The sequence below is a fragment of the Nelumbo nucifera genome, chromosome 1, assembly GCF_055504915.1.
Source record: "Nelumbo nucifera cultivar China Antique chromosome 1, China Antique-T2T, whole genome shotgun sequence".
In the NCBI taxonomy this organism is placed as follows: domain Eukaryota; kingdom Viridiplantae; phylum Streptophyta; class Magnoliopsida; order Proteales; family Nelumbonaceae; genus Nelumbo; species Nelumbo nucifera.
The window spans coordinates 146,064,035-146,352,392 of NC_142649.1; the positions used below are offsets into that span (position 1 = coordinate 146,064,035).

General features: G+C 39.6%; 9 protein-coding genes and 2 pseudogenes across 22 annotated transcripts; 6 read left to right on the forward strand and 5 right to left on the reverse strand.

The window, feature by feature from the left end:
- The first annotated feature begins 19,353 nt into the window (after positions 1 to 19,353).
- On the forward strand, positions 19,354 to 27,077 carry LOC104588308 (aminomethyltransferase, mitochondrial). 5 transcript variants are annotated; one of them, XM_010246185.3, is made up of 5 exons: positions 19,483 to 19,689; positions 20,102 to 20,153; positions 20,238 to 20,813; positions 21,546 to 21,664; positions 26,327 to 27,077. In XM_010246185.3, exons 3-5 carry the CDS (start codon positions 20,256 to 20,258, stop codon positions 26,871 to 26,873), a joined length of 1,224 nt encoding a protein of 407 aa, XP_010244487.1. In that variant the 5' UTR covers positions 19,483 to 19,689; positions 20,102 to 20,153; positions 20,238 to 20,255; the 3' UTR covers positions 26,874 to 27,077. The 5 variants fall into 5 exon arrangements, with proteins under 5 accessions (XP_010244486.1, XP_010244487.1, XP_019051684.1 ...); XM_019196139.2 differs by having other exon boundaries at positions 19,638 to 19,885; XM_010246186.3 differs by lacking the exon at positions 19,483 to 19,689 and adding an exon at positions 19,726 to 19,988.
- Positions 27,078 to 33,880: 6,803 nt separating this feature from the next.
- Positions 33,881 to 34,705, reverse strand: LOC104588326 (NAC domain-containing protein 100-like). Its single transcript, XM_010246205.3, has 3 exons — positions 34,543 to 34,705; positions 34,162 to 34,445; positions 33,881 to 34,060 (listed from the first exon to the last, which is right to left on the reverse strand). The coding sequence occupies exons 1-3, from the start codon at positions 34,703 to 34,705 to the stop codon at positions 33,881 to 33,883; spliced, it is 627 nt and encodes a 208-aa protein (XP_010244507.3).
- Positions 34,706 to 36,074: 1,369 nt separating this feature from the next.
- On the forward strand, positions 36,075 to 114,071 carry LOC104588307 (Helicase protein with RING/U-box domain-containing protein). Of its 2 annotated transcripts, XM_088894603.1 has the most exons (17): positions 36,087 to 36,269; positions 36,436 to 36,519; positions 36,674 to 37,471; positions 37,577 to 37,974; positions 49,127 to 49,249; positions 49,338 to 49,411; positions 71,602 to 71,665; positions 71,784 to 71,930; positions 72,025 to 72,110; positions 81,133 to 81,202; positions 102,838 to 102,963; positions 103,074 to 103,304; positions 112,095 to 112,199; positions 112,310 to 112,462; positions 113,266 to 113,354; positions 113,478 to 113,558; positions 113,640 to 114,071. In XM_088894603.1, exons 1-17 carry the CDS (start codon positions 36,218 to 36,220, stop codon positions 113,710 to 113,712), a joined length of 2,754 nt encoding a protein of 917 aa, XP_088750729.1. In that variant the 5' UTR covers positions 36,087 to 36,217; the 3' UTR covers positions 113,713 to 114,071. The 2 variants fall into 2 exon arrangements, with proteins under 2 accessions (XP_010244485.1, XP_088750729.1); XM_010246183.3 differs by having other exon boundaries at positions 36,075 to 36,269; positions 36,674 to 37,974.
- Positions 114,072 to 114,305: 234 nt separating this feature from the next.
- LOC148803956 (putative F-box protein At4g22030 pseudogene) lies at positions 114,306 to 119,303 on the forward strand (annotated as a pseudogene).
- A 4,437-nt stretch (positions 119,304 to 123,740) lies between these two features.
- Positions 123,741 to 149,404, reverse strand: LOC104588306 (dihydrolipoyllysine-residue succinyltransferase component of 2-oxoglutarate dehydrogenase complex 2, mitochondrial-like). 7 transcript variants are annotated; one of them, XM_010246180.3, is made up of 16 exons: positions 149,072 to 149,404; positions 148,617 to 148,682; positions 148,414 to 148,485; positions 147,885 to 147,945; positions 147,770 to 147,797; positions 147,312 to 147,382; positions 146,992 to 147,171; positions 142,309 to 142,383; positions 142,115 to 142,170; positions 141,919 to 141,963; positions 141,515 to 141,784; positions 141,319 to 141,413; positions 141,032 to 141,122; positions 140,457 to 140,567; positions 124,473 to 124,667; positions 123,741 to 124,193 (listed from the first exon to the last, which is right to left on the reverse strand). In XM_010246180.3, exons 2-16 carry the CDS (start codon positions 148,665 to 148,667, stop codon positions 124,002 to 124,004), a joined length of 1,593 nt encoding a protein of 530 aa, XP_010244482.1. In that variant the 5' UTR covers positions 148,668 to 148,682; positions 149,072 to 149,404; the 3' UTR covers positions 123,741 to 124,001. The 7 variants fall into 7 exon arrangements, with proteins under 7 accessions (XP_010244482.1, XP_010244480.1, XP_088750731.1 ...); XM_010246178.3 differs by having other exon boundaries at positions 146,992 to 147,174; XM_088894605.1 differs by having other exon boundaries at positions 147,770 to 147,806.
- A 6,529-nt stretch (positions 149,405 to 155,933) lies between these two features.
- LOC104588325 (putative F-box protein At4g22030 pseudogene) lies at positions 155,934 to 157,746 on the forward strand (annotated as a pseudogene).
- A 36,805-nt stretch (positions 157,747 to 194,551) lies between these two features.
- LOC104588305 (uncharacterized) lies at positions 194,552 to 198,450 on the forward strand. The gene is made up of 2 exons (XM_010246177.2): positions 194,552 to 195,143; positions 197,870 to 198,450. Exons 1-2 carry the CDS (start codon positions 194,858 to 194,860, stop codon positions 198,250 to 198,252), a joined length of 669 nt encoding a protein of 222 aa, XP_010244479.1. The 5' UTR covers positions 194,552 to 194,857; the 3' UTR covers positions 198,253 to 198,450.
- Positions 198,451 to 206,150: 7,700 nt separating this feature from the next.
- LOC104588324 (uncharacterized) lies at positions 206,151 to 206,723 on the forward strand. The gene has a single exon (XM_010246203.1). It carries the CDS (start codon positions 206,151 to 206,153, stop codon positions 206,721 to 206,723), a length of 573 nt encoding a protein of 190 aa, XP_010244505.1.
- Positions 206,724 to 216,571: 9,848 nt separating this feature from the next.
- On the reverse strand, positions 216,572 to 221,094 carry LOC104588323 (S-type anion channel SLAH1-like). Its single transcript, XM_010246202.2, has 2 exons — positions 220,091 to 221,094; positions 216,572 to 217,515 (listed from the first exon to the last, which is right to left on the reverse strand). Exons 1-2 carry the CDS (start codon positions 220,955 to 220,957, stop codon positions 217,219 to 217,221), a joined length of 1,164 nt encoding a protein of 387 aa, XP_010244504.1. The 5' UTR covers positions 220,958 to 221,094; the 3' UTR covers positions 216,572 to 217,218.
- Positions 221,095 to 238,100: 17,006 nt separating this feature from the next.
- On the reverse strand, positions 238,101 to 239,606 carry LOC104588304 (mitogen-activated protein kinase kinase kinase 18-like). The gene has a single exon (XM_010246176.3). The coding sequence runs from the start codon at positions 239,436 to 239,438 to the stop codon at positions 238,119 to 238,121; it is 1,320 nt and encodes a 439-aa protein (XP_010244478.1). The 5' UTR covers positions 239,439 to 239,606; the 3' UTR covers positions 238,101 to 238,118.
- A 7,529-nt stretch (positions 239,607 to 247,135) lies between these two features.
- On the reverse strand, positions 247,136 to 254,483 carry LOC104588302 (aspartic proteinase A1-like). 3 transcript variants are annotated; one of them, XM_010246173.3, is made up of 14 exons: positions 253,953 to 254,483; positions 252,879 to 253,256; positions 252,714 to 252,774; positions 251,700 to 251,794; positions 251,507 to 251,619; positions 250,986 to 251,154; positions 250,848 to 250,887; positions 250,681 to 250,745; positions 250,105 to 250,218; positions 249,897 to 249,961; positions 249,638 to 249,794; positions 249,436 to 249,555; positions 247,656 to 247,744; positions 247,136 to 247,474 (listed from the first exon to the last, which is right to left on the reverse strand). In XM_010246173.3, exons 1-14 carry the CDS (start codon positions 253,953 to 253,955, stop codon positions 247,390 to 247,392), a joined length of 1,554 nt encoding a protein of 517 aa, XP_010244475.1. In that variant the 5' UTR covers positions 253,956 to 254,483; the 3' UTR covers positions 247,136 to 247,389. The 3 variants fall into 3 exon arrangements, with proteins under 3 accessions (XP_010244475.1, XP_010244477.1, XP_010244476.1); XM_010246175.3 differs by having other exon boundaries at positions 253,828 to 254,094; XM_010246174.3 differs by lacking the exon at positions 253,953 to 254,483 and adding an exon at positions 253,538 to 253,837.
- Positions 254,484 to 288,358: the final 33,875 nt, after the last annotated feature.

Here is a 288,358-nt window from a genome sequence, read left to right on the forward strand (position 1 = left end):
TATGATGGAATGCAGTGTACTCCTTGGAGACCACCATTAATCTTGAAAAAAAATCCATATTAAATTAATTTTTATTCAGAAGCCAAAAAAAATTGTAAAAGAAGTTTTATTATATTTCTATAAAAGCAATGCTTTTTTTCTAATATATAGTCACAAATTAATAGCCACCCAACTGGAAATAAGGGTCCAACGCACATTAGGCAATATACACCAAATGTTTGGTATCAAACAGCTAATTATTGTTGAATTAACTTGGGTGAAATTGTATAATAACCAAAATGGTTACTAATTACTTAAAGTAGGGAATCTTTTATATATATATATATTTATGCCACCGGTTTCGGATTGACGGTTCGATCGTCTAGTTTGAATGAATGGCCCGTTCTGACAATAAAAATTCTAGAACTATTTTGGCCATTAGTTTTTGGATTAACAATTTGACCGTCTGATTCAAACAGATGACCCATTCTAACAACAAAATTTTATAGGGAAAAAATTGAGTGTGTGAGGTTCGTTAAGCAATACCATACGTGTTATGTCATTCGAGTGTGTGACTCATACAACCCGAAAATGGAACCATTCTGACCATCACTTTTTGGGTCAATGGTTGACAGACGGCCCGTTCTAACAACAAAAATTAAAAAAATAAAAAATGGCTAAAAACCATTGAACAGGTCGACGGTTCGACCACTCGGGTCAACGATTTTTGGCCAGGGATCGGGATTGGGGTAAAAAAAAAGGTAGTTCAATCGTCCGGTTCGACGGACGGCCCATTCTGACAATGAAAATTACAAGCAAAAAATTGTGTGTGAGGTCCATTAAGCAGTATCATACATGTTATGTCATTCGAGCGTGTGACTCATATGACCCAAAAATGGAAATGTTCTGGCCACCGGTTTTCAGGTCGACGATTCGAATGTCCGATTTTAACGGACAGCCTGTTCTAACAACAAAAATTTAAAAAAAAATAAAAAATGGCCAAAAACCATTGAATGGGTCAACAGATCGATGGTTCGATCACCTGGTTCAATGGGTTGTTGACTGATTCAATGGTTTTTGGCTAGGGACCGGGATTCGGATAAAATGGAACCGGTTACCTAGGCGGTTCCCAATTAGAAAAATAAAAAAAAGGTCAAAAACCATTGAACGAGTCAACGGGTTGATAGTTCAACAACCCGGGTCAATGGGTCGTTGATCGATTCAATGGTTTTTGGCCAGGGACCAGGATTGGGATAAAATGGAACCGGTTGCTTGGATGGTTCCCAATTAAAAAAATAAAGAAAATGGTCAAAAACCATTGAACAGGTCAACAGGTCGATGGTTCGACCACCCGGGTCAATGGGTCATTGATCGATTCAACGGTTCTTGGCCATGGACCGGGATTGGGGTAAAATGGAACCAGTTGCCTAGACGGTTCCCGAGCCAAAATATTTATCCATCCGGGTCAACGGCGGTTCGAAAACCATGGGCTTTTGTGCTTTTGGGTTTTCACTATTCAAAAGTTTCTTCTACTATTGGCTTTACTCGAGCGTGTGCGGTATGTTCATTTTTTTTTCATTTTCTCCTTTGTTTTTTTTTTGTGTTTGGTTTTCTTCTTCAAGATCTTCCAAAATGGTCTAGGTTTTCAAGATCCTCCAAAACGGTCTAGGTTTACCACCATTTTATTTATTCACTTTTGTTTTTTCTTTGGGTTTTCTTGTGCAATGTTTTTTTTCTTACAAGACGATCTGTTTTGTCTCTTTCTTTGATTGCATGTATGTTTAGCTCCGTTTCAAAGTGGAACTTTGAATTCGATTTTCTTATTTTTTTTCCTTAGGTTTTCCAGTTTGGTGAATTTACTGCCAATTTTTTCTATGTTTAAGGTCACTTTGGATTTATCTGTCAAGGTTTTGGAATCCCATGCAATGTCCACCCTTCCCATGACTATGACTACAAAGTTATTTCGTCTAATTATTGACATCTAGAAAAAACAACCCGGAAACAAAACTGTTCTGGCCACCGGTTTCTAGGTTGACGGTTTGAATGGATGGCTCGTTTTGACAACAAAAATTAAAAAATAAAAAAAAAAAGACCAAAAACCATTGAATGGGTCGGCCGCCTGGGTCAACGAGTCATTGACTGATTCAACGATTTTTTGCTAGGGACCAGGTTTGGGGTAAAATGGAACCGGTTGCCTGAACAATTCTCGGGTCGAATGGTCCTACTATCTCAGTCAACTGGAAGTTCTTGATATGAAACAAAGGACAGTTATAAAGTAGAATTTAGAACTATCACTATATGATTGTGTTAATTCTTTTAGATGAGATACTTTGCTGAAACAATATTTAAAAAACAAACACATGATGATCTCTTTTAAGTCTTTATATAAGTTTCAAGACTTGAATACTTATAATCACAAGTTTATTATTAAAAAAACATTATCTTTTTAATATAGTAAATAGCAATATTGTAATTCCAGCCCATGCGAAGGAACCCCTCCACTAGTATCACTATAAATCCACATGGAGGAAGAACAGATGTGTCCGTGAAATAAATAATGTGATGTTTTTCTTTTCTGACAGCATCGAAGAAATTAAATTGAAGCGTGTCGATTTTGATTCCTTGAAATTAAATTGAGTTTGGTGAGACAAGACTTAATTACAATGTGAATTGAAACCCCTCCGGCCTCCCTATGACAAGTGACCAGCACTACCAGCAGATTGCTTATACAAAAATCAGCACTACTGAGAGTTAATATTAAAAGCAAATTTGTTTTTATCTTTGATCTAGATCTTATTACTCTAAAAGCAAATACAAGATAAATAGAGAAAAGGATATAAACAATTAATGACATTTTGAAGCTGAATTCTGAATTTCTAATGGAGTTCATCTCTCAGCCAAAGCTTATGGTTATACCCTTCTAACCAATATTATAAATTAATTGAATACTATTTATAATATAGTTAGGTGATCATGTCTATTATGTGTGGTGGTGCATTCCGTTTAGAGTTTATATAAACACTGTGATGGCATTTTGATTTTATGGTACAAAAATTTTATTTATAAGATATATTTGAGTTCAAATGTTTGTATTAGGATGTAAGCATTGATGTTTAGACCTTTGATTCTTATTTGAGTCTTAGAACATTGATGTTGAGACCTTCTTTGTGAGTTGGTATAGGGAGGTTTGTGATCTTGTCACTTTCCCAAGTATCTAGAAAAATGAAGACCTGCAACTCGGGTAATGAAAATGAAGATCATTTATTCCTCTAGCATTGCTTGTCTTGCCTGGTTTGGTTCAGATTTGTCAATCTGATCTATGAAAAATGGTGCTTCAATTTAAAAGTGCCTATCTATCTAGGTGTTTGGTATACATGGTGTTGCATGGACATTACATTTGTACTTGATTTGTAAGTTAGAAATCGGCAAAAAACAAATTTGACACAAGTGCAATGCACCATTTATTTATTGTATTTTATTGTAAATAAAAAATGTCATGTCCCCTGAGAAAGAAATGTTAAAATAATGTTTTCTTTGAGAGTAAGGTGACGTTTGATTGCACTTTTTAGAGGTCTGAATCTGAAAATGCTACTTTTCAAACCTCACCCCTTGTTTGGTTGTACCTCTTAAGCTGGGTCTGAAACTAATTTTCAAATCTGAAAATCACAAACCTTGGGTTGGCTTTTAATGCATTCAGACGTGTTTCAAAACCGGCCCAATGTCCAAAATATCCTTATAATTTTTTGTAAATGATCCGAGTTACCCTTGATACCCCAAACCCAGAAAACCAAAACATTCAACCTCTCTCTCTCTCTCTCTCTTCGCCCTGTATTCCTGCCACCGCCGCTACAACTTACAGCGGCAGCTCTTTCTCCCCCTATCTTCTCTCGTTCTCACTCTCTTTGCCCCATGTATTCCTGCCACCACCATTGCAATCTCCCCATGTCTTCTCTCTCTCTCTCTCTCTCTCTTCGCCCCCTATATTCCCACCACCACCACTACAACTTGCAACGATGACTCTCTCCCCTCCCGTCTTCTGTCGCTCTCCCCCCTCTCTCTCTCTCTTCCTCCCTCCCTCCTTCCCTATCTTCTCTCACTCACTTGCTCTCTCTTTCTCTCCCCTGTATTCCCACCACTGCCACCGCCATTGTCCTCTCTCTCCCCTAGCAGCGGCTCTCTCTCTCTCGCTCTCGCTCTCTCCCCCTGTCTTCTCTCTCTCTCCCTCTCTCCCTCTCTCCCTCTCTCCCTCTCTCCCTCCCTTGTCTTCCCACCACCGCCACCGCCACTGCAACAAGCAGCAGTGGTGGTTCAGTACGTCGGTGAATAATAATAATGTTTTTATTAATTATTAATTATTTTAATATTTTTATTAAACATTAATTAATTTTTATTAAATTTACTTGTGTTATTTATTAATTATTAATTATTGTTATTAACTAATAATTTTTAATTATTTCATTAATTTTTAAAAATTATTTTAATTTTTATTTGTTTAAATTATTAATTATTAATTACTTTAATATTTTTATAATCATTATTTATTTATTTTTAATTTTAATTGTTTCATTTATTAATTAGTAATTATTAATTTATTTTTTTATTTATATTGTTTCAATATTATTTTGAGGTTGAAAATTATTTTTTATGAGACAATGTAAATTGAATTCAACATTTTCAAATTGTATATTTTAGGGATAAAATAGTAAAATCTCTAAGTTTCAGATGGTAAAAGGTTGATCCAACACAAACAAACTCATGGACTCAGATCTTCTAAAAAGTAGAAAAGCAACTATACCTCTTTGCAGATTTCAAACACATTTAATATCTTTTTAACTTTTTAGATCTGAATTTTTAGATTTATCAAACGCCACTTAAGTTTCATATAGCCTTAGATAAGAAGCAGATAAGACGTTTGTACCTAATTGGCGCAACCAAATAAGGTTATGGTTTGGTAAAGTCTAAATGTCTAATTGCCAATGTGGCACTTAATGTGGTGGAGAAATGGACACACCAAGGCAATGATACCAAACACCCGGTGTGTGGTTGAAAAACATGGTGGCAGTGGGATTTATCCCGGGCTTCATTTGTGCCACCATCAGTTGATACCATGGTTTTCAAAATGGACTGGACTGGAAAAACCAAGAACCGGTCAGGTGACTAGTTTCGGTTTTCCCCAAAACTAGAAATTTGCCCAAAACCGGAAATTTTGGTCAACAAACTTCTAACCCAAGTGGTTAACCGTTCGAATGGTTTTGACCATTTTTTGTTTTTTTAATTTTTTTATTTTTTTGTCAAAACGGGTCGACTATTCGACCCGGTAACTAGATCCTCGATCAATTCGATCTCCAAATCATTTTTAAAAACCATGGTTGATGTTGTACATCATACAAGTTGGAGAACGATTTTTTTTATTGTTTATATCCCTTTAAACTTTATTAATTGAATGAAATTAACATAAGGACTTTTCATGTAAATGGTATATGTATTGTAACCAAAGGACATTCTAGTAAATATAATATTCTTTTTACTACAAATTAAGGGTATTCATTATACGGTCTGGATGATATTTGAATATACATTTATTAACATTTCAATTTGATATTTGAATTATAATTTAATATTTATATATATATAATATATATATATATATATATATACTATTTGGGCTTTTTAATTGGGTTAAGCCCAACAAATGACCCGAGTCTTACCCATTTATAAAAAAGAAGAAATGGGTCAATCATCTAACACCCTGATTTTATATTTCCAATCTTACCCCTCCATGATTTTATATTTCCAATCCTACCCCTATAATTACTGTTTGTTTCAAAATAATTTTACTACACTAATAAATCTATTGGAATTTTATTTTAATAATTCAATTACAATAATTATTGTAATAAAAATTTTATTTCTAATTACGGATTTGCTTTTCATATTAACTCTATTACAGAAATAATTATCTTTGAAATTTTAGTGTAAATATAACAATAATTATTGGAATTTTATTGCTGAAAGTAATTACAGTAATAATTATCATTGGAATTTACATTTTCAGAAATTTAATAATGTAATTTTATTAGTGTACTAATAATTATTAAGTTACATTAATTTTATAGAAAAATTTGTTATTTTCAAAATACTGTAATTACAGTAATTTTGAAATAACTGTAATTCCAAAAATAATTATTGGTGTAGTTAAATAAATTATTTTTTTCAAAATAATTATTACACTAATAATTGTTGTTGGAATTTTGGTGTACTAATTAAATAGTGTAATCATTATAATAAATATTTTACTATAGTTACAGATGGATGATGATTTGACCCGACCCACTGAGACAAAGACACGTGGACCAGACTCAGCATGAGCAACAACTCAACATCATAGCCTGACCACAACTAAGTGACGAACCTGTAAAGTAGCTCGCTACATCATAGCTCGCTGAAGGGGGAGCTCGCTACAACGCGAGCTCTAGGTCCCCCGAGTTACTGAGAAGGGAATACTCCAAGACTGTTTCAGTTCGCGAGCTAGGGAAACCAACTCGCTCCAGCACCTGGGCAGAAGAACTGCCCCAAAAACCAACCCTGATGAGGGTCACATCGAAGTACCCCTAAGAGCTTGCTACAAAGTACCTCGCGACAAGATAGCTCGCTACGAAGTAGCTTGCAACTGAGTAATACGACGCTCTCAGGAAGCTTCCATCTGACAAGACCATACAGGTTAGACTGCGCCGCGTCTCTTGACTGACAGCGCAGCCCCTGTCCTTTCGACAGTCCGCACCCACGTCTCTCGACAGATGGAGGCGTGCCTGCCCCTTTGGGACGTGTCACTCATCTAAGCGGATAGTACACTTTAACGATCACCTGCGTAGACCTAGCAGGTAACGGCTGCGGCAGGAGCCCAGTGGCGGATATGCCCGGTTTGACAAGAACACCCCTATAAAAGCCTTTAAGGCGAAGAGGAGAGGGATATATATACTCATACACTCTCGGATATTATAAAAACTGGAATTGTCTTACTTATGAGTTAACCTCGCGAACACATTGATCCAATGCGACCTACACTCTTAGCCTTTTATACTCTATTCTTCCTCCCCAGCATTCTAACTTAAGCTTCGGAGTATTCCCGCCGAGCAAATCCCCGGGAATCCTTCTTCTTCGTCTTCTCAAGTGTCGTCCATTGCCAACAAGGAGACAGTCAGCAACCAGCTAGGAGTGCCCGGATCGTGCCGCATCATTAGGCGTCGTCTGTGGGAAACGCTTCTAAAAGCCTTCCTCTAAGCTTTTATAGTTGCTTTTTCCAAAAATTCAAAATTCATGGCTTCTTCCAGCAATGCCGGACATGGTTCTAGCCAGAACCCTTCTAGGGAGAAGCCCCAGCTTACTACTGTCTGCATCATACAGTTTACCATCCCTCTCTCCATGGACGGAGTTCCCAGTCTGAACGAGCCTCTTATGGTGGCACCCGCTATCGCTCCACTCCCTTCTACAGTCGGAGCAACCTTTGTTGAACCCTTAGTTGTGCCCCCAACGGCCAACCCGAACCAACTGGAGGACTTGGTGCAATGCATGTGGGCCATGTAGGCTCAAATGCAACAGTTTCAACAATTCCAACTCTACCAACTACAAGTGCTACACTAGGTTTCCCACTACCAGTACCAGCAGCAGTTTCCCTCTCTGCCTCAAGCCCAGTCGTCGCTTCCCCCTCCGCATCCGGCCATGAAGCAAACCAAGCCCTCCCGCCGGAGTGAGCGGCCTCGTCAGGGAGAGGCCTCCCAGGTCCAGGATCCCGCCAAGAGTCAAGAAGAAGGAGAGGCCGGCCACCCCCGCCTCACAGCCTGTGGGCAGGTCAGGGACCTCTCTGCCAACTAAGCCTGTGTCGCAGTTCGAGCTCCTGCTCACGGAGAATCCGTTCGAGGTCTTGGCTGCGGACTATAGACAAGGCCCTTCGGTCCAGAGTCATCACCAGTGGTCCGAGCCTATTGAGCTCGGCGATACCAAAGCATCAAGCACCAACGCCGAGCCAGCAAAGCAACAGTGAAGATGCCGGCGAGCCCGCCGAACTGCTACCCAAGTCTCTCCCGAGCTCAAAGGCAAAGAAGAGGTATGCTCAGGTGAAGTGAAATCTACCCCCTCCTCTGAGTTTCTTCCCCACTATCTCCAGAACTCCTTGTAGTTCCCATGCCAAGGGACTTCAAGCTCCCTCCTCTGGATAAGTATGATGGGTCTTTCAATCCAAATGACCATGTGGACGCCTTCCAGTCTCAAATGCACCTGGCAAGAGCCAGCGAGTCCTGCATGTGCGTGGCCTTCTCCACCACTTTCAAAGAAGTAGCCCGCACCTGATACCGAAACCTTGTGCCCGGTTCAATAAGAAGTTGGACGCAGTTTGTGCAAGTTTTCACTTCTCACTTCGTCACCAGCAAAAGGTGCCCGCGTACTCAGGAAAGCCTCCTCGGCATAATGCAAAAGGAAGGGGAGTCCATCTGGAGTTACATCAAGCGGTTCGATGACGCTTGCTTGAAAATACATGACCTGGATCCTGTGGTTCACCTCACAGCAGCCAAGCGAGGTATCACCCACAAAGAATTCAAGTGGCACGTAGTTGTCAACCAACCCAAAACCGTGATCGAGTTCCTTAAGCTCGTGGATTGGTTCATAGGGATAGAGGAGGAAATCAACCAGAAGGGCGAGCAGGCCCCAGAAAAGAGAAAGAGGGAACCAGAGCCCCCGTCACAGGGCAATAGCAGGAAGAAGAAGGACATAGCTCAGGGGCAAGGCCAGTCCAGCCCTTCCGAGCTCCAACAGCAGAAAGGGACTACACGCCCCTCAACGCAAAGCGGGCCGAGATCCTCATGGAAATCAAGAGCGCTCCGTACGTGAAGTGGCCCCCTCGGCTGAAGGCCGACCCTAACGCCAAGAATAAAAATTTGTATTGTAGCTTTCATAAAGATCACGGTCATAGCACCGAAAGTTGTGAAAACCTCCGCGATGAGAAAGAAGAACTCATCCGTCGCGGATATTTGAGAAATTTTGTACAAAGTAATAATAATAATAATAATAATAATAAAGCAGGTCGACAAGGGGAACAAAGTAGAGACACCCATGAGTCCAGTAGGCAAGCGGAACAGCCGCAGAAGCAGCCCCCCTAAGAGAGGCCAGTTCGGGGGATCATCCATGTTATAGTCGGAGGTTCGATTGTAGCGGGCTGCACCTCAGCAACAGCTCGCGCATCAACTCGCGAGACCGGCAGGGAAGAGCAGAACCCTCTGAAACGGACAAGGACGGAAGATCCCATCTTCTTTAGAGAGGACAACGCACGCGGGGTCCACTACCCCCATGACGACGCGCTCGTCATAAAGGTGAAGATCAATGACTTCGAAGTCAAGTGAGTCCTCATCGATTCAGACAGCTCGGCAGATATCCTCTTCAAAGCGGCCTTCGACAAACTCCAGCTCTAGGAGTGCGACCTAAAGCCCGCGAACACTCCCCTGGTAAGCTTCAGCGGAGAGGAAGTTCGGCCCCTAGGAAGGGTGATAGTACCTGTGGAAGTCGGCACCTGGCCTAGCATAGTGAGGCTCGACCACGACTTCTTGGTGGTCGCAACCCCCTCCCCGTACAACGCTATAGTAGGTCGGCCGATTACCCATGCCTTACGGGCTATGGTGTCCACCTACTATTTGGCCATGAAGTTCCCCACGGACTTCGGCATCGGGGTAGTACAAGGTGACCAGCTTGAGTCTCGCAAATGCTACGTCATCGCCCTCAAGGGAAAAGCCAAGGTGGTCGATGACCTCGAGCTGGAGCAACCAACGGAGTAGAGCGAGGAGCGAGCTACGCCCACAGAAGAGACCGTCTCTATCATAGCCTCGGTAGAGGACCCTGCCCGAATGCTTCAGATCGGTGCTTCCATCGAGGAGCCTCTACAATCCAAATTGATACGCTTTTTACTTGAGAATTTAGACGTTTTTGCATGATCCGCGACAGAAATGCCCGGCATAAACCCTAGCATCATAACTCATAAGCTTAATACTGATCCTGTAGTTAGGCCCGTTAGACATAAGAAATGCCACCTAGCCCCAGAGCGGTGGAGGGCAGTCGACGAGGAGGTCGGGAGGCTCCTTACAGCCAATTTTACCAGGGAAGTCCATTACCCGATCTGGGTGGCCAACCTCGTTCTTGTGAAAAAGGCTAACGGTAAATGGCGCATGTGCGTCGACTACACCAACCTGAACCGAGCTTGCCCAAAGGACTGCTTCCCACTCCCCAGGATTGACCGCCTAGTGGACGCGACCTCGGGGCATGAGTTGCTGAGATTTTTAGACGCCTACTTGGGCTACAATCAGATCAGGATGGACCCAGCTGATCAAGAAAAAACAGCCTTCATAACTGAGCTCGGCCTGTACTATTACAAGGTTATGCCCTTCGGATTAAAAAATGCCGGAACAACCTTCCAAAGACTCGTAAATAAACTGTTTGAGCCATTGATTGGCCAAAAGGTAGAATGTTATGTAGACGACATGATCGTCAAAACCCAGCTTTCTTGTGACTTAATACAAGACTTGAACTTAGTTTTTGAAGTTCTGCGTAAAATCAATATGAAGTTGAATCCGAATAAGTGTGTCTTCGGAGTCACCTCGGGTAAATTTCTGGGGTATATTGTGAGCTGGCGTGGCATTGAGGCCAACCCGAACAAAATAAAGGCCATCTTAGATATGAGACCACCTTGGAAAGTGAAGGAGGTTCAGAGGTTGAACGGTAGAATAGCCGCTCTGAGTCGCTTCTTATCCAAATCGGCAGATTGCTGCCTACCTTTCTTTTAAGGCAATTAAAAGCAAAGGGTTTGAATGGACCCAAGATTGCCAGCTCACGTTTGACGAGCTCAAGAAGTACCTCGCTAGTATACCAGTCTTAACCCGGCCCGAAGAGGGCGATATTTTAGAGCTGTACCTCTTGGCCAGCAACAAGGTGGTCAACTCGGTACTAATAAAAGAAGTAGATCGAGTCCTGCGACCTATCATCTACGTTAGCAAAGTGTTGTAGGGAGCGGAGACAATATATCCGGAGATAGAAAAACTGGCCTATGCACTGATTATTGCAGCCCAAAAGTTCCGCCCGTACTTCCAAGCTCATATTGTTATTATCCTCACCAACAAACCTCTAAGGCAAGTCTTACTCAAGCTCAGGGTCTCCGGTCGACTGACGAAGTGGTCCGTTGAGCTCAATGAGTACGACCTTCAATATAAGCCGTGAACTTCTATTAAGGCCCAAGCCTTAGCAGATTTTGTTGCGGAGTGCACTTTTAGCTCCGAAGTCCCCAGGCCAGTTGAGCACAAGGCCCCCAGCTCAAGCGAGCCCGGAGCTCCCAGGCCGGTTGAATCCGAGCACCGTGAGGTAGCAGCCAGTGCGGCATTTCTCCTAGTTAGGCCAAGAGCGAACTGGGATGAGGAGCCCTGGATCCTTCACACAGATGGCTCCTTAAACCACCAGGGCATCGGAGCCGGAATAGTTATGCACGACCCAAGTGGCACAAAACTAGAGTATGCACTACGCTTTGAGTTCGCAGCATACAACAATGAAGCAGAGTACGAAGCGTTGGTAGTCGGACTAGCTCTAGCCAAAGAAATGAAAACCAAGCACATTATCATCTGCAGTGATTCCCAGCTCGAGGTCAATCAAGTCACAGGAGAATACGAAGCTTGCGAACAGACTATGATTGCCTACTTAGCCAAAGTACAAGAGGCTTTGCTCAACTTCCAGTCATACTTCATCAGGCAAATCCCAAGGTCGGAGAACGCTGAGGCTGACACCCTGTCCCAGTTATCCAGCACCAGTGATAACACCATGAGAACCGTGTACATAGAGGACCTGCCTCGACCTAGCATTCTCGGGGGGGCTGAGGAGGTCGCTCCCGTCGTTCAAGCAAAGCCGAGCTGGATTGACCCGCTCGCGAGATTCCTGTGGACCGCAAAGCAGCTAGAAGGGTAGAGCGTCAGACGGCCAAATACGTCATAATAGACGAATGGCTATACTGAAAATCCTACACGCTCCCCTACTTGCACTACTTGCGACCAACCGAAACTGAGCTCGTACTCCGCGACCCTCATGAGAACCTGTGCGGCGGACACTTGGGGGGCAGGGCCCTCGCCCAAAAAGCACTACGACAGGGGTACTACTGGCCAACAATGAAAGCAGACGCTATCGAGCTCCTCAAAAAATGTGACAAGTGCCAAAAGCATGCCAATATCCACCATCAGCCCGCTGCCGACCTCAAGTACCTCACCAGCCCGTGGCCTTTCACACAATGGGGTATCGACATACTTGGGCTGTTTCCACCAACGACAGGCCAGAGGAAGTTCCTAGTGGTAGCAGTGGATTATTTCACCAAGTGGGTAGAAGCTGAACCTCTCGTAACAATTACAGCCCGAAACATCCAGAACATTTTTGGAAGAACATAGTGTGCTGCTTTAGGTTACCTCGGGTACTAATCTCTGACAACAGCAAGCAGTTCGAGGACATAAAATTCCAGAACTGGTGCCAAGATATGGGGATCCGATAGAACTTCACTTCAGTCGCACACCCTCAAGAAAACGGTCAGGCAGAGGTCACAAACAGAGCTATTCTTCGCAGACTAAAAGCGCCTAGACCGAGCTAAAGGATTGTGGGTAGACGAGCTACCCAGCGTTCTATGGGCTTACCGAACCACAGAGAAGACCGCTACAGGAGAAACTCCCTTCAACCTCACCTACGGCACTAAAGCAATCATCCCAGCTGAGATCGAGGTTCCCTCGCTACGACTGGAAGCAAATGACGATAAGGCAAATTAAGACGAGCTACGTACCAACCTCGACCTACTCGACGAAGTAAGGGATCTCTCACATATCAGGACTACTGCTTACCAACAAAGAGTAGATCGGTACTATAACGCCAGGGTCAAGAAGCGAAACCTCCGCGTTGGCGACCTGGTCCTTCGAAAAGTTATGGTACCTGAGCTCGGCGTTGGCAAACTCGGACCGAATTGGGAAGGACCTTACTGAGTGAAACGAGTTCTCAGGGAAGGAACATATGAACTCGAAACCCTTGAAGGGAAACAAGTAACTCGGGCATGGAATATTGTCAACTTAAGGCAATATTACCTGTAACTACTGAGTAGACCACGAGTCACTCCCAGAGCCTAAGGGCCAAAATGCCAAGCTAACATGACCTCAACGCAATAAGACCCAGTCGCCTCCATGGCACGGGCGAACTACTGAGTAGACCATGAGTTACTCCCAAAGCCAAAGGGCCAAAATTCCGAGCTAACATGACCTCAGCGCAATAAGACCCAGTCGTCTCCATGGCATGGGCAAACTTCAAGGGCAGACTATAAATCACCCCCCCAGCCTACGAGCTAAAACACCGAGCTAACTGAGACCTCGGCATCAAGAAAGACTTAGCCACTTCAGTGGTGAAGGCAAAGTATGAAATATCAAAGGCGTAAGCAGCTCAGGTTTAAACCCCATGAAGCATAGCTCATCTCAGTACGTTGGTTGAACTAAGGAATAACCAACAAATGTGTGGTTCGGGCACACGTGGTAATCACTTCGCGGTACACCATAGAGATGCCTTAAATGTTAAGGGACAGTTCGGGATAACGGCTACTGAAAAGTCCTACTTCGGGTATGTAGCTCTAATAGCTCTAGTGTTGAGATCGCCTTAGCAAAAATAAAGAGAGCACACCATACTTAGAAGAAAAAAGAAGAAATTTCATTACCATTTAAAAAAAAAACGAGCCAAACAGCTTAAGAAAGTTTTAAGAGGAAAAAAGGGCACAACCGCCCAACAAGATCTTTTCAAGACCGGCTTATGGCACCCGGGAGCCACCATAAATCAGAAAAGAAAACCAACGCCGCCAGCCTCAAGGGTCCACCTCCTCCACCTCTTCCTCATCCTCCGGGGAGTCAGGCTCTTCCTCCTCTGCTTGGTCTGCCATCTCGAGAGACAGGCCCTTCATTGTGATGCCGTCAAGATTGGCTCAGAAATTTTTTTCCGAACTAACCAGCAGCAGAGCTTGAATCCGGAACAGTACGAGCTTGAGCCATACTCCACTTGGAGGTCGCGATACTCTTGGGAGCCCTTGAAGTCTCAATCCCCCTTTTCTCGCTCGGCCTCCACCATGTTGTCGAAGTTCCGAGTTTGGTCCAGAAGAGTGGACTCCAAGTGCCGAACCTGTTGGCGAAGGAGCTCCCTCTCCGCTGCCACCCTCGACGACTCCTCCCTGTAGCGCGCGCTCTCCTCAGGAAACCTAGCGATCTGTGCCTCCTGGTCTCGGACGAGCAGCTCCTGGGACTCGCTCTCCTTGCGAGTGTGAAGGAGCTCGCCCGTGTCCGGTCGAGCTCACCCTAAAGCTTCTGAACGATGACCCTCTGGTTGCAAGCGTCGCCGGAGTGGATGTGCGTCTAGAGGGCCATGGCATGGATGGCGGTGTTCACTTGTCGACAAGAGACTAAGGTCAGAAGACAGCAAAAGGAAGCGAAAAACGAGAAGAGGGAAGGACCACTTACCACCATATAGTGAGAGGAGGTGAGCGCGGCGAGATCCCCAAGCTCCATCTCCCCCCACTTAGCGACCTCCTCATTGCAGATCGCCCTTCGGCTCTTCCGTCGAGCCACGACATAATCATTCACACCCTCCTAGTTTCCCACTGAGAGCCGTGGGTAGGGGAACGGCTGAGAAGGACTAGGAGGAATCACCCCTTGCTGCGGGAGCTCACCTTCCTCGAGGCCAGCCCCACCAGCACCTCCTTCAGACGGAGGTGGTGGAACTTCAGGCGGCAGAGAAGTGAAGACGGGCTCAGCAGACCCGAACTCAGTACCCCCAGAGGTGGGGGTCCGGTCAGGGTGCAACCTCTTCACTTTGCGCTTCTGGTTGCTTGAGAGGAGGCGGCGTGAGTCAACACCAGACATGATGGCTGCCAAAAAACCACAAGATATCAATTCGGTAAAGAACGGAGTATATGTATATACACAATAGTCACAAGGCACTACGCGACCTAAAAAGACAACCTACCCAGACTCGGGCCGGCCTGCACGAGCTTCTCCTCGGCCAAGTAGTCCGAACAGAGGAAGCCTACCAATGCCCAAGACAACATCGTTTTCCGAGTTTCAGGGTCCAGCTCGGTCCCAGGGTCCTGGATGGCACCCCTCCAAGAAGTTGGGAAGGGCCACCCCTCGGGGTTACGGACCACAAAGTAATCTCGCTTTCATGCGGGAATCTTGTTTGGTAGCCCGTACAAGAGCTTATAGCCACGACGAGGAGAGAGGTAGTAAAAACGCCTCTCCAAAGGAGCCCCAGGAGTGGCATTTTTTATACAAAGAATAGAAGCAAAAATGTCAAGGTCCAAGGGGAGACAGTACTCATAACACAAAGAAATGGTCCCAACCATGTTCCGAATAGCGTTGGGATGGAGATGATCGATGGTAACATTAAAGTGATTTAGCACCTCCATTATTAGGGGGTGCAGGGGGAGATGCAGGTCAGCCTCAAACTGTTCCTAGAAAATGACTATATCATTGGGACCATGCTCCCAAGGAAAATTACCGGTGGGGAGACTGTAGACAAGGTCCCCGGGAAGGTGAAAGTAGCGGATTAGAGACCTGAGTCTCTCCGCCGTCATGGAGGAAGGACCAAAGGTGTCAGGCTCCCTCCCTCGAGAAGTAGAGGCCACATCACCGAAGGTCTCCCGAGCCTCCAAGACCTATTCCCAAGCTCCTCCCGAGCTCGAGGGGGTGTCATCATCCTGGTTACCGTCCCGGTAATAAGTATGGTACGGATACCCATACATGATTGATAGTGATTGAGACACTGAAAAAGACGAAACGAAGTGAACAGAAGATCTCGGGTAGATTAGATGGATGCACGACCTCAGAATCCGAAGACAGCAAGATGGCATGAAAGGAAATGAGGCCTAGGGGACCCTCCTATTTATAGCCATTGTGCCTCCGAATCAACGACCTAGATTGAGGCAAATCCGATGGTCCGTAGTCAAGCTAACCACATGCCTTCTGAAACCGAAACGTGACTGGCTGCATGTCTCCCATGATTGAGGTAATGGTGGCTGCACGACATCCGGAGTTGAGCCACTTCAACACGTTTTCGGTATCCAAAAGGTCAGAAATCCCCTGATTCCCACGCACGCATTTAATATAAGCAGTAAATCAAATTTGAATTTCAGTCAAATCAACCTGTCACACCTCATGAACTCCTCGTGCTAAGACAGCACTCTTAGCCTGAGGCGTGGGGGCAATTGATGGAAGATGATTTGACCCGACCCACTGAGACAATGATACGTGGACCTAACTCAGCATGAGCAACATCTCAGCATCATAGCCTGACCACAACTAAGTGACGAACCTGTAAAGCAGCTCGCTACGTCATAGCTCGCTACAACGCGAGATCCAGGTCCCCCGAGCTACTGAGAAGGGAATACTCCAACCCTGATGAGGGTCACCTCGAAGTACCCCTAAGAGCTTGCTACAAAGTAGCTCGCGGCAAGATAGCTCGCTATGAAGTAGCTTGCAACTGAGTAATGCGACGCTCTCAAGAAGCTTCCATCTGACAAGACCGTACCGGTTAGACTGCGCCGCGTCTCTCGACTGACAGCGCAGCCCCTGTCCTTTCGACTGTCCACACCCACGTCTCTCGACAGATGGAGGCGTGCCTGCCCCTTTGGGACGTGTCACTCATCCAAGCGGATAGTACACTTTAACGATCGCCTGTGCAGACCTGGCAGGTAACGGTTGCGGCAGAAGCCCAGTGGCGGTTATGCTCGGTTTGACAAGAACACCCCTATAAAAGCCTTTAAGGCGAAGGGGAGAGGGATATATATACTCATACACTCTCACACTCTCGGATATTATAAAAATTGGAATTATCTTACTTACTCATGAGTTAACCTCGCGAACACAATGATCCAATGCGACCTACACTCTTAGCCTTTTATACTCAGTTCTTCCTCCCCAGCATTCTAACTTAAGCTTCGGAGTATTCCCGCCGGGCAAATCCCCGGGAATCCTTCTTCTTCGTCTTCTCAGGTGTCGCCCGTTGCCAACAAGGAGCCAATCAGCAACTAGCTAGGAGTGTCGGATCGTGCCGCATCATTTGGCGCCGTCTGTGGGAAAGGGATATATATACTCATACACTCTCACACTCTCGGATATTATAAAAACTGGAATTATCTTACTTACTCACAAGTTAACCTCGCAAACACAGTGATCCAGTGCAACCTACACTCTTAACCTTTTATACTCTTTTCTTCCTCCTCAGCGTTCTAACTTAAGTTTCGGAGTATTCCCGCCGGGCAAATCCCCGGGAATCCTTCTTCTTCGTCTTCTCAGGTGCCGTCCGTTGTCAACAAGGAGCCAGTCAGTAACCAGCTAGGAGTGCCCGGATCATGCCGCATCAGTTACAATTTCTTAAAATTAATTTTATTACACTAACAATTAAATTGTGTTATTTTCCAGAAAAATTACTATAAATCAATGAATATACAAAATTTTCAACCAATAATTTCTTTATAAATGTCATTTAAAATTCATTAGAAATTATAAAATTAAAAAATAAAGTCAACAATTACCGCTCCAAGAAAGAGTTGGTGGAGTTTGCAAATTGGGGAACAAAATATCATAATTTTGGAGAAAATAAAAAATATATTAATGTAATTTTTGAAATTTTCTTTAGAATGTAGTAAAATACTTGTTGAAAATTATTGGAATATTTTGGAAATTTGGGAAATTTTATTACATTTGATAGATTTTGGAAAATTATTTAAAAATTGTGTGATTTTCATTTTAAATTATTAAAGATAAATTAGTATTGGTAAAGGAAAACGGTAATTTGAACCAATAATTACACAAATTATTTTTGTTATTAATATAAATTAGTATAATATTGGAAAATTTTAAAACAGGAAATTATTAATTAACTTATATTAAAAGTAAAAGATAAATTATTGTAATTTTATAAATAATATGTTTAAAAAAATAAATTATTGAATATATTTAAAAAATCAATAATTTAGTATATATACTTTTGAAAATTTACTAACAGCCGACATTCGATATATCTTTTGATCTTTTTTACTAGCAAATTAGACATTGGGTTTTCCCGTACATCGCACGGGTCCCCTGCTAGTCATATTAAAAATTGGCCAGGTCTGATCTGATTCTATATTAAAATGGTTTAATATAATATAAATATTTACATACCATAATTTTCTAGTTTGAAAATTTTTTTCTAAACGAGACCGGATCATTAACACCCCCTTTGTTGCCAATAATAAATACAGTCGAAAATAAAAAACTAAGAGAACAGTAATAGTCTTGATTTTGCAACAATAATAGTCTTCATGGAATTCCCTATATGCTGCGACCTACTTTTACGGCCCCATTTAAATATAAACACGTCAGCGATTCATATGAAAAGGCAGTTCAAGTGATGTTATGAATTTATTATTGGGAGGATGTCTGTTCAAGCGATTGATTCAGTCCACCCTTAGAATTGTTACTTATATCCATAGTTCAAAGTATCGATATATCTCTATGTATCAGTATTTATATATATATATGAATTTTTTTTTTTAAATTTTGGTTTTTAGAGAATTAAAAAAATTATTTTTTATTAAAAAAGGGTGGTTTATAAGTATTTTAAGACTCAAAAGATATGATACGATATGGGATCAGATGTATCATATTGATTTTTTGAACTTTGATTCTATTACAATTGAGGTAGGTGTCAGCTTAGAATTGATGCCAATAAATGGATGGATAATGGTGTTTAGGATGGGAGTATTTGATATTTTGAATTGTTATAGGTTTGAGTGGAATTCAAAATGCTAAGGTGGAGTTGTTTAAGCACTTACTTCGATTGTATTATACTGTCTTTTCCATCAGATAAATGCATGTGATGCCATTTGGCCTTGGTAGGTGTAATTTTTATGGCATTCTCTTATTTGGTTAAAAATCGAACTTATAAAGTATAAATCGATCCAAAACCGAATTATTAAAAAACAAAAAAAAAATCAAAGCCGAATTTTATTGGTTTTTTCTTAATCAAATTTTTTTTGGTTTTTTCAAACCGGTTTTAGATTTAATTTTTTGGTTTTAACCGAACAAATCCTCAGCTACTAGAGCCACACATCGGGAACATCTCTCAGGGGTGGGTAGCAGATCCTGCCTGTGTTATGGGGCATAGTAATAATATGTTTCAGTATCGACTGGACGACGATTACAAAGTAATCATTTACAGTTGATCAAAGAATCTCCATGGTGGGTCCCCAGATGGGCGGCTCCCTCTCACTTCTCTCGAACCAGGAAGGCAGGAACCACAGTCTACTCTACGCCCAAACATTCCTCTTGGATCCGTCGCGAAGAGAGAGAGAGAGAGAGAGGGTCACCCACCACTCACCAGCGATGGGGCTAGCGTGTCTCGATCTACAAGTAGCTGAGGAACTCTCCGCCACCCACTGGACACCTCCGACATCTCAATTTTATATTATTAACCTTATCGATGCAATTATATAAAAAACATTTCCTTGTGTTTTTTCTTTTTCTTTTTTTATGTTTCACGGTTTCACCAACTCTATTCCTATTCTCAGTGCTGAGGAGGACATGCTTTTCCACTGATCCCTCTGTCTCGCGCTCGTAATAGGAAGAGGAGGAATCACTGTATTCTGTAAGTTTATCCCTTTTTTTCGATCTGCATTTCTCATTTGGGATGCTCATTGACGTTTGAACAGCTTGAGCTCACACTTTTTTTTACTGGGTTTGTGTCGGTGCTTTGGTTCCTAAATCCTAATAGTTCTAACAACTTTACTCAATCAATTTTGTGATCACCATGTTCTTTCCCATACTCTGCCCCTCTCTAAAAGGTAAAAAGGTCAGACAATTGAGTAAATTTCTTGGTTTGTTAAGAGATTCTGCTTGAGTTTCGTTCTGATTGCATATCCTGTCATTTGCTTCACGTACACACTTGTGAGTTGTGATTGCTCAGACATGGTTTTTGATATTATTTTTGGTTGATCTGAGTTTGCGGTCGTTTAATACAACCATCCTCTGATTCGTCGATTTCTTTTGTTTGTTTCCAGTGAAGTTAAGGAGGTGGACTGGGTTGGGTTGCTTACATTTTCAGTTTTCCGGGTTTGTTGGATAGAAATTCATTTACAGTTCACCATCCATTTCTCTGTTATATTTTCTTATCCTTTTCTTTCTGCCATATATCAGATCTTACTGCGCGATAAGATGAGAGGAGGTCTATGGCAGCTTGGGCAGTCCATCACGCGCCGCCTCGCTCAGACTGATAAGAAGGCTGTGGTACGCCGATGTTTTGCCTCCGAAGCTGAGCTCAAGAAGACGGTCCTTTATGACTTCCATGTCGCCAATGGCGGGAAGATGGTTCCGTTTGCCGGATGGAGCATGCCGATTCAATACAAGGATTCGATCATGGACTCAACTCTGAATTGTAGGGAGAATGGTAGCATCTTTGATGTCTCGCACATGTGTGGCCTCAGCCTTAAGGGTAAGGACTGCGTTCCGTTTCTGGAGAAGCTTGTAATTGCTGATGTTGCTGGGTTGGCTCCTGGTTCTGGGACGCTTACTGTCTTTACGAACGAGAAAGGAGGGGCAATTGATGATTCAGTCATTACTAAGGTGAAGGATGACCACATATACCTAGTTGTGAATGCGGGTTGCAGGGATAAGGACCTGGCACATATTGAGGAGCACATGAAGGCGTTCAAGGCCAAGGGCGGGGATGTCACATGGCACATCCACGATGAGAGATCTCTTCTAGCTCTCCAGGTGAATTATCGATTTTCTTTTTCTAACAGAAAATATGGCCTTGGGTAGAGGAAAATAAAGCAATGAGATAGGTATTGCCAATCCCACTTCTGAGGCAGATGATGATGATAGTTTTATTTATTTATGCCTTAAGTTCTCCTTTGTGACATGGATGTTACTTTGAGCTTATATATCTTCACTCTCTATCTACTAGGGTTGGTATTCAAAGTATGGCTCCTCAATTAAGGAATCTTTTATCTTTCTAGATTTGAAATATGTCTTAGTTTCTTTCATGTTTTTCATGATTAATTATTTAATTATGGTGTTTTCTTGATTGGTTTGGAATTAGCATCACTTTTTTTTGGGTGAAATGATGTGATTTTGGCAATTTCTTTTTCTTTTGAGCTACTCTTATTTTTTGAAATAATTATCATCTTGAATTTCTTTTTGCATACTGTTTTTCTTACTATTTTGTATTGGGAACTCTCCTTTTGAATCTTTTATGGTCTCTTCAATCCTAACAGACAAGAAGGCTATTTAATCCTCTTTGGCAGGTTAAGCATTACAGTTGTTTTTATAATTTTTTTTGTCTTACTGATTTCTTTTAGGGAATAAAGTCCCTTGTTTTCAACTGAGGTTTTATTTCTTCCTCATTTGGAAGAAAAAAAAACACGAACTTATTAGCACTTTTATGTCAGTTCATATCCTTATAGTGATATACCAATAAGAGTTTTATGTCTGGCTATGGTATAGGGTCCTCTTGCTGCACCAGTTCTACAACACTTGACAAAAGATGACTTGAGTAAGATATACTTTGGGGAATTCCGAACTTTGGATATCAATGGGGTGCACTGCTTTCTTACTAGAACTGGGTATGTTGCTTCCTTGGTTCCTTTTTGTTGTCTTACAAATTACTGTTAACTAAGACATAGTGAGGTAGCTAAAGTTCATGTTCCTTTCTGTTCTGAGTTAGTGCCTGCTTTCTAGGATTATAATTTTAGTGCTTATAACTACTAGCTATTTGTTTTTTCTCTTTTTGCATTTTGAAGAAAAATGATTAAATGTTTGAACTTGTTTATTCTATTTCAGGAAAAAGATGATGAGTTAGACCCTTATCCATGTCACTATCTGGTTAGGGTTTAGTAGTATGATTGTTGTTTGACTGTGCCAAGGATTTTAATTTTAACACCAGCTAAGATTAGTTGGTTAAGTTTAGGGGCTGAGAATTTTAGTTAAGAGTCAAAAGGAATTAACCAGCTTGGTCTCATTGCAATCTGATAGAAAACCCTCATTATGTTGCAATCAGCCAATCACATGTGCTGGGTCCTATTGGATTTTTAGATCCTCTTTTCTCTTCAGTGGTCCTCTCCAGATAACACAAGATTAACTGAACATGATGGTTTTATATGCTATGATTTCTGAATGCACCATTTTGTGTCTTCACCAATGCTAGATAATAAATATTGAAAGTATATTCATGAGCCAATGTCGTCTAGATATAGCATAAAATAGATTTGGAACCAAATCTCACAGAAGCCTCTTTATGTGCTATTGCCATGATAGTAAGATGCCAAAATCCAGATTAGTCACTCCCCATAAAATTGTACTCTGTCACCTTTGTCCTTTTATATTTGTAATCCTGTTGTTTGGAATTTGGATAATGAAGGGGGTTGCTGCTCAGTGTGATGGTAAATCTTGTGCTGCATGGAAACAGGGGTTTGAAAACATCCAGTAAAGAAAAAGATTTGCAGGCCTGTATTGCACTCACTTGCCGTGTTGCTGCTAGTTTGTGGTGGGACCTGAAACAAATGCATAGAACACATATATATTGATCATCTTTTGTATATTTGATATTGAAAATTTCTAAATGTGCATGTGTATTGAACACATATTCAAAGCCTCAAATTGAGCTTCTTCAGCTTTTTTTTTTTGGTACATAGCCTCGTCAGCATAATGAACATGAGGATATATATAAGTTGATATACATACTTAAATACATACATTCATGGATGTGTGTGTGTGTGTTATAATTGTTGACTATAAAAGATTTCTCTTTTGCCTGAATGAAATTGTTACCCTTTCTCAGAGAGGGAAAAAAAAGATTCTATAGATGAGCCAATCTTCCACCTAAGCCTCATTGTGAGTTGACAACCTGATCGAAGTAAAGCTCAGCTCAACTTAGCCTTTTTCTTATCAAGTTTTAGATGGCACTTCTTTTACTTTCTCTTTTTGAGTGGTCTAGTGTGGTGAAGAAGAAAGAATGTATCTGGCATGCTTTCTATGAGAAAGAGGAGACAGAAAATTATATTTCTTCAGGCTATAGGTTGCCTAATGTAAGCATAATAGATATTGCTGGTCAGTTGGTGACGTATTCAAAGGTTTGTGGATGTCATGATTGAAACTACCTCCCAAGTGTCAAACCAGCATTAAGGCCAGTGTTATGTTGGTAAGGCTTAGTTTAGGAAGAATACAAAGACAAAAATGAATGTATAGTGCAAATACAAGGCTTAGAAATACAATATACAAGGTTTTGCACCTACATATAGATAGATAGATAGATAGATAGATAGATAGATAGATAGATAGAGATGAAGGGTCATTCCACATCCTAATAAAATTCTACTTGCCGTTGATGACTCAGAGAACTCTACAGATCACATCAGCTTGTGCTCCTCTATCGATGTTGCATGAACTCTCATAAATGGACAATGTGTCTGTTTTGACATGCATTGGAGTCCAACACTCCAGGGATTCTTGAGGGATACTATGTAACATTTCCTTTTTATCTCTTAGTTTATTTGACATAAATGAACAACTGATGTACAAGATGAATGCCACAAATCAAATGGAACAAAAATGACATTTTTGACCTCCTTTTGCAGGTATATTATGTCATAATTCAAAATTTTGAACTATTTTAATAGTATATACTTTTCCATAGATTTGTCCATGAGTCCACAGACATCGTGGACGTGTCAGATTCTGACTCTTGTGCGCCCATGTAACACAGTCCTCAATACAAATGTGCCACCCCAATCCATTCTCTTGATAGTCCATAGGCCAAAGGGTTAGCTGATCTAGGAATCAATTTGAATGAGTTGTTCAATCTAGAAGCCAATGATCTAGCTCCTCTTATGAAGTGTGGGAGAGCCTGATATTTGTCAGAGGGTGACAGCATCCAACCAATGGCCATCTACAATTTTGCCTTTCAGTATAATATCTTGTATGCAAGGAAGAAACCAATTTTAAACATTCAACAATGAGAGATTCACAGTCAATGAATTCCCATCATCAAGTTGTCCTGAATAGACCTGTAAGATTTCCCCCAAAGGTCCTGGGAAACTTCCTTCTATGGGAAAAGACCTGTAATATCTTGTATGCAAGAGAGAAACCAATTTTAAACATTGCAACAATGAGAGATTCACAGTCATTGAATTCCCATCATCAAGTTGTCCTGAATAGACCTGTAAGATTTCCCCCAAAGGTCCTGGGAAAGTTCCTTTTATACCTAAAAACCCTAGATTTCCAAAGGAGCATTGATCAAACTTTTTTGGTCCTATTGAATTTGTCTTTTATAATGATTCCTGCTCTAAGATCCCAAGTACTGACTAATATTTCTAACTTCAACTTGGATCATCATCAAAATGTTCTGTAGAAATAGTCTCCTGCCAAGTTCTGTGTGTCTCTGTAGAGTCCATATTTTTTTGTGTGTTCAGGGAGGAGGTAAGGCCCATGATTTTCTCCTTCAAGACCATTATATCTCTATTTGAACTTCTTCCAACAGTGGCTGTGTAAGTAATGATAACAAAATTGATTTTGTACCAAGCAATATGAGATTCCAGTGGTGCATCACTCTACAATTTCTTTCTCGTGATGTAGGGTTGAGCTGCTTGCTGAATTACCAAAAATGTTAAGGAAATGATTCATGTCTGTCTTTATGAAAACCTCATTTGCTCTTTCCTTGTTCTTCTCAAAATTTTGATTACTTGGGTAAATCTTATATATGCATTCTTCATGAATAAAGTCATTTTCTTATTGATCCAGGGATTTTTTTTTTTTTGATAATTTGATCCGGAAGAAGTATTATGCTTATGTTTAAACTCCAGAATGTTCGAAACAAATGTAGCCCTGTAAAAGGCCCATGATTTTCCAAGAACAAGTTGTTTGTATAGTTCAGAACTAAAAATGGCAAGACCTAGATAGCTAGGAGTCTAGGACCAATATTGGGTAATGGTCTTTTTTTATTCAAGTTCTGTACTGGCCAATGGGCAAAGTAGAGGAACTTAACTAATACCAAACACTGATTGTAGACTGAAGAAGAAATTAAAGAGAAATAATTGAAAGAAACATATTAATAGATTAAATTGCACAAACATAAATTAGTCTTAATCTCCTTTGGACCTCATCTTAGGCCTCTAATTCAAGATTGAATTCACAGCGCACAACTGCAATTGTTAGGACATGTCTTATCTCTGATAACGTGTCTATGGAGTCACATGTATACTTGGAGCGAAGTTATGTATTTCATTGGTATTGATGTGTGTATATATATCATGTACAAGATAAGTTTGTTACAAAAGGATAAAAGATAAATACAAAAAATAATGAGATAATCACAGGAGGAAGGATAGCTACTGGTCAGCCTTATCAGTGATTCGGTCTTGGTTAACATTACATCCCCAAGGGAGGAAATCAGTTATACAAATTTTCTTTGGTGTTCATTTATTAATTAAAAAGGATCGACTTTCTGGCATATGTATAGCAAGTGGATACTTTCTAAATATGCTAACTTGCGATTAATAGTGTAGTTATAGGAAACCCCCCTTTCCAGTTGATTAGGAGAGTATGGGATCTTGTGTTCCTAGGCACACCTGTAGAGGCAAAAGTTTATTAAATTATTTGTGTGACCAAGTTATTCTTGATGCATAACTGATGATTGTAATTGTTTTGAATTCCATTGAACAGGGTAACATGGATCAGTTGGTGAAAGTTGGATCATTCATTAAAAAATATGATATGATGGATATTGGACATTTCCAGATTGTAGAAGTGTAGAACCGTGTTTTCCATTCTCCCAAAAAGAGGGTATTTGATGCCACACCTGTATTGGGAAAATTAACCCTTAGACTTGGGGTATGTTATTACCCGGAAATGAGAGAAAATTTTGAAAAATAGAAAAATCTGTCATTGTTATTTATACTGCACTAGTGGAAAGGTTTTCAGGATTAGATAAGGGCATGTCTTTTCGTCCATTCATCAAATGTTGCTTAAAATCATCTAGTAAATGCCATTTTGGTAAATCATGGAGTTTATTGATTTTCTTTCTGAAATTTCTGGCAAGAGTATATGAAGTTCTGTAATCAAACTTCATGGAACTTCAAGCTGGAGTTGTTGAAATAAAAAATTTACTGTCAGTGGTTCCTAGGATTATCATGGTTTAGAAACTTTTATCTCCGATTGAATTGATGTTCCTTCACAATATTTCTTCAGGTTCATCATTGCCTGACACTCTAGAACTTTGCATACTTTCTCAGGTATACTGGTGAGGATGGATTTGAAATTTCCGTTCCTTCAGAGCATGCGGTAGATCTTGCCAAGGCAATCTTAGAGAAATCCGAAGGGAAAGTAAGGTTGACAGGGCTGGGTGCACGTGACAGTCTCCGTCTTGAAGCAGGGCTTTGTTTATATGGTAATGACATGGAACAGCACATAACCCCTGTAGAGGCTGGACTTACATGGGCCATAGGAAAGAGACGAAGAGCAGAAGGTGGATTTTTGGGTGCTGAGACAATCCTCAAACAACTCGAAGAGGGCCCATCAATCCGACGTGTTGGTTTTTTCTCTTCAGGCCCACCTCCGAGGAGCCACAGTGAGATTGTGGACAGTGAAGGTAAGGCAATTGGGGAGGTGACAAGTGGAGGATTCAGTCCATGCCTCAAGAAGAACATTGCCATGGGCTATGTAAAGTCCGGGTCACACAAGGCAGGAACCAAGGTTAAGATTGTAATTCGTGGGAAATCCTATGATGGTGTGATCACGAAAATGCCCTTTGTTTCCACAAAATATTACAAGCCATCTTAGGTCGTTCTAATGCCTACATGATAGTACTGGCCATCCAAGTTCACTTAAAGTTGTGTTTCTGCTCCAACCACCATCTTCTTCTTGCTCTTTTCTCTTTTTCCGGGCAATCTTTGCCTATTGACATTGTTTCTGTTGAACTAAACGCTGTAATTAGCACCGAGATTATGTCTTTAATGCAAGAATTCAAGGAAAATTTATGGACTATTTCTGTGCCAGTGTACTTTGCAGTGGCTATTCTTTTTTTGATCAGTACATTAGCTATTCTGTTTGCGCCCAGGAAGTTGTAGAATTTTATGGAAGAAGGCATAAAGATCAATGACAACACAAAACAGAAAAGTTGTGCTATCCCGAGGCAGGGGACTCAGATGGGGACAGAGCAGGGGTTGCACGTGAGGCACCACCAGCGAGAGCCTGCATTTCTGTGGGATTGATCATGTTGCCTCCTTTTTCTGGAGGGATGCTGAATGCTGAGTGATCTCTAACTACAGGGTCTTGGGTTTGTGATGCTTACTTAAAAGCCAAGTCTTGCAATGAGCTTAAAAACATGTCTAACTAATAATTAGTTTATTTCTACTTCCTATTTGAAGGTGCCCTTGTCTGGCTTCACCACTGGTAAGGCCAACTCTCCATAGCTTCAGGTAGGCTCAAAGATACGTTGCATTTGCCTAGAAATGGTTTGCTTGGATGAAAACTGGGTTTGGTGTTGCACATTTCTTTCTTTGATTACAGAGTCAAGTTTCTGCAACTGCAGGATGAGAAAATTTTGGCCATGTTGGGTTCTCCCTGCATGGTACGATGGTTCACCCACCAAGGTTCAAAGTATCGATATGCCTTATTGGTACTTAAATACAAGTAGAAATGGCTTTTTTTTTTAAGTTTTTTTTGGGTAAATTATAAAGACCCCCCTGTACTGGGCCTGTGACAAAGACCCCCCTATACTTAGTTTTACGACAAAGACCCCTCTTACTATGACTGTGAGACAAAGACCCCCTTCTGCTAACTTTCTGATGAAATCTGCCATTACAATATTTTTTAATCTCCATATTACCCTTTTAATAACTATTCGTACAAGAAAAATATTGTTCATCTTTTTCCCCAAATTCACGATACACCGAACAACATTCTACCTCAAATTCTTTCACATTTCTCTCTCTCCCTCTCCCCCAATCTCTCTTCTTCCCCTTCCCCTGTCTCTCCTCCCCTTTCTTCCTCCCGCGACAACACCGTGGGCACTTGTATTTTACTATTCTGAAGCCATTCTCCATAGTGGGTTTTGATTTGGAGATGGGGAAGTGGACAAAGTCATTCTCCACCGTGGGTGACTCCTTTTCATAAAAAGAGTAAGGAGTGATTGACATGGGAATTGAGGATTTGGATGATGTCCTGTGATTGGTGTTGTCGGAGGTGACATGGGAATTGAGAATTTCGATGATGTCCTATGATCAATACAAAGATGGAAAGTAGAGGTGTTCCAGACATGTCCATAGGGCGACCACCACCGCTAGACCAATCCATTGGTCCACCAACATCTTCTCTATAGCAATCACTGTTGCTGCAAAGCTGGTCCAGTCGAGTGGAATCTGGGTTCGAAAGCCATCTATAGCAACCACCAACCGACCCCAATCTCGGTGGGGTCGAATATGGGTTTGGAAGAGCTGGAACTCTTCATTGCTTGGTTGTTTCTAAATCAGATGCCACTGCGGTATGGCCGAGATTGAATTCTGATGAGCGAAGTCCCTTTGTCGCTGCCCAACAGAAATCGGATGCCACTGCAGTTCGTTGTTGGAAAGACGAGACATTGATCTTTGTTAACAGGCATTGCCAAAGATTAGACGTTCTACATTTTTCATCAAAGAAAGTCAGGTTTTTCTTCCACCGCTGCTATTCGTGTATCGTGAATTTGGGGAAGAAGATGAACAGTATTTTTTCCTAATTGAACAAATACTTTGTCTGACAGTCATATCTGACGGTGATAGTATAGGAGGGTCTTTGTCACAAAACAAAGTACAGGGGGGGTCTTTGTCACAGACCCCATAATATAAGGGGGGGTTTTATAATTTACCCTTTTTTAATTTGGTTTTTGGGAAGATATTTGAATATATTTTTTATTAAAAAAGAGTGGGGTCCTTAAACATCTGTAAACAGGCGTTTCAAACCTCAAAAAATATGATACGATATACCCAATACGAGGTGTATCATATCTATACTTGATACTTTGAACCTTATCACCCAGCCAGCCATGCATCGAACAATGTACTGTTACACTTGAGTCTCTGTGAACTATCCTGTAGCTGTAGGGAGCCCAATGTTAAACGTGGACAGCTTAAGTTTTCTCACCACCACGAGACACAAGAAATATGAATATGTAACGAAGATATATAACCAATTATTCAACCCCAATTCAATCAATTTTGGCTTGAGTCAACTCGTTCTTTTCCTGTTCTTATTTCTTTTCTGAAAATCAAGAACCAGAAATTTATCCAATGTTAATTCAATTTTGAAAACATTAATTGGTGTGGAATTGTGGATGAGCATAAAGGCTTTAACTTGAAGTCCAAGCTGTCAAGGCCGAGCACAACCAAATCTGGAGGACCCCGGATTAGAAAATACCTTATATATATATATATATATTAGATGAAATAAAATAAAAACTGAAGCAAAATAGAATAAAATCAAATTAAAGCAAAAATGCATCAAATTTTACAATATTCTCATTTGCAATTTCATGCATTACAATATTATATAATTAAAGCTCAGATTGAAAGGAGTATAAATATAAATAGTTTGAGTGCAAAACCTTATACTTTGTATTATTTTATATGTATTTATACTGTAGATATTTGTATTTATACCTTTCAAAGGAATACAATAGATATTTGTATTTGTACACTCTGGATTGGTGTGGGGAGCATATTCAATTAAGTGCGACATACCGGCTGTGGAACCTGGACAGCTAAAGGAAAAAAACAAACTTTAGCTGGCTCTATCCACGTGTAACTTTGTTGTAATTTAAAAAATAGTTTAGTTACAATTTAATTACTATTAATTGTTGTTGATCAATACTATCTTAAAATTTAATTAGTGTTAAATTTAAAAACAATTTTAAAATAATTACTATTAATGCTGTTAATTACTGATAACGGGTTTTCAGGTTGGACTTAATTAATTACTGTTAAATAACTCTGTTTTTTAATAACTATTGTTAATTATTTACAAATACTGTAATTATTAAATATACTGTTAATTAATAAATACATTAATTTTCTTGTATTTATAGTAATTTATTAAATTACAGTTTATTATTATAAACATTAACTATATTTATCAAAATAATGTAAATTACAATTTAAAATACCATTAATAATTAGTACAATGGTATTCAGTCAAGTACCATTAATAAGTAATTATCAAGACCCATATTAGTTTTATTTTTTAAATAATATTTTGTTACAATTAAATTACTGTTAATTGTTGTTAATTAATACTATCTTAAAATTAAATTACTGTTAAATTTATAAACAATTTAAAAATAATTACTGTTAATTACTGATAATGGGTTTTCGGGTTGGGATTCTAAATAGTCCAATTTCGTTTAATTTAAAATACTGTTGTAGATCGGCCCATGATTTCAGTATGAGACCCGGTTTAATTATATTCAACTCAAACCAGTCTAATTAAATATGAACTTATTAATTCGACATAGTATTTAATTACTGTTAATTACTAAAGTAATAGTAATTAATTAATTCCATCTATTAATTACTAATAATAATTAAATAATGATAATTAAGAAAACATCATAATAATTGTTTTTAATAAATATTGTTTATTATTTAAAAATGCTGTTAATTAATAAATACATTAATTTTAATGTATTTATAGTAATTTATTAAACTACTGTAATTATCATAAATGTTAACTGTATTTTTCATAATAATGTTAATTACATTTTAAAATAACTGTAATTATAATTACTGCTAATTACAATTTAAAACTAATTTAGTTTCAATTTAATTACTGTTAATAACTGTAATTATTAAATATACTGTTAAGTAATAAATACATTATTGTTAATAAATGTTGTTAAATGTAATTTATTACAGTTTAAAAAGAACCACTGTTAATTAATAAATACCTTATTTTTATTGTATTTATAGCAATTTATTAAAATACTGTAATTATCAAAATTTCTATTACTTACATTTTAAAATACTGTAATTATTATTACTGTTAATTACAATTTAATTACTGTTATTTATTGTTAATTACTGTTTAATAACTACTTCATTAACTAAATATAATAATAACAATAACAATAATAATAATAATAACAATAACAATACTGCTAATAATAATAATAATAATAATAATAACAATAATATAATAATAATAATAAAATGAATTATAAACTGCCTTTTTAAGACACTCATATACTCTACGGGTCCACATAAATTGACCCTTATATGTCAAACCCGTAAAATTATACATGTCATTAAATTGAATTTGAACTGTTTATTACTTTAATTTAACCATTCTTATTATTATTAAAAATTATTTTAGTATTTAACTTTAATTTTTTATTACTTAAAATATTATTTTCCAACCAATTAAATTATTATATAATAGAATTGTTATTTCATACTTTGCAATTACGAATAAACATTAATGATTTGGCTTAACAATTTTAAGGTATAATTACTGTATTCGGTAATTATTAAGGGGCCCACTTTGAATAAACATTAATGGTAACTGATGATATATATATATATATATATTAGTGTTAATTAATTGTTGTTAAATGTAATTTTATGTTATTTATAGCTTAAATTATAATTATTGTTAAAAATCATTTAGATAAAGTTCTAAAAATATTGTATTTATTAAAAAAATAATTACTTTTAATTGTTGTATGATGCACAGTTTTATACTGTTATTTAATTAATAAACATTTTTTATTGTATGATGCACTGTTAAATAATACTATTTTTAATAAACATTGTTAATTATTTAAAAATACTATACTTATTAAAAATAATGTTAAGTAATAAATACATTACTGTTAAAAAATGTTGTTAAATTTAATTTATTATAGTTAAAAATTAATTACTATTGATTATATTACTATTAATTATTAAATACATTATTTTTAATGTATTTGTAGTAATTTATTAAAATACTGTTATTTACATTTTTAAATACTGTAATTATAATTACTGCTAATCTAATATTTAATATATATATATATATATATATATATATATATATATTAAATGAAGGTTTTAAGGCTACAACCCCCACCATTCAGACACGTGGCTTTTTCAAATTTAGACACATGGCATTTTTTTTTTGAGAAGTTGCTATTAAAGTTCACAACCCACTATCACCATTCAGATAAGTGGCCTTTTCATTTTTCTAGAAAACAAGACACGTGGCAATTTCTGAAAAAATCTTGCTAAAACCCACAATCCTTTACTAGGCTACAACTTCCCACCATTCAGACACAGCCTTCTCATTTTTTTGGAAAGTTAGACATGTGGAATTTTTTGAGAAGTTGCTGCTAAAGCCCACAATTTTCAATTCATTTTTTTAAAAAAAATGCAAAAGTGGTTATCCACAACCACTTCTGCATACATTCTATCAATCTCACTTAATTATTAACCCTCTACGTATCATAACAAAAGAAAATTATTCATATTCCTTGTACTTAGTACGGGGTCATTCACTAGTAACAAAACCAAGTAAAACTTATAACCAAATTTTGGACTCAACTTTTTACATTCCCATACTTTTGCATTAGTGCAAATGGAATTTCTCTGTAGGCAAACAAAGCCTTAGGAACACCGTGGTTGCAATGTGCTATGGGATTTGTGTGGAGAGTGCTCTATGGGAGTGAAACCAAGTTCCATTCAATTATGGGTCTATTTGGTTTGCGGGAATAGTGGTTCGGAATTAGAACTAGAATGGTAATTCCAACGATTTGGTTGGGTGGAATTGGAAACCCATTCCCTTTCCTGATGGAATTGCATTCCCCCATTTGAGGAAATGACCATTCTCTCCTCTTTTGAGGATGAGATCCTATTCCAGCTTATTCTACTTCCAATTTTGATTCCTGTTTGAACCAAATAAGCTATAAGAATATACCATTATGGTTCTGATTCCAAGGAATGCCAATTCCGATTTAAATTCCATTCCAACTGCAAACCAAGTTTGTATTTGGTATAACTTCTATTTATTAAATAAACAGTTGTATTTGATTTGTATTCAAAACCGAGAAAAGTACTTGATAAATCATTTATTGACAACAAAGTGCCACGTTAACGGAACAGTGAATAAATGCTCAACCATTGGGGGAAGTGATAAAATGAAGCTTCTCCTAATGGTTGGTGCGCACATAAATCAAGACCAACTTCTGTGAATATCTATGCGTATGGATGAACTTGATGAAAAAAAATGTTGCTTTGGCAATGACATGACAAGTTTATCAAAATGCCTTCACAAAACACCCGCAGAACCAAACATACACCAAATGGACCCCATGTTTTTACGCAAGTAATAATGGTTGTTGAAAGTTTTAATTATTTAATAGCAAATTTATTCAAAAAGAAGAGTATTGTAGCCATTTTAACAAAAGGTTTATGGGCTCAAATATGGTTATGAATCTATGGGGCTATGTTGTGCTACCAATTAGTTTATCATATCTAAGATTCCTTGGTGGGTCAGCTCTTTTCTCTAATGACCCACCATCTAACCCAAATTCCCAATTCTTAAGAAAACAAGCAAGGGTTGAAGCTTTATCATTTATAAATTAATGGGGGTGGTGGTGGTGGTTTGTCAAGATGTATGGTTTTGTTTTCCTGAAAAAGATTGCAACATTTTAGGTGTTGTTCGATACTGTTTTCATCTCGTGGATGGACCATTTTGGTCCATGCCATGGGATGAAAGTAGCGTTCAGTTCATTATGGATGGGACCGTTCCACACCATCTCGTGGACCAATCCTGTCCACACCTTAATTTCTCGGCAACGACTTCTTCTTGTGGATGGATTTCTTCCACGGGTTGCCTTCGATAATGTGTTTCACGCACAGTAAAAGAACGAACAACAGCAGAAAAAGAGCGAACGAACGACAATCTTGAATTTTCTTCTCACCTAAGCTCTTGTTGAGCATCTTGCATATCACCCACTCATTCTGTAAAAGAACGAACAACAACAGAAAAAAGGCTCATCAAGGACCACACAATAACATTGTCGATCAACAACGAAAAGCAGAGGAAGAGCTCTCCACTCTACCTTGGCTGATTTTGGTAGGTTAGACAGAGAGAATTTTCCCTCTAGCCTATATTCATGCATGACCCAGTTGGTTTTTTCTCCTTTTGGAGCTCTTCCTCTGTAGAAAACCAGAGTTTTCTTCATTTCGACAAGTGTTTTCCCTCTGTAAATCTCCTTATCCTTTCCTGTAGCTTTCCAACAACCAGCTTCAGTAGCTCTGTTGGTCCTCAAACCAGTTGGGTATTTTCTGTCTTTAACGCAAAAGAAGAAGAAGTACCACTCCTTCTCCCCCATTTTTGCTCTCCCTTTATTCAACAAAACACAAATGCTAAAGTTAAAACGTAATTCATATCCAGGAACAAACACAGGAGAGAGAGACAAAATCTATTTCAAAAGACTTACATGGCATATCCCAAGGTTCACACTTATTCAAGTCCACCTCTCCAATTGCTATAGCATAGGAGCTACTATCGACCACCTTCTTGGACAGGTAGTGAGTTATAAGCTCTTCATCGGTGGGGTGGAATCTGAAACCAGGAGGCAAATCAATATGCTCTTCTTCCATATTAAGTCCATTTTCAATTCCTACTTGCAATATTTTTCTCAGAAGCCATAGAGATTTTCCCCTAGAACTGATATTGGTTTTGACCCACAAGCACTAATTCTATTTCTTAGAGAAACCCAATTTCCTGAGACTGGGATTGGTGAAGAAACTCTAAATTTCAAATGAATTCTAATCAAGCAGCCCTACTTTTTGTTATTATGCTTGCCTTACAATTAGTATGGAAATAAGTGGATTATTAGTTTGCATAAATCGTTAGATGTTGTGCTTATCTTGCAAAATATTTTTCGTATCAATTATTTAAATATTATTTTTAATATTTTTGTCAATAAAATATTAATTATCTTACTTAATTCTTTATTTTTTTATATTTTTTAATGTTTTTATCAATGGAATTGTATATATTTTTTAAATATTTAATATATATTTTTAATTATTTTACTATTATTTTATAAATTTTTTTTGTTAATATTAATTCATTGATGCATTTTTTTAAATATTTATCATACAAAATACAAAAATTGCATATTTATGATTAATTATGTATATCATTCCAGTCCACGCCACACTACAAAACGCTACTATAGGTGTGGACTAGTCCTATCCACACAGTTTATCCACAGTTCAAAATAATTGTGGACTGTGGTGTAGTGTGGATTGGTCCCTGCCACAGGGTGTGGTGCGGACCAATCCACACCCATCAATTTCTCATCCACACTACAAAACAACCCCTCAGTGGGTGTTCGACAATATGGTTGGTTTTGTTTTTAAAACAAAAACAACTGTCATATCATAAAGAATAATACAATCTTGCTGATGTGGCACTTGTTAATTTTTTCAAAAACAAAACCAAACATGTTATCAAACACCCCTTAATAGAGCAAATTCTTTTTTTTAATGTGAAAATTATTTTTATTTTAAAAACAAAATCATACATGTTGGAGAAAAAACCAATGCATGAATTTACCACTAGTTGGACTTGGGCTAGAATTCTACTAACATCAAATATACTTCGTTTGGCGGAGGCCTGATCCTATCTTACTTTGGGCCTGGGCTGAGCCATAACAAGGCATTAGGTAGGATTGTAAGAGGCCTGCTGGATTTGACACACCGAGTTCCGACTTCCGAATAATCCCAGCCAATGCCAATTATAATTGGCATCCCAGTCAATGCTCCGTATATATTATAGCTAAGGTGCCACCATACATTGCAATTAGATTCCAATCCAACGGCTTGATGGTGCATTACAATCCTTAGCTGTACATTCCCAAACGCCGTCCATTGGGTAAGGTCGGACAATGGACATCCAATTCAAAGCTTGTCACGTGCCTAACAGGACTTTTAACCATATAATGGATTTTCCCGCCGTCTGGGTTATGTTTACACAAGACAGCGACCGCGCACTCATCGCTACTCTGAAGTCTGAAGTTCATCCGCCATTGAAACCCCTGCGAAAACCTCAACCGTGGGGAATACGGTCTCTGCCTTACTCAGTGTCACTTTCTGCGAGCAACCATGAAACTTCGTTCTCAACGTCAACGCAGAGTTTCAGGACGGGCCGTCAAAAGTAAAGTTCATCATCATCTTCTTCTCTCTCTCTCCCCCTCCCCCCCCAATTCTTTTTTCGTGTTCATTTCACAATCTAAGGATTCTATTCTTCTTCATCCTCAATTCCATCTATTATTTGTTCAAATCCCGACTTCAATTGATTTCTTGCTATGATCTCTGATCAGCCAATAGGTCCCGGACTAGACATAACTCTGACGAAGAAGATTACGTCCCACCTTCAGATTCTGATAGCAGTGGCAGCGACAAAGGTATCTTGGCTTGTATTTCTTTGTTAAATTGGTTGAAACTTGAAAGAATCTTTTCGTGTCTTTTGCTAAAGAGGGTAAATTTGAATTGTCGGAATGGGAAGGGAGTAAATGGAGATAAAATATCAATTATTTACAATGGGTTCTCCAAATGTAGGTGGTGTTTCTTTTCTGAAAGAAGATGAGCTAAAACACGATGAAGAGGGGGGAGGGACGAAAGAGTTGGACGGTAATGATAAAGGGAAGGTTATGATTGAAATAAGCGAAGGGGACTCCGTGACTGATGATGCCGCTGATTCTGATTACATTGAGCATCTAAAGGAAAGTAAGAAGACGGTATCGGAGAAGAAAGGGAAGAGACCAGTTCACAGGGGAAAGAAACCGAAAAGCAATATGGAACAAGACGGTGAAGAAAGCAACAATGTAGAACCGGAGGTTACAATTTATGATCTTGAAGAAGTTAGTGGTTATTGGATGGATGAACAGAAGAAGAAGAACAATACTCAGAAGAAGAAAAAAAGAAAAAGAAGACCAACATTATTGTGGGAAGCTTTGGAGGAGGAGAATGAGAGATGGCTTGATGCAAATGAGACAGAAGATGTTAATTTTGATCGCCTAGACGATGAAGTGGCAGAAACTGCTGAGGAGCCCCAAGACTTGCTTATGCCTTTACTGAGGTACCAAAGGGAGTGGTTGGCCTGGGCAATGAAGCAGGAGGATTCTGAACTTCGAGGAGGAATCCTTGCGGATGAAATGGGGATGGGGAAGACAATCCAAGCCATTGCACTTGTTCTTGCCAAGCATGCATCCCATCGAAGTAGTACCGGCTCCACTGGGCCTTTGTCCTCACCTGGTCCATCCACTGCGTTGCCCAAAGTTAAATGCACCCTTGTTATTTGTCCTGTTGTTGCAGTGATGCAGTGGGCGGATGAAATTGATCGATTTACACCTAAAGGTAGCACCAAAGTGCTGGTATATCATGGGGTTAACAAGAAGAAGATTATGAATGAGTTCTCTGAATTTGATTTTGTCCTGACTACATATTCTACTGTTGAGGCAGATTATAGGAAGAATGTGATGCCACCCAAGGAGAAGTGTATCTGGTGTGGCAAGTTATTTTGTCCCAAGAAGATGGTTGTCCATCTACAGTATTTTTGTGGTCCTAATGCCGTTAAAACAGCTAAGCAGTCCAAGCAAGTAAGAAAGGAGGGGAAGCACAAATTAAACTATTCTGAGGTGAAAATGAAACCTCCTGTTCAAGAGGATGAGGTGATTGAATTTGAGGGCAGCAAAGTGAATGGGGCTGGTAAGAAGACCAAGAAGCAACAGAAACAAGAAAAAAGAACAATGCCTGGGGATATTTCTTCAAATGGGAGGCCAACCAATTTAGACCAGGGAACACCTGCAGGGAAATCAGCTTTGCATTCTGTAAAGTGGGAACGTATTATTTTGGATGAGGTAAGTTTACAACTTTACATGAACCCACCAGGTCATGCTAGGGAAAGCATTTTGCATTGAAATCTCATTCTGATTCTGCTAAAGCTTGCACACGGTGAAATCCATGAATATAAGCAAGTTAGAAATCTGAAGTTGTAGCTGGTAAGGAAATATGATAGCCGAGAAAGTGCAGTTCTCTTACTCATCCTTTGCAACCTTTTCATTACTTGTATATTGTTACATAAAAGAAAAATGCTCAACCCATTGCAAAATACCTTTCTGGGAATTGATTCAGAAATATTTATTTTTTTGGTAATCATTCACAAATATTTATTATAAAAATACTAGTTTTTTGCTTTTCAGAATTTCAGGGCAGCTTTAGTTTTTGATTCCCTTGATAACACTTATTATTAGGCACTTTTGAAGATTTTGTGGTGTTATTGAAATATTTCCCTTTGCTGCACTAATTTCTAGGAATATAATGTGATTGTGTTGGTGGAAACTGTCAACTATTCTTCTATTAAGCGATTCAATTGATTCTGAATTTCTGATTAGCCTGGTTGCTTTTGTTCTATCTAGTGATTCATTAATTTACAATTCCTTGAGATGGTATTAGATCCAATTTGACCAAGTAGTCCAGTGTTCAGTTTTCATTTGCCCCCATTGTAATTAATTAAATTTCAGCAGAAGGAATGGGTAGGCCTGTGCTTGTCCATGCTTCAAGCCTGATAGGCTTTCACGTGAGGGGGTGTGTTAGAGAATAAAAACTTATTCAGGTACCTCACCTGAAAGCTTAAGCTCTTAGGTTGAATGGTTCCTTGCGAACTCTGATTATTCTCTAACACAACCACCTGCATGTCAACATCTAAAATTCACAGACACCTCACCTGAATACTTGGTACCTGTGCTATATTTATCATGGATGCACCCTTTTCTCATTATACCTTTTTAACCAGTGCTAAGTGCCTAATTTTTTTGCTCACTTTTGCTTTGAGCATCATCAGGATACTTAAAAATGTTGTGCCATGTGTCAATTGGAATTCTGACAAAATATTGGCATGAATGGATCCTTTGATTTTGAGGTTCCTGGTAACACTGGATTTTGAATTTTTGAGATATCATATGGCTGCTGCGTAATTTTTTTTTTTTTTTTCATTTTCATACATCTTCCATTCTCATTTATTTTCTATGTTCTGAGTCTTGCCATCATAGTCCTTGTTTTGCTGTTTTCATTGGATGAGGAGATTCAAGACAGTTCCTTATGTGACATAAAATGAAAAGGAAAAATTTAGTCGTCCCTTTCCATTTACTGAACTTATTAAACCATGTATTTAGGGGAATGCACAAGGATATCTTAATTATGGAGATTATGGAAGGACTCTTCTTCAGGGCTAATGAATACCAATGATATTATTATGTGGACATTTCTAGTTTGTTGAGTACTATTAATCTTGCCCAGTTTTGCTCATAAAAGATATGCTTGAGTTGCCATCTTAAAATATGATAAATAATTAAGAAATATTAATATTACTTAGATAATTAACAAAGCTTTAGATACAGGAGATTTTAACTTTTAAGATAAGTTGGATTAAAACTCCGAGAACATGAAATGTAAGTTTAATAATATTGTGAATGGGAGTGGGGGTACAATTGTGATTTAGGACTAGAGACTGAGTCATATCTCAATGCTGTCTCTTTCATTACCTTAGTTTGATAATCCATAACAAGGGAGAGGTTGAGGAAATTGTGGCTCATAGACGTTGAACAGATGGGCAAAATGGACGGGGGTGCATCTGGAGTATTGTTTGATAGGAGAAGGAGAATACCACCTAGGCTAGAAGGAAAGTTTATAACACAACCATAAGGCCAGCAAAGTTGTATTGATTTGATCTGCTGATCAAAAAGAAAAAAAATGTTGCATTGATTTGAGTGTTGGGAAGTCAATAAACATGTTCAAAAGAATGAGTATGAGCAGGAATATAGATTTTGAAGGATCAGAAATGAGCATATCTGAAGGATCAGAAATGGACTAATATGGTTTGGTTATGTGCAGAGAAGACCATTTACAACACCAGTAAAAAGTGTTCTGTTGCAAGTCGAAGGGTCCAGAAGAGGTAGGGGCAGACCAAAAAGGACTTGAATTGGAGTATTAAGAAATGATTTGATAGCTCATACTTTAACAATGAATTTGGCACTAAAAAGAGTGGAATGGTGGAACAAGAATCATGTAGTTAAGTCAACCCCATATAGTTGGAACATGGCTTTATTGATTTGATTTGAGTTAGATCATGAAGTGACACCATGGTCTAGCATAAGTCTATTTCTATATTTGGGTTTATTATTTATTTGGATTTAGGTTATTCCAAATGAGGCATTAGCTTTTTGACATGTGGATCAGGTTTCTGTATCACCATTATCTATTAAAGCAGGGAAATAAGATGAATTAGAATTGAATGCATGCATTGGTACCTAGGGCCTAGGTGTGGTTCCAGTCCACAGATCACCAGATTAAGAAATGACAAAATGTTAACCGATATTATTTGGTCATGTGCATCAAAGTCCACTGAATGCGCACTAATGAGAATGACATTAGTGCATTAGCTTGGAAACTTAGATTTAGCAAAAAAGACTTATACAACTGAAGGTAGACAGAATGGAATAGTCCTGGACCTACTGGTGCAGCCAACCCTGGATAATTAGAATGGCATTTAAGTGAATTAACCTAATATTAGAAATTCGAAAAGCCAAAAGACAGGCAAAGCAGATCATTCCTCTGCAAAAGATGAATTGCAAAATAAACATTACATTTTTGAGAGAAATTAGAGTAGACTGCATTCTTGCTGGTTGATTATTATGCTTGGAAAATTCATGGGCACCTTTTGTTAGAATATATAACTTCTATCATTATCTGCTTCATCTGTAAATGTTAATTGTTCACTCACAGTACGGTTTGTACCTATCAAGCAGAAGTTGTTTTCTGTATGTGATGATCTTCAAACCCAACTTAGCTAGATTGTCTATCATGTTAAATAGGAAAATGTGCATTGGATGTTCTTTGTTGCAAATTCATGGGATACTTCTTTACCAAATATGGGTACTTTGCATCCGTATCATTATTTTATTCGTCTTTAGATGTCCATCTTACCACTTAAACCATAGCTTGGACTTAGCAAGCAAAATTGTTATATGTTTCACTGAATTAGGAGGTAAAAGTTATTTTATGTTCTATTCTGATCCTCAAAACCCACTGCTCTGATGATTATCCAGTACATTTATTGTATGTTACATTAGATTATAATTTGGTTGATCTCTTGTTGGTCCATTTTTTGGTCAAGTTTTCATGATTTTGCAAATAAGCTGTTCCTTTATGCACCTAAAATTGTTGATGAAAGATGATCCAAACATGAAAGAAAGAATTTGTTTTTTTCTTAAGATGGTGGGTGCAACCTACTAGATCTAACCTTTCCTTCAAAGTAAATAAAGAAAAAAAAGAAAAAGTAAATATAAAGAAAGAATGTTGGATGTTGTATCATTAAAGAGAACAGGTACATACTCTGAGTATATTTGTAGTAAAAATGTATATTACCATGTCATCAGTGCCCTCCAAGTAAAGCTTATGCATAAACCAATTTGTTTACAACCACAAGGTTGCTGAAAATGAATATTGTTTTTGGCTTTAGAGGAAAGGTTAAAAAACTGTTTCCTTTACTTTTAAAGAACAAACAGATTAAGGTGATCTGGCAACAAATAAACAATAAATGGTGAGATGGATCATACTTTAATTTTAGTAAAAATTCCTGGATGCTAAGAACTATCTGGGTCAAATTGTCTGTTTTGGAATGTTAAACCTAATAACTTTATCGGTCATGGGGGGATGAACTCAGAGAGGAATGAACCAAATGGAGGAGGAGAAGAACTTCGTGGAGGCCAATCAATGGAGAAAGTATCTCAAGGTGGAGGCGAAGAACCTTCTGTTGGAAGAACTAAGAATCAGAGGGCAGATTAGTTTGAAAATCAGGGAAGCTAAGCTGGCCACGGTGCTGTTGGTAGGACTGAATGTAGTAGAGTGGTTCATAGATTTTGTAGTTGCAGCAAGTACAAAAGGAAAGGACAAATGCTGGAAAGAATTCCTAACAGAGATGGGAAGGAGGTATGTGGTGGAATGCAGGAAAAATAAAAAAGAATTCTTCATTACACTTTTAGAGCATTATGACAGTACCATGAAGCAAATGGTCTGCTTCCTGGAAGGAAGAAAGAGCCAAGGGTGGACTGAAATAGTCAAGGCCCTGAGAGAGTTTATGTCTGGAATGAAAATGAAGAAGGAAAAAGGTTTGGAAAAGAAGATAAGAGAGGATCTCTCGAAGACAGTAGTGAACCTGGAACCCCCAACCAAATGGCCCCTACATTGGTGCAAGATGGAAATAGAGCGGCAATACTGTTATTGGCAGGTAAAGGAGAGTGCTCCAATAAACAGGTTGTTGAAGTTGACAAACCAGGTAGAAGTTGGGAGGAGATTGCTGATTTGGTGACAAAACAGTTGAGGATGAAGACCACATATATATTAACGCCTTTTGATGGGTGCAAAGCTCTGCTTGATCCTCTGGATAACAAGCCAGAAGTTGAGGCTGTATGTTTGCAAGATAAGCTGGGCTCGGTGAACATATTCAGGTGGTCTCCTTTTTCAAACTCGAAGGATTCCTCGGTAATGGATGGAGTAAAAGTGTGTGTGGTTGGTCTACCTTTCCATCTTTGGAAGGATGAAGTAGCAGAAGCCATAACAGCACTGTGTGGAGCAAGACTAGCTGGTGTCTTCTGGGGAGACCTCAGGTCTGCGGCAATCCTACTAAATGGAGTCAAGCCTGAGGAGATTCCCAGGAAAGTGAACCTGAGAGTTGAAGGAGCTTTCATGGCGGTCTGGTTGACTTCCTCCATTGAAGCTGAAATGTGGAGGGAAGCTCGAAGGGAGGAAGATGGTAAGGTGAAGAAGAAACCTTACGTGGCAGCAAGGGGTTGGTAAGCCTACAAGGAAGAGACAATTACACAGAAAAGGCCAAGCAAGCTTTTGGAAATTCAAAAGCTTTGCCGAAGATGGAAAGTCATAAACGTGATCAACAAGGCATTAGCTGGGTTTCTGACAGATCATTTGCACTAGCTGTCACAGATGGCATTAAAGGTAATTCCTTAAACACACCTGTTCGACTGAGAAAGGGTGATAAGGGGGCAGCAAATTCCTTTGAACTGAAGTCAAAAGAGAGGAGGGAAGCTGAAATGTTGGGTCATTTAAAATTACTTAGGGCCCAATCTCTACCCAATCCAGGCCAGGTAATTGTGAGTGGGCCTTCTCAAATAGGTGGGCCCCAGGTTATAAAAATTGGGCCAACTAATAGAAGAAGGAACAAAACACTTAGTGGGCCGACCACTATGGGCTTATCTAAGGTGGGACAAAGGGAGCTAACTGTTAAAACAATTAATGGGCCGAATGCTACCAGCCCATCAAAGGGACCCAAGGAGGTTTTAAAAGGTCATGTGACTATGCGGGTGGCGTCGATAGATGGTAAGCACCATCTATCGTTTTCTTCGTTGAGCACAACGGCCCGAAAGTCACGAAGAGCGAACTCCGCCCATGCTGGAACCTCTTTACAATGGGTTGTGTCAGAGAGAGCTACCAGGATGTCGTTGGAAAAACGTAATCCGAGGTGCATCAGACGAAGTGAACTAGAGGAGAGTAAGCAGTATGGTTGCTCTGAAGAGGACGATTCCAGCGATACTGATTTAGACTGATACAGTAAGCTTAGGGAGCATCGACCTGAGCAGCTCGAGGAATGTCTTCGATGAAGAGAGCTTGGGTACGGAGGTACTGTTTCAAGAGAACAAGGAAGAAGATGACTCACAAATAGTTGAGGAAGATGTTGTGAATTTTCTGGATCGGCCGACAAAGGATGCAGTTCAGGTACTGCCTGCACTCGCAAGGGAGGTCAATCCAATAGTTCAGGAAAAACAGGATATGAGGTCGGTAGGGAAAAATTCTAACACCTCGATATGTAATGTGACACCAAAAGAAGGGCATCATGGGAAGAATAGTTTAACTGTTAAAGCAGACAGGGTATTGAATCCAACTGTAGACTCTCTAAGGCAAGCTCAATCGTAGGGAACAGATTTAGGCCTACCTCCTTATGCGAGTCCCCCTCCCTTGATTGATGTTCCATCGGTCCCCAACAACAAAGGTATGAGTGTCCATTCGGCTTTGGTTACTAATGTGCCTTCTGTGCTTGAAACAGATACTCCAGCATCCCAAGTGGAAGTTCCAGTTGGGGGGAAGAGAAGAGGGAATAACAACTCTGAGAGTGAACTGAGAGGGAGAAGTGGCACCTAGAGAGAGACAGGAGGAGGAATTAGAGAAAATTTGGGAGAGGATCTGCACATTGTTGGAGGAGTATAAAGAGAAGGAGGAGGAATTAGATCAAAGGGAGAGAGCAGTAATTTCTCAAGAGAAGGACTACTATAGAAGTTCAAATTTGGGGGACAGGTGGTTAAAGCTAATGCATTATCTAGGAAGAATGAGGGGAATAATAAAAGGAAAAAAGAAAAAAAGATCAGAAGTGGAAAGGTTAATTTCAGATATTGAGGGTGATATTGAATTTAGTGGGAGAGGGGAAAGAAGAAAGATTCTGCTGTAAGGTGGAGTCTTTTGGGGAGGGTTGTTGAAAGTAGTGTTCAATGAAGATCATCAGCTAGAATGTGAGAAGAATGGGAAGTGAAAGAAAGAGAAGGGCAATTAAAGACTTACTAAGAAGAGAGAAACTAGACATAGTGTTGATACAGGAAACCAAGTTGGCAGAATTGGATAGAAGGTGGGTCAGAAGTGTATGGAGATCAAGAAGAGTTTGTTGGACTTTGGCTCCTTCTTGGGGAGCCTCTGGAGGTCTAGTAACATTATGGAGGGAAGATACTATAGAATTAGTGGAGGAGCTAATAGGGAGATATTCTGTCTTTAAAGGTAAGGAATGTGGGGGATGGCTTCACTTGGGTTCTAACCAATGTCTATGGACCCAACACATATAAAGAGGGGAATGAGATGTGGGAAGAATTGTATGGCATTCGAGGTCTATGGTAGGGCCCTTGGTGTCTTGGGGGTTATTTCAATGTAATTAGGTTTTGTAATGAATCTAACAATCGCCAAAGAACAGTTACAACCAGCATGACAAAGTTTAATGAATTCATTAATACTTGTGGTCTAAAGGAGTTACCCCTCTTACAAGCTAATTTTACTTGGTCTAATTTCCAAGAAAACCCCCTTTGTTTGAAATTAGATAGGTTCCTCTTTAATGAAGAGTGGGAGAACCATTGGAGGAACCTGATAGCTAGAGCCTTACCCAGAATCACTTTTGATCACTGCCCTATCTAGTTAAATCCTGAAACAATAGCCTCTGTTCCACGGCCGTTTAGATTTGAGAATATGTGGTTGACTCACTTGGACTTTGTGCACTTGATTGGGGATTGGTGGAGAGAAGATGTAAGAGGGGTGAAGTGGAAGGGAGTGAGATTCCACAAAAAGCTGAAAAGGTTGAGATCCAAAATCAAGGAGTGGAACAGGGAACATTTTGGAAGGATAGAGGAGCAAAAGATTTGGTGTCTAGGATTGAGGAATTAGATTCCAAAGAAGCCCAAAGGATGATGAGTGAACAAAAAAGGACTTTGAGAACAAATTTAAAGAAGGATTTGGAAGAGGATCTTCTGAGAGAGGAAATTTCCTTGAGGCAAAAGTCAAGACATAAATGGATTAAGGAAGGGGATGGAAATAAAATTTTCCATGCGTTGGCTAATGGGAGGAGAAGAAAAAGTTTCGTGGCTAAGTTAGAGGTGAATGGGGAGGAAATTACAAGTCAAGATGAGATAGCAAGAATTTTTGTGGATCATTTCAAATCAATCTATAGGAAACCATTGAATAATAGGCCAACATTGGAAGATTTGGAGTGGACTAGGTTATCTGAAGAACAAGTAAACTGGTTAGAAAGGGATTTTAGGGAAGAAGAGATCAGACATGCGATATTTTCAATGGATAAACCCAAAGCACCCGGTCCAAATGGCTTCACAATGGATTTTTATCAGGACTGTTGGGGATGTGGTTAAAGAAGATCTTATCGGGGTGTTTTAGGAGTTTGCAGATAAAAAAGGTAAGCCCTGGAGTTAATGCCACTTTCTTAGCCCTAATCCCAAAGAAGATAGATGCAAAGGACCCTAAGGAGTATAGGCCGATTAGTCTGGTAACAAGCATCTATAAAATCCTGGCCAAAGTATTGTCTTTAAGAATTCAAGTAGTACTACCCTCCATCATTAGTCAAGCACAAGGTGCTTTTGTGCAAGGAAGGCAAATAACAGATCAGATCCTAATAGCAAATGAGTGTGTGGAGGACATGAGAAAGTCGGGGAATCAAGGTTTTGTATGTAAGTTAGACTTAGAGAAGGCTTATGATCTTGTGGATTGGAGTTTTTTACTAGAAGTCCTTGGGTGCTATGGTTTTGGAGATAGATGATGCAACTGGGTAAAGGGCTGTGTTAGCTCCTCTCATTACTCTATCTTGGTGAATGGGGTGGTCAAAGATTTTTTCCCAGCTTGTAGAGGCCTTAGACAAGGTGACCCACTCTCCCCATTTATTTTCACCTTAGTTGTAGATGTCTTCAGTAGATTAATCTCTAAGGCAGATGGGGAAGAGGAAGTGAGTGGCTGGAGGATAGGAAGGAACAATATTCGGGTAACCCACCTACAGTTTATTGATGATATCATAATATTTTGTGAAGGGGGTGACAGGCAAAAAGTGAGGAATCTCAGAGCATTGCTACAACACTTTGAGAAGGTCTCCAATTTGAAGATAAACCTGGATAAGAGTTGTGTGGTAGGTGTTAACATGAATGAGGGGATTATTCAGTCTGCGGCAGATTGTTTAGGTTGTTCTGTCTCTTCTTAGCCATTGCAGTACCTAGGTCTCCCTCTAGGGGCTAACCCAAAAGAGAGTAGTTTTTGGACCCCAATTTTGGAAAAGTTTGAGAAAAGATTAACTTCTTGGAAAAAGAACTACATCTCTATAGGGGGTAGAGTGACTTTATTGTGAGCTACCCTAGCAAACCTACCCGTTTATTTTCTCTCCGATTTTAGGATTCCTACTAGGGAAGCTAAGAAGTTGGAGAGATTAATGAGAAATTTCCTTTGGGAGCCAGGGGAGGATAAGAAAGACCACCTAATCAATTGGGAAATAGTTTGTAGGAGTAAAGAGGAAGGCGGCTTGGGTTAGGAAGGTTAACTCTCAAGAATAAAGCTCTCTTAGGAAAATGGTTGTGGAGATGGCCTAGAGAAAGGGAGAGGTTGTGGCATGAAGTGATAGCTAGTATACATGGTAGACTGGAAAATGGATGGGATGCGGGTGTATCACGTCAAGCTACATTGGCATCTCCTTGGAAAGCAATCCAGAGTATCCTCCCTCAGTTTCTCAACTTTGTCAGGTATGATGTCAATTCCAGTATCTTTGTTTTATTTTGGAAAGACACTTGGGTGGGTACTGTTGCCCTTAAGGACCAATTCCCGTCTCTCTATTCTATTTCCCTTTACAAGGAAAAAGCTATCTCTCATTTTCTCCCATCTCCTAATTCACCCCCCCTCCTTAAGTTGGGACTTTGGCTTTCAGAGAGGTTTGAGGGATGATGAACTTAACAGTATTTCAGAACTGTTGTCCCATCTTGGCAGTGTCTTTCTGGACCCTCTTGGTTTGGATGTGAGATTATGGTCCCCTCACCCAAAAGGCTACTACACTTGTGCTTCCTTTTTTAAATCCCTTTGCTCTTCCCAAGGATAGTGGGGTTTTCCAACCAAGGAGATATGGTCTAGACCGGTTCCACCTAAAGTTATTATTTTTTGCTGGGAGGTGTTGTATAGAAAGATTAATACCTTGGACTACTTGTAGAAGAAAAGGTCTTCTTTGTGTTTGTTCCCTAATTGGTGTGTACTTTGCAGGTCTAGTGGTGAGGATTGCTCTCACTTGTATCTTGTTCCTTTTCTAGTGCTATTTGGAGTTGGATTTTTTCTTTGTTTGGGTGTAGGTGGAATTTGTCCACAGATTTAAGTCAATTGTTTGATCCTTCCTTCTTTGTGTGGCCTACAAAAAAAAGGAAAGATGATGTGGAGGTGTATTAGATCAACCACCTTGTGGACAATCTGGGAAGAAAGGAATGCAAGGGTATTCAAGGAAAAGGAAAGAAGCATTTGGGCTGTTGAGGACTGTATCTTGACCAGGGCCATTCATTGGTTAAGAACTATGGACTTATTTCACACATTCTCCTTTGATGATATTTGGAGAAACTGGATAGCGGTGGCTAACAGCCATACAAGGAAGGACAAGGAATCTGTAGTGTGGATGCCTCCGCCTGAAGGATGGGCAAAGCTGAACTTTGATGGAAGCAGCCAAGGAAACCCAGGCCCATCGGGGATAGGAGGGGTGCTGAGAGATAAGGAGAGCAACATATTAGCATTGTTTTCAGGCCCCGTGGGAATAGGAGACTCCAATAGAGCTGAGATGTTAGCAACGGTACAAGGTATTCAGATTGCAGAACAATTAGGAGTTCAGCACTTGGTAATTGAAGGGGACTCTAAGATTGTTGTGGGATGGCTGATAGACCCAGCTTCAGCTATGTGGTGACGCAGAGACCTGTTAAGGAAAGTCAGTTGGCTCACAAGAAACATGACTGTTACCTCTCTTTGGGTGGGAAGATCAGCAAATACCTTAGCGGATGGGTTAGCTAAGCAAGGGGCTTCAAGGGAACATTTATTTTAGGCTGCTCTGTAATTTTATTTCTGGCTATTTCTGTTTTTTAATTTGATGTAATACTTGCTAGAAGAGGTAACAACTCGTGCCTCCTCTTGGGTCTCCTGTATTGCCTCATATTTCTGGTTTAATAAATTATATTCATTCATAAAAAAAATGTCTGTTTTGGAAAATATGAATTACTTAGTTATTTCTGGTATGCAATTACTTTTTGACCCCTTATTTTATGGCTTGTTCATGGATTTAAATTTCAACTATAGAGTATGAGCATTTTGATTTTTATGGTTAGCTCATTTTACCAAGGTTCATCTTACTAACATTTTTAAATATCTAATAATAAAAATATACTTTTGATGTAGGCACATTATATAAAAGATAGACGAAGCAATACAGCAAAGGGGGTTCTTGCTTTAGAATCTTCTTATAAATGGGCTTTAAGTGGCACTCCCCTTCAGAATCGTGTTGGTGAACTTTATTCCCTGGTCCGTATGGCCAAAATTTTCATTAGTCTGGTATTGTAGACACAACCACTCTATTTGGGCTGATAAAATTGCCATTTTGCTCATGTAGGTCCGTTTCCTGCAAATAGTTCCCTACTCATATTACTTTTGTAGGGATTGTGATTGCAAATCACTTGATTACAGGTAAAAACATTGTATCTACTTAATTATTTTAGGACCATGTGGTTGTTGGAACTCTTACAATTGACAAATTATCGCAGTCACTAGTAAGCCATTTTTTGTTTTGCTATTCTTTGTTTCCCTTGTTTACAAATATGTTTAGAGACAGCTGCCATCTTTGGATTTTTTTTCAGAGAATGACAGGTCTTTTACACCTAATAGCTAGTTTATAAACATAAGGACATCAGTTGACTCATCTGCAAGCATTGGTTGGGTCACATATTAGGGATGAAGCTACAACTTTTTCTTTTTCAAGCTGCAATTAGAAAGAAAAAGGAAGAAGTCATTTGATCTTCTTGTCTTCTCTTTATTCACTTCTTTGAAGTGAAACAGCATGTCAAAAAAATGAGTGTGGCAGAAATGTGAATGCTTAGATGGATTTGGTAAAACTGGAAAGGACAGGGATAGAAATGAAGTCATGCAAAGGAACCTAGGAGTAGCTCCAATAGGTGATAAAATGAGAGAAAGTAGATTGAAATGGAGGTTTGGGATTCAGAAAACTGAGATATAAATACTGCCCTTCTCGGAAAATGGTTTTGGAGATTTGGGCAGCAAGAGAACAGTCTGTGATGGAGAAGTGGGGGATGGGAGCCAGGTGAAGCAAGTCAGCCATATGGTTTCTCGGTTTGGAAAGGGATAGAGAAAACCTATAGTCAGTTCAATCAAAAAAACCTATAGTCAGTTCAGCAAAGGTAGATTTCCCAGAACCAAGGTCAGTTTTGAAGTGGGAAAGGAACCAAGGTCAGATTTTGGAAGGATTGCTGGTGTGGAGGTAGTCTTCTGAAATGATTTCCCAGAACTGTTCGCAGTAGCAGTGAACAACAAAGCAAAGGTAGCAGGCTATTTGCAGATCTCCAGTGGAAATTGTGTTTGGAATCCCCTTTTTAGAAAAGCTTTACATGATTGAGAAATTGATCTGTTTGCTCGTTTGCTGCAAAGGCTTTATAGTACTAATTTTAATCCTAATAGAGATGACCAAAGAGTGTGGTTGGGAGGAAGGACAAGCAGTTTTCTGTCCGCTCCTTTTATAACAATCGGACTAGGGAAAGATTGCTTTTTTTTTTTCTTATGGTCAGCCTATTCAAATAAGATTCTGACTAAGGATAGCCTTTTGAAGAGAGGAATGTGAATTGACTCTTCAGAGTGTGTGCTTTGTAGCAGGATGGAGGAGACAGTTGATCACCTGTTTTGACATTGTAATTTCTCTTATAGCATCTGGGTGAAAGTACACAGTCTATTTGCCTACAAGAGTTGCTGTCTGGTATCAGTGGAGAGTTTCTTGAAAGGGTGGCATTTACAAGGTTTGAGTAAAAGAGGAAAGGCTATTTGGAAAATGATCCCTGGAATTGTGTGGTGGTCTATATGGAAAGAGAGAAACTCCAGAAATTTTCAGAACAAGGGCAGTCAAGAGGAGGTTGTTTGGCATAAAATTGTGGGCAAACTGTTTTCTTGGTCATCAGCTCAGTTTAACTTCAACAATTCAGAGTTTAGTTCCCTTTTTCATTATGTAGATCTTTTTATTAATGTTGATGGGATAGTGGTTTAGTTTTTGTATGGTTCTCCCTGTTACAGCCTGTAGTTGTACAGGGTTTCTTTTTGCTTTTAATGAAATTTATACTTTACCTTTTCTCAAAAAAAAAAAAAAGTTAGGTCATGTGCATAAGCCACCTATGGTACTTGTTAGGAAAAGTGATTTTGTTACAAGTTGAAGGGGCTAGAAGAACTAGATGCAGACTGAAAAGGACTTGGGTGGAAGTCCAGGTTTATTGGGTGAAAGAACTGCAAATGCCTTTGCTGATAATATGGCAAAACAGGGGGTGGGTAGGGGTCGATTGTTTTGGGCAGTTCTGTAATCTTCTTGTTGTTTTGGGGGAGAGTTAAGTAATTTTATCTCTCCTTGAAATATTGTATGTATTCTTGACTTCTTTTAATAAAATTGAATTCTGTTATTGATAAAAAAAAGAAGTAACAGGAAATGCTTTAAGCACCCATAAGCTTGTAGAGACTGTGAAATCTAGCCGCAGGGCTATTTTTGTACTTTTACTCTTCTTTGTTGTATAACTATTATTATTTGTACTCTCTCTCTTTTGTATATTAAGGGCAGATCTGTCCTTTTACCTTTTAATATAAATATTATCTTTTAGGGTGTCGACTGACAATGTGTCACACCCACCATTTGGCTGTGTTCTCTTCTCTCTCTCTCTCTTTTTCTGACTTTTGATCTGACTCTGACATGGTATTAGAGCGGGTCACGACCTGAACTTCACATAACATCCCGGCTACTACTGGTTCAAGAATTCCCTAACAGTATTTGGAAGTTCTTAAGTGTCATTTTAATCCTCTTCCTGGATCGGCTACAGATCTGAACTTTACAGATCTGTTTCCTGGACTGCTGCGCCATCGGATTCACCTTTCTTTTCAGATCTCCCTTTAGAGACATCAGATCAGCCTGAAATTTTAGATCTGGTGTCACCCAGAGCAGATCTACTGAATCCCTTTGGTTTGGTTTGGATCGATTTTGTCTTTGAGGGGTTTTGATCCACTCTTCAGTTAGGCAGAACTATACAGTTGCCTTTTTTGGACATCAGCAGAAAGGTATTCTCCTTTTCTTTCCCTGGTTCGAATTTTTTTGGTTTCTGGAAGTGTGTGTTGTTGCGTTTTGTCTTCCAATGGCATTAGAAAGGATGGAGGTTCTTCCTATTAAGTTCAATGGTATGAACTATGCATTATGGAAGTTCAACTTTCAGTTCCATGTCGAAGCTAAGGGTCTTTGGGGATACCTAGATTGGTCTGTATCTAAACCTGATGACTCTGACATTAAGGGACTTAATCAGTGGAAGATCAACAACCCAAAAATTGCATCATGGATTCTAGGCTTAGTCGAAACTGATATTGCTATCCCTATGAGAGGGTGGTACAGGACAGCCTATGAGATGTATCAATATCTTGAGAAAGTTTATCAGCAATCGAATACCTCTAGACAGTATCGGATAGAGGTTGACATTTTCTCATACTATTAGGGAGATAGAAAGGTCTAGGAATATTATGCCGGATTCATCAACCTTTGGACAAAATATGAGTTAGTTCACATGGGAGAGGATCCTTCAGACTGTTGTGTTAAATACATGAAGGAACACTTTGACAAGAGAAAAATTATGCATTTCCTAATGCATCTAAGGCCAGAGTTTGAAGTTGTCTGATCTAATATCCTAAGTCGAGGAACACTTCTTGACTTAGATACTATCCTTGGAATCGCATATGGCACTGAACAGAATGGAATCACAAAACATGATTCATGTAGCTGACCTCATATAGAGCCGATCCTATATAGTTGGGACAAGGCTTAGTTGTGATCGGACTCGGTTATAATTATGTATAGGGCTGACAATGGGCTTTGAAAATTTGCAATCCAATCTGAAACCCGATTCTATAATCTTGGATTTGGATGGGACAAATAACATCCAATTAATTATTGGATCGAACTTGGATGTAGCCTACTCTGATTAGATAGAAATCCAAATTCGACTAATATGTATATTTATTAATTTAAAATATATATTTGATTTCAAGTTACTAAAATACTGATTTCGATCATGAGTGAAGTAGAGAAGAGAGGAGAAGAGAGAAGAGAAGAATAGAGAAAAGAAGATTGGAGACCAAAAGTATGGTTGGTGGCGCCACTCTCTATTTATATGTTAGGGCGACAATATAAAATAATAAAACAGTAAAAGACAAAAGTGCCCTTACGACACATAACTAAGATTACATCACTCTCCCTCAAGTTGGGGCATAGATATCAATCATCCCCAACTTGTCACAAAGATTATAGTGCCGCATGGAGTTTAATCCTTTGGTAAGGATGTCTGCAAGTTGTTCCTCAGAGCTGATGTAGGGAGTGCAAACTTCTCCTTTTTCCAATTTTTCCTTGGTGAAGTGTTTGTTAACCTCTATATGTTTAGTTCTATCATGGAGAACAGGATTGGCTGCAATGTTGATGGCAGCCTTGTTGTCACAGTAAAGTGACATAGGGTTATTGAGAGGAAAGTCCAATTCACCCAAGAGACTCTTTATCCATAGTAGTTCTGCCACACCATGAGACATGGCCCTGTATTCAATTTCTGCACTCGATCTGGCCACCACACTTTGTTTCTTACTCCTCCAAGTAACAAGATTTCCCCCAACGAAGGCACGATAGTCACTAGTGGATTTTCTGTGATCCACAGAACCAACCCAATCTGCATCAGTGTAAACATAAACTCTCATATGCCCATGTTTTCCAAATAGGAGCCCTGGCCTAGGGAATTTCTTCAAATATCTAAGAACTCTATAAGTTGCCTCTAAGTGTGTGGCCCTGGGAGCATGCGTAAACTGACTAAGGACTCCCACTGCATGCGCAATGTCAGGTCTTGTCATAGATAGGTAGAGAGGTCTGCCCACCAATCTTTGATACTGCTTTGTGTTTGCTATGGGCTCATCACTGCAATCCCGAAGCCTGTGATTTACATCTATAGGAGTGTCAGTAGGTTTTGCCTCAAGCTTCCTTGTATCTTTCAAGAGATCTAGAATATATTTCCTCTAGGAGATGAAGATACCCTGATTAGAGCGGGCAACTTCAATTCCAAGGAAATAATGCAAAGGCCCCAAATCCTTCACTTAAAACTAAGTGGCCAAGAATCTCTTCAATCTCTGTATCTTTGGGTCCCAATCACCGATGATAATAATGTCATCGACATACACAATTAGGGCTGCCATTCTTCCTTGTTCTCTCTTCACAAAGAGTGTGTGATCAGATTGACATTGCTTAAAACCCATCTGTTGAACAGCCTTGTGGAATCTATTGAACCAGGCCCTAGAGATTGTTTTAAGCCATACAGAGATTTCTTCAGTCTGTAGACTTTATGCTCATTTCCCTTAGCACAGAAACCTGGAGGTTGGGTCATGTACACTTCTTCTAAGTCACCATTCAGAAAGGCATTTTTAATGTCTAGTTGATGAAGCTCCCAATCTAGATTTGCTGCTAAAAAGAGGAGAATTTGAATAGAATTCATTTTTGCTACAGGTGTAGAGGTTTCCACATAATCAACTCCATACACTTGTGAAAAACCTTTTGCAACTAGTCGGGCCTTATACCTCTCCACTGCCATCTGCCTTATATTTCACAAAGAATACCCATTTGCACCCCACAAATTCGTTTCCCTCAGGAAGATTTACCAACTCCCACGTGCCATTTTTGTGAAGGGCATTAATCTCCTCCTTCATTGCATCTATCCACTCAGGAACAAGTAAATCTTTTGCAACACTCTTAGGAAGGGAAACACTGTCAATGGCAAAGAGGAAAGCGCGGAAAGAGGGTGAAACATTTTCATAGGATAAGGAATGAGCCATTAGGTGGTGTTTGGTTCACGATCTGACACCCTTCCTCTTAGCAATAGGAAGATTCATATCACAATTGGAAGTGTAAATATCAATGGGTTCAGGGATATCAATTGGAACAATAGTACCTGGATGCAGTGATGGATTCAACCCCTGAGAGTTTGATGGCATGGGTTGTATAGCTCTAGGATGCTCTGTGTCTATTGAACTTTGTTGAGCCTGACCTCGACTTTTGTACTGCTGTCTATGAAAGACCCAAAATGGAGGAGGGTCAGGAGGAGAAGGCAACAAAACCTATCTCTGTTTCTCCTCACTTGGATTACCCCCCCTGAGGAGAAGCAGGAAAGAAAGGCACATCTTCAAAGAAAGAAACATCCATGGATACAAAGTACTTTTTGGAAATGGGGTCAAAGCAATGATAACCCTTTTGGGAAAGGGGGTAGCCAAGGAAAATACAAACAATGGCTTTGGGAAACAATGGAGCTGTAGGGAAGATAAGTTGACGAGGGAACTTGTACTCCAAGAGACAAGATGGCATCCGATTGATAAGCTGCAGTCATAACAACATCCACTCAGAACCTTTTGGGAACATTCATGTGTATCAACAACCCCTAAGCAACCTCTAGAAGATGACGATTCTTTCTATCTGCAACCCCATTCTGTTGAGGGGTTCTAGCACAAGAGCTACGATGAAGAGAGCCACAAGTTTCAAAAAATTCTGTGAGGTCACCATGAAAATACTCTTTGGCATTATCTGATTGGAAAATTTGAATCTTTGTCTGAAATTGTGTTATACCATATGTTAGAAGGCTTTCATAATTTTAAGAACTTCTTCTCGAGAGTGCATAGGGTACACCCACGTATATCAAGAGAAGTTGTCAGTAAAAGATATGTAGTATTTGTAGCCATTCTCTATTGGAATATTTACGGGTCCCCAAACATCAGAATACACAATGGAAAAAGAAACATCTGATCTTTTATTACGTAAAGGAAATGAAGTTCTACAATGCTTGCTTAGCTAACACACTTGACGCTAAAAATCATTAACTAACAAAGACGAACAATTCTAGAAACAAGTACTTCAAAGACTCAAAGGACATATGACCCAAACGATTGTGCCACAAAGTAACCTGACTCTTATTTGACTGACTCAAAGACTTTGACGCTGCAAGACCAACTTTATTCTCCAGCACATAAAGACCATTCACCATGTTCCCTTTAAACAATTGTCCTCCTAGAGGCCAAATCCTGAAAGACACAAGATTGAGGAAAAAATGTTATTGAGTAGTTCAAAGAGTGTGTAATGCTGTTAATAAATAGCAAATTAATAGGCAGCTTTGGAACATGTAAAACATTTGATAGAGGCAAGGCCAAATGGCAAGGATATAGATCATCAACCAGCAATGGAGGAAAAGGATCCATAAGCTAACCTCACTTTATCTTTGCTAGAAAGAAGGGTGTATGATTGAAAAAAGGTTGACTTACCAGTCATGTGATTGGAAGCATCAGAATCAATAATCGATGGAGATTCGAAGGTATCAGTAAACACATTGTTTTGGAATGGTAGAATACTGATCTATTTCATTCTATTGCCAATCGGCATATTTATACAGTAAGCTGCTGCAATAAATAGAAAGAAAAGAAAATAGAAAGAAAAGAAAATAGAAAGTACAAGAATAGAAAGAAAAAACTTTCTAAATCAATCCTTCCACAATCCTAGGAATATATACAATTCTATTTTTACACAACTACCAAATATAGATCTGCACCAGTAACCCCACGCTTTCCAACACTCCCCCTCAAGCTGGTGAATAGAGATCCTCCATTCCCAGCTTGGCTATAATTCTTCGAAAGTCTATACTATTGAGCCCTTTAGTAAGTACATCGGCCAATTGTCCTTTTGTAGACACATAGGGAGTGCAAATCAACTTGTTGTCTAGTTTCTCTTTTATAAAGTGTCGGTCAATTTCGATGTGCTTCGTCCTGTCATGTTGAACAGGATTGTGAGCAATATTGATGGCTGACTTGTTATCACAATATAGTTTCATAGGCTCTTCTCGTGGAATCTTCAGGTCTTCTAAAATTATCTTCAACCAGAGTAATTCACACACTCCTTGTGCCATAGCCCTGAATTCTGCCTCTGCACTTGACCGAGCCACTACATTTTGCTTCTTACTCCTCCAAGTGACTAAGTTTCCTCCCAAGAAGGTACAGTAACCGGAAGTGGACCGTCATCTACTGGAGATCCTGCATAATCGGCATCTGTATATGCTCCAAGTGACTAAGTTTCCTCCCAAGAAGGTACAATAACCGGAAGTGGCCCGTCTATCTACAAGAGATCCTGCATAATCGGCATCTGTATATGCTTCAAGAGCCAGTCCCCCATTTTTTTCTGAATAAAATTCTTTTTCCTGGATTGGCTTTCAAATAGTGCAGAATTCGATGAGCAGATTGTAGATGAACTTTTTTAGGATTATGCATAAACTGACTTATTACACTTACAACGTGTGCAATATCTGTCCGTGTATGTGCAAGATAAATGAGTTTTCCAACCAGTCTTTGGAATATCTCCTTGTCTACACTTGCATTCTCGCTGGCTTCTCCAAGTTTATGATTGGGATCTATAGCCGTGGAAGCTGGTTTACATGCCATATTTCTTGTTTCTCTCAAAAGATCAACAACATACTTTTGTTGAGAGATAAAGATGCCTTGTTTAGAATGTGCTACTTCAATTCCGAGAAAATACTTTAGTCTCCCCAAGTCTTTTATCTCAAATTCTTTGGAAATGCAGTTTTCCAATGCTTTCTTCTCCTTTTTATCATTCCCAGTAACGATTATATCGTCCACATAGACTAATAGTGCAGTAACTCCCCCTGAGGCTGTGTGTTTGATAAACAATGTGTGGTCACCTTAACTTTGCTTGTAACCTGTACTAAGCATCACCTTTGTAAACCTTCCAAACCATGCTCTCGGAGATTGTTTGAGACCGTATAGTGCTTTCTTCAACCTACAAACTTTGTTCCCCTTAATGCCTTTTCCAAAACCCGGTGGAATGTCCATGTATATCTCCTCTTCTAGATCACCATGGAGAAATGCATTCTTTACATCAAACTGTTGCAAATCCCAATTATAGTTAGCAGGCAAAGACAACAACACCCTTACTGTACTCATTTTAGCTACTGGGGCAAAAGTTTCCTGATAATCTACCCCATAAGTCTATGTATATCCCTTGGCTACCAGTCGTGCTTTGTACCTTTCTAATGACCCATCAGATTTGTACTTAATCGTGAACACCCATTTACAACCTACAGTCTTCTTGTTTCTTGGTAGATCCACAACTTCCCATGTGTTGTTCTTTTCTAGTGCCTCCATTTCCACTCTCATGGCTTTTCTCCACTCCTTATTAGAAAGTGCCTCGGCTAGAGTATTAGGAATTGGAATGGTGTCAAGGCTGGCTAGAAAACTTTTATGGGATTTAGAGAATCTTTGGAATGACACAGATTTGGCTAAAGGGTACAATGGGCGTTTGGTACATTCTCTGGTTCCTTTTCTCAGTGCAATAGGTAGGTCATACTCAGACTGTAAAGGTGCAAGTTCAAGTTCTGCATATCCCTCAGTTCCAGGATTAGGAGTTGAATCTTGGACTTGCACAAATTGAGGATCTGGATTTCTTCTCCTAGAGTAAACCTGCATATATCTCACATCATCATGCACATCATTGGTGGGGTTAACAGTGTCTGAATTTGGTTCAATGGCTGGGTTATTTGACTCTTGTTGAGACTCGGGAATGTGGGGCTCAGAGGATTGTGACTCAGAGGGATGTGATTCTTGATGGTTGGATGACTGTGAGGAGGGATACATCTAAAGAGAGTAGATCCGGGGCCTTATCTTCCATTAATGAGGGCTCCCCCTGAAGATAAGGTTGAGTGAAAAAGGATTGTCCCTCCTCAAATGTGACACCAATGGAGGTGTAGAATTTTCTGGTGGCTGTATGATGACATTTATAACCTTTATGAGTTGGGGAATATCCCAAGAAGACACACCTGATTGCTCGTGGATCCAATTTTCCCTTATTATGGACATGAACAAAGGCAGTGCAGCCAAAAATTCTTGGTGTGAGATTATTTGAGGTTCGAATATCAGGGTAGAATTGAGAAAGGACTTGTATTGGGCTTCGGTTGTCAAGAACTTTAGATGGTAGTCTATTTATGGTGTATGCAGCAGTAAGGACAACTTCCTCTCAATATTGTTTTGGCACCCGGTTTTGAAAGAGAAAGGCTCAGGTGGTTTGCAAAAGATTGCCATTTTTCCTCTCAGCTATCCCATTCTGTTGGGGAGTGTTAACATAGGAGGATTTATGCACAATGCCTTCTTTCTAAAAAAATGGGGACAAATTCTGATTAAAATAATCTGTAGCATTATCAGATCAAAACCTTTTAATTTTCACACCAAACTGAGTTTGGACCATGTTATGAAAGTTGGGAAGAATGGTACCCACATCAGATTTAGACTTAAGAAGAAAGATCCATGTGACCCTAGTGCAATCGTCAATAAAGTGACAAACCATCTAGAACCAGTAATGTTGGGAGAGAAGGGCCCCATATATCCGAATGAATCAAATAAAAAGGAGTTGAAGATCTTTTATTGCTGATTGGGAAAGAAACCCTTTTGTGCTTAGCAAGTTCATAAACATCACAATGAAAGGTTTCAACATCAATTCCTTTAAACAAGGAAGGAAGCGTTGTTTTTAAAACGGGAAATGAAGGATGACTGAAACGGAAGTGATGACGCCAAATTAAATCTTTATTGGAGGTAGATAAGAATGACTCGTGTGTGACATGCATAATAGTGTGAGATGGTTTGCTGGTTGCTTCAAGGTAGTAGAGTCCATCCCTTTACTTAGCAAGTCCAATGTTCTTCCCCGAAACCTGGTCCTAAAATACATAGTAAGAAGGAAAGAACACAACATTGCAGTTCACATCTTGGGTGAGTTTATGTATAGAGATAAGGCTAGTGGATAACTTAGGAACATGTAGCACATTTTTAAGCAATAGGGATGGAGTAATTTGAATATTCCCAATCCCTGCTACTGTGGTGAAAGAACCATCAACAACAGAAATTTTTCTATTAATAGGACAGGGTGTATAGGTGAGAAAATGTAGTGAAGAGGGTGTCTTGTGGTCAGTAGCTCCAGAATCAAGAATTCATGGAAAAACACTAGCCGAGGCATGTAATCCTAGAGATAAAGACTCACCTGAGAGAGCAAGAGAGGTAGAACCACTTCCTGGTTTCAAGGATTTCAGGAAGCTCCTTAGCCTTTCAATTTCTTCATCATTAAATGGTCCCTGATTTGAGTGTTCTTGCTGCGGGGTTGTTGAGACATTATGGGCCTGTTGAACTCCTTTTGAAACTCCTCGATTTCCCCATTCCTTGTTGGATGTGGGAGGTTTCCCATGAAGTTTCCAACACCGATCTTTTGTGTGTCTGGGCTTCTTGCAATAGGTGCACCAGAGGTTATCGTTGAGTCACGGGTAGTTGTGTCATGAGCCAAGTTGTGATTGTTCTCACCTTTTGAACCACTGTAACTTCCTCCCCTTGCCACCATGGCTGAGCCTTCGGGATCTTTAGGCTCAAGCATGATTCCACGGCGGCTTTCCTCAGCTCTGACAAGGGCTATGACTTCATTCAATGGAGGCACTTCTTCTTTGCCAAGAATTTGTATTCGGACCTGATCAAATTCAGCATCCAGTCCGACCAAAAAATCATACACCCTATCTCTTTCAATAAAATTCTTCAAGATCACAGCATCATCAGGGCACTTTGTCTCAAGAACCCGATAATGATCAAGCTCATGCCATAAATTTTGCAGCAGATTTGCATACTCTGTAACACTTCTGCTCCCTTGTTTGGCCGCCGCTATCTTCACTTTGACCTCATAGACACGAGCAGCGTCATGGGCTTTGGAATAGGTTTGTCGGACAGCATCTCAAATAGCCTTTGTAGAGGGAAGAAACATACAAGTATCACTGATCTCGGGTGTCATTGAACTCCACAACCATGACATAATCATAGAGTCCTCTTCGTCCCAAGCATAAAAATTTGGCTCACCCAACTTTGGCCCTGTTCTAAGAAGGTGACTAATTTTTCCTTTTCCCTTCAAATAGGTACGCACTAATTGTGACCACTTCAAGTAGTTCTGGCCATTCAGTCTATATGTTGTCTGAATATTCTGCAAATCACCAGTGTGAGGATGAGAATTTGTTGCTCCTTCATCGGTTTGGACGGGAGCACTTGTTGCAGTCATGTCGGACATTGTTAATGGAGGAAAAATAAGGCCAGTAGGAAAGGAGAATAAAGGAGGGAAGAACTGGCCGGAATAAAGGAGAATAAAGGAACACTTCTGGTTACAGATCAACACTGAAAGCCAGAAGAGAAAGACACGAAAAACTGGCAATGAAGGCCGAAAAAAATCTCAAGGTTGAGAAACCTAGAGCTCTGATACCATGTTTTGGAATGGTAGAATACCGATGTATTTCATTCTATTGCCAATTGGCATATTTATACAATAAGCTGCTGCAATAAATAGAAAAAAGAAAAAAAATAGAAAGTAGAAAAATAGAAAGAAAAGAAAATAGAAAGTACAAGAATAGAAAGAAAGAAATAGAAAGAAAAAGCTTTCTAAATCAATCCTTCCACAATCCTAGGAATATGTACAATTCTATTTTTACACAACTACCAAATATAGATCTGCACCAGTAACCCCACGTTTTCCAACACACATAGAATGCAAAAGCTAAATTACCCGAGGAAGAAGCAAAAGAGGTTGAAGGAGTGAGTCCAAAATTTGCTTATGTGAGAGCCCTACCATATTGCTCCAAATGGTCACAGAAGGCATTGATAATATTTTCCTTGAGATTAGAACTAGGGGGCAATCTTGGGAGTTCACAATAGTTCCTCCACTCTGTGACTCATGAGAGACCAAGTTAGCCGAGGTGAACTTCTTCTGATTTGGTTTCTTATTTTGTTCTTGTGCTGATTTCTTACTTAAGTCTTGTGCCCACTTCGGCTTTCCATGCAATTCCCAACATGTCTCTCGTGTGTGTCGGGACAATGAGTGCACCACAGTTTATCCTTATCATCAACCCTTTTCTGACCATCTCCTTTTCTTGCTGAATTGGTATTACCTCTTACGGCTAAAGCAATGGTCTCCCCGTTGGGGGGATTCATGGCAGATTTTTTACTTTCCTCAGATTGAACCAGTGCATACACCTCTTGGACAAAAGGAAGATCCTTGCTGCCCAAAATTTGAACTCAAATGGGTTCATACATGGGATTAAGTCCTAGAAAAAAGGCAAACACCCGCTGCTGTGACACTAACTGTTTGTAGGCTTTGGCATCATTTTCACTCTCCCAATCAATGTTCTGATAGTAATCTAACTCTTTCCAGATAGATGTGAGGGCAGAATAGTAGGTTGATAAGCTTCTTTCCCCTTGTTTACATGTTGCAGACTCGGCTTGCAATTGATAGATTCTAGCATAGTGTCTCTGCTCAGAGTAAGTTGACCTTGCTTGTTCCCATATTTCCTTGGCTGTCTCAGCCCACATAAAGTTCTGCTTAACCGATGGTAGCATAGTAGTCAAAAGCCATGACATAATCATGCAGTTTTCCTGGTCCCACTTATCATATTCAGCAGTACCAGTCCTAGGCTCCTTCACTTTTCCATTGATATACCCTGCCTTACCCTGGGCTGTGATGTACAGCCGCATCTACAGTTCTGATGTATTTCTCCATCTGAACCAGGTCACACATGACCTACACAGGTTCTTCACCCACACAGTTTTGGGTCACTGACCCACGGGAAGTTATTAAACAAGCCTACACCATTCAACTAGGGCAGATTTTAGGATTTTCTTGGTAACAGTACCAAGAACCAATGATAAAAACACTTCAGTCTATGTTCCTGATCAGTTTGACTGACTTTTGGAAGTTACAGTCCAGAGAAGAATGGAAGAGAAGAAGAAAAACAACCACCGACCTCTAGGAAAACCTCAGTCAATCATCTGCCGATCTCTGAGAGTGATTTTCTTTTCAGTTTCTGTTTAAAAGTGACAGGATAGGGTCCACCAACAGTTCTCAGGGCAAGGTCGAACTTGTTTTCCCCATTCTCAGTCCAGGTACGTGATTGGTAAGAACTTCGATCAGACAAGAAGCCTTTTACAGAGCGCTGTCCTGCTGATACCATGATTTCGATCAGGAGTGAAGTAGAGAAGAGAGAAGAGAAGAAAAGAGAAGAGAAGATTGGAGACCAAAAGTATGGCTGGCGGCGCCAGTCTTTCTATTTATATGTTAGGGTGACAATATAAAATAATAAAACAGTAAAAGACAAAAGTGCCCTTGCGGCACACAACTAAGATTACATCAAATACCCTATTATACTTTTTGCATTTCTCTTTAAAACACTTAAATTTTTATTGATAAGAAAGGGTAAATTGGTAAACAAGGCCAATTCCCATTTAAAGGCATTTCAGTAATTGAAACAGCCACCATTCTTTGAATTGAAGGGCCCACTGCCAACACTTGAAGTGTCATTTTGGTAATAGAGACAAAAAAGCTAATCATGACTTTTTTCTTATTTTTTGGTTAACTGAGAATTATCTTCTACTCTTCACTCTTCTACCATCTCTATTGTTTAACCCAAATTCCCTTTTCACCTTTTATATCCCAACTAGACTCTTCAAGCAATCAAGCTTCCATAGTATCAGCTTTGTTACCATGCTTTTTATGTCCCTAATCCAGACTCTTCAAATTGCAACTATATCATCTTTTCCACCATGCATCCTGTTATGAAGGCTCTAGTTTCAATCAACATCAGTTGCCTTTACTATCTTCGATGGAATGACTAGCATTCATTGCTTCTATCTCTGTGATGTTACGAAGTATTTTGCATCTTGCAATTGCCTTTTTTTTGTGTATTGATTTGCTAGTTCGTTCTGCATTATAGGTTATTCCATTTTATCTAATCTCTCTCTCTCTCTCTCTTCCTTCCTCCCTTCCTCCCTCCTATTCTCTTCTCTTTATTTGCTCATTTGGATTATTGATCAATCTCAGATGAAATTCGATAATCTGATCAACCTGACAAATTTGAATTCGATGTTGCATTTCCATAAATCCGATCAGACTTTGGATCAAATTCGGATGTCATAGACATATAGTTGAATCGAACTCCAATGGAAGTACATACAATCTGAATCCAATCTGTTTATAGCCCTAATTATGGATCTTTAAGTTGTTGATCAGGTTTTATAATAACTGAACTCAACTAAGTCTTGTCTCAACTATATTGTATTGGCTATGGATCAAATATATATGACTGTCAGAAATTTGGTTCAGAAAAGATACATTAAAGTTCTATTAATCAGTTTGATTAAACTTTAAATTCTTCTTTGACCTTGATGGTGAAAGAATGGTAGGATCCATCTAATGGACGCCATAAAGGTTGCGGAATGGGTGGGGCGAATTTCAAAAATTTCCTACCTTCTCCCAACTGGGAATCATATTCCCTGAATTTAGAATACAATATTCAAGGATCTACTTGAACCCTAATCAAACCAGATCTGTACCAAAAGATAAATGGGAGGATTATACCTGATCCGGAGAAGCAGTATCTCCCAAAGTTGGTGTTCACGCCCAAAGAATGCTCCAAGATCTGTCCCTGCTGAAGATGACACAGCTGTGGATGGAACAGAACCAGCAGGGTGCGTCCTACACACTGGATCCTTCACAAGAATCCCCTGGATGTACTAAACACTGAATTCTTTCAGTCTTTCTTGCAAGACTGATGTCAAGAACTGGTTTCTTGACTTTCTTTTCTGCAAAGATCAAATCTTGCAACAATGCAGATGGCGGCGGCAGGAGGAGATTTCCAGAAACGAAAAGGCTGATTCCAGGTAGGTAGGACAGTTCCTCTTCCAGTGGCCGGTCTGCTTGCAGAAGTGACAGACATCAGATGCCTTGTTCTTCTTCTGCTTCTTGGGTTTGGTAGTCTTCTTCTGGGGCTTCTTTGCCTTTCTCTTTCTCTTGCCCGATTTGTTAGCTTCAGCAAGCATAACCACAGGCTCATCCTTCTTGAGTAAATCCTCGGCCCTCTGCAACATATTGCTGAGTTCCTGGACGCTGACATTCAGCTTATTCATATTGTAGTTCATAGTGAACGCATTGAAGGAAGAGGGCAAAGAATTTAGGATGGCATCCACTTGCGTGCCAAGATCTAGCCCGGATCCAAGAGCTTCAAGTTCGTTGATGTATCCCATCATCCGAAGACAATGGTCATGAACTTTCTGCCCTTTGGTCATCTGCGCGGTCATGAACAATTTCAGGACCTTCTGTCGAGTAGAACGGTTTTGCTCCTCATACATTGTCCTTAGACTGTCCAATATGTCCTTGGCAAGTTCGATCTGATCGAACTGCCTCTGTATTGAGTTGTCTAATGAGGCAATGACAAAGCAGCGGGCTAGGGAGTTCTTATCCTCCCAATCTTGGTAGTCCCTCCTACGGGCCTCAGAAGCCCTATCACCCGGACGTTCCGGGGCAGGATTTTTCACTACCTTGTCTAACTTTTCAGAAGTTAGGACCAGCATAAGATTTCTGTACCAGTCGGCATAGTTTGGGCCCTTAAGCTTGTTATCGTCTAGAAGCTTTGCAAATTGACCGTTTGCCATTTTCTGATAAAACAGCAAAATCATTAGTCCACAACCTTAGTTTGATTCATGTTTACCTACATAGATATGGCTTTTAATCTATGTTCCATTCCCATTTGTTCATCTCTGAGATTTCCCTCCTATCTCAGTGACGGAGACGACGAAATGTCTCTGGAAATGTGGGAAATCACATGGGGTGCGTGAAGCCAACTGTTTCAGCTGCATAACCCCACCACCTTTCTGTGACGGATCATATCCACTCATCAAATGAGTTTCCCTTTGGCCTCTGTCAGACAAGGTTCAGAGCCGTTTTCAGGTAAACCCTTCTGTCAGTGAGTGCACACCCATCATATTCAGGTTACGCCAAGGTACCGTGAGAGAGTTCCCATTTTCTGGTGAAGCCCCTCCCACATCGGTCTATGACGCCCCTATCATCTTATGAAACACTCTAACAGATCCAACAGCAAATGGATAGCCCAATTTTATGGTGCGTTTCCTCATTACTGATGGACCCATCATTGTGCTAATGACGGAAGGCCTTTAGAGAGTCCATCATATGGATCTCCCTATCACTTGCATTCATATTTGCTGGAGGGAACAAAATCACGGCCTAGTTCTAATTTAGGTCAAACCAAAGTGGCTCCCACTGACTTTCATAAAGTCAGATTTCTGGTGGGCCTTAATCGGCTAGGGGTTCCGTATGCATCCCTTTTCAGGGTTGTGGGGCCCACCAGGCAAAGAGGGGGGTCATCCAATGACCTTCAGGGACACCATGGCAATGATGTGCATTCAGCCATGGTGTGCGCAAGAGCCACTAATGAGTCATCACGGGCCAAGTACTTATGGCCCATGGTCGCAGCACATCAAACATCCAAACATCACATGTAAAGGAGGAATTGATCCAATCAATTAATTGCTGTAAAGCCCATTCAACGGCCCATTTAAAAACCAAGTCATTAACGATTAATGTCCACTAGGTGTATGGGCTGAATCGCAGATAGCAGTTCGGCCCATACAGCTTATCTCACAATAATGGGCTTTTGCAGTTTTAACCCTTTAAAACTGGGCTTTACAGGTGGGCCGAATTAATCCCTGTAATTGAACATCAGATTTGGAACAAAAGTGTGAGACAATTGGACTGAGAACAGCCCCTTTCGAAACCCAGATTTGGTCCAAACAGTTTTGGTCCAATCTAGTCCGAAATGGTCCAAAACTGATTTTCAATTCAAGAATTAATTATTGAATGATCTGAAATTAATAGTTTTGATTTCTAGCAAACACAAAACAATTATGGACTGTTCGCACCACCTGCAAAACAGAGGTTAATCACAAGGGTTGCAGTTTCATAAACTGCAAATCGCAGAAAACGATTTCTCCATCTGCAAATCTCCAGCGCCGCCATCTTCTTCCATCTTCTTTAATCAAGAAAAATAACAGAAATCCTATTTCTATTAATTACATTCTTGATCAAATCCTATACATTCAGTCTAAAAATAAAAAAAATTATTTACAGACCGAATTGAATGAAATAAATAAATAGAAAAGAAAAAGGGTGCGCAGACCATCTGCGCTAAAACTGCACTGCGATCTCCAGGTTTGAACAGTCCATTAAATCAAAATAAATAAAGAACAATTCCAAATAAATTTTGGATTTAATAGAAATTAATTTCAGATCAATCGCCCTTAACAAGAAACAGTTTCTTGAAAAAAAAGAAAACAATCTGCGCAAATCTTGAAAGAACACCTTCTATCCATCTGCGCTGGGTCAGATCTGATTTTCTTTTGGTTCAAGATTCGAACCTGTGGCTCTGATACCACTGAAAGAATGGTAGGATCCATCTAATGGACGCCATAAAGGTTGCGGAATGGGTGGGGCGAATTTCAAAAATTTCCTACCTTCTCCCAACTGGGAATCATATTCCCTGAATTTAGAATACAATATTCAAGGATCTACTTGAACCCTAATCAAACCAGATCTGTACCAAAAGATAAATGGGAGGATTATACCTGATCCGGAGAAGCAGTATCTCCCAAAGTTGGTGTTCACGCCCAAAGAATGCTCCAAGATCTGTCCCTGCTGAAGATGACACAGCTGTGGATGGAACAGAACCAGCAGGGTGCGTCCTACACACTGGATCCTTCACAAGAATCCCCTGGATGTACTAAACACTGAATTCTTTCAGTCTTTCTTGCAAGACTGATGTCAAGAACTGGTTTCTTGACTTTCTTTTCTGCAAAGATCAAATCTTGCAACAATGCAGATGGCGGCGGCAGGAGGAGATTTCCAGAAACGAAAAGGCTGAACTGTTTTCTTTTCTGGAGAGAATGAGATCTAATCTCAATTCGCAGGAACCTTTCTTGCTTACCAGAACCTCTTGGATCGAAAATCTGATTTCCTTCTCTTGGTTCATTCGAAAATCTCCTCTCTTTTCTTCTTGATTAAGAAATCTCCTAATTAGGAGTTATCCCAATCCAAATCAGTATTTGGATAGGGGATAATCTTAATCCCTTTCCCAGATAGAGTTAGCTTACTCCTGATCTTATCAGGAGGTTACCAGATTCAAATCTGATTTGAATTTGGTCTCTAAGAGTGGATAAGGCTAAGAGCCCAATCCTTTTTGCTAACTTCAATCTCAAATTCGCCCCATTGATGGGTGATCATATCAGCCCACTTCGAAATGGGCTTTTGGCCCATTAAGTATTCAGTGTTTAATTAGTTTCCAATCTGCTGCCCAGTTGGGCTTCTTTGTATGGCGTGGGACCCAAGCATTGATCTACACACCAGCCACATGGGTTCGGCCCAGCCTTTAATACAAGGCCCAGCCAAATTCACTGAAAATCTCAATGAACCCCTTGAGTCCATCGTATGAACCCTATGGGCCCAACACTTACATTAAGTGGTCCCTGGGCCAAGCCATCTTATAAAAACCTAGGGACTGTGGGCAGGTGCAAGATTAGCCCATCAGGTATTATCCTAAATGGTCTTACACTTAACCTCTCAGCCCTTAATGATCAAGCACTGCCCGACAAGAGAGGACCTCTCCCTCGGCTGCAAGGAACAGTGCCGCACTCTCCTCTCACATGGATCCCGGGAATTAAAACCATTTGCAAACATTTTGAAACCGTACATATATATGTAAATATATTAATTTTGCAAAAACAAAATTCCAACGATTGAAATCAACTGCCGGCAGTTTGGTTTCCATCAGAGAGAGTGCATTCCCGATCATTACCCTTTGTCCGACAAAGTGGCTGATTCTGTCACTATGACCACCCACTCAGATGAATTCTCAAACTGCCCCAACATACCCAGGTTTTGATCCCCACTAAGGATCTCACTGATTGGCATATCAAAGGCAGCCTGATCCAGCACCTAGTGAAGTGTCATAATCGAGTCTAGGGGTCAGGTGTAACTTTCCAGTTTTGCCCATCTATCTCCAAGGTCCAGGGTAAGACTGGAAATCTGGTCCGGTTCAAGGATTCAAGTAATCCCATGCTGTATGTGCCTCGGGTCTTACCCTGATGGCTGAGATAGGCCATCCCAACACTTGGTGGCACACCAGTATCAGCCTTGGCAGGATAAATCTCCCCAGACTTATCCAACGGCTGTGAACATTTAAAACTAACATGAGTCTCTACAAATGTCCAGTTTTAGGGTTTTACACAGAATTAAACCAAACAACATGAATCAAACATGCACTTTATTTATTTCCACTAAATAACAAAAGTACATCAAAATGATTGAAGCTAAGGGCATACAAAACTGTCTAACAGATGGCTTCTTTGCATGACCTATAGTGTACCCAACCACCAAGGATGTAGCCCATGCATGGGAAGATATCCATTGAACCTCTGCCTTAAATTGAATTTATTGATTTTTTTTATCAATTATGTAATTAAACAAAGAGAAGATAAAAAGCCTTTATCCCTACAGTAGAATAGGAAAAGGGAAATCCAACAACACTGTAAAGAGCAAATAAAAGGAAAAGTACAGAATGGACAAATTATGCCCAATATAAATGACTCCTGTTCCCCTCCACGAGTTTGTCAGCATAGAATTAGCTTAATCTTGGGGGCCTTCTAAATGAGAGGTTCAATTATGATTCCAGGGATCTAGCTTTATAATAAACCAACATAGGCCTAACTTGGAAAGCCTGAATTCCATCCAAAGTGGCCCTCATAACGTGGGTTAGGGGTGATCATTCTTGGCCTGGCCCAACTCTCAAATTTTTGGGCTTGGGCCCAGGTTTTTGTGTGCAAGCCGGGCCTGGGTCTGAACTGCAATATAATATAATATATTATAACATTATATTATATATTATATATGTACAAGTATATTTGTACTCAGGTCCTGTGGGTGTGGGAGACTCTTTAAGGGCCGAATTACTTGCTGCTGTACAAGGAATCAAGCTTGCAAATCAGCTAGGCATAAAGCATCTGATTATTGAAGGGGATTCCCAGGTGATAGTGGGTTGGCTGAAGGATCCGGACACTGTGATATGGGGTTTTAGAGATCTTCTCAAAAAGGTTAAATGGCTAACAAGGAATATGACAATCAGAGTTCAGTGGGTAGGCAGATCAGCAAACTCACTGGCTGATTCGCTTGCAAAATAGGGGGTTCTTCGAGCTACTTTATTTTGGGCTTCTGTGTAGTTTCCTTTGTGCTTATAATTCTGTAACTAGTTTTAAAGGAAAGGTTGCGTCTCGTGCCTTTCCATGGGTTGCATTTTACTCTTATTTGCTGGTTTAATAAAATCTTATTCATTTATCAATATATATATACACAAGTATATTTTATTTTATACTAAATGTTTATTATTTTATATAAGATATACAAATTAGTTTTAACACATAAATAAATATTAATTAGTTGACACATGTCAATTCATGTGTGAACAGTTGAGCCAACTCAAGTATGTAAATTGTTCGCATAGGCAAGGCCTTCATTCTCATTGTCTAAGCAATGTGGGACTTGGAAAAACACTCAGTGGTAGCACTCATTATTTAGTGTTGTTCCAAGTCCCACATTGCTCAAGAATGGGAATGGAGGTCTTGCCTTCGTTTATAAAAGGATAGGTAAGCCAAGCCAAGCCAAACCAACTTTAAGAATTAAATGAGGCCCGTGCCTTTTTTTTGTGCATAGGACCAAAACTTAGCCAAGCCCAATTTACCTTGGGCTTGTGCCATATTTTTTTTTGCACGTCTTTTATTTAATTTAAACTTAAAAATTTAAATAATTAAATTTTTATTATTGGATGTCATAGGCCTAAACTCATTACTCATTAGGCCTGGAAAGATCGTAAGCATGGCCCGGGCCTGTGTAGGGCCGGGCTTGGGCTTGCAAACTAGGCCTAGGCCTAGGTTAAAGCACTTATCATTAGTGCTAAACCCAGCCTGGGCCCGGCCTGGCCCATGATCACCCCTTACATGGGTACCAATTATGGGAAATGCCTAACCAAAGAACAGCTACTGTTAAGGGGGATGGAGCTACCTTCAAATCATTCCTCAGGACCATCCAAACAACCTAAGTAAGTTTATCCTTTCTCTCTTTCAATTCCCTTAGTTTCAAAATTTTTAGTCTTTTCTTCTCTTCATCCTTTTGTGTACACAGAACCTCTTAAATCAAATCACCCCATGTACATTCTTATTCTAAGTCAACAAGCAAAAGATCATTTGTAGATTTATTTTCTTGGTTGTTGCACATTTCACTGGTCTAATGAGAAACCAAAAGATAGTTGAATTTGACATAGAAACCTTTGTAGGTCATTTCAGACATTTTAGTTACTCCAATAAACTCTCTTAAAGCTGCAATTCATCTCCTTGGCTCATTCCTTCGAGTCTTTAGTCCACTATAGGACCACCTGTCCTATGTCACTTGATGAATACCTACTATATTTAATGTGTTGTGAAGTTTAGATCATCTAGGTATCGAGCTTAGTTGCTTTGTTCAAACCATGTTTCAAGAGTTCATATTGAAATTATTGTTCTTTCTCATTTCTTGTAAACTTTTACACTTCTATTTTTCTGAAATTATGTATTAATGTCTTGTGTTTATCTATTGGAACTGTGCTTCTCAATTCTAGCTCTACAACACAATGCCCCAACTGTGTTCATAAATCTGTGAGGCATTTTTGCTGGTGGAACAGAGTAAGTTTACAAATTATGTTTCTTGTTGACTCGTTTCTGTTTTGTGTTGCCATGACATAGGTTCTTAATTGACATATTTTCATGCCTCTAATTGTTTTCATTATCCATATCATTTTAGTTTATAGCTAAACCAATACAATGTCCAAAGAATGTCGGCGATGGAAGACGGGCTATGGTTCTGCTCAAAAATAAACTTTTGAAAACTATAGTGCTTAGACGCACTAAGAAAGGCAGGTCTGCAGATCTTGCCCTTCCTCCTAGAATTGTAAGTGCTGCTGCTGTAGATTCTTGCTTAATGATTTAATGAGAAAAAAGTCTTAAGCTGGTTGTTCCTGATTTCTTGTTCCCCATATTTCCAGGTTTCTTTGAGGCGAGATAGGCTGGATATTAAAGAAGAAGAATATTATAAATCGCTGTATAATGAAAGTCAACTACAATTTAATACGTATGTAGCTTACTCCTTTTTATTAACTATATCTTTCCATGAGAATCAGTGGCTTGCAAACAAATACCTTTCCATACAAATTATCAGTTCATACTATGCACTTCTTGCAACTTCCTTTCCTGCAATAACTTGCCATTGCTCCTATGTTTCATTTTATTGACTTTTACCACCATTATCTTGCTTCTCTGTTTTTAGGTTTTTATATTTACATACTTATATTGTTTTTATATCAGCAAAAATGAGAATTTTATTCAATTAAGAGAATTAATAGAGTTACAGCAGATAAAACACAGACATTTCAACAGAAAATTTTACAATAAAACCCAAAAAAGCTGTTGCCTTTGAGTTCCCTGTTTAGCTAGAGAATCAGCCATTCCATTTGCAGTTCTCCTAACCCATGTAAATGAGGCATTAAGTTCCATTGTTATGGTTACTATCTCCCTTAACTGATGTCTGTAGTACCAAGGAACATACTGCTTGAATTGGTCCAAGATATCACTGTTTTTGAGTGCCCTTCTATCTCCAAGTTCTTAAAATTTGCTTGCTTGGCAATCTTTAGTCCTTGATGTAGAGCTAACAGTTCATCTTATTAAAAGTCACCTTCCCCTAAAGGTCCTGATTACATAGCCAACACTTTGTTTGAGGAGTCTCTGATCACACCACCAATGCCTGCCATACCCGGATTTCCTATAGAGCTCCCATCAAAGTTCAGCTTTAACTTATTGGGGCCTGGCGGCTTCCACTCCATCACTTTTCTTTCCTTCATCTCTGCAGTGTGTGACACTTCATTCTACACTCTTACAAAATATCTCAATTATGATATACATATATTGTTATATTTCATAATCTCTGTTTATAGAACTTTTATGATTCAATTTATGCACTTCTTTATATTTAAGTTTGCATCCAAACATTTAATGAATAATACTTATTTAATGATATTTATAAAAATAATACTCATCTCTCCTGTTTATTCACTCAATGATGTTTTTGAGAGCTGAGATTTTCTACTTAGCATGTGTAGGAGAATTCATACTTTAGCTTTGGTGTTATTTGTTTTCCTTATTGCTAATTTTGGTATTACTAATAAAAGTGCACATACAATAGTAGTGCAACTTGTGTTGGCCTGGGCTGTGTTGTTAAGATTTGAAGGGTCCAATGCAGTGCAGCTTGTAGGTCAAGGCGCAAGGCACAAAAAGGCAAATAATAATAATAATAATAAATAAAATAAAATATAACCCAAAAAAAATAAAAAAATCATTGAAAATGCCATATTTGCTAATGCTGTTCATTTGTTCATCCTAATAAAAGATATTTTTAAAAGACACTTAAAGTTATAAAACCTTTTTTATAGGGATTAAGAACTTAAGACCCTAATATGGACTTGTTTGGGCTTGCCTTGAGGGGCTTGGTTGGGGGTCTGCTGAAGTGCAAGGCACACCAGCTGCACGCCTTTTGAAAATACTCCACCTAGGACCTAGGCGAGGTGCATACCCTAAAATGCACCTCGCCTGTGCACCTAGGCATGCCTATTAAGTCACTGCTTGCAACTAAAAGATAAAAGGAAATAGAAGAGAGGTTGAACACAATAGTAACAAGAACTTCTTCATAATGACGAAGTACAGAGTTAGGAATTGCAAAAGGATACATAAACATGGTATCAGAGCAGGCTGAAGGTTCCTTGAGTTGTTTTCTCATGCAGCCCTAGATTGGCCGACTTCATGGTGATTTAAGAGGCTGATCGAAGATCTCAGGTAAGCCCAATTTTTGGATTTTTTGGTGGATCTGTTTGCCCTATAGTTGGAGAAAGGGGAAGAGTTATGTTTTTGTTGGACTCTTCAATTTTGACCTAGGAAGTGGCACCCTAATCTTTTAGGGTTCCTTGGAGTTTTTTGTAAGGGGCGGTTCAAGTCCTGCCTGATTTGGAGGCTTCTAGAGAGAGCGACTGCCTCTTCTCTCTCTTCTCCTGTTTCGCAAAAAAGGAATCTTTTGTGGGAAGACAGTCTAGGACACCAGAAAGGTGTTGGTTCCAGAAGTGTTCCGTTTGATCTTCTTGCATATTTCAGTTATTTTCTTTACACTTTTTGAGAAGCATGGAGGGTTGCGGAGTTGAAAATAAGCCCAGGAGTGAAATGAGACCAGTGGGAGGAGGTGCTGGAGACCTTTTCGGGACTGGGACCATTCTACAGTTAGGTTGGATGGTGCAAATTACTTAGAATGATCACGATCTGCAAAGATGGCCATTGGTGCTCGTGGGAAATTAGGGTATATCATTGGTGAAGAAGTGAAACCCGAAACTAGAAACTCTCGGTGGGTACAAGAGAATTATATGGTGATGACTTGGTTGTGTAGTTCTATGTTGCCCCATATAAGTAAAATTTTTTTATGGGTAAATACAACTAAGGAAATATGGGATGGGGTTGCAGAAACCTATTCACAGAGGGGGAATGTTGCTAGGGCTTATCAGTTGAGAAATCAGATTATTTTTACAAGGCAGGGAGATAGACCTGTTGCAGCCTATTTTTCAGCCCTTAAAACCCTGTGGCAGGAGATTGACCATTTAGAGACATTTGCTTGGGAAACCACTAAGGATGCAGCTACCTATCAGAAACATCTAGAGAAGTATAGGGTGTTTGAATTTCTTGCTGGCCTTAATTCTGAGTATGATATTGCAAGACAACATCTTCTTTCTAGGGACAGTGTTACCCTCTTCTAGGCACATGCCTTTGTGTTAAGGGAGGAGAGCAAGAGAGATGCGATGATGAAAAATCTTGTTTTTGATCAGTCTGCCATGGTGAGTACTGTGAAACCTAAACAAAGTGGAGATCGGGGTGGCAGTGAAATCAAGAAGGAAGATAAAAGAGATTTGATCTGCGACTACCGTAAGAAGCCTAAACACACAAGAGATACTTGTTGGAAGCTTCACCCACATCTTGTGCCGACTAGACTGAAAAATAAGAAGGTAAATGCTCACATGGCAGTTACTGGTGATATTCCGACCCCTCCTACTACAACTGCTTTGGAGTCTGTTGCAGCTGTTGCAGTAAGGGCCGAACTTCAGAGGTATGGGCAACTTCTGAACCAGTAAGAAACAACCAGTTCCAGTTCAACAGAAAGCGGACAACATGGTACAGGTGGTACTGGTGGAGTCCATTGTACTTCCTTTGCTCACACAGGTAGTTCACATGTCACTGCAAATTATGTTTTTACTTCAGGTAAGGTGGGACCTCCTTGGATTATAGATTCTGGAGCCTCAGAGCACATGACCCATAGGTCTACTATTTTTTCCTCTTACTAGCTCTGTTCTGGCAGAGATAGGGTCTCCACAACTGATGGATCCCATGTTCCCATTGCTAGGAAGGGATCTGTTAAGATTAGTGATTCTATTTCTCTTCCCTTTGTCCTTCATGTTCTCAGATTGAACACTAATTTTTTATCTGTTAGTAGTTTGATTAAGAAACTGAACTGCTCAGTAATTTTTTCTCCTGGTCATTGTATTTTGCAGGATCTGGATTCAAAGAGGACGATTGGGAGTGGTCGTGAAGTGAATGAGATCTACCTCCTGGATGTGCTTCCTCATCATCAGAGTCATCGTGTCAGCAGGGATAGTGAGCTAGGGTTTGTGGGTCAAATTATGCTTTGGCATAATCGTTTGGGCCATTTACCTTTTTTCTTCTTTGAGTCTTTTGTTTCCAAAACTTTTTGAGTTTGTTAGTTTGTCAAGTCTGGAGTGTGAAGGTTGTCAACTTGGAAAGCATTGTAGACATTCATTTAAACCTAGTAATAAAAGGTGTTCTTCTTCTTTTGATGTTATTCATTCTGATGTGTGGGGACCTTACCATGTTCCTTCTATGGGAGGCTATCGATATTTTCTCTTATTTGTGGATGATTTCTCACGATACTCTTGGATTTACCTAATGAGATCCCGCGATGAAGTACCATCCTCGGTGAGGCAATTTCATCAGATGGTGCTAACACAGTTTGGAACAAGAATAAAGGTGTTCAGATCAGACAATGCCAGGGAATATTTTGAAAAACACCTTGCCTCGTATCTGTTAGAATATGGTGTTGTCCATTAGAGCAGTTGTCCCTACAATCCACAGCAGAATGGTGTTGCAGAAAGGAAGAGTAGACACATTGTTGAGATTGCAAGAAGCATGAGAATCACATCTACAGTTCCAGTTCGGTTTTGGGGTGATGCAGTTCTCACAGCAGTATATTTGATTAATAGGGTGCCCTCTCGTATTCTTGGATTCAGCACCCCATTCAGTCTCCTTTTTCCTGAGGGGGAGATGTTTCATATTCCTCTCAAGGTGTTTGGGTGTGTCTGCTTTGCACATATCCTTGGTCCTCACCGCTCGAAGCTTGATCCCAAGGCAAAGAAGTGTGTCTTCCTTGGATATGCAGAAAATAAAAAAGGGTACTGATGCTATGATCCAGTCTCTGGGAGCCGGTATGTTACCATGGATGTCACCTTTTTTGAATCCACATACTTCTTCTCAAAGAATCCTTCTCAGGGGGAGTGTTTTGGGGAAGTGAGTCAGCAATCTATTCCTCTTCCAGTTTCAGTCCCTATGTCTACTCCTTTGCTTGACCCTCCTGTGTCACCTACCTTACCACCTCTTTTGCGTCTTGCTTCTCAGCATTACTTACGATAGAGACTTCACAAGGGGGTTGATTCCACTACAGTAGAACTCACATCACTTCCTGTTGGTTCCTTGGAGACTTCATATTCAACTGACATGGATTCAGGTATTCCTCTTGGTCCCGCTACTGTTTCAGTTCCCATTGATTCTACTAACCCTGTTACAGATAACCTTGATCTTTCTATTGCTCTTAGAAAAGGGAAGAGAAAGTGTATTGCTCATTGTATTTCACAGTACTTATCCTACAGTGGACTTTCTCCTTCTTACCGTGCTTTTCTTTCCTCTCTTGACTCTGTGTCTATACCCAAGGGTGTTAGTGAGGCTCTCTCCAAACCTGAGTGGAAGACAACTATGCAGGAAGAAATGGAAGCTTTGATTAAGAATCAGACATGGGACATTGTGGATCTACCAGAGGGCAAGGAGACAGTTGGATGCAGATGGGTTTACACAGTAAAATATAAGGCAGATGGAAGTATAGAAAGGTATAAGGCAAGACTTGTTGCAAAAGGGTACACACAGACCTATGGCATTGATTACTTAGAGACCTTTGCACCAGTTGCAAAGATGACTTCTGTTTGGATACTTCTTTTCTTGCTGCCTCATACTCTTGGCCCTTGTTTCAACTTGATGTGAAGAATGCTTTCCTAAATGGGGATCTGCAGGAGGAAGTGTATATGGATTTTCCTGTTGGCTTCTACAATGATGCTGAAAAGGGAAAGGTATGCAGGCTTAAGAAGTCACTTTATGGCTTGAAACAATCTCCCAGAGCATGGTTTGACAGATTTAGAAAAGCCTTGATTGCTTTTGGCTACACTCAGACTCAATCCGATCATACCTTGTTTGTGAAGCGAAGGGGATCTTTGGTGTTAGTCCTAATTGTTTATGTGGATGATATTGTTGTCACGGGGAATGACCTAAGTGAGATTGATTGTCTGAAAAGGAATCTACCTAAAGAATTTGAAATTAAGGATGTTGGAGAACTGAGATATTTCTTAGGCATTGAAGTTGCAAGATCAAAACATGGAATCTTTATCTCTCAAAGGAAGTATGTCTTGGATCTTCTTCAAGAGATAGGGAAGCTTGGAACGAAGGCAATTAGTACCCCTATTGATCAGAACCATAGAATCAATGGGCTGGCTGCTGTACTTGTGGGCTGGCTGCTGTACTTGTGTATGACAAGACCAGACATTTCCTATGCAGTAAGTGTGGTAAGTCAATACATGCATGCTCTACGAGTCCAGCATTGGGAGGCAGTTGACAGGATTCTTGCTTATCTGAAGGGACACCCGGGCAGAGGCATATTGTTTACTGATCATGGACAGTTGAAACTAGAGGCTTATACAGATGCGGATTGGGCAGGATGCCTTGATGACAAGAGATCAACTTCTAGAGTGTGCACCCTTGTTGGGGGTAACCTTGTCTCGTGGAAGAGTAAGAAACAAACGGTGGTGGCAAGATCAAGTGCTGAAGCTGAATACAGGGCCATAGCACATGGAGTTTCAGAACTTCTCTAGATCTGTTCCCTATTAGAAGAAATTGGTGTACAGGCAGAAGAACCTATGATGTTGTACTGTGATAACCAGGCAGCAATTAACATTGCCCATAACCCAGTCCAACATGACCGAACTAAGCACATTGAAGTGGATAGACATTTTATCAGAGAAAGAGTTACTTCTGGAGAAGTTTGTCTTCCATACATTGCTTCTGATCTGCAGCTCGTTGATGTTCTCACAAAAGGTGTTGCAAAGAACAAGTTGGAGCATGATCTACGCAAGTTGGGAATGTGTAACATTTACTCCCAACTTGAGGAGGAGTGTTGAGTTGGGCCTAGTTGTTTTTATTCTTATTTTAAGTTATTTAGTTTGGAAGTTGTTGGGCTTTAGGCCCATTAGTTTATGTTTTTAAGTTGTGACTGTTCAGCTACATTAGTAGCCGCCCTACTAAGGGCATCATTGTAATATCTCATCCTTTAAGTTTAGTATAAATTATAATGAGGGGTTGGTGGCTAGGGTTAATCTAAGAATCCTGATTGACTTCCTCCTCTTTTCTCCTCTTTTCTTCTCTACTGCTGAAATCTTCATCTATTCTTGAATTGAGCTGGGTGTTTTGAATTGCTGCTCAAATTTGATATGGAAACTTACAAAGGTTGCATTTACTTTTATTATTTTTCAGTTTTATAAGTTGCAGTGGAGAATGCATGAAACTGCCAAATTCCCTCTCCCCCAAAGTCCATGCAATACAAACTATAATGTAGGAAACATTATGACTTATGTATACCATTGGAAGGGACAAGTAAACCATAAACACTTAATTCCTTGACAAGGTAAATAGTTTCGAATATCAGATATTCCTAAAGTACATAATTGTTATTTTGGAGCCAGAGACAGTGGACCCAGGAAATTTTCCTTGGGGGATTGCTGAACAAAAACATTTGGGAGGGCCAGGCCCCTCTTAGCCCCATCTTGGGTCCACCCTTGATAAGAAAAAAATAAACAACCATTATGCAGATACCATGAGGAGTGAAAAACCTATGGTCAAATGGTAGTGCATGAACGTATTCCTAGGACAGCTATTTGATGTTAGATATGGTAGATAAAGACCAGACAGCAAGCTCTATTACCTTTTTATTCTTGACCTTAGACTTTGTGAGCATCTTTTCAGCAAAAACAAGACATTTACATTAGTAGAAAAGTTACCCAATAACCAAGAGCCTTGAGCAATTGAATTCCAAAATCAGTTATCTGTAGGTGCTCCACCCCCTCGATGGGAGAAAAGGGAAAAACTGGAAGAAAAAGAAAGCTCTGGGTTTAGATGATATGTATCAATTGTTGGTATTTTCTTCCCTCCACCCCTTTGATCAACCTAAAAGCTACCACTGCTCCACTACCACAGTTGCTCATTTAAGATAAATGCTGGATTAGTGATTCTAAAATACAATGGATATGAACCTACAACGTCAGATCCAGATCCAGATTTGAGTGAAGAAAAATGGTAAAGTTATTTGATTGCTGCTACACCAACTACTTTACATGAGCCACAACAAAAACAATAACTTTTTTTTTTTTACAAAATAAAATTTCTTTGGCAATTTATGGTAATTTTTAAAAACTCAATTGATTTTTGACTGAGGGTTTATTTGAGTTGTGTTGCGATATGGTTGTAAAGTTGCTCTTCACTGTAATTGAGATGAAGTTGAGATTGTAGGGCTATTTTGGTTATGAAAAGTCTGAAAGAATCATGAAATTTTAAAAAATAAAAAATAGAAATAAATGTATATGAACCAATGTAATAGAGTATATTTGTAAGCAGGTAATAAGTCAGAACTTGATTTTATTAGAAATATTGATAAATATTTTATTTTCTATACAGTCAATGTTCCTAAGCTTCTTTCACTACCAGGAATTTGAAGCAGTGCATCCGTGCTCCATTGAATTAATACCTGTTCATATGCTGCTAACTACTAATCCCCATATTTGTTACTATGATTATTAGGTTCAATTAAATTTCTACATAAATAGAACTTCAATATTTAGTAATTACACCTTGCTAGAAATTATACTTATTCTTTCTGTTGAAATCTCATGATTTGTTGTTTATTGCAGTTATAATTCAATTGAAAAACTTATTTTCTGTTATGTGTTCTTTTACTTGTAAATATACTCTGCTATTTCATTTTTGTTTATTTTCTTAGGCAAGAGAATGCAGAAACTAGAGACACTTCAGATGTCCCTCTTTCTTTTATAAGCTTGCAACTAAGGCTCAGTTTGGAAGGAGTACCAAATACAAATATGTAGAATGCAAAACTTTGTGTTTTGTATGTATTTAGACTATACATAATTGTATTTGTTCTCTTTCCAAACTGAGCCTAAGGTGCATATGTTTGTTTATGTATATTTATCTCTATATGTAAGTTGATACTAAACAAGAAGTATATTAAACCAAAAAAGGAATAAAGGTAAATAAAGGCTAAGCAGCTTTGATAGAGTAGCAATACAGAGAAAAGGACTACATTGCCAAGCCAGAACCTTTTACAGTAACGTCACCATTCAAAAAGATCATCCATCAGTCAAGTCAGAAAAAGAGCAACCTCTTACAAAACTAAAATTTTTGCAGAGGAGGTACAACCACTAAAGCCACCTCAACTTTAGAACCATCCTCACATATCAACTAGAAAAGTGAAAATTCGTAACCCAGTTAGTCATCCCAATCAAAATGAAACCAGTATTCATGAATCTCCTCATTTCCTTCTACCTCATCTACCTTTGCTTCTTGTATATTTTGCTAAACGTTCATTTGTGTGGCCTCTTTTTTCTTGTTATATGCTTTAGATAAATACTGGATATGCTTTACATGCAGTTTCCCTTTTCGATTTGCAGATATGTTGAAGCTGGAACCCTGATGAATAACTATGCTCACATATTTGACTTGCTTACTCGATTACGGCAGGTATGTGTCTAATCTTTTTCTAAACAATGATCTCTTGTTACTCTGGAGTCTTGGTGTCATCACATCTTCTTAGTTATTTACTTTATGGTTTAAAGTATCTCTTCATTCATTGGCTTTTGTTCATTATTACCATTTCTGCTTCTGAACATGAGGTTTTAGCTTGATGAAAGAACATTATAAAGTTGAATTTAGTCTCTGTAGTACTGTGTAGACTTGTTATTGTTCCTGTTAACATAAATGCATGAAATTTAGCAAAATAAGAGAAAAAAACTACCACTTCAACATGCCACAAACTGGGAAAAAAATCTGTTGTGCTAGGTGATACAAGCATAATATACTTTCTTGACAATAAATCCGATTGAAGAATGAAGAAGAGAAGAGAAGAGAAGAGAAGAAAAGAGAAGAGGAGAGAAGAAAGAAAGAAGGATTAGAGGCAATGGAACCATGCTGGCAGTGCCAGCTTCATTATAATATATAGGGCGAAAAATATAAGAAGGGAAATGACCCTTGTGCCCCTACTATAAGTAAAGTACAATAACAGAAAAAATAAAAATGCTTTAATAAACCAAACAGACCCTAACAAAATAAAATCAATTATTTCAACACTCCCCCTCAAGTTGGAGTATAGATGTCAATCATGCCCAACTTGTCACACAAATCATTATGCCGCACATGACGACCTTTGGTGAAGATGTCTACAAGTTCTTCTGAGTTGACATATGGGATGCACACTTCTCCATTCACAAGTTTCTCTCTAATAAAATGCTTGTCCACTTCAATGTGTTTCGTCCTATCATGGAGGACTGGATTAGGTGCAATGTTGATAGTAGCCTTATTGTCGCAATAGAGTGACATACGGTTGCTAACTGCAAAACCCAGTTCACCTAACACATTTCTTATCCACATGATTTTAGCAACTCCATGAGACATAGCTCTGTATTCTGCTTCAACACTAGATCTAGCCACCACACTTTGCTTCTTACTTCTCCATGTGACTAGGTTTCCCCCTACAAAGGCACAATACCCACTGGTAGACTTTCGGTCATCAATTGCCCCTGCCCAATCAGCATTAGTATATATTCCACCTTTAAATGTCCATGTTTCTAGAACAACAAACCAGCTCCGGGAAACTTCTTGAGGTATCTGAGGATCCTCTCTGCAACTTCAAGGTGAGTTGTCCTAGGATTGTGCATGAACTGACTAAGGACACCCATTGCATAAGCAATATCAGGCCTGGTCATAGACAAATACAAGAGTCTCCCTACAAGTCTCTGAAACTTCTTCACATCTTTCAAGAACTCTCCCTAACTGTCTCCCAGTTGATGGTTAGGTTCAATTGGTGAGTCAATTGGTCTCGCCCCTAGTTTGCCTGTATCTTCTAGTAGATCTAGTACATATTTCCGTTGGGAAATAAAGATGCCCTTATGAGAGCGGGCAACTTCAATTCCAAGGAAATAATATAAGGGGCCTAGATCTTTCACCTCAAACTGAGTGGCTAAGAACTTTTTTAGTCTCTGTATTTTAGCTTCCCAATCTCCTGTGATCACTATGTCATCCACATACACAATTAGAGCTGCAATTTTCCCTTCACCTTTCTTCACAAATAGAGTGTGGTCTAACTGGCATTGTTTGAACCCCATCTATTGAACTGCTAAGTGGAACTTACTAAAGCAGGCCCGAGGAGATTGTTTTAGCCCATATAAAGATTTTTTTTAACCTGCACAGTTTCTATTCACTGCCTTTGGCACAAAAACCTGGAGGTTGGGTCATGTACACTTCCTCTTCTAAGTCACCATTCAAGAAAGCATTTTTGATGTCCAATTGGTGAAGTTCTCAATCAAGATTTGCTGCCAATGAAAGGAGAATCCTAATAGAGTTCATCTTGGCTACTAGAGCAAGTCTCTGCATAGTCCACTCCATATACTTGTGTAAAACCTTTTGCCACCAGGCTGGCCTTGCACCTTTCAACAATTCCATTAGCCTTGTGTTTCACTGTGAACACCCATTTGCAACCCACTAGTTCCTTTCCTTTAGGAAGATCCACCAACTCTCAAGTGCCACTTTTGTATAATGCATCAATCTCTTCCTTCATTGCATCTGTCCATTCAGGTTTGGATAAAGCTTCCACCACATTCTTAGGAACGGGGATACTATGAACAAAGGAGAGGAATGCACGATATGAAGATGAAATATGGTCATAGGACACAAAGTGAGAGATAGGATGATTAGTGGTACAAGATCTAACATCCTTTCTCTTAGCAATAGGAACATCAAGATCATTAATGACAGGGGAATCAACATTGAGAGGAACATGCATATTAATAGGAGCAAGTGTACTTGATTGATGGGAAGGATCAACATCCGGTGAAGCCGATGATGTTGGTTGCATAGTGTTAGGTTCCACGGCTCTTGAACTTTGTTGGCTTTTGTGGCGGCAAAGAAAGACACGGAATGGAGGAGGGTCAGGTAGAGGAGGTAGTTGAGTCTGACCCTGTTTCTCCTCAACCCTACTCCCCCCCTGAGGAGAAACTAAGAAGGTTGATTCTCAAAGAAGGATACGTCGATTGAGACATAGTACCTACGAGAGGTGGGATCATAGCATGAGGGTCAAGTTTACCCCGAGTAGGTGACAAGTTATGAACAAAGCAACGACACCCAAAAACACGCATTGGAATGGGGGACAACAAAGCTGTAGGAAAAAAAGCTGATGTGGGGCCTTATACTCTAGTAACCGAGATGGCATACGATTGATGATGTATGTAGCACACAGAACAACATCCATCCAAAAATGTTTCGGAACATTCATATGGATTAACAAGCCACGAGCGATTTCGAGAAGATGACGGTTTTTTCTTTCAGCAACACCGTTTTGTTGGGCTGTCCTAGCACAAGAGTTTCGTTGAAGCGATCCACTCGAAGCAAAGAATTCCGTGAGTTCACTATGGAAGTATTCCTTTGCATTGTCCGACTGGAAAATATGGATTTCAGTTTGGAACTGAGTGAATGCCATGCGTTGAAAGTCTTTCACAATTTTAGGCACTTCATCTCTAGATCGCATAGGGTAAACCCAGGTGTATCTAGAGTAATCATCGATCAAGGTAATAAAGTACTTATATCCAGCCTCAGTGGGTAGAGTAACAGGGCCCCGAACATCAGAATAAACAATATGAAACGACAATTCAGATCTTTTATTTCTCAAAGGAAAATAGCTCCTACAATGTTTACTCAATTGACATGTCTAACACTACAACTGACTCATTGACAAAGACTCGAACAACTTTGGAAATGTAACTTTTAATGACTCAAAAGAAAAATGACCAAGACGACTGTGCCATAAATAGGCTTGACTTTCACTGGACGAACTCAAGTATTCTGTAGCCACAAGACCATCTTTATTCTCCAACACGTAGAGACCATCCACCATGTTTCCTCTACCAATCGTCTTCCTCGAGGCCAAATCCTGAAACACAAATGAAGACAAAAAAAAGTAACTGAACAGTTAAAGGAGTGAGTAATACTACTAATGGAAAACAAATTTATAGGTACTTTAGGAATATGTAGTACATTATAAAGGGTAAGGCCGAGTGGGAGAGATATGGTTCCTTGGTTGGCTATGGTGGAGAAAGAACCATCAGCTAGTCTCACCTTATCTCTCCCAGAGAGAAGATTGTATGCCTGAAATAAATTTGACTTACCGGTCATGTGGTTTGAGGCTCCGGAGTCAATTACCCAAGGGGAATCAGAGGTATGAGATGACACATGGAAGGCAGTGGCAGTGTTACCCGATGCAAACACGAAAGAGGTAGGAGTAGGACCAAAATTCATCTGGCGAAGAGTCCTACCATATAACTCCAAATGGTCACAGGAGTTGATAATCTCGTCCTTAGGGTCAGAACTGGGATGCCTTCCCTGAGTTACCATGGGACCAGTCTCTTGAGATGCCATATTAGTTGAGTTATACTTTTTCTGATTTTGCTGACTTGGTTTCTTGCTCTGATCAGTTGTTGACTTCTTGCCCAAATCCTGTGCCCATTTAAGTTTTCCATGGAGATCCCAACATGTATCTTTGGTGTGTCTTGTCTTCTGGTAGTGAGTGCACCAAAGTTTACTCTTATCATCTGTTCTCTTCTGAGAGTCACCCTTCTTAAAACCACCTCCAACATTAGTATCTGAACTTCCTCGGACAGCTAGGGTGACTGGCTCCCCCTCTGTACGATTCATCACATTTCTTCTACTCTTTTTTGACTGAACTAAGGTATAAACCTCCTGAACTAATGGCAAGTCTTTACTTCCCAAGATCTGCACCCTGATGGACTCGTATGAAGGATTCAGCCCCAAGAGGAAGGCAAATACCCGCTGCTGAGATACAAGTGACTTGTATGCCTTTGCATCTTCATCACATTTCCAATTTACATTCTAATAGTGATCAAGTTCTTTCCATATTGATGTCAGATTTGAATAGTACATCGAGAGACTCCTTTCCCCCTGCTTGCAAGTGGATGATTCAACTTGCACTTGGTATATCTTGGCATAGTGTCTCTGCTCTGAATAGGTGGACTTTGCTTGTTCCCATATTTCACAAGTAATTTTAGCCCACATAAATGTCTTTCTTACCTGTGGTAGCATGGAAACCAAGAGCCATGTGACATCACCATACTATCATATTCAGCACTTCTATTCTTCTGTTCCTTCATTTTTCCATTGATGTATCCTATTTTTCCCCTAGCAGTGATGTAGAGTTTTATTCTCCTAGATCATTCAAGGTAATTCAGACAGAAGAAAAACAACCTTTTGAATAGAAAGAACTGTTTAAGAAGTTGCAGAAAATCAAAGGAAAGTAGTAGAAATTAGGTTTCAAGAAGAGAGAAGAAGAAGAAGAAGGTGGTGGCAACTAGGGTTCAGAGAGAGAGATTTTCAAACATAACCTCCTCTCTTACTCCCTTAGTTCTATTTCGTTAAGTTAAACTTTAGTAATTTACAAAGAGGCCCCTAGTTAGGCAGAAAATTAAAAAACATAACTTAAGAAAGAATAAAGCCCAGATTAAGGCCAATACGGCAAAGAACATAAAAGATAAGAAAAGATAAACAGCCTGTGGGCCATTCAGCCCATCTTCTCTACACTCCCCCTCAAGCTGAGCATAGATGTCAATCATGCCAAGCTTGCTAGTATCATGCTGAAGTTTAGCCTTGGGAATGCCCTTGGTGAGGAAATCAGCTAACTGTCCTTCAGAAGTGATGAAAGGTAGACACACCTCTCCAGAAGCTACACTTTCTCGAATGAAGTGTCTGTCAACTTCAATATGTTTAGTTCTGTCATGTTGTACTAGATTGTAAGCAATGTTGATGGCAGCCTGATTATCACAGTATAACATCATTGGCTTATCATGCTCAATACCCAGTTCCTCCACCAAGGATCTAAGCCACAGTAGTTCAGAAACTCCATGATCCATGGCTCTGTATTCAGCTTCGGCTGAAGATCAGGCAACAATTGATTGTCATCAATGTTTCTGACCCAATTAGCATCTGTATAGGCTTCAAGTTTCTATGGCCATGCTTAGCAAATAGAATTCCCTTTCCAGGGGAACCCTTCAAATAACACAGAATCCTCTCTGCTGCTGCCATGTGAGTATCCTTGGGAGCATGCATGAACTGACTAATGCAATTGACAACATATGCAATGTCTGGCTGAGTCATGCATAGATAGAGAAGTTTTCCAAGTAGTCTCTGGAAGACTCCCTTATCTTTCAATAATATTCCATCTGAAGCAGAGTTTATGACTCATATTAATAGGAGTAGCAGCTGGTCTAGCACCCATCTTCCCTGTTTTAGAGAGCAAATCAAGTACATACTTTCTTGAGAGATAAGGATCCCATCCTTGGATCTAGCAATTTCTATGCCAAGAAAGCATCTCAATTCCCCCAGATCTTTGATTTCAAACTCTGTATGAAGAAAGGATTTGAGATCATTAATCCTTGATACATCATTACCAGTCACAACAATATCATCAACATACACAATCAGGTAAATGGCCAAGGATCCTCTCCTCTTCACAAAGAGGGTATGATCAGACTGTGTTTGTACATGGCCAAAGCTAACAAGGGCAGCCCTAAACCTTTCAAACCATGCTCTAGGGGACTATTTAAGTCTATAAAGAGATTTTTTCAGCCTGTAGACCTTCCCTTTCATATCTGTTTCATACACCCTTGGAGGAAGAGACATATAGACCTCCTCATGTAACTCTCCATTCAGAAATGCATTCTTTACATCCAGCTGATAAAGTGGCCAGTCTGAGTGTGCAGCCAGGGATAGCAAAACTCTCACCGAAGTCATCTCGGCAACAGGAGCAAAGGTCTCTAGATAATCAATCCCATATGTCTATGTATAACCTTTAGCAACCAACCTAGCCTTGTACCTTTCAATGGTGCCATCAACATGATATTTAATAGTAAAAACCCACTTTCAGCCTACTGGATCCTTTCCTTCAGGCAAATCAATCACTTCCCAAGTGTCATTCTTGTGCAGGGCATCAATTTCTGTTCTCATAGCATCCCTCTTTTCTGGAATAGTAACAGTTTCTGACACAGACATGGGAATTGGGTTAGAAGCAACAGAAGAAAGGTAGGCAAAATATGAGGGAGATAGCAAACTATAAGAAAGGTGTTTGGAAATGCAATGTGCAGTACACTTCCTTTTTCCTTTCCTAATAGCAATAGGGATATCAAGGTCTGGGAAAGATGACTCGAAAGGGGTTGTATCAGTACCTGCTGTCTCTTTTGTGATTGGAATTGCAGGAGGCTCATGTGCTGTAGGGGAAACAATCTGCTCATTTCTGGTTCTCTGCCATTGATACAACCCGGGATTAAAAAGAGGACGATGAGGTAAAGGAGGAGGGATAGGAACACTAGAATGAGAATGAAATGACTGATCCTCCCTTGACTCATTTGAAGGAGGAGGAGTCTCAACAGAAGACTCAATTGGGACAAGAAGGGGAAGAGCAAACAACTGTGACAAATTCTCCCCCTTTGGACAATGCCTCTCCTGAGAAGAATCATAAAAGGAAGAGAGCTCATCAAAGGTGACATCCATGGAGACATACCGAGTGCCAATCTTCGGATCAAAACAATAGTAACCCTTTTGTGTGGGGGAATAACCAAGAAAGATACACTTGTGGGCTTTTGGTTCAAATTTATGTTTCTGGACACTTGGGATATGCACATAACAAGTGTAGCCAAAGACACGAAGAGGAATAAGAAAAAGATCCTTGCCCGGATGAAGAAGACTGAAGGGAGATTTAAACCCCAAAACCCTAGATGGCATACAGTTGATTAGGTAGGTTGTAGTGAGAACAACATCACCCCAAAATTTTGTAGGGACATGTGATTCAAATAGAATATTTCTTGCAACTTCAACAATATGCCTATTTTTTCTTTCAGCAACTCCATTTTGTTCTGGGGTCCTAACACAAGAGCTTTGGTGAATAACCCCCAAATCAGTGAGATGGCAGGTTAGGTTTTTCTCAAAATATTCTTTTGCATTGTCGGATCTGGAAATTTTAATTCTGGTATCAAATTGGGTTAGGACAAATTCATGGAATTGCCTCACAAGTTTGGGAACTTCATCATGGGACTTCATAAAAAATATCCATGTGAACTGAGAAAAGTCATCAATGAACAAGATAAAATATTTGTAGCCACCCATAGAAGGTAAGTGGTAAGGCCCCCATACATCAGAGTGCACAATATGAAAAGGAGAAGAAGATATTTTATTGCTCAAAGGATAACTGCTTCTACAATGTTTTGACAATTCAACGACTCACAATGAAGACTGGACAGACTAATTCCCTTAAAACAGTTTTGGGAATAAATGACTTAGTGCAGAAAAAGAAGGGTGACCCAAATAGAAATGACATAGCATGACTCAACTGATGGACTCTGTAGATGTAGACCCAAAAGCAACTTTTCTAAGTTGTTCATGGCTCTATCCAGGAGTGTCCAGCAGATATATTCCATTCGCCTCATGGCCACTCCCAATCACTTTCTGAGACTCCAGATCCTGAAAACACAATAGGAAGGAAAGAAGGTTACACAACAGTTCAATGACTTGGTTAGGCTACTTACAGATAACAAATTTGTATTTAGCTTGGGTACATGAAGAGCAGAAGGAAATACCAAGGAATCTGTAGCCTTGATGGTTCCCTTGCCGAAGATAGGGGCAAGAGAGCCATCGGATAGGGTGATTTTGTCACAACCAAGAAGTAAATCATAAGAAACAAACAAAGTGGAAAGGCTGGTCATATGATTAGAAGCACCGGAATCAATAATCCAAGGGATCCTACGATTACCTGAAATAGTTGCATGATTGGCAGAAGCCCGTATACCTGAATGAGCAAATGCAGAAGATGTTGAATTTCCTAGAGGGTTGGAAGAGGAGGCCACACCCTCTAGGTGATTGATCATCCTCCAAAACTTCTCATATTCTGCCTTCATAGCTGTTAACTGCTCACTAGCAGTCATCTCTTCAGTTTGGTATCTATCACTATTTGGACCAGTAGCAATATTGGCACTCCCTGCCTTCATATTGTCAGACTTCTTTTGAAACCGAAGAGGAAGAAGCTCAAGATGCAATTTCCAACACTTGTCTTTAGTGTGTTTTGGCTTCTTACAGTACTCACAAATAATTTCTTTCTTCCTTGAGCTACTTGGAGTCCCTGCAATTCCCTTGGGTTTCACTCCCATATTAGCAAAATGATCATTTAGACCAGCCCCTTGGACCTGGACAAGTCTCCTACTTTCTTCACTACTTGCCAAGGCATAGGCTTGAGACAGTGAAACACAATCCTTGGATAAAATATTTTGCTTTGTGATGTCGTACTCCGAATTCAGCCCTGTCAAAAACTCAAACACCCTGTTTCTCTCAACAAGTTTCCTATAGGTCTCAGCATCATTAGTGGTGTCCCAGGCTACAGCTTCTATCAAATCAATTTCTTGCCATAAAGATTTCAGTATTGAGAAATACACAGCTAATGGTTTCTCCCCCTGTTTCAAATTCTTCACATCACTTCTCAATTTGTAAACCCTGGCCACATTTAATTTATGGGAATAGGTTTCAACAACACTATCCCAAATTTCCTTTGTTGAATTCATCCACAAATAGTGTTGACTAATCTGTGGTTGCATTGAGTTCACAAGCCATCCAATAACAGTATAATTTTCTTGCGTCCATTTTTCATATGATGGATCGTCTTCTAAAGGAGCCTTCTTGCTCCCGGAGATAAAACCCCATTTACCTCTACTACAAATACGAATTTTTACTGATTGTGACCAAGCTAGATAATTAGTTTCATCCAGCTTGACTGTGATCACAGCCAGTAGAGAGTCTATAGAGGCTCCCGGAACCTGTCCGGATTCAGCAACGTGCTTGTTTTCAACTTCTGAAGGGTTCATCTTCTTAAATACTTCGAAAATAACTTCTAACAACTTCGAATAACAACAAATGAAGATAGAACAAAAACTGTGTTGTGAGCCAACCTCTATGCAGCCATACCAGCTACCTGCGTCACACCTAGAAGCCGGGAGAAACAGAGAAACCTCAGCCGCTCCTTGTAGACTTCACAGAACACCAATCCACTTGATTCGATCTTCAAGATGAAGGATGAGAAGACCTTCAGTCATTGAGCACCCAGGTCAAACTCCCTATGGGGCCCGCAATCTGATTTCTCCAGAAAATTAGGGTTTCAGGCAACACACGTGAATATGTCAGGAGGACGACAAAACCAGTCCCCTTCTCTTCAAAAACCACTAACAACTGGGCTGAAATAGGTTTCTTTAACTATTCATACGATTCAGTTCTCCATACACACTGTGTATGGGAAAAAAGGGGTGAAAAGTTGAACCTGCTCTGATACCAAGAAGAAAAACAACCTTTTGAAAAGAAAGGACTGTTTAAAAAGTTGTAGAAAATCAAAAGAAAGTAGCAGAAATCAGGTTTCAAGAAGAGAGAAGAAGAAGAAGGTGGCGGCAACTAGGGTTCAGAGAGAGATTTTCAAACATAACCTCCTCTCTTACTCCCTTAATTATATTTCATTAAGTTAAACTTTAGTAATTTACAGAGAGGCCCCTAGTTGGGCAGAAAATTAAAAAACATAACATAAAAAAGAATAAAGCCCAGCTTGAGGCCCATTATAGTAAAGAACATAAAAGATAAAAAAAGATAAACAGCCTATGGGCCATTCGGCCCATCTTCTCTACACAGACCATCAAAGGGAATGACAGCCATGGGGAAACTCATATCCATTCCCCCATTCACTCCATTTTGACTTCCTGAAATCCCTAAAGTAGCAGAGTTCTCAGATGACATGGTCAACACAAAATTTTTTATCTAAAACCTCAAATTAGGATCCCTCCTTATATCAGAACAAAAAGCTCCACCCACAACAAGTGATCAGTCCACACACTTCAGTTTTGGACTTAATTTGAGCACAAGAACAGCACCAATTTCCAGAAAAACAATATGACAATACTGATTTTCAGACCTGTACGGAATAGCATTCCCAACCTACTAGTTTTCCAGAAGGTCTACAAGCATTAATCACTAAGAGAGATCCTTACACACATGACATCAAGTCAACAAGCAAAGGAAAACCTAGATTTAATCCTCTATTCTGCCCAGATTCAGCAGCTTGGAGAAGAAACTTGATCGCCCAGATTCAATGGCCACGCTCTGATACCATCTTGACAATAAATCCGATTTGAAGAATGAAGGAGAAGAGAAGAGAAGAAAAGAGGAGGAAGAAGATAAGAAAGAAAGGAGAAGGATTAGAGGCAATGGAACCGTGCTTGCGGCGCCAACTTCATTATAATATAAAGGGCGAAAAATATAAGAAGGGAAATGACCCTTGTGCCCCTACTATAAGTAAAGTACAATAACAGAAAAAAATGCTTTAATCAGCCAAACAGACCCTAACAAATTAAAATCAATTATTTCAACATACTTGAACACTTGCATTTATGGGATTAATATTGATTTTAAGCTAACTTCTATCGTTGGAGTTGAAGCACTGGTATTCAAAAACAAAAATAGAAGAAAATGGTCTCCTTGACAATCAGGGTACAATCAATGTTTTAAAACGTGGAGGTGTGACGCAAGGCATTCCACTACCTGGAGGTGTGAGGCGTAGTTCATAATGTAGAAGGCATAAGCCTCCCGAGTGTAAGGAGGCATAAGCCTCAAGCATGTATTTTTTTTTTTATAATTATAGTGGGTATATTACTAAAAGATAAATGTAGAAGGCGTAGTTCATTTGTCAAATTGTCAGTAACTCATTATTTGAGTTCTATCTCAAGTTCATTTCCACTCCAAGAAACAACATAGTAACATACAATTCTTGATTCAACTATGCAATATAGGTCACAAAAAAAATAAAAAAAAAACTCGAAGGACTGAAACTCAATCAAAAAGGCTCTAAATCATCATCTTCCAAAAGAACAAGGGCATCATCATCGGCTTCAATAGTTGCATCTACATCATATGGTTCATTTCTCCCTATTTCATCATCTTCATCCTCATTAATCAAATTTAATTCAACACTCTTACCTTTCCTTGTCCCTATAAACAAAATCCAATTGCAATATAACAATATGCCACCTCACTCATAATAATCCTTAACTATAAAATTAATTAGACCACTAGAAATCTCGAATAGAACCAATAGACATTAATTATTACTTTGAGATTCAGTGACTTGAGCCTTTTGACTTCTACGATCAACTGTCTTGTTACCACTATCACATAGGCCCCTCTTTCTTCCACTTGATCCTTCTTTGATAGTAGGGGCTGTTGGCTCTACTAGATCTCTATTTGCATCTTCAACCACCTCAACTGCAACAATTTCAAGGCCCAAAGTGTAATTATCCACCAAAGAAGGATTAGTTGTAAGAACTGGATCATCAATTTTAGTAATCCATTCATCCTCCTCCAGATGTTGTGTCAAAATGGGATCAATATGTTTCTTTCCCTTAACTTCATATTATACATCACAAAAACTAAAGCATTTAACCTTTATCCACCCAAGAAGGATTAGTTGGAAGAACGGGATCATCAATTTTAGTAATCCATTCATCATCCTCCACATGTTGTGTCAAAATGGGATCAATACTTGCACTTGCCTTCCTTTCCATATTTCTTTCCCTCAACTTCATATTATACATCACAAAAAGTAAAGCATTTAACCTTTGTTGCTCTAATTTGTTTCTCTTTTTTGTGTGTATCTAGTACAAAGACAATATTAATTATTAAAAACATTGACAAAACACACCTATTACATAAAAACCTAAAAGGTAAATAAGAAAATAAATAATAACATGCTCAATGGTGTTTCGGTTTCTTTCACAACTAGAAGCACTACATGTAAGATTCAAAACTTGAATAGCAAATCTTGTTAATTCTGGTGTTTTAGGTTCCATATTGTGCCCACCAATCAGCTAGAAAAAAATCATATAACAGGACATTAATAAATCTTTAAAATATCTAAAAAAATAATTATGCATACTAGTTATTAAACAAATAAACCACTTACTAGGAGATTGCCTCTTCCTTGTATCAATTGCCACGTCACAACCAAAATCTCCTAGTGCTTTATCATACTTATCCATATTGACAATCTACTAGGGCACGCTTATGCTTATCAATCATCCTTTTCATGCATACAATTAATCACTCTCTTTTCAATCAATTGAAAAATTTGGCTCATAGCGTAGTTGTGGGTTTAAATGCACGAAGAGGGACATGAAGTTGAGGAGTCCATCTTTCATCAATCTTATTCCAAATAGACATGTATTTTCTCTTTATCGCACCACAAAGAAATACAATTTGCTCCTTTACCGAATCCATCATTTTGTACAAATAAGGAATTGAGGGTCTTACTTCAGAAACAACTTCTCTTAACACTGCAACAATTGGCAAAGTGGTCTTTACACAAAATTCCACATGAGGCCAAAATTTGCTATAAAACATTATAGTTTATTTTTCCTTGGCACCCTCATGATGCTTACTCCAATGGCTCTCATTCCACTTTTCGGAAGCATACATTGATTGAAGAGGTTGCTTTTGTTTATAAATGCTTTGCAATGTCAAGTAAGTTGTGGCAAACTGAGAAATTGTTGGACGTAAAAGCTCTCAATTTTTTGTGAAACTCCTCATTAAGTTTAAAAACCATCCATGTCGGTAAATAAATTTTTTGACTTGCTTTGCCTTCTCAATTATTTCATTAAAAACTTTCATTTTCGCAATGGACTCTAACAATAAATCTGTACAATGTACAACGCAAGGAGTCCAATTTGACCTCTTTTCCATCAACGGGTTGACCCATGACCCAACCCAACCCAACCCAGTTTTTTTTCGGGTTGGGTCATTTTCACATTCAGGTAGCTAAATATAAGACCCTAACTCTGTTTTTTCGGGTTGGGTTGGGTTGGGTTCGCAGGTTGGGTCAACTTTTTGCCAGGTCTAGATATAGCCTTTCCCCCTCTTCTAGATTGTAGATGAAATAGAGATTAGACTTTGGAGAAATGATCAAATTGCAGCACCTAATTTCTTAAAGTTTATTGTTTCTACTTTCTACAAGCATTAAGATTCAAGTGATTCACAAATCACAGCTTCAAAATAAAAAATTTAATACTTAATAATTGAAAATTTGATATATAACAAAAACAAAGTAAAAATAAGTACAAAGAGTTTTTGATAGATTATTTTAATTTCTATATTCTACGTCAATAACAGAATAAAGTCAATAGACTAAATTAACATGTCTAAGGTTCAGTAATTCCAACTTAAAAATTAAAATTATTATTTAGTCAGACATGAGAGAAAGTAGACTAAGATGGTTTGGTGATGTGCACAGAAGACCATCAACGGAATCTATAAGTGTTTTATTGCAAGTTGAAGTGGCCAAAAAGGGTGAAGGGATGAGAGATGCATCATATGGATGGCCGAACCCTGCAGGAAGGTTGGGCGAAATTTCAAAAATTTCTCTCTCCCAGGTGGGAATCACATTCCCTATTTTAGAAAATTGCATTTTGAAGGATCAATCTTGAACCTAAACCAGACCAGATCTTAAACCCAAAAGGGAGTGGAGGGTTATACCTGATACAAAGTAACAATAACCTCCAATGAAGGTGTTCATGCCCAAGGAAAGATCCAAAAACTGCTTCCATCGAAGATGACACGGTGTAGGATGAAGCAGAATCAGCAGGATGGCTATTCAGCAAGTACCTGATTCTTCAGCAAGAATCTGATGGAGGGACAGTGAGCACGACTTCTGATTACCTTTTCTACCAAAAAGTAATATCAAGAACACTTCTTGATTGCTCCCACAAGTGGAGATCGAACTGGTATGGCGGCAAGAGCAGGAGAGAAGGAGACAGTGCAGTCTAACTGTGTTGTTTCTCTCTGAATTCAGTAGTCAGATTGGTTTCTGTTGTGTTTTGAGGGTTTGCCCTGCTCTCCTATTTATAGCCTTAAAGAGAGGTTCTCCTAATCCCATTAGGAATTTCCTAATCCAAATCTTGTATTTGGATCTGGACTCTCTTTAAGAGATAAGGATAATCCCTTATCTTATTTGCAGATAAAGATCAGCCCTCCTAATCTAATTAGGAGTTTCCTGATCCAAATCTCTATTTGGATTTGGACTCTCTAAGTGGATAGGGACAATCCCTTATCCTATCTGCTGATCTAAATCCCATAACCGCCCCTTTTTAATTAATCTCTTTAAGCCAGTTCGAATTGGGCTTTAGGCCCATTAAGTCCATCTGCTCACTTACCCTCCAAACTACTGCACAGTTGGATATCCTTGTATAGCGTGGGACCCAAACATTGATCTACACATCAGCCACATGGGTTCAGCCCAGCCTCTATTACAAGGCCTGGCCGAATTCACTGTAGGAGACAGTGAACCCCTGAGTCCATCACCATGGGCTCTTAATGGGCCCAACATTTACACTAAATGGTCCTTGGGTCAAGCCACCTTATAAAAACCCAAGGACTGTGGGCAGATGCAAGATTAACCCATCAAGTATTACCCTCAATGGTCTTACACTTAACCTCTCAGCCCATAATGATCAAACACTGCCCGACAAGAGAGGACCTCTCTCTCGGCTGTAAGGTACAGTGCTGCACTCTCTGCTCACATGGATCCCGGGAATTAAAACCTTTTGCAAACATTTTGAAACCATAATATATATATGTATATCTCTATATAAATATATTTTGCAAAAACAAATTTCAACGGTTGAAATCGACTGCCGACAATTTTGGTTTCCATCAGAGAGAGTGCATCCCCGATCATTCACTTTGTCCGACAAAGGGGATGATCCTGTCACTATGATCACCCACTTAGATGAATTCTCGGATTGTCCCAACATACCCAGGTTTTGACCCCCTCTAAGGATCTCACTGATTGGCATATCAAAGACAACACAATTCGACACCTAGTGCAGTATCATAATCGAGTCTAGGGGTCAGGTGTAACATTCCAGTTTTGCCCATCTATCTCCAAGGTTCAAGGCAATACTGGAATTCTGGTCCGGTTCAGGGTTTCAAGAAAACCCACACTGCATGTACCTTAGGTCTCACCCTGGCAGCTGAGACAAGCCACTCCAAAATCTCCCCAGATCTATCCAACGGCTGTGAAAATTCTAAACTAACACGAGTCTCATATGTGTCCAGTTTAAGGGTATTACACAGAAACGCACCATGATAATATGAATCAAATATGTACTTTATTCATTTACATTAAATGTCATAATGTACATCATTCTGATTGGAGCTAAGGGCATACATTGTCTAACAAAGGGTTAGGGATAGACCAAAAGGGACATGGGTAGAAGTAGTAAGAAATGATTTAAGCACCAAAAATTTAATAATGGACATGGGTTTAAACAGGAAAGAATGGTGAAACAGGATTCATGTAGCCAACCCCACATAGTTGGAACCAGATAAGGCTTGGATGATAATGGTGAGATTTTAGAGTGGTTAAAGAAGGAAGACAACGACACAATTGATGAAGGTCCATTCTGTGAAAAAATAGGGGAGGTAAAGGTGATAAAAAAAAGAAATGACAATAACTTGTTATGGGCCTGAGCGTAGGATCTCGTCACGGGTCGGTCCACGGGGAGAAAGCCCTGCTTTGCCTTGCGCCTACCCTTGCGTGCAGAACCTATTGTGGAAAACCGAATGGGTGATTTGTCCAAGAGACCACCCGAACTCTCCGAATGGGTGATTTGTCCAAGAGACCACCCGAACTCTCCTTACTCTTCTCTTGACTGGAAATTGAATGCTTTACTTCAATTTGTAGCTCCTTAAATAGGAGATTACAAAAGAAAACTCCTTGTTGGATTCGGCTAAGCTAGGGTAATCCAACTTAAACTCAAACTCCTAATTACCTACTCCTAATGGTAACACAACTCCTACTTCTAGTGGCAAACCGAACTCTTACTAAGAAGATAAGATAAGGTAAGGATAAGGGATGGGGGATGATACAGCTGGCGGCGAGTTGGCTAGAGTGGCAAGGTAAGTGGGCCCTTGATGAGCTGTCGTGTGGGCCCCTCCCTACTGCTGCTGCCGGGCGGTGCGCGCGTCTCACAGTGCTACTGCTGTGCGGTGCGGCGGTGCGTGCTGCGCGCTGCCGGGTGGTGCGTGCTGCTGTGCGGCGCTGCCGGGCGGTGCGTGCTGCTGTGCGGCTTGCTGTGCGTGCTGCTGCCTCTGACTATGTCGCAGTGTGCTGCCGGGCGGTGTGTCCATAACATCACACCCCTCCTGGACTACGAGCTTGTCCTCAAGCTCGAATGGGTGTCGGAAAACACCCTCCCAGATAGGTGGAATGACTTTACCCTCCTGGATCGGGTTCCAATGAAGGGGGTTCATCCTTATCTTCCTCGTGTTCCACCAGGAGGCAGAAAAGTCTCTTGCACTTGTGCTCTGCTGAGTAGAGTTCATCGCAATTAAAACATTGCCCCCTCGCCCTGCGTTCTGCCATCTCAGCCCTGGACAAGTGCTTAATAGGGGGTGTAATGACGCTGCTCCCCATGCTGGATGTTGATCTGGAATTGGTGCTTGCCTGTGGCTTCCGTTCTTGGTTGGCTGCTGAATATGGAGCCACTTCGAGTGGTTCCGGGGATGCCCATGTTGATGGAGGCCCTCGGCTGATCTGTAGCTTATGTTCGAAAGCACGAGCTAGGTTCATGGCGGTGACTAGGTTGGGAGGATGCTGCATCTCCACATCTACCCTCAGGGTCTCAGCCAATCCCGCGGTGAACATATCCACTTGCTAATCTAGGCGTACCGAGGCGGCTTTGGCGAGAAGGGTCTGAAATTGGCGCTGGTATTCAGCCACGGTGCTTGTTTTTTTGAGGTTGATTAACTCACCTAGTGGGTTGCTCGTCAATGGGGGCCCGAACCTGAGGAGGCAGTAGGACTTGAATTGGTCCCAGCTGAGTTCTGGTTCCTCCTGCTCCACTCGGTAGAACCAGAGTTGCGCTTCCTCCGTTAGATGGAACGCGGCCAGACTGACCTTATCCTTCTCCTCCGTGCGTTGATTACGAAAGAATTGCTCGCAGCGGTACAGCCATCCTAGTGGGTCTCCGCTACCGCTGTATGAGGGAAACTCCAAACGGCTATACTTGGGAATAACTGCGGCTGTCGGGGCCACGATCTGCTGTTCGCTGGACGTCTCTGCCCAGTCCTGGCGGCGTCTGTTGGTGGTGGCAGTTCCCTCAGAACTTCTTTCTTTGTTGGAGAGGAACGCTTCCAGCAGGCGTCGCAGTTCCTTGACATCTTCCTTGACCTCACGAACCTCCATGCTGGTTTCTGCTAGACTATGTTCCAGTTCGTGGACCTTGGATGATAGATGCTCTATATCGCCCATGACGTTTGGCTCTGATACCAGAATGTTATGGGCCCGAGCGTAGGATCTCGTCACGGGTCGGTCCACGGGGAGAAAGCCCTGCTTTCCCTTGCGCCTACCCTTGCGTGCAGAACCTATTGTGGAAAACCGAATGGGTGATTTTTCTAAGAGACCACCCGAACTCTCCGAATGGGTGATTTGTCCAAGAGACCACCCGAACTCTCCTTACTCTTCTCTTGACTGGAAAACTAAATGCTTTACTTCAATTCGTAGCTCCTTAAATAGGAGATTACAGAAGGAAACTCCTTGTTGGATTCGGCTAGGCTAGGGTAATCCAACTTAAACTCAAACTCCTAATTACCTACTCCTAATGGTAACACAACTCCTACTTCTAGTGGCAAACCGAACTCTTACTAAGAAGATAAGATAAGGTAAGGATAAGGGATGAGGGATAATACAGCTGGCGGCGAGTTGGCTAGAGTGGCAAGGTAAGTGGGCCCCTGATGAGCTGTCGTGTGGGCCCCCCCTACTGCTGCTGCCGGGCAGTGCGCGCGTCTCACAGTGCTGCTGCCGTGCGGTGCGGCGGTGCGTGCTAGTGCACTGCCGGGCGGTGCGTGCTGCTGTGCGGCCTGCTGTGCATGCCGCTGCCTATGACTGCGCCGCAGTGTGCTGCCGGGCGGTGTGTCCATAACATAACTTGTCCATGATGAAGCTTACTGTGATAGTAATAAAGAAGATAATAACATAGAATACTATTAGATCAAGGAAAAGGCAAAGAGTCAGCAAAAGTTAGGTATTAATATAAAGCTGGTGGCTGCATTATCAAAATCCAAGGTACTTAAACTGTATGTGAAACTAGATGAACATTAAAATTCCTTTTTTTCCAGTTTTGTGGCATCTTATCTTCCCCAACAACCATGACTAACCCTATAATAAGACTATGGAGAGAGAAGTTGAGATGAATCACAGAAGTGCAGTGGGGTCAAGAGAAAGGAGTCATGTTCACCATTAACTATGCTAAGCCATTTGAAGGATAATGTTATCACATCAGTGAAGTTCTAGGAGAGGATCAAGGTGGGTTGTAAGGCTGGGCCACTCGAAGACTCCATTACCGTTGTCTGTGAACAAATGCACTTTTACCTCTGCCAGTAACTTGTTATACCAGGTTTGGAATATAAAGGGCCACTGCCAATGTTTTTTCCAACCTCTCTGGGATAATACAACATGCAACATCGGCTCCAACTCCAAGTGATTGCTTAAAATGTTAATGAAAAAACACTACTTTAACATTTCAAGAAAGATGGAGGGGATGAAGACTGGAAATCCAGATCAAATTTTACTTAGTTATCAATTATTTTTCTTTGATTTTTATATTAGAACTGTTATTGCATTTACCAAAATTTAAGCCATTTTTTGTTCAAAACAAAAAATGGAAACAGACATTGCATGATGACAAGAGAAGTGTATTTGAACTCATGATTGCTTAGAGCATTTTAGGATGAGGAAGAAGCTATACTAACCATTAAACCTTGGGCTAAGAAATTGCTGTTACCTGGAAATCTTTTTTTTTTTTTTAAAAAAGGTGCATTGTTGCATCTATAGGTTCACCTACCTATCAGAAAAGGACAACATGCAGGATTAGGAGATAAGTTATATAGCTCCATGCATTGGCACTAGCCTGTACCACATATTGCAAGTTTGCAACAGCTGTTGGCTCCTAGTATCTTCTTGTTTGAGGAATGGAAGTTTTATGAGAGATGGGTCAGCATTTTATTGTATCTAGTTTGGTAGATTAGACTAGACTTTACTACCCATCATGAACTCTAAGAGTGAGATATTTAGGCATAGATTTAGAGACATATGATACCTTCTTTCCTCGAAAACCCACAGAATTATTGCTTTTGTACAAAGGGCTCAAAACTTTCCTTGAAAAAATTAAGAGACCTTCAATTTCAAGAGTATAGATTTCTTGTGTATTAAGGAGCTAGACAGAATGAAACCTGGTAGATATCACAATTTTACTAGATGTTAAAATTAAAAATGGTTAGTTGATACTATACTCCTTGCATGTCAAGAAAATATTGAGGGAGCCATTATTTTCCTTTTTTTCTGGGAACAAAAAGCGTTGACTTTTACTGGAACACGAGTTACTTGTATATTTCTTATGTAGAAATTTGATACAATCATACAATACCTAAGCTGAATCAGATTCCGGTTTGAGCAGTTGCTGTTCTTGGTTACTTTGCCCTTCATCATCTGATCAGTACCAACAATCAGAGAGATTTGGGGGATGTTAAGTGACACCCCCAGAGAGATTATATGCTTGAAATTCCATGGAGCTTCTTTCCATGAACATAGCCAACAAATCACCACTTGGCAGTCCCCCCTCCATATTATATTGTTCAGATTACAAGCAGCTTCTAGCTTCAAACCCTGCAAGACTGACATTAATTTTGCCCTCTCTGAGTTTCGGAGTAAAATCCTCTCATCAGCATCTCTCATTATCCCCCTTCCCTCTGGGATTTTCCAAAATTGTAACCATCAGAATTTAATTTTAATTTTTCCTCTTCAGGAGGGAATCACACCTCTCCAAGTCATCCTTCTATTCATAGACACCATATGCTGCCACCCTCGACAAATCATTGCATAGATGTCCCTTCTGACAGCAATAATCAGCTATAAATGCAAAACTAACTGAGAAACAACTATGAAAATAATCAAAACATGATTAAAGGAAAATGATGAGATAAGGGGTGTGATTGCTTCTCTTTCTTGTTCTTTTTAGGCTTCTCACGTGCTTCTTCATACTTTGTTTTATGGAAAAAGAAAAAAGTGAAAGAATGAAAACAAATGATAACATTGTTGGCCCTTTGTTCAGTCTGAGCTCAATAGGTTTCTGAGTAGTGAGTGCAAAATAGTTTTCTTTTCTTGGATTTCTTAAAAATCAGCTTTAGCTGGAACATAGAAAATGTGTCACTCAAGTTGAATTGGCTCACTGAGCTTCAAAGTCTTCTTGATGACCTTATCTCTATAACTTTGCACTTATATCGTACAAAAAATTAAAGTAGCTGAGAGGATGCTGTTGAGGTGGATGAGAGTGGCAAGATTAGAAAGGACAGAATTAGAAACAAGCACATCTCATAGAATTTAGGAATTCCCCAATGGGTAACAAGATATGGGAATGTCAAGTGAATGGGTTTCCATGTGTATAGATGACTGATGACTGCACCAGTAAATACTTGGTGCATGTAAAAGCTCTTATAGAGTAAAGGGAAGACTAAAGAAATATCAGCTGAAGTAATAATAGGTAATTTATCTGAGGACTTACAGAATACAGACTCTTGATAGAGCAAAATTGTGGGACAAGATTCGTTATACTGACCCTAGATAGTTGTCAAGGGGTATGGTAATAAGGCTTCAGTGGGTTAAAAGGAGTGCTAACTCCTTTGCTGATGCCTTAGCTAAACAGGGGGTAGGAAGGGCATATTCATTGTGGGCATGCTTGTAAATCTTTGATTGTACTTTGTCTGTTCTTGGGGTGGGCTAAGAGAATTCACCCCTTCTCTTGGATGCTAGTTCATAATTTTCTTCTTTAATGAAATTTTGGTTATTGATAAAAAAAAAAACAAAAAATACTGACCCTAGCTAGTTGGTATTAAGGTTGAGCTGAGTTGGTAACTCTTTCACTGGTTGACTTCTTCCAATTCATTTGGCTAATTTTTCTCTTGTAATTTCATAGGCAGTTGATCATCCATACCTTGTGGTCTATTCTAAAACAGCAGCATTAAGGAATGGAAGTGCAACAGATGCTTCTATTGGTGAACAAGATTGTGGCATTTGCCATGATGCAGCAGAGGAGCCAGTGGTTAGCTACTGTTTTTAATCTTCTTGTCATTTTACTATTTTCTAACTCTGATCACCCTTCAATTTACATGCAGTCCATTTAATTGTCTTCTAAGCCTCTTTCTGTTATAGGTTACTGCTTGTGCACATGTTTTCTGTAAGGCTTGTTTGGTGGATTACTCTACAACCTTGGAACAAGGTTCATGCCCATCGTGCTCAAAACCACTTACTGTTGACTTCACAGCAAAGATGAATGCAGAGTACCAGGGTACTAAAACAACCATCAAGGGTTATAGACATTCAAGTATTCTGAGTAGAATTTGTCTTGAAGATTTCCAGACGAGCACAAAAATTGATGCCTTGGTATGGATGCTTTGCTACAATTTTTTCTTTTGTTTTTCTTCTTTTTCATTTCAATCATCTTTCATTAATGAAACATCATTGAAGGAAGGAGAGATGGTATAACAAACTTGGAATATAATTCCATCTCTACCATATCACCATTTATACCATTACTAGTTAATGAGCCTCCTTGCTGCTACCAATGAAAACTATTTTGATAGAATTCATTAAAGAGACTAACGTTGACTGCACTGAGACCCAGGAAAAAATCTATCAACGGTGCACCTTTAGGTCTCTTTATTGTCATTAATATAGCATATTGTCAACGCTACCAGGTTCTGGATCCCAAGGATCTTTCATCTGAATTGTGGCTTTATTTTAACCCTTATACATTTATTTGATTGAGATCAAACTTCATTAATAAATAATAATCAACAAAGATGAAAATATGAAGCAAATCTGAGCACCCACACGGAGCTAGATAAAAGCCTCTAAAGGGCCAAATTAACACTGAGAAACTACATAAAAAGGATAAAAATAGCTATATTAAGAGATATGCCCTCCCCTATCCTTTATCTAGCTAGACTATCTGCTAGAATGTTGGCAGACCTCCAGATCCACCTGAACAAGATGATATTTGATGCCAGAGATATAGACTCTTGCACAAAGTGCCAGAAAATCCATTGGTCCTCACCACCATATCTGACCCTGCCAGTTATCATCTGAGAATCTCTCTTTGCTTACACATGCTGAACTCCTAAAATCGACATAAGCCCTACTAATTGCAGCAATGATTTTAACTGAACCCTGATACAGCTTCCTAGGCCAAATGGTCCTAGAAAGGTCAATAAAATCTCACTTGGTTCATTTATGAAATCTTTCACCCCAAAGGACCTGGAATAGCCATCAAACTTTAGTTTTAATACTCCTTGAGGAGGCAAATCTTGCTTGGGCATCTGTCTGGATGTAGATGAATTCATGATATGAGCCCACCCATAAATCATGTTGTCTATATATAGTAGTCTCTAAATTCCCTCCTAGTGTGCAGCAAGTGGGTTAGTCTAATAGTAATATCATCTGTCAGCCAATCTTAACCCTTCTACTGTTTAATCCAAAAATTACAGCATTAGATTTCTAGCTTAATTAAAACACAGAAATCTGAAAACAGAAACCTAGTAGATAATAATATATGCTTCTTTTATGCAACCTGAGAACGCAAGTGGTAGGATCTTCCAAATAACTTCCTCCCCTCCACGGGGCATGGGTTTACCAAATATAGCACTAGCACACAGTAATGAGAATTTTCTTTTGTATAAAATAATCAATAAGATCAAATTTCCGTTGATATGGAAAAAGGATAGCCCAGTAAACAAAATATATGTATAAACTTTCTCATGCCCCTTCTAGCTAGCTCATCAGCCATGGTCTTATGTTCTCATTGAGATGATGTATCAACTACAGGCCCAAATCTGCTCTATTAGCCTATCTGGTTGCATTAGCTGAACCATACAGACTGAAAGCACGGAATCACATTGAACACTTTCTGTAATACCTGATTGCCCATAAAACCATCATGTTGACCTTCAGAGCATCAGTGTTTCCAATTGGGACACTCGAAAATCAGATTGGTGTGTTCTTTGGGTATGTAATTAGCCCTCTGGTCCTAGCCATGCTGGACTGTTCAGATTACCAAGGGAACTGTAGTCAACAAAGAGCATAATCTGTCCACATGGGATCCAAAATGGGAGGCCACTTGAGATGGTGGCATGGGCCATAGAGCTAAGGATCTCCATTCTCCACAACTCTACCACGTTCAAGTGGAGCTAAGAGAAATGTTTTCAAGAATGTGATATGCATACGTTGAGTAGACGTTCAAGACTGCTATCAGCCTTTAACCCTAATAAATTTCAGGTTCGAAAATAGAAGAAAGAGTATAGAGAAGAGAGGAGAAAGAGAAGAGAGCAGTAGAACACAAGGGTTGAAAGGAGGGACAGAATCTTAATGTTCTACCGCCGCCACTTTTATTTAGTATTTATAGGTTATGCTCATTACACGGAAAGGACAGATCTGCCCTTAGTATTTACATAACAAATAGAACAAAATAAAACTGAAATAAATAACAACTGAAATAACCAACTAACCACCAGCTAACCCTAGGATGACTAGAACACATTCTACCCTATGAACACAGTGGGACCATAGCTGTGGGGCCCACATCAGTGTTCTCTACACTCCCCCTCAAGTTGGGAATAAATGTTCATCATTCCCAACTTGGAGAGATCCGCCTCTAGCTTCTTCCTTGGTACAACTTTGGTGAGGATATCTGCTAGCTGCATGTTGGATGTGATGTACGGGAGACACACTTCTTGTGATGAGACCCTCTCTCGTACAAAATGTCGATCAACTTCAATATGTTTAGTTCTTTCATGCTGCACCGGATTGTGTGCTATATTAATAGCCGCTTGATTATCACAATACAGCATCAGGGGCTTCTCATACTCAATACCCAACTCCTCAAGTAGTGATCTCAGCCATAGAATTTCAGCCACTCCGTTAGCCATTGACCTGTATTTAGCTTCAACACTAGATCAGGAGACAACACTCTGTTTTTTACTCCTCCAAGAGACAAGGTTATCTCCCATAAGGGCACAATATCCAGAGGTAGACCTTCTGTCATCAACACTCCCAGCCCAATCGGCATCCGTATAGACCTCCACCTTCATGTGATCATTGTTTTTGAACAATATACCTCTACCCGGGCATCTCTTTAAGTATGCTAATATTCTTTCTGCTACAAGAAGGTGCGTGGTTCTAGGAGAATGCATGTACTGGCTGACAACACTAACTGCATAACTGATATCTGTCCGAGTAAGGCAGAGATATAGGAAGTTTTCCACTAATCGCTGGAACATAACTTTGTCTTCAAAAGGCTCCCCACTCTCTACACTAATCCTGTGGTTCTGTTCAATGGGTGTATCCGCAGGCTTGACACCTAACTTTCCAGTTTTTGCCAACAGATCTAGAACATATTTCCTTTGAGAGACAAAGATCCCTTGTTTAGATCTAGCAACCTCAATACCCAAAAAATACGGTAGTGCACCAAGATCTTTCACCTCAAACTCTTGATGAAGGAGCTATTTGAGAGACTCAATCTCATGGCTATCATTTCCTGTCACCACAATATCATCAACATATACTGCAAGTAGTGTCAGAGAGGACTCCACCTTCTTGATGAACAGTGTATGATCTGACTGGGCCTGTATATAACCAAACTTCCCAAGGGCTAGTCTGAATCTATCGAACCAAACTCTAGGTGACTGCTTCAAACCATACAATGCCTTATTGAGCTGGCAGACCTTCTTACCTGTCTCTGTATCATAGAATCCAGGAGGCAACTGCATGTAAACCTCTTCCTACAGATCTCCATTCAGAAAAGCATTTTTAACGTCCATTTGGTACAAAGGCCAAGTGTGGCTTGCTGCAAGAGATAATAGAACTCGAATGGTGGTCATCTTGGCTACCGGGGCAAAGGTCTCCAAGTAATCTATACCATAAGTCTGGGTGAACCCTTTTGCAACTAGCCAAGCTTTGTACCTCTCAATGGAGCCATCCGCATTGTGCTTCACAGGAAATACCCATCTGCATCCAACTGGTTTCTTTCCTTTGGGCAGATCAACTAGCTCCTAGGTATTATTTTTCAACAGGGCATCCATTTCAACTTACATTGCACCTCTCCACTCCGGGACTGATAGGGCTTCTTGCACTGTTCTTGGAATAGGGACATTACCAACGGAAGTAAGATAGGACCTGTAGGAGGGAGATAGGCGATCATAGGATAAAAACTGGGAAATGCGGTGGGCTGTAGATGTGGTACAATGCCGTTTCCCTTTACGGACGGCAATAGGAAGGTGAAGGTCGTTTGCAGGAGGTGAAGTGGCAACAATGGAAGGAGTCTCTATGGGCCCTGGGACTGTAATACCTGGACTTGGAGTCGCAAAAGAGGTTGGAGCTGGCCTAGACTGCTGATGACTGGGATCAACTTGCCTGCATCGCCTGTGATAGACTCTCAACTCCTGATCCCTCTGACCACCCTCACTACTACAGCCCTCATCACCCAATGGAATAGGTAAAGGAACAGCCCCAAAAGTATTAACCCTACCCTCACTGCGCTCCCCTAAAGAAAATGACCCAAATCCCTACTCTCACTACTCTCCCCCTGAGGAGAAACCCGAGAATAATAGGGTGTCTCCTCAAAGAAAGTGACATCCATGGAGACAAACTTCTTCCCTGAGACAGGATCATAGCAACAATAACCCTTTTGAGTTTGTGCATAACCAAGAAAGATGCATTTGGAGGCCTTTGGTTCGAACTTGGAGTGATGAGGTCCGAGAAGTTGAACAAAACAGGTACAACCAAATGTTTTAAGGGGAACAGTAAACAACTCCTCATTTGGGTATAGAAGGGAAAAAGGATGTTTCATATCAAGAACCCGGGAAGGAACCCGATTAATAAGATATACCGTCGTGAGGATAGCATCACCCCAGAAGCGAATAGGGACATTGGAGGTAAACATAATACTTCTAGCCACCTCCAAGATGTGCCTATTCTTCCTTTCTGCAACCCCATTCTGCTGAGGTGTATGAGGGCAAGTGCTTTGGTGGATAACCCTATGATTAAGAAGGTAAGATGCCAATGGCTTAGCAAAGTATTCCTTTGCATTATCAGATCTAAGAACTTTGATCTTGGCATCAAACTGGGTTAGGATCATTTGGTGGAAGTTTTGGGTCAGGGTGGGAACCTCATCTCATGAACACATAAGATAAACCCAAGAAAACCGAGTATGGTCATCAACAAATAACAAAAAATATTTGTACCCACCCATAGAAGGGATGTGATATGGCCCCCAAACATCAGTATGCACAATATCAAAAGAACTATTACTCCTTTTATTACTCAATGAATAAGAGTTTCTACAATGTTTAGCAAACTCACAACTTTCACATTTTAATTGGGACAAATCAACAGACTCAAACAAAGTAGGAAACATACTCTTTAAGGATCGAAAAGACAAATGACCCAATCGGTTATGCCAAAGCATAATCAGACTCACAATCTGAGAAACAAGTGACTTCTTATCCACTGACTCTTCCCGACGAGAACTCTCCCCGAGCAGATAGATCCCATTTGTCTCACGACCAGTCCCAATCACCTTCTTCGTCTCCAGGTCCTGAAAAACACATCGGTCAGGGAAGAAAGTTACTGAGCAATTCATATGTTTTGTAATACTGTTAACTGAAAGAAGGTTAGTATCAAGTTTAGGAACATGCAAGACAGAAGACAAGGAGATAGTATCCGACAGCTTGATGTCACCCTTGCCAGAAATGGGGACAAGAGAGCCATCAGCAATAGATACTTTATCCCTACCAGAAGATAAATGATAAGTGGTAAACAATGAAGGCAAGCTAGTCATATGGTCGGATGCACCTAAATCTATTACCCAACAGGGTTCAGTAGTACCTGGAGCTGAGGCTCGAGTACCTGAATGTGCGAAAGCAGATGTGGCAGGGGCTGATGGTGACTGCGGTGACTGAGTTGAGTTCCCAACTTCCTTTTCCAACTGTACTAGAGCAGCCCGAACTGCAGCTAAGGTCTCTAAGGGAGTACCTCTTGTGCCAGATGAGGATGCTGAATCAGTAGTCACGGCCACATGAGCATTACCCTTCTTGCTTCAACTTTGCCGGGACCAAATGAGGATGCAACTTCCAACATGTTTCTTTTGTGTGTTTGGGTTTCTTACAATGCTCACATACCACATCCCTTTTATCTTCCTTCTTCCTGTCCCTCTCTGAATCACCCCCTGATTTGGGTTTAACAGCTACAAGGGCCGGTGTAAGAGGCTGAGGTTGCATCATGATTTTCCTCCTGGTCTCTTCACTATGCACTAAGGAGTATGCCTGAGAGAGGGTCACACTATCTCTGGTCAAAATCTGTTGCCGCACAATATCATACTCTGAATTCAGGCTTGCCAGAAACTCAAACACCCTGTTTGTTTCGATGTGCTTTCTATGGGTCTGTGCATCTTTGGGACTCTCCCACTCAAGAGTCTCTAAGTGATCAATCTCATGCCACAGGGACTTCAAGGTAGAGAAGTAGACCGGAACCGGTTTCTCTCCTTGTTTAAGAGTATTCACTTCACATTTCAATTCATATGCTCGGGCAACATTAAGGGGTTGGGAGTAAGTTTCTTTCATAACATCCCATATCTCCTTGGTTGTCTTTGCCCACAAGTAATTTCGGCTGATATGAGGCTGCATAGAATTACACAGCCATGTCATAACCAAGTAGTTTTCTTGGACCCACTTGGTATACATGGGGTCTCCCTTGGAAGGTTCTTTCACATCTCCCAAGAGATACCCTACTTTACCCCTTCCCCCAATAGCCATCATGGCTGATTGGGCCCATTCCAAATAGTTTGATCCATCAAATCTTACGGTTGTAATCTGAAAACCTGTCTCAGAAACACCACCATAACTGTTGTTCCCAAAACTGCCTTCTGCCTGATTCTTAAACTCCATTTCGGTCAAAAACCAGTAGTCTCAAAAATTAGGGTTACTACAGTCAAAGAACAACACTTGAACTATCAATCACAATAAAAAATCAGTATAGAACCAATCTGTATTCATGGTATATGTGCATGAAACAGGTATAAGTCTGATCTGAAACCAATTAGCAAACACAACAACAACAGTCCGTACAATTTTCACCCCTTAGAAGAGTTCGAAACCCCAAAAAAATCTGAAAACAGCTTAGAGAATAATCTGATATGCTGAAGCAGAATTAGGGTTTTAATCAGTCCTTAAAAGAAAATTCTCAGCCGCACATTCCAGGCAGTACCGTACAGATAAGACTTGTAGTAGGGTTAATATGAAACCCTAAAGCTGATCAATGTTGAGGAGAAAACTTAAGAAGAGCTTCATAGGTAGATCACAAGACTCGGCCCAGCATTAGGGTTTGCCGCAGGGTTAAGACAAAACCCTAGAGAATAGAAGGAAGAAAACCCTAGAGTGGTTCGGCCGCCCTTTCTAGATAGGTCCAACCTATCTTCTCTGATAGTACTTCTCTCAGAAAATAAAAAACTTACAAGAGAATGCTGTTCGCTGCCTTCCAAGGTTACCCGAACCCTAGCCTTCTCTGATTCTTCCTAATCACCAACACTCTGCAACCGTGGCAAGTCTTCAACAGCTGCTAAACCCTCTGGCGATCTCCAAGAATCAGTCAACGAACTCTACTTTCTCAGCTTCCAGCCCTAGATGGTTCTCATGTGGTCGGCTGGACTAGACTCACATGAGAAACCCTAGCTCTGATACCAAGTAGACGTTCAAGACTGCTATCAGCCTTGAACCCTAATAGATTTCAGGTTCGAAAATAGAAGAAAGAGTATAGAGAAGAGAGGAGAAAGAGAAGAGAGAGCAGTAGAACACAAGGGTTGAAAGGAGGGACAGAATCTTAATGTTCTACCGCCGCTATTTTTATTTAGTATTTATAGGTTATGCTCATTACATGGAAAGGACAGATCTGCCCTTAGTATTTACATAACAAATAGAACAAAATAAAACTGAAATAAATAACAACTGAAATAACCAACTGACCACTAGCTAACCCTAGGATGACTAGAACACATTCTACCCTACGAACACAGTGGGACCATAGCTGTGGGGCCCACATCAGTGTTCTCTACACGTTGTAATCATTCATCTAGAGTATTTCTTTCTTTGTTTTCCTTTTTTTTTCTTTTTGCTTGAAATGTGGATTTGTACATTTTTCTGAATTGATTTTGCATTCCCCAAATCCTTGGAAACTTATACCTACCATGCGATGCAGCACTAGTGAGCTTCAATGCCCATGGCTATTGGTCAACTATAGTGCCCACATACCTCACAACCATAGTAGCTTCCCTCTATATAAGCCTATTTACTCTGCCCATATGTAAGTTCACTCTGTGAATATACAAATGCAGATTCCAAAGTGATAAGATCAGAAAAACTTCTGATAATTTTGTAATTTTGTTTTATTTATTGCTTTGCAGGGAAATCTAACTTTCTCCTATGAAAAGGCATTATGCCCTCTTTTTCTTTTAGAGTGAATGAATATTTCAAAGATTCAGTTCTGCAACTTTGTTGTTGTTGTTGAGAAGTGAGACTCTTCTCCTTGATGATGGGATTTCATCATATCCATCCTCTATGTTGGTGAGACTCCAATCCTGAGGTGGGTTGGGTATTGTGAGTACCTTTTCTCTGAGTGTGTGTTTCTCCAGTTCTCTGTCCGTTTTCTTCTACATTGTTTTCTTTCCACTGTGGCAATTCTCCATTGAATTGACTTCAATCTCTTACTAATTTTACAACTTAAAGCATCTAGTTGGCTTGGATTATGCACTGGCACCACCTTATTTCTAAGAGAAATTGAAAGATATTTCAGTTTGACAAATTACGTCAATGGGACAGTTAATATTGGCATGATAATATGCACAAAGAAAATAGTAGCATGCATAATGCAAACTTGCAGGCATAGAGTGTCATGTATGCCTAGGAAATCATGTAAAGGAAAAAGACAAGTTTATTAGGCATTGTAGTTAGTCTTACCAATTTTTTTTCTGCATCAAATGCTCGAAAGGAAATGATTCATGTAGCCTTTTGTATCACTTTGTCATTGGATTACATTACAAATAATTCTTTATCCCAATTTAATTAGATTCAGTTTTACCTATCTATTTATTTTTCACTTATTGATGGTTGAATTTCAATTGTTCCCAAGAGGGAAGAAATCAGATTCATGATTGAGAGAGATGGTTCTGCAAAGGGGATTGTTTTTAGCCAGTTCACATCATTCTTGGATTTGATAAGCTATGCCCTCCATAAGGTAAAGTAAAACTTTCTTTCTGTTTTTTTTTTTGGTAGAACAGGTTTTTCTTAATTATATCTTTAGAAAGCACACCTAAAGTAGATGCTTAACCATTTTTGTATTTGCAGTCTGGCTTAAATTGTGTTCAATTAGTGGGAAGTATGAGCATGACTGCCAGAAATTCTTCCATAAAGAGATTTACTGATGATCCAGACTGCAAGATTTTCCTTATGAGCTTGAAAGCTGGTGGTGTTGCTCTCAATCTAACCGTTGCATCACATGTAAGCGTCTAAGTGGCCTTTCTCATTATGGTTATTGATTTTTTTTTTTTTTCCATTTTACCTCTGGGGTGGGGGGGGGGGGGTGGTAACTAGCAATCCTCCAATACACAGATTCATTTTATTCTCGAAATGCCTTGGGTGGTTGTGGAGTTGATTGTTTCTCAATAGGGATAGTTGAATAAGCTGTGTTTCTCTGATATAGACATGATGCACATATAGAGGTTGGGAAATACCATGCATAGGGTCTTATCTATGAGATTTCTTGGAAATTCTTACCCATTCTTTACATGATCCTATCTTTTGAAGGAGTACAAATACAAATATGTAGAGTACAAAACCTTGTATTTTGTATTATTTTGTATGTATTTATACATACATATTTGTATTTCTACTCCTTCCAAACTGAGCCTAAGAAACATAATTTCATATAAAAACTTGGAAGTTAGAACAATCACCCGAAGCTTTCTTTGCCCCATTCCCAAGTTTGGCTGTACAACACCTCCCTCCCCTTTGCAAGCCCTCTCCATGTCGGTGAGACAGCTAGGGCATCATCTTCCAGTCCTCGTGTCCTTATACTCATCCTACCCCATTTTCCCAAAATGTATACCAAGCAGAGGCAGGAAGAACGCTTCTATGTGATCTCTCTCTCTCTCTCTTGTGCCAGTCTCTGTTGCTAAGGTACCAGTTAAATGTCATCATATTCCTTTATGCAGTATTTAGCAGTACTGATACTCTTTCTCCCTTGTCGTTATGAAGATTGTCCTCGATTTTGATGTTTAGTTTTCTTAAATGATACTGCTTAGGTTTTCCTGATGGATCCTTGGTGGAATCCAGCCGTGGAGAGGCAAGCCCAAGATCGAATCCATCGGATCGGACAATACAAACCAATCAGGTGCAACTCATCTTGTCCTCTCTAATCCTGTATTCCCACCAAACACACCAAATCATGCACTATTTATCTCTTGGGAAAAGAAGATGTAAAGAAAAGAAATTTTGATTGTGCATATTTCTCTAGGATCATAAGGTTCATAATTGAGGACACCATTGAAGAGAGGATTCTTAAGTTGCAAGAGAAGAAGGAATTGGTGTTTGAAGGGTAAGTTCAATTTGTTTGCTAGGTGTTTGAACTGTATATCTTCTGATGGTATTTTACCTGCATCATACCATACTTTAACAGGACTATAGGTGGTTCTTCTGAGGCTCTGGGAAAACTAACAGCAGAGGACTTAAGGTTCTTGTTCACCACCTAAGCGGGAATTTCTCGCAAGATTCCATATAATCTCTTAGATGAATTGTTACCACGTAGGAAGTAATCGGGTTGAAAAGTGTAGGAAACTGAGATCTCGTTTTCTCATGAAATGGAGTGTCTTGTAAGTAATTAGGTCTGTAATCCTCTCAATATCAGAGGCTGCTTGGAAGTACGAGGATTGTTTTTCTGGTTATACAAACTTTGTATATTGAGATGTGATAGTTTTTGTATATATCTTTTAATTCCTGTAATTTTGAGCATCTGTAAATGCAATTATTTCTTTAGGTTGTGAAAAGGAATTGATAATTGGTGACAGACTTAAAACAGCTTATTCATGGTATTCTCCACTTCACCAATAAATAGTCAGTCAGTGGTTTACAGCCTTTTCAACAACTTAAATACGATATAATAATAATAATAATAATAATAATAATAATAATAATAATAATAATAATTGATTAACTCTACTCTTACTGTTTAACTATTGTGTTAGAGTATCCCCAAGTTACTATTGTCTTAGAGCGGTTAGCGTCCGATAATGTTTCATCAAAATCTGTACACATATGACACCATGTGAGATATAATTCTTTTTAAAATCCAATATTACCCTCCGTCTCTCTTCTGTAAGTCGGGTAATATTACCCTCCATCTCTATAAGAGTTGTCCCTGACAAACCCTTTCTACTTTCGGCTGCCAGTAAGGCCTCTAGCACTAGATAAAGTGGCGTCATCACCGGTGATGTTGATCAATCAGTTAAGTCCAAGATCAGAAATGTATGGTTGAATGTATAAAGCTTTGTTTTTTTTTTTTTTTATTTCGTAGTGCACTGGCTCTGTCATGATATAGTGTCTTGATAGGAGCAAACTTTGAATATTGAGGATGATGGGCGAGACAAGGGAGAATCTGGGCTCAAAACTTTGAATTGGGATTTTGAAAATCATCTCGATCTGAGGGTTATTTTTTAGAAAAAAACAAAGAAATTATTTTCCAGTTCCCTATTAAGGAGGGCATTCCACCCTACCAGCAGAGGCTTATTTTTGCTGGAAAGTAGCTTGAGGATGGATGGACTCTTGCAGACTACAACATTCAGGAGTGCCGTCAAAGCTCCAGGCATTCCACCAGACAAGGAGGGAATTCTATGATATTAGTGTTTTCTCGGTGAACATTTCTCGGGTAGTCGAAAACAATGAAGAGTGTGTGCTTGCTGTATTCATTGCCGGCGATTCCACCAAACCAGTAGAGGCTCATATATGTTGGGAAGCAGTTGGAGGATGGTCGCACCTTGGCTGACTACAACATACAAAAAGAATCCACATTGCATCTGGTGCTTCATTTTTGTGGTGGGATGCAGGTTTTCATGAAGACCTTGATAGGGAAGATGATCACATTGGAGGTGGGAGTAAAGTAGAAATTTGCTGAATTTAAAAATCTGTAAAAGAAAAGCTATTTTCTTGAAGAAGAGAAGAGAGAAGAAGAAGAACAACAAGAGGAGGAAGAGATTTGAGGAATAAAAAGAGAGCTTAATTCTGGCCGTCCCCTTTTGTAGTATTTATATTAAACATATAAAATGGAGTACAATGATTAATATGCCCTTATAGGGCGTCAAGCATCTAAAAACACAAAAGACTTAACAAACAATCAACAAAAGACCTAATATAAATGCTGTGGTTTCCACTTCCTATCTAACAATTAACATATAAAAAGTTGCTGTTAAATCTACACAAAACTGATTAAATCCTCAACAAGTTCTAATACATTCGACAATGTAAAGCATGGTTTTTAAAACCGGCCTGAAGACCGAACTGGTCAGGGGTCTAGTTACCGGGTTGAACGGTCCGACTGTTCAAACCGAACGGTCAGCCCATTTTGACAAAAAAAATAAAAAAATTAAAAAAAATGAAAACCGGTCAAAACTGTTTGAATGGTTCGAACAGTTTGAGTGGACTGAGTTAACTGCCCAGGTCAGCAGTTTGCTGACCAAAATCAATGGTTTTTATGGAAAATCCGGTTTTGGGGAAAACCGGAACCGGTCACCTGACCAGTTCCCGGTTTTTCCAGTCTGACCGTCCAGTCCAGTCCGATTTTGAAAACCATGATGTGAAGGCTAAGATCCAAGACAAAAAGGGAATCCCACCTAATCAGTAGAGGCTCATCTTTGCCGGTAAGCAACTCGAGGATGGTGTTGCAACATTTCATAGAGCAGTATTTGAGGGGAAAATATAGCGGTTACCGGAAATAAAAAATAAGAAAATAGAGCTTTATACATTCAAGAATGTTCCTCCTCTTGCCCTTCTCCCTCGAGACCGACTCATCCTTCCGAGATCTTTTCACTCCATTTGAACTGGACCAAAACCTAAAAAGAAATTCAGTGAGTGATCATGATCAATATCCACATGCACATTAAGTGTCGGTGTGATTAATGGTGTCGGCGGCTTCTCTAAGACGTCTCAGAAGTACTGACGGCGGTTATACTGTGAGAAAAAATAGAGACGGAGACAGAAACGAAAATGGAGACGGAGACGGAGACAGAAACGAAAACCGAAATAGAAACAAAAATAGAGATGAGATGAAGGAGTAATTTGCTTCCTATTTTTCTGAAATTATTCATAATTTGGGTTTTATTTTAAAAATTTAAGATATAATGAAGAACAAATTTGACATTTCAATTTTTCTGTTAACACTTAATGATGATATCAATTATAAGAAATAATAGGAGTGATGCAAGATAATAGTTAAACAGCAATTGCATAGTTAGTCAATTAACTAAACAATAATAATAATAATAATTTATTATTATTAATTTAACTGTGAGAATAATGCTTATTCAAAAACAGATTCATCATTATCGAAGGGGATCCCAAGCTTGTTATTGACTGCCTTAACAATTGTGTGAAGCTGTATGGATATTGAAAACGATGGTTGAAGATAAAGATGCGGAATAATTGGTTAGCCAATTTCTCATTCTCATCCCGGTTATGTAAGCGTTGAAAACCTGCCTAAACCCTTCAGCTTTTATTTAATTGTTTGGATTTCTGGGGATGTGTTACATCCGTTCGGTGGAGCCCTTCCTCCCTCTTCCCGTTCTAATTTCTATCGGAGAAAAAAGAAAAAAACATACGGGTTGATTATGATTTGTGCCATTGAACATGTGTCCAAACCTACCCATTGAACATGTGTACGTCTGCCCACCCATATTATCTGGTATGTCGTAGATAATTGGGCTGGTATTACGAGCAGAACTGTAGCAGAATCGAACTGTTAGACAATCCTTTATTCCTCAGAGGTGTCAGTGTACGTCATGCATGTACGTGTTCATTCAATTTCAAGAGGGGAAACATGGACTTGAATACTGGACTGTGTCTGCATTTTCCAAATTAAAAGGAGAAAGTAAATGGTGGTGGAAATTAAATCTGCCATGTTTCTGCAATTGAATGGGTAAGTGGTGGAAATTAAATCTGCCATCCAAAATCATGTTCAAAGTTCATGGGAATTCGTATTCCAGTCCAGACAACCCATAATAAGAAATTGAACAAATTGTTGCAGTGGGCGCTCAAGGAAGAATTCTTTCAGTAGAACCAGTCTATACACCTCAGCGGTGATCGAGGCGGCAGCAAGGATAAGAGAGAAGAGGTCATTCCATTCAATTCAACCGTTTTACCAGTCCATCAAGACACAGAGAGAACCAGTCATCGATTTTACAGATTATTGGTTTTTACTACGATTCAATTCTCTATCTATTTAGGGTGGCGAACATATAAAAAAAGTTAGCCACTATATCAAAGAAGTGTAGTAGGCAATAGCTTTACTTACCCCCTTTTGTTTAATTTAACAGAATCAGAAGAAAGTATGAGAGACCAAAACCAAATAAACCATCTATAGATTACGAAGAAAGTTTGAACCAGAAGCGGTCAAGCCATGATCCAGTTGTTGAAAAATTCAAAGTACGACACCACAGTCTGATCTTTCCCACGAGGCCAAGACCCTCCACTTGTTTTCTATAAATATATAATCTGGGAACCTCTCTAAAACCAATACTACTCTCTTCTCCTCTCCGAATTCAATTCTATCAACGTAGAGAAATGGCAACCTTACAAACTCTGCTATCTTGTTCTTCCTCCTCGTCTTGTCAAAGAAGAATTAAAGCTACCCTCCATGCTCCTAAACTTCAAAGGGTTCATCTGTCCGTTCCGAAGCTACCAACCAAAAGGGTGACGGAGGATTTGAACATAAAAAGTGGATACTCAGTCACAACAACTATCCATATGGATAAGAAGACCGAAATTGGCACAGAGGACGATTCGGTCGCTACCAGGGTGATCATGGAGCTTTATGCAATTGCAGATATGGTATTAGACAGAGCGGAGATGCATGCCAACATTGGAGAGCAGCGAAACAACTGGAACACTCTCCTGCTCACATCCATTAACACAATCACTTTAACCGCCGCGATAATGGCTGGACTGGCAGCATGGGAGCTCCCCTTCCAGCTCTCAAGCTATCGTCAACCCTCTTGTATTCTGCAGCTACGGGAATACTGATGGTGATGAACAAGATCCAGCCCTCTCAACTACACTTGATCTGGGTAGTCCTACGCCCAAAGACGTGAAGGATACCATGGAGAAAGTGTTGGCGCTCGATAGGGCGTACCCACTTCCGTTGCTAGGGACAATGCTCGACAAGTTCCCGGCTACAGTAGAGCCTGCCGTATGGTGGCCTTCAGGGTGTTCTCCAGAACAACTTTCAGTGCAACAAAAAAAACCCAATGAAAAGATGGAGACAAATGGGTGGAACAACAACTTAGAGGAGGAAATGAGGCAGATTCTCGGGGTGTTGAGGAGAAGAGATATGGAAGAGTACAATAGACTTGGCAAGTTAGCTCTGAAAATTAACAAAGTTTTGGCCATTTCAGGCCCTCTGTTAACAGGGATCGCTGCTGTTGGTTCTGGTTTTGTGGGATCTCCTTCTCATGGTTCATCGGCCGTCTTGGTCAGCGTTGCAGGGGGAGCACTAGCAATCATAGTTAACACGATGGAACACGGTGGGCAAGTGGGAATGGTATTTGAGATGTACAGGAACTGTGCAGGGTTTTTCAGACTGTTGGAAGAGTCCATTGAGTCCACATTAAACGAAAGGGATACAAATACAAGAGAGAACGGGGAGTTGTCTGAAATAAAGGTGGCTCTGCAATTAGGAAGAAGTGTAACCGAGCTTAGAGATCTCGCAGCCTCGTCTTCTTGTGCAGCGACAAATGCCACGGAAGAGTTTGCAAGCAAGCTCTTTTGAAATTAAAGGTCTCTCGTAATTTTCCATACAATTCTTAAAATTTTTTTTTTCTGTAATTTGTTTGTATATATAATTATTTTTCATAGGGGTCATTGCTTGGTGTAATTGTGATTAAATATCGGGATGACAATCGTGATAATGCGGATTCAACTACTCAGAAGAATCAAGTGGCAAAGGTTAGGTCTCCAGTCCAACCATCCCTGGACCTGAGATAACTGGGACTGTTTTTTTTTTTTAATTATGTTTCTTTATTTTTGTACCCAAATGACCTCTCCTAGCTTACTAGAATTTTTGAATGTAAAAGGTTGTAATTGAATGGTTATGTTCAAATAGAAAGTGATGAATGCAGTTTCAATGGTGCTGAATCCTTTCTGTTTTCATGTGGGTTATTTCTTAATTAAGAATCAAGTTTTGTAATGACAATCGTTTCCTAATATTATGAATACACTAAATTTAAACGGCATGTGAGGCCATGAGGATTTTCCTTCAAACGGGTTGTTAGCCTACTAAAAAAAGGGTAAACGTTAATTCAAATGAAAACCATATAAAAGAACGGGGAAAATCGTTTTGTTTCCTGATTCAGGTTAGAAAATTACGTCATTTCCTTTGATGACAAGTCAGATTGATTTTAGTTTATAGAAAAAAAAAGTATAAATTACAAAGACCGCCCATTCTATGGGGTTAGTGATAAATGCTCCCTGCACTTTCGTTTGTGACAAACACCCCCTATCTTATAGTAAGTTAGTATAACACTCCCTACTCTTTTCGCTTACACTTTAATAATCCAATAATTCATAAAAATATTGGTTTTCATAAAGTTAAAATAGTTGGTGTAGCATATACATAGGTTCTTTTTCATCCGTGATGGCATAAAAGATGTGAATGTATTTTTTGGGTAAATTTCTTAAATTACCTTTATTGTTTAGCTAATTGACTAAGTGTATTCTTATTGTTTGAAAATTGACTAAAGCTACCCGTATTGTTTCTGACAATTGACTAATACTTCCCTTGCTATTAGTGCCCGTTAATATAAAGATGAAAAAGACTATTTTACCCTTTATTTTTCTTCAAATTTTTAAAATAAAATAGTAAAAAAGGGAAAGAAACGTTGGTTCATCAAACCCTATTGGAGCTCTTCTTCGAGAGGCCCTCGGTGATTGGAGTCGTTCAAGGCAAGATGACCGGCCTTGTTTACATCACTCTGGAAGCAGGTAGGTCTTTGCATAGAGTTGTGAATTCTCCATGCAGATCGTAGTTACAGGGGTTGACCATTTTGTTTGCAAACTATTTTATCCACTATTCTCTTTTAAATTTTCAAAGTAAAGGATTAACTCCGATCAATTCAATCATTGAAGAACTTTTGTTTGCTGATGAGGGGAGGAGAGAAAAGGAAATGTAAGCTCTGGACTCTAGAATTATGAGAAGAAAAGCAACAAATGACATAGAGTCCAGAGTGACTATTGAAAGCGGCGATTGACACAAAGTCTAGAGTCAAAAGTGAGTTAGAGCAAGACAAACGATGAAAACAACTGGTCCATGGATGGAAGCGGCGATTGAAAACCTCTTCAATCGCATATTGTGCAAGCGTGAGGGATTCGTAACTCCCACCGCAAACCACTCCGCCAAGGAGATGGGGAAATGAGTGCTTCCGTAAGTTGATGAGTGTTGGCTTGATCGAGCCCGTCTACGAAAAAGGATGTAAAGCTGTAAAGTGCTGTAGAATGCACCATTGGATTCAGCGTATGGTGATTTTTGTCACTAAAGATTTGAGATTCTTTAACATCGATTCGAGCGGAAATCCCATATCTCCCACTGAATTTTCCCGATTTGAAAATGGCGCAGATGAATTCTCTCGCTGAGCATGCTTGGTGACAATCAATAGAGGATCTCCAGATCTACGAAATTTCTATCACGAGGACCTGCAAACACTGTTCAATGTGAATGCACAGTATCTTGATTTCAAAAAGGTTGGCAAGAGTGATGGGCTATCGATGACGAGGAAGTTGGTTGTTCTTCAACTGGGTAAATGGCAGAGATGATCGAAGCATCAAATTGAGGTGGAGGAAGAAGTTTTTCTAAAAGATTTGGGATCTATAAAGCATTTGAGTTATTTGAGCCTTCAGGGCATATATGGAATAACAAAGCTTCCAGCTTCAATTGGCAAGCTCACCAATATCAAAATTCTGGATCTCCGAGCATGTCAAAATCTGGAGGAACTACCGGTTGGGATAGCATCTCTAAAGAACCTAACTCACTTGGACCTATCTGATTGTTTCTTGCTAGAGTACATCCCCAGGAGTCTTGGCTCGCTCTCCGAGTTGCAAGTGCTGAAGGGATTTGTAATCTGTAACTCCAAGACCAAAGATGTATGCAAACTGAGCGATTTAGTTACACTGAGAAAGCTAAGGAAGTTGAGCCTGAGCATCAACATAGAAAACAAAGCAACTACTGATTCATAATCGCATATTGTTCAATTACAAATTCATCTTGGGTCCTCCAATTGTCAAAGGTTTTAGCCCCACTATCTCCGTTGTAGCTTTCCGATATAAATATGGCTCCTGTTTTGCCGATGCCAACTACACCTTCTTCGGTTTCTCCATCCAAAATCTGCCTTTATATCCCCAGTCGTGGCGACCTAGCAAACCAGATCTTCCCCTCAACCCAAAAGACATCAAGCGTGAAACTCAAAGCTCTGCTCCATCGTTCAAACCAAGGTTCAAAGTATCGACACATATTGGCCCATATCGGCCGATACGTATTGTTCCAGGACCCCTCCAATATGCCCTTACAGTGGGTATACCGGAGGTCTAACCAGTTCAAGGGGTAGAGGAGACCTAAACCGGCCCCCTTGAACCGGTTGCGAAAAAAATAACAAAAAAGGCAACCAATATGTATCGATTTGCCCGATACGCCCCTACCGACGTATTGGGTGTATCGATATTTTGAACCTTGGTTCAAACCATTGATTGAGTCTTCCATCAGCTATATTGAGAGTTTGAGACGACGATCTGATCTCGTCTCAGTAAATCAGCCCTCTTGATCGTCACTACATGAGTCCCCACTTAGTAAATCAACTACAGATACATTGTAGGTCCCTTCACTCAACTCATGTTTGCAGATGAGATGCATAGATCTCTCTTTGCAGACAGAAATTTAGGAAGTAGTAGCCTCTTAAATTCTTTGGTTTGGTCCTCCGACGAGGTGGAGATGTGAGGAGATGGGGGTAGATTTTTTCTCAGTGTTGTTTCTATACCTAAATCAGGCATGTGCCAACCAACTCTCATGGCCATTGCTGATATCAATATCGTGAGGAGTCATTGTTGGCATCTTGAGTTTCTGTAGCCTTATTGCTGAATTCTACAGCTTTGGTCTACCAACAGGCTTCGTCAGTGGTAGTTCTCTGTTCACTGTCAAGAAGACAATGAACAAAGATGAAGATGGAGGAAGGAGAAGAAGAGGAAGAAGGAGAAAGAGAAGAAGAGGGGGAAAGAGAGAGGGAAGAGGACAGAGAGATCGGGGAAGGGACCTGGTCAGAGGTGGAGAGGGTCAATGCCTGTTCGTCATCGTTGTGCTGAGAATTGGAAGGGACGATGAACATTGTTTTTCGATTCTCTCAAAAATGAACTTGGGACGAGGGAGAGGGTAATATTGGGTTTTAGAAGAATTTTAAACACCACGTGGTCTCACGTGTATACGGGTTTTGACGGAATGATAATGGATGCTAACGATAAGGGAAGTATTAGTCAATTGTCAGAAACAATAGGGATAGCGTTAGTCAATTTTTAAATAGTAAGAATACACTTAGTTAATTAACTAAACCATAAACCATAAGGTAGTTTAAAAAATTTATCCAACAACGATGTACCAAATAGCTCTTCACCGGTGAGATAGTGGCAAGTGGCAACAACTTCCGATGAAGAACGAATAGGGTTCTAGTCAAATGGTTCTCCAACGCTATATTTCATGCCCTTGAATTACAAAGAAGGCATTTGGCAATTAGCATCTTTTGTCAGTTAATTTAACTGTCGGGGGTCTTTGTCACAACGTAAAACTTCAGGGGGCCTTAGATGTATTTGTCACTGATCCCATAGCATAGGGGGTATTTGTAATTTACCCAAAAAACCAACACAATAGCTTTCAAGACATTATATATATATATATATATTTGATAGTATTGAAGATGTTATATTGGACGGAACACCATTCTTCTTGTTTAATTACAAATCAAACCTAATTTAATCTCCTAAATCAAATGAAAAGCTCGGTGGGTTGTGGGTTATTTAATAATAAATCAAACCAAATTTAGTCTCCAGAATACTCATTCCGTCATTCTAAATTCTTCCAAACCTAACAGCTTGGACGGTGGGTTTTCAAACAAAACAGGTACATGAGCCACTAATTAGTGATACTGTATTGCCAATAAAAAATTGGAAATTCTATTGCCAATGCTCTCCAAATTCCATCTCCATCAAAACGGAATAATTGAAAAAGGTTTTTATTTTTTCCTCTAATCCTGAAGCAGTCTTATTGGTACTATTGATTTGAAGAAATCTTTATATAATGAAGTATTCCTAAATCCTTAACTATACTTCCTAGGTCAGGATGAAATTCAAACTAAGACATTAATAATATTCAGCTTGAGCAGTTGGTAAAAGGCAATTGGTCACCGTGTTTATAGTACACAAAACATGGATCTCAGACAGAATTCCATGAAGCATCTTGGGAAAGAAGAAAGTAAAAGGGATATGAACCAAAAGGAAGCCACATTACCATGACAATATTTGGTGTTATCTGCAAATGTGAACCACAAGTCTGTACTGTAACTAGAAAGGCATCTCATCCCAAGCTCAAACGAGGTGGGATGCAGTTTAGAACCTGATGAAGGGTTTATGAAATCCAACAGAAGGCTTCCTACAAAATTTTATTGTGGTCCAACAAAATTAAGATATACTAGATTTCACATATACTGGCAAATCACAAAATCAAGAAGTTGCTCTTGGTATGTTTTCATATATCAAGAAGCAACCTGCGAGGATCCTCCACAACATCCTTAATACGGCGCAAGAAGAAAACTGCCTCTCTTCCATCAATCAGCCTATGATCATATGTCAATGCAATGTACATCATGGGCCTTGGGACAATGTTGCCCCCGACAACCATTGGTCGAGTCACTATTGAGTGCATACCCAGTATAGCCGACTGCAAAATATAGATGATTGTGAGGAATCATTCTGATAAAATGGAAATTCTAGCTTCAGATAAAAATAAGGAAAAAGAAATAATCAATGTTCAAAGTATCCATATTGGCTGTATGATTAAAATATATATGATTAAACAGGTCTACTGTCACTTTTTCAGAAAAAAAAATATAAAAAATAAATAAATTTTGGTTAGCTGAACTCTTGCTACGCAAATTTTTGCATATCAAGAGTGTCAATACTTTGAATCTTGCAGGAAATATGTGCAGTTTAGCCATACCTGTGGAGGGTTAATAATTGGGGTACTCAAAAGGCTTCCATAGACACCACCATTGGATATTGTAAATGAACCCCCGGCCATCTCATCAATTGATATGGTGCCATCATTAGCCTTCCTTGCAAGAGTATTAATCTCTTTCTCTATCTCAGCAAAGTTCATTTTATCTGCATTACGGATGACTGGAACAACAAGGCCCTTCAAAAATCAAAACACAACTTAGTACATTTCACATCCAACTTTTTTATTTCTAAACAGTACAACCTTTACAGATATATTCCGTATGATTTTAGAAAACAAGCTAACTTCATCATCACAGAGAAAAGTACAAGAAACCATCATCATCTAAGCCTTGTCATATGAGGAGAAAAGCGCAATAAATGTTCAGGGAAAAAAGACCAGGCATTCTATGGTATGATGAAATAAGAGTTGCCAAGAAAATGTAACATTCAAAAATCTTTAGGGAGGGAGATGAGAAGGTTGAAGAAGAAGTACTGCATGACAAGAAGGGATTGGTTGATTCAAACAAGAAAAGATCTTTCACAAAAATGGAAAAACCAAGACTGGAGAAACAAAAGGGTAGCACTCAGGGGGTGGGTTTTATGCATGTGGGAGCAGTGAACAGCCTGGAGGGTGGCAGGTCTTTTGCACAGGTTGTAACCGGCGCCAACTTGACCTGTTTGAACAAGGAAAAGGAGCCAGTCCAAGGAAGAACTGGATCTAGACCGGATAAAACCAAACCGAGTGCGTGTGATTCTTTTAAAAGTCACGTGAGGCCGCAGTGGCTTAAAAATGGGCCAGAGCCAAAGCCCATTCGAAAAGTCTTGGGTGCGATTAAAGGCCCATTTGGGTCAGCGGGCCTGATCCAGTGATTTAAGAAGGCACGTGAGCCTTTAGTAACTCACGTGACTGGGGACACGACTAAGATAGACAATGCTAATGGTCTATCATCGTTCCCAGTCGCGAGACAAAAGGGGGAACGCGAGCAGCGCCGAAAAACAGAGAAGTTGCTCGACTTGCGGTGGGTTTCCCGACGAAGTGCAGTGAAGGTGATGATGACTCAGAGGATTGTTCGGTTGATGGTACTAGCTTGGGCAGTGTAAACGACGAAGGCAGTTGCGCTGGAGCTGACGTGGATGAGTGGAATATTGTAAGATTATTTCAGGGTGACGAAGGCAAGCGGTACAACCCATTCCCAAGACCTCAGAGTGTGCAAGGAGGATCATAAGGGGCAGACAGGGAGAACCGAAAGCAGAGCAGGAACACACCATCAAGGGGTGAACCAGAGGTAGAGTGGAAAGATCACCAGGGTGACCAAAGGACAGAAGTACTTCCCGACCAACTCAGGGAGATAAATTTTTACCAACCTCTGGAACAAGAGAGGGAGGTAGGGAGCAATCCTTTTCCAGCTTGTTCATCAGTCCCAGGTAACCAAGTGATTTCGGTTTGTGCTACTAATGTGTCTCCAATGTCTTTGGTTCCAGATTTCGTTCCTGCTCCAGGTCCTGTAGCCCATGATTATGTAGCCGAGCCAGCAGATGGACTCTCCGAGGAGGGAGAGACTGGAAGGAAGGAAGGTGGGAAGGTGCCGGAAGGAAAGTTTAGGAGTGAAAAAGTCTGGGAAATTATTGAAAGAGTACTTAAGGAAGTGGAAGGAGAGCTAATCTGGAGAGGGGAAGGGGAGGTAGGAAGAGGGGAGGGGTTAGTGGAGAGGAGGGAAAGGAATGAGGGTAGAGATGGAGAGGACTACGAAGAGAGAGTAGGGTTGGAGGAAGGTAATAGGAAAGGGAGGGTGGATGGAGAAGAAATAGTAGAGGTGGGACCAGAGGAGAGGAAGAAGGGGCAGGTGGATAGAGATGGAGGGGATCCTATAGGAAGGGTAGGGCTGGTGGACTCGGTGAGAGAAGACATGTTAGCAGAATTTGTAGGGAAGCTAGGTTGTAGATTGAAAGATCTGAATGTGCTGAAAGAAAACTTACAGAAGAGGAAGGAGAAGATCAGAATAAAGAAGAGGAGATTGAGTGAAGTAGAGAGATTGAAGAGAGATGTAGAAGGTGATAAGAGGCTCGGGGTAAAGGGAGACAGGAGGAAAGGAGAAAGTAGTGGTAAGTGGCAAGGGGTTCACCAAGAAGCGGAATGAAGATTATTAGTTGGAATGTGAGGGGAATTGGGAGTGCAAGGAAGAGGGCGACAATAAAAGAGGTAATCAGACGGTGTGACCCAGACATTGTGCTGCTACAAGAGTCTAAGAGAATGCAGTTTAATGATAAATGGGCAAGGAGTGTATGGAAAGCCAGGGGAATTAGCTGGGTGGCTGCTCCCTCGTGGGGTGCTTCTGGGGGGATTGTAACAATGTGGAAGAAGGATGTGGTGGAAGGTCTGGAGGAGTTGATCGGAAAGTACTCGGTGTCTCTGAAGTTTAAGCAGCAAGAGGATGACTATACATGGGTGCTCACAAATGTTTACGGACCGAATGACTATAGAGAGAGAGAGGAGTTGTGGGAGGAACTGGCGGATGTTAGAGGGTTGTGGGATGGGCTGTGGTGCATGGGTGGGGATTTCAATGTGATCAGATTCTCGGAGGAGTCCAATAAGGTTAACCAGAGGGTGACAAAAAGCATGAGGAAGTTTAATAGTTTTGTTAATGCCTTTGAGCTTAAAGAGATTCCCCTAGCCCATAAACTGACAAAAAGCATGACGTTCACATGGTCAAACCTCCAATCTACACCCATCTGCTCTAAATTGGATAGATTCATGTTCTCTTTGGATTGGGAAGAACATTGAGGAACCTTGGCTTCTAGAGCTCTCCCAAGGGTGACCTCAGATCACTGGCCCATAGTATTATGTAAGGAGGAAAGAAGGTGTGGAGGTCCTACCCCCTTTAGATTTGAAAATATGTGTTAGAATGCTCGAGTCAGGGGTATTTTGGTCATTCTGGATTATCTGCTTGAGAGTGAAAGGTCTATTGTATCTGAGTTTAAGTTATGTGTCCCATCTTCTATGAGGGACAAAATGGTCTTTCCTGTAACTCTATGTTTTTGAATAAATACAAGTGGGTCAGCTAGGGGAGAGCGATTTTGACTCTCTTCTAGTCTGGCCGAACCTTTCTTTCTTCTTCTTCTTCTTCTTCTTCTTCTTCTTCTTCTTTCTCTTTTCTTTCTTCTTCTCTACTTCAACCTAGAATCTGCTAGGGTTTACTAACATGGTATCAAAGCTGTAAGGTCGTATCCTCATTTCTTTCTTGTTGTTGTTCTCTTTCTGGGTTCGCTGCCAACTTTCACAGTCATCTTCTTCCTTTTCGACTGACCTGAGTGGAGGTTCGATAAGGGGCTGAAAAGGAGCTGTCGTTTTGTGGGCCTGGAGGTGAGGATGCCTCCGGTCGTTGCTGTGGTGGTCGTTGGAGTGGTATACTAAACCCTCTATTCAGTATCGAAGAGGGCTGAATGTGGACAGGTATGAACACTACTGTTGTTTGTCCAAGAAACTGTGAATGTTTCTTTTTGTTTCAAAAGTTGGTTGTGGTGCTAGTGCTCAGTGTGACTGATATGCATCTCAGTCGTGTTCCTCTGCATTTCTCTTCGTATGTATGTTGAAAGAAGAGTTGTCGACTGCTGAAGTTCACAACAGCAGTAGATTGGTGGTGGTTGTGTCGTGGTGATTGGTGTATCTATGTTTCAAAATATTTAAGAGTGATCTCCTATACCTTGTGTGTAATCAGTTCTGCAGTGTGCAGCCCAAGTGTTTGATGTGAGGACTGAGTGATTTCAGTCTTAGTGTGTTGATGGTGAATGGTTCTGCAGTGTGCAGCCCAGGTGTTTGATGTGAAGACTGAGTGATTTCAGCCTTAGTGTGTGGTGTGTAATGTGTATTTAAAGAAGCTGGAATTGGTGGTGTTATAAGTGAGATAAGTCTTGTGAAAGAGTGTGAGGTTGTGTTGTATATTTGAAGATGAAATAATTAAGATGGCTTCATTTGAAAATGGGAATGATAACAAAGCAGGTATCATGCTTTCTCCAGACTATCTAAGTGTTCAAATGACATCCATCAAGTTGAATGGTGAGAATTATGTACCATGGGCAAAATCTGTGGAGATGTTCTTGAAGGCCAAGAGAAAGGTAAAACATGTAAGAGAGGAGAAACCTCCCTCTGATTCCCCTGGGTTCAGTGACTGGGAACAAGTAGATGCACAGATAATGACATGACTCTGGAACAGCATGGAACCAAAGATTAGTGTGAACTTCATGTTCCTAGATACAGCTAAGGAAATCTGGGATCATGCTAAGAAGTTGTACTCTGGACAAGACAATACAACTAGGGTGTATCAGTTGTACCAAGAGTATTTCAATTTGAAGCAAGGGAGTCAAAGCTTAGAAGAGTACTATGCAAGTTTGAGGAACATTCGTAATGAGCTTAATGTGTATCATCCTCTAACATCAGATGTTCAGATCCAACAACAGCAACGTGAGCAGCTTGATGTGACAAGGTTTCTTGTGGGGTTGAAGGCTGAGTATGAGCCTGTCAGAGCACAAATATTGGGAGGATCTGCTCTTCCGTCACTTGAAGAAGTTTTTGCTCGTCTTAAGAGGACATCCATTGAGTCGGTAGAACATTCTTCTCTCTCTGACAGATCTGGTTTGGTAGTGACTAAAGGGGGTGGTCGTGGAAAATAGAAGTGGTGGTGTCAGGAGAGGACTCCCAAGCAACCATGGTGGTCACATGTTTAGCAGGGCTAGTGGTCGGACTGGAGGTCGAGCCTCAGGGGGAGGTCGGGGAAGAGGAAGGAGTTATACTCAAAGAAAGTGTACACATTGTGGTTTAGAGGGGCACACAGTTAATTTCTGCTATGATTTGCGTGGTGCACCCAACACTTGGGCTAACCATACTAGGACTAAGGGTAGTGACACAATTACTGAAAGTCAGCAAACTGACCCAATCCCCTCCACATCTACTTGTGCTTCTGAGAAGGAAATGGTGAGTGTACCACGTGCAGTATATGAGCAGTTCATTCAAACATCTCAGCAAAACACCGCTACACTTGCCCATTCAGGTATGGCTTGCTTAGCTTCCAAAGACTCACACTGGATCATTGACTCCGGGGCCTCGAACCATATGTCTGGGACTCATGATGTATTTTCTTCCCTTTCCCACTCCTCCACACCTCAAACAGTTACACTTGCTAATGGTTCTACATCTCCTATTTGTGGTGTTGGTGATGTTAATCTCTCCTCCTTGCCTTTATCATCTGTTTTATATGTTCCTAAGTTTCCTTTTAACCTTATGTCTGTCAGCAGATTAACCAAGTCTCTTAATTGTTCTGTAACCTTCTACCCTTCTTGTGTGTTTCAGGATCTCAAGACGGGGAGGAAGATTGGTGGAGGGTATGAAACAGGTGGATTATATTACCTTGATGGTGGTGGTCCTCCAGTAGCTTTTCAGTCATCTCTTACTCCTCTTCAATGGCACTGCAGACTTGGTCATCCTTCTCTCAAGGCCTTGAAGTTATTGGTTCCTTCCTTGAGTCATTTTTCATCATTAGATTGTGAGTCATGTCAATTGGGTAAACATCATAGAGTCTCATTTAGTCCAAGAGTTGATAGTCGTGTCTCAAGTCCTTTCTCTTTAGTTCATTCCGATGTATGGGGTCCAATTAAAGTGGTGTCATACAATGGGTATAAGTATTTTGTAATCTTTGTTGATGACTTTTCAAGGATGACATGGATTTATCTTATGAAAGATCGTAGTGAGTTGTTCCCTATTTTTTCAAAAATTTTATGCTGAAATACGCACTCAATTTAGTGTTCATATTAAAATTCTTCGCTCCGATAATGCCAAAGAATACAACTCCTCACCATTTCAGCAATACCTAAAACATCATGGGATCATTCATCAAACTTCTTGTGCCTACACCCCACAACAGAACGGTGTAGCTGAACGAAAAAATTGACATTTTCTTGAAACTGCTCGATCCTTGATGATTAATATGAATGTCCCAAAACATTTTTGAAGTGATGTTGTTCTTACATCCTGTTTTCTGATCAATCGGATGCCCATGTCAATCCTTGGAAGTCAATCCCCTTTCTTCGTGTTGTTTCCCACTTTATCTCCATTTCCTCTTACCCCAAGAATCTTTGGTTGTGTTTGTTTTGTTCAACACTTGGGGCCTGGGTTAGACAAGCTAGATGCTTGAGCTACTAAGTGTATCTTTCTTGGCTACTCAAGGACTCAGAAAGGGTATAAGTGTTATAACCCAAAATCCCATAAATCGTTTGTGTGCTCTGATGTCACCTTCTTTGAGTCAGTTCCGTTCTTCTCAGATGCTGGGGTCTCTTCCTCTCCCTCTGTGGTTCCCCTTCCTGTACCTGTTGTGGACATCCTTCCAGTAGCTCCTGTTTCTACTGCAGATGCACATCCTATGCCTGTTACTACTGAGAAGCCGCCAATCACTCAAGTGTATACCCGCAGAAGTGCATCGGGCCCTCCTCCACTTCAGCCCCTGTCGACAGATCCTGCTACTGCTCCTCCTTCAGATCCTGATCTTCCTATTGCTCTACGAAAAGGTAAACGTACTTGTACTTCTCACCCCATTTCACACTATGTTTCTATTGCTCACCTTTCTGCTTCTCATTGCAAATTTATATCATTACTCTCATCTGTTCCCATTCCCAAGACTGTCCAGGAAGCTCTTGCCTCCCCAGGGTGGCGGCAAGCCATGGAAGAAGAACTCTCTGCTCTACAACATAATCACACATGGGAACTCACTGCTCTTCCTTCCGATAAGCACACAGTTGGGTGTAAATGGGTCTACACAGTGAAGTATCTTCCTGATGGCAGTGTGGAGCGATTGAAAGCGAGGTTGGTGGCCAAGGGTTATTCTCATATGTATGGTGTGGACTATATGGAGACATTTTCTCCTATGGCTAAGATTGGTTCAGTTCGGGTGCTGATTTCATTAGCTGCTATGTATGATTGGCCTCTTGTACAACTTGACATCAAAAATGCCTTCCTGCATGGTGATCTAGTTGAGGAGGTGTATATGGAGCAACCATCAGGGTTTGTTGCTCAGGGGGAGTTTGGCAAAGTGTGTAGGCTCAAAAAGGCAATTTATGGACTGAAACAATCTCCACGTGCTTGGTTTGGCAGGTTCAGTGAAGTGATGAAAGCCTTTGGGATGATACAATGTCAGGTTGATCATTCTGTGTTCAGCTATAACTCAAACGATGGGAAAATCTTGCTAGTCGTGTACGTGGATGATATTGTCATAACTGGGAGTGATAGCAATGGAATCAACAGGTTGAAGAAATTCTTACAGGATCACTTTAATACGAAAGATCTGGGGAAGTTGAAATATTTCCTGGGAATAGAGGTTGCGAGGTCAAAACATGGGATCAACCTATGTCAGAGAAAATATGTTCTTGATCTACTTGAAGAAACAGGGTTGTTAGGTGCTAAACCAGCAGAGACTCCTATGGAACTCAATGCCAAGATGAGTGTTGATGCGGGTGAAGAGTTTGATGATCCTGGAAGATACAGAAGGTTGGTGGGCAAATTGAACTACCTGACCATTACCCGACCAGATATATCATTTGCTGTGAGTGTGGTGAGCCAGTTTATGCAACATCCTCGGGTTCCTCACTGGGAAGCTGTTCTGAGAATTGTTAGGTACCTAAAAGGTGCTCCAGGTCGTGGTTTGTTATACCAAAGTGGAGGAACTCTTGAGATAGTAGGGTACACAGATGCTGACTGGGCTGGTTCTAGATCAGACAGGAGATCAACTACAGGGTATTGTACCTTCCTCGGTGGCAATCTTGTAACTTGGAAGAGCAAGAAACAAACAGTGGTGGCAAGAAGTAGTGCAGAAGCAGAGTACTGGGCTATGGCCCATACCACATGTGAGCTAGTATGGCTGAAGAACTTGCTTCAAGAGATGGGATTCTCAATTGACAAACCCATGAAATTATACTGTGATAACCAAGCTGCTGTTCACATCTCTTCCAATCCCGTCTTTCATGAGAAAGCTAAGCATATCGAGGTTGATTGTCACTTTGTAAGAGATAAAGTAATAAGTGGGGTGATAACCACATCTCATGTGAGCTCAGGAAATCAGTGGGCAGATCTCCTTACAAAGGGATTGTCTCGGGCAAGAATAGATTACATTTGTAACAAGCTGGGACTATATGATATATACTCTCCAGCTTGAGGGGGAGTGTTAGAATGCTCGAGTCAGGGGTATTTTGGTCATTCTGGATTATCTGCTTGAGAGTGAAAGGTCTATTGTATCTGAGTTTAAGTTATGTGTTCCATCTTCTATGAGGGACAAAATGGTCTTTCCTGTAACTCTATGTTTTTGAATAAATACAAGTGGGTCAGCTAGGGGAGAGCGATTTTGACTCTCTTCTAGTCTGGCCGAACCTTTCTTTCATCTTCTTCTTCTTCTTCTTCTTCTTCTTCTTCTTCTTCTTCTTCTTCTTTCTCTTTTCTTTCTTCTTCTCTACTTCAACCTAGAATCTGCTAGGGTTTACTAACAATGTGGTTACGTCATCCAGGGTTTACTAACAAAGTGAGGGAATGGTGGCATGAATGTAACCCACTGGTGGATTGGGAGGGGATGAGATTTCATAAGAAACTACAATTCTTGAAAGCAAGAATCAAAGAGTGGAACTTGATGGAGTTTGGGAGGATAGAAGAAAGAAAGGGAGATTTGATGGATAAGATTGAAAGCCTTGACTCTAAAGAAGAAAGGGGAGAATTTGGAGAGGAAGACAATGATCTCAGGAGAGATTTGAGAAGACAGCTAGAGGATTGTCTGCACAAGGAGGAAATTAGTTGGAGGCAAAAATCTCGATGTAAGTGGTTGCAAGAGGGAGACAGAAACACTAGGTATTTCCATTCTCTAGCAGATGGTAGGAGAAGGAAGAACTTTATCTCCAAATTGGTAGTAGATGGAGTCGAGTTAGTACAACAAGAGGAGATTGCCAGGGCCTGTGTGGAGCACTTCAAATCTATTCTAAGAAGGCCTGTAAGCAGAAGGGTGTGGGTAGAAGGTCTGGACTGGCCAGATGTAGGGGTGGAGAACAGGAGAAGGCTGGAAAGAAGCTTTACTCTAGAAGAGATCAAGGAGGCTGTGCTTTCTATGGATAGAACAAAAGCTCCAGGGCCAGATGGGTTCACAATGGCTTTTTATCAGGATTGTTGGGATATCGTGAAAGATGATCTCTTGCGGGTGTTTGAGGAGTTTTTCAGGAGAGGAATTATCAATCCGGGTGTGAACTCTACATTTATAGCTTTAATTCCAAAAAAGAAAGATGCATCCCACCCGAACGATTTTAGGCCAATTAGCCTGGTTAATAGCTTGTATAAGATCATTGCAAAAGTGTTGTCTATGAGGTTGAAGAAGGTATTACCCGATATCATTGCACACTATCAAGGAGAGTTGGACTTGGAAAAGGCTTATGACTTGGTGGACTGGGATTTCCTGAGGAGAGTTTTGACTAAATTTGGGTTTGGGGCTAGATGGTGCAAGTGGATCATGGGTTGTGTCAGGAGTTGTCATTATTCAATACTAGTGAATGGGACAGTGGTAGATTTCTTTCCAGCCAGTAGGGGTATAAGACAAGGAAACCCCCTATCTCCTTTCTTGTTCATTCTAATTGCGGAGGTTCTGGGGAAACTGATCCACAAAGCAGATGATACGGGGCTCATTAGAGGCTGGAGAGTTGGGAGGGTGGAAACCCCCCTCACTCACCTACAGTTTGCTGATGACACGATTCTATTTTGTGAAGGCGGTAATGTGAGCTTGATCAGGAACTTGAAGTTGGTGATACAACTGTTTGAGCAAATGTCTAACCTGAAGGTTAACCTCGGGAAAAGTTGTATAGTGGGGGTGAACCTGGAGGAGGGAGAGCTAAGGGAGAGTGCTGAACTGTTGGGGTGTGAAGTTTCGGGGTGGCCGTTGAACTACTTAGGGTTGCCATTAGGTGATAATCCCATGCGAGAGAGCTTTTGGAACCCGGTGGTGGAAAGGTTTGAAAAAAGACTGGTATCCTGGAAAAAGAACTACCTCTCTCTCGGTGGAAGAATTACACTAATTAAGGCCACGCTTGCTAACTTACCCATCTTTTTCCTATCGGTGTTTAAAATCCCAGTGAAGGTCGCTAACAGATTAGAGAAGTTTATGAGAGATTTCCTGTGGGAGCCAGGAGAGGAGAAGAGGGATCACAGAGTTAGCTGGGAGATAGTGTGTAGGAGTAAGTCTTGTGGTGGTGTGGGGCTTGGGAGTATCAGGAGAAGGAATAGGACTCTGTTGGGGAAGTGGTTGTGGAGGTTCCCTATGGAGAAGGAGAAGCTATGGGCTAAAATAGTGGCAAGTATACATGGGCTGGAGGACAATGGATGGGACGCTGGAATCAGAGCTAGGACCACAAGCAACTCTCCTTGGAAAGCCATTCATGACCTACTACCAGTTTTCTTCCCTAATATCAGGTATGACTTGAATTCCGGTAATTCCATAAAATTTTGGGAACAAACCTGGGTGGGGAGCGCCCCTTTAAAGGATCAATTTCCTTCTTTGTATGCTCTATCTGATTTGAAAAATGAGCCGATCTCATCTTTCATTACCCCGTCCTCTTCCACTTCTGGGATTGGGTGGAACTTGGGTTTAAGAAGGGATTTGAGGGACTCAGACCTTGACAATATTTCGAGCCTTATTGCACTTCTTGATAATGTTGTCTTAGACCCCACTAGGGAGGACTCTAGAATTTGGACACCTACCCCCAATGGCATCTTCTCTTGTGCCTCGTTCTTCAAAGTCTTAAGTCAGTCCACCAGTCCTACCTTCCCCCCTTTCCCTATTGGTGAGGTTTGGTGCAGAGCAATACCTCCTAGGGTTGGTAGTTTTTGTTGGGAAGCCTATCTGGAAAGAATTAACACTGGTGATCTACTCCAAAAGAAGAGACCCAATACTTGTTTGTCACCTCAGTGGTGTGTTCTATGTAAAGCGAATGGGGAGACTGGTTTTCACCTATTGGTGTCTTGCCACTTTGCGAGGTCAATTTGGGATTGGGCTTCCTCCTTATTTGGACGCAGTTGGAATCCCCCATCAGACTTGCAGGGCCTTTTCTCCCCCACCTTTTTCAGGTGGCGGATAAAAAGGGGAAGGATAATGTGGAGAGGACTAAGGGCTGCAGTATGTTGGACATTGTGGGAGGAAAGAAACTCCAGGATATTCTCAGAAATCCAAAGAGGAGCAGCAGATCTGAAGGCTATCATACATATTAGGGCGATACAGTGGCTGAAATATTTGAAACTATTCACAGATTACACTGTGGATGACATGTTGAGGAAGTGGGGTGAAATTGCAAATTGCACACAGACCAAGTCAGTAATGAAAGTGGTTTGGACTCCCCCACCTAGAGGATTCTTGAAATTAAACGTTGATGGATGTAGTAGGGGAAATCCCGGGCAATCGGGGATTGGAGGTGTTTTTAGGGACGAAAATGGGGTCATCTCTGCCATGTTCTCAGGCCCAATTGGAGTGGGTGACTCCCTTAGAGCTGAGATCCTTGCAATTATGGAAGGAGTCCGAAAAGCTAAGGAGTTGAACATCAAGAAACTCATAATTGAAGGGGATTCAGAGGTGGTGATAGGATGGCTGTCTAAAGATCAAAATGGGTAATGGAAGTATAACAATGAGAGGAGGAAATTCATGTGGCTGGTGCGGGAGATGGAAGTTAAGACATGTTGGGTTAAAAGATCGGCTAATTCCCTAGCTGATGGGTTAGCTAAACAAGGGGCAGAAAGGGATTCACTGTTTTGGGCCAAGATGTAACTTTAGTGTATTCTTTTCTCTTTTTCTTCTTTTTTCTTTCTTTTATGATGCTCTTAGTGACTCTTGGAAGATAAGTGTGTTTATCTTCCTCCTGTAAATTTTCTACTGATGATTAATGAAAGTGTTATTGATAAAAAAAAAAAGGATGGATGGAACATCAGAAAACCTCACAAACAAGCCCAAAACAAAGCCTCCCTAGTAACTCCTTGCTTAGCTTGAGTGTCAGCCATTCCATTTGCTGACCTTCTTACCCATTTAAATTGCACCCCAATCTCCCTTGCTAAGCTAATAATCTCTCTTAGAGGCTGTCTAAGTGGCCATACTCCCAAGTTTCCCTAGTAACTCCTTGCTTAGCTTGAGTGTCAGCCATTCCATTTGCTGACCTTCTTACCCATTTAAATTGCACCCCAATCTCCCTTGCTAAGCTAATAATCTCTCTTAGAGGCTGTCTAAGTGGCCATACTCCCAAGTTTCCAGATTGCATCCACCCTATTACCAGCTTGGAGTCTCCTTCCACTTCTAAGTGCTGCATTCCCCATTGTTTCACCAATCTCAGGTCATGATTTCTGCCCTTAAGGAATCTCCCATCTCAATCGGACCTGAGTAAAGGGCCTATACTTTTCCTTCCTCATTTCTGAAACACCCCCAACTCCCAACTGACCTGAATTACCCAAGGAGCTTCCATCAAAGTTTAACTCACCCTGAACTGAGGCGGTGGTAATGCATCATAACCTTGATGGGAGGCAATACAACTATAGCACTACAATTTCTAATTAAATCAGTTGAGAAGTCCTTGAAGAGATGCTGCACTTTTAGCCAATGCATAACCTTGATGATGATAACCTCAAGAAGTGCTTCCTTGGATTTTTCTTGCCCTTGGAAGATCCTATTGTTTCTCTCTTCTCAAATTGACCAAAGGATAGCTGCTCTTGTTATTCTCCACATTACCTTGCCTCTTTTCTTTGGTTGTCGGAAGAAGCTAGAGTCAAAAAAGTTCAACATGTCTGGCGGGGATTCCATTTGCAACCAAAAAGAGAAGAGAGAACCCATCCCACAAATTAGAAGCAAAAGGACAAAAAAATTCAAAAGATGAGTCATTGTCCCACCATTTCTTAAGCAAAGGCAACAGACATGTGGGGAATGGCACCAATCTAGCCTTTTTCTTTGAAGTACACCCATAGTATTGATCTTTTGGAGAGCCACTTCCCAACAAAAATCCCTAACCATTGGCGGCACAGGAGAAGACAACACTTCTTTAGTAGGAAAAGAGACAGGTACAACAGAAGGCTGAACTAAGGTACTGAAAAAAGAAGAACAAGAGAAAGTCCCTGAAGAAGATTCTTTCCAAATTCTATTATCTAAGCAACAAAGATCTAGGAAAAGTGGACTCAACATAGTGAACAACTCATCTGCATAAGCCAATTCTGAATCCCTCAACCCTCTTCTCAAACCCAAATCCCAGGTCCCCTCAAACACACAGAGTGAGGAGATGGTTTTCAATTTATTTAGGGAAAGAGAATACATTACGATCCTTAAGGGGGGGGGGTGGTTTTCCAAGCCAAAGATCCTCCTAAAACATAATTTTATTACCTAAGCACACATCAAGTCTGATGAAAGGCAGAAAGGAATGCAAGACTCCAACAATGGCTTTCCAAGTGGAGAAATGAGAAGCCCTAGAGTCGACGCTTCCCATCCAGTAGCTGCCATCCCGTGAATACTTTCCACCACCAAGTGTCACAAATTGTTCTGCTCTAAAGGAAATCTCCACAACCACTTTCCTAACAAAGCTACATTTCTTAATCTGATGCCAATGCCTAGACCCCCGACTTCCTTTTTCCTAGAAACTACTTCCCACTTCACTAAATGGTTCTTTTTTGAGTCACCCAGTTCCCACAAAAAATCTCTCATAACCTTCTCTTAACTTATTGGCAACCTTGACATGTAGCTTAAAGGTAGACAAAAAATACACTGGAAGGTTGGCCAGAGTGGACTTGATTAAAGTGATCCTACCGACTAGTGACATAATTTCTCTTCCACCCTGCTAGCTTCTTAGTGAATATTTTCAAAACTGGGTACCAAAAGCTTTTTGTTCTAGGGTTTCTCTCCAAGGGCACTTACCTCATAACCTAAAGACCTAGCCACCAATTGCAGCTCATCTTCTCGTATATTCACCACCACTACACAACTCTTATTCCAATTGACTTTCAGATTGGAGACTCTCTTAAAGTGTGTCACCACCAATCTCAAATTATCCATCTCCTTAGGTTCCCCCTTCACAAAAGAGAATGATATCATCTGCAAATTGTAGGTGAATGACAACCATTTCCAACCTTTAATTTGGTTCCTTGAATCAGCCCTAGAAATCAAGAGACATCCACTACTAAGGTGAAGAGGAAAAGGTGACAATGGGTCTCCTTGTCTAAGGCCCCTCTTTGTAGGAAATCAAGAGGCATCCACTACTATGGTGAAGAGGAAAAGGTGAGAATGGGTCTCCTTGTCACTAAGATTGAAAACTGACAAGAGGTAGGGGTTACTGTTCATTCCAACCCCCATAAATCTTAGTTCCACCGTACAATTGGGGTAGGTGTCAGCTCAGAATTGATGCCAATACATGAGCAAGTATTGGTGTTTAGGTGGTGTTTGAAATTTTGAATTGTTGTAGGTCTGCAGTGGAATTCAGAATTTTGAGGTGGAGTGCAGTCTATTTATCCCTTTTTTTGTAATCTACACATTCATTGGCTATTAAGATCTGATCGATAATTTGTCTCCCTTTCACAAAGGCTCCTTGATTCGGTGATATTAAGAAAGGGAGGACTTTCTTGAATCTTAGGGCAAGAACTTTAGAGATGATCTTATGCAAACTCCTAATAAAACTGATAGGTCTAAAGTCCTTGGGCTGAACTACATGCACCTTCTTAGGGATCAAGGCTATAAAAGTAGCATTTGCACCCGCATTTATTTTTCCTCTTTCAAAGAACTCTAAGAAAACCTCCATCAGGTCATCACCTAAGATATCCCAAAAGTCTTGATAAAAAGCCATAGTGAATTATTTTTCGGTTATTTTGTATCAAGAAAATTCCATTTCGATTGATTATTCTTGCCAGTAAGTTGGACATGTTTTAATCACATGGAATCAGAGGAGGTTGTTACTCCCCCAACCAAAAAGGAAGAAAAGAAAAATCCTTTTCACATCTTGTATACCCTCTAGGCATTCAGAACCCCTTAAGAGTTAGTTTACCAATTCATCATTTCACCTAAAATCTATTCTGTGGCCTATGATTTCTGGATACCTACATGACTAGTGTATTGGTGTCGGAGACAATACACACCCAACATGTCACCAGACATCCCCTTCTATATGTACTCTATAGCATTAACACTTTAAAAATATATAAAATGGTATGTCTTAACAAATCATATTACAAAAAATCTGTGTTATGTTAAAATTCTAATTACCTTTGGCAAGATATAAAAGCATGATATAAGCATATTATATGGGATGCCGGTACTCATATTTGTGTGGGATTTTAAGAAATGGATTGTTATATCCCTGTTTCCTGTATTCATGTCCATGTCAGTATCCATATTTGAGCATCATAGATTTATCAAATAGTTTTTATTAGCATAAGATCTAAAATATGGAAGAAACAAGTGTTTTCACAATTCTATGACCTGCTCTATTGACTGCTTAAACAGTGTTATACATGTGATTACATTATTATCTTAGAGCATACTTTTTCCTATGGAATAATCATTGTATAGGGGGCAACTAGTCAATGCTTTGTCTAATAAAAACAGAAACAACCATCATTACCCTAAGTCCCTGACTAATACATACACACTCTGCTTTTTTTTCTTTTTGTTTTTTGATAATCATAAATACTGCTATTGATGACACCATCAATCACTACTATAGATGCTGAACCTGTCTACCATTTTTACAACAATACCTATTGTTTATTTATGATCAATCAATTTGAATGAACCTTTGTGATTTTTCTACCTGAAAGTTCAGAAAGCAGAAAACATGGGTGTCCCATCAGTTATCATTTATCACCAGGAATATAATAATAAAAATAATAGAATAAATGCCACTGATAGCAGAAATAACAAGAGATGCATCAAAATAATGGAGAAATTACATCCATGAGTCATCTACAAACCTTAGGAGTACCAACAGCAATACTAATATCAATATAATCCCTATATATGATATCATCCCCATCAATGACTGCATTGATTATTGGCTGATTCTGAAGCCCACTGACAGCAGCCTGAAACAAAATTGAAATTGTAAAGAATAAAACATGTATGAATACATACATCATACAATATTATAAAACTCTTTGGCATTTGTTTCCAGAAAATGAAAAAGGAAAATCTTTTGGAACACTTCCTTTTGAGATTTATTAGAGTTTATGGAACAAGAACGAACAATTTTTGAAGAGAAGAGAAAAGAACATGGAAGGATTTTGTAGAGATATAAGGTTGCTTGTTGTGGATAGGTTGATGGCATCTGAAGTTTGAAGATGTAGGTAGATCTCTCCATTTGGTTCAGAGTTTTGGTCTTTGCTTGACATAGTAGTAATGTAAGAGTATGTAAAAGTGCTATTATATATGATGCTTTATTTCTCATCTTGAGAAATGTATTGGCTTTTTAAAGTGTGCCTTGACACATACAACATTATATACATATTTATGTAACAATAATTAGTATTATGTGAAACATCTTACTTACTTTGACAAATCCTGACATAAATCCTAGCTTCAGACCATGCTTCTCCAGAAAGGCATCTTTATAATCAGAACGGAGCTTCATCAAATTAGTCCTGCATTATTCAGACACTTATGTCAAAGCATGCATGAATGTTGGTTATAGTTTAAAGACATTCATACAATTAAAGCCTAAACTTTAGCAAATTTAAAAAAAAAAAAAAAGGCTTCAAAAGCTACAGCAAATCAATGGTAGGTAGATATGGTTGGTCCAAATCCTACGTGGAATTAAATTATTATGAGTTAGCTTACATATCAACTTCATTGAATGTTGTCAACATTGCAAATGTGTTCTGAGAGTCTTTCAAACGTGTTGCTACCCGTTTTCTGAGCCTTGTCATAGGAACCTGTAATGGTTATAAGTTGTCAAGAATTGGATCATTTACAGGATTCTTTGCTAAATACAACTTAGGAAACTCTTAGTGCATATATGTCTTGAGAGACTTACCCGTCTTTCCCTTTCCTTGGGAGGAAGCTGAGGTTCTGTAGCTGAGGCTTTTGGTGGTGGTGAAGGTGTTTTAGGCCTCTGCTTGATGGCAAGAATGTCGGCTTTAGTCTCTTCTTTGGCCACAGTCTCCTTTTCTGGAGGAGGTGGCTGAGAAGCCTCTTTATCCGACTTCTTCTCTGATGGAGTAGCAAGTGCAGCACCTTCACCAGACTTTGAAATAACTGCAATCTTGGTTCCTGGTTCCACAGTATCACCTTCCTTCGCTACAAACTATATGCAATTAAGCAGAGACATTAATCTACCACATTCAAGGCCCTACCTGATTTTAAGGAGCAATCAAAAGATAAGTTGACAATTTTTCAACCAAGACACCATTCATTACTTATGATATTTTACCATCTTACCTTCTGGATAACTCCAGCTTCAGGACTTGCAACATCAATGGTCACCTGATCATAAATGCACAATTAAAGATTATGGGAAATGTTTTGTTTCAATCCCAACAATCAAAGGAAGTTTTTGTATTACAATTTTCCATACATAAAAATGAACAGCATTTTGCTTTACAACATCTAATACGCATTGCATCATGATAAATACCTTATCCGTTTCAACTTGAGCAATTGGTTCATCAACCTGTACACTATCACCTGGTTCTGCTCTAAATATAGTAGATCCAATTATCTCCCAGACAAGATATTAAGTACAAATACATGCAAAAACTTCATATAAGAAAGCAGAATATGACTTCTTACTAATTAAGCATCACAAAAACAGCTGTCAAAAGAACATACTCTTCAAGAATTTTGCAAGAGTGCCATCAGTTATAGATTCACCCATGAATGGGACAACCGCATCAACCATGTCACCTTCATCAGAGGAAGAATAAAAAATAAAAAAAAAATGGAAAAGAGAAACAGACAGATGCATGTACATGTGTTTATTTACATTAATTAATGAATTTATTTTGCTGACCAAAAAAGATTTACAAAGACCCAGTGAGAGGTGTGAGGTGCCACTTCTCAATAAACTTAAACAAGATTACAACTGAGCCCAAAACAGATGATCCCTATAAACCCCTCGTTCAGCTAAAGGATCCACTGATCCATTGGCCAATCTTCTTTCCCACTGTACTCTAAGAGTCATATTTCTAGTCAACCATTTAAACCTTTTCAAATCATCCCCACAAGCCAAAATTAGTGTTTCTGGGTCCTTCAGCCATCCTGTCACCAACTTAGAGTCTCCTTCAATGATTAGTTTCTCCATATCCATCTGTCTTGCTAGCTGAATTCCTTGAAGAGCAGCAAGGATCTCAGCTCTAATTGAATCGCTCTCCCTGGCTGGACCTGAGAATAAAGATAACATGCAGCCACCTGTCGTCCTTCTCTCTAAATGCACCCCTTATGCCCAAAGGACCCAGATTTCCTTGACTGCTACCATCAAAATTAAGTTTAACATACTCACTTTCAGGTGGATACCAAAAGGAGACAAATCTTCTTTTTCTTGATGAACTAATTGCTACAGCCTTCCAATTCCTCCAAATATCATCAAAGGAGAGGGTTGAAAAAATAGCAAGGTTTTTACCCAAATCAAGGCTTTCTTTCTTCTGAAATGGTTCAAATCAAGGCTGCCCTTGTGCTTCTCCAAAGAAGTATTCCCCTCCTCTTGGGCCAGCTTAAGGTGGTAGGGTCAAAAAGCTTGCATATCTCCAAAGGCAAAGTCCACCTACATCCAAAAGGTGAGAACCTTTCACAAATACCTATAGTAAAAGGACAAGAAATTAAGAGGTGGTAACAATTCTCCCCGTTATCTTTACAGAGAACAGACCAGTTTGGAGATAAGCAGAGAAGGCCTTCTCTTTTGTAAAAAAAGCGAATGTATTTAATCTTTCCATAAAAAAACTTCCCAACAAAAAGAACACACTTTTGGAGGAATGGGTTTGCTCCAAAACTCTTAGGATGAAAGAAAAGAGTGGACCAAGAGGGGCATAGAGAAGAGAAAAAAAGAGGCACATGTGAAAGACCAAACAGGTGAGGACACCAAATACACCCATTAGAAGTGGAAGGGTCTAAGCACACACTTTCAAGGATTTTCATGAGGCTAGCCACTGAGTCAAGCTTCTACTCTCTCAGGCCCCTTCGGAAAATCAAATTCCAAGAAATGCCATTAAAAAGGAACAAGACACAAAATTCGCAATAGGCTCTACCTTGAATAAAGAAAATAGCATACAAGGAAGGTCTTTTAGTGTTACGATTCCATGCATAGTACCTAACTTGGTTAAGAAAGAGAGGAAGAATACCTGAAATGGCTTTCCAAGGAGAAGATAAGGTTGCTCGATGAGATACTCCAGCATCCTAGCCATTATCCAACCTGCCATGAATGCTCTCTATCACTCTATGCCACAATCTCTCCCTCTCACTAGGCCACCTCACAGTCACTTCCCTAGAAGAGTGTTGTGTTTCTCAAGCTGACATTACCTAGTCCTAAGTCTCCTTGCTTCTTCTGTCTACGTACTATTTCCCACTTAATCAGATGGTCTTTCTTCCCTTCTCCAGGCTCACATAGGAAATCCCCCATAATTTTTTCTAGTTTTGAAGCCACCCCTTCCAGCATCTTAAACACAAAGAGGTAATAGACCAACAAGTTTTCCAGAGTGGACCTAATTAGAGTAATTCTACCCCCAGAGAGATATAGTTCCTTTTCCAACTTGCCAACTTCTTACAACACCTTTGTATAATAGGGTTCCAAAAACTAGATTCCTTAGAATTATCTCCTAATGGCATACACAACTATTTTAAAGGCCAAGAAGAACACCCAAAAACGGAAGCTATTGAATTTAAATCACTATCTACCAAATTTACCCAAGCTTGAAACGCTCTCAAACAATTTCACCAACCACTTGAGATTTCCAACTTGCTAATAATTATCACCTTTACAAAAGATAATTAGATCATTTGCAAACTGAAGGTGAGTTACCACTTCATTGTTGCTACCAACTCTCCACCCCTTGAACACCTCTAACCTATCCGCAAGGGAGATCAATCTACTAAAAGCATTAACTATCAAGGTAAATAGGAAGGGATAGAGGGGATCTCCTTTTCTCAAACTTCTATGAACTAGGAAAAGATCCTTAATCACCCCATTAACCAATACAAAATACCAACAAGTTGTCAGGCATCCCTCTATCCAAAGACATCACATCATCCATCCCTAAAACTACACAATTTCAAAATCTCCAAAAGAAAGGACCAGTCCACCAAATCATAGCCTTTTCAAAATCATGTTTGCATAAAAACCATTTTTTCTTGTTCTTCTAAAATCCTCCACACACTTATTGGCTATTAAAATTTGATCAATAATCCATCTACCGTGAATGAAAGCCCCTTGAGATTGACTAATTAAAGAGGGGAGAATAGTAATCTTAGCAAGAAGACCTTAGCGTAATTCTTGTAAATACTTGTAACCAAGCTAATAGGCCTAAAACCTTAGGGCTACACCACATTTGACTTTGTAGAAATTAGAGGTAGGAAGGTAGCATTAATACTTGGAGTCATAAAGTGTTCCTTTATAGACTCACTAAAAACCTCCAACAAGTCCCCTTTAACCAACTCCCAACAATCTTGATAGAAGGCCATAGTAAAACCATCGGGTCCTAGAGACTTTGATCTATCCATAGAGAAAACAGCCATCCTTATTTCTTCAAGTTCACACCTGGATTCCAAGAAATTTACTACATTCTCATCCAAAGAAGGCCAATCAGTCCCTTCCACAAGTAGCATATCATTTAACTATCTTTGGTAAATGAACTTGAAATGGTCTACAAAGGCCCTAGCTATCTCAATTTGATTACGGATTATATTTCCATTTTTCTCTGGTTTGTCCACAAAGTTTTTCCATCTTCTACCATTTGCAACTACATTAAAAAAAATTGTAATGCTATGTCCCTCCTTAACTTACTTTTGCCTCCAACAGATCTCCTCCGTAAGAAGAATCTCCAATTCCTTTTTCAGGTTCCATCTTAATTGCTTTTCCTCTTCACTTATAATCCCTTGACTTTCTTTTTCATCTATTTGTTCAATTTGACAGAAGAGATTCAATTTCCTTTCATCAATTCTTCCAAAATGGCCTCAACTCCACTCCTTGATTTTATTTTTAATTTTTGCAATTTCCTAGGAAATCTTACTCCTTTCTAGCCGGCATTAATCAAAATCTCCTTCCACAAATTCTCCACCATGGATACAAAACTTAGATAAGTTAACTACATGTTTTCAAACTTAAATAGTTTTAGGCCATCCACAAGGCTTTCAAGGCCTAATTTAATCGGGTAATGGTCAAAGGTAACTCTTGGTCAGGCTTTAGACATCAACCCATCCCAATGAATCTCCCACTTGGGATTGAAAAGGAATTTGTCCAATTTGGAGAAAAGGGGACTACCTTGAAATTTGGAACAAGTAAACCTAGCTTGTATCAAGGGGATCTTCTTCAGCTCACAATATTATTTGATTCCTCAATGAATCTGATTACATTGAAATCCCCACCCAAACACCAAAAACCATCCCAAAACCCCTTTATTGCAACAAGTTCTTCCCACATCTCATTCCTTTCCCTAAAGCTATTGGGTCCATAAACATTAGTAAATACCTAGATGAAGCCATCCTCCAAACTCTTAAATGTGATTGAAACAGAGAACCTTTCTATTATCTCCACCAAAGGTTCCACTACATCACCCCCCCCCAAAAAAAAAATGCCCCTAGAGGCCCCCAAGAGGGGGCACAACTCCAATTGATACCCCTCGGCCTCTAAACACTTCTGAACCATCTTCAATCCAACAAAGCCAGCTTTGATTCTTAAATCAATGCTATGTTTAGGCTCTCCCTTTTCAATAAATCCTTTATTACCCTTCTCTTGCAAGCACTACCCAAACCTCTCACATTCCAACTAATGATCTTCATAGTTTCACAAATAGCAAACCCATTAGCAGCTCAAACCAATACTTTGAACCCTTTCTTCTTTCCCCCTCCCACTAAACTCTAAATCTTTCCTCTACATCAAATCTCAATCTCTCTACCTCCAATCTTTTCTTTCTTTTCCTTATAAACACCTTTGGTTTTTCTACCCTTGTAATTTTTAAACCCATCTTTCCTACCACTTCTGTTAACTTTTCTTTTTCTCCTTCCACCCTAGTCTCTCTCTCCCCAACACTGTCCTCTCCATCAGTTCTTCTAACTTCATGCTTGCCCAATATGCTCATTCCCAACATCTTCTCTTTTTTTTAATTCTTCAAGGGAGTAACAAATCATTTGTCAAATTCTTTCACCCTCCTCCCTATTCCCTTTGTAATGATCACCCTCCCCACACTTCCTTCCTTACCCCTTCTCTCTAGCCCAACACCTATAGTTGGACAAGGCTGGGAGACTTTCGATCTGTTATAGGCAAAGTAGAAGCATTAGTAACCAAAACTTAATTCAACTGCATACCTGCAGAATTCAACTCTACACTCCCTATGTTGGAGGAGTCCTCAGTGTCTGAGGCACTACTGTCATCACTGCTCGACCAATCGTCATCCAAATAGGGTGAAACTTCAGAAAGAGCCTTCCTTTTTCTACGAGGATTGCGCCGCTCTCGGGAGGCAACCAATTTACTTTGGCAAGGAGACCCTTCTTGAGATTTTTGTGCAGGGCATGCGAGAATGTGAGCATATGCATTTTAGTTGTATGTACATGCACATGCAAATAACTTTCTATCATGCATGAATTATGTAAGGAAAAGCTATTATTCAGCAGGGTAAATGCCATACCATTGTCTGAAGAAAATAATCTACTCCACACACAAATAGGACTCCTTGTTTTTCCAAATGCAACAAATTCCCTACATATTTGCCATGAACATTAAGAAAAACCAGAAAGGATGAGATGTTAACGGGATTAATTCTTATGATGCATGTACTCTTTTTCATTATTATTTCTTTCCTTGTTTTTCTTTGTTTTTAATGAATTAGCATCGGTAATTGTTCCCTCCAGAAAATAAGACAAATTACAGAGGTAGCAATACAGTGGCATTTGGTAACATCCCAATGGAATGTTTCTGCTGTTCCTATAAGAGGAAAGGAACTATTTTTTCCTTTAGGGAGCACCAGAAAGGCTCCTGTGGAACGTTACCAAGCAACTCCTAAAGACTGATACTTGTAAGGAATTATTGTCATGTGAATAATGGAAAATTACATCATTTGAAAAAAGATGAGAACAAACTTCTAACCTCACAGGTTTTGAAGTAACTGAACCACCTGTACCAACATGAAATTTATAAAGGAGTTACTACTATATAATGACAACCACATCAGTGAGATAAAAGATATAATTAACAGGATTACCAGGCAGTGTGTGGTGAATTAGGTTCTCAACTTCCTTGGATCCTCTTCTAAGTAATAATGCCTGTACAAAGTACAAACACTTGCAAAATAAGTGTAAGTTCTGGAAAGAAAACAGAAAGAAAATTCAATTTTTAATATAGATATTCTGTAATTTAGGCTCCATTTGGAAAGAATGCAAATACAAATATGTTAGTGCAGATACACATACTGTCATTTTTCATGAACCTTGCATATTTGTATTTGCACTCTTCCCAAATGGAGCCTTAGTGTTATAAAAGCAAAAGACACAACAGGAAAATATAAACATAATCCACATTAATCTACAAAACTTAAACTAGTAGCCATGCTTTTATCCCTAGACAGTCCACAGCTTGAGAATCTTTTACATAATAACAACCACTCCGAAATATTGATATACAAGGCTTAAGCAAATTCTATTACTCTTGCGGTAACCTAAAACTAAGACAGGAATATATAATAAGATAATGAAGCAACAAATGAAATAAGTCAACCCATGATGCATGAATACCTTCTTTCGTGCGGTTGTACAACTCCTAGGTCCAGACACGACAGGAATCCTCTGAAATGACTGCCCTAAAATCTGTAACAAATGGTGTAGGAACCCAAATGAAATAAGCTTATCAATATCCAGCTCCACTAAGCTCAAGTGAATACAGGCAGACGAATATATACATATATACAAGAAAGAATAACAGAAATGCTGGGTTCTACCGAAGCAGACGATCCACCACAAGCGAGTTTTCGCCTAATAATCCCCAACATCTTTCCTTTTGTTCCCTATAGAATGACCAGATCAGCAAAAATACAAGCCAAAATAAGATCACGTCTTAATATTCACAAGAGTTAGATATCAATCAGTTGGTACTCGATTCAGAACTCATGATGCGAATGAGATTTAATTTCTATCATTAGAACCAACAGAGTAGTTCCATGAAGGAGTAACGTTAAAACGGAGTAACAGAAGATCAAAAATATATCCATTAATTCTAGAAATGATCTTTACAATAAAAACAATAGATTGAACAAGATCAGATAAATACAAAGCAAAGCAGCAAAGTAGACAGCACTGGGAAATCAAGAAAATAAAATAAAATTATCCGCCATTGTAATATAATATCCAAAAAGAAAAAAAAATAAAGGAAAGAGAAAGAGTATCGAGTATCGACCTGGTTCTGGTTGCAGACGATGAGCTACTTTGAAAAAAGTAAAACCTAACAGAGGGTGTTAACTTTTAAAGGGGATTCTGTTGCAAGGAAAGTGGAGAATGGAGAGAGTGCTCTGTTTTTGGCAACTTAGCATCTATCATGTCATGGCTTATACACATTTTGTCGATGATATAATAAGGAAAATTGGAAAACTTGGAGCGTGATGTGTTCTCCATTGTGGTCGGTTTTCTGTTTTCTCCATGGTGGTGATGATGGTTATTAACTGCAACAGATTTCCGCCATAAAATGCAGAAATTTATTTGTTAAGTTCAAATGTAAGAAATTATTGGTGACAGGGAGAACGTAAAATCGTTATGAATCTTTATTTGATCACCACATTAGGTCATGGGTCGAACGGTTCAATCGTGAGATTCCGAATCAACCATCAGATGTGTACACGTTGGACAAATGTATTAAGCTGACATGGCGTATCGTGATTCTCTCTTTCTGAAAAAATCCGTACGCGGTACGCCACGAAGAACGCGAGTTCAGACCTCACGTTTCAGCCGTATATTAGGAGCATCTTACCATGAACAATTATTTTTAAGTATGGAGATGCTCCATATGCACGGCTAAACGTGCTATGAGATCGCTGTGAGGCGCGCTTTGTGAGAAGAACTCGTAACACATTGCCTTCATTGGAAATTTTGGCCCAAACCGGTGATTGGTGATTGGTGATTGGTGATTGGTGATTGGTGATTGAAGGAGAGAATCGATACCAGCATCCTCTATGTTCCCCTACTTCATACGGTTGTATGTGCTAATGGTTTTGTCATTTGTGAAGATGGGCTCCATTTTGAATCAATCAAAAATTGACGATCATGATAATCCTGATCATAGTTGTATTTGGAGGATATGTTAACATGGAAAGCTGGGATCATCGTTGGGACCTATCTGGAACTCGCACGTGCTTCATGTGGGCTGTTCCTTGTACTAGAGAGTAGAGACTAGAGAAGGTGTTTTCCTTACCTTCTCCGAACAATGCATATGCATGTGGTTATGGACTACTGGGGTGTGACTGTGGCCTACGAAAGTCTATAAAATCATGGAACCGGACAGTGCTAATTCCAAACATGTATTCACTAGCAGCTAAGCAAAAAAAAATAATAATAAAACAAAAATAAAAAAAGAAAAATTCTATTATTGTCCATAGTTACCCCACCCTGGTAAATGTCGTAGGGGTAAGCCACTAAATGTCCTTTATGGGCCTGGTTTAGAGGTGTAACTATACCTGTTCATGGGCCGGGTTGGCAGTTGGCTTGGCGTGGCCCATTTTAAATCGGGCTTGAACATGAATTTAGGCCTGAAGGCTCAGGCTTGGGCCCAAAACATCAAATCGGACATTTTTTTCGGGCTGGATTCAAGTTTTCTCAAAAATCCCAACCCGAGCCTAAACCCGACTTGATAACATATTATATAACAGACAAAATATATTTATATAATAAATAGGGTAAAATACAAAAACCTCCCCTAAAGTTTCTAACAATAATCATAAAAACCTCCCCTATAGTTTCACTTTAGCAAAAACATTCCTTCTATTTTCAAAAAAATCAACAAAAACCTCCCTTCCATCAATGACCAAGATAGAAAACGTTAAACCGATGATAATTTTTTTAAATACCTATTTTACCCCTATATGAGTTATTATATACCTATTTTTATTAAAAAAAAAAAACCCTTTGCCCAATCTTAAGAAGAGCTTTTGCCGGCTGAAGAAGAAATCGACTGTCGATGACTGACACTCTCCATGTACTGAGGTGAAACTCTATTCCTTCGGTTTTTTGAAAATGACAAGGCACCGGCTTGAGTGCGAAAGCCAGCAAGTGCAGGAGCCAAACCGCCTTCGCCAGGCTCAAAAACTCTCCATAGAACTTGGTCCTCGGGTGGTTTCCAGCCATAGTTAGGCGTCTTTGCTCCAAGTTCTTCGAAGAGAAATTCCTCCATCTTGCGATGAATGATAGAGCATAACTTACCAAACATTGGGAATTCCGATCATATCTTATCAGAACCCAGTATTCAACTATTTGTTTCTCCTCTTCCTGCAATGAAGGTTACGGCAATACCATACAGCGGTTACTGATGAAGGGTGATTTGGCCCGACCTCATAAGCAGGTGACACGTGTACGTGGCTCAACATAAATGACAGCTCGACATGAGCAGATCGGCATGTGGACATGACACGACATGGAAGACAACTCAACAAGTATAAGCTCGCCTCTAAACGAGCTCAAGTACAATAATGTCCCGAGTTGAAGGTACTTCGGGTCAAGTCCATCCCAGTTCGCGTACTAAAACAACCAAGTTCACAACAGCAGACCAGGCAAATAAGCCACCTCGAAGACAACTCACCTCGGGTAGAACCACCTCGGCATGCCACCAGCAGCTCGACATAAGTAGCTTGCCGCAAGGTAGCTCGCTATAGGGTCCGTTATCAAGTAGCTCTGAATCCCGCGAGAAGCTCCCTATCTGACAACCGTACCTGTCAACCCTGAAAGTTGCACCCACGCCCCTTGTCTGGCGACGCAGTGTCTGCCAATTTTGAGGACTACACTCATTGTCTCTCACTTGGCGGCGTCGTACCTGCCAACCTCGGAGGTTGTCTCCTGCCTGGCGGGACCGTACCCTACAACGGTCACATTAGCCCACCTACTCCCCAGTCCTGATGACGATAGCCAATCACTCCGAACCATTGTCTGACAGCAGATCACCGCGGCAGAGATTTGGGAGCAGCCCCTCCGAACCTGCTAGGATGTTAGTATATAAAGACTTCAACCCCCTAGGGGCCAAGGTATTGCATATTCACTACTCTCTAGCTTTCTCATCTTCTTGCAAACTTATTCTTCTTCAGCTCGTAGTCGAATACTAACTTAAGCATCGGAGTGTTCCAACCGGGTGAGCAACCCTGGGTTCCTTCATTTCTCTTAACGTAGGTATCTCTTGCCTGACGCCAGTTAGAAGCTAAGTCACTTCCAGCTAGGAGTGGTCGGATTGTGCATCATCAATTGGCGTCGTCTGTGGGAACCGTTTCAAAAAGCTTTCTCTACCAAACTTTCACCAGCATTAATGGTGTCTCCTGGCAACGTTGGGCAGAACAACGGAACGAACACTTTTGGGGGCACCTTCAGGCCCCTGCCGTGCGTATCAGCCAGTTTACTGTACCTCTCCGCACCTCCGGAGTCCCCACGCTGGACCTACCCTAGGTCGCCAAGGCGGTGAACACCCTGTTCCCTCCTGCGGTGAACACCACCTTCACTGAACCCTCTATGGTTCCTCCCGCCATGGGGCAAAACCAACTGGGTGGTCTAGTGCAGTGCGTGCGGGCCATTCAGGCCCCGATGTAGCAAGTCCAGCAGCTTCAACAGCAAGTCCTGTGTCATTTTTATCAGCAGCAGTTCCCAATGCTGCAACAAAGCCGACAACCAGCCCAGCCACGGTGCCCAATAACGCCGTAGAACCAGCAGCCTCTCAATTGCCGCCGAAGCAACCGTCCTCACCGAGGAGAAACCTCTCAAGCCTCATCCCGTAGTAGGAGGGAGCCAGTAGCTCCCACCACCTCGCGGCTACAAGGCGGATCAGAAAGCGCTCGTCCCACCAAGGTCGGTCAGTCCCAGCACATGCAACCGGAAACCTCATTGACGGGCAACCGATTCGAAGTCTTGGCCGCGAGCTTTGAACAAGACCCTTCAGTCTGCAGAAACCAGTACCAGCTTGATTCTCACCAGGCCAAGACCCTGCCTGATAGCACTGAAGCAAGCAGCACCAACGCAGATTCTGCTAGGAAGCAACGAAGGCGGCATCCCAAGGCTCGCCGTGCGATAATTCCTGAACAGCTCGCGGGGCCTAGTCAACCCGAGCAACCAAAAGGTAAGACGGGAGCGAGCCTGGGAGTCGCAAGGACCACCCCTCTTCTCTTAGTGTCATCTCCCCTCTCTCCTGATCTCCTGGCAGCTCCCATGCCAAAAGACTTCAAGGTACCTCCTCTAGACAAGTACGATGGGTCGTTTGACCCGAGTAACCATGTAGACTCCTTCTCCACGAGATTCAGAGGAGTAGCGCACATGTGGTATAGAAACCTCCCATCCAGAGCAATCCAGAGATGGGCGCAGTTCGTACGAGCATTCACCTCGCACTTTGTTACTAGCAAAAAATGTCTGAGGTCGCAGAAAAGCCTTTCGGCATAGTCCAAAAAGAGGGAGAGTCCATCTGGAACTACATCAAGCGCTTCAATGACACCTGCCTCTTGATCCCGAACTTTGACCCCACGATGAGACTCGCCACAGCAAAGAGAGGAGTCATACATGTTTTGTCATTTGAGCGTGTGACTCATACGACCCAAAAATGGAACCATTCTGGCCACCGGTTTTTCGGTCGACAATTCGATCGTCCAGTTCGAATGAATGACCCATTCTGACAACAAAAATAAAAAAAAATAAAAAAATAGCCAAAGACCATTGAACGGGTCATTGGGTTGACGGTTTGACCACTCAAGTCAATGGGTTGTTGACCAATTCAATGGTTTTTGGCCAGAGACCAAGATTGGGGTAAAACGGAACTATTTGCTTGGACAGTTTCCAATTAAAAAAAAAAAACGGACGACCCATTCTGACAACAAAAATTACATGCAAAAAATTGAGTTTGTGAGAGGTCCATTAAGCATTACCATACGTGTTATGTCATTCGAGCGTGTGACTTATACAACCTGAAAACGAAACTGTTATGGCCACCAATTTTTGGGTTAATGGTTCGACTGTTCAGTTTGAACGGATGGTCCGTTTTGATAATAAAAATTAAAAAAATAAGAAAAATGATCAAAAGCCATTGAATGGGTCAATGGTTCAACCGCCCGGGTCAATGGGTCATTAACTGATTCAACGATTTTTGGCTACGGACCAAGATTAGGATAAAACGGAACCGATTGCCTAGATGGCCGATTAAAAAAATAAAAAATTGCCAAAAACCATTGAATAGGTCAACAGATCAATAATTCGACTACTTAAATCAATGGGTCATTGACCATTTCAACGATTTTTGGCCGAAGACCGGATCAACAAATCAACAGGTCGACAGATCCATTCTAACCCCTGCGAAGCTGGGCCCCTCCACTAGTTTTATAATTAAGTAAAATAGGTAGAAATCTAATGATTAAACCTATAAGATCGCTTGAAACCCTCTATTCCATACCAGTTAGGCACTTATCAATGACCATAAAAATAAATATGTATCATATAGCATGCATTGATACATTATGATATTTTGGAGGGAACTATAAATAAACATGAGAGATGGGCTGCCCTTCATCGTGTAAGGACTTAGGGTCAACTAGTTGCACTTAGTTCTGACCATAATTATTAGATCTAGATCCATTATTTCATTTCCATATTTGATCCATTTAGGAAGATGGATCATCATCTTAGGCTGTGATAGTATAGGTTTCCTTATCTTAATTTCTTTACCTTTTCTTTCAAGCCAATCACAGCCTTAAGGTACGCAAGCAACTTAAGTCGGAAAAATTGGTTGGAGTGGGGTGACGATGATCTGCTCCCACCATGGCTCTCATGTATGATCCGCTCACTCCATTATTATATATATGCACTTAATTTCTTCTATATATCCAAGCAAATAAACCAGTCCTTTCTTCATTTTTTTGTCTCTTAGCGTGTAGTACAATTCCAACATCATCAACAGAAATCGTTCATTTGTATTTATTTATCATATCTTGATCTTGCACTATATATATGCCAAGTTCGTGAATGTTAAAATAATAATGATTAATGTGAAGCACAACTTATAAACTTAAACGCGTTCCTTTTACATCACCATTCATTCATTTCACGAAGTCTAAAGTCTACATAAACAAAGGAGAGTCGAAATTCATCTAAACCCTATTTTTCTCCTTTTAGATTTTATATATGACCGATTTTAATTTACATAACTTCTGAGTAATTAGTTCACTCTCCGAGTAAATTTATTTATTTATTTTTTCCTTTTCTTTTATTTGTGGAAATAAGATAGCAAGTAAGGAAATAATTCATGTACCTTAAAGAAACCTTATAGGTGTTTGGCATTGGTTCTGGGAGCACTGTATGGTACTGTTTTTTCATAAAAATGGTGTTGGGCATGTATGAGTTGTAAGAAAATGATGGTTATTTTTTTGTTGGAAGTGGTGCTGCTGCCACATAGGCAATTTTTTTGGGAAAACGACATTAGTTTTGTTTGGTACCGGTGTTATAGAACCGTTTTCAGCATTGATCATATTATCCAACGTCCAAAATGATGCATTTAACATTACTTCAGATCATATTTTCCCAATTTCCAAGATACATTCTGAAGTAACATTTTTAATTTTTTTACGAATAAACGGTACCAAATAAAAAGCCGTTTTCTAAAAAACCGCTTTTTCTGATGTGACGCCATCAATGCCAAACACCCACCCACCTTATTTTTGTAAGTACTTTTAGTTAAGGGTGAGCAAATTAATAGATAAATTCTGTGAGAGCAAATCCGGTCTCCTCACGTACACCTTGCCTTCCTGTGTCTGTGTCCCCGGCCCACTTTTGATTCCCATCGTCAACATGTAACAACAAGGAATAGCGTGTAAGAGTTCAGGGTTTTACCGGTAATTGCCATTGACCGTCAATAGTGAATCGCGTGAACCCCCGGGTACCTACCACAGATGAGTGAGGACAGAGCAAAATAGTCATATGTCATCGTCGTCAACTCTTCATCATACTCGTTCAAAGTTTTCAAACCACTTTTAAAATAAAAACAAGACTCACTTCCATTAGTATTAATTTCTCTTTCTTATTTCCTTTGCTTTTTTTTCCTCCAAAGAACTACAAAGTCAGTTGGCACGTTGGATATAATATTTTTGTATGTCCCCTTCTTCCCTTTCTATAAAATCTGCAGAGGTGAGAGTGAGAGTGGTGAATGTGAGACCTCCGGTGCCTACTCATTCCTCATCACTATCTTCCAGCTCCCAAAGTTTCTGCAACCCGAATACAAAAGTAATAATAACAACACCAAATGTCCACCCTCCAAGCTTCAACATTCCTGTCTTCATCTCCTTGTAAAAGAGTAATACAAGCTACTCTCCATGGCCATGTTCCAAAACCTCGATCTGCAGCTATCCCCAAACTCCCAGCTCGGGACTTGGTGGAGGAATTAATGAACATGAGAGCTGCTGGATATACAAGCACGACGACAACCACACAGCTGCAGCCCAAACTAGTAAGGCAGGCCAGAACTGTTGCTACCACTACCAAAAGAGGCGACGTGGATGCTGATGACCACCCCAACTTCACGGTGATTGCCGAGCTCTATGAGATCATGGAGGCCACGGCAGACAGGGCGGAGATGCACGCCAACATCGAAAAGCAACGGAACAACTGGAACAACCTCTTCCTCACATCCATTAATTCAATTACCATCGCCGCTGCAACCATGGCAGCACTTGCAGCAACATGTGGAGAAGTGGGAACACCACTTGTTGCGCTCAAGCTCTCATCCACTCTTTTGTATTCGGCAGCCACTGGGATGCTGCTGGTGATTAACAAGATCCAGCCATCTCAACTAGCGGAGGAACAACGTAACGCTGCTAGACTGTTCAAGCAGCTTAATGGGCAGATCCGAACAATCCTTGCCCTTGGCAATCCTACTGCTATGGATGTCAAGGACGCCATGGAGAAGGTATTGGCGCTTGACAAGGCCTACCCCCTTCCCCTGCTTGGAACAATGCTCGACAAGTTCCCTGCAACTGTAGAGCCTTCTGTGTGGTGGCCGCAACAGCAGAAACGCCGCAGCCATCGGAGAGCCGAGAAGAACGGCTGGAGTGGGAAGCTGGAAGAGGAAATGAAGCAGATTGTAGAGGTGCTGAAGAGGAAAGATATCCAAGAGTATGTGAGGTTGAGCAAATTAGCTTTGAAAGTTAGCAGGATCTTAGCAATTACTGGTCCTTTACTCACTGGCCTGGCTGCCGTTGGGTCTGCTTTGGTGGGAGTGGGATCGCCGTTGCATGGATCTTGGGCTGTGTTTTTGGGTGTGGTTGCTGGAGTTATGGCAAGCGTGGTGAACACCTTGGAGCATGGTGGGCAAGTAGGAATGGTGTTTGAGATGTACCGGAGCTCTGCTGGCTTCTTTAGACTCGTGGAAGGGTACATAAAGTCCACTCTTAAGGAAGGGAAAGCGGGGAGAAGAGAGAATGCAGAGTTATTTGAAATGAGGGTGGCTTTACAACTTGGTAGGAGCATTTCAGAGCTTAGAGATCTCGCTGCGTCGTCGTCGGCATCTTCATCAAGAGAGTTTGCAAGCAAGCTCTTCTAATTTTTTAATTTTCACCGGATCGATTTTGATACCTACGTACGTGGCTACACAAAGCTTCCTCTGGTGTTTTAATCCTCAATTTTGTACAGACACCGCCTACCAAAAATAAATAAATAGGCCTTCTCATCATTACATTATTTCCAGAAAATTCGATTGTCTTTCTTCTTTCTCAACCTAGGTTCATCTACTTCGACAACTAACAGGTGGATAAAACCATGAATCATGGTCTTCCATGTCCTTGTATGCTATGGCCCCTCCTTGGAATCATGGTCTGCGATGTGGCTCCACACTTCAAAATCATGTTTGTTATGTAAAATATTGTGCATGGTTCCATGGTCAAAGCTTCGAAAGGGAACCCTTCCAAGACCAGAACAACCTTAGAATTGGTGGGTAGAATTGATCTTTACAGGGTAGGTAGGGGATTTTACGGGTCAGTTCGGTCCGGTTGCAGGGTATTTGGCCAATCAAATTGGCCTACTCGGGTTGGGGAGTTGGTCACCCAAAACCGACCGATCAATAGTGAAAACCATCTGATGTAGCACGATCTGGTCACTCCTAGCTGGCAGGGACCTCGCTCCTATCTGGCGACGGATGGCACCTGAGAAGGAGAAGAAGATGAAGGATTCCCGGGGAGCTCGCCCGGCGGGAACACTCCGATGCTTAAGTTAGAACTCGGTGAAGAGCCTAGAGAGTTGTAAAGGAAAATGAGCTAAGAGTGGAGATGCGCACTTACTCAAAAAAAAAAAATATTCCCCTGCCCCTTGGAAATCGGAGCCTTTATATACTGATGTTCTATCAAATCGGGTGTCACCGCCTCTGATTCTCTACTACAGCCGTTATTCGCCAGGATGATTCGACTGGTGCAGGTAACCGTCGTAGAGTATGGTCCTGCCAGTTGAGAGACGTTATGCAGAGCTAGCGTGCACGACGCTGCCTGACGTGAGACGTGGGCGCAGTCCTCTGGACTGAAAGGTGCTACGCCGTCAGACAAGAGACGTGGGAGCAGTCTGACAGGCACAGTCTTGTCGGATAAGAAGTTTTCCGAAGACTCCGGGTTACTCAATAGCGAGCTTCTTTGTAGTGAGCTCCAATAGCGAGCTGCCTTACAGCAAGCCGTTCTGTAGCGAGCTGTCTTGTGACGAGCTATTTAGGCTGGGTTTCAGCGGGCTCATTACGCCGAGTTGTAGCCAAGCTGTCATGCTGAGTTGTCGCATACGTCGAGTCATGTCCACGCGTCACCTGGTTAGGAGGTCGGGTCAAATCACCCCCATCAATTGCCCCCCACTCCTTGGGCTAAGGGTCTTGCTCTAGCACGGGGAGTTCACGAAATGACGGGTGGATTTGACCCACAATTCAAATTACTCTGACCGACCGCACGTGGTTTTCAGGTTTTTCGGGCGCCAAAAAACGCACCAAACTGCCTTCAGTTTTGGAAGATGTGCGACCGTCTTTATTGTGAGCCTTTGGATTCGCTTCAATCGGAGCCGTTGGCTTTCGGGCACAGTGGCTATAAATAGGAGGGCCCCAAGCCTCATTTTTTTTACGCTAACTTGCGTTGCTTTTGGTTTTGAGGTTGCGCCTTCGCCTTGTTTGCTCGAGCTCTCCTCGTTCGCGTCACTTTCTCAGTTCATTTTTTTCTAGTTAGTCCCCTATCTTGTCCAATAATGTATGGGTACCCGTGGGACGGTAACCAGGGCGAGGTCCCCTCGAGCTCAGGGGGAGCTTGGGGTTTCCCCGAAGGGCGGTCTTTGTTGGCTCGGGAAGCCTCCGGTAACTTGGCTTCCACTTCCCAGGGTCGGGAGCCGGATAGCTTTGGCCCTTCCTCCATATCTATGGAGAGACTTCAGGCCCTAGTCTTTCATTACAATCTCCCCCAAGGTCTTATTTATAGCCTCCCATCTGGCAACTATCCCTAGGAACACGATCACGACGAGATTGTGATTTTTGAAGAGCAGCTCGTGGCTGGTCTCTAACTCCCTCTACACCCACTGATAGTGGAGGTTCTTTCCCACTTCAATGTCACCATAGACCAACTGCACCAGAACTCTGTTCGGAACTTGGTGGGGACTATTTACCTGTTCTTTGAGTACTGTCTTTCTCTTTCCCTCGACACCTTTGCTTCTATACTGTCGATCAAGAATGCCTCCCCCGGAGCCCCTCCAGAAAGGTGCTCTTATTACTTTTCCCCCCGTCTGGGCTTTAAGGTCCTCCACGAGCTGCCTAACAGGATCCCAGCCTGGAAGTGGGGTTATTTTGTAGTTCGCAACCCCGAGGGGTGGCCCTTTCCGACCCACTGGAGGGCCACCATTCAGGATCTGGGCGTTGACTTGGACCCAAAGGTGCTCTTATCGCATCTTCTGACGAGCTCGATCGCATCTGCCTTCATCGTTGGCCAATAGTATCCCTATTGTAGCGCTTTCTGGGCGAGAGCCCTGCCCCCCAAGTGTCCATCGCACAGGACCTCATGAGTGTCGCGGAGCACGAGTTCGGCCTCGGAAGGTCGCAAGCAGCGCAGATAGGGGAGCGTGTAAACCTTTGGTATAGCCGTTCATCTATCATGACGTATTTGGCCGCCTAGCGCTCTACCCTTCTAGCGGCATTATGATCCGCAGGGAGGGTCCCGTGCAGTAGGAAGCTCGCGAGCGGGTCGATCCAGTTCGGCTCTGCTTGCTCGATAGGACTGACCTCCCCTTCCCCCCCGAGAATGCTAGGCTGAGGCAAGTTCTCTATGTACACGGTTCTCATGGTATTATCACCGTATCACCGATGTTGGCTAACTAGGATAGGGCGTCGGCCTCAGCGTTCTCAGATCTCGGGATTTGCTTGATGAAGTGAGACTGGAAGTTGAACAGAGCCTCTCTTACTTTGGTTAAGTAGGCGGTCATGGTTGGCTCGCGAGCTTCATATTCACCTATAACTTGGTTGACCATGAGCTGAGAATCACTACAGATGACGATGTGCTTGGCTTTCACTTCATTTGCTAGAGCCAACCCGGCTATTAACGCCTCGTGCTCCACTTCATTGTTGGACTCCACAAACTCAAAGCATAACGCATACTCTAGTTTCACCCCGCTTGGCCCATACAGAACGATTTCATCTCCGCTGCCCTGCTGGTTGGACGAGCCATCCACGTGAAGGATCCAGGGCTCCTCATCCCAGCTCGGGTTTGATCTAACTAGGAGAGAAGCCACACTGGTTACACCCTCACGGTGCTCGAGCTCAACCGGCCTGGGAACCTCGGGATCATCTGACCTGGGGGCCTCGGGCTTGACCGGCTTGGGGACTTCGGTGCTGAAAGTGCATTCCGCGACAAAGTCAAATAAGGCTTAGGCCTTGATAGCATTTCACGGCTTGTACTAGAGGTCGTATTTGCTGAGCTCAATGGCCCACTTTGTCAACCTACTAGAGACCTCGGGCTTGAGAAAGACTTGCCTCAGAGGCTTGTTAGTGAGGACGACGACAGTATGAGCTTGGAAGTATGGGCGAAACTTCCAAGCTGCAACAACTAGAGCATACACCAATTTTTCGATCTTTGGATACCTCATCTCTGCCCCCTGTAACACTTTGCTAACATAGTAGATAGGTTGTTGGACCCGGTCTACTTCTCTTATCAGTACCGAGCTGACCACCTCATCACTTGCAGAGAGGTACAGCTCCAAAACATCACCCTCCTCGGGTCGGGTTAAGACTGGGATACTGGTGAGGTACCTTTTGAGCTCGTCGAACGTGAGCTTGCACTCATCATTCCATTCAAAGCCTTTGCTTTTAATCGCCTTAAAGAAAGTCAGGCAGCGATCTGCCGATTTGGACATGAAGCGGCTCAAGACGGCTATACGGCCATTCAACCTCTGAACCTCCTTCAATTTCTGGGGTGGTCTCATATCTAGGATAGCCTTAATTTTATCCGGGTTGGCCTCAATGCCACGCCGATTGACGATGTACCCTAGGAATTTACTCGATGTGACACCGAAGGCACACTTGTTTGGTTTTAGTTTCATGTTATACTTACGCAAATTTTCAAAAACAAAGCAAATCTTTTATTAAATCATTTGAAAACTGAGTTTTGATGACCATTTCGTCTACATAACATTCTATTTTCTTGTTGATCAACGGCTCAAACAACTTATTTACAAGTCTTTGGAAGGTAGCTCTGGCATTTTTCAGTTCGAAGGGCATGACCTTGTAACAGTACAGGCCTAGTTTGGTTATAAAAGTTGTTTTTTCATCGTCGGCAAGGTCCATTCTTATCTGGTTATAGCCTGGGTAAGCGTCCAAGAAACTCAACAACTCATGCCCTGAGGTCGCGTTCACTAGGTAGTCAATATTGGGGAGTGGGAAGCAATCCTTTGGACAAGCTCGATTCAGGTCGGTATAATCGATGTACATGCACCATTTACCGTTGGCCTTCTTTACCAGGACTGGCTTGGCTACCCAGCTCGGGTAATGGACCTCTCTGATAAAGTCGGTTGCGAGGAGCTTTCCGACCTCCTCGTCAACTGCTCTCCAGCGCTCCGGGGCTAAGTTGCGTTTCTTCTGTCTAACAGACCTAACTACAGGATCAGTATTTAGCCTGTGAGTTATGATGCTAGGGTCTATGCTGGGCATCTCTGTCGTAGACCACACAAAAATATCTAAATTTTCAAGTAAAAAGCTTACTAGTTGAGATCGCAGAGGCTCCTTGACTGAAGCGCCGATCTGGATTGTCTGAGTTGGGTCCTTTATCGAGGTTGGGACAGAGACATTCTCTTCCGTAGGTGCAGCTCGCTCTTCGTATTGCTCCGCAGGTCGCTCCAGTTCAAGGTCGTCGGCCACCTTGGCTTTCCCTTTGAGGGCGGCGACGTAGCACTTGCGAGACTTGAGATGATCGCCTCATGCTACCCCAACTTTGAAGTCTGTGGGGAACTTCATCGCCAAATAATAGGTGGAGACCACCGCACGAAGAGCATGGGTGATGGGCCAACCTATTATGGCATTGTATGGGGAGGGAGTTGCGACCACCAAGAAGTCGTGGTTGAGTCTTACTATGCTAGGCCAAGTGCCGACCTCCACAGGTATTGTAATTCTCCCCAGGGGCCTGACCTCCTCTCCGCTGAAGCCTACCAAGGGAGTACTTGCGGGCTTGAGATCGCTCTCCTGGATCTGAAGCTTGTCGAATGCCGCCTTGAAAGAATGTCTACCGAACTGCAAGAGTCGACGAGGATGCGCTTGACTTCAAAGTCATTAATCCTTATCTTTATGACGAGCGCATCATCGTGGGGGTGGTGGACCCCGCGCGTGCCATCCTCAGTGAAGAAGATCGGGTTTTCTGTCCTTGGCCGCTTTGGGGGGTTCTGCTCCTCCCTTCTGACCTCTCGAGCTGAAATTCGAGCTGTAGCCGAAGTGCAGCCCGCGACGATCGAACCTCCGACGATCACATGAATAGTCCCCTGAACTGGTCTCTCTTCAGGGGACTGCCTTTGCGGCTGCTCTGCTTGCCTGCTGCTTGACTCGGGAGCATCTCTACCTTGCTCCCCCTACCGATCTACTTTATTATTACTGTTTTGTACAAAATTTCTTAAGTATCCACAACGGATGAGCTCTTCTATCTCGTCGCAGAGGTTCTTACAATTCTCGGTACTATGACCATGATCTTTATGAAAACTACAATACAGATTCTTATTTCTTACATTAGGGTCCCCTTTCAGCCGGGGTGGCCACTTCACATACGGGGCATCTTTGGTCGCCATAAGGATCTCGACCCGTTTCGCGTTCAGGGGTGTATAGTCAGTCCTTTCTGCTGTAGGAGCTCGGAAAGGCTATCCCGACCTTGCCCCCCGAGCTGAGTCTTTTTTCTTCTTGCTGTCCCCTTGGATCGAGGACTCACCTTCCCTTTTCCTTTTCTTGGGCACACTTTCATTTTTTTGGTTGATCTCCTCCTTCGTTCCTATGAACTGGTCCGCGAGCTTGAGGAATTCGGTTACAGTCTTGGGCCAATTGACCACCACGTGCCACTTGAACTCTTTGTGTGTGATGCCTCTCTTGGCTGCTGTGAGTCGCACTACGGGGTCCAAGTCGGGTATCTGCAAACAAGCGTCATTGAACCGCTTGATGTAACTCCGGATGGACTCTCCTTCCCTCTGAATTCTGTCGAGGAGGCTCTCTTGGGTTCTCGAGCACCACTTGCTGGTGACGAAATGAGAGGTGAAGACTTGCGTGAACTGCGCCCAGCTTCTTATTAACTCTGGCATGAGGTTCTTGTACCACGTGCGGGCTACTTCTTTGAAAGTGGTGGAGAAGGCCACAGACATGCAGGACTCACTGTCCCTTACCAAGTGCATCTGTGACTGGAAGGCGTCGACGTGGTCATTTGGATCGAACGATCTGTCATACTTGTCCAAGGGAGGAAGCTTGAAGTCCTTTGGCATAGGGACGACTTTCACTTCGTCCGAGCTCACCTCTTCCTTACCCTTGAGCTCGGGCAGGTTGTGAATGGCAGTTCGGCGAGCTCAGCGGTCCGCTGCTTCTTCGCTGGCTCGACATTAGTACTGCTTGCTTCCGTGTTGCCGAGCTCGGTAGGCCCAGGAAGGGGCTCAGACTGCTGTCGATGGCTATGAACTGAAGGGCCTTGTCTATAGTCCGCGACCAGAATCTCAAACTGATTTTCAGAGAGCGGAATCTTGAACTACGAGGGCCGAGGCGGCGCGGGTCTGATCGGCTGAGAGTCCCCCGACCTGACTACAGGCTGAGAGGTGGGGGGAGTAACTTGCCTTTCCTTCATGCCGTGGGAAGAGACCTGATTCCCGAGAAGGTTCTGAGTTCGGGAGGTCTCTCCTCGGTGGGGGAGACGCTCACTGTGACGGCGGGGCTGGATCTGCTGTCCAGCGGGGTGTTGAGGTGGAACTTGTTGTTGATGCTGAGGCAGCGGTGGGAACTGCTGTTGGTAGATGTGGTGAAGCATTTGCTGCTGGTACAACTAGAACTGATGGACCTGCTGCATTTGAACTTGCATAGCTCGCATGTAGTGTACCGGGTTTTCCAGCTGGTTCTGTCCAGCCCCGGGAGAATTGACGGTTCTACAAAGGTTGTCTCTACCGGCGAGGGGAGTGGAGCACTTACTGGCGCCATGATCTGAGGCACGCTCAGGATAGGGACTCTGTCCGCGGAGAGGGGTACAGTGAACTGGCCAATGCAGACGGTAGGGAGCTAAGGTCGTTCCCCGGAGGTGTTTTGGTCGGCACTTCGTCCGGCGTTCCTGGAGGAAGCCATTGAAGTCTTACTGAAGTCGCTTGGTGAGAGGCTTTTTGAAGCGATTCCCACAGACGACGCCAAATGATGTAGCGAGATCTAGTCACTCCTAGCTGGCAGGGACCTCGTTCCTACCTGGCGACAGACGACACCTGAGAAGGAGAAGAAGATGAAGGATTCCCGGGGAGCTCGCCCAGCAAGAACACTCCGATGCTTAAGTTAGAACTCGGTGAAGAGCCTAGAGAGTTGTAAAGGAAAATGAGCTAAGAGTGGAGATGCGCACTTACTAAAAAAAAATTATTCCCCTGCCCCTTGGAAATCGGGGCATTTAAATATTGATGCTCTGTCAAATCGGGTGTAACCGCCTCTGATTCTCTACTACAGTCGTTATTCGCCAGGCTTATTCGACTGGTGCAGGTAACCGTCGCAAAGTATGGCCCTGTCAGTTGAGAGATGTTATGCAGAGCTGGCGTGCACGACGCCGACTGACAAGAGACGTGGGTGCAATCCTCTGAATTGGCAGGTGCTGCACCGCCAAACAAGAGACATGGGAGCAGTCTAACAGGCACAATCTTGTTGGATAAGAAGTTTCCCGAACACTCCGGGTTACTCAATAGCGAGCTCCTTCGTAGCGAGCTCCAATAGCGAGCTGCCTTGCAGCAAGCCGCTCTGTAGCGAGTTGTCTTGTGGCGAGCTATTCAGGCTGGGTTTCAGCGGGCTCATTACGCCGAATTGTAGCCAAGCTGTCATGCTGAGCTGTCGCTTACGTCAAGTCATGTCCACATGTCACCTGGTTAGGAGGTCGGGTCAAATCACCCCATTACCATCTAATTCAGATTGTATTGGTTTTTTATTTAATCAGTGATTCAAAAGATTTAAACTCAAAAAAAAATATATGTTTAGAAATTAAACATATTTTGGACTTTAATATCAATAAAAGTAATACTTTTATTATAATTTTTAAAATAGGTTAAGTTTTTAAAAAAATATTAAGAGCAAAAACACTGTTCATCTTCTTCTTCTTGTAAACCATTCATCAGTGCCGCCTCTGGCAATGCCTTAGCCTACCTCCGCTACCTCTGCCCACCTCTGCCTCCGTCTCCGACAAATCCCATAATTTAATTTGGAAGGAATTGTATTGTTATAATTAGTACAATGCTAACATAACCTTGAAGAGCTCCCTTGTGAGTCCACCAATGTCTGGAATTAAAAGACAAAACGTTAGCACCCCTACAGGCATACGCATTACCGGAAATGTCGTCCAGCTTCATAATTCTCCTCCCCTGCACGGCGTCTATGTGACTATGTCCACCAGATATGGAGCTCTGTAGAACGATACAGACACTCCATATTTGTATCACCGAGAAATATGAGTTGGATTAAAGATTTGTTTGGATGCTCCGCCAGCTCTCAGGTCATTTCTATCGCTAATGCCTAATGCAAACAAAATAGGAGAAAGCTTGAACATTTGGCGTCTAGAGCAACAGCAGTCTTTTAACTTACGAAAAACTTGAACGTGGACAGAAGATCTCCTTTCACCAATTGGGTCAGTGACCGTGGAACTGCCGTAGATATCATGCAAATCAGAGACTGCCATTGGTTCCGCCCCAGTGAATCCCTCACGAACATCACCGTCTTCCCTCTCATCCTCACCAGAAAATCAAGCCCATTGAACCTACAACCGCCACGTACTCATCATCAAAAGGTAGAAATTAAAGAGGCATCGTCTCAATATCTCATGCATGATCAAAGTAAAATGGGATGGTGGAGATAAACATTTACGTACCTGGGGAGCTCACAGTCAAGAGGCTTCCAATGATACGTTTGGTAATCGGTGTCTGGTCAACCGTACATTTGACAGTTGAATTCAAGGTTGATGATGGGACAGTTGGTGGACTGGTATATCGGGTATGTATTATCGCGGATCCAACTACCAATAAACAGGTTACAGGTGGTTTCGTTTTATTAGATATATGGTCTACCGTTCTGGTTGTCATTCTTGTGGTTCTTCTTCAAACCAACCAGTAGAGCCGACGTAGTTATGTGAACTTGAACCATAATCAAGTATGGACTTAATAAACAATACCCAACAAGGCATCAAGGTGAAGGAGAAATAGAGGCAAGAGCCATTAGAGGAACAGAGTTGTGGATACATACATAGAGAGAGATTTACAGGGTTGGAGTAGCGGGTGCTCAATAATGTTTTTGTCCTTATTTGATATATATATTTTTTAAAAAATTAATTTATTTTAGAAATTATATTAAAAGTATTACTTTTATTGATATTAGGGCCCAAAAGTTGTCCTTATTAGTTATAATCCCAAAAATAAGTTAAACAATTTTATATTTACAATATAAATATTTTAAATTAGGAAATATGGGAATTTTCCCACTTTCTCATATTAAAAAAGTTATATATATATATATATATATATATATATATATATATATAGTCAGGTTGGTTCAATTTTAGTCTGTTTACAATTGGCTAAACTGATCAAACTGACCCGAAGCTTATTGAAAATATTAAAAAACTAACCAACTCAAGTTGAGTTGGGTCGAGTTGTTCAGTTTGGTTGGTTTCATTAGCTTGATGAACGATCCTAAGGATAGGTTTTGGATCTAAAATCCTAGAATCAAATCAAACCTATCCATACTTACCCTATTCATAAAGCCACAACCACAATCTCCCACTCCTCGTGGGAGCAAAATTCAGTCCAAGACTGTGCTAGCTGGAATGAGATACCCTTTTTACTATGGATTTAAAGCCATCTTATGGAGCATTCACAAATTTTGACAAAAAACAAAGAAGGCATGGATTTATCATCTTCTACCATTAAAATCGATTTCACCTAGGACCAAAAGTTTTTTCGTAAATGTTGGATATCTCAAGCAAGGATCGAAGTATCAGTATTGAGTATCGTATCGGACAATTTGGATATGGATATGGATACAGATGCAGATACGCTTTCGAAACACATGAATATAGACAAACGATATGAAAACGCATAGATACGCTAGGAAAATGATAGAAATTTTGTAAATACATCAATTACACTAATTTTAAATGTCAAAATAGCCACAAATAAAGAATAAATACATAAATAAATATATTACTAATACAACAAGATACATAAATATCATACAATTTTGTTGATAATCCAACTATCAAGAGTACAAGACTCTTATTATATAGTTTTTACAAAGTAAAACATGCACAAAACCATTATTATGTTAAATTCTATAAGTCCAAGACATAAAACATACGGAATTATTATATTTTAATTAGTATAGCAATTATTTTCTATTTTTACTTTTCAACATTAACAAAAATGTCAATTAAATATTAAATTTTGAAATGTTTGATAATATCAAAATTACTATCATATAAAATTTATAATTTTTCTAAGATACATATATTATTATCATATTTTTACTTTTAATCTTAACAAAAAGTATATCTAAATTATTAAAATTTCTAAGACACATATCATATGAAATTCATAATTTTTAATTATTAAAGTAATGATTCCATTGTTAACATTTTTATTTTCTATTGTTTTTTCTGAAATAACAAATCATTTTTTATATAAATTTAAATTAGTGAATTTGATAAATTCAATTTAATATTATATTCTTGAATATTTTGTAAACAGAATTTTTCATTTTTGTAAATAATAAATATGTTATTTTTTAGTCTAAATTAAAATATCAATGACGAATTTATAAACAAATATTAAATTTTGAAGATACATATGATGTACAAATTTATGAAATTTAAGTACTAAAATAATTATCTATTATTAACATTTTTATTTGTATATAGTCATAGAGAGAAAAAACAATTTTTGATATAAATGTAAATTTGATAGATTGTCTACTTCGTTAATATTTATAAAATGGTAATTTTTAATATTATTTTTTATTTTAAGTTAGAAATATTGAACATAAACATATAGTATTTTTATAGGTTCATGTTAATGATAAATTTAATAAAGTATTTTATTTCACTTAATATCACAAGTTAAATGATGGCATAGTGGCTTAGAATGTTAGCACATAGTGGCATGGGTGCTAAGACTTATGTTCGGATCTTCATAAGAGCGTTTTTTTAAACAAGACAAAAGATGTGTGTGTATCAACGAGAATTTAAGTGTCAATGGACCAGGTTAGGGTTAGAACTAATCTAAATCGAAACAAATTTGAATAGATTGGACAATCCAGACATTGAATTGGGCTGCCCCAAAATAGTCCAAATATTCATTGGATTGGATTGCACCTGGTCCATTTGTAGTGGACTTACGTTGGACTAGATCGGATTAGACCAAATCCAGTCCAATTAACACCTCCTAGACATGGGTTCTTTAGTAAACAAAAACATGTCAACTCTATCATATTAACTAAGGACAACTTAGAGATCCCTAAAAAATTGAAATATCACCTCAATTTTTTTATTTAAAATAGGGTTAAATACTTAAACTACCCTTATGCTTTAGGAAATGGACACAAACCTACCATACTATTTAAGAATTACTTAAAGTACCCTAGACATTTCTCACGGACAAACTTGTTAAATATTGACAGAAAAGGGCAAAAGACTTTACTATCCTTCCACTAAGTGAATATGTGAAACCATTGCAAATCCTGACAAGATCTCCAATAACCACTGGAAATCCTAGCGAGATCTCTGAGCACACTAAAACATCACGTCTCTATGCAAAACCTCGAGAACCTAGATGGGAAAATTGGTTTTTCTGAAAAGGGTCCCAATCTTCTACAAGTTTATGATATCAAACTTTCTCTTGGAAGAGAAGAGGCCTTGGATTTTCCCTTGCCCCAAGCTATGGAGTCGAACACTAGCTCATAGAGGTGATTGAAACAGAGTAAAAATTGGAGAAGAAGATATTCAATGCCCATTTATTGATTCATCTCATTTTTATAGAGGTTTACACGTGTCACGCTACAACTGTGTTACAATGATTGAAAGAATCATTTTGGTTATAATTTGCTAACGGTTACGTTCCCTCCAACAACTTTTTTGGGCATTCTCATTAGTTAGCCAAGGTGCTTTGTTTAGTAGCCACATGGCTCTGAAATCCCTTGAGCTGTATCATTCTTCCCCCCTCAAGATCAGCCTTGTCCTTAAGGCTAGTCCCTGGATAGCGTTGACGGAGGGAGTTAAGCTTCTCCCAGGTGGCATCCACAGGGGTAGTTCCTTCCCATTGAATCAACCACTCTGTAGAGGCTTTGTTACAACTCTTGACCATCCTGTGGTCGAAGACTACCTTTGTAATGGGATAGAGGACACCCTCTGGCTGTTTTTCCCCACCTTGGCCTTATGACAAGAAATGCGGAACACTGAGTGCAGGTGACAATCTTCTCAATTACCTCAAAGGGCACATAGTAAGAGCTGCCAGCTTTTGGTTCTTCTTGAATGCAACTAAGGTCTGTATGTAAGGTCGTAAACTCAAGAAAACCCAATCCCCCACGTTGAATGAATGCTCGGTCCTTGCCTTATCTACCATCTTCTTCATTCGAGCTTGCATTATTTTCATATTGTCTTTGAGCTATGTTAAAATAGCCTCCCAATTTTTGAGTTTCAAGTCTACTGCTTCTACCTAGGTAGTTCCAGGCACATACTCTAGTAATGCAGGTGTTGGGTATCCATATAGAGATTCAAATGGAGTGGCTTAGTGGTAGAGTGATAGGTGGTGTTGTACCACCACTCAGCTAAGAACAGCCATCGAGACCAAGTGTGAGGCTAGGAGCTACAGAAACACCTTAAGTAAGTCTCCAATTTCCTATTAAAAACTTCTGTTTGGTCGTTTGATTGGGGACAATAAGAAGACCCCATATTGAGTTGGGTTCCCTACAGTGAGAATAACTCCTTCCAAAACTTGCTAGTAAACGTGGGGTCGCGATCACTTACGATGGAGCAGGGCAGTCCATGTAATTTGAAGAATCCATTAATGAATGTTTTGGCCACATCTGTGTAGTATAAGGGTGAGAAAGAGCAAGTAAGTGATCATACATGGTCAGTTTATCGACAATGACAAGGATAGTAGACTTCCTGTGGAACACTGGCAGTCCTGCAATGAAATCTAATGAAATGTCCACCCATGCTTGGTTGGGAATGATTAATAGTTATAGGAGTCCAGGGGTAAGAACGCTTTTTGTTTTATTCCTTTACCCTTGGATCCAATCCTTGACATCCTTTTGGTATGCTTTCCACTTACAGATCTTTCTTAGTTTGTACAAGGTGTTGTAGTACCTTGAGTGACCTCCCATTGGTGTGGAATGAGCTTCTTCATAGATCCTTCGCCTAAAAGCTGAGTCAGGGCTCAAAACTAACATTCCCTTCTCCCATAGGATCCCTTATTGCTATAGATACCTTGACTAGCCTGCTCCCTTTTCCGAAAGGTTTTGCATTGTTTTTTGTATGTAAGAATCAGTTGCCATTTCACTTTTTAATTCTTCTATCCACCCAAGAAGTAAAAACAATAGAGCTAAGAATTCCTTCTCTTCCCTTCGTGACAAAGCATCTGCTACGATGTTCTCCTGGCCCCTCCGGTAGAAAATTTCAAAATCATAACTCAAGAGCTTGCTAAGTAACCTCTGCTGAATTGGGGTAGTTATCTGTTGTTGTAGAATGAACCCCAAGCTCCTTTAATCTATTAATATCTTAAGCTGCCCTCCTAACAGATATGGTCTCCAATGGTTGACTGTTGTCACAACCAATAAAATTCTCTGTCATAGGTTGACATTCTGAGAGCTTTGTCCTGTAATCCCTTGCTGTAAAATGCTAATGGTCATCCTTCCTAAGTAAGTACATCCCCAATACTGCTTCCACTTGCATTACACTCTACTGTAAAGGGCTTACTAAAGTTTGCAATAGCCAACACAGGTGTGATAGTCATAGCCCATTTAAAGGCCTGAAAAGCTAGTTCTGCTTCTTCTCCCCAACCCTAAGCTCCCTTTTTAAGTAACTGAGTAAGGGGCCTTGCAATGGTTCCATAATTTTTTTACAAACTTTCTGTAGTATATGGTAAGGCCTGGGAAACCTCGTAATCCCTTAACTAAGGTGGGCTTCAGCCAGTTCTACATTCTCTTCATTTTTTCTGGGTCAACCTCCACTCCTTGGGCTGAAATAATATGCCCAATATAGCTGATCCTATCCTGCACAAAACTGCACTTGCTCTACTTTGCATATAATTGGTGAGTTCTTAGTAAGTCAAGTGTTAACTTTAAATGCATGAGGTGCTCTTCCTTGCTACGACTATATATCGGAATATCATAAAACAAATATTAAAATAAACTTCCTTGGATAGTCCTTGAATACTTGATTCATCAAGGCCTGAAAAGTGGCTGTCGCATTGCATAGTCCGAAAGGAATCACAAGGAACTCGTAGTGTCCTTCATGAATCTTGAATGTTGTTTTGGGAGTGTCTGATTCCTTCACATGCATCGGATGATACCCCACTCTAAACTCTAGCTTTGAGAAAATCTAGGCCCCATTGAGTTCATCAATTAACTTGTCTATGATCGGAAAAGGAAACTGGTCCTTCACCGTGGCTTGGTTTAGGGCTCTACAATTGACACATACACAAACCTCCATCTTTCTTTTGAACTAGCAATATAGGTGAAGAAAAGGGACTGCTACTTGGTCTAATTATCCCTTCTTGCAACATTTTATGGACTAACTTATCAATTTCTCTTTTTTGGAAGAAGGGATACCTATAAGGCCGAATATTCACTATTGTTCCTTCTTGAATCAGTGATATAGCATGGTCCTATAGTTGTTTAGGAGGAAAGCCGGTAGGCTCTCTAAAAACATCTCCAAATTCCAATAGCATGGGCAATACTTTAGGGTCTTCTGTTGAGGAAATTGTCTTGGCTTTAGCCTGGACTAATTGCAGTAAGAAGAGCTGGGTAGTCTTGCCAATGGCCTTGGTGGCTTCCTTGGCTTCTATCAATAGAAGTTCAGGAGTAGGAATACCTCTCAGAGTATGTGTTCCCTTGGTGTTTGTATATTGTAGTGACTGTGTAGCAAAATCCTAGAGAATTGACCCCAAAGTCTCTAACCACTGAGCACCTAAAACCGCATCATAGCCTAGTAAATGTAGGAGGTGGAAGTATGCTGAAATCAAGGTCCCATGTGACTTAATCTCCACTCCCTTACAAGTTTTGTGCCCCTAAAGTTTCTCATCGTCGGCTACTTGGACTTGGAGAGGGTGATCCGGTGATGACTCCATCCCCACTTTTTTGACAATTCTAGGGTCGAGGAAATTGTGGGTGGGTCCACTGTCCACCAAGATGGTGAGTGGTTGTTGTTGCAGGTGACCCAAGACCCTCATGGTCTTAGGTGAATGGGTTTTCGATATGGCATGGAATGAGATCTCAAGGTCATCTGCACTTCCCTTCTCATTCGAATCTTCAACCTATGCCTGCTCCTCTCCTTTTTACTCAGTAAGACCTGAAATCCAAAACAATTTCTAGAACCTGCACTTGTGCTGGGGAGTGTATTTTTCATCACAATGGAAACAAAGACCCTTTTCATGCCTCTTTTGAGTCAAGTCGGAGTGATTCTTTTAATGTTTGGTGGGCATTGAACAGCAACCTGTGTAGAAATGGTCCCAACTACAACTGATGTAGGCCATAGCTTAGTATCTTCATTATGCACAATTATCCTCTTTACCCCACTATTCCTCCTCCTCTAGTAATGCTAGCATGAAAGACCTCTGGATCATGATTGGCTCAAACTTCTCTACCCCAATCCTAACTTCAGGTTTCCAATCATCTACGATGCAACCAATGAGGTAATCTTTGGCAAACCCCTTAATTCTAGTCGACAATTGTTGAAACTCCTCCATGTAGCTCTGGACTCCAGTGGTCTGAGTGAGCTTAGAGAAATGCCCAACAATGTTGGAGCCTTGAAGCCCACTGAACCTGTTATCGAGAGCCTCAACAAACTCTGACCAGCTCGGTTGTGGGTGATGGTCCTTGAACCACCCGTACCATTCCACCTCCACTCCTTGGAACGCCAGAGTGGCTACTGAGATCCATTGGTCCTCTATAACTTCTTGGACCGAAAAGTACTGTTGGATCAGCAGTAACCACCCAACAACATTGTTGCCTAAGAACTTAGGAAGCTCGATTTTTAGCGGCCTAATGGATGAAGCCATCGAGTTACCCAAGTTGCTCATCCCTTTTTGGTCCCTACTCCATTCACTAGACCCCCCCCCCCTTTGGTAGCTTGTGTCTCAGTTACTCTGTTTCTACTACTATAGGGCTCGCAGGCTTTCCAGGATCTCAATAAGTTTGGTTTCGGACCCATCCTGACGCCTTTCCAAGCTACTCATCCAATCGTTGAAGTCAGCCATGGTGGAAGTGGAGAAACCGTGCCACTCTGATATCAAGCTGATATTGAACTCTTCTCTTAGAAGAGAAGAGGCCTTGGATTTTCCCTTGCCCTGAGCTATGGTGCCGAGCACTAGCTCATAGAGGTGACTAAACAGAGTAAAAATTGGAGAAGATGATACTCGTTTATTGATTCATCTCATTTTATAGAGGCTTACACATGTCATGCTACAGCTGTGTTACAATGATTGAAGGAATCATTTCGGTTATAATTTGCTAACGGTCACATCCCCTCCAACAACTTTTTTGGCATCCCCATTAGTTAGTCGAGGGTGCTTTGTTCAATAGCCACGTGGCTCTGAAATCCCTTGAGCTATATCAGGTTCAGAGATTGGTCATAATGGGTTTTTTGTTAACCATCAGAAATGGAAATTCAAGTGTGCTTAGGAGCTGACTTTGATCTCTTTTGAGTACGAGAAAGAAAGACAACGACAAGACTCTGTTCTGGAAGTTTGTTCAGTGATGGGCAATGACTCATCCAAAGAAGAGTTGGTCCAGTTTCACAAGAGATATGGCACCAATCTAACCATCAAGATGTTCATCTCTTCTCGATCTCCTTCGATAATTTGATTCTTATCTTTCACTCTTTGGTTCCTTCTTAGTTAGGAATTATCATACCCGGTCTAGGGATCTATTAGATTCTTCTGCATGCCACTATTGTGTTTTCTTCAGCTAATGAAATAAAAAATTTTGTATTGATGAATAGGCATAAACACAGGTGCAGGAGTGTTAGCACCCGACTTTTGCTCAATCCTCTGTCAAAACCCCCAACTCACCCTCGAACACTGACCAAACCATTCCGACCCTACCAAAACCCAAAGAATCCAAAGAACCCAAATCTAAACCCCCAAATCCTTAAAATCCATCGTTAAACCCACTTAATACCCTTAACCAGATTACCAAAATTACCCTCCATTCTAAATTACAAAAATTACCCCCTTGACCAAATTTCCAAAATACCTTTGACCAAATGCCCAAAATACCCTTGACTAGATTAACAAAGTTACCCACCTTCTAAATTACCAAAATACCCCCTGACCAAATGCCCAAATTACCCTTGACCACATTACCAAAGTTACCCTCACAACAAATTGCTAGAATACCCCCTTGACCAAATTACCAAGATTGTCCTCTTTCCAAATTACCAAAATACCCCAAACCTAATTCCTAAATTACTCCTAAATTCCTAAAATATACCCTTGGACCAATTACCAAAATACCCTTGAGCTAATTTCCAAATTACCCATTTTTTCCAAATCTCCCAAAATACCCCTTGACCAAATTCCCAAAATACCCTCCATCCCAAATTCTCAAATTGCCCATTAAACCAAAATTACCAAAATGCCCTTATTCACCCAAATTACCCAATTATCCTTCCTAATCTACCCCTTTAGACCCTAAAAAATTACCCAATTACCCTTTTATCCCAAATTACCAATTTACCCCCAAGCCTTAAATTACAATAATACCCTTCATGAACCCAAATTGCCCAAATAGCACTCCAAATCAGTCCTTTCAAACCCTAATTGACAAGTCTCATTCACTATGAAGTTTCCTTGAAAATCCCTTCCCTCTTATTATAAATAGGAGTGTCCATTTCCAAAGCAAAGGGGGTCGAGCAAGAAGAGTGGAAGAGAGAGCTCGATCGGGCAAGAGAGTGGAAGAGAGAGCTCAGTCGAATAAGAGGAGTTTTAAGAGGAAAGAGAGGTCAGAGGGGAAGGGAGCCGAAGAAATAAAAGGGATGGAGCTGAGAGAAGAAAGGGAGACACGAGAGTGGCCTAGTAAATAGAAGGAGAGTGTCTTGAGAGTGCCAAGGAAAGGCCATCTTCCAACAATAGCCATTACAGTGTCTTTGTAAGACCACCAAACTATCTCATCATCAACACCTTAACATCCTCTAAGTTTAAAAACTAGCATCGATTTCTTCCTTTGAAGGCTACAAGAGGTGAGATTAAGACCTCATCTCCTTTTCAGTTTCATTCATTTATTTTTATTTTATTTTTTTATTTTTTTGAGTTTTTCTTAAGACAAGAATGCTTGCTTCTTCTTGCAATCGAAGGAAGCAGTTCAAGGGCTCTCTCCCTTTTTTAGCTAGTCAACCGAATAAGATTGTGGGGGGTTTTGATAGAAAAGGGGTGGGATGTAGTCTCATCCTTTTGCTCAGGCCTCTGCTCCTAAAAGGGGATTAAATGGGAAGGAGAGATGCCCGGTTACAGAAGTTCCCTTCCCTTGCAGGTGGAAGACAAATTTCTTCTTCTATCATCTTCTTCTCATGTGATTTTAGGGAATGGAAATAATATTTGCATTGATTAGAGAGAGCGGTGCCTAACCCCTTCCCTCTCTCTCTCTCTCATCTTTCCTACATCTATGGTGGCAAGGCTTGGAGTCTTTTTTTTGTGGTTTAATTGCAATTATTTGGGAGACCCATCACTCCCTACTTTGTGATTTTGGTGGGTGGTGACTCTAAACATTCAAACAGGAAGTGAACTGCCAATTTTTTCCGACGTTCACAAGGAGCAGACAATGGATGACCTGAAAGAGTTAATGATCTGTCAAAAACTTCTTCAGATGAAGAACTTAAGCCTGCTCCACCTACCTTTGAAGAATGAGGCCAAGCAACAGTGGATGACCTGAAGGAGTTGAACCTTGGCACTGAAGAGGAACCTAGACCTATCTACATTAGTGCACTCCTTAGCCCTGAAGAAGAAGCCATATACTTCAAACTACTTCAGGAGCACAAGGATGTCTTCGCTTGGGCATACAAGAAATTAGGCACGGGGTACAACCAATCAAGCAAGCACAACGTCATTGAAGCTGGTTTCATTTGGGAGGTGAAGTATCCAACTTGGATTGCAAACATTGTCCCTGTGAGGAAGAAGAATGGCCAAATTCGGGTCTGTGTTGACTTGACGTAAATCAAGCTTGCCCAAAAGACAAATTTCCTTCGCCTATCATTGAACTCATGGTAGATGCAACTAGAGGCCACGGGGCATTATCCTTCATGGATGGTTCATCTGGATACAATCAAATTCGCATGGCACCTAAGGATAAAGAACTCACGGCCTTCCAAACACCAAAGGGGATCTACTATTACAAAGTGATGCCTTTTGGGCTTAGGAATGCCGATGCTACGTATCAGCGCGCGATGCAGCGGATCTTTGATGACATTCTTTATAAGAAGGTCGATTGCTATGTCGATGACTTGGTTGTCAAGTCTAAGAAGAGAGAAGACCATCTCGATGATTTGCGTAGCATCTTCAATAGGCTAAGGAGATATCAACTAAAGATGAACCCTGTCAAGTGTACATTTGGAGTCACTCAAGCAAGTTCCTCGGGTTCATTGTTCGCCATCGAGGGATTGAAATTGATCAGTTAAAAATTGATGCCATCCAAAACATGCTAGAGCCGCGGAACCTACAAGAGTTGAAGAGTCTCCAAGGATGACTGGCTTACATTCAATGGTTCATCTCCAACCTGGCAGCACGTTGTCAACCATTCAACAAGCTGATGAAAAAGGATGTCCCATTTGAGTGGGATGAGGGCTGCAAAAATGCCTTAGAGAGCATAAAACAATACCTCCTCAAACCCCCAATACTTGTTGCACCAATCCCTGAGAAGCCGCTCATTTTATACATCGCTGCACAATAGTAGTCATTGGGAGCCTTGTTGGCACAAGTCAACGAGGAAGGGAAAGAGAATGCACTCTACTATCTCAGTCGGACACTAATAGGAGTTGAGTTGAATTATTCACCCATAGAGAGGACTTGTCTTGCTCTCATCTTTGCCACGAAGAAGTTACAACATTACATGTTGGTACATACTGTCCACCTCATCTCAAGGGAAGACCCCCTCAAGTACATCATGACACGACCTGTACTTTCAGGGAAATTGGCTAACTGGGATCTCCTCTTGTCAGAATTTGACATCACCTATGTCCCACAGAAGGCTATGAAAGGATTACCCTATTCCAACAGATTGGGAACTCTTCGAAGACCTTCTTGATGAAGAGATTTTCTACATGGACATCTTACCAGCAAGGATGATGTTTTTTGATGGAGCAGCAAGCAAAGATGGTGCGGGTGCCGGTGTTGTATTTGTCTCGCCACAAAATGAAATCCTCACATACTCATTTGTCTTAATTGAACTTTGTTCTAACAACATGGCAGAGTACCAATCTTTAATCATTGTCTTAGCACTCACGGGTGATGAAGCAACAACAATACCCGCTTGTGTAAAATGGGTTCTCCCCCCTAAGTCACCTCAAGAAGAGAAAGAGCAAAAAGCAATGTAGCTTCTATATTCACTATAGATGTTAAGGACTGGAGACAACCCTTCATCGACTACTTGCAGCAGGGGAAGTTTCCTGAAGACCTCAAGCGTAGAGCTGAGATACGGCGTCAAGCACCTCGTTTCCTATACTACAATGACAACCTCTACAAACGTTCCTTCATTGGTGTCTACATGAGGTGTATCCACGGAGATGAAGTCCAAAGTGCACTCGACCAAGCACACTCTGGAGTTTGTGGTGCTCATCAATAAGGACCTAAGCTCCATGATCACATTAAGCGAATGGGCTTCTATTGGCCAACAATGGTACAAGACTCAATTGAATATGCCAAAAGATGTCAAGCATGCCAAATTCATGGGGATTTTATTCGCCAACCAACAGAACCTCTACATCCTACAATTGCATCATGGCCATTTGATGCATGGGGACTTGATGTGGTTGGTCCCTTGCCTAAGTCTTTTCGCTAGCACCTCTTCATCCTAGCAACAACGGATTACTTTTCTAAATGGGTTGAAGCGGTGCCTCTTCGAGAAGTAAAGAAATAAGATATTGTCAACTTTCTCCCGACTCACATTGTCTATTGCTACGGTGTTCCTCGTTACATAATCACAAATAATGGGAAGCCATTCTAAGCAGCATTTGTGACAAGTTTGGCATTAAGCAAAGGTTTTCAACCATGTACAATGCAGCGGCCAATGGACTTGTAGAGGCCTTTAACAAAACTCTATGTAAATTACTTGAGAAGATTGTGTCAAAGTCCAAGAGAGATTGGCATGAACACTTGGATGAGGCCTTATGGGCATATCGGACATCTTACCGCACCACTACAAATGCAACTCCTTTTGCCTTAGTATATGGTGTAGAAGCTGTACTTCCCCTTGAGAGGCAAATGAACTCCCTGAGCGTGGCTATCCAAGAGGGAATTACAGAAGATGAGAATGCAAAGCTGCGATTACATGAGATCGAAGCACTAGATGAGAAGAGATTAGAATATCAACAAAGAATAGAGTGCTACCAAGCTCGTTTTGCTCGTTCGTTCAACAAGAAGGTTTGTCTTCGATCATTTTAGAAAGGAGATATTGTCCTTGCTGTTCGACGACATATCGTTCTCTCACACCGTTCAAGGAGGACTTTAACCCTAAATGGGTTGGGCCTCACGTGGTGGAAGAATTCTACACTAATGATTCTTATCTCTTTGTAATGCGAGAGGGTCTACGTCTTGGGCCCATTAATGGAAAGTACCTTAAGAGGTACTACCCCTAATCTTTTTCATTGTAACGCTCCTGGCCCACATGAGCCTAAACTGTGAACAACAAAAGAAAACAAAACAAAAAATAGGTCTTTTGCATTGTAATGCACCTGGCCAATATGAGATTAAACTGTGAATGATAAAAAAAAAAGCCATTTTCATTGTAACGCTCCTGGCCCGCATGAGTCTAAACTGTGAACGACAAAAAAAAAAAAAAAAAACAGGTCTTTTGCATTGTAACGGTCCTGGCCTGCATGAGCCTAAACTGTGAACGACAAAACAAAAAAAATAGAAAGTCTTTTTGGCATTGTAACGCTCCTAGCCCACATGAGCCTAAACTGTGAACATCAAACCAAATGTCAAATATGAGAATTTCTATCTTAGAAGAAAAAGAAAGAAATATCAAGTCCATTTCCAACATCATTTGACTACAATGTAAAAGTTGTTTCATTTACAAGAGAAAAACCACTTTTTGGAGTTTTACATAATTAAGTACACTCTTACAAAGAGCAATGGATGCTTCTATAAATTATGTGGTCACTTAACATTGACTTCCATCTCGTGCTTGTTGGATGCCTTCAATTGTTTCAACTTGTCATGCAGAGCTTTTCCGCTACAAGTGCTTCACTATCTTCCTATTGCTTCTTGCTAGAGTATTGTCTTTGGATGTTAAGGAAAAGTGTTGTTCCACCTACTTTTATTATTGCTCCTCTAGTCCTTGCCATTCCTCCTCAAAGGTACAAGACATTATATCAATGTGGGGTTTCTTGTTATCAATGGAAGACATGTCAGTTGATCTTCACCCATCCGTTCATATGGGTAAAGGTCTTCACAACAAGCTTCCTTAGAAAGGGTACAAAGAATATTCTCCCTCCCATGTTAAAGGAATGCGTTTATCCCATATGATCTCATAGAAGTCGAACAAATTCTCTATAAGCAACAGAGGACTCTAGCGCTATGTGAACCATGACAACTCCTCTATGTTGAAGAGGTAGAGATGAATCTAGAGAAATTAAAAAGTCGATACTATGAGATAAGCGAAGGATTGTTCCTCAGCATGACACATTCCCAAGCATCACATCACCAAGGAGAGAAATCATCATTGTTGTCTTCCAACGCATCTTTTATGCCTTAAGTGTGTTGATCAAAGAGCTACTCTTACTCAACTTTGTGTTGACAACAAGGACTTGTCAAAAGTTCATCAATAACAACCATAAGTGTGTTGATCATTCTACAAGGAAAGTAGAGATATCACCCCTTCATAGTTAGGTCTTCAGGCTTTGCTAATCTTTTTCCGTGAGGTAATTTCTTCTTTGGCAAATGATGTATCAAAGATGGCGATGAAGCTTCAAAACCAAATGAACCAAAAGAAGACATCACCTGCATAAGAAAAAGAGAAGTGTTAATACAATAAAAAATAAAAAAAAGTACATTACCTCGAAAAAGAGAAGGCTTCGTGCATCAAGTCCTCTGGTGAAGAAGCTCTTTGCAAGCTACTCCCTAGATCCAAGAGACCTCAGACTCGAAAGTCTACGAAGCTCTAGACCTAAGGACCCTAGACCATTGAAGGTCTGCAAGGGCCTGCGATTGATGAAGCTTTGCATGATGTGATTCTCTGGTGAAGAAGCTCTATGTATGCTAATCCCTAAATCCAAGAGACTTTGGACTCGAAAGCCTACAAAGGTCTAAACCTAGGGACCCCGAACTTTTGAAGGTCTGCGAGGGCTCACTGCTGATGAATCTTCGCATGTTGTGTCATACTGGTGAAAAAGATCTATACAAGCTAATCCCTAAATCCAAGAGACTTCAGACCCGAAAGCCTACGAAGCTCTAGACCTAGGGACCCCGGACCATTGAAGGTCTGCAAGGGCTTGCTGCTGATGAAGCTCTGCATGTTGCATCTCACTGGTGAAAAAGATCTATACAAGATAATCCCTAAATCCAAGAGACTTCAGACCCGAAAGCCTATGAAACTCTGGACCTAGGGACTTTGGACCATTGAAAGTCTACGAGGGCTCATTGCTGATGAAGCCATACAAATGTGCCAAGTGGTGAAGCCCTAGCTCAGCATGACCCATAGAAGCAAATGGATCACATGATACCTAAAATGAGTTGTGCTTCCACCAAATAGAGCACTTCGCAAGTGTCTCTATAATAAAGAAAGTAAGTGCAACATTAGTCGCAATATTCATGTGGATGAATTTCAAACAATAGATGATTGTAAAAGAGAGAAAAAGAGAAAAAAAAACAAAATTCAACTACATTAAATCAAAGAGATGTAAAAACCCATATACATTTTAGTGGACGGGCTTAAGAAAATCAGTTATGTCTTGCACTCATAGAAACATGTTGACTTTGATTACATTGTCAAACACAAGGCCAATTCAGATGTTAACGTAGCTATAAACCCTATCCCTTTCAGGAGAGAGTAAGAAGAGCACGGAGAGCAAAGGCCCTTGTTCCATAGATTTCTAAACAGAGGCAATTCAGGCCATGATGTTTCTAACCGATGGGGTATCATGCAAAGGCGAGTTCAAGATGTTGCCAAATCTGTAGGTGGTCATCCCACTGTTCTGTTAACTTACATGTCAATGAGGGCTGCATAACCTCTCATCAAACTTCACCTACACTTGTGAGTTGGTGACTAAGTCGGTGGGATGATGAAGCAATGAGGGAGTTGGTAATCCACTACCTCACGACCTAGTTCCCTATCACCATTATGCAATCCAATTACTGAAGGAGTTTGAGCATGCTACCATTGAACATGTACCCAGAAGCAAAAACAAGCAAGCAGATGTCCTTGCCAATCTAGCAGCAGTCTTAGCACTCACGGGTGATGAAGCAACAATAATACCCGTTTGTGCAAAATGGGTTCTCCCCCCTAAGTCACCTAAAGAAGAGAAATAGCAAGAAAGCAATGTGGCTTCTATATTCACTATAGATGTTAAGGACTGGAGACAACCCTTCATCGACTACTTGCAGTAGGGGAAGTTGCCTGAAAATCCCAAGCGTAGAATTGAGATACGACGTCGAGCACCTCGTTTCCTATAATGACAACCTCTATAAGCGTTCCTTCATGATGTCTACATGAGGTATATCCACGGAGACGAAGTCCAAAGTGCACTTGACCAAGCACACTCTGGACTTTGTGGTGCTCATCAATCAGGACCTAAGCTCCATGATGACCTTAAGCGAATGGCTTCTATTGGCCAACAATGGTACAAGACTCAATTGAATATGCCAAAAGATGTCAGGCATGCTAAATTCATGGGGATTTTATTCGCCAACCAACAGAACCTCTACATCCTACAATTGCATCATGGCCATTTGATGCATGGGGACTTGATGTGGTTGGTCCCTTGCCTAAGTCTTTTCGCTAGCACCTCTTCATCCTAGCAACAACGGATTACTTTTCTAAATGGGTTGAAGCGGTGCCTCTTCGAGAAGTAAAGAAATAAGATATTGTCAACTTTCTCCAGACTCACATTGTCTATCGCTACGGTGTTCCTCGTTACATAATCACAGATAATGAGAAGCCATTCTAAGCAGCATTTGTGACAAGTTTGGCATTAAGCAGAGGTTTTCAACCATGTACAATGCAGCGGCCAATGTACTTGTAGAGGCCTTTAACAAAACTCTATGTAAATTACTTGAGAAGATTGTGTCAAAGTCCAAGAGAGATTGGCATGAACACTTGGATGAGGCCTTATGGGCATATCGCACATCTTACCGCACCACTACAAATGCAACTCCTTTTGCCTTAGTATATGGTGTAGAAGCTGTACTTCCCCTTGAGAGGCAAATGAACTCCCTGAGCGTGGCTATCCAAGAGGGAATTACAGAAGATGAGAATGCAAAGCTGCGATTACATGAGATCGAAACACTAGAAGAGAAGAGATTAGAAGATCAACAAAGAATAGAGTGCTACCAAGCTCGTTTTGCTCGTTCGTTCAACAAGAAGGTTTGTCTTCGATCATTTTAGAAAGGAGATATTGTCCTTGCTGTTCGACGACATATCGCTCTCTCACACCGTTCAAGGAGGACTTTAACCCTAAATGGGTTAGGCTTCACGTGGTGGAAGAATTCTACACTAATGATTCTTATCTCTTTGTAATGCGAGAGGGTCTACGTCTTGGGCCCATTAATGGAAAGTACCTTAAGAGGTACTACCCCTAGTCTTTTTCATTGTAACACTCCTGGCCCACATGAGCCTAAACTGTGAACGAAAAAACAAAAAAAAAATAGGTCTTTTGCATTGTAACGCACCTGGCCCACATCAGACTAAACTGTGAACGATAAAAAAATTAAAACAAACAACTCTTTTTCATTGTAACGCTCTTGGCCCACATGGGTCTAAACTATGAACGGCAAAACAAAACAAAAAAAGCAGGTCTTTTGCATTGTAACGCTCCTGGCCTGCATGAGCCTAAACTGTGAACGACAAAAAAAAAAAAAAAAGTCTTTTGGCATTGTACTGCTCTTGGCCCACATGAGCCTAAATTGTGAACATCAAACCAAATGTCAAATATGAGAATTTCTCTCTTAGAAGAAAAATAAAGAAATATCAAGTCCATTTCCAACATCATTTGACTACAATGTAGAAGTTGTTTCATTTACAAGAGAAATACCACTTTTTGGAGTTTTGTATATATAAGCACACTCTTACAAAGAGCAATGGATGCTTCTATAAATTATGTGGTCACTTAACATTGATTTGCATCTCGTGCTTGTTGGATGCTTTCAATTGTTTCAACTTGTCATGCAGAGCTTTTCCGCTACAAGTGCTTCACTATCTTCCTATTGCTTCTTGCTAGAGTATTGTCTTTGGATGTTAAGGAAAAGTGTTGTTCCACCTGCTTTTATTATTGCTCCTCTAGTCCTTGCCATTCCTCCTCAAAGGTACAAGACATTACATCAATTAGGGTTTCTTGTTATCAATGGAAGACATGTCAGTTGATCTTCACCCATTCGTTCATATGGGTAAAGGTTTTCACAACAAGCTTCCTTAGAAAGGGTACGAAGAATCTTCTCCCTCCCATGTTAAAGGAATGCGCTTATCCCATATGATCTCATAGAAGTCGAACAAATTCTCTATAAGCAACAGAGGACTCTAGCGCTATGTGAACCATGACAACTCCTCTATGTTGGAGAGGTAGAGATGAATCTAGAGAAATTAAAAAGTCGATACCATGAGATAAGCGAAAGATTGTTCCTCAGCATGACACATTCCTAAGCATCACATCACCAAGGAGAGAAATCATCATTGTTGTCTTCCAACACATCTTTTATGCCTTAAGTGTGTTAATCAAAGAGCTACTCTTACTCAACTTTGTGTTGACAACAAGGACTTGTCAAAAGTTCATCAATAACAACCATAAGTGTGTTGATCATTCTGCAAGGAAAGTAGAGATATCACCCCTTCATAGTTAGGTCTTCAGGCTTTGCTAATCTTTTTCCGTGAGGTAATTTCTTCTTTGGCAAATGATGTATCAAAGATGGCGATGAAGCTTCAAAACCAAATGAACCAAAAGAAGACATCACCTGCATAAGAAAAAGAGAAGTGTTAATACAATAAAAAATAAAAAAAAGTACATTACCTCGAAAAAGAGAAGGCTTCGTGCATCAAGTCCTCTGGTGAAGAAGCTCTTTGCAAGCTACTCCCTAGATCCAAGAGACCTCAGACTTGAAAGTCTACGAAGCTCTAGACCTAAGGACCCTAGACCATTGAAGGTCTGCAAGGGCCTGCGATTGATGAAGCTTTGCATGATGTGATTCTCTGGTGAAGAAGCTCTATGTAAGCTAATCCCTAAATCCAAGAGACTTCGGACTCGAAATCCTACAAAGCTCTAAACCTAGGGACCTCGAACTATTGAAGGTCTGAGAGGGCTCGCTGCTGATGAATCTTCTTATGTTGTGTCTCACTGGTGAAAAAGATCTATACAAGCTAATCCCTAAATCCAAGAGACTTCAGACCCGAAAGCCTACAAAGCTCTAGACCTAGGGACCCCGGACCATTGAAGGTCTGCAAGGGCTCGCTGCTGATGAAGCTCTCCGCATGTTGTGTCTCGCTGGTGAAAAGGATCTGTATAAGATAATCCCTAAATCCAAGAGACATCGGACCCAAAAGCCTATGATGCTCTGGACCTAGGGACTTCGGACCATTGAAGGTCTACGAGGGCTCGCTGCTGATGAAGCCATAAAAATGTGCCAAGTGGTGAAGCCCTAGCTCAGCATAACCCATAGAAGCAAATGGATCTCATGATACCTGAAATGAGTTGTGCTGCCACCAAATAGAGCACTTCGCAAATCTCTCTATAATAAAGAAAGTAAGTGCAACATTAGTCACAATATTCATGTGGATGAATTTCAAACAATAGATGAGAGAGAGAAAAAAAAAAAAAAACAAAATTCAACAAAGAGATGTTTGCAGTGGAGTGGATCCCTCCAAAAACCCATATACATTTTAGTGGACGGGCTTAAGAAAATCAGTTCTATCTTGCACTCATAGCAACATGTTGACTTTGATTACATTGTCAAACACAAGGCCAATTCAGATGTTAACGTAGCTATAAACCCTATCCCTTTCAGGAGAGGGTAAGAAGAGAACGGAGAGCAAAGGCCCTTGCTCCACAGATTTCTAAACAGAGGCGATTCAGGCCATGATGTTTCTAACCGATGGGGTATCATGCAAAGGCGAGTTCAAGATGCTGCCAAATCTGTAGGTGGTCATCCCACTGTTCCGTTAACTTACATGTCAATGAGGGCTGCATAACCTCTCATCAAACTTCACCTACACTTGTGAGTTGGTGACTAAGTCGGTGGGATGATGAAGCAATGAGGGAATTGGGGATAATGAATTCATCATCAAGTGGTTTTTATCAGTTGTATATCATGCAATGTGGGGAGATAACATCAGTAAAATGCATATACATGGAATGAAAAAGAATGAGGATGCATACGTGTGAGGCTGATGCTTATGTCAATTACAGCCCATAGATTCAAAGGGGGACTTGGGATGGCGTTGCTCATTTACATTGGACCCTGTTCAAGGGTCCTTACTGTTGGTGTGTGTTTATTATACGAAGATCAACTATTTGATGGGCTACAGTCCATACAGTCGTCCATGCAGATTTAGTCCTTGAAAAAGTCGAAGCGGCCTATTTGGATTAGTGGTTACTGGATCATCGATGCTGCAAAATATATGAGCACACTGATATTCAATTTAGAGGGCATGCAGATTTAGCCATATAAATCCAATTTTTACAACATAGACAAAGAGATCTATTGCCTTCCATTGCAGAAGGGACGATGATAGAACAGAACACTCATTATGGTGGGCCCTATTTTACTTCAAAATAATGACTTCTACTATAACCAGCTGGGTCTATTTTATTAATTGCATATTGCAATTATAGTTGCTTAGAAAACCAAGAAGCACAACTCCTTCATTACATCCAAGACTCGAGACGACATCTCTATTTACAACATGAACTGGTTGCATATTGCTTCACCGACTAGAAAATACAGTTCGAGAAGAAATACCTGGTGTATTGACGGTGGCTTGTAGAGGACTCGATAATGATCATTTAGGGAATGATGGGCGTCTGCTGCATGCAAGACAACGCATTAGCAATAGAAAGGAATCAAAGGGTCAGTTCTAATTTGTTAAGAACTCAATCTTCTTACTCACTTTGACGATTTTTTCTGAAGCAGCTCCGAATCCAAATGCATGGACAAAAGTAATCACCATCAGCTCGTACTGTGAGATCTGAAATTTAATTCAAAGTGTCCCACCTCTCTGTCAGTGAATATAAGGCAACAATGTTCAATGTTTAGTCTTATAGGCTAGAAATTCAAGGCTCGTGTAGAATAATTGGCTTACCTTGCCAAGCAGAAGGAAAAAAACTTGGCAGGCTAGAGGCCTTTGCAAGTGGTCAAATGGTTGTGGGTTATATGAGAATCATCCTAAATGGCCAAATTGAACAATCATCCAATATGGAAATCAACGTCATCGAGGATATCGGCACCGTATGGAGGTCCGTCACCTCATCCTCGAGGGGGCATTTGTAGACGTGAATTTTTAAGCCAAGTAAATGGGCTTAATTTACATGACAGCCTTTGAATTAATATGGGCCTCCATGGGCCCAAGGCCCAAATCTACATAAATATGTCTTAGTGGCCTAAGGATCTGAGTGTATCAAGTCTAATCTGGCCCATCTCCTATTGTAATATGGTGGTTCTATTGGCAAGACCACTAACTCCTACATAATGGTGCATATATAGGAGTTAATGATTACCTAACACTCCACTCACATGGGATTGATTAGCTAAGTGGGCTGAGGTAGCAACCTTAACCCTTGGCTATAAATAACCTTGCCTATGAAGAAAGAGGGTTCATTTTTCTTCCTTTTGAGAGAATCACACTATAAGAAACTCTCAGACACCAACACTAAAGATTGCAAGCAACCACAAGCTCTTGCAACATCCAACAACTACAAGATCAAGAGAAAAGAAAGAAGGGAAAAGCTTATTCGTTCTCTACAACACTTGGATTCAAGTTCTCTAAAGAAGATCAAGCCACCACAAAAGGGCCCTTCTTAGAAAAGCATCATTCACAGCCGATCAAGCACGAAGTCCAGAGTGAATAAATCTACATCAAATCTCCCAAAGCATCAAAATCAAAGAAATCTACATCAACACTTCAAGAAGTACGAGAAACACACCAATGGCCCTCGTCTTCACCAAATTCAACCGTCAATCAAAAGTTGCTCACGTCATCGAGTAGAAATCAAAGAGAGTTCATTCCCTTATTTGTTTTCTTTATTACAAATTTATTTTTTTATAATTTGTCTCCATATTTTATGCTAATTGAAATACACAAAATTTGTATCTACACCCTATAAATGGGAAGTAATGTCATCCCAACAACAAACAAGAAATTCAATAAAGGCCAAGACATGGTCAATTTATTATTCATGGGGAAAAGGCCAAGACACCCTATAAATGGGAAGTAATGTCATCCCTCACTCTGAGCTCACAGCATGTATTGACCGTACAGAAATTATATTTAGTATTCGTGGGGAAAATGTCCCAACACAGAAAAAGATTTCGGTGTGAGGAGCAGATCCCAATTCGTCAATTTTGCCCTTTTTCAAGCTTTGTTCAAAGTCAATATAATATATAAATGCCAAGCTGATGAATACGAATTAGTCCAATTAAATTAATAGAGCCGGTTCAAATATATATGTTGAAGGAGAGAGTTTCATTCAGTTCCTTCTCTACTTGTCTCTATCTTATCTTGTATATAATATATATAGCAGAGGCCTGGCCTCTGCCTGCATCTCATCAGCGGCCATCACCACTGCCAACAATCGAAAAGCTAGCCTCTCACATCCATTACATCTTCTGTTCTTCCTCCTTGTCCTCATCGTCACGTCGTCAGAGAGTAATTAAAGGGACCTCATTATTCACATAACGCCCCAAAACTCCAACCCAGTTCCCTTTCTTTTTCCAAACATCGATCCCTACTAGCTAGCGACTTGGTACTCGAGGAATTGAGGTTGAGAAGTGATAATTAATACACAGCAAACACAACCACCACTTAACGCAGCAAGGCTGTTCAAGCAGATCCAAGCAACCCTTTCTCTAGGCAGTCCTACTCCTACTCCTACGGATCCTGTGGATGGAAACGGTCTTGGCTCTTGACAAATTAAGCCTAGCTACCCACTTCCCTTGCTTGACAAATTCCCTGCAACTGTGGAGTGGAGCCTGCCAAGTGGTGGTCAAAACAACGCAAAGAAACACATTGGCCGTGGAAAAGTAGAGGGGAAGGGTGGGACGTAAAGCTAGAAAAGGAAATCAAAGGAAGCAGATCGTCGGGGTGCTGAAGAGGAAGGACACAGTAGAGCACTTGAGACTGGGTAAGATAGCCCTCAAAATAATTAATAGGACCGATCCTAGCGATCGATACATCTCTGGTGTTTGAGATGAAAGTGGCTTTACAACTGGGGCGGAGCCTATCAGAGCTTAGACACCTCGGTGCAACTTCAAGTTCCAGAGATGGGGAAGCCACAGAGGAGTTTGGAAGCAAGCTCTTCTGATTTGTCAAAGATCGATGAACCGTACTATATTATTATCCATCTTGACCTTGCAGCGCTGAGTTGATGCGGTTTTCTAGATATATTTCTTGTATGACGATTAGCATTGTTGTTACATGGTTCAACACAGAAGTGAGATTGTGAGAAGAGAGAACCTCTCACCTTTGTTCATAATTTATTTGTTCATTCATTGTAATGGTAAATTTGAAGGTTTCTTAACATAACATTAACATGACGCTGTTGCCCATGACATTATTATTCCTTGTAAGTTATACATTACTGACTGATACAAGTACTGTAGTAAACTAAATTATTTTTCTAAAATGGGTTTTAAATAAAATATTATATTTATTAAAGCAAAAGCCATAGCCCATATAGCCATAGGGAAGCAATTTGATGGGACATGAGATTAGAGTCTGATGTGGGCCTCTAAATCCGGGTCGGGTAATGGTTGAGTGCTTTCGACTGTTCAGACCAGCTATCTTGTCTAAAAAAATTTACGAAAAGAAACATGGATTAATTATGCTGTTCTCCAACCCATCGGGGTTGATTCGATCCAACACCTATTCCATCCGTAGATTGCACATTATCCAAAATTTTGCAAATTTAAAAGGGACCCATAGAAATTGTTGGGGCCCAGTGGATGGATATAAATTCCACAGAAAACAGGGAGAAAACAGTCCGAATCAGAAAGCGAAATTATTTTGACATTTGGTGTGACAATGGTCACATTAATATATTGAGACCCATTGAAAGTCAAGACAACAGTTTGGTTTTCTTTGAAAGTCAAAGATGTGGACGCAGGGGAGAAGGGGCGGCCAATAACCCAAAAAAGAAAGAAGACAAGGAACAGTAGTAGTCCATCCTCTGATCCAATATTCAAAATTGTTGACAAGACTAATTATAAGACTTTCAATTGTTTTCATTCCTCTCTCCAATCTTTATGAAAGAGATTGATGATACCTTATTCTGCTCCATCTTGATCATCTCATTAGATCAGATCAGCCAATAATAAAAAAGTCTATGAGCACACTGATCAAATGGAACAACATGGAAAACAAGAGTAAAGAGAACCAATTAACTGTTAAACATGGCAGCCCTTCAAACTTCAAAGAGGAACAAATGCTGCTCTCAATGCCCCAAAAATTTGACCGACACTTGTCTTACTCTTCCCAAGTCCTGACCAGGGACTTAGTGGAGGAATTGAACCTCAGAAATGCATGGTTACACAACCACAACTGGTAGTAGAGAGCAATTGCTACTACTACGTATCGGGAGAGACGATGACTTACTTTCAATTAGATTTGTGATTTCTGAGCTTTATATGCAATATTGCTGACCGAAGATGCCTGCTAACATTGAAGAATAAACTTGAACCACATTCATCAATGCAATCTGCAATGACCATGGCCGCTGCAACTATGGCCAGACCTTTTGCAATATCCCCAATTAATGACAAGACTATTGTGCCACTCAAACTCTACCCATCTACTTTGTTATATATCCGGCAGCCACTGGGATGTTGCTATGCTGATGAACAAAATTCGATCTGCCATCTCAACTTGTCGAAGAGCAATAAACGCAGCAGCTTCATGGGCAGAGAGAGAGAGTGAGAGAGTCAGAGAGAGATGGGTGAACAAATTACACCAAAATGTAGGGCCTGCTGTTCGGTGGCACCAACAATGGTGGCAATTACACAAGGGCAAAGTGAGAAAAGAGAGCCAAATGGGTGTAAAGTTAGAAGAGGAAATGTTGAGATTTAATATCGATAGAAATTAGGTTTCATAGGGTTTGTTTAGATATTTATTGGCATCTTAATTCTATTTATCTTTTGCTTGTTTTTTTTTCATGTTTTAAAAAAAGTGTTTTTTTTTTTTTTAATTTTGGTTTTTCTATCAAAAGCTTTAAGTTTTTATGTTCTTCCTCGAATCTTAAATCTAAAGAATAGAAGATTTCTCATAGATTTCCTTTTTTCAGAAACCTCTTAGTGGCATAAATTATATGGGCTCTTTATTGCAAAAGGCACATGCACACATGTGATGGTATTTTAAAGTGCAATTCTCTCTCTCTCTCTTTTAAAATCTAAGACTGCTCAGTATAAATCAAGAACGATATAAAAGTTTACACCGGTTCGGTCTTGTTGGCGTTTGGAAGGAGTGTAAATGAAGGTCGATATAAAATTACACTCCGTTTTAGATTTGTTGGCGTTTGGATGGAATAGAATTTTACATTGTGAATCGATATAAAACCTTATTAAGCATAAAATTTTTTATCACGGTTTTCAAAATGTAACAGTCACCTATTATACAGTTGAGTGTAAAACAAAGCCTAAGGATTAAGAGTGATAAAGTGTGATTTAACAGCTACAGTTTAGGGCCTGTTTGGTTCACATTTGGAATTGGAATCAAAATCTATCAAAAGTTAGAATCAAAATGCATGGTTTATTCCTCCTGCCTGTTTGGTTCAACAAACAAATACTTGGTTGTATCTTGGAAGCCAATTAATCTCCATCTTAATTAATGGGAAATTCAATTCACTAATTAAACAAGGACAACTAACATTTCAAAAATAGTACATCTCAAATCCTTGATTATTATCTTTGTCATCTTATTAAATGACATTGTGGAATATGTGAGACTAAACATGACAGGTCCTTTACTAACCGGCCGGCCTAGCTTCTCGTATGATGGGAAATACTTTTTAATAGACCATCCGTATGGTATCATCTAATTAGTTAAAAATGTGAATCTTGTCTTTTGTTTTTATTCGAATTCAAATCATCAGATAGATCTTATCCATTGGAGAGTGCACTTGAGGTCCATTAAGCTTATCATAGAGAGTCTGCAATTACACAGACTTGATCTGGCACTTTCATATTTAGAGGGATGCCGAGTGACCATCTAAACTACAGGGTTTCTGCCTCATTTCTCACCTTCTTTCTCAATAATCCATCCAACAATTTGCATTTCTTATCAAACAATTAATCACTAGTTGGTACGTGCTTGCAGTTATTCAGCATCAGCTCAGCGACTCTTAACATTAACAGATGTGGACTCTCATCCAATAACGTTTGGAAGAGTACAAGATGAAAACATTTGGTTGGTTGTGAAATGTGATATGGTGTGGGCTTTTATAATACAGGCAGTTGGGGTAGTAGGTGTGTTGGTGGCTTGCTTTCACTAACTGCCTAGAAACTAAATTAGCGTATAGCTTGCTTTCTAGACTAATTAATTAGTAATTTTTAGTTAACACTTGACAGTAGTGGTTTCAACTTTTTCCAAGTATTGTTTGTTTATGTTGATGTAAGGTAGATGATTTCAAATCTCTATTTCTTGGGCTTTTGCCTTGCCAAGTAGGGAAATGAAAACCTGGGGAAGTACGTTGCCAGAGCTAAATTTAGATGGACGGTGATATTATTATTATTATTTTCTTTTTGGGGTGCTGCGTACTTTGATAAACATACCCATAAGGCCATAATTTATTGGTAATTGTTTCTTAATTAACCGACTAATTAGTTAATTAATTGATATAGTTTACCATCTCATTCTCTTCCTCTCTTCCTTCACTCCTCACGTTGGCTCAACTCAATCATCCATCATCCATTCTTCACTTTCACTACACAAATGGTTTGAATTCTTTTGCATATAATAGTAAGGTGCAGAAATCCCAATAGAGAAAGAAATGCATATTGCATAATACACACCACCAACATAGCTTATTATCTGCCCTAAAGAGGGAGAAAGAGAGAGATTTGAAGGAGGAGCCTGAGACCTCTCAACATGCATATCAGCACATGCCAATGTCACTCTGGCCGTATGACTTGATCCGTTTTATTTTAGTTTATACTTGGTCTTTCTTTAATCCCTTTTGAACTGACAAGTACGAATTCTGTATCCTCTGCCGTTCAAAAGTAAAGAAAGGGTCAGAATTGATGAGTGGTTGGTAGGAATTTGGTTCCTTCAATTGGGCCCTACTTGCTCTAATAAAATGTAGCTATGGGTATGGAGGAGATAGGCTTCCATCAGGGTAAGTCCTTGCCCACACGTTCCAACTATCTTTTGTAATCTTGTATTTGGAATATCTTCTTGACAAATAAAGCACAATAAGTATGAAGATATTCTCAATCCAAGAAACGGGTTTTGCCCTGATCAAAGCTATAGTCATATAAAATCAATTTGATGAAGCCCATGACCATGTAATACGGGCTAGATATCCAACAACCAATACTCCAATATGGGCCAAGGATAAAATTGTGCTTGATTGCTAGTTTTTCACTTGGTCCTAACTGGCTCAGGAAAACACACATCCCATGTGAGTGATGCTTGAATAGAATAGATCATGAGCAATGCAATACTACAGTTCAACTCTCTTCTAAGGTTGTGCTTGTTTTTGGTGCAAATGAGAATCAATGGAAAATTTTACCATTCCTTTGTATTTATCTATATTTATTTTCGGTGTAAATATAGATCAGTGTAAAACTTCACTCCCAATCTGTATTTTATAATATAATACATTAATTTTATCAATATACTTTTAGATTGATTATCATGTAAAAAAAAATCCAACAGTTCACTAAAATTTTAAACCCATCAGCATATTGAAATCTATCGATTGAGTTTTACATGGATGGAGTTTACACGAAAAACAAACGCGGCCATGCCCATGTACTTACTAGGCTAGACTTGTTTTTGGAGCGTTTTCTTCTAATCTGCGCAGACCATAAAAAACTGGTCCAGTTTTGAGGTTCCCTTTACTCCTCCAGCTCCAAGTCACTACTCACTAATAATGGAAACCTGGTCTGGCCCATTTCACCTTCAAGTTATTGATATTATATAGCTATAAATATATAAGTAGTCATTTCCAAAGAAAAACAGCAGAGAGAGAGAGAGGAGGACAGGAGGCAGAGCAATGGCAGTAAAGGAATGATGATGGAAAGTCATCCTCTTCCTTAGCTGTTCCTTTCTTTTTCTATACTTTTCTTCTGCTTTCTTCAATCTTGCCTTTTCGTTGCTGCTCAGTGCCCACAACAATCTCGTCTCGTGGTAATTATCATACCTCACGTTTTGCGCTCCCACCTCTTCTCTCATCCAGGACGCTTTTAAATTCTCTAATTTTTCTCTGAGACGTCAAGGATCCCCTTCGTTTTTTCCGAGATGATTCAGCTTCTGTTTACGATCATATTCTCCGAGATGGCTCTGATTCTTCTCTTCTTGTTCAAAACCCCTCTAAGAAAACTTGTGATAATGGGTTTGGATCGCGTGAAGCGGGGACGGGGCCCTGTGATGGTTAAGACCGTCGCTGGGACTGTGTTTGTGGTCTTGCTTTCAAGTGTGTACAGTATGATGAAGATCCAGAAACGTTCGATGGATGCCGCCGTTGTCGTTAATCCCACGGATCAGGTTCTCATGGCGAAGCACCTTCTTGAAGCGTCTCTCATGGGTAATTCTTCTTGACAACCTTGTTGGGTTTACTTTATTTTGATCGGGTTCACAATGTAAACACGTCTATTTGATATTCTAGATTGAATTATGCGAGCACTAAGTGGGCTCTGGTTGGCCATTGGTTTATATGCGACTCAATTGATCTTTCATGTGTTGTTTGGTTCTGATTTGAGTAGTTATCGCTGGACTACTGTTCTATTTATTAGATTGGAGGTATCACTATTCTTTTTTCCGCAATTCTATTGAAATAATTTTAATTTTTCTAATCGCGAATTAGATGAATGAAGTTAGTTCTGTTTTTCTTGATCCGGTGGAATGTAGTTCGTTCACACCTAGAGAATTGAAAGTTTATCGTTCCTCTATCTAGAATTGTCGGCACTCCCTTTTAACAACTATTTCTCCACTCATTATTTTCCTTTAAACAAATAATTACCAACTTATTGACCACTTGTTTAAAGGATGAATATACATTTTCTGTTCAAAATAACCACAGAAGGTTTATGCTGTTTAACGGCAGAAGTATGACTTAACAGTAAAAAAAAAATGGTACAATGCACAATTTTGAGGCAGGGTATGTGAATTTGTGGGATCAAAGATATACATTAATTGAGTAATAATTTTTCTTTAACTAATTGTTTGCTCTGAGCAATGAATATTAGATTAAAGAATGTGACAATATACAAATGTAGCTTGAATTGATGAACAATGCTTAGAATGCAAACTATGAAAACTGCATCTGGTGAAACCGTGAAAGAAGCAGAAGATTAATATAGAGAAACAGCTATTAACCAAAAGGAAATGGTCTTCTTTGTAAAGGAATGTGGTTCTCAAATAGCTAAGCGAAGAGTTTCTTTAGAAGCCAACAAATTTAAATAAAAATTGAGGAACCCAATGGGACTGCTAGGTAGCTGTAGGGAAAGCAAAGTTCCAGATCTCTGCCAAGTATTGAAATAGAAATAAGAACTACTCCCAGTACATGTATTGATCATGATATTGCCACTTGGAATATGGTTCTTGAATATCTTTGGAACTTTGTAGACCCCAGTGAAATGGAAACATTTTTGGAGCAACCTGTGGCAATATTTCCATATTCTCAGTTGGTCATTGTGGTGTTCACTTGTAGCTTTATATTCAGGCATACTTCCCCTTCTCTCTTACCTTGGTTGTCTAGTTACTGAAGACACTTCTACAATATATCTTGCACTCTAACTTTTCACTGGATTTTATCATTTATTTATTTTTGCCTATTCTTTATATTCATGCATAACTTCCTCTTCTCTCTTACCTTGGTTGTCTAGTTACTGAAGATACTACTACAATCTATTCTATCCTACTCTATAAGTTTGCACTGGATTGTATCATTTATTTATTTATACTTATTTTGGTGAATGTGGTTCCCTTTTGTTTGGACAACTGTTTTTTGTCTATATTTTGACATTTCTTTTGCTTCATTTTTGTCTATAACAGTCCATTCATGTTTCTCTTGTGGAAATATATGATGCACTTTACTTATTTTATCTGAATGTTCCTTAACAACCTGGATAATTCCAGATGTTTACCATCAGCTTCTCCATCACATGTTCTTCTGAAAAATCTTGGTAATGTGTAAAACACCTGTTGGAGCTAAAAGGTTATCATCATCATTAAGGGAAAAATTCTACTACTAGTTGTTAACTTTTTCTTAACAGGAGTCTACTTGCAACTGTTTCAGAAAGTTCAGGGGAGGTGATTCCAATTACCAAACTTCAGGGGAGGTTTTAGCAATGGTCTGAAACTTTAGAGGAGGTTTAAGCAATTTACCCTATTATATATAACATGACAAAGTGCTTTGCACATCTATTGTGTTCCCCATTTTGTGTTATTTTTTTGGTTTGTGTCCCAAATTATCAAGTTTTATGTTTCCTTATCACCTAGATCACGTCTAACCTGGGTAGTTCAAAAAACCCAAGCATTACCTTGTCTCATTGACTATATTGGGTTGCTTGGTATTTTCTGACAAAGGAAACTGTTCCGGATATGCTGCATTGTTTTTCTGCTTTAGACTTGTGGGCCTTCCAAGTTCTTTTTCCTGTAGGATGCTTGTGCTGAGAGTTTTCATACCCTTTGCATACTCTTGTACCTTTTATTGGGGTGGTAGTGGAGTGATATTTATTTCTTTTAGGATGTCATTATGTGGAGATGCAGAATGTTGAGGTACAAGTGTACAACCAGGTGATGGAAGGCCATGCTATATCATGGACTTTGTCTGTCAAGCAGCCCTTAAATCAGAAAAGGACATACCTAAACACCAGATGACCTCCTCTGTATGTGCACAAAATCACATGATTATGTGTTCTATAACTGATGGAATAGGCACTTGACTATAATTTTCATTAAATGTATTTGGAAACATTTTCCACCGTTTTCTTGTTTTGGAACTTATTGTTATTCTCAAACATTGCAGCTACCATAAAGGCCACACAATGAGGAAAATAAATGTCAATTTGATGGCAGGTTCTGATTTTTTCTTTCTTTTTGTTTCAGTAAATTGTAGAGATAAAATAAAATGCTAATGTGGTGTTGGATCTCAATGTTTGACTATGTTTGAAGCTTATTTTGTTTCACTAATATGAGCTGAATTTCCTAAAACTTCCATTCACTGTCAATATTTTAGTCCACTATCCCAAGGATTGCTTCTTCGTAGCCTGTAAATGTAACTCAATTTTGGGGTTGAACTATATGCAGGATTCTCTCTTTTCCTTGCACTGATGATAGACAGACTACACCATTATATCAGAGAACTCCGCTTGCTAAGAAAGGGCATGGAAGCCATAAAGAAACAAAACCGAGGATTTGAAGATGGGAAAAATGGGGTTGCAGAGGAGACCAAAGCTTTAGAAGAAGAGATGGCCAACTTGAGGGGAAAAGTTAAACAACTGGAATCTGAATGCGAGGTACAGACAAAGGAGTTGAAGACAGCAGAAGCCAATACAGTGGCTCTGAGAAAGCAGTCAGAAGGGATCCTTCTTGAGTATGATCGCTTGATGGAGGACAACCAAAACCTTCGGAACCAGTTGCAGTCAATTGACCGTAGGCTGTCACGTTCTGACAGCAAGAAGAACACTTGACGAACCAAATACCAGGTGTCAAACAATCCCACCCTTTTGCTTTTTATTTTTGTCATTTGATATCTGTATTTGGTCTATTGATTAGAGCGACCATTGTAACCGTGATGTGAAACCTAAAGGACTGAAAGAGTTGAAAACAGGCAAATGATTCTCTACTTTGTATAATTGCAGTTTAGGTAATACAGTGTGCTTTAACAATTGATTTTGTGTTGGTAGAAGGATTTTCTTTTCTTATGGTTGGGGATGCAAGTTGGGTTGCTTGACTTAATTTGAGCTACATCAGGCTCAGGTTAGGGTTCAGGCCCGTTGAAAATTTGACAAATTCCCAATTCAACCTGACCCAAGTTATACACCTACTTATGGTAGTGTTTGACTGGAAATGCGTATGTTGAGATGGTTGAGTAGAAAAACTAAAAAGGTCAGGGTCACAAACGAAGTCATTTCATGGAACTTAGGAATAACTCCAATAGGTGATTTTTCTTCCAAGAAAAAAAAAAAAAGAAGAAAAACTCCAGTAGGTGATAAAATGAGAGAAAGCAGACTTAGATGGTTCAGGGATGTGCATGGGAGACCACTTACAGCACTTTAAATAAAAAACGATCAGTTAAGAACCTGAAAGAGGTAGAAAGGGTAGGGGCAGACCTAGAGGACATTGGTCAAAGTAGTAAGAAATGATTTAAGTGCATATAATTTAATAATGGATATGGCATTAAACAAAATGGAATAGCGAAAATCATGATCATCTAAACCTTGTTTTTTTTTTTTTTTAATTCCAATCCAACAATATGAGATCGGATATATGAATTGCACAGTATAATCAATATGCTATAATTAAATATTTGGGGCTTTCTAGATTTAGAGCCATATCTACCCTGGATTTTCCAGATGGAGTTCTCTTTTTGGTTTTATAGGTTTTTATGGATGGTGCAGAAGCAGAAAGAAGCTTCTGCTTTTCATTTTGCTTGCTTTGTTCTTGAGGTGATGACTTTGGACGATGGAAACGAGAGGTGCCAATATGCTGCCACAGCTCTGGTCTTGGGCCCCATGTCAAGTCCTAGTCCTAATTAGCAATGGTGCATGGCAAGTCAACTTCTCGCAAAATATCAAAATTATGAGAACAGGGGTAATGAGAAGATACTCTATCCCTAGTTCTAGTTGACTAGTAGTATCAGTAGCCAATTAGTAAATGAACTCACATTAGTTGCCATATCTGTTTCAGTCTACAGAGGTACCATAGTTCATAAAGCACTACCTATTAGCCCATGACGAGAAGTAATGAAATTTCGCGACCTTCTGCTGCTGCTGCTGTTTCTATCGTCTCTTTGCCACCTCCTCCCCCCAAGTTGTTGGCTGCTGTTTAAGTCCTAGTCGGGAGACTAGAGTTATCAATGGGTCTGGTCCTATTGGAACTAAATCCGAAATCAACAAGAAAATACAAAGACGCATCACTGAACCAGAGACTAGCGGATTGATTGTTTACAAGTATAGTGCTAAGCCCTTTATTAATCCTAGGAGAAAGTAAAGAATTTGAAACTAGTGATCCTTCTACTGTAAAAGGCTTTTCCAAAGATTGCTTTATTGCATTTCATGCCAAATTATGAATCGGACTGGGATGGATCTGGATTCAATTCGACTATAAACAGATTTGGAGTTTGAGATCCATGTCCAACTTAATTTGGTCAAGTTTGCATCCAGATAATTAGACACCATTGACAAGCCTAAGCTTAAAAAGGCATAGGTGCTCATGTTCTCCTTATGTTATTGCCAATGCAGATGCTTGTGCATTGGGTTCAGTTTGGGAAGAGTGTTCAGTACAAATTTATATACAGTATCTCTAAACCTCGAGAAAATAGAAAATTTATTTTGGTGCTATCTGTCCAAATACAAGGTTTAGAACTACATAGGAGGTTTTGCATTGAATATATTTGTATTTGCAGTCTTCCGAAACTAAGCCTTGGGAAATCACTCCATGAATGACAATTGAGATGTTCCTGATGTATGGTTGTAATGTTTGGTGGATTAAAGATCCAGATTATTTTTGGGTTGTCAATGGGTCAGGTTTGGTTCAAGACAGCTTGTACCAATTCTGAATCAATTATTTAAGGGAGAAATCTGCATTGGGCAAATCTGTACTTCTCCAATTATTTAATCAAGACAAAACATAGACCCAGACCTGTCCCAATTAATAAATGCATCTGACATGATTAGACTAACATATATAATTGTTTATGAAAATAATAATTTAAAATTGATTTTTGATAATATAATCTTAATAAAAAAGACAGCAAAATAATAAATTATTTATATATTAACAAATCAAGATTTTTAACCAAAATTATCTTCTAGACAAAATATAATAAAAATTACAAAAAAATAAAAAAAATTATATATTATTAACAACATAATGAGTTTGGATCATAATTGATTCAGAACAAGCAAGAACGAAAACCAGCATAATCAATTCCGTTTGGTTCAGTTTAGTCAGATAGAACTTCACTCTAATCTCAGAGCCATAGTCCTTCACTCTTTCCTAAGAAGATTAGTCAAACAAATAATCTAAACAGAAAATCTCTTTCTTTTTACACATACAGTACTCCATTGGGCCAAATAGGGGTGGCAATTTTTCACCCAACCCACCCAGTATCTAATCCACCCAACCCGCCCATTTACTTGGTTGGTTGTGTGATCAACCCATCACCCAATTCGCCCATTTAAATGGGTTGGGTTGGGGATAACCATTGGGTTAACTATTACAGACATAAGTATTAATTCTTTCCTTTGCCTTGTGTTTAATTTTCTTCATTTGAATTAAATAATTTATAATTAATGCATTAAATTTCTATTAATTGTTGATTAAATTTAGTTTTGTCTTGAATCGACACACTTCACCCAACATAAATCCAAATCCATTTGACCCAAGTTTGGACCAATTCAATGCGGTCTAACCCAATCCAACATATACCGATCCGGGTCAACCCAAATCCGAAACAGTTTCGAGCGGGATGGTTCGATGTCCACGTGCTTTTCCTGATCTGGACCGTCCGACCGACCAATATCCACACAACTTGACCTGAATCCGGACGGACCCGATTTACTTACATTGACTCGCTTCGGGTCAGTTGGTTCGGTCCAAAGCCCATGCACAAACTTGATATGGTTCGGTCCAAGTCAATCCACCATTGATTGAACTGGTCCGGTCTGGTCCGACCGGATTGATCTAGATCTAAATGGTCTAACCACCCTTGATGTGATTAGCTCGAAGATAATCTAATTAGATAGTTCAAGTTGCTCTGACCAGTTTGAACCTAAGTGGTTCAGTCAAACCTGAAATCTAGACATAGTCAAAATGGCTTCGCCGCTTGTGTAAAAATAACATGCATGTAATGTGATTTGAACCTTCACCACTTGTGTAAAAAGTAACTACAATTACCACCAAGCTATGACAACTTATTTGTTAAGAGAGAGAGAGAGAGAGAGAGAGAGAGAGAGAGTTTTTTAAGTCCATAAATATAAGATTAATGGATTTGGATGGATTGGATTGGGTTAAAGCGGGTTTGGATTGAACCCAACCCATTTAATTTTATGTAATTGGGTCATTAATGGGTTGGCAAGTTAGATGGGTTGGGTTGAAGCTCAACCCAAACCAAACCTAACCCAACCCACCCAATTGCCACTAGGACCAAACTCAATTAATTTTTACGAGAGGAGCTCTAAAATCTTTTAGGCAATTAGTAGGAACTAATGCAATGCACAAGCCAATGTTAAAAATGATCATATTTAGTAGTAGAAAGTTATAATTATGATTTATGACCGAAAAGCTTTGTCAAAAGTTGGTACTAAAAATATCTCATGTTTTAGAAGGGAGTGAAAAAGGAACCAAAAATTTAATTATGTGTATATTCAAAATACTTTGAAAAATAACCTTGACTTCATTTGAATCAAGGGATTTTTACTGTTTAATCCATCCCTAGAAATCTTAGCTCCACTGTACAGGTGGGATGAATCCTGACCGTGGATTTCGTAGAATACGGTTTATAAGGGGGGGCTACTAATAGACTAGGAGGGGGCTGTAATTTCAGATTTCTAAAGTGGAGTGCAGTCTACTTATCCCTTAAATTCAAATATGTATAAGTTGGATTTGAAAATATGATCCATTTATTAATTGAATTGAATTCAGATTTTTCTCGACCCAATCTTGTTAGTATCTTGTTTATTTTTCGACTCTTTAGGATCAAGTGGGATCATAGGTATAGATAAACCTATTTCTGTTTATTTACAATATATGTTTTTTTTTTACTTTTTTTATTTAATTTTGTAGATTTAGGCTCAGTTTGGATGGAATACAAATACAAATATGCAGAGTGCAAAACCTTATATTTTGTATTATTTTATATGTATTTGTACTACACTTATTTGTATTTGTACTCTTTCCAAACTAAGCCTTATGATAGTTTTGCAGAAGTTTATTCAGTATTGAATTGGATTAAAATTGGATATTTTGATATATAAATGAATCAAATTTGAATTTATGCTAGTTTCATGTATTCATTGGGTATCAAATTGATCTTGGATGTCCCAAATTCTTATTGTATCGGATTTGGATAAACCCTATCCAAATACGATCCAATTCGTCTGGCTAGTTGTAGAGGAGACTTTGGTATCATACTATCATATCTCGCTGTCAAGGTTTAAAATTTCGATACAATACGCCCGATATGGGGCATACCGTATCGTATCTTTTAAAAATAGATACAGGATACGCATGGAAATTGTGCATATCGTCTCTTTCATGCATATCAGACCCATCTCGGGGGCGTATCAAGGCGTATCGGGGTGTATTGGGGCATATTAGTAGCGTATCGATGAAAAAGATACGACAAAAAACTAAAAAAAAAATAAAGGGAAAAGTAAAATTCTATTCCCTAAAATAAGTCTTTTTTCACCCCCAAAATGACTCTAAAACTCCAAACCTCATTCCTAGAGTGCTAAATTTGAAAAAAGAAAATTGCAAGAAACAAGTGTGAATCATTAATTTTTTTTTTTTTGAAAAATTTTCAAGTTTTGAAAAAATATGGTAAAAATAGGTAAATTTTTTTCAATTTTTTATAATATCTTATGATTTCTTTTTTTCTTGAATGTACAAATTTATGCTAATATACATTTCTTACATTCAAAATCATAATTTTTTTTTGTGTTATGGGTAGATTTATAGAAATTTCATGAAGATATTTGGGGAAAATATAAACTAACAAAAAATTTAAAAATGTAATTTTTTCCTTGCCTATAAAGAATAAATATGTTTTAGATCTATGGATTTATCTATCATATCCATAGAGCAATTGAAATTTCTTCTTTAATATTTTTTTATTTTTTATATTTTTAGTATTAAAAAATAAATAATAATTAATTATATTTTATCATTTGATCACAACAATTGAATATATTATAATTCTATGGATGATCTATCATATCCACACACCAATTGAAATTTCTTCTTTGATAATTATTTTTTTTATTTTTATATTTATAGAATTAAAAAACAAATAATTAATTAATCATATTTTATCATTTGATCACAATGGTTGAATATATTATAATTCTATGGATGATCTATCATATCCACAATGCAATTGAAAATTGTTCTTTAATAACTTTTTTTTGAATATATTATATAGTTTTTATTTATTTTTTGAAAATAAATAATAAATAATAAATATTTAAATAATAATTAATTATTAATTATATTCTCACTTATATGTTGTGCCAATGCATATTTTATGGTTGGATAGGAGAGTTGGGTTTTTCCCATCCCATAAAACATTAAAACTTAAGAATTATAATTTATAAATTATAGTTAAGCATAGGATTTTTAGTGAAATTACAATTAAGTACAATGTATTTCTTCGTAAAACCATTAAAATATATTAATTTAATGTATATACACCTCATTGAGGTCTAATATTTAGTATTGTTGATGTATTTTTATGGTTTATTAAAGCATTTATAGTGTTTCCAAGTGTATCTATGCATATCTTAGTTTTTCTCTGATATGCATGCGTATCTAACCGTTCCAACTGCCTTTTTCAACCTTGCGTTGGGACTATCTAGGGGCGAATACAAATTGAGCATTTCAACCTTGCATTGGAAATATCTTGGGGTGGATACGAACCGAGAATCAAATGTCATTAAAAATATTATGATCGAATAAGAACTTAAATAAATTCTAAGGAAAATCAAAGTTCTCGCCACTTTCTGTACATATCCAATAAACTATCTCTATAAATAGTTTATGAAGATAAGAGAGAGAGAGAGAAATGAGGTTGAAGTCAACTTGGAGCTTTCAATTTTATATAGGAGAAAGTAAGATAATATTTTCTTTTAAACACATGCTTGTTTCATCTTGTTGTCATTTGTCAAGATGGTAGGTTGTCATGATCTTGTCAAATGGGGCTGAAACTTGTAGCTGTAGGCCATTGAATTTGCATTCTACTTTAAATAGGAAAGGTTATCCTAATCTCGTTTTTGTTTCTTTTTGAATGACATAAAAAGGGAAGACAAAGTTGTGAGCTAGAGGATGTTTTTGTTTCTCCATATGCAAATAATGCTTTGAAAGCTTTCCCAGGGAAAGGGGGTTTGTGCATTAGTCTTTTTTTTGTTTATGTGGATAAAATTTGACAGCTATATAAATTTTTTGTCTCTTTATAAACAAAAATTTTTATTACAATGCTTCAATCATCTTTTAAATTTAATCTAAAAAATTTTGCAGGATTTATCTTTGTATATGTATGCTTGCTTGTAGAAGGCCCATAATGCGTTGGGTCTAAACTTAGAGACTTAGAATAGCTAATTATGATAGTAGTGGGTCTGGATTTGTAAGGATTTGTAAATGTTTTTGATAGTCCCAGGTCAATAATTAAGAACAAAGTTAAGTGTTAAACAAGCAGAGCAATTGGGCACGTATTTGGGGCTCGGATTCAACCTCAAGTAGGCTTGGTTCATTATCGAGCTCGAGTCAAACCAAGTTAGAATCGAGATCGAGCCCGAATTCGAGCTTGGTATTTTATTCTCAAGCTGAACTTGAATAATCAAATATTTGGCTTGGCTCATATCCACCCCTAAGCCAAGAAATAAAGCATGGAGATATTTTCGATACAAGATTGTAAAAGCTGCTCGAACGGGCTTTACCCTGACCAAAGTCGAATTTCTTATGGATTAGGCTATGTAATACTATTAAAGAGTGAATACATGAGTGATCGACACAGGTTTTGGTACGGATCACTCGAATAATGCCAAACTGGTCATGAGGACCATCGTTTCTAGCTGGTCCTCTACCACCCAAATCATCCAAAACATTCTTTAGGATTTAGATTACATTTAAGATAAACAATATATTAGATCTATTTGACTGCTATGATGTTTCTATGGCACATCAACATGCTCTAACCATAGAGAAACAAAGCATCCGACCTAACCAATTGGGTCGAACCCAAACTAATGTGGCCAGACCACTTCCATGTAATAATCCTAACCCGCATTCAAATCAGCCACTGTCCCGTGGGCTGAATCAAAACAAAGGATGTGGACCTAATCCAAGCCAGGTGGGTCCACCTAGACTGAAGTGTTTTAAATGTGGTGAAGCAGGCCATAAATCTGTTGAATGTGTGAGGGGTGATAAAAGAAAAGGGGCGATGTTTGTAGAAGATGAGAGTGAAGCCCAATTAGAAGCATTTGACTGTTCAGCCCCAACTATTTTTGACCCATATAATGAAAAAACCTTAGAGGGAGAAATGGTGTGTGGGGATGTAGAAGAGGCCTTAGTGATGCAGTAATCATTCCTAACTCCTAGGGATGAATCATCGGATTGGCTAAGAAATAATATTTTCCACACTACGTGTACTATGGGTTGGAAAGTTACAAGCCTTGTAATTGATAGCGAGAGTTGTGAGAATGTTATAGCGGAAGTAGTCGTTCATAAGCTGAACCTAAAAACTCAACAACACCCTCAGCCCTACAAGCTTACATGGCTAAAAAGAAAGAATGAGGTTTCAGTCACACAACGGTGCCTAGTGAGTTTTTCTATTGGCAACAATTATAGTGATCCTGTGTGGTGTGATATTGTATGCATGGATGCCTACCATTTGCTACTTGGGCGCCCTTGGCAATTTGACCGCTACATAGTCCATGACGGACGGAAGAACATTTATTCTCTTCAGTTTAAAGGCAAAAGGCTGACCTTATGTCCATCACAAGAGACTAAACCAAAACTCGGGAAAGGTTCTAGCCTTTTTGCCTTAACAGATTTCACTAGTGCCCTAAAAGATATTGGTGTTGTGTATGCTTCAATTAACAAGGGGCTTGACCTAAAAGGTATGGAGGCTCCAAAGGAGGTGAGGCCTTTGCTTGATGAATTTAGTGATGTGTTTCCTAAGGACTTACTGATAGGATTACCACCATTAAGGAATACTCATTAGTGCATAGATTTAACATCGAGTGCTAGTCTCCCCAACAAGGCCCATTACAGAACGAGTCCCACTGAACATGAGGAGTTGCAAAAGCAATGTGATGAATTGATTAATAAAAGGTTCATACGAGATACTATGAGTCTGTGCGCGGTTCCCTCTTTATTAGTACCAAAAAAGGATGGTACTTGGATTATATGCATTGACAGCTAGGCAATTAATAAGATAACTGTCAAATACCGATTTCTGGGGCCAATGTGTTCACTAGGGGTGGATTTGAGCCGAGCTGAGCCAAATAGTTCGAGGCTCGAGCTCGGCTCGGCTCTAGCTTGATTTTGAGAAAAAATGTTTTATAAAAATAAAAAATTATATATAAAAATATCTTTTATTTGATATTTAAAAAATTAAAAATTATAATAATTAATTAAAAAGCTCAGTTGAAACCGAGCTGAGTCGAGCTTGAGTAGCTCATGAAAAGCTCGACTCATTGCCACCCCTAGTGTTCACTAAATTGGACTTAAAATCAAACTATCATCAAATCAGAATTTGTCCTAGTGATGAGTGGAAGACAACATTCAAGACGCGGGATGGTTTGTATGAATGGCTAGTGATGCCATTTGGTTTTTCCAAAGCCTTTTATTGGTTAGTGTGTTGTGTTATACTTTAATGATATTCTCATATATAGCACTGGTATGAACTTCCATTTGTTGCATCTTCGAGATATACTTATGACTTTGTGCAAGGAGTAACTTTATGAAACCATGAAGAAGTGTATTATTGCAAAGATCGGGTCTTATTCCTTGGGTATATCATCTCAAGGGAAGGAGTTTCTGTAAGCCTAGAGAAAGTTTGTGCCATTGTTGAGTAGCCCGTCCCCAAAACACTTATTGAAGCACGAAGTTTTTATAGTCTTGCAAGCTTCTACTAGCGAATCATTAGCAACTTCAACACTGTTATGGCACCATATACAAATTGTATGAAGGTTACAAACAATTTTGTGTTTACCACTAAAGTAGAGAGAGCCTTCATTGAGGCTAAGGCATGGTTGATAGTTGCACTCGTGCTAGCCCTTCCCAACTTTGAGTAATCCCTTGAGGTTGATTGTGATGCCTTTAATGTTAGAATCGGTGCTGTTCTCAGTCAAGGTGACTGGCCCATAGCCTATTATAGTGAGAAATTGAATGGATCATGCTTCAATTTTGTTAGACAGTTTTTGTATGCCCTTAGCTTCAATCAGAATGATGTACATTATGAGTTTATTGTAAATGAATAAAGTACATATTTGATTCATGTTCCTGTGGTGTGTTTTTGTATAATACCCTTAAACTGGACACTTAATGAGACTCGTGTTAGTTTAGAATGTTCACAGCTGGTGGGTCGATCTGGGGAGACCTATCCTGATAAGGCTGACACTGATGTGCCACCAAGTCGGTTGGGGTGGCCTGTCTTAGCCGCCAGGGTGAGACCCAAGGCACATGTAGTGTAGGATTAATTAAATCTTTGAACCGGACCAGATTTCCAGTATTGCCCTGGACCTTGGAGATTGATGAGAAAAACTGGAAAATTACACCTGACCCCTAGACTCGATTATGATACTGCACTAGGTGTCGGATTGGGCTGTCTTTGATATGCCAATCAGTGAGATCCTTAGCGGGGGTCAAAACCTGGGTATGTTGGGACAGTCAGAGAATTCATCTGAGTGGGTGATCATAGTGACAGGATCAACCCCTTTGTCGGACAAAGGTAATGATTGGGGATGCACTCTCTCTGATGGAAACCAAGACTACCGGCAGCCAATTTCAATCGTTGAGATTTGTTTTGCAAAATATATTTTTTATGAAATATAAAAGTATATATATTACGGTTTCTAAAATGTTTGCAAAATGTTTTAATTCCCGGTATCCATATAAGCAGAGAGTGCAACATTGTTCCTTGCAGCCGAGGGACCACTTAGGGTAAGTGTTGGGCCCATAGAGCCCATGTGATGGGTTTCAGGGGGTGCACTATCCATAACAGTATATTCGGCCAGGCCTTGTGACAAAGGCTGGGCTGAACCCATGTGGCTGATGTATAGATCAATGTTTGGGTCCCATGCCATACAAGGAAGCCCAACTGGGTAGCAGTTAGGAAGGCTAAGTGAGCACATACTTAATGGGCCTAAAGCCCATTTCGAACTAGGCTAATTTAATCAGTTAAGTAAGGGGCGAATTCTGAGATTGGATTAGCAGATAGGATTAGGTCTTAACCCTATCCACTCAGAGAGTCTAGATTTGAATGTGATTCAAATCTGGAAACCTTCTAATGTGATTAGGAGAAGGCTGATCCAATCTGCAGATAAGATAAGGGTTTACCCTTATCACTTAAAGGGAAGTCTGATACAAATATGATTTGGATCAGCAACTTCTAATGGGATTAGGAGCTGATCCCTTTAAGGCTATAAAAGGAGGAGGGTGCGACAGCTTTTAGACACACAACACAAGTCCTTCACTTGTCTTCAGAGCTGAAATCACAGAAGAGAGAATTCAGCACACCTGCGAAAATTCTCTCTTGCCGCCTCCTTCTTGCTGCCGCCTCACCTGCCTGTTCGACCTCCAGTTCAGTGGGAGAAATCAAGATTCGATCTTGACATCAGTTCCTTGTAAAGGGACTGATAGGAAGCTGTGCTCATGTGCCATCCTGCTATTTCTTGCGAAGGATTAGGTTCTTAGAGAGAACACTGATGATTCTGCTCCATCCTACACTGCGCCATCTTTAGTGTGAGCAGTCTTTGGATCCTTCCTTGGGCGTGAACACCTTCATTGGGAGATATTATTTCTCTGTATCAGGTATAATCCTCTCCTACTGCTTTTGTTCAGATCTGGTTCGATTCATGGTTCAAGATTGATCATTGAAAAATATGATTTTTCTAAAATAGGGAATGCGATTCCCAGATGAGGGGAGAGAAATTTTTGAAATTCGCCCACCTTATTCCGCAAGATTTGGGTGTCCATATGATGGATCTCTCATTCCTTCAATGGTATCAGAGCAAGGTTCAAGTCTTGAACCAAATTGGATCAAAATCTGAACCTACGCAAATGGGTAGAAGGCGTTCTACCCGATTTGCGTAGATATGATGTTTTTCTAGAAAATTTGTTTCCAGTTAATGGGCGATTAATCTGAAATTAATTTTTATAAATCTAATTATTATTTAGAACTATTTTTTATAATTTTCTTGATTTATGGGTTGTTCATACACATGGAGATCGAAATCTTGATTGGCGCAGGGAACCTGCGATTTTGTAGTTTCTTAATTATTTTATTACATTTGGTTTGTAAAATATATATTTTTTTTTATTTTTAGACTGAATGTATAGGCATTCGATCTGATGTAATTATTAATAGAAATTAGGTTTTCTATTTATTTTATTTTGGATCGAAGATGGCGGCGCAGAGAAGGAGATTTCGTAGATGGGAGAATCGCTATCTGCGATTTGCAGTTTATGAAACTGCAACCTGTGATCTAACCTCTGTTTTACAGGATGGATTGTGCGAACAGCCCTATTTGACTGATTCTTGTTTGTTCTTTTTCAGTAATTAATTTCAGATTAATTCTTGAATTAAATCTTTAATTAAAGATCAAACCCTAGACCCATTCGAACCAGATTGGTCCAAACTGGTTGGACCGAATCTAGGGTTCGATCAAGGCTGAATGTCAGCCCTATTTTTCCACTAATGGACTTGAGGATTGATAATTAATTGAATGTTTAATTCAGCCCAACCTGTAAAGGCCCAGTTTTAAGTTGTTAAAACTGCTAAAGCCCACTTCGCGGAATAAGCTATGTGGGCCGAACTGATCAACCCTAATTCAGCCCATATACCTAAATAATATTAATGGTTAATATTATGGATTAAAAATGGGCTTCAAATGGGCTTTACAGATATTTAATTGATTGGATCAATTTATCCTTGCATGTGATGTATGGATGTGTGATGTGCTTCGAGCATGAACCATAAAAACTTGGTCCATGCAATTTCGACAGTGGCTCTTGCGCACCCATGGCTGAATGCATATCATTGCCATGGTATCCCTTTTGGTCATTGGATGACCTCTCTCAGTGGTGGGCCCCACACCTCATGGAGAGGATATGTGCAGAACCCTAGCTGATTTGGGCCCACCGAAATCTGGCTTTATGAAAGTCAATGGGAGCCACTTTGGTTTGACCTAGATCAAACTAGGGCGTAATTACTATTCCCTCCAGCTAATATGAGTGCATGTGATAGGGAGATTCATTTGATGAACTCTCTAAAGGCCTTCCATCATTAGCATGAGGATGGGTCCTTTAGTAATGAGGAAACGCACCAGAAAATGGGCTATCCATTTGTTGTTGGATTTGTCTGAGTGTTTCATAAGATGATAGGGGCGTCATTGACCGATGTGGGAGGGGCTTCACCAGAAAATGGGAACTCTCTCACAGTACCTTGGCGTTCACGAATATGATGGGTAAGCACTCACTGGACAGAAATGTTTACCTGAAAACAATTCTGAACATTGTTTGACAGAGGCCAAAGGGAAATCTCATATGATGAGTGGATATGATCCTTCATAGAAAGGTGGTGGGGTTATGTAGCTGAAACAATTGGCTCCATGCACCCTATGTGATTTCCCACATTTCTAGAGACAACTCATAGTCTCCGTCACTGAGATGAGAGGGAAATCTTAGAGATGAATAAATGGGAATGAAACGTAGATTAAAAGTCATATCTATGTAATGAACATGAATCAAATTAGGTTGTGGACTGGTGTTTGCTCTTTTATCAGAAAATGGCAAACAAACAATTTGCAAAGCTTCTTGATGACAACAAGCTGAAGGGCCTGAACTATGCCGACTGGTATAGGAACCTTATGCTGGTCCTAACTTCTGAAAAGTTAGACAAAGTGGCTAAAAATCCTACCCCGGAGCATCCAGGTGATAGGGCTTCTGAGGCCTGAAGGAGAGACTATCAGGATTGGGAGGAGAAAAACTCCCTTGCCCGGTGTTATATCATTGTCTCCTTGGACAATCCAATATAGAGGCAGTTCGATCAGATCGAACTTGCCAAGGACATATTGGATAGTGTCAAGATGATGTATGAAGAGCAGAATCGTTCTACTCGACGAAAGGTCTTGAAACAGTTCATGACCGCTCAAATGTCCAAAGGGCAACAAGTTCATGACCATTGTCTTCAGATGATGGGCTACATCAATGAGCTTGAAGCTCTTGGATCCAGGCTGGACCTTGCAACCCAGATAGACGCCATCATTAATTCTTTGCCTCATTCCTTTAATCCGTTCATCATGAATTGTGACATGAACAAGCTGAATGTCAGCTTACAAGAGCTCAGCAATATGTTGCAACGAGTAGAAGAACTGATTAAAAAGGATGAGCCTGTAGCTATGCTTGTTGAAGCTAGCAAGATAGGCAAGAAAAAGAGGAAGGCAAAGAAGCCTCAGAAGAAAGCCACTAAGGGTAAGAAGCAGAAGAAAGACAAAGCATCAGATGCCTGTTACTTCTGCAAGAAGACCGACCACTGGAAAATGATCTGTCCTGCCTACCTGGAATCCAAGAAAGGTAATTTCGAATCTTGTGTTATAGAAACCAATTTATTGGTAGCTTCTGCGTCCTGGTGTATTGACTCTGGGGTTTCAACTCATGTATGTAACTCACTGCAGGGGTTCAAGGTAAGCAGAAGGCTGAGTGAAGGAGAAGTTACGCTCTACTTGGGGACTTCTGCAAGTGTTGCAGCCGCGGCCATAGGAACCGTGGAGTTAATTTTTAGAGAATGAACAATTGTATTGAAAGATTGCCTTTATGTACAAAATTTAAGAAGAAATTTGATTTATGTCTCAAAACTGTGTGCGGATGGTTATTCTGTTTTCTTTAGTAATACGATTACTATTAAAAGAAACAACAGATTCATCGCATACGGGGAACTAGAGAACGGTCTTTATGTTCTACATCATTCTCTAGAAACTAACATAACCGAAACTACATTGGCTGAAATCCCCAAGAAAAAGAGTCCGTGATACAGTTAATCCCACGTGCCTGTGGCATTACCGACTTGGTCATATCGGTGTTGACCGAATCACAAGATTGGTAAAGGATGATCCTTTGGATTTTCTAATTGTAGAAGATCTTCCCACTTGTGAGCCTTGCCTACAAGGTAAGATGACAAAACGGCCATTTAACGGTAAGCCTGAAAGATGTACAGGCACACTTGACCTTATACATAGTGATGTATGTGGTCCCCTGAGTGTTAGGATACGCAATCAACACGTGTATTTCATCACTTTTACCGATGATTTCTCACGATATGGTTACGTGTACCTAATGAGACATAAGTCTGAATCCTTTGAAAAGTTCAAAGAGTACAGACAAGAGGTTGAGAAACAGTCAGAGAGAGAAATTAAAGCCCTTCGATCAGACCTTATACATAGTGACGTATTGTGCTTCTCTATTTCCAACTTTCTAATAGATAGCTGGTGGTGTAATCCTCCAATACAAATTGGAATATCTTCATTACATCTCTTAACTTTTAAAATACATTTCTTGATCTTCAAATAATTTAGTTCTCCCTTTACTAACTATTCTAAATTTCATAAAAATGCTTGACAATATGGATCCTTGTAGACTTATATAAAGACAATGCTATTAAAGCTTCTAGTATGATAAATAGTGCTTCCATCCTCTTGAAAATCATAATGAAGGATAGCATATTCTTCTTGAGCAAAGGTTCTTCATCATAGATTAGATGTTTGTTGAGGAGAATGGTCACACAAGATTTTTGTCACAATCCTGATTAATAATATTAAAACAATCAAAAAAAGTCATAAGATTTGATTTTATCTTTAGACTCGAAAATTACTAACTCCTTCATAGAACTCTAGTCTATGAATTCATTTGAGGCTATACATCCATTAAACTCCAAGAACTCAAACTTGAGATCTATTTCCTATCACTTCTGTTCACCACCCGCAATTACAACCAATTTGGTTGCATGTCGAGTAGAGAAACCTTTATGAAATTTTAGAATCTCAATATTGAAACTCGTTTCCAACTGTTTCTTGCTATCATCCACAACTACAGCCGACTTGAATTCTTGCCTTAATGATGAAAAGAAACAACTAGAGGCACTTGGCATTGGAATTGCTATTCCCTATTTTGGAACGAGAACGTAGGGATCTCAACTCTTAAGCAAGTGCATCGACTTGTTTTCTCAACTCTACCACATCTTTTTGTGTTTTGTTATTGAGTTTCTCTATTCCATGATGTGAGCCACTTGTTTCTTTTTAAGAGTCATAATCCAAAGAAAGATCAAACATGAGCTTTGATACCAATTGGCGTAGTATAGAAATAAACAATGTTTAGAGAAGCTTCAAAGAAAAGAGCAAAAGCCGAAATAAATAGGAAGAACAACTCTTTACTGAATACTTTAGAGAAAATCAACATAAACTCACCTAGCTTTTCCTTATCTACTCTTTGATACCAATAAGGAAGTTTCCTTATTTAATAAAATACTTCTTATTATAATCATACTAAATCTCTTCAATAAAAGAAAGTCCTAATTGAATACAAATTTGAAATCCTACTATAATGCAAAATTGGTAATTACGAATTAAGATAAAAATTGACACTAAATTAGGTCGGTGACATCACCTCTACTTCTTACATATCTTATAGTGGACCCAACTTACATATAACTTATTAACTTCATTCTATATTATATCATCCTCCCCCAATATGTACTAAAACGGGTTTTCGTAAGCCAATATTATATATATTTACTTAATTAGTCCGAATCCCATACTGTATCAAATCTCCCCTTAACATTGAACAAGTCGTCATTCCTAGTACATTAATAGTCCATGCTTTGGGTGATGAGATACAAAGAATTAACAATTGTTCAACACAAAGTCCGATTTCCTGCACATGTATTCTGTGGTACACTTCCATTCAAATGTTAACACATCAGCAAAGTACGGAAATTTGGATTCACTTGTATGAATTCATTAAAACACGGTCTTGTTTTTCATTTTTTTTTTAATTGAAAAGTCAAAGTAAAATGAAAAAACAATGTTTCCCGCACAAGGGAAAAGGGGAAAAATGTCCAAGCATTTGCAATATTCATGACTCCTTGATTTTATTTTCTACACGGGAAAATTCATGATACTGGAAAGATATGGTACTGACTAGTTACCATGTTTTTGATATCATTGGATCCGTCACAAATTTTTCGGATATTATTTTTATTTTGTTTTTAGACTTCAAATATTAGGAAATGAGTATATAGTAGAGGGTCAAATGCACCATCTACCAAATTCTTGTATATGCATGGCTGACGATTAGTTCAGTATAATTTAAAAAAACCAAAAATATTAGTTCGGTTTCGGTTAATCAATATAGAAAACTGATGATTAACCGAATTGATCGGTATACATATATTTTAAATATATTTATGTATATTATATATATTTTTATATTTTTTATATATTATAAATTAATAAATATACATTATATATAAATACATATTTATAATATATAATATATTATTTATTATTGAAAATATAATATTTTATATATAATTTTAAATTTTCATTATATGTTTATATATTTTTTATAATATATATTATAAAAAAAAAAACCAACGAACCGAATCAATCGATTAGTTACCAATCGGCTTCGGTTACCGATTTTTCATAAACCGAATAATAGGGGTTCGGTCTCAAAAATAGGCGCAATCGTACCGTGATATGATCATAGGAGTGGGAGTGCAGTGTTTGGAATGACGCTTATATCCTTAATCCCCACGTTCACGCATTGGGCTTGAAGTGTGGGACAAGCAAAGGTCAAACTGATAACATTTTCAAAGAAGTATTCAGCATTAAAGTAGGTCATACTGATACCATTTTCAGCATAAAACTTTTAAGTTGGTAGTTGAGGTCTTTGATTAATAGCTTATTATTCTCTAGCACCGATAATTGCATTTAAACCTTTTCATTGTGTTTTGTTCTCAAAGATTTGTGATTATTTTTGTGTATTTTTTTGTATCTACTTAGGTTATGTTTGGTTTGAAGGAAAAGGTATGGAAAGAAGGGAAAGATAGGGAAATTAATACAAGATTTGTAAAGGTCTTCCTACCTTTCCTTTTCTTTCCCTACATTTTCCTTCAAACCAAATATAGCCTTAAGGATTACACAACGGGGGTAACCCATTCCTTAACCCAGGTGTAGATGGGATTCGATCCCAAATTTTCTCACGATCAGCAGGAAACCTTACCAATCAGTTAATTGGCACCTTACTGATCATTTTTGTGTTTGGATCATATACGTCTACATCAATTTTTTCTCTAGGTGTTCCAACAAGGATTACAAGGTTTAAACACTCATCCCTTGGGTTGCATTTGGGAACAGTGTAAATGTCGGTACATTGCATTATTAAGGGTTGCATTTTCGGAACAGTGTAAATGCTGGTTCAATGCATTATTATACCCTGATCCTAATCTGCATGCCTTACGCTGTGTTTGGTTTGAAGGAAAAGGTAGGGAAAAGAAGGGAAATGTAAGAAATGCTACATAAGGTTTGTAAATGTTTTCCCACTTTTTCCTTATTTTCCCTATCTTTTCTTTCAAACCAAACACAATCTTAGGAAAACATTGTAAAAATACCTAAGGTCAAAGTAAATTTGCAAACTTATCAGAGTTTGCTTGGATCTTAGGGTGAAAACTACTTTGATTTCCAAGTAAATTTACTCCTCCCATGGGAAAACAACCATGTTTTGCATTGTTATTTGTCAAACGAGAAGAATGTAAAATAAGGTTGTGTTTGGAAACAATGCAAATGGTGTGTAAAACCTGATCCCAGCTTGCAAGCGAGGTGGTCATGATTTGTAGCGCGTGTGTTTTAGCATTTACACCACCTACCCCAAAGGCAGCCTTGGTCTTCCATTTTGGGTATGGAACAATCATATATACCGAAGGCTTCTACTGCCCTTATATAGTCCGGTTTAATTGATACAAAGATTTGTTGAGTCCATCCTTAAGCTGGGATTTGTTTCCCTGTCCATTAATGATCTCTATAGTTGCTCCGACAACCTTGGACATGGCTCCTTTTCCCCTCATCGTTAAAAACCGTCCTTCCCACAGAATTTCCGCCCAAAACCAAGACTGAGAGAACCTTCTTCTTTTTCTTGCTACGTACGTCTGCTTCGAACTCCCCATTCTTGACAAGATTTTTCGTCGGCGGCACCGCCGTCGTCACCGTCGCCACTGTGTTATTTTATAGATTAGTATAACATGCATCGGCGATCGATCGTCTACTTTAAATTTACATATAAAACCCTTAGACTCAATTCGCTCAACATCCCCATCTCGAAAATACTGCAAATCATTCACCCAACGTCTATGAGAAATATGTTAGTACATTAGCCGTGTCAAATCAGAAGAGATCATTGGCAGGAATTAAATATACAGCTACAAAGCTTAATGTTCTTGATTAGTTTTTATCTGGTTGTCTTGTCTGTAAGTCTATCGGTGAGGTGCTCATCCGAAACACGGGATCGTGGTAATGCAAGAGTGTACTAGTATTCAGCGCGGTGAACACCATGAGAGATAGTAAAACCAGGACGGAGAGAATCAGTAGTACCATCATTAGCCCGTGTGCGACCACTCCCTTCACCCCTTGTGCATATTCCGACGAAGCCAATGCCAGCGATGTCAACGGGAAAGAATAAGCCCACCATGCGACGTTGAACCTCTTCATCGATTTCTTGAATAAGGTTGGCCTGAAAACCTGCATGTTTTCCCATTAAAAGAGAAAGAACGTTTAGAAGATGATAAAATCCACTATTAATATTGTTAATTTGAAATCATATATGTTGGAATCGTCTGCGCTTTTTTTTTTTCTTTTCTTTTATTATCTTTGCTGGAGAGGTAATATCTACGCTAAAATCGGTCACCATATACAATATTGGAAGAATGTTCTTGTTAATTTGAATGGGTTCGTTTGCTATAAGTGAGACGAAGCAAGAAAGGAAAGAAGGAGAATCTCTCAGATCAGAATTAAACTTCTCTTCATTGGAACGAACTCTATTAATTCAGAGAGTCCTGACATTTTCTTGGGTCTTTCAGTCCCACCACCACGAGTTTGACTTTCGCTCCCATAATGCTAATAATAAATTAAAGAGGAATTTGTCTTATTGTCCTAATAACGGTGAATGTTAATTGTTAAAACTTAGGGTAAATTGCTGAAACTTTCCCCATGCTTTTGAAACAGCTATTAAAGTTTGGTAAAAATTACTGCCGATACCCTTTTAATATATTTTCTTAAATTGATTTATTTTTCAAATTTGCCCTGTATATCAATCTCTCAAAGGTAAATCTATAATTTTAATTTTTTTTTTGTTTTAGTTCTTCATAAAGTTTGCATTGTTTTTTTTTCTTTTTTTCTAGAGGCCAGCCTCAATAATAATTATATGGGTATTTTAGACATTTTATGCCTTTTTTTAGAAGATTCTATGAGAAAGGGTATATAGGTAGGGGTGGATTCGAGTCGAACCAATCCGAATATCTAGCTATTATATATTGGGCTCGAGCTGTGAGCCAAATGTTTTATAAAAGTAAAAAAAAAATAAGAATTATAAAAACTAGTTATTATTATTATATATGAAAAATAAAATATTATATATAATATTTGTTATTTTTTATTTATATATATTATTCTTAAGAGCCTTACAAATCAAGTTTTATTAGGCTTGAACTCAACTCGATTAACATACGCTCTTATATATTGGGCTCGAGCTGTGAGCCAAATGTTTTATAAAAGTAAAAAAAAAATTAAGAATTACAAAAACTAGTTATTATTATTATTATTATTATATATGAAAAATATAATATTATATATAACATTTTTATTTTTTATTTATATATAAATTATTCTTACAAGCCTCATGAATCGAGTTTTATTAGGCTCAAAATCAACTCGATTAGCAAACGCTCTTATATATTGGGCTCGAGCTGTGAGCCAAATGTTTTATAAAAGTAAAAAAAAAATAAGAATTACAAAAACTAGTTGTTATTATTATTATATATGAAAAATAAAATATTATAACATTTTCTATTTTTTATTTATTTATATTATATGTACGAGCCTCGGAATCGAGTTTTATTAGGCTCAAATTTGATTCGATTAGCAAACACTCTTATATATTGGGCTCAAGTAGGGGTGAGCAAAAAAAAAAAAAAAAATCGACCGAAACCAAACCAAAAAATCAATTAACGAAACCGGTCGGTTTGGTTTTGGTTCGATGTTTTTGAAAAACCAATAGTTTCGGTTCAGTTTTGGTTAACCATTTAAAAAACTAGTGGTTAACTAATGGATCGATATGTATATATATATATATATATATATATATATATATATATATTATCCTTTTATTTTTTTTGAAAATCTAATTGCAAAAGTTCGACAATCTGAGAGTGTCAAACTACCGAATTAAGACTTTCAGGTTTTAGGCTTTCAGTCTTTCTCTTCAAAAGGTTTGCAGACCGGCAACCAAACTGGCGACTGGCAAACAGGCAAACACTGCTAGACTGGCAATCTCTTTCTTCGTCCCTAGTAAGCCTCCTACCTCCGCCGTGCCTTTCCGGTTTCTAGTTTCCCCTTTTTTTCCTCTCTGAGATTCTAAGCTTTCTTTGTCACTCTCACTCTCAGTTCTCTTCTTCCCCAATGGACCATTGGCCTCTAGCACTTCACCCTCCGATCGAATCACCAACGTTTGACCAGGCGACCAACTGTCTCACTCTCTATTCTCTCTCAGACTTCTTTTTCTTCCCCAACGTCCTCCTCTTCTCTCTGAGTCTTAATCACTCATCTCTCTCAATCTCTCGTCTCATCTCAGTCTTAGTTTTATTCTCTCAATCGCAAGAGAAAAGGTCTTTTTCCCTTTTTTTAATTTTCAATACATAAAAAAAATCGAAAAATCGAACCGTACACTAGTTAACCGGTTGCATCGGTTCGATTTCAATTCGATTAAATTTAAAAATCGAATATGTCGGTTCCGTCTAGAAAATCACCCCACGGTTCGCTTACCGCGCTTGCCGTAAACACCCCACCCCTAGGCTCAAGTTTTTCTCTAAATTTAGTTTAGTTTAGACCAAACCGAGTCAGAGGAGCTCGTGAACCTCGGGAACCGCGGCGTTGTCGTGCATATCCACTCGTCAATGGGATCTTTCCCTTTTTGAGCATGACAGTAATTTCCATCGCGTACACTGTCGCTTTCAATCTTAATCGCTTCTTTTAAACCTAATTTTAGAATGGTCAGTTACCACTTACGAGAGACATGGCGTCAAAAAAAAAAAAAAATTACCAGAGACATGAACATGAAGAGGGAGAGGAAGAAGAACATCTTTGACGGGGTGTCGAAGTTTCCAGAGATGGACTCCCAGGCCAAGCTCGCCATGCTGGGTGTCGCGAAGAACAAGAAGAAGACGGGACGTAGCGTCGCCGGGATTCTTTCTCTCCCTGAAAACCTTTGATAGAGTGTGACGAAGAGCACCAGATAGTGTGCCATTCCTATCGAGAACATACACAACGCGCTCTCCTTCCACCCCATCTCAGCTGCGGCTTTGGCACCCACCAAGTTCCCGATCACCGATAACTGACTCGTGGGGTTGGCTACCATCGACAAGAATCGCTTCCCTTTAATAAACCATTGGCCGTAAATTTTTACGTCGAGAGCCACCACCGGGATCACAATCGCCCACCAGAGCACTAGATAAGGAACGGATTTGGGAGAGACGAAGGGTGCAGATTCCAGCAAGAGGAGCCACGAGATCCACGGGGCGAAGAGGTAGTTGACGCCTACATGGTGCAGGAACTCACCCTTCACCATACGAAAGTGAAAGAAGCATCTGAGTAGGTAGAGAAGGGATAGTGTCATGAGTATGAAAAGTGCGATAGACCAGAGAAGAAGGAAGGCCGTAGAGGGGAGCAAGCGAAGCAGTCTCCGAATGACGAAGGAATCGTTAGCGGGCTTGCCTAGCGTCTTCCATAGAAAGGCTTGGCCACAGAGAGAGAGGCTAATCCTGAAGTAACCAGCATGAAATCTAGCTAGGATGGGCGGTGGTGAACGCTGCTTGACAGGACCCCGATGTGTTAGTGTTGGGATGTCGATGACAGGTTCAGCGACCACTAGGTTGATCTGGGTTTGGGTTTGGGAGTTCTTGTCATCCATCGGTGACTGGAGTTAACAGTGGTGACAGAGAGAATGGCCTTTGTTTCTGGTTCTGGTTGGTGAAACCTATGCAGAGAAATTACCCGTTTATACAGAGAAAGGAGTAAGCAGGGGGAGAGGAGTCTGAATTGTGCCCTTATAATTTAGAGAAGCGTGGAGAGAAAGAGAGAGAAGTCGCGCACTTATATTTGACTTTGTTGATTGTATGGTGGGACCATCGGCGTGGGATATGTATCCCAAGCCGACCACACATTTTCAATGTGAATTTTAGAATTTAGAGCTAAAGAGAGAGCGATTTATTAGGGTTTAAAATGGAAGGTTTAGATGTGATGGTAGGATTTAAAATGTTGGTCATGGAATGGAAGAAATCGATTATATTTTAAAAAATTTTACTATTGTTAAACAAATCTGGAATATCTTAAACCCAAATATTAAAGGGTCTAGTGAAAATAATTCCTCACTTTGGGAGTGGTGGGATGGCTTATTTTCCGATCCTGTAAAATCCTGCATTATCTTGTGGTAGATTTGGAAGAATAGAAACGAAAATACCTTCCAAAACCATTGTAACCACCCTTCGGTCATCATTGATAGAATTTTGTCTCTATATTTTAATCATAATGTTAGAAATTGTTCTAAATCTAGTACTATACAGAATAAAGATTGGAAGCCAATCAAATGGAAAACTCCAAAAGGGAGTTCTATCAAAATTAATTTTGACAAATCCAAAAATGATAAAGGTGATTGAGCAATTGGTTGCGTCGCAAGAAATCAATGGGGGATTGTTCTTGAGACCAAAGCTTATTTTATCGAGAATTCCTCAATTAATGTAGCGAAGGCTTGAGCTGCGTGGGAGACCCACAATATTGCTTTTAACTATAGGGGTCCCCCCATCTTCATTGAGGGAGACTCTCTTCTTGTGATTTCGTGTTTAAAGAACAAAATGGACTTCCCGTGGAGATTAAAGACCATCATCGAGGAGTGTTTGAAGCTGGCTGGAGATTTGGAACGTGGTGTCACTTACAACCATGTCTATAGAGAGGCCAATCAAATTGCGGACTGGATGGCAAACTAAGCTCTTTCTTTCCTCTCAGCACTCTCAGTTTTTGCCCTCTCTCTATCCCTAGAGACTTAAGTTCTATTTGTTTTTGTGATGCTAGGGGCCAAGCTGCCCCCATCTTGTGTAGTTCCTCCTATTTCTACCAAAAAAAAAAAAATTAAAGCCCTAGCATGGTTGAGCATCCATAGGGCAATGATCAAGAATTTTCCCTATAAAAATATATAAATATATAATAAAAAATTATAAATATATAAAACATTATATTTTAAATAATAAATAATAAATAGTATATTATATATAATATACATAAATATATATAAAATATATGTATACTAGTCGGTTCGGTTAACCGCCGATTTTCTATATTGGTTAACTGAAACCGGATAGGTACCTTCAGTTTTTTAAAAACACCGAACCAAAACCGAACTGACCAATTCAGTTAACCGATTTTTTAGTTCAGTTTCGGTCGATTCAGTTTTACTGTTTTTTTCTCACCCCTAGAGTAGGTAATGCTCCTTGTCACGGTTGATTTGATACTAAACCTATAATTTTTTTTTCATAAATAATATTTAAAACCTCAGGAAAATCTATGATGTGAAAAAGATATGATATAGAAAGAGTTTTGACCAATCAAAACCCACCCATGAATTTTGATAAATAACACCTGATTGGCTACTACGTTTAGGATTTCAATTGACTTGTCATAAGTTTTTCAGATATCATATCTTTACCTCGCCTATCAAAGTTCTAACTTCTAATGCGCGGAATTATTCAAAAGTCTCTCTGTTGTCTTTTAATACTAAAAAATTCTTCAGATTTTGAAAAATTAAGAATCTCTCTTGTCAAAAACCTACCAGGCATTTGTCTGATTGTTCCCTGTAATTAAATTATGAATAGCTTTAAATACTCTCAACACACAATTTATATTGCTGGGAAATCAAAGTCAAAAATGAAGAAAGAGACTAACGTCTCCTTTTATAATTATCTGTAAATGAAACTCCCAAATCTAGGATTATACACGCGCCTTTTCAGTTTGGTTGCACAAAAGTTTTTCAAGTGATGAAACTTATCGACTAGGCAGGAAAACCAACATTAAACATGAAGAGTCGACTTGGTCTGATTCTCGGTGATCAATTATATTGAGAACAAATAACATACCAAACCAAAAGTTGTCAAAAGAGAGAAAAAAACATTTAAAAGTTATGAAAAGGAGAAAAGGAAACATTTAATGCATTTAATTTTGTTGGAACTATGAAGTAAAGAATAAAAGAAAATTCATAAAATGCGGACATGATACAGAGAATTTCAAAAATGGGACATTAGAGATGGAGAGAATTCCACTTTTGAATTATAATATAACTAGGACAAGGTTTAGATACTATTCATCATCATCATCAAAGATGACTCTTCATGCCCAACCTGTTTATAACTATAAGTAACCTATTCTGGTCTCCCATAGGATTAGGGCCGAATCTGGATTTGCCTATCCTCACACCAAAATCGCAGCACTTGAGTCGCACTTTGGGAACATTCATGGGAGTTATTCCTCATGCACGACTGTTACTTGTTATTCTATTATAAATCAAACAGCGTGGATAGGAAAACTTGGGACTCAAAAAGATTTGACAAGACAACCCTCTTTCTATTGACATGCGTGTTACTGTATGATTCAGGTTCCACTGATCTGAGCTGCCATAAAATTAAACGCTGAGGTGAATCGTAGACAAAGGGAGTGTTTTATAGTGTGGATGAGAAATTGGTGAGTGTGGATTAGTCCATATCACACCATGTGACAAGGACCACCACATCATATCACAATCCACAGCTATTTTGAATTATGTATAAATTGTGTGGACCGGATTAGTCCACACCACACTTTTTTATTCCATGTATCTAATATACATTTCATGGGAGATCTACACAATTGGTCATAAATGTTTAATTTTTGTATTTTATATGGTAAATAAATTGAAAAAAAGGCTTCAATATGTAGACACCAATTGCATTTTTTAAAAAAATGAATATTTTAAATATTAATTATTAATAAAAATATTAAAAATTTAATATTTAAATAATGATAAAAAGAGTTGAGAATGAGAATGTTAGATTTGTGCTAGAATTAACATTAAAAACTATTATTTTATTAATAAAATATTTAAAATTTATTAAAAAATTAAATAAAACGAGAGTAATTTGATCAATGTAAACGTTACACTGAAGTTTTCCCACAAACTGTCCACACTATAGTGTGGAATAAAACGAGAGTAATTGGATCAATGTAAACGTTACACTGAAGTTTTCCCACAAACTGTCCACACTATAGTGTGGACCATCTACAAAAAAATACTGTGGATGATAAATTGGGGTGTGGCCCGTCCCTGTCCATGCTATTTCGTGGACGGTTCCCGTCCACACATAGCAAAACACCATATCTTACTATGTATATGATCAAAATGGTTCCGTCCACGATATTTACACACTACCGAACGCCACCAAAATTGTATAAACAGGGCTGGGCTATCTATCCTAAGTAAACACGCCAATGTTCACTTTGCGCCCCATGTGAATTAAATATTGGCGTAGTCACTGATGATAGGTAGCCCAGCACAATGCATGATGTTGTCTTCGGCTAATCTAGTCTCTCCATGCCCTAGAGAAATTACAGTATTGACATGCTAGTATAAACCCCCACCCAAAAATAAAAAATAAAACAGAAAAATACGAACAAGCTCAATGCAGATTTCTGATTTCTACTGCAGAGTTATAAATATTCAAAATGTCAAAAAACCCCTACTTTATACACCAATGTCCACCCGAGAATTTATATCAATTCCGAGAACTGGCACCTACCCCAAGTGTACCTTGGGCCTAAAAATTCTGACCCTAGGCTGAACCGTCTTTCTCAAGAAAAAACAAATAGTAAAAGTTAGGTCTATATCCATATTTCAATGCTAAAATACCCCCCCATTCACGGAGGATCAGCGCTAGGTGATGGGTTCAGCGCCTACCTCACGTGAATAGCTGAGGCTGTCCTTTCAAAGATCTAAGCCGCAGCTCACGTTTACAAAAGCCTTTCAATTATTTTCTCTCAATTCATAGTTATGAAGATATATTTTGTTTTTTAATGTAAAAACAAAATTCATAAAGCAAGCAAGCAAGCAAAGAATTATACAACAATAAGTCGAAAAAAAGACATTGTTTTAGAAGCTACAGTATGCGCTATCAAGTTCAATGATCTATAAACCAGTGTAGTATTTTCTCCCAATTCATAGAATATACGTCCCGCAGGTGATAGAGATTCAAAACCTCATCTCAAGCAGGGGGATTTCAGGCAGTTTTGGCCACTTTATTCTATCCACCTAGGGCAGGCATACTCCACTGCAACTCTTGTTGATCATAATGGGTTCAGAAACAACTGAAGAAGGCACGATTCTCAGTCTGTTATATGGGTTATCAAGGATTGTCATGTCCTAATAAACAATGGGTATGATATGAAAGAGGTCAATCAATATTACTGTTGATCTTAATATTTCACTTTGAAGATTAACCAAGTTGGTCATTTCTTGAGGTGAAGGAAATTAAAAAAGCAAGGAGGAAGATAGAAATTGATATTACAAGATTGTCGCTTCTAGCTACTTGCTTTGTACAGGGGGGGGGTTGGTCGAGATACAACGGGGACTGGGCTCGATCTGGCCCAGTTAAGCCCATGCAGGGATGAAATATGATGTGTTTGAAGCCTTTTCAATTTTTTTTGTAATTCAGTTTATTATTTTCAATTCAAGGTAATGATGATGCAATTTTATTTTTGAAAGAGATGATGCAAAATTAATATATACGACTTTGACCCGTTTGAATAATTTGTTTAATAAGTAGAATTTTGGCCTTGTTCATTTTTTGATACCTGAGAGAATAAAGTTGCCCAAATAACTTTGACATGTCAGTGTTCTTACACACTTTCACTTGGATAACAAGAGGTAGTCAGGTAGGTGGGAGAGGATTAATGTTTTTAACAGGTCGATAAACAATTTACCCACCCTCTAAGAAAATTTGGGAAAATTCACATTCTTTTTTTTTTTTTTTCTCACGAGAACGCAACAACCCACGATTTGTTTTTTAGTGTTGATGAAAAGAAATATAATCTTCATCAGTATAACGGTAAATACATCAGAATTCACAAAAGGTTATGCATTAAAAAAAAGCATGTTTGACAGTGGATCGGATCTAGTAAACACAACAAAATAAACTCGTTAAATGAGCACTTGATTTTTGGGAAAATTCTGGATCAGTATTCTCTACTTTGGCTCGAGTGACAATTTGGTCCTCGAGCTTTAAAATGCGATAATCTAGTATGCAAACTTTCAAAATGTGACAATTCAGTAATGAGACTTTCAAAATGTGACAATCCAGTACCTGTTGTTAACCAGTCTATTAATCAGCCGTCAAGTGACATTCGATAAGTCAAAAAATGCCTTTCGAATACCATCTAATTCTCTTTATCAACCATCCAAACGTTGACAAAAAACTGAACAGTCTCAAATCCCAGCATCTTCTATTCAAAAAAGTTGGTGACTATTTAGAAGAATCTAGAATTTGGAAAATGGGACCGTTCATTTTATTGTCAATGTTTGGATGGTTGATAAAGAGAATTGGATGGCATTCTTAGGGCACTTTTGACTTTTCAAATGTCACTTAATGGCTGATTAACGGTTAACGGCAGGTACTAGATTGTTATATTTTGAAAATTCGAATATTGAATTGTCGCATTTTAAAATTCAGAGACCAAATTATCACTCAAGCTAAAGTACAGAGTACTGATCCGAAATTTTCCCTAAATATTTTGACAACGATTAAAAATAGGTATTAATCTTTTTCAAGGTAGTTGGAGGTATTTTAAAACAAAAGTGAAGTACAACGAAATTAGAGTACTGTCAAACATACTTGATTAATTAATGCACTTCTAACACTAAAACTGAAGACTCCATCTGTATAATATGCTTCACAAGGATTTTCATCAACACTAAAACAAATCATGGGTTGTTGAAAATCGCTATATATTTGAATATTGTCTATGCATTTGTAACTAAGACGACCTTTGAAAAAATTTCATTGGGCTCAATTATTTCACAGACGACAGACCTTATATGGAAGAATTATATATATATATAAGTTCTTGAATTCAATGGAACCATTGTTTCTTCTTAAATTTTCTGCTAAAACAATTTTTTTGTAACCATCAACTGCAGTCAATTAGAACTATGATATAAAATATCGTCATAACATAGTGTTTGATTTTTTCTTTTGTGCAGTGGTCATTCATTTCCCTAATTTTTTTAGCATTGTGAGTTAGGTTCAGTTTGGTAGGAGTACAAATAGAAATATGTTAAGGTTTTGCACTTTACAAATTTATATTTGTACTCCTTCCAAACTGAGCCTTTAATGGAAAAAAAAAATAATAAGGGAAAAAGATTTAAACAAACCCTGAATTTTGTTAGTAGACTTAATATACCTTGTGGTCTGTCCCCATTGGACTTAAATATACCCTTATTTGTTTCTTTCATTTCATCAACCTCTTTTATACTCTAAAAAATCGTATTTTACTCTTTTAAAACAATATTTCTTGCTCTGTTTTCTGACTTTCCGCAATTGCAATTGCAACAGATTTTAGATTAAAATAGGGGCTGGTGGATGGATAACTTACGTAGGGGGGACCAGTGGTTGAACTAACAACTCAGTGATGGTGGATGGTTGCAATAGTTGCAAGTTGAAGGAACGGACACAAAAGAAGAGGGAAGAGGAAGAAGGAGAAGAAAAAGAGAGGCAGAGAGAAAAAATTAGAGGTGTGGCAATGAGGTTTTTTTATTTTTATTTTTTGCCACCTCTATTATGTTCGGCGATGGACTGAAGGGTTGGAGGAAGGAGAAAATAAAAGGAAAAGAAAGAAAGAAAGATGGAAGAGGAGGAGGAAGAGAATGGGGAGAAGATGAGGCATTTGAGCTCTCTATATTCCAACAGTAATGTTTGGGCAATGATGAACATTATCCCGGACTTTTTGGTTCTTTTTTGAAAATTTAAAGTTTGATTAAGAGTGAAAATGTCTTTTATAGCCATAAAATATGATTAAGTCCATTTTAAAAACACGGGGTATGTTTAAGTCAATTTATGAAAATTTTCTTTTACCGAAAAAAATAATTATATATACCTTGAGGTTTAAGAAAACTATATATTTATTATATATACCCTGAATTTGAAAATTAACATATACGGATATGCCTAGTAAGATGGCCCCATATAATATATAATATAACTCAAATAGACCATCAACGAACATAATGTTTAAGGCCGTTTCAGATGCCCATTAGGTACTTTCATAATCTCAATATTACCCCTCTTCTAAAGTTCTGCAAAGTGCTCTAAGTAACAATTGGTTGTGAGCACTTGATTTGTTCTCTAGCTCAGCATTTCCAATTAAGTGTTTATTTGGCAAATTTTTTCAGAAGATCTATTATAAGATCTGATAGTTAAAAGATAAGGTGATCCTTTGCAAATAGATCTTGGAAGATCAAAGACTATTTGATTGCAATATTTTTCATAGATCTCAAGAAAGACCATAAAAGTTAGAAGACCGTTTGGTAATGTGATGAAAATATGTGTTATGTATATATGAATGTCTTATGTGTGGGTCAACAAACATTTCATTTAACACGTGGGATCCACGTACATTTTCTAAGGTGGGCCCACATACCATTGATGGGCATGCATGTGGGGCCCACATATATTTTACAAGGTGGGTTCAACATACCATTGGTGGGCATGCATGTGGGGTCCATGTGTGGATATGTATATGGGGCCACATACATTTTTCAAAGTGGGCCCTACATACCATTGGTGGACATGTATGTGGGGCTCACGTACATTTTACAAGATGGGCCCGATATACCATTGGTGGATATGCATGTAAGGTCCATGTGTGGACATGTATGTGGGACCCACATACATTTTTCAAGGCGGGTCCCACATACTACTAGTGGACATGTAAGTTTTTTCATAAATCCTACTAATAAGATCAATCAATTCTATTCAGCCCCGCTAAATTCTTTCATGTTCTATCATTCGGTCCTCTTCATAACATATTTTTAGACCATTGATTCAGTGATCATTTCATTTCTAGAGGTGTAAAGTGGATCGTGCCGGGCCGGCACGGCACGACCCGCGCAAAGTGCGGGCCGGCACGGCACGACCCGCGCAAAGTGCGGGCCGTCACAGGCCATGCGCCCATGTCGTGCTCCCTAGTGAAAATTTTGGGGGTCAGCCCAACACGGCCCACGGCCTAGGCCCGCATGGGCCCGTGCCGTGCCACAGGTCGGGCTGGCCCGTGGGCCAAGCCTTGGCCCAAGTTGGGCCATGGACCAGGCCAAAGTTATTTTTGTCTTTTAATTTTATATGAATTTTGATGTATACAATTGCTTATATATACAATAATTAAATAAATTAGTATAATAAAATTGAAAAAATTATTTATTTTATTAATATATTATATACTATATATTATTATATAATTATAATTTATATAATATATTATATTATATATATATGCAATTACAGTGAATATATATATATATATATATATATATATATATATTATGTATATATATACATATGGGCCGTGCTGGGCTGTGCCAGCACATGGGCGGCACGGCCTGCTTGATTGTTCTGTACTGTAATGGCATGTGGACTTCAAACCCCAGGCTCAACACGACACGGACCATTATGCCAGGCCTAGCACGGCCCGTGGGCTGTGGTGCCGTGCTGTGCCGGGCCGCAGGCCGCCCGCGGCCCTATTTACTCCTCTATTCATTTCTACTATTTCAATCTATGAGGCTGCTTTCATCTGAGTTTGATTTGATTGTCATATTTGATTATGAGCAAGGGGAAAGGGGAGAGAGGGTCTGTGGGCAGCAACAATTACGGCTGCTCAAGATCTTTTGAAAGGGAAACCTTTTTGGCTTATTTGACCTTGTCTCCACATGGAGATGATTGTGTGAATATTTTCAAAAGCTTGGAGTCAGTGGAGGAACTCCCTCCATTGCCGAAAGAATAAAGGTCAATATTTTCAAAAATATTGACTTATTTTTGTTTCAATTTTTTTTTTTTTTTACCTTTCAAAAAAATTACTCGATTGATCCAAGATGTCCCTGGCGCTAGACCAAAAGTGAGCTCTAGCCTGTAGGTATATGGTGATAAGTCTCGTTTGGTTATGGGTTTTAAACATTTGTTACCTTTGATTAAACTGTGTTTGGTTGCAGTGCAATTGTATTTATATTAGTACAAATGCATTGCAGTGAAAATGACAAAAGAAATATAAATGTTCCTTTAATTTGTTTTGGGTTTTACTTTATTTTACTTTATGTCTAAATTTACTTTATTTTTACTATAATCAAACAAAATTAAGCAAAAAATTGAAACAAAAATAAGTCAATATTTACTCTCAAATCATTTGCACTGCCATAGTTTTGCATCAAGTCCATGCGTACCCGTCATGTGACCTATCAAATGGTTCCAACTTGGCGAACCGAACCAGCATGAATCCACAACCAAACAAGAATTCAATTCTAGAGCATCAAACTAAATCGCCTCTAGCCAAACTGCTCTCTTTGCCCAAATTATTCACTTCAACATCAAAAGTGGGGGACAATTGTCGAGGGATGAATTAACCCTCCAATCACAATCTACCACGTGTGCGCCAAAACTATCTTATGACACCTCGGCATCACATGCGCCCAAACCATCTCAGAAGATCAGCTTATGCTGCCCAAACTAAATCCGACCTCGCTTAAGAACAAACCGTCAGATTGGCTTATAGGACCAGGACTCACGTCCATTGATTGTCCTGAACACGAACCTGGGCAACCCGCGACTTGAGGGATCACATTGATCTCAAGATGATTCCAACCTAGGTGGCACATCTCTCCTTATCCATTTGCACCACTTAATGCTCCCAAAATGTGCACGGACACGACACCCACATGGCAACGATAAGCCCGATTCCGTCTGCTTCGCTGGAAACCAGATAAGGGCCACCACAACGTCATGCACGTATGCTCACTCTTTTGCATACTAACACTCTGCTCTGACTTACTGCCTGTTGGTTCTCATCCACATCCCTTCTCTGATTTCATCCTGCCGACCTCATCAACTCGGTGCTAACTTCCATTAAATCTTTACTCTTATAGGGAAGTTCATAAGCCACTAGCCATTTAGTCAATTAAAGATGACTCGATACCATCTTCTACCTAGTACCTAGCATATATGCCAGTGGACCAAAGGCAATAAAACTAGCTAAAAGCGATTGTGGTTGTGGGTTCAACGCGTTTTGGTATTCGGTGCCATGCACCCTTAACCCCTACTTCCCCAAAGTTCTGGTTGCGGGATTAATTTCACGTTAACACTGAAACAAATCAGCTAACACACCAATGAGTCAACCCTCGGTTGGTTGGTTCAATGCTAAGACCTACCCAAATTGGATCAGTGAATATGCTGGGCAAGATATGTTAAAGCCCAAACTAGGCCCATCTTAAATGCGGCTACAAAGCTCCACCAAATATACCCATATGGTACCGTGGACCATCAAGACTTCAGAATATTGTTTTCTTTGTTGTAATTTCTAACAGAATCACATAAAGTCATAAACACATCCTTGATTATGTATGTTTTTATTTTGTTTCCGAAAGTGAATAACAAATGGTTCATAAAGAACACAATATTTAGATAGAGACTCTCATTGAATAGATGTTTATTCTGTGTTTGGTTTAAAAGAAAAGGTAAAAAAACTTTTACAATTTCCCTACCTTTTCCTTTCTTTCAAACCAAACACAGCCTTAGTGAATGGAACAGGTCGGACTTGATTTAGGCTCAGTTCAGATTCGGACCTTGGGCCCAAGCTTTAGAATCGGGCCTGGATTGTTCTTATACCTACCATCTCCTCATGAATGACATCTGAGATGTGAACTTTTCTAATTTCCTTTAAAGTGTAATACACCAACCAAGGGTAGGAAGCCTCGATTCATGAGTGTCATTGTTACTTTCCACTTCTACAGAAATGAAGCCAGTTGTAAGACATAAGTGAAGGCCATCATGAAAAGCCAAAAATTCAGCTTGCATACATGTAGTATGGCCATAATGGGTTATAGAATTACAAGGCAAAGAGACAAACCCTAGACACGTTTCTCACAATGCCGCCAATCCCACCAGAGCCCAGATTACTCCAACTAGCGCCAACTACAGTTAATTTAACCAGAAACTAAGACCATGTTTGGGAATGCTTTAAAATAAGTGTTATTTGGGTAATTAAGCACTTATTAGTATTTGGAAAATAAGTCCAAAATAAGTGTTTATTTTAAAAATAAGTACTTATTTTTTAAGTCTAATTTCCAACTTTTTTTAAGTGCTTATACAATAAATACTTATTCAAATTTTTCTTCTATAATTATCCCTAGTTGATCTTTAAAATACCACTTATGAAATTCCCTAATTGAATTTTATAGTGCTTTTGTAAAAATGCTTTCATAAAAGCACTTCTGTAAAAATACTTTCATAAATTTTATAAAATCAATTTAATAAAAGTACTTTCATAAGGGTACATTTTAAAATTTTAAAAGAATATGAAGGACAAAATAGTCACAAATACTTATCTAAGTGCTTATTGGAGAAAAAGACTATCAAACACCCAATATGAAATCAATGTTTATTTTTTAAAATAAGCACTTGAAAATTTTGGATGCCAAATGCTAATAAGTGCTTATCTGAATGAGCACTTATTTTTAACTTAAGCACTTCCAAACATGGCCTAAAATAGGAATTTTCCAAAAAACAAAAGACCACATAATCCACCTTCTTTTAATAGCTTTGATCAGAATGTTGAGAGCTTAAAGGACATGATTGTTTGTGCTTGCATTCTTGATATTTGCTTACTAATGCATTCTTGATATATATATATATATATATATATATATATATATATATATATATATATGTATGTATGTATAATCCACGTAATTATATTTCTATAAGAACATCAGAATGACCACATAAACATGGATATTCTAGACTGGAGACCTTGCACCCATGCAAATTTATCCAGAAAATGATCAGATCTCAATCACTCACCAAATCCCAAGCCCAGACCGCAAAGAAGAGACCATTTGTATTGGGTCCCCAGAGAAAATCATTAGAACTATCTAACATAAGATGAGAATCCAAAATCTGATCTTTCAATTTTTCTAGGGATGTGCGCTAAAACCAAATTCCAAAAACCATTTTGATTTGGAACCCGGTTAAACTTGATGTCCTCGGCATCCTACTATCAATCTTAGGCATTTTTGTCACATTCAAGTGTTGGAAACCAAATTAATTTGAAAAAAGAACATGAGATTCTTGGTCAATGGAAACCAAAATCCCATTGACCAACTTTCCTCCTCTCAAAATAAATAAAAAAAAAAGAACACCCCCTTGATGATAAGAGTGTCAAAGCCCAACTAATTACGATGCCCAAAAGATAAGTCACTTCTTCCTATCATCCATTGAATTGAGAGAGTGAAGACCTTTAAATCCAGTGTTACCTTCCAAAATCTGGTGACAGATTGAGGCGAATAAAGAAGTGGGATTAGGATGACTTTTACATATTTAGAGATCATAAATTGAGCCCATCAAGATATCTTCTTCATAAGATTAAACCAAGCCTTGAGATGGAAAACTTTTATCACATCAAACAAGGACCTTATTCCAATTTCCAACGCCACCTTCATGTATAGGTTTGTACACCTTACACAAACCAATCTAGTGAAGCCTAACACCAAATTTTAGCTTTCCAACCTTCTATTTTTCTCAACAAAATATTCAAAATTTCTAATGCGAGGGCTTTCATTGCCAATGGGAGCACCAAGATAAATAAAAGGAAGTAGTTGTTTTTGAATAAAACCAGTCAACTTGTTTGATCATGTTGACGGATTCCCTTCTCGTTATAGGATGGACAATGAAATAAATAAACTCCATGAGATTTGCCAATCCTTTCTTGTTCCTTCTAGAACTACAAGAAAAATGGTTTAAGGCAGCCGTTTAGAGCCGGTGGTCTTTAAGACTGCCGGTACAAAGAATACTAAGGTGGCGGTTTCGAGAAGGCCGTTGCCTAGAAAACCAAAACATTTACAGACGCGTATTGGGCGGAGGTCTTTCTAAAGTTTGTAACTTTGAACCGGATTTGAACCGATCCATCCCTACTTTATTCCAATAGACATATTGGTAAAACGCCAAAGAGAGGGAATCCCACGTTGTTCTGCTCCTTCACGCCTTGCGTTCAAGTCCAAAGTGAGGGAATCTGAGTATCTAACTTTGATTCCAAAAATCTTTCTTCTCGGTCGCTCTTCACGGAGGAAGCCATTGATTCTGAACAATCTTTCTTCTTCATTTCTCTTCGAGTCATTGGTGGAGAAATGTTTCATTTGTGTTAGGCTTGCATAAGGGAAGACAGTCGTCCCTTTGAAAACCCATTTCAAGTTTCTTGAAGAATAGCCCATTTCATCGGTCATTCCCTTCCAAATGTTTAAGATTCCACTTGCTCAAGACCCAGAAACCGTGCCTTGCTGGGAGATTCTGAAGAGGGTCAAGCGATTGAAACTGCATGAGCCATCATTTGGGACACCTGAGTTTTTCTCTGTTACAGCCTTGTGCTTTATGTATCACTAGAGGGCTTCGCATTCGTTGACAGTTGAAGAAGTTCAGGTGGTTGGGTTTCGATGTTACTGCTCAAGATGAAAAGACAGGGTTCCTAGGAGAGGATGGTGAAGGGTGTGATTTGTTTAAAGGCGAATGGGTCTTGGATGAACAATACCCCTTGTACCAATAAGATTGCAGATTTTTGGATGAAGGGTTCTGGTGTTCTTAGAATGGGATGTCCAAAATGCCACCTTTAATAACACTAAGCCGGCGGTTCAGACAGACCATTGCGTTAATGAAGTTTGGACCACCTCGGACGGACCACCAAAAGCGGCGGTACTAATCTAGGCTGGCAGCTACTTACACGGCAGCCTTAGACCGTTTTTCTTGTAATGTAACTAGAGAAATGGTTGCATCATCTGCAAACAAACTATGGGAGATTAAATTATAGCCCCTTGAAAAAGAATAAAATGGAACATATCCTTTTTGAAAGATGATCTTTAAACCTCTACTTAATACTTGTGCAAATATAAATAGGCTAGGAGATAAAAGAAGTATTCCTGCTGTTGAAAGGCTCCTTGTGTGCTAGGAGAATAACCATTAAACCTTTGGAAATATAACTTGAAATCAAGGTTTTAAAAATTGATCTGGAACTGGAATCACTTTGGCCATCGGTTTTTGGGTTAGTGGTTCAATTGTTCGGTTCAAGGATGGCCCATTCCAATTTAAAAAATAATTAACTAAAATAAAAAGGCCACAACTGTTATTCAGATCAAACGGATCAATGATTCAATCGCCCAAAGATCAGCGAATTGCAGGGCAAGTCAATGATTTTTTACCAAGGATCAGGTTAAGAATAAAATGTAACTGATTGCTTAGATGCTTCCCGGGCTGAATGGTCCCACCATCCGGGTTAACCAACGGTTGGAAAACACTGCTTGAAATAAATCTCACCCTCCGGTTTAGCATACATCCTTTGAAAACTTTGGCAAGTGGTACTCATACATATCCATAGTAATTTACTTTTTTTCTTTTCCTTCTTGTAATGATTTGTTTTTCCAAACAGTAGATTCATCATGCAACCTATCTACCTATGCTCGTTTAATGCATTTCACGTTTTCTGAATTCTGACGTGTTTTCTTCATCACTTATCTCTCTACTATTCTCTCCAAAACTGAAGACGATATTTGTGATTCACAAGGATTTTCATCAACACTGAAATAAATCGTGGGTTGTTAAAACTCACAAATTTTGTATTTTGTGTCAACCAATCAAATGTTATTTATCAAAATTCACGAGGGGTTTTTGATCTATCATATTTTTCTAACATTATAGATTTATCCTATACAATATCATCATGAGAAAGTTTTGAATGGAATAAAATAAAAGATATATTGTCTTGGAACTTTGTTTGGGATATGTTAAATGCAATTGTTTGATTCCAAATTATAGCTCAAAAGGATGAGGAACGCAAGTTTTCAGGGTAGAGTGGGTGATCAAATGAGAATTGGAATGCCACCTGTGTTTGTAGCAAGGTTTTAAAAATCTTTCTCAAAATGAAACTGCCTTGGCCACCGGATTTTGGGTTGAAGGGTTCAACCGTTCAGTTTGAATGGTCAGCTCATGATATTTTTAAAAATTAGAAAAATAAAATAAAAACAATAACAAAATGACCTAGAAACTATTGTTTGGATCAAATGGTTAAATCACCCAGGTCATCAACAACTGTTTTAAAACTAAGCTATGGTTATGTGTTGCGCAAAACCCAGAAATGCAGATTTGGATAAAGATGAAAAAAAGTGAAGAGAGAGGACACATAGATTTATGTCGTTCAACATTCACAAGCGAAAGAGAAGCATAAATTCATAAAATCAGCAATGAATTGTCTCGTGGAAAACCCTAAATCTCAAAATAAAGACAAATCTGAATTAGATCCGTACCATCGTGAGGGCTCCACCCCCACACCCCAATTGCTGATTTGGTTTTAGATTTTTTTTTTCAACTTAATTCCACGTGCCCTCCTTGAGATGTGGCAATTATTATTATTATTTTTGAATTGGTAAAAACACGTAAACGTGTATATAGAGTGGATAAATTATTCAAGGAGGCGGGTTCTCATTAAATCATCAGTATTTTAGTGGAGTTCCTAACTGCTTGCCATTTGCCAATCGATCGAAGATGAATGACCGACCTAATTAATACATCTATCTTAATTTTGTATGTACTATCTACTACTTATGTAGCATGTGTCTGTGGGCCTTGTAACTAAAGGCGCTCGTGGGTTCAACGCTAAGACCTACCCAAAAGGCAGAATCGGTTCAGTTGACCAAACCACCCAATTAAAAGTCGTGCCTGTTCACACTATCTCTCTCTATCTGAGAGAGAGAGGTTGACCTCCTACCACTCATTGTTGTCTCGTCGCTGACTTCCTTCACTATCGTCAGTCGTCACCCTTCACGTCACCTATTTAACTGATTTTCATCATCCCATCTCCATTCCCACTTGTCAACCCATTCCATTAAACAACCATTGCTTCTGAATTCCAACGGCTGGATTCCCTAACCTTCCCTATTCACCCATTTTGCTTACTCTCTGCAATTTGGAGGCATAACAATGTCAACTACTTATTACGTACCCAAGAAAAAATTAAAAAAAAAAAAAAAGCTTTGAGACCTTTTTATGATTCAGGGCTTTAAGTGATGAATTGAGAAAACTAACTCAAAAGCCAATACCAGATTTGATAAAGAGATAGATGGGTTTTGATGATAGAATAGACGTAGACCCCATAAAGTCTTTAGTTGGTCCAATTCATCCTTTCTCTTCACCAACAAAAGTTGATCTTCCTAAGAACAACCCAGTCAGATCTCAGATGGTAACAAACTTACAAATTACGATCTGGGGATTTCTACTAAACAATAGTAGATTAGGGGCCTTTGTTGGGCTTGGGCCCCCACCCAAATCTTATCAAGAAGCACCTTAATTGGGCTAAACTCGTCAACTCGGTCTTGGCTTTGGGTTATAACTTATACGATATTCCAAATTCCCCGACTCCAAATAGACGAAAACAGAGTGGAATGTAGAGAATAGGAGCTCTAAAGATTGACTTGAGCTCACTACCATTTAGATTATGGAATGAGAAGTTGACCTGCCACCGACGACTTTCTTTCAAAGTCTTCGCCCATCACTTCAGATCGACAAATCGGCCCTCCCCCCGCCTCCACCACTGCTCGCCGTCTGGGACCGTTGCTTCGTCGAGGAGGATTAAACCATGGAGGCTTTGAGACCCAAAGAAAATTAATTGGGGAAAGATGGGTTTACTAAAATAGATTTTAAGAAGGAGAAAAGAAAAGGAAGAAGAGAGAGAAAGAGAGAGAGAGATGGCCTGATCGACTTATACTATATTTTTATATCGTTGAAGAGAATTTTGATTGAAGGAAACAAATTCTCGTAATTGATATTGTTTCTAGATAAAACGTTATCACATTTACAGTCAATATCAGATCCTATCCTACCACTAATATCATTAACAGAGTAATTCATAGAATCCTCATTGACGCCAGAGCTTCCATAAAAATTGAGCTCTTCGTCGCTAACTGTAAATGACCCATTAACCGTTGTGGGTTCATCGGCTGGGGTCATACTCTGGTCCCGGCTCAAGGAATTATCTTGTTCCACCTCCTGGAAGCAGTTGTTAGTTGTGGTGGTGCTGTTGCTTCTGACTGTGATCCAACTATTGTCCCAGCTCCAGTCGGGTAGCCTTGGAGATGACGATGATGAAATGTTCCCACATAACTGCTGGATCCTCTCAGCTGGAGAATTCAGAGAGCGAAGGCTCCGGGGTGTTTCCGGCTCCTCGAGTGAGTCCCAGAAGGCTTGATCCAATATACTCGTTGGAGATTTGGAAGCAGAGTCCTGAATTTGGTTGAGACCGGAACTGGGTTCATCCACAAACGGATGTTTAAGAAGTTGACTAATCGTCCACCGGTCTTTTGGATCTCTCCTTAGACACTTGCTTAAGAAATCCTTTGCTTGTTCGGACAGGCAATTCGGCAATTCCGGCGTATCTTCCGTAAACGCAATTCGGTAAAGGGCAGAGACCGGGTCGGAAGCGTCCGACCACGGGAGACGTCCGGTGGCCATCTCAATCACCGTACACCCAATAGCCCAGACGTCGGCAGGGAACCCCTGTTCATCCCCACGAGCGACTTCAGGTGCCATGAAGACCGGCGTCCCGGCAATGGACATCGATTCAGACACCTGATCGACCCATCTGGCGCAACCCAAGTCTGCAATCTTGGCACCATCCTTTCCAATTAGAACATTCCGACCCTTAATGTCGCAATGGACCAAACCACTGGTGTGAAGATAATGTATCCCCCCCAGAATTTGGCGTAAATGCAATCGAATTGCAGATTCGTCGAGCCGGCCGCCTTGCTTCTGAATTGCATCCGTAAGTGAGCCACCGGGTACGTACTCCATGAATAAGTTGTACAAAAGCTGACCATTTTCGGAGGTGATGTCGCATCCTCTATACCCAACAATACGAGAACATCTGATAGAAGAAAGAATTCTCTGCTCCCTCTGCAAGAACTCAGACCGCGAGAGCTCGACGGACTTAACAGCAAAGATCTCCGTCTCCCCGGACCGAACAGCTGTAGCGAGAGAGACCGTGGCCGACGACCCACGACCGAGGGTGCGGCCTCTTGTCCAGTCCATGAGAGATGGGGGAATAGAGAGAGAGGGAGAGAAAGAAGGGAGGAGTCTGAGTTGGATTGTGGTTGGATTAGTTGGCTGGGTAGCTCTTATATATACAAAGGAGGATGAAATTGAAAGGTAAGACGACACACGACACCTCTCTTTTCTCTTTTTCTCTTTATATTTGAAAAAAAAAAGAAAGGGATTAATATGACGAAGATGATCTGTTTCTTATAAATTTGGTTGGTTGGAGAGTGGAGAGAGGAGGTTCTTTGGTTTCTTTTCTAAGTATTCCTGTGATTTGCTCTAAAGAGAAGGGAGAAGGGCGGCCATTTTTCTTCTCTCCCTCTCTTTATCACAGTGAGCCACGTGGAAAAGGAAATAGCGTTGACAGCTTTGGCCGACTCCGACTGGACGGCGGTTGCTTGGCTTAGAATGATACCACCCACATGAAGACACGTGAGCACGTGCCAAGATTTCTGGGGCGAAATTTGGGCAACTGCAAGCTCTGATGATTCATGATTTGGCAAGTTAGCTTCAGATACGATGGATTTGGATATTCTTGACTTTGGAATTAGATTTTAGACTTCAGTTTAGTTTAGATGCCTCTCCTCTCCTATTCTTCTTACCTCAACAATGAATCAGTGAACTTTGAACTAAGGCAAAGTGGCATATAGTCAAATTGGGGTGGAGTGGAACATCAAAATACGGTTGATTTGGGCAGTTCCTGTCAAATCTCAAGTCTTTGGATTAAGAAAATTATGAGTCGCCCACAGAGTAATAACAGATAATCCGGTTCGGTATAGAAGATTTGAATCAATACCTTATACCTATACCTAGGGTTCCAACTCTGAGTTTTTTTTTTTTTTTTTTTTCTTTTAGAGCTGGATGAAATTGATTCCGAGGATGTTTTGGGTCAAATTGATTCCAATTTCCAAGTTGCAATAGAAAAAGCGAATGGTCAGTAGGGTGGGAAACGATGAAATACAAAGATTGAAGAACTTAGGTAGCAGCTAATACTGAATAATTATATTGATATTAGTTGAGAAAATATTTTACATTCGGAATATGGGCGGCCAGGGGGGGGGGTGATAATTAAAGAGGTAGTCAGGCGTGGGAGTTGGTTTTGGGAGGAAGTTAAAAGGCTTAAAGAGGGAGAAGAATGAAAGCAAAGGCAAGTAATGAGAAAAAGGTAAACCACAGACTTTGTTTACCAACCAAACCCTCCCACTTCTCTATTCCGAAAATCACACACACAGGAGTGGGGGACAAACCAAACAGGTGGAATTTGGTTGTAAAGGAAAGCAAAGGCCAACCCAATTCACATTTGAAACAAATATGACTGATACCCTTTTCAATTTTAATGAATCCAATGTCACTCCATTGAATCAAGGTTCTAAATACCGGTGTATCGGTTTGTATCGGTATTTTCTTTTGTGTTTTATTTATTTTTTTTAAACTGATTTAGAAGGGTTGGTTTAAGTCTCGGTTACCCTTTGAATCATGGCTTGACCCAATACATCCCCTATAAGGGTATATCAAAAAGGCCCCGATACGATACGTATTGACTGATATAGATTAATACGAAACGATATTTTGAACCTTACATAGAATTAATAATTTATTATTGGTTTAATTTGAATCCGTTTCATTTATTATTGATCTATTGGAAGAAGGATTGCCTTGGAGTGTGGGTCTTATGGAAACAATATTTTCTTTGGATAAGTTTTTTGGCAATTTCTCGAAAGTGAGTAATGTTATAAGTTAATTATCTGTGCAGGGGAGAAATTGACCTAACTATATGAGACTAGAATGTTCCCATGCAGAAAAAAAAAATGATCCATTAGAAAATATGCTCATTTATCCATATAGCAGGAAGAACATGGATAATGAAGGATAACGTTTTTCTAGGTAATACTTATCTAGACAAATGCATTTATTCAATCTGAATGATCAGCTTATGATGCTTTTAAAATTAAAAAAATAAAAATAATTTCAAAAATTACTATCTGAGTCAAATGATTCAACAGTTCAACTGTCTAGGTAAATGGTTTGTTGATCAATTCAACGATTTTTTTTATAAAATAAAAATTAGAACCAAATAAATAACCGGCTCTTTGTTAAGTGGTTCAACCACGCAGGTCAAAATGGTTTTAAAACAGTCACTACTCACGATGTGTACATGCATAGAGCGTAGATGATGCGTTGCTTGGAAGGAAGACCATGCCAATCATTTATAAGGTAGCTTGACTCCCACGAGAAATGGCGGGTGGGAGCCACAGCCAACGGTTCGTTCGCTTGTCAAGTTTGATTCAATAAAGGGTAGTAGAGAATATAAAGAGAAGATGATGATAAATTGATGATGGATGATGCCTTTTGTGTTTACGCTTAGAACCCGCCACATAAAAAAAGAAAAGAAAACAAGGAAACCAAGGAAAGCAGGAAACACGTTTCCTACGTTGTAGAGTTTGGAATGGTGGTTGTATCTGGCAACGCACCTAAACCTTCTCCAGTCAAGGCAAACGTTTTTCTTTTTTTTTCTTAACCGTCCAGCTAGGCAGGGCTACCAATGAATCGGGCTGGGCTCAATGGACTCTAATTGATTGGGCAAGTTCTGGTTCGGATACATTATTTCTTATCAGGTCGATTCCTGTCCTTTCTAAACTTGAAACGTTTTTAATGGCAATTATGATTAAATGGATGTTTGAGCTAGACTAACCTGAACCCAACCCAAGTGTTGGATTGTTTGAGTAGGAAGATTGGGCCAGAGTTAGGATGAGGTTTGGGAAATGCTTACCCAATATAAAGTTGGGTTGGGTTGATATCTTACTTCCTGGGCGACCCAACCCAATTCGAATCTAATGCATAATGAGGATACAGTGTGAGAAAAATGGCATACAGCACTTGAAGGAAATTCCAGCCATCCGTCTGATCCAGATAGACTTTGATGGGCCGCCACTTGATGAGCTGCTCAGTTGTCTCTCTTCTAACAAAACTAAATATATATAGTGTTGTTGTTCACCCCATCTACTATCTTGCATGCAAGGTTTATAAAATCGATTCGGACAACAAACTGTTTAGGGTTCTAGTTCCCGGATCGAATGATCTGACTGTTCAAATCAAATGGATGGTTTGTTTTGACAAAAAAAATAATAAATAGCCAAAAACCGCTAGATGGTTCAAACAGCTTACTTGCCCAGATCAGCAGTTTGTTGATCAAATCAACGGTTTTGGAATAAAATAGAACTGGCCAGGTAACCAATTGGTCCAGTTCCCGTTTTTTCTGATCCGATTGGATTTTGAAAATCATGATTGCATCAAAAGTTGGATTTCCGCTTCAGAGTTGCTGATTTAGGGTCAAAAGGTTGATAAAACCTTCACAAGCAACTTCAACTTCAAAACAAGAGATTAAAACCTTCCACAAAACGGTTTTAATCTGTCCTCACTTTGCTGCTATAAAATGACCATCCTGGTTCTAATGACTATTCCCCCACATAAAAGAGAAAAAAAAAAAAAAAAAAGTCGAGAGTTGAATACATCTTCTCTTGACTGAACCTGTCAGCATCATAAACATTTTGGCGGAAAAAAAAAAAAAACAGAGTTGAAAATTTGATTTAGCGTTCCAAAGCAGCCATGATAATTCTGTCATATACCTAGAAATGTTCAATGTTACAGTTCTTTTCCCAATGCATGATTCTAAAACTAGATTTTAACGCATTCTTCCGAGTATGCACAATTGACATAAGTAGATGTAAGAGTGTATCTGCAATTATGCATGTGGCTACAAATTTTGTAAGTTTAGTCTAAACTCAAATTAAGGGAAACATTAAGGTTATGTTTGGTTTGAAAGAAAAGTTAAGGAAAGGAAGGAAAAGGTAAGGAAATTTATACAAGATTTATAAAGGTTTTTTTACTTTTCCTTACTTTTTCCTTCAAACCAAACATAGCCTAAGTGTATCAAAAAGACAAATTTAAGAAATGTATCAAAATACATTTTGCATATGCATGGATAAGGACGAAAAATTAAGATATATGGAAACACATGAAAATATTATAAATACTCCAATAAATCATAAATATACATTAATAAGATTAAATATAGAGCCTAAATGAGCTATATATACATAGAAATCACATCCTTTAGTGATTTTTATGAAAAAGAACGTCATAACCAACATATAGAAACATAATGGTATTCTTTAATAAGGTTATAACTGCAAAACATAAGCTTAACAATTATTTAACGAAACATTTTTTTTATAATTTTTTAAACAATTATTTATTTCTTATTCAAATAATTATTTTATTTTTATTACAAAAATTAAAAAATAAAATGTAATAGAAAATAATTTTATGGATGTAGTAGATCATCCATAGATTTACAACAAGGTAAATATTATGGTTAGATCACACCAAAAATTAGAAAAAAAAATAAATAAATATTACAAAAAATAATAAATAAATATTTTACAATAAACTTCAATAGATATATGAATTAAAAACTGGAAAAGAATTACTTTAAAATTGCAAAAAGTTTAAAAATAAATATTTTCATACTAAAATTAAAAAATAAATATTTTATTAAAATTTACAAAATAAAAAAAATAATTTAAAATTTTCAATAGATCTATGGATATGGTAAATCACCCATAGATCTATGATACAATTATTCTTCATGGGCATATTACACCAAAAATATCAAATTTTATTTTTTCTAAATTTTCTTTAAAAATTAAATAGATCTATTTAAAGCACAAAAAGTATAGGGTTTTCAGTATAAGGAGATTATATATATATATATATATATATATATATATATATATATATATATAATAAAAAATATTGTAACATACTATTGAATAAATTGAAAAAAGTATTTATTTTTGCAGTTTTTGCAAAAAGTTGAAAAAAAAACTCAAAAATCTTGAGTTCTAGAGGTTGTTTTTAGGATATTTTAAAGATTTTACAATCCAAGAATGTGCAATGATGATTTGGCAAGTCTGGAAGAGAAAAAAGGCTTTTGGAGAGAATTAGAAGGTTTTTTTTCTCAAAAAAATTTAATTCATTTTTTGATTATAGAAAATCGAACTATATTGGCCGATACACCCCAATACAATTATGATACAATCCTGATACACCCCAATACAGGTCTAATACACCTTAATACGGTCATGATACAGAGTAAGCATGATGAAAAGACACAAAATAAATGATTTTGTAGTGTTTCCAGTACCAACCCCTTAAAGATACAATACATATCGACATATATATTGCAAAATTTTGAACCTTACAATAAACCAGTGTTTTTAATTGACCGAATTTACCATACCAGTGACGAGGTAACTTGTTCACAATTATGATTTAGAACAACATCCAATCCACCATATCACAAAAAACCATCGATTTTATCAACAACCCATTGATCCAAATGATTTGAAACATTAAACCGTTCAACGGGTTGTTGGGTTATTTCTATTATTTTGTTCATTTAAAACTTTTTCATTGTGTCGAATTGATCTATTGACTAAGATGGTTAAACTATCCATCCGTCTAATTGGACGAAAAGCACTTCAGCCTCCAAGTCAACCTTTAAAGTTGTAAAACATCGTAGACTACATAAGCCATGGATTTTAAAAACGAACTGGTGACCAAACCGGTCAGGGGTCCGGTTATTGGTTCGAACGGCCGATCGTTCGACCCGAATGGGCAGCCCGTTTTGACAAAAAATTTAAAAAATTACAAAACGGTCAAAACGGTTTGAACAGTTAACCAGCCAGTTCAATAGTTTGCTGACCAAAATCAACGGTTTTGAGGGAAAAATCGGTTTTGGAGGAAAACGGAACTGGTCAGGTGACTGATTCCCGATTTTTCTGGTCCGGTCTGATTTTGAAAACAATGACATAAGCACCGACCCCAAATAGACCAAAATTATATTGTTCTACCTAACTTGGACCAAAATTATATTGTTCTAACCTAACCCAAGTTGCACCCCTATTGGCAACTTGTCAAAAAATAAAACGCTTTCCAATTCCAAACTAGAGGTGCAAATTGGACTGGATTTAGTCCAACCCGATCCAGTCCAATGTGAGTCCATTTACAAATGGGCTAGACCCAATAAATCAAATCCAATTCAATCCATTAAAATGTAAATGGACTAAATTGGATCCAATCCAAACCAAATGAAATATCAAAAATTATATATAAAAAATATAACATATAAAAATTACAAAAATACATTAAAATGAAAAAATCTGAAAATTACAAAAATAATCCTTTTGGCTTGAAAAAACACTTTTGTAAAAGTGCTTTCATAAAAGTGCTTTTGTAAAAATACTTTCATAAAAAAGCTTTTATAATACTTTCATAAAAGTGCTTTCATCAAAATATTTTCATAGAAGTGCTTTTATAAAAGTACTTTTGTATAAGTGCTTTTGTAAAAATGCTTTCATAACAATATTTTTATAAGTGTTTTTGTATAAGTGCTTTATAAAAGTACTTTCGTAAACGTTCTTTCATAAAAATGCTTTTGTAAAAGTGCTTTTATAAAAGTACTTCCATAAAAGTTCTTTTGTAAAAATGCTTAGGTATAAAAGTACTTTTGTAAAGTGCTTATATTAAAGTGCTTTCGTAAAAGTGCTTTTATAAAAATGCTTTCATAAAAACGCTTTTGTGAAAATACTTTCGTAAAAGTACTTTTCATAAAATTACTATTATAAAGTACTTTCTAATAGTGATTTTATGCCGACTTCAGTTTTGATCGGTTCTAAATTGGACAAGAGTTTGACCTCATGTTCGTATTATTGAAAATTTGGCTTAAGTCTAATTAAAACCAATAAGAATATGGACCAATATATTTTGGATTGACCCAATCCAATAAAAATATGGAGCGTCTAAATCCGATTTAATAAGATTTGAATTAAATTGGATCTAACCTAAAACCGACCAATTGACACCCTTATTTCCAAACCCAGATGGCCAGATAGACCAAAACCCCAAAAGCATAAAAAGGTGTGACAGATTTTGCTGATATGGCAATTGTTTTTATTTTAAAAAACAAAACCAGTCATATTGCTGAACACCCCATAAATCAACTATTGGATTAGTGGAGCAGCAGGCGGTGAACCATGAAGGGCTATGCCAAATTGCTAATGAACGATGAAATTAAAATAGCTTTCTAAGTACATACATACCATCTTACCAATGATATAGGTCTGCTGGTTTTGTTCTGGAACTGTTTTCTCTTGGTTGTAGTTCGTTGGTTTTCTTTGTTTAATGAAATGCCCTTTTCTACCAAAGACAAATACATATTTTATTTCTTCCACCGTTTTTAACCTTCCAAAGTATATCATCAAGGTTCACACCTCACATAAACCACTAAAAACGTGTTTCGTATGTGCTTATACCTAATTTATAGTCATTTCATATTCGATCTTGTGTTTTGTCTTTTAGTGAATTAAGTTTTTTAATGAGTTTAACAATGGCTTAAGTGGCTGAACTCAATAATTATTATTTTAGAGGTTAAAATAATTGAATAAAATATTCAAGGTATTGGCAACAAGTCCAATTACATCTCCAATCGTCATGGAGGTTCACACCTACCTTATAAGCATTCACTAAAAACACACCAATAAGTCATTCAGTTCAGCCACTTCAGCCGTTATCAACGGTGTCGGCTCATAAAGCAGAAAAGGCAAAGACATGACAGCATAGACAAGTGATAAGTATCAAGGAGTTCACACACCAATAAGTCATTCAGTTCAGCCACTTCAGCGTTATCAAACGGCTCATAAGAGCAGGGAAGGGGAAGACATGACAGCATAGACAAGTGAACATTTAAGCATATCATTCAAGAGCCAATATAGACAACAAACCCCATTTTTTAAGTTTGTATTGAAAGGTGGATCAGAGGTGTGGACAGCAGGGAAAAAGAGAGAGATGGAAGAGGGGAGCAAGTTGGGTTCATAATATTCATTTATGCTGCTGCTGCAAATCCAACTCTTAGATTGCCATAGTCAAACACCGTGTGGTAGCTGCCCATGAAAACATCCCCCAAGATCCTGCATTTCATAATTTCCATGGTTAAAAATTCAGAATCATCATTACTACCACTTTGAGCATTCTATGCTAGAGAACCCACACAAAATTATGACTAAATGCACCATCAAAAACCATCACCAGAACATATGCAAGTAGGGAAAAGAGAAAGAAACTCAAGATTACAAGAGCTAGAAACAATACCATAGAGGTCCACGAGGAGGAGGAATATCCAAAGCTGTAAATCCGCTGATGCACTGAGCTTCAGGCCCTTCGCCCACTTTGAGGATGTACTGACCATATCAACATATAAATAAATCAACAAATATTAAGGCAGGCGCACTGCAATAAAGCAGAAGCAAAACATGTACATTATAGAAATTAAAACTATACATGGATGTACTGCACTATAAAGGAAACATTTCAAAGTAAAATTCAGAAACACAACCACAAAGAAATGATAGATGGGTCGCGTTGAATCCTATGACAAATTTAATTCTACTTGAACCAATACCACTGCAACGAATACATTTCTATAATGAATCTGTGCCAGTTCAGAATTTAATCATTTGTACATAGTTTCCAAATGCTCAATCAATCTCTCGACCCAGAATTGAACATCCTCGAATTTTGCTTCTTTTTGAGAAAAGGTGAAGTATAATTGTATTAAAGCAAAAAATAAAAAGGTCCTTGAATCTTGCTTCTCAGTCCTATGGCCTTCTACTTGAATCAATACCACTGCAACGAATACATTTCTATAATGAATCTGTGCCAGTTCAGAATTTAATCATTTGTACATAGTTTCCAAATGCTCAATCAATCTCTCGACCCAGAATTGAACATCCTCAAATTTTGCTTCTTTTTGAGAAAAGGTGAAGTATAATTGTATTAAAGCAAAAAATAAAAAGGTCCTTGAATCTTGCTTCTCAGTCCTATGGCCTTCTTTTTCTTTTTTACGAGTAAACTAGAAGATAATCTTGTAAACCCATGGGTCATAAATCTTGTAGAGTGACAAACTGTGGCTGGGTATAAATCTTATAAACCTATAAATTCTGTAATATAGACCCATTTTGCATTTGGACATAAATTTAGCCAGATGGTGTCTTCCAATTTTGCATTTTACCATTGATCAAAATGTAGGAATAATCATTTCAATTCAAGCGAATCAAATCATGGGTGGAATTTAAATCCAACTACCTTCCCAAGGTCTGAACAAACAGAATACAACTTGCAATTGTAGAAGAATTGTCATCCCAATTGGTATGTCAGACAACCTTATCACTTCATTATGCCATCCCCATTTTTTTTTTTTTGGATTACTAACTGCTCCATGTTCATCAGCAGTTTTTATCTTGTGCATATGAAGAATGATTAGTACCCCCATGCTTTATTTGAATGAACTTCTGCAGATGGTGATACCAAATTTCATTGTCAAGAAACAAGTTCTTTAAATGTCTGATCTTTATAATAGAATGACCACCTAAATTTTGTTCGACACCCTTCTAATACATCCCAAGATTCCACCAAACTAGACTGTCACCTATATGTTCCATGTGTTATGTAAACTCAGTACAGGCAAAAATAAATTGCATGAGACTTCTATAAGAAATAAATTTCTGTAATTAATCCAAGCACAGAAGTAAATAGAGTAGAGGTTCTAGTAGGAAGGGCAGATGGAAGAAGTGGGTAAAATGACAAACAAGGTCACTACTACGTTAGGAATCTCTAATTTCCACTTATTTGTGCCATGACCCCTTCCAGTACAGGATAAAGTTGCCACAAAATGAAAAATATGCATGATGTTAATTCTTCCAGATATTTTTATCATATGCCACAGGCAATACCTTTAATATATTCTTCATATCATTTCACTTTGTGGTAACTACCATATAAATTTTATGATAAATTATGAATACTTCCAACAGATGAAATCAAAAGTCAAATTGGCAGATATTTACTTCTACCCAGCAGTCTAATGGCATACCTCTTGTGGAGTAAGGTCAAACACTTTACCACCAATAGTAAAGGAAACAATAGGCATGGAAGAAAGCTTATCACAATCAACAGAAGATTGTCCCATTGGACTAGGCAAACGATCGCAAAGCTGCAATTACAAATGATGGCATGAGGCAAACTCCAACTCTATCTTATCAAAGAATAATTAAACATAATGCAAGGCCATTCACCTCATTGACGTAGTTCAATATCCGATCTTGTGTTTGGTTCTGCCTAAGTTGATTTTGCATCCACACAACTGTCATTTCACAAGCAGAGCACATGGTGTCATGCAGACCACCAGATGACTTGTCATTGCTCTCATCTACTACACTCTTGATGCCAGTACTGTAAAGACATATGACCAATTTACCAAGTTCTGATTGGAAAATATTCATGGAATCATTAATTGATGAAGATAATAATAACAAAGAGAAAGGCTTCCCTAACCTAACACCTCGAGTCCCATCAAAAGTGCATAAACCAATCTGGGAGCATATTTTCTTTGGTGGTGCCTGTAAAGACAGCCAACGGAACAGAGATGGTTCATACTCAAAAACATCTTAAGATCTTGATATGACATACAGCAAGGGAAACAGAAGAAATTATCATTCATTTTGTTTGTATGTAGATGAGTGGGGGTATGTTATGAGAATACCTCTGCTAATAGCATTTCTAATATTACTTGCCCATATTGTGCAACAACTGTCTTGCATTCCTGGCTAACAACCCCAGAAGCTCCAATTTCATGATTGATTTCAGTAATGATAGTCTGCAAACAAGAAAATCAGGAAAATATTAATTGGATGTACTTCTCATTCTACTCATTTATTTCATATAAGACTAGCAAAGAAGTTTTTGGGTGTGTTTGTGTATAACAATAACTTTGAATTTCTGATTGTTAACAATGCATTTTCTGGATAAGCCTCAAGAAAGATTAACAGCTTGTAAACAAGTCAAAACCAAGATCTTCTATCAATTGAATAAGGACATAGCCTTTACAGGTCTTTGTGATATTTATATGTATTACACCATTTATGAACATTGGTGCAGAATAGTTATATGCATTCAATTTGCGTTTAAACTTTTCATGTGTCAGCTCTGCATGCCTGTGCATTTTGGTGAAGACTGGTCTTTCATGTCAGCATCATTTGGAGAATAAGAAATTATAACACTGATACATAAAACCTGAAAGTTAGCAATCAATGGAAAAACTTAAAACACTGATACATACCGATGGACCAGCCAACAATGAGGTTCCAGAATCAGCAATAGCTGCACAACCACCTGAGCAGAATCCTGAAACCAGTACACTTATATCATAAATTTTAGTGGTGAACATAAAAGACAGCATTCCCTGGCTACAAGAAAGATAAACATAGAAGAGAGTTCTCTACTTACCAGTTGTTTTACCACCAATCAGAACATCTCCCATATCAAACTGATGATAAGAGAAAAATAAATAGAAGATTAGAAGTGAAGAGCAATAATAGTAAAATATTTTATTAACTACAAATAGCAACCAAGTAATCTACCTACCTGCCAATATCCTTTCCGAGTCACCGGGACATATGTATGCTGGCCCTTGTAATGATTTGGATCAACCCCACCAAACACAATTTCACCCCCTTCTTCTTCTTGTGGATTTCGGTTGAACCAAAATGAGAAAATAGGTTCTTTAATAAGTCCTTGGTTAACCATGTTGTACCTAGAGTTAGTGCATTTAAGTCAGCACATAATGTATTTTATAGATATTAATTATTTTTCTTTTTCTCATCACCTTTTCTCATTTTATCACATATTTATCTAACTTTTCTTTTTTTTCTCCCTTTAGTATCAAATATTTTTAAGAATCTTGTATTCCCTAAATATTCTGCTCCTGCGATTCTTGGAAATGGAACAAAATCTTGAAACTTCAAAATTCTTGACAAAATTTAAATTATTGGTCTGCAATCCAATTTCTGTAGTTAAAAAAAGAATTAGAACATTGTAAATTATCTTTGACTTCCCCCTTATCAAGAAACTATTAGCACCTCAATAGCTAAGATACAGCAGCATACCAAACAGGGACAGCATTTCCAACTGAAATCTCCTGAAATCCAAGCCCAAGTATGCCATCAAACTTGGCAGCCAAAAACGTAAGACCAGGCTCTCTAGTTGCCTCAATGAATTCCTGGAAACGATGGCATGTATGAGTGCACAAAGACTCTTAACAAACTACAGGATTTGACAAGACAGGACACATGTACCTACCTGATCTTTCACAACGAGGTCACCAACATTGGCATCGTCTTCACTGAAGAAACCAGCAATAGCTCCAGTGCCATATTGAATCTCTGCTGATTTCCCTGCAAGATGGATGGGATAACACCACATTCAAAAGTTGAAGCATCCTCTAAGCATAATGCCATGATCTTAAGTTCATAACTATGAAGTCAGCATGCATATAAGAACATGATCGCATAATAGACCTCCTTGCTGTCAAGACACTTACACATGGAGGTCATCAGCCTAACAGCCCACTGTATGGTTAAAACCTTTTAGATTCTTTGCTTTTGTTTTTTACCAAATATATAGAAATGAAAATCAAACAATGGATGACTGCTAGTTAATGGGTATACATAGAAACAGATATACGTAAGAGCCATTTTGCCAAGAGATCCCTTCAAGCAACCAATCAGGAAGGATCTTTCTCAGATACAGATTCCTGGACCCTGATTGATGATTTCAAGCTTCCACATGCAAATAGAAATAACCCTTCCTAAACAGGAAACAGAACCTCAAGAATGAAGGAGCGTAATAGAAGAGGTCAGAATAACCTTTTAGATCGCTGTAGATCTGTTGAAGATTTTTAAAGTTTTTTTTTTTCATAATAAATTAATACAAATAAACAAGGGGGCAAAACCCTCCTCACATGAATAATTTATGTAACTTCGCATGTTAAGATATTGCATGTAGCATGAGTTTGCACACCTAAAACCAGAAAACCATTACACATCATGAAAAATCCCCCCCCCCAAAAATTTAGTGCCTAAAAAAATGCCTACTAGGTCTGTGTAACTGCTTGCCTGCTTGGCCCAGAATATTTTTTCAATCTATTGAATTCAAGCTTTTCTTTTTTTTTCTAGTTTCCCTTATCTGAGAAAAAAAAATTAACAAGACATCAACAAGAAATTTAAACTCTAAGGAATCTGACAAATAACAAATAAGCTGAACTGAAGAAAAATGTCATCGTGCGAATGATGGGATAAGGAAACAAAAGCAAACCATTTTTCTTGTAGGTGCTAGACAGGCTAGACTTGTATTTGGAATGGAAATAGCAAGCGACCTGTGTCATGATAGAAAAAACACTATGTTCATTTTTACGCAATCAAATATGGAAAAACTTCCAAAGGAGAAAATCCATCAAACATCCTGTTACTTGCGACCCACCGAAAAGTAGCACTTTGAAGATGGTACCCACAAATTAGAACTACCAGTGTCAAATATCACAGTGAACTTCTGAGGGGGAGTTCCAATACCAATCTCTCCAAAATACTGGGCATCCATGTAGTTCTTAAGTGATATTATGTCAGTAGCTCCAGAGTCCTCATGGTTCCCGCCAAGATGATACTTCCGTGTAGAAGCTCTTAGAGGCTCCTCTCCCTCAGGTTTAAGTAGAGCAGCAAGCCGGTTATTCTGGTCGAGTTTCATCTTCTTCAGCCCAATTCTAAACAGCCCATCATTGGGCGAAGAAAGGACCAGAGAAAACAAAAGGAACGAAAGGAAAAGAGAAGGCACAGTAGCTTTGTATTTGATTCCCATATTGACCTGCCAAAAAGTTGTTGTTTTTGTTTAGAGCTCACGAAATGCAAGAAAATATACCCGCACCATTGTAGCAACAGAACAAAAACAGAATTTATCGATAAAATTTTCTAAACAAATTATGAAACCCTAAGAAGATCGACCGGTGCATAATCATAAATGAGAATGGAGAAGCATAAACAGTTTCCAGGAGAAGCACATAAGACACCCAAAATAGCATAAAATGGTTTCCAATTTTCCATGGACATCAATATTGCAGAGAGAATAAAAAACAATAAAAAAATCACCATGCAGCGCAATGAAAATGACTAAGGACCAGGAAAACGCCGGAAGCCTAACTACAGGCCACGACCATGGCAAATAACTGCAAAATTTTGAGGAAAGATGGACCGGAAGTGAAGAAACCCGGGAAATCTAGAAGGAAATCCGTTGGTTTTTACTCCATGACCATATATGTCACATTAATAAACCCTATCGATTCAACCAAATTAATAGGATCAAAAGAATCTAAATTAATACTAAATAAGAATTGAGAAAACAGAACAAAATTCAAACAGAATCGAAGGCGACAACTTACGGAATGGATCAACTTCGCATAGAAGACGAAGAGAGTGGACAACGAAGAGAGACTCGAAGAAACCAAGAAAGAGAAGAAATAGAAAAGAACGATTCAGGGAGAGCGACAGAAAAACTAAAAACTACCATTCAGAAAGCTTTTCCTTCAGCTTAGCAACCAGTCGTCGAACTTCGAAACTGCGTCGAAGAGAGATTTAAGTGCCTCAGAATCTCAGCCGTCTGATTCTTTAAATCCAGTTGTTTTCAACGGAAAACCTTAAGCAAATTCCGATAACAGTCGGAGGCGAGGTTATTGATTTAATGCCTTGGAAACCAAGGATCCTGAATCAACGGTAAGGATGGAAGAAAGGCGGGAAGCAACTTAAATTAGTACGTCCCATTAAAAAACTACAACAGCGTTGAGTATAATAATGACTTAATGGACAGATGGAACGGTACGTGCAGGAAAACGACGCCCCGGATTCTCTCGTTTTGGTTATAACCGACGAAGTTTTACGTGCGTGTCAAGCATGCATTTTGGTTCACTTCCCACGCGACGATTGTTCAAACGCTTTGCCCTCCTTACTTTCTCTTTTCGACTTTCTTTGGTTGTTGGTGAATGGTACACCCTGCTGCAGAAGGATACCAACGCGCATCTGCGAGCTCCACTACCAACAACGTTGTCCTTTTTAACTTTTTTTAAATTTAAGGGATAAATCCCGGTGGGTATCATACTTCATGAGGGTCGGGGTCCTCTTATAGCGGAGCTCAGTCACATCAGGCGTAACCGCCATTGCCCTAGATGTTACTGCCAGGGCTAAGGTGGCAGGTGCAGGCTGTTGCCGCAGGCTGCTGTTGCAGGGTACGGACTCGTCAGGCGTGTCATGCTTTTCAGAGACGTCAGGCACGACACTGCTTGGCAAGAAATGTGGGTGCAGCCACCAGATCCGGCAGGTACGGATGTCAGGCGGATCTTCCTTGTAGGCAGTCGAGCTACTTTGCACCAAACCGCCCGGGGCTGGGTTGTCTCAGCACCGAGGTGCCAAGGTGCTCGCACTGGAGGCAAGCCTTAAGCAAGTACAAACAGGAGTCTCGACGGGTGTTGTCCCGAGGTGTTTTTCCCTCGGGACACTTAGCCAAAAGCTGGGGTACAAGCTCGGAGCCCCTTAGGAGGAGCTCGGGTCTCAAGGGGAGCTCGGGTCCCTTTGCACGGAGGGAGCTCAGGGTGCTCCACCCTCAGGCTTGGGGCAAGCTGGGCCTTGCTCCTCGGCAAGTTGTCGCACCCACCGAGTCGCTTGGTCGGGCCTCGGCGAGCTTGTTACGTCGAGTCGTGGCCAGGCTATCGCGTTGAGTTGTCACTTATGCCAGGTCATGTCTACGTGTCCCCGTGCTACGAGGTCGGGCCAGATCACCCTACATCAATTGCCCCCCACTGCCCGTGCTGGGGGTTCTGACCCAGTGCGGGGAGTCTGCGGTCTGCTGAGTGGATTTGGCTCGGGGCCTAAGCTTTCTTGTCCGCCAGCTCATTGGTTGGACCGGTTCTCAGCTTGGCTCTACCAGGCGCAGCTCGAGTCGCGTACGGTCTACGCGCGGATGTCACGTGACTTATGGACTCTGCGGACGTCAAAAAATGCGCTAAATCGATTTGGCCTCGAGGTTCGCACAGCCGGTTTTTATGAGGACCATCAGATCGCTTCGATCTCAACTGTTGATGCCCGTGTATAGTGGCTATAAATAGCGGGGCTTCTGGCCATTTTCCTTTGCCACAAATCCTCAACCGTAGTCTTGAGGTCGCGTCTAAGGCCTCCAGCTCGAGTCAGTTCTCCCCAGTCCGGTTCATCTTTCTTTGGTGAGTCACCCTAACTCCTCTTCAATTCAGTTTAGTTATGTCTTCCTTCGATAGTCAGTTAGATGAGCCCGAGGTGGGTACCTCGACTCAGGGTGACCCCACTGGAGTCCAGTCCCCCGAGGCGCGGGAGACCACGGGTAACTTGGCATCCACCTCCCACCAAGGTCGGATGCCGGACAGGTTCAGACCCTCTACCATGACCCTGGAGAGGCTCCGCTATCTTATTCGGCAGTACAACCTGCCCGGGGAGTACACCTACGGTTTACCTACAGGTAACTTCCCATGGGAGCACGACCCTGACGAGGTCGTGATCTTCCGGGAGCAGTTCATAAACGGGCTCCGCCTTCCCTTCCATCCACTTATAGTGGAGGTCCTGAACCATTTTAACGTTACGATAGACTAGCTCCACCCGAACTTGGTCCGTAACGTGGTCAGGACCATCTCCCTCTGCTATGAGTATGTCCTCCCCCTGGACTTGGACATATTCTGTTCTATCCTCACAATAAAGAAGAGTGCTTCATGCGTTCTCCCCGAGCACAGGAGGGCCTATTACTTGTCCCCTCGCCCGGGCTTCAAGTTAATGCATAAGCTTTCGAGCAAGATCCCGGCTTGGAAGCAGGACTACTTCATAGTCCAGAACCCTACAGGATGGCCCTTCCCTACTCACTGGAGGGCGGCTATCTAGGACCCCGGTATCATCCTTGACAAGAAGACAAGGGAGACATTCTAGTCGTGGACTGAGATCGGGTGTAGTTACAAGGATTACATCACCGAGAGCAAGCTCATCCAGGCCGGCTTGAGCCCGAGTAGGTAGTCTTAGTACCTTAGTTGTTTGGCTTGCTCCTTCCTTTTCTTTTACTCGAGTACTAATGTCGAGCTCTATTGCAGGTCCCATGGAAGTGGATAAGCTAAAGGAGGATAGACTCTTCAAACACATGAAGGGGAGGAAGAAGTGGGCTGCTAAGAGAGCTCGCGTCGAGTCATTGCCGGCCCCCACTCCCGATCCCAAGCTTCCACTAGCTCCCTCTTCCGAGCCCGAGCTCCCTGGTGCTCCTCCGATCATTGATTTGGAGGAGTCCATACCACCTCGGGAGCCCGAAACCTTGGCTGAGCCTACTACGAAGGCAATAGCTAAGCCTAAGATTGTCACCAGGGCTGCCGACGCAACAGCTGAGGTCTCCGCCGATCCCATTCGTACAGCTGAGACGACGGTCTCCAGCTCGGGGAGCCCGAATGAGGGCCGAAGTATCTTGGTCCCCCAGTGCGGCCTTCGGAAAAGCGAAGGGGTTGTTTACTCCGAGGAAATCTCGGTCTGGGCCGATATGCTCAACCCTGATCAGCTCGGAGCCCGAGCTGCTAACCACACTATGGTGGTAAGTTCTCTTTTCTTTCTCCTCCCTTTCTTTTATATGTATGTTTCTTCGGTACTAACCAACTCTCTTTGTCAGGCGAACTCCGCCGTGCACGCCCTAACTCTTAAGTCCAAGAGGAACCTGAAGCGGGCTCTGACCGTCGAGGAGTCATCCCACGCAACTCATACCGATCTGCGGGCAGCTCGCGAGCAGATCCACCAGTTGGAGAGCGGCGCCAGGGCCCAGAGGGAAGTTATTACGATGCTGACGGCTAGGTGTTGAAGGACGAGCTAGCATGCGAGAAGGACGTGCTGAGGGGCGAGGTGGAGGCCCTCAAAGCGGAGCTGGCACGCGAGAAGGGTGCGTTGAGGGGCGAGCTGGATGCCCTCAAGGCAGAGGCGGAAGGCCTTAAGGAGGGCAAAAAGGTCCTCTTGCACAAGGTGGAGTTCCTCAAGGCTGACATCGAGGAGAAGACCGAGATCTTTACTCGAGCCACAGAGGAGACGAAGATCAAGGCTATCGTGGAGTACATCCAGTCTGACAAATTTGATGTCGTTCTGGGGGAGGCCTACCGCAAGGAGTTCAAGCTCAGCAGGTGGCTGATAAGGCACACGTACCCCGAGCTTGACACGAGCACCATCACCACCTCGCGAATCACGGATGAGATAGCTCATCAAGCCACAGAGGATCCGGATTCAAAGGAGGAGGATGGTGATGAAGAAGCAAACGCCCCTGACCAGCCTGAAGCTCCCGAGGAGGTCCCGTGCGGAGATGAAGAGCCCCCGAAGTGATTGTTTTTGTATTCCAAGCCTGCGAGCTCAGTCTTTGTTGTTTTTTTTTTGTGTCGAGCTCATTGTACAAAACTTACTTGTTAATGAAATTGACTTTTCTTTTCCAAGTGTTGTTTTATCTGAGCTATCATAGTTGAGTGTGCGAAGTGATTGACATAGTAAGGCATACTAAGGCATATGCCCGAACTGTCTTCTGGTTGTACATTGAGGTGAGCTAAGCGTCGTGGAACCTACTGGTCTGCTTGCACCCTCGATACATTATGTACTGTGGTGCCGAGCTCCTTGGTCAGCTCGGTGTTTTAGTCCCTTGAGCCCTGAGAGTGACATAGAGGCGGCTGGTTATTACGCCAGAGTCTATTAGTTCGGCATTTTGGCCCTTGAGCCCTGAGAGTGACTCGTGGTCTGCTCTTGGAGTTCGCCCATGATGTAGAAGCGAATGGGTTTTATTGCGCCGAGGTCTTTGTTAGCTCGGCATTTTGGCCCTAAGGCTCTGAGAGTGACACGTGGTCTACTCAGTTACTTGTATGTAATACTGCCTTAGGTTGACAATATTTGATGAGACTGAAAAGAACCCTATTTTTGTCCCCTAATTTTCATCTTTTTACATTATTTTAACACTTAAATGCACTCATTACTCTTGTATTTCGATTCAGGGCAATAAAGAAGGCAATTGGAAGGAAACATGCCAATTCGGGTGATTTTGCACAGTTTCGGCAACAGGCAGTGATCTGGGCCTAACTCACAATTCCGGACTCCGAATTGAGCAATTCAAGAAGCATTAGAAAGAAGAAAGAAAGGCCCACAACTTTTATGTTTTGGGCATTGACTGGTTCGGTCCGCATCGAGTACGAAACCGGGCCCAAAGTCGGAGCAGGTTCGCAGTCAGGCCCATTTAACAGCTGAAGCCCAACTTGCAGAAGAACCTAGAAGCAGCCCAAGTAGCAGAGAAGCCCAACTCGGATGCAAGAGTCTAGAGTCCTAATTCGAATGTAATCTCCCAAGAGGGAGAGAGTCTTATTTGATCTAAACTTTGAATGTAATCCTATAAGGATAAGAAGGTTGGGGATTAGATAAGAGATAGGATAGGATTAGTTCAAAGAAGATCAAGACTCCCTAAAGATAAGATGATCTCCTAGAAGGAGTTGGAAAACAGCCCTCTCCTTTGGTTATATAAAGAGGGAGGCGAACCAGCTCTAGCATCACTCACTCTCAGATCCAAGAGATCATCAAGAAGACCAAGAAGCTCAAGAAGGCAGTTCGGCTATGGAGAAGCAAAGCATGGAGATTGCACAGATCATGAGTAGCTAAGCTTCTTTTTTCTGGTTCAAGGGGGGAGGTTCGATTGTGTCATTGTGAGGTTCTGTAGTTAATTTATTTTCTTGCTTTTTAATTCAAGTATTCATTGATTCTTGTGCATATCTTTATTGGATGTTGATGTTAATTAGTTTGACAAACTGAATTAATGTTGATTTTCCTACTGCTATCCATGATTTCGGTGATCCGTAATTGTCACGAATAATGGTACAAGTAGCAATTAGGTTGATATCTTTTGGGGTCAATTGTTCGTGACAGCCTTTGACCAATGTTTTAACATGGTTCAACCTAAAGAAATTGATGAAACAAGATTCAGTAATTGCAGCTATCTCAATTATTGTTATTTTGGTTTAATTGTTTTCACAAATCTTAATGCTATCACTGTTTAACATGGAACGCTATCGTACCCAGTTGAGTGGTGATAAAGGTTGATCGAATGCTGGGTTTGGTCAACTGAATTAGGAAAACACAAGGTTTATTATGGCTATCCTAATAAATCTTAGGTTAAATGCTTGAATGGCAAGAATGCTGAAATTTACCTAGGATCGATGGCCAATCGATTCAACCCGAACCCTTGAACCAGAATTCGGTAAGACTAATTTTCTCTTGTTTGTTTAGTTTGTTATTGCTTTCTTATTCTTTTAATTTTAGTTATTAAATTTTCCCACTCAATTATATTATGCATTCGGCTAAGAGATTATTGTTTAGCTCCCTGTGGGATTCGACCTAGTACTACTTTTACTACAAATATTTTATTGTGGGACTAGTATTAATTTTGAGGGCTTCGACAACCCATCAAAATTTTGGCACCGTTGCCGGGGAGCAACTTTAATTTCTTAGCTATTACCTTCTTTTTGTTAACCTTCTTATTTTATGACTCGTGCTTCTCAACGAGGTGAACTCGAGTACAACCCCAAAATTGAGAGGACCACCCGTCGTTTAAGGAAGAAGGCGAAACAAAGGAAGGATCGTTCACCTAAAAGGGTGAACTCAGATTACGATTTATCTGCTTGTGATTTACCCATCTTCGAAAAAGAAGAAAGAATGGCTGACAAAGAGAGGACATTAAGGGAGTTGGCTACACCGATTATGAACCAACAGCCCTTATGCATAACGTATCCCACTCTTGAGGTAGCCTTTGAACTCAAATCTGGTTTGATTCAACTATTGCCTATATTTCATGGTTTTCCAAGAGAGGACCCTCATAAGCATCTAAAGGAATTCCATGTCGTCTGTTCGAGCATGAAGCCCCAAGGTATGACCGAGGACCAGGTAAAACTCATAGCCTTTCCATTTACTTTAAGAGATAAAGCAAAGGATTGGTTGTATATTCTTCCTGTCCCGGTTCAGTACGCACATGGGATGAGATGAATAGGATATTCTTGGACAAATATTTTCCTGCATCCTGGGCTGCAAATATAAGAAAAGAAATATGTGGAGTTCGGCAATTTGGTGGTGAGACACTATATGAATATTGGGAAAGATTTAAACAACTTGTTGCTAGCTGTCCGCATCACCAAATACCCGAACAACTATTAATCCAATACTTCTACGAAGGGCTGCAGCCCATGGATAGAAGTATGGTCGATGCAGCCAGTGGAGGAGCCTTGGTGAACAAGACACCCGAAGCGGCCAGGGAGTTAATCTCCAACATGGCCGAAAATTCACAGCATTTCGGTGCAAGGACAGACGGTACCATTAGAAGGGTTAATGAGGTAAGCCATGTAAATTTAGAAAATCAGATTTCTGACTTGACTACTTTGGTAAGACAACTCGCTGCAGGACATTTACAAACTGCCAGGGTGTGTGGTATCTGTTCGATTCCTGGCCATCCTACGGACATGTGTCCATCACTACAGGATGGGTCGATTCAGCAAGTGAGTGCCGTAGGAGGATTCTCGGGCCAGCCCCAACAATGATCCCTACTCCAATTACTACAATCCGGGGTGGAGAGATCATCCAAACCTAAGCTACGGGAACCAAGGAGGATAGCAGCAATATCAGCCCCATTTTTTTAGTCGATAGCCCCAGTTTTCAACACCCATCACAGCGCAAGGCCAACCCCCAAATTCAGGTACGTCATTAGAAGATATAGTTAAGGCTCTAGCTACTAATACTCAACAATTTCAACAAGAAACAAGAGTCAGCATTCAGAATTTGGGGAGCCAAATCAGCCAACTTGCCACTGTCGTTAGCAAGTTGGAGGTGCAGAGCTCCGAGAAACTACCATCACAAACGGTAGTCAACCCCAAGGAGAGTGTAAGTGCAGTGGTGCTAAGAAGCGGGAAGGAACTACAGCTAGAACCTACCTCACCAAGGAAGGTGGATAAAGGACAGGAAGAAGAGAAGGTGCAGGACTCAAGAGTTAGAGAGAATGTTTCAGCCGTGATCAAGAGGACCTTACCAGAAAAACATGCTGATCCAGGTATGTTCACCCTACCTTGTGTGATTGGCAATAAGCAAATCGAGCATGCCATGCTAGACTTAGGTGCATCTATCAACGTCATGCCATACTCGATTTACTATGCTTTGAGATTAGGTCCTTTAAGGAAAATTAAAGCTGTTATCCAATTAGCTTATCGTTCTAACGCCTACCCAGAAGGGATTGTTGAGAATGTAATGGTGCAGGTTAACGATTTAATTTTCCCAACTGATTTTTACATTCTGAAGATGGAGAAGAACACGATCGAAGGTTCAGCCCCACTTCTATTAGGCAGGCCATTCATGAAAACGGCCAAGACCAAAATAGATGTGGATGAGGGTACTCTCTCCGTCGAATGTGACGGAGAGACTGTTAAATTTAATATTTTTGAAGCTATGAAGTACCCAATTGAAGACCATTCGATCTATTCGATTGACATTTTTGACCCAACTGTGTAGGAAATTTTTGAAAAAGATATGAATGAGGAGCTAGAATCGAGTGTACAATTGGATACGAAGGCCTCTATTCCATATTTGAACCCGCCCATGATGGATGAAAGGGGAGCACACCGGAAGCTGCAACCACGAGAGTTAGGGTAGCAAGGGAGAACGTCGAGCATAGCGACGTTAAACAATTGCGCTTGTGGGAGGCGACCCATTGTGTTTATCTAATTTCGTTATTTTGTTTGATTTTGATTTTTTGTGTTTAGTAGGAACCCAACAAGACAAACAGGGAAGTACCCCCAAATCCTTCTACTTTATGCATAATCACATACATTGGGGACAATGTATAGGTGTGGGGGGATTAGGAAAATCTGATGGAAATTTGGGATACCTTACCTTCTTGAAATTTCTGCTCCCTGAAAGCTTATCCTTGAATGATTTCAACTTATCAAGAATCATGTGCTTAGGCTGAATAGATAAGATAGGATGCAAGCATGACTAACTGAATCTTTCTTGGCTGAATATGGTACCTCATGATTTTAATCGATCAATAGGCAAGATGCATAATTGATTTTCACATAATTATCTGTCAAACATGAGTTGATTATTCTAGAACTTGCTGTGTTAGGCATATTGAGACCACGATCAATGAATTTATGGATCAGGCGGCGAGACCCATTGATTTTTGTGCAAAAAAAAAATCGTGACTAATGTGTGATGGAGCATAAAATGCACTTACATCTAGAAACGAAAGCAAGTGTGAGATGGAGCATAAAATGCACTCACATCTTGAAAAGAAGGCAAGGGTGAGATGGAGCATAAAATGCACTCACCCTAGAACCCCAACCCCATTCTCACCTTCAGATCCTAGGAATTCATACTAAGTGGTGGAGATGTGATACATAACAAGCTTATGGCAATAAGCACATCTTGCTTTGGCTTAAGAAACAAAGAAAGGTAAGTGAATCTGGCTATATTGGTTTGTTAAAAGCAATGAGTACCTGTTCAGCCAGGGAGTTTCAGCCGGGAAGGTTTGTCTCCTTGACTATCAATTTAACCTGGGACCATGAAGAAGGGTGATTTGCGATCACTCTTGGATGAGAAGAAGGGGAGAAAGAGATGGAAGAGAGAATGTTACCAAGTCTGAACTAAAGCATGCAATGAACCAGGCCTCATGTAGAGAAAAAGAAATATTGAAAATTAGTAGTTGGTTTCTTTTGTGTTACTTGAGTTTTTGCCTTGCCCGAGAGTGACTCGTGGTCTGCTCTTGGAGTTCGCCAATGATGTAGAAGCGAATGGGTTTTATTGCGCCGAGGTCTTTGTTAGCTCGGCATTTTGGCCCTAAGGCTCTGAGAGTGATGCGTGGTCTACTCAGTTACTTATAGGTAATACTGCCTTAGGTTGACAATATTCCATGCCCGAGGTACATGTTTCCCTTCTAGGGTCTCGAGCTCGTATGTTCCTTCCCCGAGTACTCACTTTACTCGGTAGGGTCCTTCCCAGTTCGGACCGAGCTTACCAACACCGGGCTCAAGCACCATAACCTTACGAAGGACCAGGTCGCCAATGTGGAGAGTCTACTTTTTGGCCCTGGTGTTATAGTACCGAACTACCCTTTGCTGGTAGGCCGCGGTCCTGATGTATGCAAGGTCTCGTACTTCATCAAGTAAGTCGAGGTTGGTACGTAGCTCGTCTTCATTTGCCTTGTCATCATACGCTTCCAGTCTCAGTGAGGGGACTTCGATCTCGGCTGGAATGACTGCTTCGGTGTCGTAGGTGAGGTTAAAGGGGGTTTCTCCTGTGGCAGTTTTTTCCATGGTACGATAGGCCCATAATACACTGGGCAGCTCGTCTGCCCATAGTCCCTTAGCTCGGTCCAGGCGCGCCTTTAGTCCGTGGAGAATAGCTCTGTTCGTGACTTCCGCCTGACCGTTTGCCTGAGGGTGTGCTACTGAGGTGAAGTTCTACTGAATTCCCTGTCTTGGCACCAGTTTTGGAATTTGATGTCTTCGAACTGCTTACCATTGTCGGAGATCAGTACCCGAGGTAATCCGAAACGACACACTATGTTCTTCCAAAAGAAGTTATGCACATTCCGGATTGTGATTGTTGTGAGGGGTTCAGCCTCGACCCACTTCGTGAGATAGTCAATTGCCACCACCAGGAACCTCCTTTGCCCTGTCGCTGGTGGGAATGACCCGAGTGAGTCAATCCCCCATTGTGCGAATGGCCATGGGCTGGTGAGGTATTTTAGGTCGACGGCAGGCCGGTGGTGGATGTTGACGTGCTTCTGACACTTTTCGCATTTTTTGACGAGCTCGGTCGCATCTGCCTTCATCGTTGGCCAGTAATACCCCTGTCGTAGTGCTTTCTGAGCAAGGGCTCTACCCCCCAAGTGTCCATCGCACAGGCCTTCTTGAGTATCGCGGAGGACGGGCTCGGCTTTAGAGGGTCGCAGGCAGCGCAGGTAGGGGAGCGTGTAGGATCTTCGGTACAGCCATTCTTCTATCGTGATGTATTTAGCTGCCTGACGCTCTACCCTCCTGGCGGCATTACAATTTGCAGGAGGGTCCCATGTAGTAGGAAGCTCGTGAGCGGATCAATCCAGCTCGGCTCTGCTTGAACGATGGGAGCGACCTCCTCTGCCCCCCTGAGAATGCTAGGCCGAGGCAAGTTCTCTATGTACGCAGTTCTCATGGTGTTATCGCTAGTGCTGGCTAACCGGGATAGGGCGTCGGCTACAACGTTCTCTGTCGTTGGGATTTGCTGAATGAAGTGTGACTGGAAGTTGAGCAAGGCCTCTCTTGCTTTGCCTAAGTAAGCTATCATGGTTGGTTCGCGAGCTTCATACTCACCCGTAACTTGGTTAACCACAAGCTAGGAATCACTATAGACGACAATGTGCTTGGCTTTTACTTCTTTTGCCAGATCCAGCCCGACTAGTAGCACCTCGTACTCTGCTTCGTTGTTGGGTGTCGCGAACTCAAAGCACAGTGCGTACTCCAGTTTCGCACCGCTGGGTTCGTACATAACAATCTCAGCCCCGCTGCCCTGCTAGTTTGACGAGCCATCCACGTGAAGGATCCAAGGCTCCTCATCCCAGTTTGCGCTTGGCCTAACTAGGAGAGATGTTGCGCTGGTTGCAACTTCACGACGCTCGAGCTCAACCGACCTGGGAACCCTAGGCTCGCCTGCACTAGGGGCCTCGCGTTCCACCAACTTGGGGACTTTGGAGCTGAAGGTGCATTCTGCGATGAAATCCGCTAAAGCTTGGGCCTTGATAGCAGTTCGCGGCTTGTACTAGAGTTCGTACTCGCTGAGCTCGATGACTCACTTTGTCAACATTCCCGAGACCTCAGGCTTGAGCAAGACTTGCCCCAGAGGTTTGTTGGTAAGGACGACGATGGTGTGAGCTTGGAAGTATGGGCAGAGTTTTCGGGCTTCTATGACTAGTGCATAGGCTAACTTTTCTATCTCTAGGTACCTTGTCTCTGCTCCCTGCAATACTTTACTAACATAATAAACGGGTCGTTGGACCTGATCTACTTCTCTTGTTAGTACCGAGCTGACCACCTCGTCACTTGCCGAGAGGTATAGCTCTAACACATCACCCTCTTCAGGTCGGGTTAAGACTGGGATGCTGGCGAGGTGTTTTTTGAGCTCGTCGAATGCCAGTTGGCACTCTTCGGTCCATTCAAAGCCTTTGCTTTTTATGGTCTTAAAGAAGGGCATGCAGCGATCTGCTGACTTGGACATGAAGCGGCTCAGAGCGGCTAACTGGCCGTTCAACTTCTAAACCTCCTTCAATTTCTGAGGTGGTTTCATTTCTAGGACGGCTTTGATTTTGTCCGGGTTGGCCTCAATGCCTCGCTGGTTAACGATGTACCCTAGGAACTTACCCCAGGTGACACCGAAGACACACTTGTTCGGATTTAGTTTCATATTAAATCTACGCAAGATTTCAAAAACTGAGCGTAAATCTTGTATTAAATCATGTGAAAATTGGGTTTTAACGACCATGTCGTCTACATAACACTACTTTTTTGCCAATTAGTGGCTCAAACAATTTATTTACAAGTCTTTGAAAAGTGGCCCCAGCGTTTTTCATCCCGAAGGGCATGACCTTGTAACAGTACAGGCCAAACTTGGTTATGAAGGCAGTTTTCTCTTCGTCAGTTGGGCCCATCTTGATCTTATTGTAACCTGAGTAGGCATCCAGGAAGCTCAGCAACTTGTGCCCCGAGGTCGTGTCCACTAGACGGTCGATCCTAGGAAGTGGGAATCAGTCCTTTGGGCAAGCTCGATTCAGGTCGGTGTAGTCGATGCACATGCGCCATTTACCATTAGCCTTCTTCACCAGAATGGGGTTGGCCACCCAGCTCGGGTAATGAGCTTCCCTGAAAAAATCGGCTGCAAGAAGCTTCCCGACTCCTCGTCGACTGCCATCCATTGCTCTAGGGCTAAGTTGTGTTTCTTCTGTCTAATGGGCCTAACTACAGGATCAGTGTTGAGCCTAAAAGTTATAATGATGGGGTCTATGCCAAGCATTTCTGCCGTTGACCACGCAAAAACATCTAAATATTTGAGTAAGAAACTTACTAGTTGAGACCGCAGGGGTTCCTCAACAGAAGCACCGATTTGAATTAGCCGAGCTGGGTCCTTTGCCGAAGCCGGGATGGGGGTGGTCTCTTCGATAGGTGCGGCTCGCTCCGCGAATTGCTCCGCAGGTCATTCTAGCTCGAGGTCGTCTGCTACTTTGGCCTTTCCTTTGAGGGCAGCTACGTAGCACTTGCGGGACTCAAGCTGATCGCCTCGCGTCACTCTGACTCTGAAGTCTGTGGGGAACTTCATCGCCAGGTGGTAGGTGGAGACTACTGCTCGTAAGGCGTGGGTGATAGGCCGACCTACTATTGCGTTGTATGGGGAGGGGGTCGCGACCACTAGGAACTCATGGCTGAGCCTTACCACACTAGGCCAGGTGCCGACCTCCACAGGTACAACGACTCTCCCTAAAAGCCTAACCTCCACACCGCTGAACCCCACGAGTGAAGTGTTTGCGGGCTTCAGGTCGCTTTCCTAGAGCTGTAGCTGATCGAAGGCTGCCTTGAAGAGAATGTCTGTCGAACTACCCGAGTCGACTAGGACACGCCTGACCTCGAAGTCATTGATCTTTATCTTTATGACCAACGCGTCATCATGGGGATAATAGACCCCTCGTGCATCATCTTCTGTGAAGAAGATCGGTTCCTCCACCCTTGGCCGCTTCGGGGGGTTAAGCTCTTTCTTGGCGGCCTTGCGGGCTGATGACCGAGTTGCAGCCGAAGTGCAGCCCACGACTATTGATCCAACAACAATTACATGGATGGTCCCCCGGACTAGTCTCTCGTCGGGAGGCTGCCTCTGCAGCTGTTCTGCTTGTCTGCTGGACTCAGGAGCCTCTTTATTCTGCTCCCCCTGCTGACTTGCTTTATTATTATTATTGTTCTGTACAAAATTTCTCAGATATTCGCGACGGATGAGTTCTTCTATCTCGTCGCGGAGGTTTTTACAATTTTCGGTACTATGACCGTGAAAGTGGTGGAGAAGGCCACGCACATGCAAGACTCGCTCACTCTGGCCAGATGCATCTAGGACTAAAAGGCGTCCACGTGGTAATTGGGATCGAAGGACCCATCGTACTTGTCCAGGGGGGGAGCTTGAAGTCCCTTGGCATGGAGACAACATGGAGCTCTGGTGACAGGGGGGAGGGAACTGAAAGAAGAGGTGTAGCTTTTACCTCGCCCGAAATTACCTTTACCTTGCCTCTGAGCTCGGGTAGGTCATGGGTGACAGCTCGGTGAGCTCAGCGACGCCTTCGTTGCTTCTTAGCCGGCTCGGTGTTGGTGCTACTGGCCTCGGTATTGCTGAGCTCGATGGGCCCAAGGAAAGGCTCGGACGGCTGTCGGTAGCTGCGAACAGAGGGACCTTGTTCTAGGTCGTTGGCCAGCACTTCAAACCGGTTTTCGGCAAGTGGAGGTTCGAACTACGAACGCTGAGGTGATACTGGCCTAACCAGCTGAGAGGCCCCCGACCTAACTATAGGCCGTGAGGCGGGGGTAGGGGGTCTTTCCTTCCTTCCATGGGATGATACCGAGGTCTCTCCTCGGCGGGAAAGAAGTTCACTTCGGCGGTGAGGCTTGGTTGGCTGCGCAGCTGGATGTCGAGGAGGGAGTGAAGGAAACTGTTGTTGATACTGGTATTGGGAAACCTGGTGCAGCACTTGCTGCTAGTGGAATTGGAGTTGCTGGAACTGTTGCATCTGAGCTTGCATGGCTCACATGCACTGCATCAGATCCTTAAGCTGACCTTGGCTGGCCACCGGAGGGAGGATGGTGGGTTTAGCGAAGGTTGTTCCGACTGTAGAGGGTAGTGGAACAGTCACGGGTGCCACCGTTTGAGGCACATTCAGACTAGGAACCCCGTCCACAGAGATGGGAATGGTGAACTTTCCGATGCATACGGTGGGTAACTGGGGTTGTTCCTCAGGGGTGTTCCAACGTCTGGCATTGCTGGAGGGAGCCATAGGTGTCGGTGATGCTGATGAGTTCTTTGGAGAGAGTTGCACAGAACTTAGAGGAAGGCCTTTTGAAGCATTCCCACAGACGGTGCCAAATGATGCAGCACGATCTGGGCACTCCTAGCTGGCTGAAACTTGGCTCCTAGCTGTGACAGACGACACTTGAGATGAAGAGGAATGTGAAGGGTTCCCGGGGAGCTCTCCTGGCGGGAACACTCCGATGGCTAAGTTAGAACTCTGAGGAAAACTCAAGGAAAATACAGAGAGTTATGAGTGTTGAAAGTGTTAACTTCAATACCTTTGCTTCATGAGGGTCGGGGTCCTCTTATACCGGAGCTTAGTCACATCAGGTGTAACCGCCACTGCCCTAGCCGTTACTTCCAGGGCTGAGGTGGCAGGTGCAGGCTGCTGCTGCAGGGTACGGACTTGTCAGGCATGCCATGCTTTTCAGATACGGCAGGCACAACACTACCTGGCAAGAAATGTGGGCGCTGCCACCAGATCCGGCAGGTATGGATGTCAGGCGGATCTTCCCTACAAGCATCCGAGCTACTTTGCACCGAACTGCCCAGGGCTGGGTTGCCTCGGTGTCGAGGTGTCGAGGTACACCGAGGTGCTCACACTGGAGGCGAGCCTTAAGCAAGTACGAACAAGAGTCTCGACGGTGTTGTCTTGAGGTGTTTTCCCCTCGAGACACTTAGCCAAAAGCTGGGGTGCTCCCTTCTTAGGGAGGGAGAGCTCAGAGCCCCTTAGGAGGAGCTCGGGTCTCAAGGGGAGCTCGGGTCCCTTTGCACGGAGGGAGCTCGGGGCGCTCCACCCTCAGGCTTGGGGCGAGTTGGGCCTTGCTCCTCGGCGAGTTGTCGCACCCGCCGAGTTGCTTGGTCGGGCCTCGGCGAGCTTGTTACGCCGAGTTGTGGCCAAGCTATCGTGCTGAGTTGTCACTTATACCACGTCATGTCCACGTGTCCTTGTGCTACGAGGTCAGGCCAGATCACCCTACATCCAGAACAATTGTCGTTTTGTTATTTTATACCCTCATAGTTCTAGCACCTAAAGCTGAGTTGGTAAGCTTTCTGAGTTATATTCCAAATTCCTTTTTAACTCTTGCTTTAACCAAGCCAATGAGTTCAAGCATCTCTCGGGAATTTGAGCTGCGGTAATGATGAAGTTGGCATGAACTTTGGAAACCTCTGCACTGCCAACTCTGAAGCTTTTCAGTCCAGCCTTCTGAATAAGCTCCCCTGCTGAAACTCCCATGCCAGGAGGATTTCTGAACACCGATCCAGTAGCTTGTTCCCGCATAGGCTGAGACCATCGCTTCCTGTAAATAAAACTATATCCCATTGGCATCTCTAAGGAGAACAATGAAGAATTCAAGAAGCATAATTTGAAATCCTTGTTACTTTCTCAAGTATGCTTGTTGACGCTCCTTTGCTGATGCTGAAGGCAACAGACGAAATGTTACATCCACAATAGCTGCCAAATCTTGCATCGCTTGAAAGGGTGACACGCGGTACCCAAAGGCAAGATCACTTCTATACAAAATTTGATGCCTCCCATCCACTGTAACGATCTCAACTATATCAATGGCATCGACAGTCTCCTATATAACATATAAAAGATCATAGACCCTCACTGGTGTGGTCTCTTGACAAACAATTCCAAGCAAGTCGGAGCAGGATTACCTGTCCATTGGCTCCAGCGTTCATGTAAGCAGCTTCACCTACGGTCCCAGGAATACCAGAAGCAAATTCAAGACCAGAAAATCCTTCATTAGTGCACTGCACGCCTAGCCGATTGAACCGGTAACCACTTCCCACTCTGTAGACGTCGGGTTTGATCCTCTCTAGGAAGTCAATCCGGTTCAGAATAACACAACCTTCAAACCCAAAATCATCGAAAAGACAATTGGAGACATTACCGATGATAATAAAAGGGATGCAGCGCTCACAACAATATCCGCAGTTTAGCATATGGTCCGGACTGTTGAGAGTTTGGGCTTGTTTCAAGAAAATTATGTTTTATTTTAAGAGTAATTTTGACATTTTTAAAAGTCTTAAATCATATATGAAGTCATGTAATATACATAACTGACGGTTCCATAACAATAGATACTAAATTGTGTATTTTGAAAGTTTAAATCCTAAATTATCGTGTTTTAAAATTCGGATACTAAATTAACACTCAGCCTAAAGTACTTGATACCTATTAGGAATTTTCCCGGAGATACCTAAACTTAACAGGCGTATTTGTGAAACAATTCATCAGCACACCCTTTTCAGTTCCGCCAAATCCAAATCGAACTGAAAGTCTTCCCTCCCCTTTCATCTAGGGATGTAATCGGATCGGATGCAGTAAAACCCGCATCCAATTTGATTGTGGGTAGCATATATTCAAATTCAAATCCGAATCGTAAATATAACACATTAAACTTATTATATAAATAAATTCACATAAGAATATATTTTTATAATTTCAAAATATTTAAGATTCAGATGATAAATACCTTGTAGCAGCTATACAAACGGGCAGTAAAATATGAATCTTGAAAATAAACTCAAGGTGAGGAGAGTTGATCATCACCGGAGAAGAGAGTTCCCGCCTGAATTGTTATCACTGGAGTGTTCTAAGAAGGGGGTTCAGGAGAAGGAGAAGAATAGTCTGTGTATGGCGGAACTCAAAAGGGCGCGCTGAATTGTTTCACAAATCCGCCCGTTAAGTTAGACATCTCCCTTAAATTTCACGGAAGTTGTTGTTAGTGGAGGTTGCCGGGTCATGCGGAATTCAGATCTGCACCCTACAAGGAGACGCCCCACAATGTCCCACAATATATTCCCACTGTATACATCTCCCAGTGATAATACCAGAGTCGATGATGTCATCATCGGGAGATTTCCCAATGCACAGTAGGATGTGCTGTGGGATGTTGTGGGGCACCCCCTTGTGGGGTGCAGATCTGGACTCAGCCATGCAATATCGGGGGTTGCCGCAGATGCGCATATGAGCATAGCCATCTCTACCGTAAGTTTTATGTGTACCACGGGCTGGCTTAGGTCGGGTTGAGGTCAACCCTAAACCAACCCACTGTGAAACCCCAACTATCCCCCCTAATCCAATCCAAAGTTCTCTACTTCCTTTACTAACGTTATTATCGATTGAAGTCAATTCACTTTTAGCATTATTTATACTAGCAAGTAAATCCATGCAAATGCATAGAGTTGAATAGAATTGTGGGTTTTGATGTCATTTTGGGTCTTGGTCACAGTTATGTCTAGGGTTAGCTTTGGGTTGGTTATTAATTCGACCTAGTTGGTCCAATTTATATTTCAAGTGGAAAGAATAGATTTAATGGGGAGGGAAAATGTAACAAAGATTCATTATTGGGGATGAGGAAAGGGAGTTTTAAGATTTTTTTTTTTTTTTTTGTGCCACAAAATAATCTTGTTAGAAATGAGAGGAGGACCCTTAAGGTTTTGTTGTGACAATTTTTTTATTAGAGAAAATTAAGACATAAAAGGGTTTTGTCATGACTTATATTTTTTTACTATTTAATTTAAAAATAGATAACCACGTGTATGAAAAATGAGATGAGAACATCTATGTGAGCTTTGTGGTGAGAGGACCCTTAAGGTTGGATCCAAGCAAGGTTCCATAATTAAGGTTGGGTTGGCTCTTAACCTAACCCAAAATCATCCAATGTATACCCCTATTTATTAAGAGAACCAAAAGGGATCATTTAAGAGGAAAAGGGATTTAATAAGGGAGGGGGAGATGTTACAAACATTAACAATTTGGGGAGAGTTTGAAGAATGATTTTTGTTAGCACCCAATTTTTGCTTGGTCCCCCCTCTTTAACTCATTTTTCACACTTTAAATGCCTGATCAGACCTCACCAACTTCCTCAAAACATGCCAAAACCCCCAGTAAACCAAATTTTAACTCAAATACCCTCAAATCCATTGTTAAATCCATAAGATTCTCTTTTGATGGTCCTGATTATGTCACATCACCATACCTATTACCCGATCAGACCACTTCACATGAAACCAAATCTTCAAACAACCAATCACACCAAATTTCAGCCATAAATTCTTTGATTTTGTTGTTCATCCAAAAAGATTCCAAATGAACTACTCACATTGCCTGATACCCGCCAAACTCAAGATCTACACTATGAAACACCATTCCCCACCATCAAACCTTATCTAAACCTTTGTCAACCCCTTGATCGACGATCCGTCCAATTTTAGACCTTAAAATGACGATTTTACCCTTCATCTAGAAAGACTCTAAATCAACCATATAATATCCTCCGAAATCAAGATTTACACTATGAAACACCACCAAACCTCATCCAAACCCTTATTAACTCCCCGATCGACGATCCGTCCAATTTTGAACCTCAAAATGACAATTTTACCCTTCATCCAAAAAGATTCTGAATGAACCACTAACATTGCCCGATACCCGCCAAACTCAAGATCTACACTATGAAACACCATTCCCCACCATCAAACCTCATCTAAACCTTTGTCAACCCCCTTATTGACGATCCATCCAATTTTGGACCTTAAAATGACGATTTTACCCTTTATCTAGAAAGATTTCGAATCAACCACACGATATCCTCCAAAATCAAGATTTGCACTATGAAACACCATTAAACCTCATCCAAACCCTCATTAACCCCCGATTGACGATCCGTCCAATTTTGAACCTCAAAATGACAATTTTACCCTTCATCCAAAAAGATTCTGAATGAACCACTCACATCGCCCGATACCCGCCAAACTCAAGATCTATACTATAAAACACCATTACCCACCATCAAGCCTCATCTAAACCTATGTCAACCCCCTAATCGACGATCCGTCCAATTTTGGACCTTAAAATGACGATTTTACCTTTCATCTAGAAAGACTCCGAATCAACTATACAATATCCTCCAAAATTAAGATTTACACTATGAAACACCACCAAACCTCATCCAAACCCTTATTAACCCCTGATTGACAATCCGTCCAATTTTGAACCTCAAAATGACGATTTTACCCTTCATCCAAAAAGATTCCGAATGAATTACTCACATCGCTTGATACCCGCCAAACTCAAGATCTACACTATGAAACACCATTCTCCACCATCAAACCTCATCTAGATCATTATCAACCCCAATCGATGATCCGTCCAATTTTGGACCTTAAAAAGACGATTTTTCCCTTCTAGAAAGACTCCAAATCAACCACCCACTCGATACTTTCCAAATTCAAGATCGGCACTACAAAACACCATCAAACAATACCCAAACCTTTATCAGCCTCCCGATTGATGATCAGTCCGACTTGGAACCTTGAAATGACCATTTTGCGCTCCATCTAAGAAAAACGCCACCGACCGTCACCGCCAAACTTGGTCAAACACGTTGTCACCTTTTTCATCGACGGTTTGGAAAACATAATCCATAAAATGCTCATTTCACCCTTCCATCGAGGACGTTTCCGCGATCTCATCTGTCGGGTTAAATCTGAAACGTCCATTCGTTTCCACTCCTCTCAAGTTTCCAAAATTACTTTTCTAGCCCCTCCCCACTAAATCCCTTTTGTTTTCTTTTTTGCAAGAACCCCCTTCACACTTGTCACCCACCTAACCATTGGATCTCTCTAAAAACTCATAAATTCAATCAAGGACGTCCATGTCCTTTCTTGGCTTTTGACAATTACAGCCTAGTCCCTACTTGTAATCTTGTTTCAAAATATTTGCAAGGGAATCATTTCCATGTGTTGAAACCCCAACCATTGGATCTCCTTGTTTCTAGCTTTGTGTAATCCCAACCATAGATTGCTTGTTTATTTTTTGGCAAGATCTAGGCGTCTTTACCATTTTTAAAGAGCTTTTTTTGCTTTTCCTTCCAAGCAAAGCCGTGTACAAAGAAAGTATGTTTCTTGTTCTTTAAGAAATTGAGAGATTTTTTGGAAAAGAAAAGAAAGAAGATCCATTCGTGTGAGATCAATATGGGGGGGCTCCTAAATAACCCAAAGGGTCTCTAGGTGCTCCCCCTCCTTTGAATCCATTGTAACTAGCTCCCAACTGAATGGCTTTTTCTTGACCAAAATTAGAAGTCCACTTCACTTAAAAAGAGCTATGGCCCCTCTCTAAAGCTCTCTCTCCCAAGATTCGACACTAATACATCTTCAACCAAAGGCTCTTCACTCCATTGATTCTCCCCTCCTTTTTCAACAGAAAATACACCACTCTCCCTAATCTCCATCCTAACTCTTTCTTATTCTCTAATCTTTTTTAGTGAAAACAAGAGAAAGCACAAAAAAAAAAAATAATAAAAAACAGCTTCAAGGTGGTTCCGTACTCATTGAAACCCACCATCACTCTACCCTCTTTCCCCTTCACATTCTTCATCCAAAGTCAAGCCCAAAAGGATAGAGACAATGCCCTACCATGATGCTCTATGACAGATGTAGGCACAAGGAATGGAAGATTGTATGACGCAAGAAGCAAGGAGTTCGTTTTAGCCACATTGTCCATCAGAACTCCTAACATCTTCACCCTTAGCTATAAGAAAAAAGCCGTACAAAGGTAATCTTCCCTCAGTATTTTAAGATCAGCCGCAGTCATCTAGTCTCTTTTTAGACCTTTTTTTTTTTTCCTTTGGTTTTCTTTTTTTTTTCTTCATGTCTCTTTTGCAAGAAAAACCATTTGAAACAAACAGTCTTAAATCTTTTTTTTTTTTTTTTAATTTTTGGCTTCCTTTGTTTCAGCTTTGATAACTAACCAATGGCACTTGACTGAATGTATGTATAGATTTTTTTTTCCTTCTTTTTCCTTTTCTTTTCTTCTCCTTTATGTAATGTTGGGTAAAGCCGGTTAGGTTGTTGTTTAGGAAGTTTACTCTTGAACTCGTGTGTGCTAAACTCTAAGTTCTCCTCTAGTCTTTTGGTCATAGAACTAGGTGTGTTTATTTATTAGCATTGCTAGTTCTCATTTATTTACTTCTTTATTTAGTCTTTATAATGCTTGACCCACTCCAATCCATATAAAAGGGATGACCATGGGATAGATTTCATAAGAAGTTAACCTTCCTCCCCTACTTGAGTAGGAACATGGAAGACTTTGGGTAAAGGAGGGGTGGTCGTGTGTTCAACCGCCCCTTTGCTCCTCTAAGAGTCTCCCATGCCCGAGAATAAGAAGGGGAGGGGATTGGCTCTCATGAGAAGATATCCTCCTCATAGTATAACCCTTATTGGATTCGGAAGAACACTCTTACACCTTTGCTTTTATTCTTCTTCTTCTTCCTATTATTGTTATTATTATTATTCTTATTATCATTTTTTTCTTTCTTTTTTCTTCTTCAGGCATTCATAATACAAGAATGGGAGAGGGGTGCTTAATACTCCCTCTCCCTCCCTTGACTGCCTAGAATCTCGCCTGACATCAGTTTGGAGTCGATGCTTTCTATCCAATAAGGGAGGCCCATCACTCCCTTGTCTAGGTTCATGATGGGTGGCGGCTCTTACATGTTTTCATGTTGCCTTAGAAGTGGAACACAAAATTCACTGGGATTTCCACAATTTTATTAGAGAGTAATGATAGATTTTATTAGAAAAAAAATAATACTTAGGAGGTTTTTATTGTAACTTCTAATATTTTTTATAAATTTAATTTGAAAATAAATAACCACATGAGTGGAAAATGAGAGAGGTAGAACATGCATGTGAGCTTTCTGATGAGAGGACCCTCATCACATATATATATACTATTTTAAAAAGTATGAATAGACTCAAGAATATTTCTATAATTTTCTGATGACAAAATTTACCCCTCTATATTTAAACTTATTGATAAAAAATGAGGGCAAATAAGGTAGTTGGTTATTGATATTAAATGAGTTGAAAAGAGGTAATTCTAAGATATTCAATGCATTTAATTCTCTCTCAATAAATCCAACATTTAAGGTATTAATTTGCATTCACCTTCATTGAATATATATTTAAGGATTTTTTGTTTTTTCTCATCATTAAATTCTATAATTAAATCCATACATAATAAATTAATAATTTCAATAACATAAAAACTATACTTTTAATTAGGACTGACAATCTTAACCCCAACCCATTTGACCCACCCACCCAATCAATTGGCAGGTCAATATGGGTCGAGTAACCCATTAGGGTTAGTGGAAAAGGGTCAGGTCGTGTTCACAGGCAATTTTACACAAAAGCACTTCTACAAAAACAATTTTGTAAAGTAATTTTATGAAAAGGACTTTTACGAAAGCACTTTTACAAAAGTACTTTTACATAAAAACAATTTTATAAAAGTACTTTTACATGAAAGCACTTTTACACGAAATCACTTTATGAAAGTACTTTTATGAAAGCATAAAAGCACTTATACAAAAATACTTTTACATGAAACCACTTTTATGAAAACACGTTTATAAAAGCATAAAAGCACTTTTATAAAATTCTTTTATGAAAGCACTTTTACAAAAGTACTTTTATGTAAGCACTTTTATAGAAGTAGTTTTATAAAAGTACTTTTGCAAAAGCACTTTTATAAAAGTTATGCATTTTTTTGCATTCTTTGCAATTTTTCAGCTATTTTCTATAATTTTGGTATTTTCTACATTTTTGCAATTTTCTGATATTTTTCTATATTTTCTGAAATTTTCTGGTATTTGTTTTCATTTTCTACAATTTTTTGTGCTTTTCTACATAATGTTTTGCATTTTCTGGTTTTTTCATTCATTTTTTTGTAATTTTCTAGTATTTTTTGCATATTTTCTTATTTTTCCTACAAAAGTTCTAAATTTTCTACAATTCTTAGTATTTGCTTTTGCATTTTTCATAATTTTCTAGTATTTTTTTTGTAACTTTTTAGTATTTTTTTGCAATTTTCTACTATTTTTTTTGTATTTACCTACATTTTTTGCATTTTCGAGTATATGGGTTGACCTGACTCGTTTTTGTCACGTGGCAGTTTTGAGAAAGATTATACTCTCAAAAGTTATTATTCCGTGTATATGGCCCGTCCTGACCCATTTTTGTATTTATAGGTGAGGCTGTGGGGGTAGGTGGGTTAGTATGGGTGAGGGTAGTTAAGGGTCAATATGGATGGGTCAAGTGGGTCAAGGTGGGTTAGGACCCTTTAACAAGGATTGATGATGGGTCATGGTGGATTAGTGGGTCAATATGGGTGGGTTGGTATTCAACCTTTATCCAACCCAACCCATCCATTTGCCACCCCTACTTTTAATATCTACCTGAAAAAAAAAAATAGTGTTCTCATCTAGGCGGTGGTAAGAAAATAAACCATTTGGGCCAAATGGGCCAATCCATGTTGCCACAATTAAATAATAAAATTCAAAAATATATAAAATGCAAGAAAACATAGCAATTAAAAAAAATAGGAACATTTTTAACATCATATATTTGACATATTAAACAATAATTAGTATGATAAACAATGTTTTAATAATCGACCCAGAGGCCGACCCGCTTTTGCCTTTGGGTTACAGGCCACTGGTTCGATTATCAAGGTCAAAGAGTCAAACAACTTTGCATCAACACTATATGTGTGTGCATGTAAAAATACAAATTTTATCAATAAATAGTATAATTATGTTTTACATATATTTTTAATTATGTTTTACATGTATTACATATAATATATGTATTATGTTACATTTGTTTATGTTTTTTAATTCCGATTTTAATTTTTTATTTTAAAAATATTAAAATTTCAATTTATGGCCAAAAGGGGTTTTTCGTGAAAATAGTAAGGCAAGGCACCTAAGCCCCTTGGGACGTATAGATCTTGAAAAGTTACTCAATATATATATATAAAAGATAACCCAATCAAACATCAGAGTGCAAAGTTATGGATTCCAAAAGTTTGCACATAATTAAGTGTGCAACCTATAACTTGGTTATCGGGTCGAAAGGGGCAATTGTTGAACTACCTGAGTTATACGGTTCTTAACTAAAAGGGGGAGTTTCAATAGAACCAAATCCAAGATCAAGGCCAAGTGACAGTTTGAAAGGTTCAATCGTCCATGTCAACAAATGGTTGAAAATATTGATGACAAATAAGAAATGATTTTTATTAATGATGGAAATGGAATGTAAAATTAAAACTAATTGGAAGTAAAACCATTTTTCTATTATCTCTCATTAAATTTCATAACTAAGGTATATTCTCTTATTAAATCCTGTATTTAAGATATATTTTTCTCATTATTAAATTCTACTAATTAAATCTACAACATTAATATTTTGAAAACAAAATATTAATAATATATGTAAGCAATTCAACCATTTTGGAAACAAAATATTAATATTTTAAAACCATTTTGAAAACAAAATCATTTTCTTCCCTCTCGGTGGTGGGTAAGTAATTCAACCATTTGGGGTCAAATGTGTTAATAAATAATACCATAATTAAATAATAAAAAAATAAAATATATAATACAAAAGAAATAAAAAGAATTGGGCACATCACTAATATTGTATATTCAAAATTAAAAGTAACCTAGAAATGAAATGATGTCATAGTCAAATAATAAAACTTTTAAAAATAGAAAATACATAAAAATCACAAAAATAAATGATATATTTATAAAAAAAAGTAAAATATTGGGTACATCTATAATATTATACATTCATTATATTGAAAAAAAAATAAATATTATACATAAGATATAATTTTATCCATAATGAAAATGTAATACAAAATTTAATGTCAACCTAGAAATCAAACTTTTTTTGGGTCGTGGGTTAATGCTTTAGGTCAAATGGATTAATCAATGATATGATAGTTAAATAATAAATATTTAATCAAAAGAATATATAAAAAAATTATATATTAATTATGTCAAACAAAAATTAAGTGTGATAAGTAAAAATTATTTATATAATGTAGATGGAATATATAATTTAAAATTGATCCGAAATAAAAGTTATTTTCTTATCTAAATGATGGGCCAATGATCCAACTTTTCAAATAAATTCATGATGTCATAATTGTAATAAATATTTAAAAAAAATCAAACACAAAAAATAAAAAGTACAAAGTTTTGCCAAAGACATTTTGAAGCATTTCTAATGTTATACAATCATCATATTAAATAAAAATAATTGTTAAAATAAAAATTATTTGTTTAAGACAGAAATGGAACACAAAATTTAGTAGTAGTAGTAGTAGTAGTACTACTACTACTACTACTAATAATAATAGTAATAGTAATAATAATAATAATTGTAATTTAAAATTTCTGCATGTGCACATTTAGTACAAGTATTTAAGTTTATTTTTAGTCATATTGTTACTTTAATTAATTTTCAATTTATATATTAACTATGATATATCTAAAATTCAAGTAATTAATATGAAAAAAAATTTCATACATACAACGCATGTGCTTAATGAACAAGAGAGTATACACCATGTCAGACATCTCTTTTCTATGGAGATTGCATCACCAAAATAGATGGCATCACGACAACGAGGGTTTTGAACATCATGCATCATAAAAGAAACACTATTATCATCAAGAGCAATAGAAAGTTTAAATTGGGCATTCTTGAAGATATCTCCACGTGTGTTATAGATAGCTCCATGTAGATAGGTTTTTGTGATAGCTCTCTCATAATAGCTATCTATATATTCTGATAAGCACTATCAGTGTTGTATACTCATTAGAACTCTGTTTCAATCTGTATATTCAATACATGTATTAATATAATCTTCCCCGACTCGATAAGATATAAAGCTTTCTCAGATTTGTGATTCCCCTGCTTTTATATGGTATTAGAGCCACCAACCTTCCCCATGGCATCCTTCACTACTTCCATCGCAACCACTGTTGCTTCAACTTCAAACATTCCAACACTACCAAATATCACTCCAGTGAAACTCAATGGAGACAAGTTTATGATGTGGAAGTCCCACTATGTTTTTGTATTCAAAACCTATGGCCTTCTCAGTATTGTTGAAGGCACTCTAAAGTGTCCATCACTACAGATCCCTTCACCTCAAGATCCAACCAAAAATATACCCAACCCAGATTTTGACTCATGGGTCAAAGTTGATCAATGGATCCTCAGTTTTCTGTATTCCTCTATGACAGAAGGAGTTCTGGCTCAGGTTGTTAGATATACGACCTTGTCAAATGTTTGGGCTTTATTGCCATAGTCCTTTGCCTCCACTTCTCGAGACCGAGTTCTACAACTTAAGCTTCAGTTACAACATCTCAAAAAGGGATCCTCCCCTATTTCTCAATACATTTAAAAAGCTGAGGATTTGGCAGATACCCTTGCAGCAATTGATGCCCCTATGACTGATGAGGACCTTGTCCTCTACATCCTCTCTGGTCTCAGTGCTGATTATAGGCCTTTGTTATGGCTCTAACCATTAGAATAGATACCTCCATTCTCAAGGAGGAAGATCTTCATAGCCTGCTTGTCAGTCATGAAATTTGGACATAACACCAGCATCCACTAACATCTATAGACTCTGTTGCTCCCTCCACCAATCTAGCCTACTCCAACTCTCGAAGCGATAGCTATCATACTCAACAACCCACTCAACAGTGTACTGACAATAACAATTACGACAGGGGTGGAAATCGTGGTCATGGGAGAGGCCATGGTAATGGTCATGGGTCCACTAATAACCCCAACAATGGCGTGCACTGTCAACTTTGCAATCGATATAATCCCACAACCTTGCAATGCAATAAGCGGTTTGATGCATCCTTTAATGGTGACCAATTCTCCTCTAACTCTCAATCCGCTACATATCATGTTGGAGGTTCCATAGTCCCTGATCCCAACTGGTACCCAGATACCGAAGCTACCACTCATATGACTTCTAGCCTTAACAACAAACAATTTCAGTGTGAGTATAGTGGCCCTGATCAAGTGTACGTTGGCAATGGCTCAGGTCTGTGCATTCAACATATTGGTTCTTCTTTGTTCTCTTACAATTATCGTATTTTTCATCTAAACAATATCTTTCATGTACTTGAGATTGCCAAGAACTTGTTGTTAGTTGCTCAATTCTGTAAAGATAATGATACACATTTTGAGTTTGAATCCTCTGGTTTTACTGTGAAGGATCGTACGTCGGGGAGAACCCTTTTACAAGGACCTCTTATACTTGGACTTTATCAACTTCAAGTAGTCATAAAGTCAGAAAATAAATTGCGTGGACCGACTGCTTTGGTAGGCACATCTATCTCTGTAGATTAATGGCATAACAGACTTGGACACCCATCCCGTTGTGTCACTCATCAACTTATATCTCATTTTCATCCCTAATTTGGATTATGTTTTTAATAATTGGATCATAATTGGATGTAGCTGGAGCTAGCTGATCTGAATCCGACCTGGTTTCAACAGTAACCAATGGTTCTATAAATATATTGGATTTCAACAGTAACCAATGTTTGGAATACAATTTTTCTGGGCTTTCCTTTTGTACTTCTTTTGTTAAAGCAAAATGTTTTCTAATAAGCTCTTATATAGAGCAAATACCTTTGCAGATAATCCAAACTTACATGAAACTAAAAAATGATTTATACAATTTAACCATTTAAGTCATAGTCCTATAGAAGTTGGGAACTGATTCAAGTCCTTACTCTTTTCATCCGTTACATACTTCTTGCAGGTGTCAATGCCACAGTAACATAATTATCCTGACTGATCCAGCTTCTGAGCTTCCAGTACACAGAAATAGAGTCAGTGTACATCCCATTTGTTTGTTGCCAGCAGGCATATGAGTTAAGATTAGACATAATAGGTTTAGGAGATGGTGCAGAAAGAAGTCTGTCCTGGCTTGCTGCTGATCTTTTGTTGGGAGTGCAAAATTTGGTTAAACAAGTTAAATCAGCTTTCATTTGGTTTATCTATATGTTGAACCACCTAACACTTGGCAAAGTGTCCAATGGAATATATTTTGCTTCCCCTGCCAATTTAGACAACAACTACTTCAAGTTGATCATGTGGGAATCCAACCAATTTATAAATCAGGTATACCTAGTGCTGTAATTAGGTAAAATTCAGATAGGATCCACTAAAATCTGAATTCTACCCAAAATCCACTAAAAAGTTTTAATAAGCTAATTACTTTTTTAAAACATATATATATATATATATATATATATATATATATATGAGTAATTAGATCTGAGATATGGTCAAATCCATATCTGATGATTTTGTAAGGCTATGCTTGTTTGAGGTGTAAAAGCAAATTTACAACGAATGTAAAATGGGAACCGGTTGTTGGTCCCATTTACACTGATCATGTTTGGAGGATCAAGAAAAATTAAAAGTTTCAGTTTTGTGGGTGTTTGGATAACACCTCTACCCTGGTGATGGACGGGTCAATTGACATCTCTACCCTGGAGGATTCAGCTGGGCAACCTGAATCATTGTCTTCCTTATTATAAACCAAATTTTCCAATGAACCTCTGTATGACGTTTTCATGAATTAATGATTCAGGTTGCCCATTGTCTTCCTTACACAAATTGGAAAATGGGCAACCTGAATCATTGTCTTAGCTCTATTGTAAACCATAGATCAAATTCCAGCTAATTCAGTGGTGTGGATGTTGAACCTCTGTATGATGCCACTGAATTGACTGACAAATTCTTCTGTAGTCAAACAGTTTTGGGGTTTCAAAAACTGATACTCTATTTGTTTTTGTCCAACCTATATATGTCTGCTAATTCATTAACCTCATACATAGGAACCTATCACAATCCTACAAATCGTAAAACTTCTACCAATGTGACTGTGATTCTAGTTTTTCAATTTCATGTATGCAAAAGTACTGTACTAAAATAGAGTAAGTTTTTTTTTTACATATTTTACATTCCAAATTGAAATTCATCCTCCACCATTGGTGAATCCCATGAGTACGTTTAAAATCTGATGATGGGCTCTGGTTGATGGTCAGATTGGCTGATGGAAGGTGCAGTGGCTCTGCTTCCTTCCCAATTACACGCATGAATAGGCCCCCAATAGAGTTTTGAGTGGTCAGTTTCTTAATTCTTCCAGCTCCAATCTCCTCCATCTTTGTTCTATGCTCAAAGTAGTGAACATACTCAAAATAGATGTCATCTGCAGGATTCACAAACATATGTTGTTTCAGCGTTTATATCTTATACTTGATTTTGTTTCATAATTAATCAATAAGGAAATTTCCCATATAGACAACATTTCAGATATATTCAGAACTCTTCCTCACTGCCCTATCTAGTACAAATGCACAGTAAAACATAGTATTACAACCCATACTGGAAAGAGACTTCTCATATAACATAAGGTACCTTATCCCCTCTAATGATCCAAAAAAAAAAAATAACATAAGGTACCTTGTCAAGATACAGACTTGCATCTGATAGCATGTGTGAATTTGTATGACTATTCTCAAGTAAATCTGTAGTTTTGTCAATGCCAGTTTCAAACTTTGAATAAAAAATGGGGTTTGATTTGTTTACACAAAGAGCAATTAAGTATTATAAAAGAACTCAGCTTTTATCCTAAATGTGTAACATGAGGTGAAATGTGGAAAAACCTGAAACTATTTCAAATGATGGGAAGATCAAACAATCATGGTACTGTAATCAAATTGGTCTAAATGTGGAAAACATTGTTTTCCATCTTTTCTAAATTGTTTTGATGAAAATGACAAGGAAAATAATGTTCTATTCATAAAAGTGGTGAAAATATAGCTCAAGCATTTCAGACTGAAAAAATTACAGTTGTTTATGTTGAAACAAACACAGCCTTAAAGTTTATTGCTTAACCTCTTAATCCTTTCAACTTACACTCTTCTAAAGAGAATGTTAAGTATTGTACTCTTAAGAAATTACAAATAACATAGCCAAAAACTAAAAATATGCTGCCTTAGATATAACCATCACAAAAACGTCTTGGTACCAAAAAAAGCATGTTGTGGTATACCATGTTATATACCCTTGCCTTTGCATTGTACCCAGGAAAAAAAATAATAAAACAGACCACATGCTGCATTTGGTTATGTTAAATATTTCGTTATTTAAATATTTACATAAAATGTTAAATATTTAAAAATTTTCATAGTTAAGTTTTATTTATTTGAAAGTGGTTACATAATATTAAATATTTTGTTATATAATATTTATCTATTTTTAATATTTAGTCATTGAAATTTTTAAATAATATTTTTAGTTCTAAATTTTTATTATTTGAATAGTATTTAAATTGAATAATTCACAAAATTATAATTTATATTGTTAGTACATAATTTTGTTATGAATTTCATAAAAGTATAAAGTTATTAATAATATGAATATTATTAAATCTATGATAATTTTTTTTGTGTTTTTAATCAATATTTTAAAGTTATTATATAATTTCATTATAATATTTAAGTAATTTTAAAATTTTTTAATTCAAACTTTCTTTTGATATATATATATATATATATATATATATATGAAAAATGGGGGATAGGATAAATAGGAATTAGAGATTATTTTGAAGAGAAACTCTCTACTAAATTAGAGATAATTTAGGAGATAATTAGGAATTATATATAACTTAGGAGATAAATAGGAATTATAGATTATTTAGGAGAAAGTGGAGGGTACTAGTAGGGGTGCTCATGATTCAGTTAACTGAACTGCGGGCCATTTTTTGTAACGGAACCGGTACTACTAATTTTTGGAAAACCGATAACCAAAACTGAACCGAAGCCAACCGGTTAACCAGTTCAATTAACTATCAGTTTGGTTCATTGGTTTTTTAATTTTTACAATATATAATAAATATGTATATGATAAAAAATTATAAATATATATATATAATATTATATTTTAAATAATAAATAATATATCATATACTATAAATACATATTTATATATAATGCATATTTATTAATTTATAATATATAATATATAATATGCATAAATATATATAAAATATATAGAAATATATGTATACCGATCGATTTGGTTAACCATCGGTTTTCTATATTGGTTAACCGAATTCGAATTGACCGGTTCGATTAACTGATTTTTCAATTCAGTTTCAGTCAGTTTTTTTTTAGTCAGTTCGGTTTTTCAGTTTTTTGCTCACCCCAATGGGATAGTGGTGCGTGCCATTTGTCTAGATTAGATTAGATTTTGGTAGAAAGAGATTTTAGAAATAGTTTTAGGAAGGGAAATCCAAAGGGATAAACATAAAGGAAAGAGGGATGGGCCAGGCATGCTGAGATGTCAAAGTGAGAGAGGGAGAAGGGAGTGATGAAGTGGCTTCATGTGGGAGCAAGGAAGGCTAAAACGAAGAGGGGCTAAGAGTTATCAGTTTGGGTAAGGGAGAAAGATTAGGCTCTGACATGGCATGTTTCTACTTTAGTATATATAGAGAAAATTATTTGAGAATTAAGAACAATAATTGCATTAGAAAATTATGCCTCCAAAAATTGTTTATGAGATGTACCCCATCAACAGCCAAAAATGGTTGGTTCTAGTCTTCCTAATGAAGCCTAAATCTTTTATGTTTTTTTTTTTTTTTTTTTATTTACTACCAACAACTGAATACGTTGCATATTGTCCATCTACTGCATCCCTCTAAATGTTCCAACTAAATAAGGGGTTTTTGGACAATATGTTTTTTTTTAAGGCGGTTGGTTTTGTTTTTGAAACAAAAACAACTGCCACATTACAAAAACAATATAGAGCCCGTTTGGCACGTTTTTCCGCACGGTCTTTCGACAGTTTATAAGTTGGGCAGACCAATTTTTGGTCTATTCTCGTTTGATTCGTGGAAGATCTTGCCACCAAAAGCCAGAGCGCTGAAAAGATGCGAGAAGCCCATTTTGGGCTGATTTTGGGAAGCTCCAAATGAAGATTTTCTCGTCTTTCAGTTTACAAGCTGGACAGACACATGTAAAGACGTGTATCTACCAAACTAGCTTCATGTTGCTCAGATATTCATGCAAAATCTCAATACGTCTTTTGACTGTCAGAACTACCAGAAGATCTTCTCAAAAAAGACTTGCCAAACGGGCCCATAATCTAGCCCATTTGTCAGTTGTTTTTATTTTCTAAAACAAAACCAACCAGGTTGTCAAACATCCGGATAAGGGTGTCAATGGGCTGGTTTTGGATTGGACCCCGTCCAAACCAAAATCAACTCCTGACGAATTAGATGGACCAATAAGACATATTGAATTGGACCAGTCCAGATTTAATGGTCCAAAGTATTTATTGGATTGGATTGGACTTGGTCCATCCATAATGAATTTAGATTGGATTGGGTTGGATTGAGCCAATATCTGGTCCATTGATAAAAGATAAGAATATAAGTGTCAATGGACAAGGTTTGGGTTGAAATTAATCTAAATTAAAACAAATTTGAACAGATTGGACGGTCCAGATATTGATTTGGATTGATCCAAAATGGTCCAAAATATTCATTGGATTGGATTGGACCAAATCTAGTCCAATTCATACCCCTACATCCAAAGAGAAACACTCATATATTAATAAGCTTCCAAAAACAATCGAATCCAGCAGAAAATTAACTTGGAGTTTCAAAATCAGTCTCTGAGTCCCTCTCCAACCTCCCTATTCTTGGGAAAAAATCAGTCCAAAAAAATCCAACTTTCGTTAGGCCCATAAACTCTGCCTCCAGGCATGCGCTATGATCCTTATCATAGCTGCGAAGTGCTAACCTCACTCTGGGCTCAGCCCAGCCCATGGTCTCCCTTACAGGCTACAGCCTAAGGCACATGTAAACTGTGATAGTCATATATATATATATATATATATATATATTAGGTTGTGTTTGTTACAATTGTTGTTTCTGTATGAAATATTTCGGGTTGATCAATACAAATTGTTATTTCTATTTTTTTTTACCCCCAAAGTTTATTCCAAGTGGAGGGACAGCCACCTAATAATTTTATTGATACGCCATTATCAAAAGAAAATTGAATTACAGGAGAGGGCGTAGCATCAGTCTAACCGAAGGACTGAGAGCCACCTAATAATTTATTCCATACTCAACCCTGCCCAAGAATATTAAAAAGACAAAACAAAGAAAAATGCACAAATCAGATAAAGCATCAGTCTAACCGAAGGACTGAGAGCCACATATATAGTCTTCCTCAAATTTGTCATTTCAACCATAAAATCAATTCCACATATGCAATTTTTTAGTTAAAGCATCTCTTATATATATGATGTGACAATGTATATTTCTAACCAATTGATCAACCCAGAATGTTTCAACTGGAAAAATCATAAAATCATAGTTACAAACAACTAGATGCAAAATTTATAACCAGTTCAGATTTGCACTGCAAACAAATTAAAGGGAAAACAGTAATTTTTCATGGAGTTCTCCTGAACAATGATAACAATTGAGACTTTGAGAGACCAATTACATTAGATAGCTGAAAGCCATTTCACAACTTATAAGTAAGTAGTTGGAGCAAGTTTGAACGCTAAGAGGACCTAATGGACACAAGTACTGAGCGAATTGGTGGGAGATGTTTGTGGAGTAGGTCCACATTACTAATTTCTAAGCGAAATTCAAGGAGTAACAATGTCGGTAGTTTTCTCAAAATACAATGTATTTGAATGATCCCAGCAATTTGATTAATTGCTTTATTATTATAATTACTATTAAAATTGATTGTTGCACTAGTTTTATGGTTTTGGTCAACATGATTGGTGAGGTTTTAGAGGCCTCAATTAATCTGGGAGACATGTCATTAACTAGACCAGATAAGCAGGAATAATATATATTAATTA

Coding starts and splice junctions, on each gene's coding strand:
- LOC104588308 (XM_010246184.3), top strand. CDS start 20,256: ATGAGAGGAGGTCTATGGCAGCTTGGGCAGTCCATCACGCGCCGCCTC. Junction 20,814..21,545: donor GATCTCTTCTAGCTCTCCAG/GTGAATTATCGA, acceptor GCTATGGTATAG/GGTCCTCTTGCTGCACCAGT. Junction 21,665..26,326: donor TGCTTTCTTACTAGAACTGG/GTATGTTGCTTC, acceptor ATACTTTCTCAG/GTATACTGGTGAGGATGGAT.
- LOC104588326 (XM_010246205.3), bottom strand. CDS start 34,705: ATGGAAGAAGAGCATATTGATTTGCCTCCTGGTTTCAGATTCCACCCC. Junction 34,446..34,542: donor TGAACCTTGGGATATGCCAT/GTAAGTCTTTTG, acceptor TGTTGAATAAAG/GGAGAGCAAAAATGGGGGAG. Junction 34,061..34,161: donor ACCTACCAAAATCAGCCAAG/GTAGAGTGGAGA, acceptor GTTCTTTTACAG/AATGAGTGGGTGATATGCAA.
- LOC104588307 (XM_010246183.3), top strand. CDS start 36,218: ATGAAACTTCGTTCTCAACGTCAACGCAGAGTTTCAGGACGGGCCGTC. Junction 49,412..71,601: donor TGCAAATCACTTGATTACAG/GTAAAAACATTG, acceptor TCTCAATTCTAG/CTCTACAACACAATGCCCCA. Junction 103,305..112,094: donor GCACAAAAATTGATGCCTTG/GTATGGATGCTT, acceptor ATTGTTCCCAAG/AGGGAAGAAATCAGATTCAT.
- LOC104588306 (XM_088894604.1), bottom strand. CDS start 148,667: ATGTTGGGGATTATTAGGCGAAAACTCGCTTGTGGTGGATCGTCTGCT. Junction 147,807..147,884: donor AATTCACCACACACTGCCTG/GTAATCCTGTTA, acceptor ATAAATTTCATG/TTGGTACAGGTGGTTCAGTT. Junction 124,194..124,472: donor CAATTATTAACCCTCCACAG/GTATGGCTAAAC, acceptor TATATTTTGCAG/TCGGCTATACTGGGTATGCA.
- LOC104588305 (XM_010246177.2), top strand. CDS start 194,858: ATGATTCAGCTTCTGTTTACGATCATATTCTCCGAGATGGCTCTGATT. Junction 195,144..197,869: donor TCTTGAAGCGTCTCTCATGG/GTAATTCTTCTT, acceptor AACTATATGCAG/GATTCTCTCTTTTCCTTGCA.
- LOC104588324 (XM_010246203.1), top strand. CDS start 206,151: ATGGGTTGGAAAGTTACAAGCCTTGTAATTGATAGCGAGAGTTGTGAG.
- LOC104588323 (XM_010246202.2), bottom strand. CDS start 220,957: ATGGATGACAAGAACTCCCAAACCCAAACCCAGATCAACCTAGTGGTC. Junction 217,516..220,090: donor TCTTCATGTTCATGTCTCTG/GTAATTTTTTTT, acceptor GAAAACATGCAG/GTTTTCAGGCCAACCTTATT.
- LOC104588304 (XM_010246176.3), bottom strand. CDS start 239,438: ATGGACTGGACAAGAGGCCGCACCCTCGGTCGTGGGTCGTCGGCCACG.
- LOC104588302 (XM_010246173.3), bottom strand. Junction 252,775..252,878: donor CTTCAAAGTGCTACTTTTCG/GTGGGTCGCAAG, acceptor ATCATGACACAG/GTCGCTTGCTATTTCCATTC. Junction 247,475..247,655: donor CCTCCTCGTGGACCTCTATG/GTATTGTTTCTA, acceptor TATGAAATGCAG/GATCTTGGGGGATGTTTTCA.